The sequence below is a fragment of the Oreochromis aureus genome, linkage group 3 (assembly GCF_013358895.1).
Source record: "Oreochromis aureus strain Israel breed Guangdong linkage group 3, ZZ_aureus, whole genome shotgun sequence".
Lineage (NCBI taxonomy): Eukaryota > Metazoa > Chordata > Actinopteri > Cichliformes > Cichlidae > Oreochromis > Oreochromis aureus.
In genome coordinates this window covers 6,188,771-6,448,547 of record NC_052944.1, presented here as the reverse complement: position 1 = coordinate 6,448,547, position 259,777 = coordinate 6,188,771, and the positions used below count along the sequence as shown (strand labels likewise).

Genomic DNA, 259,777 nt, shown 5'->3' with positions numbered 1-259,777 from the left:
CTCCATGTTTTCCATCCAACATTACAGAAGGTCACAGCAGAGAAGCTGGCTGTCTCTCAGCTTTTGTTCATCTTTGACGGCCTGGATGAAAGCAGACTTTCATTGGATTTCACCAACAGGAAGCTGCTGTCTGATGTCACACAGAAGTCATCAGTCAGCCAGCTGCTGACAAACCTCATCCAGGGGAATCTGCTTCCCTCGGCTCTCGTCTGGATAACTTCCCGACCTGCAGCAGCCAATCAGATCCCTCCTACATGTGTTGACAGGCTAACAGAAGTACGAGGCTTCACTGACGCCCAGATGGAGGAGTACTTCAGGAGGAGATTCAGTGATGAAGAGCTGTCCAGCAGAATCATCTCCCACATGAAGACATCCAGGAGCCTCCACATCATGTGTAGAATCCCAGTCTTCTGCTGGATCACTGCTACAGTTCTGGAGCACATGTTGACTACAGAGCAGAGAGGAGAGCTGCCCAAGACCCTGACTGACATGTACTCACACTTCCTGCTGGTTCAGACAAAGAGGAAGAAGAACAAGTACCATGAGGGACATGAGACGAGTCCACAGGAGCTGACGGAGGCTGACAGGGAAGTTCTTCTGAAGCTGGGGAGGCTGGCGTTTGAACATCTGGAGAAAGGAAACATCATGTTCTACCAAGAAGACCTGGAGCAGTGTGGTCTGGATGTGACAGAGGCCTCGGTGTACTCAGGAGTTTGTACAGAGATCTTCAAAAGAGAGTGTGTGATCTTCCAGAAACCAGTCTACTGCTTTGTTCATCTGAGCATTCAGGAGTTTCTGGCTGCAGTCTACATGTTCCACTGTCACACCAACAGGAAGAGAAAGGTGGTGAAGAACTTCCTTAAACTAAAATCTTTGATCAAGATGATTTCCATTGTTTTTGATAACAAAGATCTTGATGTATTTCTGAGGAGAGTCATGGAGAAATCCCTCCAGAGTGAAAATGGCCACCTGGACCTGTTTGTTCGCTTCCTTCATGGCCTCTGTCTGGAGTCCAACCAGAGACTCTTAGTAGGTCTGCTGGGTCAGACAGAGATCAGTCCAGGAACCATCCAGAGAGTCATCAACAACCTGAAGGAGATGAACAGTGATGAAATCTCTCCTGACAGAAGCATCAACATCTTCCACTGTCTGATGGAGATGAACCACCTCACATTATTTCAGGAGATCCAAGAGTTCCTGAAGTCAGAGAACAGATCAGAGAAGGAACTCTCTGAGATCCAGTGCTCAGCTCTGGCCTTCATGCTGCAGATGTCAGAGGAGGTTCTGGATGAGTTGGACCTGCAGAAGTACAACAGATCAGCGCGGGGACAACAGAGACTGATTCCAGCTGTGAGGAACTGCAGAAAGGCTGGGTGAGTCCAGATGTGATCATTAACATCATTGATCAGTGTAGGTTAGTAGTTTAACTTTGAAAATAAAATCAGATTGTAAGCACAAAGTGTTTGTGTCCGTACGCTGCAACCTTCCACACCATCCTTTATTGTACAGACTCAGCAGCAGCTCCATGGATCCCAAATCCAAGAGTGGAGAACAGATTTGAAGTGTGTCACATCCATGCAGTCACAGCTGTTTCCACCATGTTTCCACTGATATTAATCCTGTTCAATGACACGTTTCATATCAGTGAATATGTTCTTTAGGACGTCCACTGACATGTTTAAGTGTCCTGCTGGAAATCACTCAAATCATCCATGAAATCCATGAAAAATCCTTTTAGTGTCTCTAACTTAACCCTCTGTCCTCTCTCTCTCTCCATCCTCCTCACTGCTTCTTTCACTGATAATCACACAAACATCGTATTCAGCTACAAAATAACACAATAATATCATCTGATGATCATTATTATAAGAGCAGGATCCATATTTGATATCAGAGTAACACACTGCTTGGTTATGTGCAGTCATCATCAGTGACTGTGGGTCAAACAGAAGCTCTCTGATTGGTTGCTGACCTTGGTCACCTGTCCACTCTCACCTGTTTGTGTTTGCTCTCTCTTTGCTGTCTCCATCTCTCTCTCCTTTCTCTCCCTCTCTGTCTTTGTACCGTCACTCAGGTCCAATGGAAACAGTGACATTTACAAACCAATCAAAGACAAACTGATCCATGTCAGGTTATAACAATATTCAAAGTGAATACAGGCTGCTGCTGGACACAGACAGGTAACATCATTTTGACTTGCTGTCACCTGGATCTGGACTCATAAACACTGAAGCCCTCAACAGGAATACAAATCATTTTCTGCCCACTAGCAACACACCAGCAGATAATGTCTCAGAAGCTAAAATGAGCCAATCATTTCTGTGTTTAGTTCCCCTGAAATCAGATCTGATATCAGCAGCTCTGAGTTCATTCATCATTATTGTCCAGTGATGAGATTTCTGCTCCGTTTGGTAACAGTCAGCAGGTTTTTCCTGCGTGTGGACGTGAACAGTCGTACCTGACAGCAGGTAGCAAACAGAGATCATCTTTCCAGCTGGAACTCTTCACTGAGCTGAACTCATTCAAAATGTTCTGGAAACAGGAAACAGTCCAAATGTGTGTCTTCACTCTGACTCTGGATCAGATCTCAGTGACAGACTGTGGACATTATGGAAGCCTAAATGTGACACCATCTTCCTCCTTCATCTGCAGATTAAAGCCAAACAAAGATTCTCATTAAAAGTCTGCAGGTCTGAGAGAGACTCAATCGTTGTGTCATGTCAAACACAGTAAGAGGAGCTGAAGCACAGATGTGAAGAGCAGATTCATCAGATTATGACCTCACTCTGTTTTGTCTTCATATACATTCAGTCTGTGTTTATAATGCAGATTTTCTGCTTTTATAATAACACATTTATATTTTCTACCATCACAGACTGACTCAGTGTCGACTCTCAGAGTCTCACTGTGAAGTTGTGGCCTCAGCTCTGAAGTCCAACCCCTCCCATCTGACAGAGCTGCACATGAGTAACAACTACAAGCTCCAGGATTCAGGTGTGAAGCTTCTGTGTGCTGGACTGGAGAGTCCAAACTGTCGTCTGGAGACTCTGAGGTGAGTTCACTGACTGCGGCTGTTGTTGTTTTTCTATATTTCAGGTCTTTGATTGATGTTTGAAACTTTCTTTAGTTCCTAAATGTTCAGGATGTGTCTGAAGACAAACGTGAAGAAGTTTGAGTGCTTTCAGAAATGTTGTGTCTTTCCAAACGACTGAACAACAGTTTTCCTTTTGGCTCCAAACAGAAGTGACAGACTTGAGCAGGGTTCATTTAAAGGCTGACAGAAGTGGAGTGGTGACGGGAGATGTTTGACAGGACAGTGTTTCAGCCTCCACAGGTTCATGTTGTGCTCCATCAGTCAGTGAAGATGAAGTCAGTGCTGATGAGGCTGTAGAGTGTGTGAGGGATGTGAATGAGGATGATGAAGATCTGATGATAGCAGATAAAAACAGGCTGCAGAGACTTTGAGCCATACAGGGCACACAGTGTGTGTACAGAACAGCTGAAATCATTCTGGAGGCCTCACTGGAATATGGAAGCATCACAGTACAGCTTCACTAAAGTCTCTGATATGAGATGAGAAATGAAGCAGCCAGAGCTTTTTCATGAGTGGAAATCCACTGTGACTGTGAGCTGCTGCTACAGCCTCCAGATTAGCCAGCAGCTCATCCTGCTCAACGTTTTCTCACCAACTTTAATGGAAGTGTGATGGTTTCAGCTGGAGTGATGGTCAGGGTGGCCTCCTCTCCTCTTCTTCTCCTCTTCCTCTTTCATTTGTAAAGCCACTTCTGCTGCTTTCATTCATTTGAAGTCCTGTAGCTGAGTTTGGGAGAGACTAACAGCCTCGGCAGCAGAGGGAGAAAGGCTGTAACACCACCACCACTTTACTCTGTTCTACCTGTCACATCATTTTATCAGGAAACAAATGTGCTCATGTTTTTACTATGTTTGTCTTGAAGATGTAAGAAGATCACATGGTGCTTTTTATTATTGTGTTGGTTTGTTTCCAGTCTCTTGGATGGAGCCCAGCTGTGCGTGGCCCCTGGGCCTGTGGTCAGAGTGTGTGCTGGATAATCCGGCCCAGGATGAGGCCAAACTGACATGGGATGAAATGTCTGTCACATAATTGAGCTTAGTGTAGTTTCATTTCTGCACAATTTAAAACAACCAAAACTTTGTTCTGTCTTTTCTATGTTATACTGTAGACTTTCTTTGATACTGTGTCCAAAAGGAGCAGCTTTTACTTTGAAGGGGAGCCGTCTCTGTTTCCTCTTCAGGTTGGATGATGGAAGCAAATGAGTGTGTGATGTTCTTTCAGTGTTGCACTTTGTAGACGCTCCCTGAGCACTGGTCTCACAGCCAGCTGCACATAGAGACCAGTGTTGTTAGTCCAGGTCAGAAGATGACTTGTTGGGATGAAAATGAGCTTGTAGTTTGTCTGCTTTAATCATGTGACTGGAAAAAGGTGTTGGACTTCAAATATGTCCGTTTCTTTCACACTTCACCTTTAAAATTGAAGCCTTGTGGTTCCTGGAAGGAAAAACACGACTTTTTCAAGTCTTTGTCCTGTTTTTATGATAAATGTACGACTTTAATGTGAAACATTCAGAGTTTTTTCTCTTGTTGTGTTTGTTTGAAGCTGCTTCCTGTTGGCTTCAGCTGTTTGGAGTTTCCATTTTCTAAACTTCTACATTCTGAACCTTCTTCAGCTCTGAACAGATGATGAAACACTGAATGATTTCAAGCTCACACTTTGTCTAATAAACTTACATCTTTCATTCTTTATACAGATTGAGTTACTGTGGTTTGTCAAAGATCAGCTGTGATTATCTGGCAGCAGCACTGAAGTCCAACCCCTCCCATCTGAGACAGCTGGACCTGAGCTACAACAAGCTGCAGGATTCAGGAGTGAAGCATCTGTGTGGTTTCCTGGAGAGTCCAGGATGTGGACTTGAAACTCTGAGGTCAGTCAGCATGTTTTAGTTGTGCTGAGATGAATATGATGTGAAAGTTGTGCTGACACTAAACTGCAGACATCAGGCTGATATTATACTGATCCACACTGAGGATCTTCATGGTAAAGTCTGTTTTCTTCTTCTCTGGTTTAGTCCATTGACTCCAGCAGAACAATGTTCACATTTCAAACAGTGAGACTCAACGTATGGCCTGCATGCCCACACGCCGCCTGCCCACCTTTCCTGATTCAGAGAGAGGGACCCTGATTAACTGTGTAGTGTTCTTCCTCACAGTTCTAAGTATCAGACACAACAATGAATAATCCACAGCTGACTGTCTTTAGCAGGTCAAAGGTCACGGCACACAGCAGACAGTGGGAAATATTCTAATTCTGATCATTTATCAGCACATATCCATATGTATAAAAACAAACACTGTGAGACTTGATCAGAGGTGTGATCATCACAGCAGAGGCCTTTGTGTCAAAGTCACTGAGGATCAAACAGAAACACATGAAGCAGATTTTCCTCTTCTGGCTTTTTATAGCAGATAACCTTCAAAATATTCTGCAGTCGATCAAAACTGAAGCAAACCATGAATCAACATGTGAACATGAGCTGATGCTGCTGAAGTGAAGCAAAGTTACAGAGGTTTGATTACAGACACAGCTGAGAGTTTGTAATCTGTCAGCATTTTAAAAGGTTTCAATTTCTTCAGTATTGAACAGCAGAAATGAGGCTTTGTTTTCGGAGGCCGACAGCAGTGAACACAACAGCAGACTGGTGCGTAATAAGCAGTGAATAATGCAGAAAACAGATTTTTGAAGGTAAACTGTTCTTGAAGTACACTGAGAGAGAGAGAGCTGTGCAGGAAGTAAAGGTCAAAGTCAGAGAGAATTCATGACGATGTTCATCAAACGTAAAAGCGTAGTTTGGATCTTCTTTTGCTGCTGGTTCACTCAGTTTTGGTTGGAGACAGATGAAACCTGCAGCTTCAGGATCTGTGAGCTGTCCACTTTCAGCCCCGACGGCGTGTCCGTATGCGTGCCGTCGAGTGAACGATCCACGCTCTGTGTTTCCATCTTTGTGTGTTTAGCTGCTCTCATTTACTGTTTTATCTGTTTGCTTGTTGTTGAAATACTTTTGGGAGCTTTAACCTGAGATTCTGGCAAAATACATTTATATTAAAAATCCATTCAGGATTGAATGAATCAACATCGCTTTATTCAAATTAAAACCATTTAAATAGGAAAATCCATTTTTACAGCCACCTCTAATGCTGGGTAATGTCAGCTGGTCCATGTGCAGCTGGCTGTGAGGCTCAGGGAGCGTCTACAAAGTGCAACACTGAAAGAACATCATCCATAAATATTGAGGAATAACTGGACTCTCATACAGAGAGACTCAAATGCCTTTAAACATCAGCTTATCCTGCTGATCCAAGTCCAACACTGAGTTTGTAAAAACATGTTTGTCAATCATTTTGTTTGGTTTCTGAGGAAAATGATTCAATAACTTGCTGCTAATACACAACATTTCATCATATTTCCTCATAACCCTCTTTTGTCTGACCATTTGATCCCATATGAATTTGCAATAAAGGATCCACAGAGTTTGGTGACAATAATGACAGTAGATGTTTGTGTGAAAGTGCTGGAAGCAAATGAGTGTGTGATGTTCTTTCAGTGTTGCACTTTGTAGACGCGCCCTGAGCACTGGTCTCACAGCCAGCTGCACATAGAGACCAGTGTTGTTAGTCCAGGTCAGAAGATGACTTGTTGGAATGAAAATGAGCTTGTAGTTTGTCTGCTTTAATCATGTGACTGGAAAAAGGTGTTGGACTTCAAATATGTCCGTTTCTTTCACACTTCACCTTTAAAAGTGAAGCCTTGTGGTTCCTGGAAGGAAAAACACGACTTTTTCAAGTCTTTGTCCTGTTTTATGATAAATGTACGACTTTAATGTGAAACATTCAGAGTTTTTCTCTTGTTGTGTTTGTTTGAAGCTGCTTCCTGTTGGCTTCAGCTGTTTGGAGTTTCCATTTTCTAAACTTCTACATTCTGAACCTTCTTCAGCTCTGAACAGATGATGAAACACTGAATGATTTCAAGCTCACACTTTGTCTAATAAACTTACATCTTTCATTCTTTATACAGATTGATGGGCTGTGGTTTGTCAGAGATCAGCTGTGATTATCTGGCAGCAGCACTGAAGTCCAACCCCTCCCATCTGAGAGAGCTGGAGCTGAGCTACAACAACAAGCTGCAGGATTCAGGAGTGAAGCATCTGTGTGGTTTCCTGGAGAGTCCAGGATGTGGACTTGAAACTCTGAGGTCAGTCAGCATGTTTTAGTTGTGCTGAGATGAATATGGTGTGAAAGTTGTGCTGACACTAAACTGCAGACATCAGGCTGATATTATACTGATCCACACTGAGGATCTTCATGGTAAAGTCTGTTTTCTTCTTCTCTGGTTTAGTCCATTGACTGCAGCAGAACAATGTTCACATTTCAAACCTTCAAAGAAGAAGAAAAATCCTCCACTGGATAATTCACTGTGAAACTCTCCAACTCTTCATTCCACCTTAAAGTCTGTCTGACACTGAAATCCAAAGCAAAATGTGCATTTGCTTTACAGACAGCAGTCCAACACAAACATACACACATCATCCAAAACACAGTCCAACATCCAAATCTCCTCCACTGCCAGCATGAATGATGGGAAAGAGAAGGAGGAAGACTCTGACATTCAGGCTTAGAATGAGTTTCATGAAGCAGACTGTGAAGATCAAAGCTGCATTAGAAGCTTACATGAATGAATGAGTGGACAGAAGTGGACAGAGATCATCTGAAGCACTTCAAAGGCTTTAAATCAGCACATTTCTCTTTATTCTTTATCAACTCTGTTAGTTTCTCTCAGTTTTCTGTGGAATGAAGCTAACAGCAGGCTAATAAGATGCTGACCAATAGGTTTCTATTAAAGGTTGTAATTTGTATCTGAAAAAGTGCTTTGGCTCAGCAGGGATCAGCTTACAGGTAGAATACAGCTGCTGGATGGGATTAGCATGTCATAGCTATCTATCAAACTGCTAACTGGGGGATTTCAGGCCATCTATGGATCATTTTTGCTAACTGTTTATTCAGCTTAGGCTCACAGGGCTGCAGCCTGTGCCCTAGCTGTCATAGGGCAAGAGGCGTGGTCCACCTGCACAGGTGAGCAGTCCATCACAGGGCCAACAGAGAGAGACAGAGAAGCACTCTCTCACATCCACACCTACAGCCAATTTAGAAGCACCAATGAACCTAAGCAGCATTTCATTGGACTGTGGGAGAACATCCAACCTCCACAGAAAGGCCAACAAGCTTCAACCTACAACCTTCTTGCTTTAAGGCACTAGTGCGAACCACTTTTCCCCATTTCACCCCAAATCCTGGATCTTCCTGTTTCTGACTCCAAGCCAGCTCCACTAACACTTTCTCCTCAGACACTGCCACCTAGTGGAGGAAATCTTAGTTCCATTTGAAGCTTCAGATGACAGTTAGTTCTTTTACAAAGAGGTGGAGGTGGTGGGGACACAGCACCATCATCACTCAGTGCTAGGGATGGGTATTGTTTAGGTTTTATCCGATACCGGTGCCAACCTGGTACTTTTGAAACGTTGCCAGTCCTTAAACGGTGCTTAAAGAATGAAGAACACAAACTTTGTACAAAAACCTCTCATGTTTAGCTGTGTTCCACTTTTTCTTTGGTCATTTTAGACTTTTTGTCCAGGGTGAAGGGAGTATCTGCCATCAAACAAGAAGACAGCCGCATGTAGCTACGACGGTGTTTGCTAGTTCACCTTACATGCATTAATGTAATAACGTGGTTAGCCTACTCAACGTAAATTACACACGAACAACATTAAGCTACTCACACAGAGAAGAATGGCTGCTGCTGCCATCATCATCCTCATCATTTCTGCTACACTGGCAGGGCTAGGGGCCAGGACTCTCCTCTTCGGGTTTTTGGGGGATGTTGCTAACTCAGGGACCGATAACAGGCACCACACCCGCAGTAGATTCGCTCGGTCTCGCAGCAAGCTATCAAATACGGTGCATTTCTCGGCTTTTAAAAAAACGCTATGCGTCGCCAGGTGTTTCATCAGATTCAAGGTGTTACCTCCTTTGCACAGTGTCAGCACTTGTTGCAGGCTGCTGAGTTTGCATCTTTTGCTGTGAAGTACAGCCAGACTTTGACCGCTTCGCCTTGAGCATTTTTAATCTGTAGCTCTGCTCTAAAAGGATGTACGTACCTGGGCCCGCCTACTATCCTTGGAAAGGTAAAATGATTGGCTAGAATCTAAAGTGTATCACAGCTCAGGAAAAAAAAAGCACCAAAATGTGCGCTGCTTTTCGGTCTGGTTACTATTAAATTTCCTTCTTTGAATTCTTTTGGCGGCAAAGAAAGACTGGACCCAGGGTGGTCAAAGCTCAAAAAATGATCTTTATTTTACATTCCCGGGAACGGAGACCTGAACACAGGAACATACACGCTCAGGTCTGAAAGCAGCAGCAGCCAGCATGGTTATTTATAGATTTCCGCAGCACGTCACACACTCTAAGTTTTGATCAAAACACTCTGCTTAGTTTCACTTTCTGTCTGCACCTCCAGTGCTCTGCAAAAGCATGCAGTTTCCTGTCAGTACTTTTGGCTCAGACTCTACTCAGAGCTGGCCCTCTCTTATTAAAATACATAAAACAATATAATCAGCAAATAAGCACTAAGAATATATATTTAAATCCCAACATTACTACCGTTTATGTCAGAACTGGTGCCATAATGGCACTGGATACCAGTACCCATACCTACTGAGTGCCATAGGACACTTAACCTTTGTTTCCATATGCTGGGAACTTCCTGTTGTTCCAAGGAGGACTGGAAAATGTGTGAAAACCTCCCAGTCAGTTCCTCACAGCACACTTCAATCATTTCCCTCCCACAGCATCAGGACCAGGGTTTTTCTCTCTTTGGTCCCACTAAGAGATTTCCACACAAACACCTCATCAGTGGGACTCTCAGAGCTACCAGCCCTTTGCTACAATCACAAAGCTCTTCATTGAAATCAATGATATCAAAGCTGGAATCAAACGAGTCCAAGTCTTCTGCTGATTCAGCATCACATTCATCTTTGCTCCTTGTTCTGCATCCCCACCATGGACTTCATTCCTTTCCAAGCCAGCCTTGAGTGTCCTTTATTCAGCTCATCCTCTGCTTTACTTTTACACCTGATTTTAGCTGCGTTATCTCTCTTTCAACAAGTTTCTGTGCCTCAATCTTTTCTTCTCTCCCTCATAACAAGACAGCTTCTTCTGCCTGAGAACATGTTGGAGTGATTTACTAATCCAGGGCTGCTTATTGGGGAAAATACTTCCTGTTTTCAAAGTAATCCCCATTTTTCCCAGAAAGAAATGTAAGTAGAAATCGATGATCTAAGTGAGAACATGAGCCTTTAAAAAGTCCCAGTGGGTGCAGTCAAAGCAGTCCCTCAGTCCCAGTATAGAGTCTTTGGTCCAGACTGGAACAACTGTGTGCCCAGTTTGAGCTCTCTTCAGTCCTGTGACCTGACAGACCCAGAGGGCCATCACATCACATGTAGAAGCTCCCTAATGGAGCCACAACACATGTCCAATACTTAGTCTGTCTTGTTGGACCAACTGGAAGAAATGATTCAAGGACTTAGTCACAGAACAGAGATTCAAATCTCCAAAATCCAACTGGCTGCATCAGGACATATAGTCTGAAACTCTGCACAGTTTCCTGTTTGAAGCTGCTTCCTGTTGGCTTCAGCTGTTTGGAGTTTCCATTTTCTAAACTTCTACATTCTGAACCTTCTTCAGCTCTGAACAGATGATGAAACACTGAATGATTTCAAGCTCACACTTTGTCTAATAAACTTACATCTTTCATTCTTTATACAGATTGAGTCGCTGTGGTTTGTCAGAGATCAGCTGTGATTATCTGGCAGCAGCACTGAAGTCCAACCCCTCCCATCTGAGACAGCTGGAGCTGTGGGGAAACAAGCTGCAGGATCCAGATGTGAAGCAGCTGTCTGATCTTCAGCAGAGTCCAGACTACAGACTGGAGAAACTGGGGTCAGTAGAGTGATGGAGTGAGTGGGTGGTGCTGTCAGCAGTATTGTACTAAACACAGTCAGTATGAAACAAAGATCCAGTGTTTCCTGTAAAGCTGCAGCTTCTCAGTGAAGCTGTGAGAGGAGAATGGTGACAGGCTTCAGGATTGGACACAAACACTTCCTGTTTCTGACCTTTATGGTCACCATGGTAACGGCTGACACGCTCTGATCAAACACTGTCAACAGCCAATCAGCTCTCTGAACAAAGCAGCACGCAGACCAATGACTGCATTCATTTCCAAGTTTAAAGCAGTGAAGAACACAGTCTGTAGGTGAGGAAGACTTTAGTGAGAGCAGATGTTTGGATGGAATTCCTCCAGTTAACAGCTGGAACCATCTGGATTGTTGGGCTTGTTGTTGGGGTTCCTACAGAGCTCAGAGTGGACACACCAAGGTTCTTCTAATGAATGAAAGTCCAAACTCAAACTAGGAGGGAAAAACATTTTCATCAACTTAAATAAAAATCCAAAGATTAGAAAAAGTGAAGCAACAATGAGTCCTAGTACAGTCCCAGCACTGAAGTCCCTGCTGCTCTTTATACTGGATGTGCTGCATCACTGACTGACAGCTGATGAAGAGTCTCTGGAAACACTCGTTTATCTCCTCTGCTCTTCCTTCTTCTCTCTGCAGTTGGAGCTGATGATGGTAAACAGGACGGTGTGTGTGCTGAGAGAGGAGCAGCTGTGTCCTGATGATCCAGAGAGGTTGAAGCAGCAGCAGCTTGTGTGTAGAGACGCTCTGACTGGGCCATGTTACTGGGAGGTGGAGAGGAGAGCTTCATCCAGCAGTGACTGACAGAGGAATGAAGTGCAGATGACTGTCAGTGCTGCAGAGTGAACTGCTCTGAGAACAGCTCCACTGTCAGACACAATGTAGAGTCCAGCATCATCCCTGTGTGTCCCTCTGGATCTGACAGAGGATCATCAGTGTATCTGGACTGCTCTGCTGCTGCTCTGTCCTTCTACAGTCTCTGCACAGTCTCTGTCTGACTCTGGCTTCAGACCCTCCTGGATCAAACTCACCTGGAAAGACTTTCAAACATCACTCAATGGATTTGAATACAGAATATATTTGATATATACTGTAGATGTACTGTAGAGTTGCAGTTTGTCACTTGTAAATACAGTCTGTGAGCAGCTCTGAGCTGAAAGATCTTTCTAGAAACACAAAATGTTTTCACTCTTCTGTTGTTTTTTCATATATTTCCACAACATTAATATTGATCCCACCTGTCTCACCTGTTTCATGCTTTTATACATAAGAACAGGACACGTGTGATCTGAGCGCTGCTGTGGTTGCTGTGCTGCACGTCTTCATTTAGATAACAGAGACATCTAGTGGTTCAGAGGGAGAACTGCAGGAGGTGGAGCTGTGTTTTAGCATGGAAAACTTTTTATCTTTTAGGCGCAGATACAAATATGACAAGTATCAGTGTGAGATACAAAAGGTCACATCAGTCAGCAGAGGGAACAGTGATCACACAGCAATGTAAGAATAGAAACATAACAGTGAATCTGGACATGTGTGCAGATGGAAGCAAACAAACAGGATGTAACACTACATTAAAGCCACAAATGGGAAGAAAACCAAGCCAAAGGAAAATATATTTGATCTCAGGAATCCAAATCAGATGCTTTAGAGCAGGGGTCGGCAACCCTGGGCACGCGTGTCACAGCTGGCACGTGAAGGGTTAACTGATGGCACGACCATAGCTGGACTGGCCATCAGGCATACCGATGGTGATTTTTCGTTTTTAATGGGCCGATGATGTTTTTTTTGTAACAGTATAAACAGTGAAAGGTGGCGGATTGGCCGGATGCTGGTCGGTGTGTAAAAATAAGTCAGTTGTTTGTTGGTGGCTATGGCGGAGCTTCCACAGAGGCAACAGGTGTATGAGGGAAAGGGGAGGCAGGAGGGAGAAGGGTCTGGCTGCAGCCACTGGGGAGCGCCATATTGGGACCTCCACACTAACCAGAAACAAGTGACCTCCACAGTAGGCAGAGATACGTTCCTGCATCGATCATCGGCTTTTGTTTTCTTTTTTTAAAGAACTTTATTTAACAAACAATGAGTACAAAACATACGAACAGATGAACAAAAGAACAGAACATGAACACAAAACCAGGGGTAAAAAGAAAAAAGTAATAATTGTATGAATACACGCAAAAATTCACATATATATATTTTTTGAGAGCCTTTTTGTTGGTGGAGTCTGATATTGATTATATGTACAATTCCACATCCTTAAAAAAAATGACAGAAATGTGGTGTTTTATTAGTAAACTTACATTTATGGATGAAACATTTAGCTAAAAGTATTAACAAATTTATTATAAAAAACATTTATCATTCTTCTTGGGGAACTTAAAGAAACAGAGTAAAACATTTTCCCATCGTAAAGAAAACTCCCTTAAAATATGGACAATAACAAAACTGCCTCTTTATTAACCAGCTGAGCCACCAATAGGATCCCATTTTGGACCCAAGTTTCCAGGAAAAGTGATTTATTTTTATATAAAATATCTCTGTTGTTCCAGATGAGGTATTTGTGTGGTGAGAAGTTGTGTTGATAAATGAGGGTCCACGCTAAGAGGACTTGCTTATGGAAGGATGAATGTTTTACAGGGAGTTTCTCAACATTGTAATTACAATTTAAAATAAAATTAAAGTCACGCATGGATCATCGACTGTGGAAACCTTGCAAGTGGATCGTAAAGGTTGGTACAGAGTCTTTCATGTCTAAATTTGACGTTAATAATTATATAATTGTAGGAATCATCTAGTTTGCTTACACTGATTACGTTGGCACTTTGTTAGCGCTACAACAACGGTCCGACCCCCGAGGTATCTAAACTTTAGTAAGGAATGTGCACTTTTGACACCTCTGGTTATCATTTAGTGGTCAGTTTCAAACGTATTTGATTTTTGCTTGTTATGAACAAATTCACTTCACTACTTTTCACGATCTGTAACACCAGTGCACATTGTTCCATTTACTGCATATTGCACTTTATTCACTGTACATTTTGGATATTTTTGTTAATATGTACAATCTGATTGTTAGATAAACTGATTGCATTCTATACAACTACATTTAAATTACATGTTGTTGATTTTCTTTCTTTTTTTTCTCTCTTACAGACAAAATGATATGCCGGTGCACTTTCACTGCCCTGTCTGTAACATGACAGTCATACAGCGTGGGGATATGGCAACGCAATTATTGTCATGTCAGCATTCAGGACTGCTCCCCACTGAACTCTCCGTGGAGCCTCGTCTCCCTCTCGATGTCTTGTCTCCAGCATCTAAACCATTTTCTGAGTCTTCGGTAGAACATTCATGTGCTCTACCCTCTGTGCTAAATGAAACTGTGGCTTGTGGAAAGTCCATGAAAATGAAATGCCCTCACTGTGGTCTTAGTCTTCTTACAAAAAAACTTCAAGGCTCACATGATGAGGGGGCGTTCAAACAGGTCAATAGATGTTTGCCTGGCCTGTCATCTGCAGTGTTTTTGTGCAGAGGGACTTCTTCCTCTTTGTTTTTCAGTTTGCAGAGGACATGGAGCTCTTTTTAAAAGCATGTGCTGACAAGCAGGGACTACGGGTCAATGCGATGTTTGACATTTAATGGACAGATGAAGGCACTGGCTGTTTGTTTGTGTTTTTTATGTGTTGTTTGTTTTTCAGTGCACAGAATTCCAGTTAAACTTATTATAAAATGTTGTTCACTTGTTTCCATACTTATAGTAAAAAATTTAAGTGTAAATGTAACAGCATTGTTTATACTTGTAACTTCAGAGTAAAAAGCTTATTGTTGATATTAACATTAATGTATTATCCTGTAATCAATAATATTTTTATATATTTTACGCATTAACCCTCTGATCTCTATCCTGGCCATTTGGGGCCACTTCACTTCTTCTTCTTGTTTGACTGCTACACTGCAGTGGACCAAAAGAATGACGCAGGTTTGATCTTAAGGATCTAATAGTTGTGTGTGTTTGTGCATGACATTGCAACGCAAATATGTATTTGCAAGATAGACTGGAATAAATTATGATGCATCAAATATTACACAGGCTGCAGTGAATTTTTGTTGATGCAGGTTATTGAGCTTTGAGTTTCCCAGTCAAACTTAGCTTTGACACACATGCTAACACTCTTACTCTTGTACATTTCATAACAAGACACCATAGCCAAAATATTAACTCTCAAAAAAAATTCAAAGCTGCAGCTGCAGCACACACAGCAACAAACACTGTTGGTAAATGTGTCCTGGAGTTTCTGCAGGTGCAGCATGTGAGCATGAACGCGCTTGTTTTTAAAAGGATCCCTCATGTAATGATCTGCTAGAGGGTGTGGGGGGCCACAGCCCCGTCCTCCAGGGCATGAAGCAGGTATGAAGGAGATCAAAACTCCAGACATCCTGAGGCCCCCAGAACACAAGAGACCAAGGAAGACCAACAGAGGGGCAGCCGCGCCACTATCCCAGAAAGAGATGAGGAGAGCCCCAGATGAGGGGTCGCTCAGCAGCCGCAGAGCAGAAGCCAGGGGGGGTTGCAGTGACGTGCCCGTGAGCTCCGCCGGCAGCCAGCTGTGCCTGAGTGACCGAGCCCCAGGCCGAGAGGCCGAGGGGACCCTAACCCCGAAGTGGCCCGAGCGAGCCCCAGGCTCCAGGCCCCGACAAGCAGTCACCAAGGAGTGAGCCGGTGTGTACCTGGACGCCCATCCGCGGACACAAAGAACCACCAATGCACCGATGTCTGAGGGCGTCTGCCACCGGCAGGGGAAGTGGTGGGGGGAGATAGACCTCCATACCTTGGAGGGCCTGAGATGTCCCCAGAGAGGTGGCATCTGATGCCCGACCTGACATATAGACACAGACATACAGGCACACACACAGATACAAACATCCATTCTCACCCTCATGCTCTCAAATGCAATTACTCAGCACTCACCCAACGTGGAGACGAACATAAAGAAACACTGTACACACAATCACACACTCCCCAAGCGTACTCTAAGAACCAGGTCTAGGTACCCTTGCCCTTGGAGGGAGAAACTGCACCCAGACCCAGGTGGTGTTACCCTTTTCCCTGCGGTGGAGAGAAGCAGACCGCCCCGACTCCGCAGCAGCAGGGAGGCCCCAAATTCCAGCCCCCAGTTGGACGGCCAACTCCTCCTCCTAGCCCCCCACTCCAACAGGCCGCAGAGAACGGGGGTGTGAGAAGACTCCAAACCTCCCTCCGCCCGCTGTAGTGTTGGTGTATGTGTGTTCTAAGGTGCATTTAAAACCCAGGAGGACATGGTGCTACCTGCCAGAGAGCAGCAGGTAAGTGCATAGCCCCTCCTGATAGCCCTCAATGTCTACGTGTATTTAAAATTGAGAGGTGGGCAACGACGCCAGGGGTGGGGTGTACACCCTGATGGTAATTTGGAGTCCGTGTATCGTGCCCACCCCCAAGATCCTATATGTATGTGTTATGAGAGTGTGAGTAATGTGAATGTCTAAGTTGTGAGATAAAACTTGGTTCAAAAAGTAAGGCACTGATGCATTTGTGACAGCTTCACTTGAAATGCCTTCATCGCGTCATACATGCCATGTCCATTAACTTACAGCTTTCCTTGGTGAGCTCAAAAACTCTGTCTGCAAACTGAATCTATTTTCCACATAAAAGACTGAAATTGACGGTGATTTAAACCTTTAGCTCGGATAAAATTTACGGTTTGCGTCACGGTGATCATTACAGTCTCCATTTTCAAGACTTTACCACACAGCGTTTCCTGGTTCATGATGCAGTATTCTGTCAACCAGTACAGTTTTCCTCCTGCATCTTTACTCACATCCTGCTGACTACTCCACTTTTTTCACCACATAACACCAGCACTCCATCTATTATAAGTCCAAAAAGTTTGTCCCATGGCATGTCAGTTACACTTTGACAGACGTTTTTAAAACTTTTTCTGTCGTTGTCCCGTGCATCGATTTAATGTCCATGTCCTGCAGTTCACTCCACGGATGATGGCCAGCTGTGCAATGTCCATCATGTCTGTACATTCATCCACTGCAAGAGAGTGTGCAATAAAGTCTTAGGTTCTTTGACACAACTGTGTTCTTAAATCAGTGACCATCTCACAAACCCGATCAGCAATCGTATTTCTGCTCAGGCTCACATTTGCCAAATTTGCCATTTGCCAAAATCTGCATTTTGTCTGGAAACAAGACATTGCACACCTTCATCATTCAGCTCCTCAGAGTGATAAATGGGCTGATTTGGCTTTTTCCTCTGCCACAATAAAATTTGCTTTCACGACAGCTTAACTTTGTGATTTTGCTGTGGTGACAAACATCTTCTGAAATGTAGCCTAGCTGGCATGGAGGCTGTAGCGCTGCATTATGGGATCTGTAGTTAATGTGTTATTAGCGCCTCATATCGCCGGGCCATGTGAAAGAATAATAATAAATCTATATAAAATGATCTCGTGGGCCAGATTTAAAAGTACTTTGGAGCGCCGGAAGCAGTGGAAGAGAAGGAAATATATGAAACTGTCAGTGGACATAAAAACAAAATGAGTATTAACTGGACTCACATCTGAAAACCCACATTTATTCCTGGGCTTTTAAATCAGAATGAGTTTGTACTACTTTTATTTCTCTTATTTCTTACTCAAACCTTCTAATTTTATGATTCTTTTTCTTAACTGTTATCATGTCGTCTTGTGTTTTTATTCATTTTGATTATCTTAATTGTACAGCACCTTGGTCAATTTTTTTTGTTTTAAATGTACTATATGAATAAACTTAAATTTGACTTTGTGGATTTTGGGAATTATGGGTATACTTCACTAATTAGCTGGGGATTCTGAGCCCCTCCCAGAGAAAGAATTTGGAAGGATTCCAAATTTCCCAACCTTTCCCTAATCGTGCTATGCCCCCTGGTGGTCATTCTTTGCAATGATTTTAGGTTGGAATTCAGATTCCAACTTCCATATTCCCACCAATGAACAAAGTTGGAAGGGAACACTTTCTGTGGAATTCTTCCAAATTCAATGATAAAGTCAATGGTAGATATTCCAAAAACCCGATATAATCCCTTTCCTTAACCATAACCTTATGCCTTACCATAACCTTATGCCTAACCTTAACCAGCACTTTAATGACGTGAAATAGTGTTTTCCCAAGCGATTTTAAGGAAAAGAGCAAAGATGTGTGGATTGAGTCCAAACGGTTCTCATGTGCCCTCACTTTTCCGATGTCGTCATGTAGGAACGCTTTGGGTGCCCGAAAACGTAATATGTTGACGATTTGTCACGTACCGTAAAATGTTACGCTTTGGGAGTGAGAACGTGTTGATGAGGGAAAGGGGAGGCAGGAGCAGTGTTGCCAACTTAGCGACTTTGTCGCTATATTTAGCGAGTTTTCAGACCCCCTAGCGACTTTTTTTCTTAAAAAAGTCGCTAAAAGACGTGAAAGCGTGATCGCTTTTACTCTCAACAAGCAGCGGGTGCTGTAACACAGTCAGTTCTTCTTTTACTCTTTTACTCTTATGCTGTTTTGTGGATCACAAGGTTTAAAACTACTTATAAACACACACACACAAAGTAACTCCACCAGAGTGCCTAATTCGGATCACTTTTGCCGGTCCAAGCCCGGGTAAAGGAGCAGGGTTGGAATTGTGACATTAAAAAAAACAATAATTGCTAAAAGAAATTTAATTTGTAGTTCTAAATAAACTCTAAATGCATTTAGGACGTTTTTACTCACTTTATGTCTCTTCCACGATGTTATTTCTCTCTCCAACAACATAGGTTACAATTATATTAGCATGACCAATTATGCAAATTAGGTGATGACGTCATTTAGCGACTTCTAGCGACTTTTAGGACAACCAATAGCGATTTTCCTTACTGAGGAGTTGGCAACACTGGGCAGGAGGAGGAGAGACCCGAGGCGGCCGCCGGTCCGAGTGTCAGGTGAACTGAACTTCAGGTAAGAAGTTATGACCTGCAGTCTATCCGGGTCAGATATAAACCAAGTTTAGGTGGAGTTTATTTTCGTTATGCTGACTTTTTACAGTCAGTTACAATAACTCGTACTGCGTACTAGCTAGCATGACGGAGTTTCTATACAGCTGGGTGGTGCTATGATGTTACTGATAGTGAACTTTATTTTAGTAGATTTGCCAACCGTCCTGTAAAAAACGGAATCGTCTCGTATTCAAAGAAAATATTACGCGTTTCCTATTGAGCTGAAAGGGAATGCAGTTTGTCCCGGACTTCAGCTAGAATGGAAAAAAGACACAAAGCTGGATTTATTCTGTGTCTTCTGCCTCTTCTCCTCTCATTCTCTCCCCCTCTCTCTGCTGTTGCGACTTCAGAATCATCAGAATCAGAATACTTTATTAATCCTGAAGGAAATCAGGGTTACAGCAGGCAGCACGCTAATGGCGCACGCGCACTTACAAAGGAACCCTCTGACCAAACTTTACACAAACATCACATTGGGAAGACATGTCAGAGAGGTAGGCTGATAGGAAAAACAACGAAAATACATAACATGAGGTGAGAGGAGGAGAAAAAACTCCACTCAGACTGAGCTCCTAGTGGGAGAACAGTTTGATATGAGGAAAAAAACACCTCAGCACAAAAAGCACATGACTGTCAACACACCATAGAAACACAAGACAGGCAACAGGGGCTGGTAAAGGGTAATAGAGAGCCGGTGTAGACAGCGCATCCGGTCCTGCAGCATGTCTGCGCTGGTCCAGTCGACCGCCATCTTCCCCGGGAGGGGACAAGCATCGAAGGCGTTTGGAAAGGGAGGGAGGATGAGTGTGTATCAGTGTTTGTGTGTGTGTGTATGTGTGTGTGTGTGTGTGTGTGTGTCCAGAGTTCAGCTGAGACAGTGTCCTTCGCCCTGCCAGGCTAAGTAAACAGTCTTCCAGCCAACCCAGGTGTCCTTGCATAGAATGGGAAGAAACAGTCTAAACACAGTCTGTTATCATGGTGTTGTTGTTCAGCTCCAGCCTTGAGACCACAGCTGGAGCCGAAGGGATAGCCACATGAAGTGATGATGGTTTTAACTTTAGTGCAAACAACTCATATGAATTTCAAAGCTGTTCTAACAGTCCAACACTGGTCTCTCAGTCTCCCGTTGGAGAGCCGCGAGCTTCTCCATGATGTTATCAAACTTACGCTCCATGATGTTGTCATTCTTGTGCTCAAAGAGCCGATTCTGAGAACTCACGACCGCAGTGAGCTGCTCCAAGATGTGATCCAATTTTCGCTCAGAGGTGTTATTCTGAGTGTTCACGGCAGCCGTAAGCTTCTCCAAGATCTTATCTGTGCTGCACTCAATGAGCCCATTTTGAGAACTCACCACTCGTCCCATCGATTCAATCCCAGCGGGCAGCCTTGTGGGGTTTTGAACAGCCGATTCTGCTTTCTTTAATCTTGCAGATGAAACCAGGAGATGTCCTTACTGAATCATCAGAGCTGAACAGGTGATGGAGAAACAGGTTTAGCTTTTAGGATCTGTGTGAGCAGATCCTCACATGAAGAGAGTCCTCAGGTCTGAATGCTGGACACTCGGAGACCTGTGTCTCTGAGTGGGAGACCAGAGATCACATTAACATGTGTGTCTCTGTATTAACAAACATGCCATATTGGCCCAGTTTATTTTTCTTATCATTGTTGTGAGGAGACCATAAATAGCATTTGTATTTTCTGTTGTACAGTTCATTTGCTGTTATGGATAAAAATACTTTTTTTGTTTTAAAGTAGCTGATAACTATTCGCTGATAGCTGCAAACATCTGTCAATAAATATAATTCTATATAGTGTGTAATTTATTGCTAATGCAATCATATGGCACATTGACTTCTGAGGAAATTTTAGATGCACTCGTCATCAGAAAGGTTGCCGACCTAAACCAGGGGGTTTAGAGTATCATCGAGTTTTTGTGGTTTGTTCACTTTAAGTCATTTCACAGATTTTCTCTATAATTTCAATTCCTTGAATAAAACAACAAACTTAGGGGATGATTTTGTAATCCGACTTTATGTATGAAAGATTTGACTAAACATAAAACAATCTTCCAACTCAGTCATCATTCGTATCTTGTGAAATCAAACCAAATGTTCTGTTGTCTCTAAATCAGGGATTGATGAAATCTTTGGTTTCATCTTTGGCAAATATCATAGCTGAGCCAGTGTCTTATATTTTGAATCTTTCTCTACAACAGAAGGCTTTACCACAGATGTGGAAGCGTGCCTCTGTACTCCCCCACTGAAAGCTGGTGATTCTTCAACAGTTAATAATTACAGGCCAATTTCCAAACTCTGTGTCTCATCTAAGGTTCTTCACATTCTGGTAAATAATCAACTTCAAAGTTATCTGGATGAAAATATGATTTTATCTCCATTTCCAGTCTGGTTTTAGGAAACTGCACAGTACTGGAACTGCTTCGATCAAAGTTCTCATAGACATCTATGAAGCACTGGATGCAAAGAACTACTGTGCAGCTCTTTTTATTGATCTATCAAAAGCCTTTGACACTGTCGACCACAACAAAACATCTTCTGGCACAACTTCACCTACTTCCAAGCTGCGTGGAGAGGATGAGGATCTAACAGCACAGGAACTCCAGCAACACTCAGTAGCAGCTGCTCCCAGTCCCTTGGTTTATGAGCTGAGCTGCTGACCACAGCATTTTATGTCATAGATTACTGGAAATAGGCCTTTCAGACCGAGCAGCTGGCTGGTTCTCTAATGTTCTTGTGGACATCAGCAGTGCGTTCAGCTCAATGGTCTCTCTTCCAGCTTTTTAAATGTCACTAAACGAGTGCACAGGGTTCTGTCCTGGGCTACTTATGTCAACGGTGTGGCACAAAATCTAGATGCATCTGTTCATTTTATACCATCAACATAGTTTGGGCAGCACGGTGGCACAGTGGTTAGCACTGTTGCCGCACAGCAAGAAGGTCCTGAGTTCAATTCCACCATCAGGCCGGGGTCTTTCTGTGTGGAGTTTGCATGTTCTCCCCGTGTTTGCGTGGGTTCTCTCCGGGTACTCCGGCTTCCTCCCACCGTCCAAAGACATGCAGCTTGTGGGGATAGGTTAATTGGGTAATCTAAATTGCCACTAGGTGTAATTGTGTGAGTGAATGTGAGTGTGAATGGTTGTCTGTCCCTGTGTGTTAGCCCTGCGACAGGCTGGCGACCTGTCCAGGGTGTACCCCGCCTCTCGCCCTATGACAGCTGGGATAGGCTCCAGCGCCCCCCGCGACCCTGAAAAGGATAAGCGGAAGCGAATGGATGGAACATAGTTTTCAAACCATTACAGCAGCTGTTGATAGTATTCAGTCTCAGCTGGCTCAGACTGGCTTTAAATGTAGAAAAAACCAAAGTCATGTTGTTCACAAACAGAAAGAGGGTCCGGCTTTATTTCCTTCTCCTGTATCTGCTCAAAGTATTTCTATTGAAACTGTGGCCTCGTACACATACCTCGGTATTGTGATTGATGACAGTCGTTCCTATGAGCCACACATTGAACATCTAATAAAGACACTGAGGCTGAAGTTGGGCTTCTCTTCCAGGAACAGATCATGTTTCACAGGAAAAAGCTTGTTGCTGCCACCTTTTTTTACCTGCCCTGGATTACAGTGACATGATTTATATGAATGACTCTGCTCGCTCTCTTCATCTGCTGGATTTTGTCCATCATGGGGCATTAAGATTTATAACTGTCTGTAAACCTTTAACACACCACTGTACTCTGTGTTCTCTGGTTAACTGGTCCTCATTGGTCTTACACAGGATGGTCCATTAGTATCATTTTATCTATAAATCTATTTCTGGTTTACTGCCTCCTATTTATCAGAGTACATGTCAGGCAAACAGTTTAGTCACAGCCTGCAGTCTCAGGACATCATTACATTCACTGTTCCATCAGTTCATGCAGAGCTTGGGAAGAAGGCGTTCTCCTTTTCTGCTCCGTCTTCATGGAAAACAGAACCGAAGGATTTAAGGCTCTCAGTTGATTTCACTTGCAGACTTCAAAAGACGTACACATGTTTTTGTGAAACCATCTCTGGGAACTTGTTCTCGTTTTTAATATGACTGAGTACATTACACAAACTTTTCTTTTATTGTTGTAATTATTATATGTTTGTCTGGAACAGGTCTCTCTTGTAACTGAGACATTGAGTCTCAATGAGCCGACCTGTATAAATAAAGCTTCAATTACAAAGTCCTTTGTTTAAAAGTTCCTTCAGCTGCCAGTGGGACGTGCTGTGGCTCTATCGGTTGCTGAGCCTTTATATTGTTAGTTAGAAACTACAAATATAATGGCTCACTGTATTTCAGAATCAGAGAAACTTTATTAATCCAGGAGGGAAACTGAGTTGTCATAGCAGCAAATATACAAGAAACAACAAGCACTCATATAAAGTGAGTGTAGAAACAGAGTTATGATAGATAAATATTCAGAGAAATAGAGAAATATAGGTATAAATATACATACCAGTATAAAAGGATAAGTGTGTGTGCAAATATATTGTGGTGTACAAAGTGACAGGCTGCATTGAGGTGTGATTATTTCTGTTCCACATGTGTGGATCTGACCCAAGTGGATGAATTGAAGAGTCTGAAGGCAGCAGAAGGAACGATCTCCTGTAACGTTCCCTCAGACAGCGGGGTTGAAGGAACCTGTTGCTGAAACTGCTGTGCAGATTGTCCAGTGTATCATGGAGGGGGTGAGAGTCATTGTCCATGATTGACAGCAGTGTGTCACAGATCACCTCCTCCAGGGTGGAGAGCTTCATGCCAACAACAGACTGATAAAACATAGAGAGCAGCTGCTGCATATGTTGAAGGACCTCCCTTGGGGTGGCTGTAGCTCAGGTTGTAGAGCGGGTCACCTACTCACTGGAAGGTTAGTGGTTTCATCTCAGGTCCTCCAGTCTACATGCCAAATGTCCCTGGGCAAGATACTAACCCCATGTTGCCCTCCGATGCATCCATCACAGTGTGAATGCGAGTGAATGTTAAATAGAAGCACTAAAAACCTTAGATAAAGTGCTTGTGTGAATGGGTATGATTGGGTGAATGCACAAGTTGTACAAAGTGCTTTGAGTGCTCAATGAGAGTAGAAAAGCGCTATATAAGAACCAGTCCATTTACCTTTTACCATCTGAGCCTTCGTAGAAAGTAAAGCTGGCTCAGACCCTTTTTGTAGGCAACGTCCATGTTGGCAGACCACTCCAGCTTGTGATCCAGATGAACTCCCAGATACTTAAAGGATTCAATTCAATTCAATTTTATTTATATAGCACCAAATCACAACAAAAGTCGCCTCAAGGCGCTTTATATTGTACAGTAGATACAGAGACAAAAACAACAATCGTATGACCCCTATGACCAGCACTTTGGCAACAGTGGGAAGGAAAAACTCCCTTTTAACAGGAAGAAACTGTGGGATTATAATATTACCTTATGCCATGTTATACCCCTAATTAAAGATTGTGAAATTATTATGTAGTTTTAGTTTGTATTATTCTCCTGAATTAGAAGAAGGTGATAACTATTACATTTGTTAAACTGATTTGTATCACATTAGACTGCTGATTTATTGTGAATGAATGATATTGTTTTATGATGCATTATACTGCTGAGTTAGAAGAAATACTGTGTTTAGAGCATCATGGCTTTATTCGTCTGATTAGAAGAGAACAGAACATACCGGAGAGGTTTTCTGCCCCATCTCATCAGGAGGAGATAGAACAGGGAGCCAAGGCCACTTAGCGCCGTGTGAGAGAAAGAATGTGAATGTTTAGGCTTTTACGACTAGGTGGGGGCCACGAGAGGCTATAAGAGTTAGAGTAATGCTCCATCATTTTGAGATTTACAGCTGACGTTGCAGCGTACATCTCCCACACGCGTGTGTTCATTAAAAATCATCGTTTGACTTAACTCTTCTGGACCATTGTTGTTTTTGTGCTCATCCTCAATATTTAAACCCTTTTTAACAAAACCTCTGGCAGAACCAGGCTCAGGGAGGGGCGGGGCCATTTGCTGTGATTGGTTGGGGTGAGAGAAGGAAGACAGGACAAAGACATGCTGTGGAAGAGAGACAGAGATTAATAACAGGTATGATTCAGTGCAGAGAGGTCTATTAACACATAGTGAGTGAGAAAGGTGACTGGAAAGGAAAAACTCAATGCATCATGGGAATCCCCGGCAGCCTACGTCTATTGCAGCATAACTAAGGGAGGATTCAGGATCACCTGGTCCAGCCCTAACTATATGCTTTAGCAAAAAGGAAAGTTTGAAGCCTAATCTTGAAAGTAGAGATAGTGTCTGTCTCCTGAATCCAAACTGGAAGCTGGTTCCAAAGAAGAGGGGCCTGAAAACTGAAGGCTCTGCCTCCCATTCTTACCACGTGTGTGTTTAATAAAATCAACAGTGTTGCTTACACAGATAAAAAATATTGAGATTAATTAATATATGATAGAGCCCAGAATATGATATTTTGAACCAACTTTGAATAATTAAAAGAACAATCGATGAACATATTAGATTATTGAGGCGTAGCAGAGAGAGGTGTTTTCCTTTTCTGTCCTTTACAGGAGAAGATTACAGGTCGCCTAGCAACAGAGGCTTTAGTAAGGGGAGGTTAAAAAAGAGGAAGTTTAGTGCAGAGCTGCAGAGGCATATAAATAAAATACAGGAAACCAGACAGAAAAAGCGGAACTAAGTAACACACACATTAGTCAGAGCAGACGGAGTTGTTTTGATGGAAACTGTGTGTGTCTGTGTGCGACCTATAGCAGAACTATGTTACCCATTCTGGCTTCTAATGCTTTCAGACCTGAGCGTGTGTTAGTGGGTACAGGTCTCCATTTCCAGAAATGTACAATAAAGATCATTTTTTGAACTTGACCACTCTGAGTCGGAAGTCTTTCTCTGTCGCCAAAAGAATTCAAAAGAACGCAATTTAATACCCGAATTTATATTTCTATAAATATAAATATTCTAAATTTCAATTCAATTTTATTTATACAGCACCAAATCACAACAACAGTCGCCTCAAGGCGCTTTATATTGTACAGTTTAATTTCCAAAACTTGCATATGATCTTCAGTTTGCAGCTGGACTATCACATAGCAGCTGGAGCAGTCTCCAATGGAGGCCAGTCCACTGCTGCCACCTGTGGCCAAGTGCCATAGCCTACTACTAGATGAACTTGTGGTACACATCTGCAGTAGAGGCTGAGTGGCTGCTCTCACACCTGGAGCATCCAAATCGACCCACAAACATGTTGAAAGATGCAACGCCATCAATGTGGATTGTCCAGACTGAGAGACCTCTTCCCTCTGACCCCTCCCCAAACCCTCAAACCCTCCTACCCACCTCGACATACAAACTCTGTGTGGCTTCACGTGTTCTGTTGATGTTTACATGATCGAAATAACTTGAACACAAACAAACAAAGAGGAAGGAAAAAACTACAAGTCCCAGCATCCTCTGTGTTTAGGGAGCAGTAGTGAAAGTGAAAGCAGGAGGAGGAAGGTGGAGCTGAGGCAGGTGAGTGTTAACATGAATATGTTTCTTCTTATGACATAAAATAATTCCACGCTGTTCGTGTCTGTGGGTGAAATGTGAGGCCGGTCGGCTCCTCTGAGCGCTGGTTTCCTGTAAGTAGAGAGGAAGTGAGTTTAGCTGAGCCTCCGTTTAGTGTGTGAGAGAGCAGGAGGAGTGAGAGCTGTGCTGAGGCAGGGTGAGTGTTAACACCGCTCTGACATTACTGTGTCTCTGTGGCGGGAACAACAGGCTCCGTCAGTGGAGGCAAAAATAATCAGACTTTGGTTTTTCAAAGGAAACAACTTTATGTCGGAAGTTCCCGCACGCTCATTGGATAACGATGTGTCAATCTCGAGCTATTAGCCAATGAGCGTGCGGATTCACAGAAAGACCCGCCTTCATCACGGGACTTTAAAAACTACAATGGCGACAAAAACTCCGTGAGTGGAGTTCAGGCTGACGTCATGAAACTGTGACGTTTGAGCCACTTCCTGTTCTCAGTCCCAGCGTCCTGATCACCGAGGTTTCTGTTGCTCTGATATCTGATATTGATTATTTTGGTAAACAGGCTGTAGCATAAACATCAGGTCTGTTCTGAAAACTGTCTTTATTTTTTCAAAGTAAGGGAATATCTGTGGTCTGATGCCGCGGGCTCATGGGCTAAGGACTTGGATTGACAAGCGCAGATGATTGTGTTGTTTCTTATAAAGGCTTGTGTGTGTGTGCCTTCCTGTGTGTGTCCTTGTGTCAGTGGAACTGAATCAGTGTGTTAGAGAAAGTGCTCCTCTGCTGTGCCGTCATCCTGTGGATGCTTCTTTTAAAGTTGGAACTCATGTTTTTATGATCTGCTTCATTTCATTGAACCTTTATTTCTAACCATGAAGTCCCTTTGAGGTTACAGCCTCCTGGTTAGGTTGAGGCTGTTCTTGTGCTTCAGGCTGAAATATGAGGAGTAAGGAGTGGGGCTGGTTAGCCCTCATGACCCTCACCATAACACATACGTCACAGGACAGTGTTTACCACAGAAACTCAATGAAATGATCAATGAGAACTTTAGAAACCCGTCAGTGTGATGCTTCCAGTACAACAGCACCTCTGAGTGTGTGTGTTTACCTCCCAGACTAACTCCACCCTGACATCAAGAAGATGGAGGAAAAGGATGGAGCAGGATCTGCAGCATCCAGCTGTGTGTCTGTGAGGAGTGACCGGTCCAAAGGAAGAGTTCCAGACTTCAGTAATGAACCTGCAGCAACAATGTAAGAGAGCTGCTGACTCATTTATTCAGTGTAAATAATGATTTTTGATGCAATGGGAGAAGAAAAATGACAAAAACAGTTTTAAAAATAAGGATTAAAATATTACAAACTGAGCTGAAGCTGCTCTGTGTGCAGAGATGAGCTCAGATTCCTGCTGTGATTGATCAACAGTCACAGAAATGTAGACTTGTAGTTATTACTGCAGGATGGTCACAGCAGATACTGATAAACATGTATTATGAGGATGGATGATCAAGTTTCTCACTCTCTCCTTTAAATCTCAGTTTTTTCTTCTTCACAGTTTATCTGTTAATTTATTCATGAATAACACTGAAAGAGTTTCTGTTATATTTCCCTTGAACATCACCTTATTAGGGCGGCATTAGGAAATAGCCCCCTCCAAAGAATGAATAAATGAATGATGATAATAATAAAATGATTAAAAGCAGAGCTCAGAGTGGTAGATGGTCAAACATGGATCCACGGGTGGTTCAACTGCATTTGGTGACATGACTAAAGCAAATCTTTCAAATAATCCCACCATCAACGGGATGTTGTCTCCTTTATTACGGTTACTTTACTTGGTCACCGTGTGAATTTCTTTGAAATGAACCAAATTCTTTTATTTGTTGGTTGTTGCATATTTAAGCTCTACAGTCAGGAAAGGAGGAGATGAGGCCTCAACAATGTTGGGTTGTAGCTGTGGTTCAGGTTAGAGTGAGTGTCCATGGAATAAATGTAAGTCAGTGAACTGGAAACATGACTGTGTTCAAACTTTTTTTCCTCCTTTTATAATGAGTCTAATCAAAGGTGCACAGAAGTATCTCCACTTTGACCTTTCTGTGTCACCATCAGAGCTTCTGCACAGTGTGGAGAAAGATCCAGAAGCAGAGCTGGACTGCAGACAGCCAGTCAGAGCAGCTGTGTACAAAGTAAGACTGAACATCTGTCTGCTGATGGACTCATTTCTGAAAACTGGACTTCTTGTGTTGTTCAGACATTGAAGAGTTTTCTTTCTCTTTAGTCTCATTGTTTTTCTTTCTTTCAGCAGATGTTGGTCTGCAGGAGGTTTTAGATGAACATAAGATCAGTCTGAGGAGGAGATGTGAACGTGTGACTGAAGGAAGTGATGAAACAGGAAGTAGAACCCTCCTCAACAGGATCTACACTGAGCTCTACATCACAGAGGGACAGAGTGAAGAGGTTCATACCCAACATGAGGTGAGGCAGCTGGAGACAGCTTCCAAGATGGACGCCCTCCATGACGCTCCAATCAGGTGCCAGGACATCTTTAAAGCCTTCCCTGACCAACAGAGACCCATCAGAGTGGTTCTGACCAGCGGCGTGGCTGGTGTTGGAAAAACCTTCTCAGTGCAGAAGTTCACTCTGGACTGGGCAGAGGGCTTGGAGAACCAACATGTCAGTGTGGTGGTTCTGCTTTCATTCAGGGAGCTGAACCTGATCAGAGATGAGCAGTACAGTCTTCTGGAGCTGCTCCATGTTTTCCATCCAACATTACAGAAGGTCACAGCAGAGAAGCTGGCTGTCTCTCAGCTTTTGTTCATCTTTGACGGCCTGGATGAAAGCAGACTTTCATTGGATTTCACCAACAGGAAGCTGCTGTCTGATGTCACACAGAAGTCATCAGTCAGCCAGCTGCTGACAAACCTCATCCAGGGGAATCTGCTTTCCTTGGCTCTCGTCTGGATAACTTCCCGACCTGCAGCAGCCAATCAGATCCCTCCTACATGTGTTGACAGGCTAACAGAAGTACGAGGCTTCACTGACGCCCAGAAGGAGGAGTACTTCAGGAGGAGATTTAGTGATGAAGAGCTGTCCAGCAGAATCATCTCCCACATGAAGACATCCAGGAGCCTCCACATCATGTGTAGTATCCCAGTCTTCTGCTGGATCACTGCTACAGTTCTGGAGCACATGTTGACTACAGAGCAGAGACGAGAGCTTCCCAAGACCCTGACTGACATGTACTCACACTTCCTGCTGGTTCAGACAAAGAGGAAGAAGAACAAGTACCATGAGGGACATGAGACGAGTCCACAGGAGCTGACGGAGGCTGACAGGGAAGTTTTTCTGAAGCTGGGGAGGCTGGCGTTTGAACATCTGGAGAAAGGAAACATCATGTTCTACCAAGAAGACCTGGAGCAGTGTGGTCTGGATGTGACAGAGGCCTCGGTGTACTCAGGAGTTTGTACAGAGATCTTCAAAAGAGAGTGTGTGATCTTCCAGAAACCAGTCTACTGCTTTGTTCATCTGAGCATTCAGGAGTTTCTGGCTGCAGTCTACATGTTCCACTGTCACACCAACAGGAAGACAAAGGTGCTGAGGGACTTCTTTGGGAAAAAATATAAAGAGTCCTCTTTGGATGTGTTTCTCAAGAGAGTCATGGAGAAATCCCTCCAGAGTAAAAATGGCCACCTGGACCTGTTTGTTCGCTTCCTTCATGGCCTCTGTCTGGAGTCCAACCAGAGACTCTTAGTAGGTCTGCTGGGTCAGACAAAGATCAGTCCAGGAACCATCCAGAGAGTCATCAACAAACTGAAGAAGATGAACAGTGATGAAATCTCTCCTGACAGAAGCATCAACATCTTCCACTGTCTGATGGAGATGAACCACCTCTCATTATTTCAGGAGATCCAAGAGTTCCTGAAGTCAGAGAACAGATCAGAGGAACTCTCTGAGATCCAGTGCTCAGCTCTGGCCTTCATGCTGCAGATGTCAGAGGAGGTTCTGGATGAGTTGGACCTGCAGAAATACAAAACATCAGTGCAGGGACGACAGAGACTGATTCCAGCTGTGAGGAACTGCAGAAAGGCTGGGTGAGTCCAGATGTGATCATTAACATCATTGATCAGTGTAGGTTAGTAGTTTAACTTTGAAAATAAAATCAGATTGTAAGCACAAAGTGTTTGTGTCCGTACGCTGCAACCTTCCACACCATCCTTTATTGTACAGACTCAGCAGCAGCTCCATGGATCCCAAATCCAAGAGTGGAGAACAGATTTGAAGTGTGTCACATCCATGCAGTCACAGCTGTTTCCACCATGTTTCCACTGATATTAATCCTGTTCAATGACTCGTTTCATATCAGTGAATATGTTCTTTAGGACGTCCACTGACATGTTTAAGTGTCCTGCTGGAAATCACTCAAATCATCCATGAAATCCATGAAAATCCTTTTAGTGTTTCTAACTTCACCCTCTGTCCTCTCTCTCTCTCATCCTCCTCACTGCTTCTTTCACTGATAATCACACAAACATCGTATTCAGCTACAAAATAACACAATAATATCATCTGATGATCATTATTATAAGAGCAGGATCCATATTTGATATCAGAGTAACACACTGCTTGGTTATGTGCAGTCATCATCAGTGACTGTGGGTCAAACAGAAGCTCTCTGATTGGTTGCTGACCTTGGTCACCTGTCCCTCTCACCTGTTTGTGTTTGCTCTCTCTTTTTGCTGTCTCCATCCTCTCTCTCCTTTCTCTCCCTCTCTGTCTTTGTACCGTCACTCAGGTCCAATGGAAACAGTGACATTTACAAACCAATCAAAGACAAACTGATCCATGTCAGGTTATAACAATATTCAAAGTGAATACAGGCTGCTGCTGGACACAGACAGGTAACATCATTTTGACTTGCTGTCACCTGGATCTGGATTCATAAACACTGAAGCCCTGAACAGGAATACAAATCATGTTCTGCCAACTAGCGACACACCAGCAGATAATGTCTCAGAAAGCTAAAATGAGCCAATCATTTCTGTGTTTAGTTCCCCTGAAATCAGATCTGATATCAGCACCTCTGAGTTCATTCATCATTATTGTCCAGTGATGAGATTTCTGCTCCGTTTGGTGACAGTCAGCAGGTTTTTCCTGCGTGTGGACGTGAACAGTCGTACCTGACAGCAGGTAGCAAACAGAGATCATCTTTGCAGCTGGAACTCTTCACTGAGCTGAACTCATTCAAAATGTTCTGGAAACAGGAAACAGTCCAAATGTGTGTCTTCACTCTGACTCTGGATCAGATCTCAGTGACAGACTGTGGACATTATGGAAGCCTAAATGTGACACCATCTTCCTCCTTCATCTGCAGATTAAAGCCAAAGATTCTCATTAAAAGTCTGCAGGTCTGAGAGAGACTCAATCGTTGTGTCATGTCAAACACAGTAAGAGGAGCTGAAGCACAGATGTGAAGAGCAGATTCATCAGATTATGACCTCACTCTGTTTTGTCTTCATATACATTCAGTCTGTGTTTATAATGCAGATTTTCTGCTTTTATAATAACACATTTTATATTTTCTATCATCACAGACTGACTCAGTGTGGACTCTCAGAGTCTCACTGTGAAGTTGTGGCCTCAGCTCTGAAGTCCAACCCCTCCCATCTGACACAGCTGCACATGAGTAACAACTACAACCTGCAGGATTCAGGTGTGAAGCTTCTGTGTGCTGGACTGGAGAGTCCAAACTGTCGACTGGAGACTCTGAGGTGAGTTCACTGACTGCGGCTGTTGGTAGTTTTTCTAAATTTCAGGTCTTTGATTGATGTTTGAAACTTTCTTTAGTTCCTAAATGTTCAGGATGTGTCTGAAGACAAATGTGAAGAAGTTTGAGTGCTTTCAGAAATGTTGTGTCTTTCCAAACGACTGAACAACAGTTTTTGCTTTTGGCTCCAAACAGAAGTGACAGACTTGAGCAGGGTTCATTTAAAGGCTGACAGAAGTGGAGTGGTGACGGGGAGATGTTTGACAGGACAGTGTTTCAGCCTCCACAGGTTCATGTTGTGCTCCATCAGTCAGTGAAGATGAAGTCAGTGCTGATGAGGCTGTAGAGTGTGTGAGGGATGTGAATGAGGATGATGAAGATCTGATGATAGCAGATAAAAACAGGCTGCAGAGACTTTGAGCCATACAGGGCACACAGTGTGTGTACAGAACAGCTGAAATCATTCTGGAGGCCTCACTGGAATATGGAAGCATCACAGTACAGCTTCACTAAAGTCTCTGATATGAGATGAGAAATGAAGCAGCCAGAGCTTTTTCATGAGTGGAAATCCACTGTGACTGTGAGCTGCTGCTACAGCCTCCAGATTAGCCAGCAGCTGTGCGTGGCCCCTGGGCCTGTGGTCAGAGTGTGTGCTGGATAATCCGGCCCAGGATGAGGCCAAACTGACATGGGATGAAATGTCTGTCACATAATTGAGCTTAGTGTAGTTTCATTTCTGCACAATTTAAAAACAACCAAAACTTTGTTCTGTCTTTTCTATGTTATACTGTAGACTTTCTTTGATACTGTGTCCAAAAGGAGCAGCTTTTACTTTGAAGGGGAGCCGTCTCTGTTTCCTCTTCAGGTTGGATGATGGAAGCAAATGAGTGTGTGATGTTCTTTCAGTGTTGCACTTTGTAGACGCTCCCTGAGCACTGGTCTCACAGCCAGCTGCACATAGAGACCAGTGTTGTTAGTCCAGGTCAGAAGATGACTTGTTGGAATGAAAATGAGCTTGTAGTTTGTCTGCTTTAATCATGTGACTGGAAAAAGGTGTTGGACTTCAAATATGTCCATTTCTTTCACACTTCACCTTTAAAAGTGAAGCCTTGTTGTTCCTGGAAGGAAAAACACGACTTTTTCAAGTCTTTGTCCTGTTTTTATGATAAATGTACGACTTTAATGTGAAACATTCAGAGTTTTTTCTCTTGTTGTGTTTGTTTGAAGCTGCTTCCTGTTGGCTTCAGCTGTTTGGAGTTTCCATTTTCTAAACTTCTACATTCTGAAGCTTCTTCAGCTCTGAACAGATGATGAAACACTGAATGATTTCAAGCTCACACTTTGTCTAATAAACTTACATCTTTCATTCTTTATACAAATTGAAGGACTGTGGTTTGTCAAAGATCAGCTGTGATTATCTGGCAGCAGCACTGAAGTCCAACCCCTCCCATCTGAGAGAGCTTGAGCTGCACGGAAACAACCTGAAGGATCCATATGTGAAACAGCTGTCTGATCTTCAGCAGAGTCCAGACTACAGACTGGAGAAACTGGGGTCAGTAGAGTGATGGAGTGAGTGGGTGGTGCTGTCAGCAGTATTGTACTAAACACAGTCAGTAGGAAACAAAGATCCAGTTTGGTGACAGGCTTCAGGATTGGACACAAACACTTCCTGTTTCTGACCTTTATGGTCACCATGGTAACACGCTCTGATCAAACACTGTCAACAGCCAATCAGCTCTCTGAACAAAGCAGCACGCAGACCAATGACTGCATTCATTTCCAAGTTTAAAGCAGTGAAGAACACAGTCTGTAGGTGAGGAAGACTTTAGTGAGAGCAGATGTTTGGATGGAATTCCTCCAGTTAACAGCTGGAACCGTCCATCTGGATTGTTGGGCTTGTTGTTGGGGTTCCTACAGAGCTCAGAGTGGACACACCAAGGTTCTTCTAATGAATGAAAGTCCAAACTCAAACTAGGAGGGAAAAACATTTTCATCAACTTCAATAAAAAATCCAAAGATTAGAAAAAGTGAAGCAACAATGAGTCCTAGTACAGTCCCAGCACTGAAGTCCCTGCTGCTCTTTATACTGGATGTGCTGCATCACTGACTGACAGCTGATGAAGAGTCTCTGGAAACACTCGTTTATCTCCTCTGCTCTTCCTTCTTCTCTCTGCAGGTGGTGATGATGGTAAACAGGACGGTGTGTGTGCTGAGAGAGGAGCAGCTGTGTCCTGATGATCCAGAGAGGTTGAAGCAGCAGCAGCTTGTGTGTAGAGACGCTCTGACTGGGCCATGTTACTGGGAGGTGGAGAGGAGCGCTTCATCCAGCAGTGACTGACAGAGGAATGAAGTGCAGATGACTGTCAGTGCTGCAGAGTGAACTGCTCTGAGAACAGCTCCACTGTCAGACACAATGTAGAGTCCAGCATCATCCCTGTGTGTCCCTCTGGATCTGACAGAGGATCATCAGTGTATCTGGACTGCTCTGCTGCTGCTCTGTCCTCCTACAGTCTCTGCACAGTCTCTGTCTGACTCTGGCTTCAGACCCTCCTGGATCAAACTCACCTGGAAAGACTTTCAAATTCAAATTTTATTTGTCACACACGCAACCATACCCAGTATGACATGAGGTGAAATGCTTGTAGCTGTGCAATGCCCGACCATTAAATGACAGTGGTTTTACAGTATTTACAATTTACAGGTTATTACAAAATTTACAGGTTTAACTTAGAAATTTACAGTAAAAATGTGCAAATAGCAGAAAGAGATTATAAGGAAGTGTACATGAAGAAAAACCAGAGTGTGTGTGGTGATGTGATGTGTGTGAGAGTCCAGTCTTATAGTGATGTGGTGTGTGTGGGAGAGTTCAGTCCTACACCTGGTTCACGCCGCAATGTATTGCGGCATTTTCCGGGTCCACAAATCAAACGACGACAAGAAACATGCTTATTTTCAAGCCGCCAAACTGTGAGTACGTCGTCATTCATACCAAGGTAAGTCAGCTGGAGTGCATCGAGTGTAATAGCCATTGTCCACCCCCCACCATAATTAATGTTATACTTTTATCATTGAACTGCTAAAATATCGTTATCATATCATGTGCCCATAATTGTAAAGTAGATGCAAACTAACACATTGATAATCCCGCAAATTATTACTTGACGCCAATTTGTGTCCTCCCTGTCTCATTTCATTTATTGTCTTTACATCAACCTTGTCCTTGTATGTTCCAGGTACTGCACTCCCAAAGATTGAATGAACCTGCATTATGGCCATGGGTTATTGTACGCACCACGGGGAAGGTCGAAGCCGCACACTGAACATGCTGAACATGCTACCTATATAAATCCAAGCAGGAAGCATGTTTTAATAGTGTGATTGGGCCATCTGAACATGCTACCTATACGACGGAGCCATTAACCACGTAAGGTAGCATATTCTGATAAGGTAGCACGGATTGATAGACAAGACTATAAATTTACGCAACGGTAGGATGTTTTGACAGAATACCGGTTCTCGTCCCCAACATTTTTCTTTTGTTAAGCTTACTGTTATCAAGGCATGGTAAATGAACAGTAAACCTCACCTGATGACTAATCTTCCCGTTTCCCTCTCATTCATTGTCAATGGAAAATTGTACTTAGTAGTCAGTATAAGCTTTTAGTGATGTAAGTTTGCATATGATAGAATACTGTATGTTGACCTTTTGATGACTTAGACTGTTGTCCACTACAAGACGGTTTTATAAATTCTTTCTCACAGCGATAATAGCTGAACAAGCAGGAAGAGGAGAGCTGGACACTCTTATCTGACGCTCCCTAACAAGAAGAGAGGCCGCGTCTTTCTGTATCCCACAACACACATGCATACACCTAAACCACTCTTATCTTCACTCCCTGCGCACTAACTTTCCTCTGCCTATGAATAGACGTATTCACTGTTGTATTGCTTTGTATATAAATAAAGACCAGAGCGGTAACAGGGCGCGCATCACAGGGCCCCCACTCTGGTGTGAGCGTTCTGTGATCGCCCTTGTATACAAGTAAATGCTGCAGCGTCTGTGTGTGTTTCTACCCTTAGACTCTTAGCTGAAGAAGTGTCTTTAGAATAAATCTCTTGACATTCATTTATTTGGGTTGTCATGGCAGAAATATTAAACAATGCCTTTTATTAGAACATAAGCATTTAAATGCAGTAATTGTATTTGAATTAGTTAAATATGAGTGGGCAACTCTGACCATGATAAGACTGCATTTGCTCTAAAAAAATTAATAAAAAATTTTGACATATTGATGTCATTATTTTTACTCTTCAATTTTATGTGTTTTTTCTTTAAGATGGTATCAGAAGTTGCTCCTCCATCATGAAAAAAACCATCTGCATGTATTCTTTCACTACATCCACGATTCTCCTCTGTGGTCCTCCTCATTCATCCTGTTTGGAGCTTGATGTTCAACATCCTTTATCTATTAAAATTACAGAAGCAGAAGAAAGTAATCATCAGAGCAGGAATCATGATAAATGATAAATAGATTACCAGTACATACAAACATAACACTTGCATAATTTCTCTGATAACGCTGCATTGGATGGGTTTATTAACGGTAGGCTGAAATTGTGCTACAGTCTGCTGGCGAGGAACTTTTTTGAGTGTTGAATAAAATGTCCTCCACAATCTGTATATGAATTGTCATTAAGACCATAGAGATTCTTACTTATAAAGGAAAGAAAAGTGGGACAATGCCCATCAACATATAGTGTATATTTTCTGAAACATTACAAAGATACAGGTAATTCTGGGTTCACCTGAATTACAGATTAGACTGGTGGACAAACAGAGATGTTGTGTACAACTGGTGACAGCATCAGTGACAACAAATTAATCATCAAGGCTGGCAGCAGAATTAGGAGGCGTCAGAGTCAGCGAGGGTCAGAGGTCAATGAACAAATTGACCACCTTCATGGATAATGCATCACCCTCAAAAGGATTCAAAAACTTGGCCATGAAGAACAGTTCAGGAAACCTATTTTATTGTTTCGTCTGTGAAACTGTATAAATGAAATGTAAATTATGTTAAAGGCAAACACATTTGTAAGCCATAAGAAACAAACATGCTTTGCATTATACCTTCAAACATCTGTATAGATTTGATACATTATTTATTAACTGAATTTGCTAACATGTCTTACATAGTGAGAGTATTTCTTTTACTGATGATATTTCAATGATATGTATTTTTTATGACTAAATAATGCTCTATTGAACCTACCTGGCAATAACAGCAGGTGTGGCAATTTTGTAATTTGTTGTTTAAATTTGATATTATTTTAGGCAGTATATTTTCTTAGCCTTTGTCATACTCATGCTTAACCCTCTCAGGCTCAAATTAAGTTTTTGTTGCTAATGCACAAAAGAATACCTGCAGGTACTTCTGAGTAAAAAAACCTCATAAAATATGTATGTGGGGTAATCAGGTTGTTAGCTTTTAACTGTTGCAAATCTGCAACGCCTGCCTTGAGAGGGTTAACACAGCAGTCTCAGAAACTGTACAGTAATTTTGGGTGTGGATCACAGGGTGAAGAGTGGGGGTCACCCAGAGTCAGAATCCAGTGAAATATCAGTGTCACCTCGTACAGTTTTCCTGTAATCTGAGCTGAAAGATGAGGATATTAAAAGTACAGTACTGTATATTGGGTAAATTTTACTGTTAATTTTCTCTGAATTGTACAGTAATTTGGGCTGTGGATCACAGGGTGAAAAGTGGAGATGAACCAAAACTGGGAGTGGATTGTGAAGTAAAAGACTGCGTTTCTAAGCCAGTCGGCACCCGTACCGTAATATGCATAAGAATAGTGCAACAACATTTTAGGTGCAGCTGGCGGTGCGGCTAGCTTGACTGTCTTCGTAAGTGGTCAAATATGGTGCTGGAGAAACAAACTACAGAGAACTTCGTAAAGAGAGTATTGAGTGCTTTAGCGACGTAAATGGTAAATGGACTGGTTCTTATATTGTACTCATAGCACATTAAACAACTTGCCTCATTCAGGTGTACGCAAGCACTTTTCTCTGTAAGCACTTTCTGTGTAATGTTCACACACATTCGGAGAGCAACTCTGGGTTGGTATCTTGCCCAGGGATATTTGGCATGCAGACGGGGATTGAAGCACCTTCCTCTACTACCTGAGCAAAGCCACCCCATGTTCGTCTGTGCACAGATTTCTTTCAATACAGTATTATCACAATTGTGCAAAAATACAGGCATGAAAGCTTAAAGTGCGTGATCACAATAAAGGTGACGTTCAGAGACTGACTGAGTGATCTGAGAACATCACTGCCTTCATTTACTTGCTGCTATGGGTGCAGGAATAACACAGTTATGCAGTTACTTTCTCAGTCTGCTAGAGCCTCCACTTGAACGCAAGAACCTTCATTATCTTCTCAAACGGAATTCAAAATGTTTTTTACAAATTGAAGGATTAAGATATAAATCGTAGAAGCATCGATCCACACATTCAAAGAAGAACAACCCAACAAACTCTTCATAAAACTCCAAGAGATATGAAAATCTTTATTTCTGTCTATTCTGTGTTGTTAATAACATCACATCTTCACATAGTAGCAAAAACATATTAAAAAAACATTAATCTCAATATGCATACTGTACTTCAAGTTTCTCTCATGGAAAGGCCAGTGTTACTTTTATAGTATCCTTTCCATAAATATAAATATCTTTACCCATGTAGTGGAATCTTTATTTTATTTTTTCATTTTAGTTAAACGAGCACAAGTATAATGTGACCACATTCACTTTTTATCAGGACAAGCTGCACCACCCAGGTGGTTAGCATACAATAACACCGCCTTGTTCTCAAAGCTTCTTGCTAACTGTACTTTTTTCGCTTTAAGTAATGATACTGAAAGTGTAAGCAGTGGAATACGGTCACATCACGTGCTTAAGGTTGTGTTAGCACTGATAATTCCTTCACAGTTCTTTAAAGATGCTGAAGTCATCATATCAGCTGTAAATGCAGCGTTACACAGCACATGGAACACAGCTGCTGTCCTTACGCTATACTTTCAAGCATCACACTTTCTTACTGACCAGTTTATTTCCACTTTTTATGCTCTAGTATGGTGTGACTGAATGAAGTCAGCAAACCAAATTCTGGCCATCTGAGGATGAGAAAAAACTTGCATGAAATGGGAAGAATGAGATGAAGATGGCTCCTATGTTTTAGACGTGGCACTGTTTCTGCCGTTGTAAGTATGCTAAAGCTCGAAAGATTCATTAAAAGTCTGACACTTCACTCTTCAGCTGGAGCGTCCATCGAGTTTTACATTCCAGGTTTCCTCGTTGGGATTACGACTCAGACGATGATGTGAAAAATTAGTTATTACATTAAACCCATAAAATCAACACTGGCAAAAAAGCCGTGCACTTCACAGAACAGCTTTCTATGGCCGAGCAGCTCCTGCAGGTGTAAGGTGTAGGTGTCACAGCACTCCGGTCCAAATAGTTTATGTGCAGCATGCAGACAGAAAATGGCTTTACAGAATATGACTGAATGTTGAGGCACCAAAACACACTCAGTCATTTCTGTGCAGTGTCAGTCTGCCCCACTCAGTCTGATCAAGAAGAAAACCTGACTCAGCGCTTCATAACATCAGTACGATGATGTCCCGAGGCCATGTTCAGGTTATTCTCCCGTCCACACTGAGCGGGCAGATCAGCGGAGTCTGCATTAGCTTTAACAGAAAGGTCTGATTTAAGCAGGTAAGATGAATAGACAAGAAAAGCTAGAAAACTTTATCAACTATAACCCCAACGAGGACCTTGACAGGTGTCTTGTGTACAGGTGAAGGCTGGACAGTCAGCAGGATCCCTTCCTAACATTTGTCATTCCCAGCATTGAACCGTTTCCTGGCACAGCCTCGGTGAAACAGAGCATCGTTTCTACCCCACAGTTACAGACAGGCTGTGCTTTTCTTTGGTAACACCGTCCAAGGAGAAGCCCCGCCTCCTCTCTCAGTAGCTGCTTTCGTGTCCTGTCAGGATGTACAGGCTGCTCAGTGCTGACGGGTCATCAGTCGGTGTGCTCTGAAGGATGATGTCTCTGCACATTGTCAGCAAATGAGAAGGAGAGAAGTTGTAAAGCAGAACCAGAGAAAGGCAGTACTAACCTAAAGCCAGTGCCTCCACCTGCTGCTACTCCTCCCACCTCTAGTACTGACACTACTCTACTGATACTACAACCACTCTAGTTTGACTTTTAATGCTACACACTGGTACAGTACTGGTACACTTACTGGGTCTACTCTCGTGTTTTACTCCTTTTCCTGCTCATCACCACGCCTACTACTTTTTTAAACTTTATGATAAGTGTGAACATTTACACAACAGCATACAAACAAGTTTAAAGTAGAAAAAAGGAAGCAAAGAGCTGAGAAATACTTAAAACATAACACAGAAGCAAAATAAACCTTATGAGGATTCCTTCTACACCCAGTTTGAGTAAAATTAACTGAAACACAAGGAAAGAAGATAAGATCCACTAAATAAGGGTTGGCACAGTTGTACAATAATACTTAGTACTGGCAGCCACCAGCGCTAAGCCTCAGCCTCCCAGTAGACACACCTATGGTACCGATTTAAAATCCTACATGTCTTTGTTCTCAGGTTATCACGTTCACAAACTTTGGTGTCCACGCTATTTGCCTGCCAGGCTGACAATGATTTAGATCACAGAAATCCAACAACATGTTTAAGCTGTTATTCCTGGTTTCACAGTGGAAAACTCCGGGTAACTTCCATTATCTTTGCTCCTGTATAAGACTTTCCTGAATGCTAAGGTTTGGTCGTCCACGTGAAATTCAGTACTTTTGTTTCAGTTTCATTAATGATGCATTGATTTTGGACATCTATGTAACATATATGTGATGCACGACCGTCTTTGAGTCTGTCCTTCTCATATATAATCCCACCGTTTTTGCACTTCAGATGATTCCAGTAATGACTGATTTTAAAAAAAAAGGTGAAATATTTCTAATGAACTCACCACGATTCTTATTTCAAACTTCATTAAAAGCTACTGGATCAACAGGGCTGTCCTGGATTGTTAGTAATATAATATAGTAATATATTATTATTAGTTTTAATTATTTAGTCAAAAATCAATTCCAGACTGCTCTGAAAGAAATCAAAAAGAAAAGGACATTTTCTGAAGACTGAGTTTTAATGCCAGATATCTATACAATCCAAATGTAAACACACACTTGTAGTTACTGGAATTATTCATTTTGGCAGGTTGTGTGTCAATTGTTTGAGAAAACCTGGTGTTAATGTCCCCTCCCCCCACAAAAATGATCAAAAGGAAGTGCTGAGGGTATTATCAGGATGTCCTAAAAGCTCTCAGTCAATCCGACATGCTGCAGCGAGAGTCCTGACAGGGGCTAGAAACAGAACATTTATTGGCTCCCTGTTTTATCCAGAATGAAAGAGTCAAAATCCTCACACACAAGGTCTTAAATAATCAGCCCCTGTCTTAACTTAATGACCTTATAGTACCATATCACCCCATTAGAGCACTTCGCTCTGAGTATTTAAAAGTAAAATGGGAGCCAGACCCTTCGGTTTCCAGGCCCCTCTTGGTAAATGGTAAACGGACCGGTTCTTATATAGTGCTTTTCTACTCTGAGCACTCAAAGCGCTTGCCTCATTCGCCCGTTCACACCCATTCATACTCTGACGGATGCACCGGAGAGCAACTTTCATGCAGGATATCTGGCATGCAGACGGGGAGTAGGTGACCTGCTCCCCCACCTGAGCTACAGCCACCACTTCTGTGGAACCAGCTTCCAGTTTGGGTTTGGGAGACAGACACCCTCTCTACTTTTAAGACTAGGATTAAAACTTTCCTTTCTTCCCTGAATCCTCCCTTAGTTAGCCTAAGTCTAGGCAGCTGGCGGGTTCCCGTGATGCACCAAGTGTTTATTCTTCAGTCACCCTTTTCACTCACTATCTGTTTATACACCTCTCTGCATTCAATCATTAGTTGAGAATATTCTCTGGCTCTCTTCCCCAATTGTCTTTGTCCCGTCTTCCTCCTCTCACCCCCCAACCGATCGCAGCAGATACCCGCCGCTCGCCGAGCCTGGTTCAAGTTTCCTCCTGCTAAAAGGGAGTTTTTCACCTTTGTGCACCATAATTACAGGGTCTTTACCTTACAATATACAGTGTGTTGAAGTGGCTATTGTTGTGATTTGGCACTAGCATAAAGAAAATTAGCACTAAGGAAAGTAGTTTTCTGTACAAAGTGTCAGGTAGACGGTAGTTGGTAACTTTAATGGCTGGGTTTTTTTTGGGAGGGCTGCATGCAAACACATAGGCTGCATTTCCTAAATCCTTGGATCTGAGTAACCAACAGAACAAACACTCTAGTGTGACTCCTGCTTTAATGCTACCATTAATGCTAGGAGTATTCATGCTTCTTCCACATGCTACTCTGAAAATCACTTCCAGGTCACTTAACAATAGTATCAAGAAAAATACTATCCTGATTACTTCTGCTGTACTAGGATTACTAGTTTCTCACAGTGATTGATAACTCTTGTCAGCATACTGTTAACATACCTGTTTGTTCCCAGAACTCTGAACACACGACTCTCATCTGTAATTTCTTGTGTTACCTGCACATAAAGTGAAAATTCACATGTGTAATGACTTAGAACAAATATGATAAGCACATGATACGAGCTCAGCCAACGTTGGGTGAATTTACTAGTTCATCACCTCATCTGAATGGAAACTCCTCCCTTTGAGGCCATGCTTCCAGAATGCCAGCACACTGTCCTGCAAGCAGACTGACAGAACAGGAGGTGTCACTCAGCTTTCAGGACAGACATCAGCTCTCATTCACTCTGTTTGTCACATCATTATTTCTACCTAGTGTTTCAATGGGGAAGTCAAAGACTATTTCTGCAGCCAGCTGCCTGGATGGAAGGCCTTGCAGGTTCACGATCTTTACAGTTCCTGTCCAAACGGTACACGGATTGAGAATGAGCACGAAAGACATTTGAAGGATTCACAATATGTGAGGGGACTTACTTTCCAAGGTGATGAGAACAGTGTCTCGGTCCAGCTGGGTTACCTGCACGGCTCTGAGTGCTCCACTATCTCCTGACGCACGGAAACAAGGAAGCTTGCTGAAACAAGTTGAAGGCTGAAGCTTCAGGAAGTTAGCAGAGAAACACAGAAACGGTCCTACCTGGCACTGGAACAGGAGCGCCGTTCAGCTCTATAATATCAAACCTGAGCTGTTGGCCGGTTGGTGGTTTATCATTACTACAGTCTCTCACTCCAACACACAGCTGAGGAAACTCATCTGTTGCCAACACCAGCAGTTCAAATATCGGAAGAGAATCTGGGAGCCTGATGGCGAGTTGCTGTGAAACAGTCATGAAGAAAAAACAAGAAACAAAACAAGAAAAACTAAATAAATTCTCATGGATGGTTAAGTGATGCTTGTTAAACCTGAGCTGAACCTGTTCATACAACCTTCCAAAACAGCACAACAGAATTCTTGTATGATTAGTAAATCTTGAGATTAAAGATAAACCGATACCATCCATCCATCCATCCATCCATCCACCCATCCACCCCGTACGTCCATCCATTCATCCTTCTGTCCGTCCATTCATCCATCCATCCATCCATCCAACCATCCATCCATCCATCCACCCCGTACGTCCATCCACCCGTTCATCCATCCATCCATCCCGTCCATCCACCCATCCATCCACCCGTCCATCCATCCATCCACCCTTGGCCGGCCCATCCATCCATCCATCCATCTGTCTGTCATCCATCCGATCCGCCCATCCATCCATCCATCCATGCATTCTGTCTGTCCATCTACCCATCCATCCATCTACCCATCCACCTGCTCCATCCATCCATCCATCCATCTGTCTGTCATCCATCCGCTCGTCCGCTCCATCCATCCATCCATCTGATCCATCTACCCATTCATCCATCTACCCATCTACCCATCCATCTATCTATCATGCATCCATCTGATCCGTCTGCTCCATCTATCCATACACATCTCGTCGCCTCGCCTGATCCATCCATCATGCATCTATGCATCTGATCAGATCCATCCATCTATCTATCTATGTATCTGCCCGCTCATCTATCCATCTATGTATCGATCTGCTCATCTATCCATCCATGTATCTGTCCGTCCATGCATCCGTCCATCCATGCATCTGATCCGTCCGCTCCATCTATTTATCCATGCATCAGATCGTCCGCTCCATCTATTTATCCATGCATCTGATCTGTCCATCCATCTATCCATGCATCCATCCATCCATCCATCCATGCATCCGTCCGTCCATCCATCCATCCATGCATCCGTCCGATCCATCCATCCATCCATGCATCCGTCCGTCCATCCATCCATCCATCCATCCGTCCGTCCATCCATCCATCCATGCATCCGTCCGTCCGTCCATCCATCCATCCATCCGTCCGACCATCTACTTCCGCTTATCCTTTTTCAGGGTGGCGGGGGGCTGGAGCCTGTCCCTGCTGTCTTAGGGCGAGAGGCGGGGTGCACCCTGGACAGGTAGCCAGATTGTGGCAGGGCTAACACATAGACACAGACAACCATTCGCACACATTCACACCTATGGGCAATTTAGCGTTTCCAATAAACCTGTCCCCACTAACTGCACGTCTTTGGACTGATGCCACTTTGCCATAATGTTGTGACACAGGCGTGTTTCTCCTAGCAGCACTGTGTCAGGACTGCAGACAGGCTTACCACAGAGCTCTGTTCTCACAATACATACGTTGTCTTCATGAAATGTGCAAGACATGCACAAAAAACCTGTCAATTAGTCTGCTATGTGACCTAATGGTGCATGCTGGCATTGAACTGTGTGCTGATAACACTGTTCCTGTAGCCCAGAAAACACATGGTAACCATTCAGTTACACGAGCTTGGACCCAGAGAAGGTGCTGTTGGTGTTTTTGGACAGCGTTTATACAGCGTTTCTTTTATTTAGTCTCTAAAATCTTGTTGGGCTTGAATAAAAAGTATGCATATGTTATTAAAAAAAACAATGACATTCTTCAGCTTCAGATTCTGATATGCTGTCTGTCTGCTTTTATGTAATTCAGGTCTAATGACTGGTTTGCATTGTGGAAATAGGGTTAGAGTTAGAAAGGAAGACAGTTATTCAGGTGGCAAGTTCAACATATCTGTACAAACCTTTAGATGCATGAACTTCTGAAGAGGCTCGTACCACAAGAGTAAAACCAGGCCAGATGGGACGGCCCCGCACAGAAATGTGCTATCTGTGTATGGGTTTCTTGCTGAAACACAGAGAGCAGGACTAAGTGTCTGCAGTTGTTCTCCGTGAACAAACAGACTGACCAGAGTAACTCAGCATGCTTACCTACACTGCACCTCCTACAACCTTTAGTGTCAGGAATCTTTACAGATATGGCAAACTTTCTGTGGCCAACAGAGAATATCCAGGTCAGAACAAGCAGACAAATCCCACTATTTGGGTTTACAGTATCCTCCTTCCTCAAAATCAGGTGGTAGCATCATACATCACATAATTAATACTGCTGCACCTACAGCTCCTGTTTCCCTGCATCTGTGATGGCGTGTCGTACCTGAGACTCATCCGCTCCGTGAGGCGGTTGGTGCTGAGCGACAGGCTGCTGTGTTTCTTGTGCAGATGTCCTTTCTGTTCAAACAGAGCTGGCAGGCTGTGCGAGTAAAGCTGGGACGACTTCCCTGCAGGATGGAACCTTTTTAGAGCAGCATATTATCGAGTGGACACAATGTTCTCCGTTTGTGTCAAGCTGTTTGTTACCTGATACGGACATCAGCACGTTGTTCATAACATATAGCCATATACATCGCTGAGGGAGGAGCTGTGGGGAGAGGGAAAAGACAAGCAGTTCACTGACACTTCAAACATCCAGCTTCACTCATCAGACTGTTCCAGAAACACCATTTCCTGGTTTTCAGTGCTCCTCCTTTCATCAGGAGCTGCACTCCTTACTCAGATTTTTCAGGGTGATGCGATTAACGACTTGCACTTTTCTGTTATTACTTGCATTTTTATACAATGCTCTTCTACTCTGACTGACACTTTCAACTACCAGCTTAACCGCACATCACTCTATTCTACTTCACATTCACGTCCAGTTACACATGTCTGCATGAATTCTGCACGCACCTTTGCACTACAAACTGCACACAAACACGTGCACACACATGCGCACACTCTCGTGCACATATCCATGATTTACTCCAAACCTAACCTTCAGTGCTTTTTAACTTCCAACCCCTTCAGTGGAAGCATCGGGAGAACTTTGCCAGATTTAGGGTTTGCAGTGTTATTTGTTCACATGTTTGTGTTCTGGCTTGTTTCTAACATTACCACAGTTACTACTGTCACAAGTCAGCGAAGCATAGACTGGTTTTAAGGAGGGTCGCTCCTTACTGGGGGTATATTGTCATAGTAACTTATGCTGCAGACCTAACCTGCTCTGGACCGAGTTATTCCTCCTGCATGTCTGTGCACGGATAGTCGAGCATCTTATGAATCTAGCCACTTGACCTTTGACCCATTTCAGTATAAGATATTGTGACAGTATTAGTCTTAGCTGACTTTCCTTCGTGTTTCTAATGTTTGTGTGTTACTAGTAGCCCCGATGTTTCCCCTGTCTGACCTTCGTCTCGTCTATGTGTTACTCGGTTTTCTGGTGTGTCGTGTTTTTGTCCGTCTTCCCTCCTTTTCCTCTCATCACCGTCATCTGTGTCCAATCATTTTAGCCCGTACCTTGATCCCCATCTGTTCATCTTTGTTCTAATCCCTGTTTTGTAGCATGTAGCGTGTCTTCCACACACAGCTCCTGCCTCTGTGCTCATTTTGGGATTCTGTTTTGTTGTTGGCTAATTTTGTGGACAGCTAAAGTTAAAGCCTTGGTTTTGCTTTGCTGCCTTTCCTTGGTGCTTTGCAAATAAGTCGCGTCTTTCCAATAACTTGACCAGAATGGAGAACAATGAAACGTATTAAAATGTTACCAGTTATACTCATTAAACACAGGACATGTAATAAAGGATTAAGGCCAGTTAACTTGAGTGGACAGCATGGCTGTAAAAGCATTAAACACATGTGAGAGAATTACGAACTTACCTTCTCTAATGTATCTTCATGAAGTTCATTAAGGTTCAGCGTGTAGATGCCTTCTTCTGCCCCAAGAATAAGATACTGATCTAAGTAGGAAAAGTGTTTATATAAAGAAATTTCCATCAGCACCAAACACAGACACCATTACCATCACACCAGGTTCAGAAACAGACACCAGACCTGCTTTCACTTTGGCTGATATCCCCATTAAGAGTGCCTCTTTGTGCTACAATGTCAGACAACAGCACGCACATGACCCATGGTGTGTGCCAGCACCTGGCCACAGTGTCACATCACATTTATTGTGACATATTGAAGGAGTTCAGTGCATGTGTCAAACGTGCACACGTAACTGGTAAGAAAGTGACTTTATTAAAGAGCATCACTGCACAACAAGACCATCTTTAAAGAGAACACAGCCACATTTAAATCACTTACACTTTTCCTTTCAATAAGAAGTCTCTGTTTCATCGTACCTTGCATAAATGAACTGTCTCCTCACATTAATGTAAACCTGCAATAAACCTGCTGCTGTAAGATTTCTGAGAAAAAGCTCCCATTACTCCATTATGAAGTAAAAATAGAACCATAGACCAAACCACTGACCTCTTGTTTTGGGAAAAATCCAGGTGACGGCGCAGTTGATTTTTAGAGGGCAGCCATTGAAGACTTTAGAGAAGCAGGCTCCCATCTACAGAAGCAGCAGAGCAACTGAATCACGTACGGTCTGGCATGTTTAGACTGACTGAGTTCAGGTATGTTATCTTTCCAACAAAACCAAACTGTATTATGCTTTTATTCAAAGTTGCACAGGTTATTTTGTCTGTGAAGGTTCACAGTCATCCAGGTCATGGTAATCTAAGGAGCTTTGTCTCCCAATAGGGCTTAAAAATCTGGGACTCTCCATCAACTGCTCTTAGAACTGAAGAAGCTTCTCAGATAAGAGATGCAACATCACAACTCTTTGTTTTTCAAGCTCCTTAGATCACAGACCAGTTTGCACATGAGTTACTCTAAAAGTGAGGAAGTAGTGAGAAGGTGCAGAGGTTTGTGGAATCTGCTGGCAGGGCGCAGCCATTAAAACACACTGTTATATGTGAGGAAGCACATCATGTTAGTCATGAGAGCTTTGTTGAAGGGCATAAAATGTTAAACTTCACACTTACATGGACTTGAGGGGTGGGAGGAAGGCCATGACAATCAGCGCTCTAAAATGTCAAAGGTTACAAATAAAAAATGTTATTATTTTTTGTAAATGTCACAAATCAGCATTTTGACTGTTACACGGTGTGTAGTCTGACACCTTTAAAGGATCCGACCATTAGGAAGTTATAAGGTTAGCAAATCACACGGGCTGATATGCCGAGGGAGACGTTTGGCTTCCACTTACATCGTCCTTCGTCTTCCTCCTCAGTGTGCTCCACTCTGGTGATAGTGGAGTCTCTCGTTTGGGTGAGGAAGCAGTAGTAACCAACTCTGCTGTGACAGCGCCCTCCGCTGGCCGACACGTTTCACTGCAGCCCTTTGTGATGTCCTGAGTGGCCGAGCACCTGGCCAAGGCTAAAAAGAGAAAGAGATTTTTGTGGGACTCATTCTGAGCTTGGTCAGCTTAAAGTGGAACTATTACGGACGTTTCCAGTTCTATCTTATTTTACGGCGCCTTGATGTAGACCACCACTTTATAGTGTATCTGAAAAAACACCTGTTAGCTCTCGTCTCTTTGAGGTCCTCCTGTCTCCCCTACAGGAGAACAACAGTGCGTTTACTCATCTTATATTTGCGAACGTATTTAATAGTTGGATTCAACGTTTACTTGCATATTGAGGTCAGCATGTTCAGGACGTAGCGCACGCCATTCACTAATTGGAGGATTGATGGTTTGATCCCTGGCTGCTCCACTCTGATTGGGCAAGATACTAAACCCAAAGTTGCTCTCTGATGTGTTCATCAGAGTGTGAATGTTACACAGACAGCACAGGGTAGAGAAAACTGCTTGGATGAATGAGATGAAAGGGGTCCATTTACCATAGCTGAACTTAATTGTACATTTTGGAGGGTTTTAAATGTGAACAGTGTGATGACGTTTCCAGTGTTGGTGTGTAGCAACTACTGACTCTGTGCCCTATCAAACTGTCTGCAATAATAGCAATATTAAAGTTCCACATCACGACATCAGTGATATAGCAAAACCATGCATTTACATTCATTAGTGTACAAAACAACAAGAAAGCACAGTGTGCCAACCTGAAAAAGCAGATACTCTGACAAAGTACAGAGTTTACTAAAATACGTAAGAAAACTGCTCCTGCTAAAGGTGGAAACACCTTTAGCACCTTTAGCTCGAGTACAACCAGATTACGATGGCCCACAAGGAGCAGACACCAGCGGTTTGGAATCTGAGACGTAAACCAAACAAATGACTCAACCAAGCATCACTAGCTGCGCACCATGTGATGGAAAGGCAAACGATGGTGATACGATTACTTTGTGGTAAAGCAGGACTTTAAGATACAACATCCCAGGTAGAAAAAAACCTTTTTATTATGTGATGATATTGTGGAGTTAGAAGGTTGATTTACTTTTTTGTTAAAGTGTTATATGTTATGTTTTGAGTTTTCTTAGGATACTTTCGTCCTTAGATTTGTCTAATTCTGTGTTACTGCTTTGCAGTCTAACTCTGCTGATGCAGCCACATTGTAACAATTCAATTTAATTTGTATATCAACAAATCATCCCAACATTTGCCTCAAGGTGCTTAATAGTGTAAGGTAAAAAACCCTACAATAATACAGATAAAACAGAAAACCCCAACAATCAGATGACCCCCTATGAGCAAGCACTTTGGCAACAGTGGGAAGGAAAAACTCTCTTTTAACAGGAAGAAACCTCCGACAGAACCAGGCTCAGGGAGGGCGGGGCCATCTGCTGCCACCGGTTGGGAGAGAGAAGCCAACTTAAAAGGATAAATGTGGCGGCAAATAGTCTATATCCGCAAAGCTGAGAATAAAACTGGATACCGAGAGAAAACCTTTGCAACATTAACAGAGGCCGCACCGCCGCTGAAAGAGCTCGGAGTCAGAACAGGGCGTGGAGAAAGAGAGTGCATCGAAGAGGAGCTGAAGGAAGGCTGGAGAAGCAACAGGGAGGCAGCGTTGTCAGCATCAGATCCTCAGGGCCTTATGCAGGAAGAACTCTAAATTAACTAAATTCCAGAGTGACTTGAATATATGTTGATTGATACGTAGAAAGGGACAAAAGAAAGAAGAAATCGAGACAAAGAAGTAAGACGCACACAACATACAATGGATGTTTTGTTTCTGCCAAAACATCGATGTAGATACGTCTCAGATACTAAAATGTCCCATATTAACAAACGATATATTTCATAAAGTCCAGACGGAGGAGACGTTTTAGGTTTAATATGAGTGGATTACACTCAACGAGACCTCTTTAACACAGCAGTGTGATACTGGTTACACAGGTCTGTACCCAAAAAACTGCATAGGATTTTTTGACTGTTTCTTATAGATTTTTACTCACTGAAACCGGAAAAATATTTTAAAATTCCATCATGTCAGGTTTTCTTGTACAATTTCCCTTTTTAAACTGAAATCTGGTCTCCTATACTTGAGTCAAAAACCATATCCAATAATGATTTTGTACATTTATTTAATATTTCTAAGCGTGAGACTCAAGAGAAATACAAACAGAAAATGCGAGGAATTGAAGGGTGTCAGTCGGGGGGTTTGGCGGTGGGAGGAGCTCAGATGGTCACGTGCCAACAGGTTTATTTTGTTCATAGTAAAAGGTAAGGACTCACTGGCTGCTATAAGCATGTTTTGACGTGTTTGCTGTGGCATTAGCAGTGAGTATAAACACTCTGCTATCAGATTTGTTCATGCATCTGTATCAGCCACACTCGTGTTTTAGTTCTGTTTTATGGCTCCAAGAGGTTGTGTCATTTCTCCAGACAACTTTGCTTTTATTTGTGCTGAATACACTGTTAAAAGTCAACAAAGGAACATAAGGGATTTTGTGAAGAAAGTTTATTTTGCTTACTTCAAGATAAAACTTTGGGAATGAGACAAACCACAGGCTCCTCACAAGGTGTGCAGAAGATGTGAGGAAGATCCTCGTTTGTGGTTTAAGGGTAAGAAAAACTATGATGTGTTGAGAACAGCAGAACCACACTACTGATTGGTAGATGTAAGAGGCTTTAACACTAAAAATAAATAGAACATATCTTACCCAAACCTTAGTTCAGCTATCCGTCCAGTGCCTCATACCTCAGAAATACCTGTTCCGCACCCAACTTCAAGTTTGGACGAATCTAACTCAGATTTTTCTGTTGATGAGGGACCGCAAACATTTTCTGAGAGCGAGCTTAATGATCTAGTTTAGGTTTAGGCCTTTCTAAAGATGGAGCCGAATTGACAAGACTCCTGATGCTTTGCAAAAAAACTCTACGTGATGGAGGGAAATGGAGACCATTTTTGGATTCAGCACCCTAAAAAACAGAAAAATTTACCAAAAATATCCCACGCAGCTGAAATTATTATTTATTTTTGCAGACCTGTGTTATTTGTGGAATAAGTATTATCTGAAACAGAACATCATGTACCGCAAAAAGGGACCCCAGACCTGATTAAAGACATCTTCTCTCCCCTTAACTCTGTACGTGTCCTGTTCATATGAAGCCATTTTAGTAGTTTGTTCAGTCCATTCCTTAAAGCAACACGAGTTAGATGATGCAGTATTATCCTGCAACCTGTCATAACAGCCAGACGCACCCAGAGCCTTCGTCTTCCAGAAAGATTAATGCTGTCAGGTAACAGACCCCGGACACACAAAGCTGGAGACTTAGAGAGATTAGGATGAAAAAGATCATTCAAAAGGTTAACATGCGTTTTCCACATGCATACAGCATATGAACTAAAGTCCTGGCTTCTTTCTGACATTTCCAGCAGCTGCTGGAATAACTCCTGGATACTCGATGGAGGGTCTGGGTTAGTGTTCAGATTAGATCAAGGTCCAGCTGATGAATTCCTGCCCTAGCCCACGCATCCCACTTGAACGCTTTCTTACCAATTAATCATTTCTTGTTATACCAGATAGAGGCTCGAGAGGTAAGACAGGGATTAGTGTTGATGTACTGGTGAGCTCTAAACTAAGCCTCTTGTACAAAAGCCTAAACTGGATCTTTAAACGTTGCTGGTCTTCCCCTCTGAGTGAAAAAGGCCTCTAAAGGTCACTAGGCACTAAGCTTTCCTCAATCACCACCTATGACGACTTCTCCTCAGGAGAGTTATTCATCTTAACTAACAGAGAGAGAAAATTGATAATGGTACCAGTCCACCTTGAATAATGGTAACCCGCCACTATCTCTGACAGCATATACGTTGGACTGATTGAAGGACGGCCTTTTGCCTGCCCACATATAACCCTCCACACATGTATTATAAAGCTTTAGCAGGTTATGTGGGACCAATGAGCCTGTTATGTATGGACTACAAAGTTTTAACATCCATCTAAGCCAGAACTCAAAACTATATAAAGAAACTACTGAAACGGGACTAAATGGGATTCATTAACAGCCGTCAAGTTGCCAACAATATAAGGAAAGCTCTAATTTACAAATCACCTTTAATGTTTCTTAGCTTGGATGCTGAGAAAGGATTCGAGCGAGTGGGCTGGGTATTCCTGGAACAAACACTGATAACAATGGGATTTGGAGAAACATTTGCTACATGGATCAACACTCTCTATATAAAGATCCTAGGAGGTCAAAGGTCACAGTTAACGAATGCTACTCTGATTTCTTCAAAATAGAAAGGAGCATGAGGCAGGGGGATTCTTTATCACTCATCCTCTTTGCGATAAGTATAGAAGCCCTGGCCGAAGCCATACGCTGTAATAAACAAATCCAAAGAACAGAGGAGGAAGGAGGAATAACCAACTTCTTTCTATTCCAACACTTATGAAATCTACATATGTATGGTTCAGTCTCAGGATACAATGAATCAGAGGCAATGATGATATCTGGGGACTGGCCTATGCAAATGAATGAAAGGGTTTCCTTCTGCTGGCCCAGACAAGGATTTAGGTATCTGGGAATTACACTCACAGCAAAATCCAAGCAATTATTTGAAGCCAATTACAATAAGCTCATTAGACAAATAAACAAAGATATAACACGATGGGATATTCTGCCCCTCTCTTTATTTAGAAGACTTGAAAGCTTGGAAACGATGGAGTCTCCAGCACAGTCTCCAGATTTAAACCCCATGTAACTGGTTTGGGATGAGCTGGTTTGGGAAAGCAAAGCAACCTACAAGGTCCACATTTATGGGACCTTCTGCAGCAGACATGGGAGAATATTTGATTTCTATTGTAGAAAGAATGCTACGGCTGTGTTCAGCTGTTATATCTGCCAAAGGGGGCGACTGATGAGTCAAAGTTTAGAACACATTTTGGTCTATTACTTTATTCCATGATTTCTTTTTTTAAGTCCAGTTGCTTATTTGTACTATGCTTTCATTTCAGAGTGTAATCAGACATTAAACTGCATAATTTTCAATGACAAACTGGAAGAACTGGGGTGTTCTCAAACTTTTGACTGGTAGTTTATGTCATTGATTGTGACCGTTCTGGAATCATTGACTGGATACTTTAACTACAGAGAGCTCTTTTACTTTGACATGTTGTATGACGTTCATTAAATAATCCTTAACAACTACACACTTAAAAGTTAATATAGTAGTTAGTATAACTTTCCCCTCTGAAGGAGCTTTATTTAAAGCTGCGGACGTTTACAGAAGCCTAACAAGACGCACTACCCAGTATATAAAGACATCACCGGGATCACATATGTTTACCTCACTGTCTGAAATAGTCTGATACAAACATCTGAAACTGCAACATTATATGGGACAGAACAGAAGTTAGAAGAAAAAGTGTCTGTTTAAAGACATAGCTGAGGTCTAATGTTGTGATGAGTACCTGTGGTGGAGTCAGCCGTGACAGCGCTGTCTGGGCCCAGTGTACAGGTCGGTCTCGGTGTAAGATCTTTGTCCTCTGTGTTGGGAGTCAAAGAGCTGAAGGCTGGCAGTGAGGCCGTAGATGGACTGAACACACCGCTCTTTCTGCCTCCCTGAGAAACACCATCAAACATGTTACTAAATACAAATACACATTACTGTATGTGACAAGGCTGATGTGCTTGGGAATGTTGCTCCCAGGGTTTTATACTGAACACATTCCTGCATGTTCATCAGATGGAATAATGCCTCTGTTGCCAATAATTACAACCAAAACGAAAAGGTCTGTAATGAGTAATGGTGTTTCCCCCCTTCTGAATTGGCATTAGAGGTTGTTCCCAGGACCTTAGCTGTCAAGAGCATTTTACCGCTGCTAAAACTGGACCAGACAATAAGTGATTAAAAACCCTATGAGAGGTGCAGCCAATGCTAGGGAGGAGGGGGTAGTCAAGCCAACGGGTTCAGTGGCAAGTGGATTGGGCAGTGGTCAACTCCTGGGGAATATTTGGAGCCATCCTAGTTGATACAACTGAGAAGGTGCCTCTGGATTGGGAGATTAGGGCACCCTAGGGTATGTTCAAAATTCAGGGGCCTCTGAGTCCCTAGCCTCCCTGTGAAGGTCTGTGCTAGGGTACTGGACTGGATCCTGCTGGACTGGAACTGAATTGAACCGTTGCTAGACAAGCAACAATACATTTGGACTCACACGTGGTTTGATCACTGAGAGACATTCCCAAGCATTTACAGATTCAGTACATGGGAGTAGGTTTAGCTGGTTGAGGGGGTAAGTAGCTGGCTAAGTAAGCCTTCTTTACTCTTTATCTCCTTTACATCTATGGCCAATTTAGAACTGCCAGTTAATCTAACGTGCATGTCTTTATGTTGGGAGGAAACCAGTTACCCCAAGAGGCAGGAGGAGAGCGCACCAGTGCCACACAGAAAGGCCCCAGGTGGGGTCTGAACAAGCACTACCCACTGTAAAACTGTGCTACCTAGAGGCTGGTTGGAACAAATAACCTGCTTCTGTATGAATAATACTGTACTGAGGCAAACGTAGAATTTGAGGAAGGCTAATTTAATTTTAAAGTTAGTAGAAAACAGGCAGGAAACTGATGGAAGTCATATTTAAAGTTTACACTGTTTAGTTTAAATCGCACAATTTTCACCTTCCATTCAAACATTTATGCTACTTTGCATTTAGAGCATTTTTTGTAATCTTTAGGTGAACACATATATAATCTAGTATAGAAGAGTAGAACCTGCATATACTATATTGCCAAAAGTATTTGCTCATCTGCCTTCAAACACATATCGACTTGAGTGACATCCAATTTTTCATTCATTGAGTTTAATGTGATGTCAGCAGCTGAAACAGCTTCAATTATTCTGGGAAGTCTTTCCTCGGAGTTTAGGAGTGTTTGGGGGAAATTTTGACCGTTCTTCCATAAACACATTTGTGAGATCAGACCTGATGTTTGACGAGAAGGCCTGGCTTCTCTGCTCTGTAGGGTTGAGGCCAGGACGAGTTCATCCATGTCTTTTTGGACGTTGCTTTGTGCACTGGGGCTCAGTCATGTTCAGAGGTGGGAAGTAATGAAGTAGGAATACTTTGTTTAGGTAGAATTTTCAGGTATTTGTACTTGAGTAGTTTTTTTCCTGGTTTTTTACTTTTACTCCCGACATTTTTACAGCGACAACTGATTTTAGGGTTCCCCCACCAGCTGAATCCTACTTTAACCCCTGACTGTGCTCGTTTTCCTGTTCACAGACAGTCACACTCTCTAATGTAGCCATAAGAAAATCAAGATTTTTTATGGTCCTTCTTTTTCCTTCTAATCAGGAGCACTATTTGAATTAAAAATTAGACTAAAGTTAGTATTCCCATCTTAGAATATCATTGTATTATTAAATTAATATAGCACAAGGCTCTTAGCTTTGCACAAGAATAGCTGTTAGAAACAGAAACATCCTCCAAACAGGTACTTTTTACTTATACTTGAGTAAATAAGCTGCACAAGTATTTTTAACACTATCTGTACTTCTACTCAAGCACAGAATGTCTGTACTTTTGCCACCTCTGCTCATGCTGGAACAGGACGCCGTCATGCTCAAACCTCCCACAATGGTGGCAGCATGAAATGTCTCGGTATGCCAAAGCATTAAGAGTTCCTTTCACTGGAATCTCAGGGCCGAGCCCGGCTACGGGGCTGAAAAACAACCCCACACCACAACGCCGTCCTCCATCCAACGTTGCACTCGTCACAGTCAGTCAGTTGAGTACCGTTCTCCTGTTAACCACCAAAACAGCACTGCTCCATTGGATTGCCATCAGAGAATCATGATTTGTCACTCCAGAGGAAACTTCACGACTCGTAGTGTTGCACAGGTGTAAATATTAAATGGACTGGTTCTTATATAGCACTTTTCTACCTGAGTACTCAAAGCGCTGTATATAACACGCCACATTTACCCATTCACAAGCACTTGTGCTTTCTATCTAACATTGAGGCGGCTTAAGGCAATCGTTGTTGTGATTTGGTGCTTTATAAATAGAACTGAATTGAATTCACACTCCAATGGATGGGAGAGTAACTTGTCTTGCCCAAGGAGATTTGGCATGAAGACCAGACCCTCATCTTATTACGGCACCACACTGGCATTCACTGAGATCCTGAGAGTGATCCATCCTTTCACAGATGTTGGTAGAAGCACAACTAGGTGCTTGATTCTATACAAGTGATTGGAACAGCTGAATTTAATGATCTGGACAGGTGAGTGAATACCTTTGGCAATATATAAACTAGTATATAAAAGTTGAAGATACACACAGACAGTATATATGAACTACTAACTGCGACAGAGATTTTGTTTATGGTAGAATGACTCACACTCACATCAGCACATGGCACTCTTTTGATGGTTAAACTCCTGAAAGACAAAGGAGCAACAATGGTCATGCTCTAAAAGGCGAAGACGTCTTATAATGAAATCCACATCAAGCATAACGGAAACAAGCCGGACATAAAGGCAGGTGCTGGAGATGCTGAGGGTTGGCTAAGAGCAGGACATGAACAAAAATCTGAAGGAAACATTACAACAAAGCAAGCAAACACCAGACTTTCACTGACGCGGTGCTGGTGTGGAAACATTTTAGAACCAAACACTATGTAGGTAACGTGCGGTTCCCTGTTAAACCCAATGACATCATGGTTCTGGAAGAAAAGAAGAAAGGAAAAACCCGCACTGTCCGAAATCTAGCACTAGTCAGTTTTCCACATAATGTGAGGGAATCAGCACAAGCACCACATCAGTGACAAGTAACACAAACCCAAAGAAGTTAACAAAACAAAACATGTACATTTGTGCTAAATCAAAAGTGCTCCCAAACTCCAGATCATGGAGGTTGGGATTAGATAAGATTGAACACAAACCTGTTGATTAAACCCAACATATAGGCAATGGTTGATTTTCACATCAAGAATAATTCCATGGCAAGCAGCTTATTTCAGGGGAATTCAGGTGGGATGGGGAGACATTGGTGTTAGGAAAGGCTAGAGTTAATGGACATGGCCTACCTCAGCTCGAGAGCTTGCTCCACACATTCCAACAGGCTCCTGCAACAGGAAGACCTGGTGTTTATCTGACTACAGGCCTGAATGGCCCAAGAAGGAATTAACCCAAGGTTTGATCACTTTCTATCATTTCAAACTCAGGCTTAGAGCACTCGTTTTTGTGCCAAGGGTTATTTCCAGTTTATCTACCATCAAACACAACTCACCCAGTTATATGCTGGAAGAGTTGCAGCAGGGATTATATACAGTTGTGGTCAAACGTTTACACGCACCCATCTCTGGCATGAATGCCTTTTAATGGACTTTTAATGATTTCTTTTCTTTAATGACTTAAAAAAACAAAAAACAAGATTTGGGCGTACAAGTTTGAATCTTTGGATTTTTGCAGATCCACACAGAGTCTGAGTTTATACACTACCAGGCAAAAGTTTGGACACATCTTCTCATCTGATGTTTTTCCTTTATTTTTACGACTTTCTACATTAAAGCAAGATATATGAAATTATGTCGCAAAGAAAAAATTGATAAAAAATTCTAAATATGTCTTATATTTTAGATTTCTGAAAGTAGCCACCCTGCTTTGTTGACAGTGCTGCAAACACTTGGCTTTCTCTCAATGAGCTTCATGATGTGGCCGCCTGAAACAAAGTGGTCTTGATGCATGCTCAATCATCCGGGTAAGGAAATCCCCAAAGTTTGATTCTGTTCATCTGGATGTTTTCAGTGGGAGAAGCGTTTCATCATCATCTTCAGTCTCAGCTGACTGCAGATTTCCCCAAACGTATAAACAGGACATTTGCACAATGACTGAAACCAGCAGCACTGAAGGAACAATGGGCTGGGAGGTCAGTTCCTTGATCAACAACCACTGATCAAAGACCATGAGTACCATTCACAGAGAGCCTGTGACCTGTGGTATGAGGTCTGGTCAGTAGCATTGTGTTGTTCTAAATGCTTCAAACAGTCTATCACCCTCTTCCTGTAGCCACTTCCTGGGTCTCGCTTCAGGGGCTCGTAAGTATTTTCGTCACTGAGCAGTGACAAAAATTTTCTCATGGTAGTCTTTCTGGTTTAGCAGAGCTGTGCACCCACCCTTGTCTGCTGCAAGGATGACAATGTTGTTGTCATTACTAAGTGATGTGAGTGCCTTCCTCTCCTCCACGCTGATGTTGGATGTTGGTGGCTGAAACCAGTTCCTCTCCATGTCTGCAATGTTGTTGTTTCGAATTGCTGTTTCTGTGGCTGTGATCAGTTCCACTAGCGGGATTTGTTTCAGCATCACAGCAAAATTCAACCCTTCAAGGAATCTTCAAGCAAGAAGCTCCTGCTCCAAAATCAACACAAGCTTGAGGGAATTTGCAGCGGCACACATGAACAAGCCAAACGCCTTCTAGAGAAAGGTAGTTTGGTATGTTTGGAGGAGTAAAGTTGAGCCTTTCAAACCCCAGAATACTGTCAAGTGTAGTGGTGGTACCATCATGCTTTGGGGCTGTTTTGCTGCCAGTGCTAATGGTCTGCTACACAAAGCGGATGGAATAATGAACGAGGTAGACTATCCCCAAATTCTTCTACTTCACATCAAATCAACAGCAAGATGGTTGAGAATTAAAGACAGCAGGACAATGATCCCAAACACACATGAAAACTGGTTTTAGAATTAAAACAAACACGAAGTTTATGAAATCACCTTTCCAAAGCTCTGACCTCAACCGAGGTCGGGTCCGCAACAGGAAACAAATCAATTTATCAATTTTTCCAAGAACAGTGGTTAGATAGAATTACACCAGAAGCTTGTTGATGGCGACCAAACGTGTCCAGTCACAACTTGTTAAGGAATATTTAAACACAACTGTGTATGCAGCCAGCATATATACTTTGACTCTATGTGGATTAGTGAAAATAAAAAATTAATCCAAGTTTGTTTGTTTTTTAAGTCATTAAAGATGTTGTTGTGTTGTGTTGTACAATCTTTCAAAAGAACAAAGAAATCATTAAAAGCCCAAAGTGGACGTAAACATCTGATCACAACTGTAAATGACTCCTATGTGCACATGTCAGCATTTTAAAAACCATTAAATTATGAAAAAGAAATTAAATAGATTATGCAACCATCTTTTTTTCATAAATATACATTTATTGGCCACTTTATTAGGTACACTCATGGGTACACTCAATTTTCACCGGTCGTTGCTCATTAATTCAAACATCTGTTGGACTTGAAGTTCAAACTGAGCATCAGGAAGAGAAGTGACGTGTGAAACGAGTGCACCCATTTTTAGCTGCTTCAGCAGGATAACTGTCTTATAAATGACAGCGAGTTCACTGTGCTCCACTATCAAAGGTCTCAGTGCAATCATGGATGTGCAGCAGCAGTCCATGTAATGCTATCATGTCAGTATGAACCAAAATCTGAGGAATGTTTTCAGCACCTTGTTGAATCTTTGGCATGAAGTCCAACACAGTACTACCAACGTGTACGTGATAAAGGGCCAATAGTATATTCTCCATTATTTTAACTGGCACCTGGAAGTATCCAGACATACGTAGCATTACTTCATTCCCACAATCTGTGAATAAACGCACAGTTAGATTGGATCAGCTGGAGGGCAGAGGCACAAACTAACTAAACAGAGTCTGCAGCTGATTTGTGTTTTGTTTGTTTGTTGGTGTAAATCGATTCATCCACTCTTACTGCAAAGAGTTAAATTTTTTAAAGTTATGCAGTTAGAATAAATCATACTAAATTTCTTTTTGTTTATTTGTTTTTACTACAGGTTACTCCTCATTACTCTGGGAGGATACTCCCAGATGTTCTCTTGGTAATTTTGGCCGTGGCTGAACCTGCAGTAATACTGTTCTCATACTGTATGGATACGCTGGCATTCTGACCACATAGGAACCATATGTATACTTTTATGAGTTTCCATTTATGGTGCTGCATCCTGGAAAAAATACCGACATGATTCCAGCTTTTACTTCTGTGAATTTGCTCCTTTTCTTTTTATGTAGAAAAATGTAGAGGTTTGGGCTGAACACAGCAAACACCTGCTAAACCATTCATGCTTCATATCAAAGTTTTTTAAAAATTGCAATTCTGAAGTTTTGAAAGTTATATATGCTGCCCATCAGCTGCAAAAGATTTTGTAAAAAAACAAAAAAAAACAAACAAAAACAAAAATCCAGTCAAGTTAGCCTAGCTCAGTCTACAAATGACTGATTTGGCTACCACATGATCTTTTCCCATTCTTAATAGGATCATCAGCACCTGACAGAGTAACAATCAACCACAGCAGAACACAACTTCCACCCAGCTGATCCAATCTAGCAACTTTTTAAATGCATCTTGTTGTATTACAGTGTGCAGTGTGCCAATGTGACACCTCAACAGCAAAAAACAACAATATTTCATAAGAAACTGAAGAAAGATGATACAAAGGTCTTACGGTGAGGTTCCTTCATCTCCAGACAGACTCCAGTCATCATAACAGGCCTGCAGAAAGAAAAACCCAAACACAACCTTTGGTCAAATCCATGTGCTGTCATGGACTGTACGCCATCAGTATACCTGCAGGAAACATGCATTACCAAGTCAGGATAAGGCTCTGTCACTTTCCTCAGTGGAGGCCCAAACTTCACCTGGTCAACTGCAAAAAGAACACAACACTGGGCTTAGCACGCTAACAACAGCAGACCAACACATTTACACACAATCCTGGTACTTTCACAGTGTTTACACTGCACTGATTCCCATTGGTGTGCACTCTGGAGACCATCTGTGACATCAGCAGTGAACAAGGGCTGAGTGCAGTCTGCAGCCCTGACCCCACATCAGCTGAGCACAGATATCAGAGAATAACTACATTTTTACTCGATGACAAAGTGTCAATGAGAAGAGACGTCTGAGAACAACACCATAAACAAAGTACCATCAAAAACATCTGGAAGAGTCATAAGGTTTATAAGCTGATAAATCGTAGTTACTGGTTTTAAATGGGAGACAAGATAACAGGTAGTTTAGAAGCTCCCATAGTAAAGCTTTTAAAAATGACATTAGATGGCTTATTCTTCCTGTAGTATATCAGAGTATGACATTTGACATTAATGTTAAAGCCTGGAACACGCCTGTGTGTGGGGAGTGAAAGCTGACATGCATCACAGTACCGCTGGAAGAAGACACGCCTCCTTCAATTCAATAGAAGTATTTGTATTACCAAGTATGTGTGAGTCTTTATGCTCAGTCAAAGTGACATTTTTGATTGCAGGTCAGGCAAAGTAACATATCGAATGAACATACCATATGCTTGCTCTGTGATTACAGAATGTATCAAATGTACACTGATATTGAGTCAGGGCCCAAACAGGGATGGAGCCGGGTGCAAAAAACATTATCACCAGCCAAAGAAATTCAAAAATTAAACATCAAATTCAAAAATAGTAAAAATCACACTGAAATTATGATAAGAAATAGAAATGCGAGGTACAAAGAAAAGGGCAGTGGAATAAAGACAGAATGTTTTCACTGATGGTATTCAGTCAGTTTTAGGGTGTTTGCAATTTAAACTAAAAGTCCAAGATGACAGGAATACCAACAGCCAAGCCAACAGGTCAAAACATCAAGTAATGGCACGATATGCATAAAATCTCACCACTAGGTGTCATTAGATTGCAGTTAACTGAATTCTGTCTTTTTACATCTCCCAATTCAAGTGGAGAATCTCAGCTACTACTGCTGTACATGTGGTACGCAGTACTGTGATGACACCTATGTCTCATTACTGTACAGGATGGAACAAGTTGAAAACACTGGTTTCCATAGTAATCAGATAGTTAGTTAGCAGCGCTTTCTTTTAATATCCTTTTAAGCTAGTCATTAGTTTGTTTGTAAAGAAATTATAAATTGCACACATTTGGCAGCGTGCAAGGTCTGCGACTAGGATCTGCAGAACAGCTTTTATTAGCATCTTGCCTCAGTTTCTCTAATGACTTCACTGTGATGTGAAAGGAGGAAGCACAGCGATCACGTGATCATTTCGCTTTGAAGCAGAAGATGAGGAAATGACTCAACCAGAAAGCAGAAGCTGCTGATACGTTTCGGCTCAGTTACTTCATAAGGTGTTGCTGAACGCCTGCAAGTGAATTAGAATAAGAAGTCCAAAGTTTTTTCTGTTTAAAATAAGATCAAAGGAGAGGTCTAGAAAAATGCTCTCAACATTTCAAAAGTTCATCTTCTGACTCAATCACCTCTACAAAGTGAATACTTTGGAAACAATTTTTCCACATACCTAACGGTCATGGTTAGTCATGTTACTGCATGAAGATCATCGTGCAGAAACATGCAGCAGAACACCAACACCTTACTGTTGCAGAGCAGGGCTTGGTGAAGGCTAATTACTGCATTACTGTATTTTCAACTCATTATTTGTATTGAGTTATGTAGCAGATTTCTCCAAGCTCAGCAAAGGACGGCAGCAACAAGAAGAGGATGAACAAAGTCGAGAAAATTGGTTTTCAGTTGTTACACTTTCTCTTAAAGTCCTTTCAGGCTCGTCAGTTGTAAATACATTAGAAACTGCACGCTTATCGACACAACTTACATTCAAATATGCAAAAGCTGGAGGGACACAGTGTAGCAGTAAGACTGAATGACCTTCCTATACTTCCCCAGACTCATGTACATGAACTAGCTGTACTAAATAAAACAGTAATCTTGTTTCTGATACTATTTAATCAATACTAAAAGCATAGTGGTGTAACACACAGACCATCCCACTAACAATATACATTGTATCAGTGTTGACAATGGCATATACAGTATATGATACATTGTAGCACCTGTGTAAGCCTCTAAAACCATACTGGTCAAAGGGCAGTGCAGGTGTTTGTGGCTTACGGGGCTGCATCTAGCACACTAGACTACACTAGTAAGGGAAGTTGAGGTCAACACCAGACTGATTTATGATTTGGTGTGTGAACACAGTCTGTCACACCAGGAACACAAGCAGCCCTTTGGCATCTGAGCAGTATGAAGTCAGACAACAGGCATGTTCCCAGCGCCATCCTCTGACGAGGCCTCCGTCCCACACATGTGGATGGTTACAGAGCGAGAGCGGCCGTCAGCACGCTCACTGAGGGGCTTTTGTTTCTATTCATATTCTACAAGCTGCTTCGCTGAATACAATGAGACAATGAAACCACTCTCCCAGTACAACCAACATAGGCTATATGTACACATATGTACACACAGGCACACATTCAGCCATCGAGTGCACTGCACACTGTAGTACATCACAGACAAGCTGCACAGTTTTTATTTCCTTTGTTTCCATTCTAGCACAAAGCCGGTGACCTCACTGTAATGACAAGACGCCAGGAATCTCATCCTGCTATATGTAAGGAACCACCCACTGTGTGCCGTGTGTGTGGAAGGGGTGGGACTCACATTGTTGTTCAGACAGGGTCCTTTCCACAGACAGGTGTTTCCCTGCTGACTGGATCTTGTCAGGACCCATTACCCCAACCTGTCAAGAGAGCAGAAACCGTACAGACACAAATCACTGTGGAAACAAGTCAATCCCAGCATTTTTGTAAGTTCACCTCTGTACATCATCACAGTGGAATCAAACAATCAAGATGTGATTAAAGTGCAGATTTTCGTGCACTGTCCAATTGGCCTCCCTGCTGCTGGGGCGGTCTGCTTGCCTCCACCCCGGGGGAAAGGGTCACATCTCTTGGGTCTGGGTGCCGTTTCCCCCTCTGGGGGCGAGGGTACCTGGACCCGGGGCATAGAGTATGTTTGGGGAGTATGATTGTGTGTACATGTCTATGTATGTCTGTCCCTACGTTGGGTGAGTGCTGAGTGTTTGTATATGTGTGCATGAGGGTGGGAAAGCATGTTTATGTCTGTGTGTGCCTGTTTGTCTGTGTCTATATGTCAGGTCGGGTCTTAGACTCCACCTCCCTGGGTACTCCCAGGCCCTCCAAGTGTGGAGGCCTATCTCCCCTCACCACACTCCCTGCTGGTAGCTGATGCCCTCAGGGGTTGGTGCATTGGTGGTTCTTGGTGTCCGGGGCTGGGCGCTCAGGTATGCACCGGCTCACTCCCGGTGGCTACTTGGCGGGGCCTGGTGCCTGTCGCTCGGTCAGGCCTCTTCCGGGGCAAAGGGGGCCCTCGGGCCTCCGGCCTCGGGGCCTGCAACTCGGTTCACTCTGGCACAGCTGGCTGCCGGCAGAGCCGGCGGGCACGCCGGTGCAGCCCCCTCTGGCTTCTGCTCTGTGGCTACTGGGTGACCCCCTCGTCTGGGGATCTCCTCAGCCCTTCCCAGGAGGGTGGCACGGATGCCCCTCCGGTGGTCCTCCTTGGGCTCTCGCACTCTGGGGCCTCTGGATGTCTGGAGCCTGGATCTCCTCCATGCCTGCTTCATGCCCTGGGGGACGGGGCTATGGGCCTCCACACCCTCTAGCAGACCGTTACATGGGAAACCTTTTTTGTATACAAGCGCGTTGATCCACACAGGTGTGCACACGGGTGTTCACTGTTGTGAGACAAACTACACCTTTCTTAGCTGCTACTTCAAAGCACATTGTGCGCTGTCTGTCCTGCGTGCTGCACAACAACTTTCAATATTTAGTATTTACTGCTGTTCACACTTAGCTAGATTAACGTGATGGTGTTGTGTTTAGTATGTTGCTTTGTTTTTGTTTGGGTTTTTGCTTGTCTTCTCTTCTTTTCTCTCAACAGGTGATCCAGGAGATTTTTTTTCTTTCTCTTTGTCTTTGTAAGTGCCCTTTCTCACTGTCCCTTTTCCCTTCTGTTTTCTTTTCCTTCCTCTCTTTCTTTCTCCTTTCCTATCCCCCAGTCATGTCTGTCCCATCTGTAACAACTGAAAATAAAATAAATAATAACAACAAAGTTTGATCAAATGGACCAATACGGCAATGCCATGATGATCCATTTGGCAAAATAAATCCATTTGGTATCCTTGTTGGTCTTCAGACAACAATTCTGACGGCTAAAGAACCAAATGGGACAGACAAAAAAAAAAAAAAAAAGAAAAAGTGCAGATTTTCAATCCCCATCTTCAGAGGCTCACAGTGACTGTTTGGAATTCTTGGATGAAGTTGAGACTAAATGCAGGTTTCCTCCCTCCAATGCTCTGTCAGCCCTTTACTGCAGCCACATTCTGCTGCTGCTTTGCTGCTCACTCTCTACGTGTAGTTTTGTTTTCAGTCACTGACAAGCACGCTCTGTGGGGCTGATATCAGGTGACTGACTTGACCATTAGAAATCTTTCCTGTTTTTTTTTTTTACTTTGAGAATTCTTGGGTTTAGCAGTTTGCTCGGTGTTATTATGTGCACTGTGAAGCTCTGTCTGGTTAGTTTTGCAGCGTGTGCACTTCTGAATTCATCCAGCAGTCACATCATCAATAAACTCAACTGCAACCGATCTCCTTCTCTATACTTTCATCTTCTCATTGTTCTGGTACAAGTTCACCTTGGTTTCCAGACTGGACATGCTCCAAAGGTGTTTTCAGACAAAGTCTAATCTGGCCTTCATGTTCCTGAGTGTAACCAGTGGATTGCACCTTGTTGAAAACTCTGTATTTCCATTCGTGAAGGGTTCTCTTGAAAACAATGTTAAGACGACCTCTTCGATAGTGTTCTTGCAGAGGGTAGGTTTCCTTTTACCAAAGTACCAGATTGTTGATTTCCAGTGAAGGGAACCCAAATGCTCCATGTTGAAAACTCCAGATATTTAATCTGTTTAACTCATTGTGAAATAGTGTGGAAACACGTGTTCAATCACTTTTAAGCATCTGAACTGGAACACTATGTTTAAAAATGACACTAACCCTAAACAGGTAACATCTTGATAACATCTTGATTGTTTGGTTTCAAATCCACAGTGTACAAAATCAAATATCCTTATCCAGTGAGTTTAGCTACGCTGTGAGAACTGACCTCCAGCTCAATGTCATCCATGGTGTTTGTGTGGGGAGCGTGGAGCTCGGGGTTGTTGGCCATGTCCAGCAGCTCAATGATCAAGTTACGGGTCAACAGCTGTGTCACAAACGGATGCTAAAGAAAGAAGGCACACACCTTAAACGGGAAATGATGGCGCTAATCCCAGGTCTCTCTTTCGCTTTGTTTTTGTCTTACAGTACAAAGAAAATAAAGTTTCGTATGTCTGATGTGCAGCAACAAGTGAAAGAGAGCAGCATTTTACAGAACACTGGCTCTGCACTTTGACCACTGCAAACCTGCGGGCGACTTTTGATACATTTCAGAAATCTCTTGTCACACGTACACTTATTTGAAATTCTAATAAAGCCTGAAGCCCTAGAGTCCATATTCAAACTCTTCATGGCCGTAACATTGACACTGTTAATTGTTACAAATAGTTAAGATTGCTAGACTCACTGAGAAACACATGGAAAATCAAAGACTAAGATTAAAGCCTAAGACATTATGTTTCTGTGTGCAAGTAATGTAACAATGTAACAAATGCAAACATGCAAATAACTGGGAAAATGGGAACATTTAAAAAATGAAGTTTTCATAAATCTGTCCACATCTGTATTATTTCTAAACCTATTATGCAGTCCAATTAAAAAAGCAGGACGTATGCGACTGTGTATGAAAGAAATTAAAGACATAACACAAACGGTATGAGCATGTTTGCAGGTGAATGTTGTAAAAAGTACTTTGGTAACAGGTGACAGCAGCCAGTCTCATTGCAAAACATGCTACATAGAAAAACCTCAATTAGCTATAAATGTCATTTTGGGGTACTGTGGCCATACAGCAAGAAGGTCCTGGGCTCAGATCAGCTGGGCAGCTGTGGCCTTTCTGGCTCTGGGTACTCCAGCTTCCTTCCTGTAAGGGTGCAGCCCACCTCCCATTCCCCACAGCCCTTAACTGGATGGAGATGGACAGAACTATAACTGCACCAGCAGAGCAAGCGACCCACGTACTGAGGACTCGGATGTTTTTGATGGTACATTATTTGATATCTGTTTACGCTGATTTGAGAGCTCTGTAATATTTGTAGCAAAATGTGACATTTAGGTTTTGTGTAATATCACATGTTCATCAGCATGTGAAATTTTACTGAATAGCTCCCAGTATAAACTGTACAAATGCAATGCAATCATTTCCAGTCGTTCTAACAGCCAGCCTCGGCCAACCACCTCCCTTTGTGCTAATGTTAACAGAAGAGAAAGATGCGCTTACAGCTACTGCACACACAACAGTGCCGATGTGAAGATGGACTGTTGGTTCGTTTTTCCTTTTTTAGTGACAAACTAACCTGCAGCAGTGTCTCAGCTGAGGGCCGCTTACGAGTGCTTTTAATGAGAGCCATCTTCACAAAGCTATGGAAGCTAGCAGACCTGCAGACAGAGGAAGACAAAGATACACGTATCAGCAGTGAGGAAGATACTGATCAGATCACAGGTGCTTATGCACTTTAATTTCAGACCATCAGCAGCACATTTACCACTTGGATTTATCCTTAAGTTTTGGAGGCTGGAAGCTGCTCTTGGACATCAGCATCAGCGCTCTGAAAAACATTGTTAGAGACGTCACTGGACTGGAAAATGTCCAAGCAGCAACCACCCAGAGTCTGCCAAGTCTGTCTGTGTCCAACTGTTTGTCCAGTCCCCTTTGTTTGTGCTGACTCACCTCATTGGGTGCAGGTCAAACATGGGCGGCTGCAGCTCTGCCAGCTCGATGGCAGTGATGCCGACGGCCCAGATATCACACAGGTGATTATAGCCACCCTTCTTCTCCACCGCAGCCACCTCTGGAGCCATCCTGCTCAGAAAGGAAGAGATAGTTGGCCGTATTCACAAACAGGTCTCTTCTGTTTTACATCCAATGATAAATCTGTGAAACATCAATATTTGAAGATGGCAGCTGACTGCGAGTGGTCTGTGGCTTTGTTAGAAACCTGATCTTTGAAGTGATCAGGTATCATTGCAATAATTGTAGTCTCTTTAGTTTAGCAGTGCAGTTCTTCACCTAAAGATAAATATGTTTACCCATATAGAGAAAGACAGGTCGTGTGTTTTTTAATCACTTTATTGTAAATTGAACTAGAACAAATTTGTCCTTTGCACATTTTTTTTTTCATGGACTCTGGTTTAGTAGAGGCTTTTCTGAGTAGGTAACTCAAAGACTGACAGACATGCCATAAAAGTACGAGCTCATCCCAGCAGACACAGACGGGACTGATGCTCCGCCTCCATCCTGTGGCTGCTGATGCAAGCCCGCTCTTATGAGGATCGATTTGTCTGGTTAATTCTGATAACGTATGAGGTTAAAAACACTAACCTTAAATAGGCTGATATATTGAACTGAGGCTATAAAACACACCTGAATTCAGCTGAAGTGAAAGCAGAACACTTGACTGATATTGTTACACAAAAGCACAACAGATGAACCTACAGCTGAGCATAAAGACAAAGAGCGCTGGCAGCATACAAGCTCACAGTGATAGCAGCACTGTAGAAAAACAGAGAGGTCTGTGTCACCATCCACAGACAGACACTGTTTGCTCAGGGTTTGGTAAGGTTAGGGTTAGTGGTGATGTATTCATCTTACCAGTAAGGAGTTCCAATAAAGGACTTCCTCTTGGCCACAGAGGCACTGATCTCTGCTGCGATCCCAAAATCAGCTGGACACAGAGGAGAGACGCAGGGTCACAGTGCAGCTAAAATCCAACATCGTGCTTACCTAAGCCTACATAAGTACTGCAAATCACACTGACCCAGTTTCACATCTCCACGCTCGGTCAAAAGGATATTGGCTCCCTGCAAAGACAATACACACAGATCCAAGCTTGTTCACAAGATCCACAGTCTGAGCGTCACTATTAAACAGTAACAACTAAACAGCTGTACCTTTATGTCCCTGTGCATTTTACCAGTTTCGTGCAAGTGATACAGGCCCTGGAAAAGATGGAAATCAGCTGATTACTGTGAGAATGTATTTAATTACTGCTTAAGTCATGGTTTACAACACTGAGCTGGGAAGAGGTGTAGCCAGAAAGATCTGTTAGAGAGAGAAAACATACAGCCGAACTGACTGACTAACATTAGTAATTTGTAACATAGGATCAGGCGGACATTGAGGTATTGAACATTAATAAACTATGACACTGTAATTCTCTACTGACCTGCTGACACACCTATAACCACAGGGTCAGCCTCAGTGAGATGTGCTGGTATGAAATGCAAGGGTTGAACGTAAAATACAAGCACGACTCCGTTTCCAGAAAAGTGGCATCAAATTCAAATAGAGTTTCAATAAACGGTGAGTAGCATTGCTACCTGTGCAGCATTTGGGTTAAATAAAGGATTCAAATGGCCTGAGTGATGAGGGTTACTCACACCATGGCTCTGATTGGTGAGGTGAGTGGGTAGGGGCGGGGATGGCCTCCAGGGGTGGCAGAGGGCAGCTAATGATTTGGGCGGTGTTAATGACCCTCTGCACAGCACTCCACCCAGGCAGTAGGAGAGCATGCACTCCACTGAGGAGCGATCCCCATCTTCATCTAGTCTTGTATGAATCAGAAACAATACCTCTATGTTTCCTTAGTTTGATTTTTGTAACCTTTATGTGCTTTGAATGCAGACTAGTACACTGATCGTGAACAACACTGGTGAAAGTTTTGGCAGCACTTTTTCTGGTGTTTTTTGCTGTCAGTCTGCAAAGCTGATCATCCAACAAAGCTTTGAGTGGGCAGAAGGTCACGGTCCATGAAAACACAGTGTGCCGTATGGCTGCTGTGGCTCAAGAGGTCAGATGGGTTTTCCAGCACCGCCAGAATGTTGGCAGCTCCTCCCACCTGCGTATCCACTCGTCCCTGGTAAAGACACTGAACCGCATCCTATGCATTCATTGCGATGTGCGTGTGTGTGTGTGATTGTTTAAAGGAATTAAAGGAATAAAAAGAATTGCACTGTGAGTACAACTGTATATAGGTGAAAGTGGCTTGTAGCAGAAAGCACTCAGTTAGTTAGAAAAGAGCTATATCAGGACCAGACCATTTATCATGTTCTACTGCAGAGGCAGCTTCAGAACATCTACAGTGCACTTAGTGGTCTGGCACGACTGAAGCTGCTCTGAAGCTGGGAAAAAACACATGACTCATTGTGTCAGCAGGGTGTCTGTAAAGACTTTGCAGTGCAACAGTAACAAGCTTCCTGGACTGAAAAGCCTTACCTGGAGAGTTTCCCTGCACACAAATGCTATCTGCTTCTCCTTCAGTGGGCCCGTCACTGTGGAAAAGAGTCTGATTAACAGCTGTGAGACATGAGAGTAAGAGTGGAACTGGCTGTCAGGGATCATTGTGCCTACTTCCACATCTGCTTTGCACCAACTATTCAAATGACTGAGCGTCAAAGTGGTAGTTACAGTTGGAGATGCAGGGAAATACTTCAGCTGTCTCACTCAGACTCATCGGGTGGAAACAGTACTCATATAGTTATGTTTACACAGCTCCACTATGGTCTTATTCATCCTTATTGGCTCATTTGGAAAGTGCAAAGACAGAAAGAAATGGAACAAATAGCTTTAGTTTTTGATTTTAGATTTTTAGTTGTTTCTTGCTTTGCAGTACCTAAAAATAATTCCTGGTCCTGGAAAGGAAACATTTCCTCTTATTCCTCTCTCTTTGAGTAGTTCACCACTTATATGTTAGGCTAGCAGTCTTTGTTTTTTTAATACATATTTCTTGGTTCACAGAAGGACAAACTAAAATCTAATTAAATAATTAGCAGTCATAAAGTTCCCTTAATGACAATCCTTTTTTGTATCCAGTCCAGGTGAGGTGCATACTGGAAAGTCACCCAGCCAATCACAGGCCCTCATTACTAACAATGCACGACACTAATTTAATCACATGCTTATTGTCATTGCCAGTGTCATACACGTGAATTCGGCTGATCGAGGACAAACTGCTGACTTTACTTGTTAAGTGCAATAAAAACTTGCACAAAAATGCTCGTTTGCACTGTGACTGCTCCCAGTCAAAGTTTTATGAGGACAGTAGATGCGTCGTGTTCTGACATGAATTTTAGATGTGTGTGTTTTTACCATGGTAGATATCCTGCAGGGAGCCTCCACCGCAGTACTCCATGCAGATCCACAGCTTGGTGTTTCTAAAGAGAGACACTCAGCTTTTATTTGACATGTGTGACATGCGTGCTGCTCTTCTGTGGCTGAACAGCTTTGCAGGCATTGGTTAAAAACAAGTACTGCATTTAAGAAGGAAGCAGACAGGCCTTAATATAGTGAAGTCAATGCATTTACTCCCACAAGCACACAGTATCATGAGCTGGTGGGCCAACAATGTAACTAAGCAGTAGAAGGAGTGGGAGAGGAATTCAGCAGCAGCGCGTGCAGGATAAAAGTCAAATTCCACATATTTCAGTCCACCAACAATCCGAGGAATTCCACACATCAGAAAACACCCAGCACCTGTGGTAGCTCCCAAAGTAGGCCACGATGTTTTTGTGCTTGCACTCCTTCATCATGGTAATCTCCTGCTGGATGGGGGTGATGTCATCACCTGAGCACACAGACAGCACAGCGAGGGTTTACTGACTCATGACAGCTAACTTCACACAGTTACAGAACAGCAAAGCTAGACAACTGGGAGAACTGGGAGCTTCTCCATGGAGCAAGGGATATAGCGAATCTGGGAAATTCTTTTAGTGGAAAAAAGAAAATACTGCACACCCACGTGGTGCTCAGTGTTATCAGCTGTGTGAGATACAATGAAATCAGTTCTGGTTTTTCCAACAACTCAAATGGCTGTATTAGTTACTTATTCAAGGATACACTTTTTCTATTTCTAAGCTAGAAAAGGACTCAGTCCGTTCCTTATATCATTCCAGTATAACCCGTATACTGGACAATATATACGGGACAAATCCAAAAGAAACTCTTTGTAGTGCAAAACACGTTCCTTTAAAAAGATTTCAATGAAAGCAAAGCGAGGACATAGATTCAGAAAACAGTTGAATATCTATAGGCTGTCAATATGAACAATGGCAGTAACAAACACTTACACATCGCTCCATACAGCATTATCACTTTGACTCTTTCTATATATTAACAGTACACAGCAGACTTCTAATAATCGTAGTTATCGGGCTTTGGGTCACGTTTTCACCCATAAATTCTGAAGTTGACCTTTGACTTTGGTGGATGTAAAAGAATTTGAATGGATTGTAAACATGACTCCACTCTCACTCACACTTTATCTATAATAAAGAAATAAATATTACTGATATTAGCATAGCGGTGATAGGAGGGCCCAGCCACGCCTCTGTGATCACGAGCAATAACATCACAGTTAGCAACAAGTTAGCAACATGTGTGACAAAGCAATTTATTAAGCTATTGCTTGGTTGCTTAATCCTATTGCTGCTGTGCTGTAAACTGTAAAACAGCTGATGTGACCTTGAGTAATATTATTTGCAAGTTTCACTGAAACTGACCAATACTGTGAGCTGTGGACAGCTAATGGACACCTTAGTGTGCACTTCCTGTGAGCACATGCTGTGTTTGGGCTTTTAACACACCTGAGTCGAGCTTGACAATCTTGATAGCTGCCAGTTCAGACGTCCGGATGTTGCGAGCCTGAAAGGAAAGCAAAATAGTCTTTATAATAAATAACATATAAGATAAAAGTACACGCAGGTAACTGTACCCAAAAGAAGCACGGTGGCCCATTTGGCCAAAAAGCTGGGCTGTAACACAAACTTGGAGTAATCTGGACGCTGCAGTAACAGACAGCACACTCATACACAGAGTCAAACACATCCTTCAGTGGGCTTCAGCAGAGATGGAACAATATCCAGAGTACATCTTGTCAAGTGGTTAACTGCTTCATTCTGCAGTGAAAAGACTGTTTCACATTCCTAAATGTGGGCAGTGATGAAGGCATATGGGATGCCTGATAGTTTTATTAGAATGGTTCAGTTTCTATATAAAATGTTCATGTTGCAAATAAAAGTAAACTGAGCGAATCTTTTAATATGTCCTGTGAAGGGAAGCAGAGATTTAAAAGCTGCCCTGTGTGTCCTCGCTATTAGTCCTTTGTGAAAAAAAAATCATTAATATCATAACTTAAAGGATATGATCTAAATGACTCATATAGAGTGACAGCCATGGCTTATGCCGATGACATCACAGTCATAATCAAGAATCAAAAAGAGGAAGAACTCAAACAATACGAGTTAGCATCAGGAGCTAAACTACAGACAAAACAGACGGTGTGTGGATCGGCCATGTCTGCAGTAAATATGCAGGTAAAGGACAAGAAGTCAAAGTCTTGGGAATTGGGATTAGTGGGAAGGCTGTTGGCTTCTGAACTGGTTCAAGAAGGAATGTGAAAACAAAGCAGTAGTTCTGAAATGGGAAAATGTAAAATCCAAATGACAAAGCATGTTTAAAATAGTTAAAATCCATATCAAGATGATTGTTTCCACTACAGCAGAAAGTCATGATTAATAAATTATGTGTAAAACTGATATGGGGGACAAACCGTGAGGTAACAAAAAGGTACTTAGTGTCCAAAAGCAAAGCGAATGGCAGCTTGGATGTGGCTGATCTTAGTATCACTTAAAATCCTTTTTATTCTCTTCAAATATTTTTATTGTGAAGCACAAATAACAATCAGAAATTGCCCCATAGGATGACATTGCTTCCTTTTTACAGTTTTGTCATCAAGAAAAGGGGAAAAACAAGCCAGAACAACAAAAACAAGAAAAAACAAAACCGAGACAGTGGAAAGTACCAAAAAGGGCGGTCAAAACAACAACAAAACAAAACAAAACAAAACAAACAAACAGAAACAACAACAACAACAACAACAACAACAACAACAACAACAACAACAAAAACCCCTCCTCCCTACACCCTTCCCCTATCCCAGAGTGCTGTCAGCTTATTTTAACCAATGGTGAAGTCCACATAGTAGCTCTTATTTGTTCTTCGTTTCCAGGTGCTCAATGAGTGGCCTCCAAATCTGATCGAAGTCCTCCAGTTTGTCGTTTATAAAGTAGCGGATCCTTTCCAGATGAAGAGTATCTGTCAGTACTGAAATCCAGGCTTTCAAGGAGGGCACTTCTTTTCCCTTCCATAGGAGGAGAATCAGTCTCTTTGCACACATCAGGCCAGAGGACAGGAGGGAAATCTGTGTGCACTTAGGTTTTTTAGATTGTTCCGACAGTCCAATAAGAATCAAAATGGGGTCAGAGTCTAACTGCACATCAAAAAGTTTGGAAAAAAAAGAAAAAACTGAAGCCCAAAAACTTTGTAATTTAGTACACATTACAAAACTGAAGCAGATCAGCTTCTGCACATTGACATTTATCACAGATGGGTGACGTTTCAGGAAATATCGATGTAATCTTGTCTTCGAGTAGTGCAATCTGTGCAAAATTTTAAACTGAACTGACCTATGTCGGGCGTCGATAGAGCAGGAATTAACATAACGTAGCCCTTTAGTCCAGATATCATTAGGAATTTCTGACCCCAATTCCTTTTCCCAAGCTGATTTTATTTTACCTGTATCCTTCTGCAGAGTGACTGTAAAATCCTTTTTATTAAATGTGTTGGGAAACACTTTGGGTTAGGGGCAATGAGGCCGTTTGGTCCACATTGAAAGGAGAGGTCGGTCTGGTGTCCCCGATTATACACTCCATTTTAGAGATGTTACTGAGCTACTGGAAACACCTAACATAAACTGGAATCATGTATGCACAAAGCAAATTTATAGTATAATTAATGAAAACAATAATGGGGGTTGTAATGTCACGCTCACTCATCCAGGTAAGGAAATCCCCAAAGGCTGATTCTGGTCATCTGGAAGTTTTCAGTGGGAGAAACATTTCATCACTCATCCATCCAGACACAGAAGAGCCACCTCGTCAGGCCAGGACTCTGCAGTCTATTTACACCTACAGGCCAGTGGACCCGCTTTCAATGATGAGGATGTAACATCCTGGACAGGGAGGAACGCTGGTTTGAGGGCGGAGTCAAGGAGGCCATTTACGTGAAAAGGGAAAGACCATCTCTGAATCGAGGAGGGGGCCTAAGGGTACATCTGTCACCATCTTACAATGCTGTGATTGCAGCCATTCCCCAACTCTCTGTGAATGGTACGGCTCTTGGTGTACAGCTCAGCCACCACCATTGATCAGTGGTTGTTGATCAATGGTCAATAACAATCTGTATATTAATGATGAAGGAACTGACCTCCCAGCCCATTGTTCCTTCAGTGGTGCTGGTTTCAGTCATTGTGCAAATGTGCTGTTTATAATGTTTGAAACCTGCAGTCAGCTGAGACTGAAGGAGTCACCTGGATGATGACGAAACGTTTCTCCCACTGAGATGAAAAGAATCAACGTTTTGGGAATAACTGAGGTTTAATACAGTATAAATATAAATGTTTTAAATATATGAATGTTTTTCGATGGACTTTAATAAATGTTCTGTATGTGTTTTTATGTAAACTGACATCATTTTCTTCAATAAATGCTTTTTTTTAAAAGAAAGAAAACGAAGTGATGAAAATACGAGGTCTGTAACAGCTGTCAGACACACTCCTAGAGAAATACTTTGTTTCTGCTCTAAGTACATCGAAAGACAGCTAGAGTCAATCCTTTTTCCATTTTCATTAAGCTTTTTTAATACACCTGTCTGAGTTCTCTGGTGGCATTGTTCAACCTAGGCTGACTTTTCCATTTTAGACTCCTGGTTGTGAGAGGAGCATCAGGTTTGACAGACAGTCATGAAAAGGGAATCTCAAATAACACAGACACGTGTCAGAGAGATTAACATCACGGATTTCAGTGTCACAGAGCGTCAGGACAGCAGACAGCACAAGATCCCGAGTGTGTCCACAGTTGTGTTTTGGGTCTATAAGATTTAAAAACTCATTAGTCAGCAGTGTATTAAAGGAGCAAATGTGAATATTAAATTCCCCTAGGATTAAAACACTGTCATATCTCGGCACAATTCCTGACAAGAATTGAGTCTCAAATAAAATCCTTATTGTACTTAAGTGGTCAATAAACCAGTCCATACAGCACAGGATGGACAGTTTGACAGATGCCATGAGAGCTGGATGCTGAGATGCTGAGCCACAGGTGAGTCGGTTCCAGGGGTCACCAAGAGATGAACACTTTAAGGTCCGGGGAAAGTTTGTTCAGAAGAATGTGGGGATCAGTCATCGGAGACGCAGCCATGCAGTTTGAACCCAGTCGGCACTGCTCTACAACAGTGGCTCTGATACTTAGGACAGACTGGAAGTCTTAAACCAGGAGAGTGGAAACAATTTTTAAGAAAACAGATGTCAATAAAGCAATCACAAACAGAACTGGTAAGCCACACACACCATCTCTCACCATCTCTCACCATCCAGCAGATATCAAGAAATCCTCACATTAGCTGGAATAAGCTGACTGATGATGGCTGTAGTGATAGATGTAGCTTTACTGAGTGATGAAGAAAGAACACAAGAACCTCGAGAAATACCAAGAGCTGAGAGAGAAATTCAAGAAGATGTGCAGGGTGAAGGCAACAATGGTCCCTGTGGTAATCAGAGCACTCGGGGCAAAGACCCCCAAGCTGAGCGAGTGCCTCCAGCAGATCCCAGAAACATCCCAGATCTCTGTCCACGCAGTCCTCAGACCAGCAAAGATACTGCGCAGGACACTCAAGCTCTCGGGCCTCTAGTAGAGGAAGTGCAGCCAATACTGATACTCCTACTATGTTATAATTACACTTAACCAACATAAAAATTTCCTTTTAACAGACCTTCAGCACAACCAAGCAAGAGATTAATAATAACTAATGATTAAATGCACAGTGGGGTATTAACACATAATTAGTAAAAAGGTGTGTGAGGAAAAAACAGAAGCCCAGATCTATTACAGTGAATTTAAGGGAGGATTCAGGGTTACCTGATCCAGCTCTCACTATATGCTTTATAAAAAACAAACATTTTAAGCCCAATATTGAACGTTTTGTGGTTTTGAAAGCCTGAGGTGGATTCTCACAGCCAGTGTCAAGCTGCTCCGAACACCAGACGAGGTGTCTGTTTGGCAAATCCAAACTAGGAGCTTATTCCACAGAAGAGGGACCTGAAAGCAACTCTCTGCCTTCCATTCTACTTTTAAATAAGAGGTCTATTGGAGTGATATGGTACTACGAGATATATATTGTAAGGTAGATCCTACAATAATACATACAGAGACAAACCCAACAATCATATGACCCCCTATGAACAAGCACTTTGGCGACAGTGGGAAGGAAAAACTCCCTTTTAACAGGAAGAAACCTCCGGCAGAACCAGGCTCAGGGAGGGGCGGGGCCATCTGCTGTGATTGGTTGGGGTGAGAGAAGGAAGACAGGATAAAGACATGCTGTGGAAGAGAGACAGAGATTAATAACAGATATGATTCAGTGCAGAGAGGTCTATTAACACATAGTGAGTGAAGAAGAAACACCCAATGCATCATGGGAATCCCCCAGCAGCCTACACCTATTGCAGCATAACTAAGGGAGGATTCAGGGTCACCTGGTCCAGCCCTAACTATATGCTTTAGCAAAAGGAAAGTTTGAAGCCTAATCTTAAAAGTAGAGATAGTGTCTGTCTCCTGAATCCAAACTGGAAGCTGGTTCCACAGAAGAGGGGCCTGAAAACTGAAGGCTCTGCCTCCCATTCTACTTTTAAATACTCTAGGAACAACAAGTAGGCCTGCAGTGCGAGAGCGAAGTGCTCTAATAGGGTGATATGGTACTACAAGGTCATTAAGATAAGATGGGGCCTGATTATTTAAGACCTTGTATGTGAGGAGCAGGATTTAGAATTCTGGATTTAACAGGAAGCCAATGAAGGGAAGCCAAAACAGGAGAAATCTGCTCTCTCTTTCTAGTCCCTGTCAGGACTCTTGCTGCAGCATTTTGGATTAACTGAAGGCTTTTCAGGGAGTTTTTAGGACATCCTGATAATAATGAATTACAGTAGTCCAGCCTGGAAGTAATAAATGCATGAACTAGAATAGGTGAGAATAAGGAAGGGAACTTGTATGTTATAACTTTGTTTTTCTAAAACCAACAACGACACAAGCATGAGTGGCCCACAGACAAGCTGTGCCACATACTTTTGCACTGCCTCCGTTTGACCACATAGCTCTCTGCACCAGATGGGCAGTCCCTCGTCTGCCTGCAGACTACAAATATGCCATCTCTGCAGGACCACAAGTCAACTTTTCTCCTCTCTCTGCCCATTTGTCAAAGTCGGGCAGTATTTCACAAAAGACTCACACCTCTGCTCTTGTGACCCTCACTGTCCTACATGATGTGCCAGATAATGGGCACTCTTCAACAGATGCACCTCATTCTCAAATGAAAAAAGTGTCAATGAGAGATTAACTTGAGAAGGAGATGTACATCTAGTGTCAACCCACAGAGCACCAGAAATATAGTAGCGTCGTATGCGTCATATGCGTACCAGCGCTGTGACAGAAAGCACTTTTGTGGTTTTGACAGCCTGGGTGAGATGCATTCAGCTGGCATAAAGCTGCTCTGTACACCAAACCAGACATACTGTGTTGTGCACAACAAAGATAAATGATCCCACGTTATTTAACACAGAACCAACAGAAGCCAAACTATTAAAAGTGGTCACGGTTACGAAACTACTGAGGTCCCAGGTGGTGGTAGTCACAGCTTTATCACAATAATATATATTAACATTTTAATTTTATTTTATTATACATCTATTGCAACAAAATATGTCAATGTTATTATTTATGTGATGCATTATTCTGTATTTTGGATTCCTGGGTGCAAAACACTCAATACTCTTCTTTTTCTGCTCCATGACTATGCAAAGGTCCCACTTTGTGATGCTTGGAGGCACCAAGTATCACAACCTTAGTGAAGACACAGTGTATACACACACACACACACACACACACACACACACACACACACACACACACACACACACACACAGAAATGGAAAAAATTCACCTTCTTAAAGTGTACTTTGAACGTAAACGGTCTCCATTTCTGGTTTGTGTCGGACTTTTTGATTCCATGAGCAGCACACATGCTAACTGCTGTTACTCATCCTGACTGGTTAAATCCTGATTCCCCACAAGCTCCTCAGGTTTTGGCGCAACCAAGCTGAGTATGCACATGAGTCAACACATAAGCACAGCTCAGAAAGGCATTAAAAATAACACCAGAGCACCAAAGCATCCACTCCGGGTTGAGAGAGCAGTACACCAAGAGCAGACTGACTAACCTGAGCAGCACCTGGACGACAACAAAGCCTCAAGTTTCAATTTATTTATACATCGACAAATCACAACAGCAGTTGTCAGTTAATGCAGCTCAATGCCCCACACATGGATGTGCTTGGCACTGTACAACGCTAATAACATACATTAGGAACTCAGTGAGACTGTTGAAGGGAGCACTGGAGGCGTGAACTGCAAGGCAATTCCACGTGTCACCATCAAGTGCAGAGTACACCAAGATGATGCACCGCCCCCGCTGGATCTGACATATTCAGACTGTATAAGTGTGGCCAAATGGTGGGAAAGTGAGGTGGAGTGGCTAGAAGGCATGTTAGCATACATCCAGGACAGCTACACGTACCAGGGTATTCCACAGACCAACGGAAACCATGAGGATTTAAGAAGGTCAGCCACAGCCAAAACCTCCAGAAGGTGCTGAAAACCCATCTCAACTGTAGGAATAGAATCCAGGCTATCATTACCAGTAATGAGACACTCAGCTGGAATAACAAGCTGGCCACAGGAGTGCACAGATGCCACTGATGTCAAGACATGAAAACTCCTCACAGTCCACCCACAGTCCCGACGCTGTTCAAGCAACAGAAAGAGGGAAGGTGGGATTGGAGAGCGTCAGAGCTACAATCTAGAAGGAAACACAGTCTATCCACAAATATACACTAGAACCCAGAGACGTGACCTTTATTTATGACCAAAACTGCACCCACACTCTACAGAGAGGTGAAGGCTAAAGCTGAGGATAGTTTGATTACATCAGAAAGGGTTACATTAAACTGCAACGTGTGGACATCACAGGCTGTGGATTCATAAATCACAGTAAGAGCTCATTATCTCACAGAGGACTGGTCACGACTGTCTCACACCCAAAATGCCAGTAATAACAAAGTAGTCAACATACATTTGATTTCAGTTAGATTGGAGTGAAAACAGTTCGGTTTGTCAGGTGCATGTTGCATTTATGACGCGTTTTAACGCCAGCTGGTCAGCATGTGTCGGTCTGCTTGACACCCTCATGTTGCAGCAATAAAAATGGTGCCAGTGAAAGGAATCGACTGAGACCTTCAGTTCAGTTACTGACCAAACAGATATACCTTTGGGGACAACATCTACTAGACTGTAATGATTGGGGGCGCTGTGGTTCAGGAGATGTTTACTAATCAGAACTTGGCTGGTTTGATCCCTGCACACCAAATGATACTTGGAAAGATACTGACCCCAGCCTGCCCCTGATTTATCTGTGCGAATGCTGAAAAACATTAAACGTCACACAGGGTTGTGTAATAATTAAATACAATATCAACAGAGAACCATGTTAAAGCAGAAGAAAATAAAACACATAAAAATAAAATAAAAAACATCAATAACAAAATGTCTGTGAAGGTTTTCAGTCATCAAGGACATGATAGTTCGTAGGTCACACGAGCCACACCTGCTTACACACCTTGGCTCATGTGATTAGGTAGAGGATCAATAGGGGGTCCACGACCCTTTTGGGGACACTCCCAAAGGGCTTAAATCTGGGACTCTCCACCCGTCGCTCTTAGAACTGAAGAAGCTTCTCGGATGAGACGTGAAACATCTTCAGGAAGTTCAGACGCTTTTCTTTCCAAGCTCATCAATAACACATGAATGTCAGCAGATCTGATTAAACAGAAAAGTGTCTTTTAAAAGACTCCACAGACTCGGTTAAACTTAGCAGGAGTGGTAAGCTGTTCCAGACCCTTGGTGTCTGGGAATTTTCCATCGGGATTCTGCGTTTTCCTGTATCCGCCCTCGTAGGTGGAGTTTCTGGTGTCTCACCTGAAATCCGTCGGTGGATAATAAGCAGAGGGATTCTTCAAACTACTCTCCTCCAGTTTGTCAGCTACATTCTGGTGGTAACCAGGCCTTCATGTTCCTCATGCCTCTAGTTCTCCACCACTTTTTCAAATCTACCGGACGCTGGTCACGCCTGCAAATATTGTGTTTGCAGGTATACATAGTGAACTGTTTTAAGAACCAGTTGGACCCTCAAACACGTACTGGCCCTTGGTCCATTTTAGTATGAACTGGCCGGAAAATGGACCCAACAGATCCAATGCAGACTGCAACTGCTAAACAAGGATCTGGACTCGTTCACTGCCTCATTGTAAGAATGGAGAAGTTCTTTAAGATATTGTATATGGACAATCAAACTCGCAGTCGACTGATAGGCTTTAATAAACATCAGCTCTTGATAAATGAAATATTCAAGTGCGTTGGCTGTCTCTCATAGTCCAAAGACATCCACACATTTTAGGTTATTCTAACTCACTCATGGTTGTGAAATAGATAAATTACTTAAAGGGTACAGAATTCTGCACTGTATAAACGTACATAAACATGTATAAATAAATAAATGTATTTAAATTGTAGTCTAAAGTGCATTGAGTTGTCAGTAAGACAAGAAAACTGTTACATAAATGCTCATTCAGTCCATTTTCACTGATTTCCTTAATAAACTCCTGGTTGGAGCTCTGCCTCCTGCCTGCTCCACTGACCAACATACATACCTGGGCAAATATCCAACAGCTCAATATGCTATCTTGAAGTTGAATGGTTTCTAATGATTGCAAACTACACTCTACACTGAGTTTACTCACTTCTTTAACACTGTCCACAGGATAGACAAACATTCTCACAGACAGCTGCTAGTTAAAGTAGATTAGAGCTAAAGTAGATGTTTTAAGGTATATGTCTGCCTGAGTACATCAGTCATCACTAGCCACTCACTCCGATGATGTCACATGGACACAATTTCATTCTGGCCATCCACAACAAACAAGGTAGCGTTAATGGGATAAGCACTTTGGCTCAACACAACCTGTGGCCCGCCTCTATTCACTTCCTGTTTTCTTTCCTGTTCCACCGCAGAGCTTCCTGTGACTGCACTGATAGTAACATCTCTGGCAGGCTTTTCATGCAGCCAGGCATGAAATAACACCCAGTCTGGGTTACGTACAAACGGTGGTGGAAGAGGAAGCGTCACGGCACTTTGATCAGGCTCCCACATGACCTGTGACGATGCTGTGTTTTGCTAAACTCTAGTATGTAGTGTGCCATTTCCCACTGAATGCAAATGTTAAAGTGGAGCATGTGTGGCCTGTCACACTAACATGTTTCACCAAACAATGAAACTGGAAACCTTTGAGTCAAGAAACCAGGTGAATTTGAGCTTAAATTTACTAAAAAGTGAGATATTAAAGTCAGATTTTTAGCTTCGCATTCTAACACGTTTGAACCGGGACTTAAAAGGCTCTGAAACTCACTTTGTGGAAATAGTTTCTCACAGTTTCAGCTTACAATTTGCAGATTGACGCGCTACCTCAGCTTTGCATTTTCACATTTCTGATCCTGGTGTAGCACGAACGAGCAGAAAGTGGAAAAAAGCAGCAGTTAAAACCCACACGCACTGATCTGATCACATGGCTGCTAACAGCGAGACAGCCAATCGGGTTTAAGACATTTAACTTGAACCTTGTATTTGTCACGTACAGAATTAGAGAGAAATGCTAAAAGCTAACTGACAGCTACTGACGGCACGCTGTATCAGTGATGGGTTCAGACCAACCTGTGATGCTGTAACAACAGCTCAACACAAAACTGTAAGACAAGCACTTTAATAAAAATGAGATCATTTTGGTTCATGTAAATGATACAAGACTTTTCAGCAGTCTGACAGAAAAATGCTAAATTTAAACTTTGCGATCAAATTAATCTGAAACAAAAATTTTAAATGTATAAAAAAAGCATTTATGCTACAAATTCAGAAGCATTCTCCATCTGATTGGCTGTGCTCTGTTAGAGATGTACACTTTGAATAACAGTAATGTTCTGCCACAGTCACATGTGCAGAGCCCTCGCCCTTGACTCACAGCTCCACCAATCCTGTAATAGTTGTGGGAGATGAAAACGGGCTATTGTCCAGTGTGTTGCTCACACAGGCTGCAAAATGTCCAAATGTTACTGTCAAATATGCTGCAGAATGTCAGCTTTGGTTTCAGATGAGATCAGCTGTCACTGACAGTGTTAGGCCCCTTTTGTTTTTACTGCTGCATTAAAAGAAAGTGGGAATAGCAAATATAAGAAATATGAAAGTATTGCATCCACGTAAACTTCTGCTCCACTAAAGAGGTACTGAGAATAAAATATCTTGTTCCGTCCTTTAATTCTGCAGTGATCTGAAAGTGCTGTAACTCAATTTAAGGACATATTTCCTCCACTGTTATCTTTTTTTAATGCCTGAGCAGCTACCTGAAGTCTGCTCCCACAGAAGTCGATGGTCTGTTAATAAATTTACATCGTCACTGCACACGACTCTGGATACTGTAACTCCTCTGAAAACTCAAGTCTTAAATCAGAAGTACTTGACACCCTGTTATAACTCTCAAACGTGCACCTTAAAGCAGATAACCCGTAAGCTGACATCATCATCAGTGAGCACGGGAGAATAGTTTGCTGCTTTAAGAAAAAGCCCTACGTCTTACCACTCATCACTGATTAAAGACAATAAGAACAACCCCAGGTTTCTCTTCAGCACTGTAGCCAGGCTGACAAACAGTCAGAGCTCTGTTGAGCCAACCATCCCTTTAATGTTAACTAGTAATGACTTCATGAACTTCTTCACAAATAAAATTTTAATCATTAGAGAAAAAATTATTCAAAGCCATCCCATAGATGAAACATTCAGTATAACAACTATAACACCTGGTGACATTTCCTATCAATCTTCTGTTTACTTCAATTATTTATTCCCCTAAACCATCAACGGGTCCTTTAGACCCTACTCCTACAAGACTGCTGAAAGACGTTACACCAAAAATTCTTGAAAGAGTAGCTGTCAAAAAGTTAACTGATCATTTGCAGAGGTTTATTTAAATGTCAGTTTCAGTCAGGATTCAGAATAGTGAAGGTTACAAATGATTTTCTTCTGGCCTCTGACAGTGGACTCATCTCTGTTAGACCTCAGTGCAGTGTTCCATACTGCTGACCATAATATTTAACTTACTGCATGGTGTAGCTGGTTTGCATCATATCTATCTAAATGTTTATGTAAATGGAGAGTCCATAAACAATTAGAGGTTAATGATGGAGTTCCACAGGGTTTAGTGCTAGGACCAATTCTGTTTACATCATACATGCTTCCCTTAGGCAGTATCATCAGAAGGCATAGCATACATTTTCACTGCTATTCAGATGATATCTACTCCTATCAATCTATCAAGCCAGATAACAAACACCAATTAGTTAAACTGCATGAATGTCTTATAAACACAAAGATCTGGATCAGCTCTAATTTCCTGCTACTAAATTCAGATCAAGCTGAAGTTATTGGACTTGGCCCTAAAAGGCCCTAACAGTAACACAACGTGTCTTTCAGTGTGCATATAAAACAAATATGTAGGACTGCTTTCTGCCATTTGCACAGTGTCTCTAAAATTAGGAATATCCTGTCTCAGATTGATGCTGAAAAACTAGCTGATGCATCCGTTACTTCCAGGCTGGACTACTGTAATTCATTGTTATCAGGATGTCCTAAAAACTCCCTGAGAAGCCTTCAGTTGATCCAAAAACACCCAATCACCCATTTTTCCTTTGTTTAGTAATAATAGCAGAAAAACACCACAACAGTTACTTCAAGGCACTTAAGAAACTCCAACAATCAGATGACCCTCTATGAGCAAGCACTTCCCACAGCTGCTTGCTCATAGAGGGGCCCCGGTCGTAGTTACACTCCCATGGGGCTAGGCTGCTGGGGGCTTCCCATGATCCACTGCATAGTGTTGCTATTATATTCATCACTTTTCACTCACAGTGTGTTTATACACACCTCTGCATTTAATTTACAGTTATTGTCATATGTGGCTGACAAAATGCCACACGCTCAGACACGTGTGAGCTTGTTGTGCACACTAGGGAATGTAAACATCGCTGTATCACTAACACTGAGGCTGTGCTATCTCGCAATCAGCACCTACGCTTATCCCAATAAGGAAGACACACACACACTTGGGAATGGCAATTTCAAGCAAACAATACTTCTAAATACGAATGGGGAACTATTCAACCACTCTTCATAACAAACAGAAACATCTGGGTGATTAATGCTGCTGTAGTGTCATAGTCGGGCTCTGGTTTGTTTGGAGTTCCTCTCATTCCTCCAATTGATTATCCCGAAGACTCTCTCCTTTCCTTTGGGTGGAGTTTGGGTTTCCCGCTCTTCAGCTGCACACACCTGACTGTCATCCGTTTCCTCAACTTCAGTATAAAAGGACCAGCTGGGCCATCCATACTCTGCCAGATAGTCTGCCTCCAACAAATGGTAAACACCTTGTTCCTTAGCAGTTTCCTATAATTCCTATTCTCACGTGCTTCTGTCTGTTCCCAGTGTTCCTCCCACCAGCTGAATAGCTTTCTGTCTCCATCATCTGCCATCAGATGAGCAAGTTGGTTCATTCACCATACCCACCTGGATCACTCTGCACTACTCTTCCATCTGCCTGGTCACCCACCTACGGCAACACTTACCTGAACTCAAACCAGCGCCCGGTCCCTTACTTTTTGGAAAGCCTCCTTCTTCCCCCAGACCCGGAGGAAGCCCCTGTGCTATTCCCATGGCCCCTCAGTACTCACCTCAATGTTTTCATATGTACAGTAAATAAAGACTGTAAGACTTTAATAGTTGTGTCTGTTGGCTCTGCTTTGGGGTCTACATGGTTGTTACAAGAGTAGGAAGCAAAGTTCTTCACTACAAGCTGATTCATCTCTGCTGTTAGTATCTGTAGAAATAAGGCTTTGGTTGTTTTACTCAACATCCCTAGTTGAACCTTTTCTCTTTAAAGTTAATTATGATTCTCTAAAATAAATGGCAAACAGAAAGGCGGCCTCTTCAGTAACCAGGGCCCTATACTACAAAGCTTGTTTAACATGTCAAGGGTATCGTTCCATTATCTGGGTTCACTTATCCCAGCATTATCAAACACAAAGCTGGTCATCAACTCTAGTTAACCCAGGATTTCCTCTACGCGTTCACATTAAAGTCAGCATCTGACAGTCACAGAGGGGGTGGATTCACAGATCGTATGACTCTTCTTCCATGGAAAACTATCCCTATGAGAGCCACCTACTCCAAAGAACGTATTAAATTGTCATGAACCACAAGTGGTTCCCCTCAGCCTCCTAGTAGACACACCTATGGCATCAATTTCAAAATCTGACGTCACCTTGTTCTTGAGTTATCATATTCATAAACTTGGGTGTCTAAGCTGTCCGCCTACCAGCTGGGTGACAACAATAACCATCAGCCTTTTAAATCTGAGGGGTAAAAAAGGATGAGATAAATTCTGGAGAAAATTCTTCTGTTAAGTTGCTGGTTTAGCACACAAACATTTAATTCATCACTGTATGAACTCTCTCTGATTATTTCTAAGGTGATGGCTGCACATTAGAGCTCTGAAACTTTAAACTGGATCCACTTAAACATGAATGCTTACTGTCCCACAGCCTGATGAGGGAGACATGGAAACTGCTTCAACTTGATGCCGATCAAAGGGAAAAATAACAGTGATTGAACAGGTATCCCTGGTCTGTGTACATTTTTAAATCATCATATTAATACACGGACATTCCCGTGACAAGGTGACGCACAGTTTGCGCGTCCTTCAGTGGTGTTAGTAAAGGTACAGCTTAACAAACTGCACATATAAAACATATTCCCCCAGTTTTAATGCTTACAGAACAATGAAACTGCTGTAACACCGTTTTTATAAATGCTCATTAGGGAAAAACAAAGACATTATACAGAATTAAACTTCAGAACTTCCTCAGGTGTACCTGAAGATAACATAACAGTCCCAGTGTGAACATCTCAGCCATGCTGGGGCTGTTGACACTTACACTCAGACAGGCAGGACAAAACACTGCAGCTGTACTCGTTCAACATTCAGCCCACAGTGTCATGTACACAGATTGTCAGGCCTGCCGTGTGTTAACCGCTGAAAACAAACCAAAAACACAGCACTCCTGTTGCCATATTTCTGATGTCGTGGGAAAAACTGCTGTAAGCGATAAAATGTGGATTGAGAGAGTGTTCAGCAAACTGTGCATTTTCTCTTTTTTGAGGACGGTTTCACAAAGAGCTACAGTGATTTAGTCTTTGATGAGATTTCTGAGGTTTCACTGTGGAAAGTTATTCACTGTGACCCATTTTTAAAGAACAAAAAGAGAGTCAACGTCCTGTTTCTGTCAGTTAATGTCCTTTTCTATTGATTTTTTTTCTTTTGGGAGGGGGTGCATCTCTCTTGATTGTGTTTTGTGTTAAATAACAGTGAAGTTTTACTAGGACATCAGTGTTAGTACTGAAACTCTGCTCTGTCATTGCTGTTTAGTCCTCTTTGTCCTGCTCATGCATTCTGACCAAGCAGACTAGCTAGTTTGTGAAATGTATTGCTGAAAGTTATTAAAAAATATATATAAATTATATAAAAACATTATTGGGTATCAATCCCAATTTTTCTATCTAAAATTTAAATCTAACCTAAAAACCGAGATATTTTTTTTGTTTCATACAGTTTACCACAACATTGTCATAGAAGTAAAAGGTTAATTATTGCTTATTTTATTGCTTATATTTATTGTGATCCCTAAAAGTTTAACATGGAAGAACAAGAAAGTGCTACATATCCAGTATGACACACAACTGCTATATGTCAGAGCTCCATCTGTTACAGATAACCTGACTTAGAGCTGAGGGTGGATGCCTGGCAGTTTAAGACTTCAGTCTTTTTATTCCTTGAACATTAGACTCACGTGGTACTTTGGCTGCACGCTGCTAAAATAAACGTGTTTGTTTTCCATAAAGGCAACACGGTTGCTGTCCATGCTGTCAAATACAAATTTTGATGATGCACAAGCCACCAGGGTGTGTTAACTGCACGGGATGTTTGCACCCCGATGTTCCAGTCAGGGGTTAATATTTCGATTAGATGACACGGTTTATTTCAAAATCCTGCCACCTATGTGAAACGACAGATATGACACCATGAGGAATGTATTTGTTGCACGTCCGACAACATCAGTCTTTCTTACTCGCTTGTTTCGTCTACATGCTGTTGATTCTGTCACTTCTTTAGTGCCAACAGTGAAAACGGGAGATTTCTCCGCACACCTCCATGAAATCATTACGAACCTGTGGCCCCGCGCACGCAGCACGCTAGTACCGCAGCGCTCTGCAGGAAACCTGTTCACTTCAGGAGCTTTGTTGGAGGCACACAGTCTGACATACTAATCATGTGTCAGTAAACAAAATGCAACTCGGACTTTTTCTGATACTGTGGCTCGGTAGGGACTGCTGTGTCACATCAGGCTCTGTACTTGTCCAAAAAGACGAAGTTTCACCTTGATGACAGGAAGTGACATCCCCAGCGCTCTTCGAACCGCCGCGTCCTGATGGAGGCTTTCTTTCTGTCAGCGCGGTGCAAACAGGTTCTCACTCACCTTGAAAACATCTCCGTAGGTGCCGCACCCAATCCTGTGGATTAGCTCGTAGTCATCCAGCGGGTCCAGGAATGACACTCCTATCCGGTCCATGTCTGGAGACACCTCTTGCTGCTGCGGGGAGCCTGGCTGGCTTTTTACTCACACATACCCGCTGCTGATATCGGCGGAGAGAACGGAAGCACGGGCAGATGAACTCTGTGAAATGGCCCGAGGACGACCGATCGGAACCGGCTAATTATACAGTTTAGGCAGGCAGAGGCAGCGCGGTGACACAACCGAGAGCCGCTCGAGTCAGAGCACGCGTGAGCGAGCACGGTCCCCTCAGTAAGCCTCCCACCTCTGCGCGCTCCTGTGCCCTCAGATGAACATCCTTTTCAAACGTGGCAAAATCACGTCTGAAATAAACCCTTGGCATGAACACGCTTAAAGGCATGATTTGCCAGCTCTACGAGAAAAGCCCGACAAGCTTGTTTTAAAGTTTGACTAGGATTAGTTTCAGTTTAGAGTTCTTCATAAGTGTGACTTTCTCTCACTGACGATTTAACTGTTCAGATGCTAAGTTCAAAAGTAGCGCATGCTCAATAATGAGTGAACATTTTTGGCTCCTCAGTGTTTTCTGTTTAACTGTAACACTGACTTCATGCATGTGTGGCTTTCTTACATGAATATCCTCCATCACATGGTGAAGTAGGAGGCTTTCAGCAGACTTTCAAACATGAAGAATAATTTTATTCCTTCTGATGTATGAAAACACATAACTGTAAATCATTACTTAACTCAGCATTTTACAAGGTCTGACTGGCCTGTTGCAGATATTAGCTTAGCATTTTATGAACTTGAGTTTTTTTGAAAAATATTTAGTATACGCATTTTATAGTGACACTACTACTTCCTAGTAGTGAGGCCATGCATTCCTTGCCTTTTCTGTTTTGATTGGACATGACTGGATATTAGTCCACGCTTGTCAGCTGACATCACTGCCGTCACTCTGCCTGGTCTCCAACTGAGTCAAAAAGTTGGACTTTTGCTCAAGCAGACCTTGTGTCGTCTCTGGAAGATCATCGTGAGGAAGGCGAGCCACTAACGTCCTGCATGATGTACCAGAAGATGGCAGAGCCTGTTTAAAGTTGATATTACTTTGTGAGCGAGCACTGACAGCCACTCACAGCCTTCATATATCTGTAATAAACATCATTGGACCACATGTCATTCCTTTTTCATCAGAGCTTTATTATTGCAGATAGAAAAACAAGAACACAAACCACAAGTCAATCAAATTAGATGGAGCAGTGCCATCTAATGTGGCTCTGTCTCAACAGTGCATGGTCTTACTGCTCTCTTCTCATTGTTAGAAATCAGTCTAACTCAGCTATTCTCAAAACTAAAGGCCACCTACTTTAAAAAAGAAGAAAGGCAAAGTAAGGCAACATAGAGCTGATAAGAAAGAAGCTGTCAGTAGAGCAGAGTGGACAATGTTACACAGTAACTATCCTAAATTTAATCACTTCTGAGGCTTCAGTCATGAACAGGTTAGTTCATGTTGGTATTTTACACATCTGAAAATCATGTTCTGGTCCTCATCACTTTGGCTTTAAACATCCAGACAGCATGTAACAGATACCTAACAGGCAGCGTGTCCCACTGGCTGCCAATCAAAACGCAAACTGACGATCAAACCAGGCACGTCTCCAGAAACCATTTCTTAAATAAAAACTCAATTAAATGTTCCAACCTGATAAGTGACGCTTAACTCAAGATCATCTGTGCATGTCAGACATATTGCTCGAACTAGGAGGATATTGACTGAGAGGGCTTTCTGGGTGAAAACACTGGTAAAAATGTTGACAAGCAGGATCGAGGTTAATCGGTGTCCCCGTCTCTGTTCACAGTATGTCCTACAGTCTCTTCCTGCAACAATCAGGATGTCTACAGTGACTTGCGCTGGCGCTTCAGGAATGACATGGAGTAATCCCCCGCCGGAGTGCTCTTCTGCCTCTTCATCTGGACCTGTGACTGTGCGGTGAGCTGCAGCTTGATGGCGCTGGAGTTCACCTTGGCAGCGCACAGGAGCTCCTTCATCCCCTTCATCTTCTCACTCTGAAAGGTGATTACAGTGCCAGCTGGCGAGGGGGGCGCCTGCTCCGGGGAGAAAGGAGAAGATGCGGAGTCTGGGAGACTGGGGGACTTGGGTTTTCCTTCAATGTCTCCAGCACGTAGTCCCTGGGAGGAGCGCCGGCGGAGCCCTCCTTCTCCCACCTTCTTGGGCTGAGCTGCCACTGCGGCCGGCTGGCTGCACGGGGAGGTAGGAGCGGCAGAAAGAGGAGAGCTCTGGTCCTCCAGCTTGGACTCCCTCCTGGGGCCACGCCTGCGTCCTTCCCTGAAGTCCTCGCTCGACTGGTCATCGTCGTCCTGGGGATCTGGCTCTTTGGTGATGATTGTCACTTTCTGACGCACCTTTGGAATCGGAGCACAAATGTGTGTTTAGCTAGAAAGCACCAACGTGCCTGTGCCTCCCCTCCAGTCACGGGCTACTCACCTGAGCATCAAAGCGACTCAGAGACTGGACAAGGTATGTGGCCCAGCCCACATGAAGGACCGGCGTGGGACTCCCCTCCTCCCACTTGCAGATGCCGTCATAAAAACGCAGCAGATGGGCAAAGCACTCGGGGTCCTGCAGTGCAGAGACAGCTGCTGCCTGCTTGGGCTGATCCTGCAAGAGAGCAGAGGTGCAAGGCCGAGGCCACATCTGTCAGTGATTAATATTCATGATCTAAATTCAGGTGGAGGTGCGCTCTGTTGGTGTCTGTTAATGTTATTGAGTTTCTACATGTTCTGCATCCTTTATCAGAGAGAAGCTGACTTTGGAAGTCATCTGATAAGGAGCAAAAGAAAGAACATCTTCTGTCAGGTTTGGGTTGAGGTGGAAATGTGATTGTTACTGAGGAGAGGTGAGAATTAGAGCTTTGCATTATTACAGAACAGCTGCTAGTGGAGCCATTCTCCACAAACGGCCTGTGTATGTGGGTGTATGTGCTCTGGAGAAACCTTCACCTTGTCCCCTCCTTCTGTCCCCTCTCCTCCCTCCCCAGGACTCTCTGCTGCTGTAGCTGTTTCCTTCAGCAAGGTAGGGATAACATCATTTGCAATGTCAAAGAACTCCTTGTAGATCTCCTCATCCTCGCGGAAATAGTTATAGCTGCAGGAAAGTAGAGGAGCTTTAATACAGACACATGTATGAGAGGATCTAACGTGCTTTTCTCCTGTCACAGCATGAAGTCCAGCTCAAAAAAAGTATAAGAGTAAAAACAGGATGCTGTGACATGTGGGAGACATGACAACAAGTGAGGAACAAGTGGACAGGTTCAAAAAACAAAACAAAGCACAGGCACATATTTCTCTGTGAGGCAGCAGAGGGTGGGCTGAAGCTGAAGAACAATGGGGAGCAGGAAACGGAAGCTGATGGATGTGGAGAGAATGTGTGTGGCGGGTCAGAGCTGCTATTTATAACTGCAGATCGTGAACAGTGTTTAGGGGGAGGAGAGCGCATGAGGATGCAGAGCTGGATACTTCCTGGACTGAGCACCACACCTTTCCAGGCCAAGTGTGACTGAGCCCTTAGTGGTGGCTGGGTTTTTGACAACGAAGCAACAAAGCACCACAAGGGCAGGAAACACAGCTGTTGGTTTAGTGTCATCTTGTGTTCATCTGGTGAAATAGCATTCACATACAAACATCATCTGGGACAAGCTAAAAGAAGAAAAAGGTGTCTAGTGCCTAAATAACACTAGTTAAAAGAATTCTTGACAAAGTGAGATCAATATAATTTTGTTTTGTTCTATTTGTCACTTTATCCAAACACTTTATTCAGAATCATCAGCACGCCGGGGGAGGAGCTGTGAGGATGCAGCTGGACGTTTCCTGGATCAGGAGTCTAATTAGTGTGAACTTACTCCTGCATGACCTGGGCGGCCTCTGCCCAGGACCTCAGGGCCTCCTGCACACTCCTGTGCCTGTAGTGGAAACCAGCCAGGTACATGTAGGGGTAGATGTGCTCGTTGTTATAGTGCTTCTGAGCAGAACTGACGGCCTGAGAGACAAAGACAGATCAAAGACTTAGGAAGTTTAAAAAAATGATACTGAACTCAGAATGAAGAGGGTTCAGTATCAGCAACAGGTCATGGTGGAGATATTTATTCAGTTTGAGTTTGATGATGAGCAGCAAACCAAAAGCCAGAACTCCAGTGATCTCAACAAGCACTTGGACCTAAGCATCAAACAAAACGGAGCCCAGGAGAAGAGAGGAGGTGTTAACCAGAGAGATCCAGCAGGTGTGCAACTTCCTGCATGCTTTCACCACCAGTACCGTCACAGTACTGCTTTTCTGTGGAATCGGCTTCCAGTTTGGATTCGGGAGACTGACTCTAGGCTGCTGGGGGATTCCCATGATGCACTCAGTGTTTCTTCTTCAGTCACCTTTTTCACTCTCTTTGTATTTATATCTTGGTCCTCTTGGCTCCAGCTGAGCATCAGGTACCTCTGTGTTATTTTTGATTCTGCCATGTCCCTAGAGCAACACTCTGGACAGTTAATTAGGAACAGCCTTCTTCAGCTGAGAAACATCTCCAAACTATGAACCTTGTTGTCTAAATCTGAGTCAGAAATGCTTTTATTTCATCTCTCTTAGATTATTGTTAAAGTCTTTTTCTTTGTTTGAGCAAAAAGAATCTTAACTGTCTCCAATCGGTCCAGAAGGCTGCTGCAAGCCTCTTAACAAAGGCACAAACACAGCACTGGTTTTACTCTCAGTACACTGGCTCCCAGTACATTTTAGAATTCATTTCAAAATCTTAGTACTGACTTTAAAGCTCTGAGTGGTGATGCTCCTGCCTACATCTCTGATCTTTTACAACCCCACGCTCCCTCTCACAGCCTGAGATCCAATCAAAGGTTGTTGGTGGCCCCACCAACACGTTTTAAGACCAGAGGAGATGGATCTGTTAGAGCGGAGGCCCCCAGGTTATGGAACGCTTTGCCTCCATCGTAACGTTGCCTTGATTGTATTTATGTATTTAAGACTCATTTATTTAGACTGGCACAAACAGAGTTGTGCTGTATGATCCATTCTGTTGTTTTATGTTATTGTGAGAGACTCTGTGGTTCTTATCCTGTGAAGAGTGCTACAGAAGTAAAGTTATTATTATTATTTTTTATACACCACTCTGCATTTAAATACTAAAGTCCTTAGTAGAACCAAAAGTCCAAGAGGAATTTGAGCTGTTACCACCAGTGTATGTGCTCTGCACAGTCTGTCCACTAGAGGGTGCTGGAACATTACAGTATATTCTAAGTACACATGACTTCATAAAAGGCATCATAGCTTAGCCAGCCTGGGCCAGCAGAGCACTCAGCATCTAAGTGTGAGTTCTCTCACACAGCCAATGGCAGAGTGAGGCTGTTATTTATCTATGCAACAGTCAGCTGGACACTTGTAAACACACAGCCTGTCACTTTCAGTGTTGTTAGCATCCCTTCCTTGATTTTGGACCCGTCTGAGCAGTAATGCTTACTCCAGGTCTTTTTCCACACTCCTTTTTGATAGTGACCAGCAGCTGATTTCCAGTAGCTTGTATTGTATAGACAAAGATAAAATACTGCTGTCTCATCTTCAGCCCCACTGTGCCCTGTAACCACATTTCTGGTGAAAACTCGTCACTAACTAATGTAGAAGATCTATATGAAAAGTTTAACATGTTCTGTAAATATTAAAGCCTGTAAAAGTCTTCCCTGCTCACCACTCTGTGACCTGGGAAACTGGTTGATGTCTTACCTTCAGGTGAATTTTCAGGGGGTTCTCTTTTCCTGGAATTGGTTCCTGGTCTTCAAGGTCTGCCAGAGTGCCCATGGCCATGGGATATCTGGTGTGTAACCCGAGACAGAAGCACAATGTCAACTTCAAGGAGTTACGTAAGCCTTTTTTAAATACAGCATATGTAACATTTCTGTTTTCTCCAATTATGGATGCCTTAATGACCCTGCATAATATAGAACACCGTGACACACAATATTCACGAAGTCGGGTTCTAGATGTGATCGTCGAGCTGGACCTTCTAAATGACAGCTCACAGCTATGTGAACAAATCTGACCTGTCGCCGACCCAGGCTTCATCACAGGAAAGAGTTCACTGTAAAACCGTATTTTATTAACTGCGTAATAAGATATGTAAATATTACAGCAAAGTGAATGAGGGAGCACTCACACACACAGTATTCTAGTGTTCACCTTAGCCAACTAAAATGACATAAACTGTCTTTTTAACTCTGTGGGTTTATGAAATATGTTCAGGCTTTAAGGCTTTGGTCTCTGCCCCCTCCTATTACTGTGGTTTCAGTCACTCTCTAAAAGCACTGTGTCTGTCAGTGGGTGGAAACTAAAGATGGAAGTAAGAGAAGCAACATTATTATGACACACTGTCCTAATCTCAGGTCAGCCTACGTTGTGTCATGCTGACAGACGTACATCAATGTACCATTAAATGTTACGGTAAAGTGAGCAAGCTTGCTGCTCAGATGGTGTCAGGACAAATCTGAAAGAGTCTTTAATGGATTCTCAGCAGTGCACTGATACACACTCACCTGTCCAGGTCGCCTCGATCATACAATAGCCAGAGGAGTTTCTGGTAAAGCAACGGGAAAAAGAAAGGTGAGGAAATGATGTGCAAGACAGATTGTAACGCATTTCCTTCATGTCTGCCTGGATGGACTTTCACAATCAGTACAATGTTTTTCCAGTTTCCAACTGCAGGTTTTTGTGCTGCTGAAAACGAGACCTGATGATGGTGTGGACGTTAATCAATATCAACAATAATTCACTGCCCAACCTAAAATCCCTCAGGTCAGAGTTTTACTGGTCCATGTCTAGAAAAGCTTTTATTTTTATGTTTTTAAATATTAACACAAATTAATTGAGCCACTATTTTCTATTATTTCACTTTTAATCAGAAAAATGTTATGAAAACCTTTAAATAAAGATAGTCTAGTACACACCGCGCCCCCCTTTAGACTCAACCCTGTTTGCTTCATGTAAAATAGGACGGCTGCCGTCAGCCCTCAGTGAGCTGTATATATTAAACGTGGCAGCGGACTAAGTCAACAGTTCATCTGCATATTTTAAAACAACCTCTGGAGACTTAATGCAGATTTTTTGCTGTGTAAAACAAACATTCATCTTTACCCTGTAGGTGCAGGCCTCACCTGTTGCAGCAGCAGAAGCTCGGAGCTGTCTGTGTGGAGGTCCAGTGATGGGTTGATGGCACAAACCATGAAGGCCACCTCCATGTTTCTGTCACACTTCATGTAGGAACCCTTCAGATACAGCCAGCTCTGAGGGACAGACAAAGAATCACAGCTACACTCAAAGTGCTTTATACAACATGCCTAATTCACCCATTCATACAAGCGCTTATCTATGCCTGAGTGCTTTCTATCCAACATTCACAGTCCGATGGATGCATCAGAAAGAAACTTGGAGTCAGTATCTTGCCCAAAGATATCTTGATGCATGCTCACTCATCCAGGTAAGGAAATCCCCAAAGGTTGATTCTGTTCATCTGAATGTTTTCAGTGGGAGAAACGTTTCGTCATCATCTTCAGTCTCAGCTGACTGCAGGTTTCCAATCTTATAAACAGCACATTTGCACAATGACTGAAACTAGCACCACTGAATGCTGGGAGGTCAGTTCCTTGATCATTAATATGCAAATTCTCATGACCACTGATCAACAACCACTGATCAATGGCCATGAGTACATTCACAGAGAGTTGGGGAATGGCTGCAATCACAGCATTGTAAGATGGTGACAGATGTACCCTTAGGCCCCCTCCTCGATTCAGAGATGGTCTTTCCCTTTTCACGTAAATGGCCTCCTTGACTCCGCCCTCAAACCAGCGTTCCTCCCTGTCCAGGATGTGTACATCCTCATCATTGAAAGTGGGTCCACTGGCCTGTAGGTGTAAATAGACTGCAGAGTCCTGGCCTGACGAGGTAGCTCTTCTGTGTTGTGCCATCCACTTTGCCAGAGGTTGTTTGGTTTCCCCGATGTATAAATCCTGGGAATCCTCCTGGCACTGAACAGCGTACACTATGTTACTCTGTTTGTGCCTGGAAGCCCGATTCAAAGCTGCCTACCAACGACGATCGACGATCGAAGCCAGAAACTTTGAAATGTTAAAGGTGACTGAATCGATCATAAGGACAGTTGGTCTTAAAGGTGCACCCTGTTTCTGTATCTTCGGTAAACCCTACAGACTTGGTGTAAATTCCCCTCGGTAATCCCTGTGGTATGAGGTCCGGCCAATAGCACTGTCTCATTCTAATTGCTTCAGAGAATCTATCACCCTACAGTAACCACTTCCTGGGTCTCGTTTCATGATAGCCTTTCTGGTTTAGCAGAACCATCCACCTACCCTTGTCTGCTGCAAGGATGATAATGTTGTTGTCATTACTAAGTGATGTGAGTGCATTCCCCTCCTCCATGCTGATGTTAGATGCTCGGGCCTTTGCATTGCTGAGACAGGCTGAAATCAGTTGCTCTGCTTCCACGTCTGCAATGTTGTTGTTTCGAATTGCTGTTTCTGTGGCTGTGATCAGTTCCACTAGTGGGATTTGTCTCAGCGTCACAGCCCATTGTTCACTCAGTGGGCTAGTTTCAGCCACTGTGCAAAGATAATGTTTATAAGGCTGGGGAAACATGCAGTCAGCTGAGACTGAAGAATGAGTGGTGAAACGTTTCTTTCATTGAAAACGCTACGTCCAGACAGACAGAATCAACTTAATGGGATTGCCCACTGGACCAGCCAGCCAGGGATCAATCAGTAGATCACCTGCTCTGGCTCCGGAGCTACAGCCACCCCGAGTTCCAAGCTCTGACTAAAGCTGTGTACACCATGGAAGCACTTCACGCCAAAATGATGATCAGGAACTATAGAAAGTAAATGCTGGTGATGCTGATGCAATAAAGCTGAAGTACAGAAAGTAACTTTTGAGGTTTAATAGTAAAAAACCTCATAAATATACACTGATTAGTATGTAAGTGCATTTTCCAACAAAATAAAGCAATTTCAGAAAGCTAATATTGTACCAGCTAATGTTGGTCTGCCCTAAAAATCACACTTTCCTTCTGATAAACAGTTTGATTACATTCTCAAATCTTACGAGAGTTTATTATCAGTGTCAAACAATGTTAGGATCCACTTCACTAAAGCTGGCTACCAGCTGCTAACAGCGACAAAACCAGCAGCGCTTACCAACAGAAAAGGTTGGAACATCCACAACTCGCCTCAGTATCACTCTCAGCACACAGAAGTGAGCTTCACTGACCTGTAAACTCATATTTGACCTTACACAAAGTTTTGAATGAACAGAGATGACACGACTGACTTCCTCAAGAGCTTTGATGTGTATTAGATATATTTGAGGTCTGAAATGTGCAAAAGGAACCAGCTGGCAGCCTCAAAGCGATGTGTGACGACCAAATCACTCCCAGTGTGTACACAGCTTAAGATTATTTTTTTAGCACTACATACAGCTTGACTTCATCTTCTAAATCTCTGCAAATGTAACCAATTCAACATTTATTGATCATTTTCTGAACAAAAATATCTTCCACAATAGAAACCCCATTCATACTCTCTTTGTACAAAACACCTTTAGATCAGGGTCATGATTCATGTGTGTATAGAAGTTTGAAATTTCTTTCTGTCTGCATGAACAACACATTTGTTTTCCCACTTGAGGTAAAAGCAAAGACATGGAGTACAACCAGGCTACAAAGGAGGAGATACCATCAGCTGCTGATATGTAACCCAAATGTAAATAAATGTCACTGGCTGAATGCTACAGGACAGGAAGAGCAAACGGAGGATGGAAATTACTGACGTACATAATGGAAAAACAGGGCTGCTTAAAAAAAACACAACCCAAGATACAAAACGCCAGCTAGAAAATGATTTTCAGGTTTATGATGAGGCGATGCTGTCCAGCTCCTGCACTGTTACAAGTTAAGTTACTTTAGTTACTGTGAAACTGAAGAGAGAAGCAGTCATGTTGTTTTCCAGGGAAAACACCATGTAGGCTCCTTTGGTGCTAACATATGACCCATGCAGTCTCACTCCTATTACAGCACACTGCTGCTGTCGCTGGGATGGAAAATGTCCTTCTTTTACTTACATTGCTCACTATATTGTCAGAATATCAACCTAACATAATGTCGCTCTAACTCTAATTCCAACCACATGATTGGTTTAGCTCCACACTCATGGAATTAGTATTATCGACTGTATATTGACCATCTCTCACATTTCTATGCAGGAAAGACTCTTCATGATGATTTTCTTTTTTTAAATCACGATATCACCCAGCGGTACTCTGGACTTTTAAAGAGCTTAATGATTTCTAAAAGTTAAAATACATGAAGGAAATAGGGTTGACTGTGGTGTCTAAAATGTGCCAGACATTTATTGGCTACACTGAGCATACTGATAGAACTTAGAAGCAGCTGGTTCATTCTGTTGACAGATGGGCCTCACCTTCTCATTGACTCCTGCTGTGACTGTTTGTCCTCGCCGGTCCTCGTTACCCTTCCCATGCCAGGTGACTTCTGCTGTCTCCTCACCATTTTTACCAAATATCACCCAGGCATGGTCCTCAGATAGTGCCAGGTGTACATCATTTAGACCCAAGACCTGACAGGCAGCCACTACTGCAAAGGCCACTCCTGAACTATCCAGTTTGGTACCTGGTTCAAATTCAATAATTAATCAATAAATGTTGGACTCACGTAACAAGCATCATGAGAAAAACCATGTTACCTGTGATGAGGCTGAATAGGGACTGGATGTGGGCTCGATCCTTGAAGTAAGAACGACTGAGACTGTTCCAGATCACATCCGATACCTTCTTCACCAGCTCTCGGCTGGACCCCGCAGCAGTTCTCCGATACTGCGACAGATCCACAGCCCCACGGATCTGTGCTGTGAACCGCTCGTACAAAGCAGAAATCATGCCCAGCTCCACTGTGGGGAAGCAAGACGTGGGACAATCCGGCTCCAGCGGCTCAAAACGGACCCCTGGAACATTTATGGGGATGACTCGGTTCACAGCCAGGAAGTGCTCAACAAAACCCAAGACCAGTGAAAGAAGAGCCAAGTCCGGCTCGGGTTTTCGGAGCTCTGCATCAAACAACTGAACGACTCCATCGATTCCCCGCAGAGGAAAGTGCTTCTTCTGGGCTGAGTGCAATCCCATGATGCCTGCTGTCAGTCACAACTTTGATGTATGCGTACCTCCTCACCTGCAGTACTGAACGGGGAGAGCAGTCAGTTCATCTCTAACTCCAAATCACACACTAAACTGCGGAAAGCAGGCAAATTCAAAAGCTGGCCCATTAAAAATAATTACTTACAGAAAACATTTTACTACTTACTGGCTCATTGCCAAGAACTCTGGTTTCCCAATGAAGATGAAAACATTAAAAACAAAAAGGTTCACAACTATAAAAGCAGACTTATTCTTTAATCTTTAAATAAAAGTCAGTAAGTTCATAAATTATAGTTACTGTAAGTTTTAAATTACCTAATTCATACACATTTGTTGCGGTCGCTTTTCTCTGGTCTGGTGAATGCGTGTGACAAACCACTTCAGCACAGACGAATACGACACTTATTAAAACTGGTTTATTTTTAACATTTCATATACGAACGTAAGATAGCAATTCTGTAACACTGAATTGCTAACAGAAGTTACACCGCACACAACACAGCATAACATGTGTCACGTTTGGTTTACAGTCTCGGGTATGAATCATTTATTGGTTATTAATGAAGGTTAATAATGCCAGCAGTAACTATTAAGTGCTGAACAGACTAAGACATAAACACTAACATAACACTGGACCGTAGCCGAGTGGCTTGACTTGTTGCGTAATGCCGGTTACATATATGCTGCTAACACCGGCTATATGGCGCTTCGGTGGGCGGGGCAGATTCACTGCTACCTGCGTACATTCAATGCAGGGCTGCAAACAGCCGCTCTTTTAGAGTTTCATGACAACGACCACTGTGCTGAAACGTATCCGGAACACCACTAGGGCGAACACTCTGTCATTCTAAAACGAAATACTCCGTTAGGTCCATTTATATGGTAGAATAATGTGTGACGTAAGCTAACTAGCTAACTTTACTAAATTAAGTTAGCTACTCATTTCGCCTTTCAAGCCGTGCTAATTTGCTGAATTAGTCCTGCTTTGTTTAAATAAGTCGGACGACATGCAGACACAAACCAAACCCGAAAATGAGTCACACGCTGAGGGGAATACGTTATCTGCCTGAATGAGCAGCTATTAAGCTAACAAGCTAACAAGCGGCTATCAGCTAAAGTCACCACTATTGGAGCTTTTGGGAAATATATCGCACCAGCTACACAACAACACCAACTCACCCTCAGCTCTAAATCAGCCAACAATCTGACCAATGTTTAAGTGATCTCATACCCGTTTTCTCACAGCTCGCGCCACATGTTTTTGTTTGTGTCCCCTTTCTTTTGCCGCGCAGCTCAATCTGCCCGAAAGTCAGTAGGCATATCTCGACGTTTGCGTCTCGAAGCAGATCTCACAACAACAAGCACGCTTCTCTCGAGCGCAAATGTGCGCGCTTAGGCCCATCCCTATGCTTCGAGATCGTAAGTCCTGCGCAGTGGGGTTTTCCTCGTGTATGCTGGGAAATGCAGTTCATTTTAGGGTATTCCCCTACACCCCCAGTAGAGGTCACCACGATGCCTTTAAGAGATACGTGCTTTAAAATGGAACAACGGTAAATGTTACATAACGGAAAACGGGGCACGTATGGAGCATAAAACATTTAGGATAACATAAGAATGTACCGCAGAGTTGAACTCACGGCATTTTCATCTTTAATTAAAACAGTATGTGTTTGGCTATGACACAAGCTCAGACATATTTCTGTCTACAGAACAGAACAGAATAACCTGTTATTGTCATTGTACATGTTGATCGAAATTGTGGATTCGCATTCATCACCTAATATTTCGATTAAACGTATTTCAGATTCAGTCTCCCAGTAAATCAAAAGCTAATTTCCGAAGTACACAAGGTATGTTGTCCATGGTGTCCTGTGCTAAGGAATAGTTGTTTTGATGCTGTTGTCTGTTTTTTATGTGCTGGCTCGGGAATTCAGTGACACTGCACTGTTGTAGTTTATAGAATTTTTTTAAATGGTAGAAGCGAGATGGACAGATCAGCCAATGGTGATAAATGATAATGTAAGGCTTTTTTTTGCTGGTGTTGTTGAACGCTGACACGTCCTACTGGATGCGTAAGCCTTGAACGTCTCACACGCAGACACATTTTTGCCCCTCCTCCACATTCTGCCTCGTTTCCCTCTGTCTCCGCTCCGCTCTCAGTGCTCGGACATAGGCTGAAGGCGCAGAGCCGAGTCCCGCTTTTGAGGGAAATTCGAGGAAAGTCAGACGTCATAGACACCCTGATAGACCATTAAAAGAGAACCCCATCCGAGACGACAGACGTTTCGCCGCTTCTGTGCAGTTGTGTTGTAATTTATATAAAATGGATCCAGTGACTCAGTCCGCCCAGATATCGTCGTCGCAAGGCTTTGCCGATGGACAAAATTCTGCTACCAAAGAATCAAAGCTGTCTGGTAAGAAGTAACCAAAGGTAGCTAGCTAAATGTAGAGCTTGGTGCGGTGTTTTATTCGTACCTTACGTTAAGCTGTATGTGTTGAGCTTTTATTTACACGCATGAATATCGGTTAACGGGCAGTTTATAACGCAGTAACGTTATGACTACAGCCATTGTAATGCAGAACGCCCTCACCGTGTCTCCTGCTGCCTGGATGAGGAGCTGATTTCAGCTGTGATGGGAGACACCTGTGGTCGTGGATATTTCCTGACACACGGCTGCCAGTCACGCTCCGTGCAGCTGTGGCCTGCCTGCTGTCTGGGCTCGTTTTAGGCGAAACAACACGCAAACACAGTTTTTGAATCCCTCTTTTTATTTGGCCTTACTGACAAACAGGAGCACAGCAAGTAGGCGGCCTGCAGAACCAGGGATTATATATTTGATAGACGGTAACCAGCCTGCTGCTGAACGGCGTAATACTGTTGAAAAGGCCTCGTTTAAAACAAAGGGAACACCTCTGATTAAAGTACGTGTGCGTGGGACGTTTGATGTCAGCTAGATGGAAATGTAAATCCTGCTGTCCGATTAGACCTACTTTATGTTTCGCATTCTTATAAGTGCAGAAACATTACATGACGGGTTTTTCTTCTGAACGTTGTCGAAATGTTGCGTTTCCCTGCACTGCAGAGGCGTTGTCACTGTGCAGTTACCACAGAGAGGCACCTCTTAAAGGCATATTGGCCTTTTGCTGGCACAGCCTGGATTATGGGAGCCAGAAGAACATCAGCACGCCCGACGAGCTGCGGCACGCTCATTTACTACTTCGTTTATAGCTGTCGTCAGTTCCACTTCCACATGGAGCCCGTTTTCAAACAAAAACTCACAACCTGGATCTACAGGTTCACCATCACGCCCTCTCTATATCCGCGTATGAGGCTGACATGGTTTGAACTCCATAGTTGCGTCACTTGGATCCTACAAAGCTGAAGCCGTGAATCATAAGATTGCAGACTTTCAAGAAATGCAGCAGGTGTGGTGATGCCAGCAGCTGGATCCTACAGGGTGTGGCACATTCTTCCTGCTGAAGTAGATAACTGTAGTTTGGCACGTCTGCAGAAATTTCCATGCATCACATGATAAATAATTAAGGATAATATATTTAACAATAAATGTTCAAATTCAGCATTCGTATAATCGGATTATTCAGCAGTTACAGATGGTGCCAGTAAGTTGAGTTGTCTGTGCTTATATGAATCCTGGAAAAACATTGTCAAGTTAGTGTGAGGTGCAACTGGTTTGTTTTTTATGAATGAAGCATTGAACTAACTTGCCTGGTGTTTGGCCTCTTATCACATCAGCAGCCTGTCTGCAGAGATGCCTCACTACAAGGAATTAACTTTGTCATCCTTTACAACTTTTTTCATCGTATGTAATATGTGTTTAGGGATATCACAGTACTATAATTTCTTAATTGATATTAATATCAATAAGTTTGCAACAGTATCAACACTAGCAGAATAAAAAAAATAGCAAAGAACACTTAAGTCTCTTTTGCACTAGTACCTACTCGGCTTGACTCGACTCAGTTTTTATGGTTTTCCATTAGGTGGTAGTCCCTTTTCTTTTAGTACCTACTCGGGTTCCAACCAAGCAGAGTCGAGCCAAAAATGTGACAGACAACAGACTTCTTGCCACTGATTGGCCGGGAAATGACTTCACTAGATGAGTCATTAGAGTGACTCCTTCGCTAGATTTTAAACCCGACAACGAGGTTTAACTCTCTCGTGTTTGAGTCTGTGGAGGAAAAAAACCCCACAGACCGAGCAGCTGGTGTACCCATCGCCTCAACACTTTGTGTTATGTTTGTGTCGGTGATAAGCTATGATGACCCCACCCACACTGAGGTGGTACTCGCTTGTAATGGAAGACTGAAACTGAGTAGAGTTGAGCTGGATCGAGCCGAGTAGGTGTTATTGAAAACAGAAAGGTTTTAATCTCTTAAACATGTTTGACTGCTCTTTGTGTCATTTAAACCGATTGTCTTATCTAATTAAACTACGTGTGTCGTTTGTCATCACTAACGGATTAATTTCTGGGCACTATCCCGCGAATGCTGCAGAATCTTTTAGTTATTTATTTATTTTTGTATTGCATGTCTAATATGCAAGGTGGTAAGAACAGGGTAAATTTGTGTGCACAGAATTTAAGACCTTTACCAATATTGGCCTCATTTCCACATTAGTAAATGAGGCCAATATTTTTAGGTTGTCAGAGATTGTGCTGTGCGTTTGCTGTCAAATAGAGCTGGTGAGGAAGACTACCACTGTTGCTCGTAGACTTTTCTTAGCTTTAATCTCGAAACCTAACAATACCATAATTGTGTCATTGTCTTAAATTAACACCACTTTGACATTACAGACAGGCAGAACTGATGTTTGCTCCCTAGTTCCTACATTAATGTTATTTTTTTTATTATTGACCTTAGCCATTACCTTAATGTTAACTAGGGATGGGAATCCCAGTAGTCCAATTCCTTAGATCGATCCCGCTTATCCATTCTTGCACTCCTGCTACGATCAGCTGATTTCAGGTCGTGTGTCGGAGGAGAATAATAGTGGGGCAGTCTACAGCATGAATATAGACATTACTTTTATTTTTATTGCACAAAAGGATGAGAGCTCGACGGTGAAGTGAAACTGCAAACAACTGCATTGTACTGTTAACACAACTTTGGCTCTTTGCAAACACCTACACAGACAGCAGGCTAATGCTAAGCTAGCCAAGAACCCAGAGTGATGTTAAAGCTGAGTGAATGCTGATCCCAGACCAGCACTGTGATAAAGTGAGCCATCATTTGCAGTGAAGCCAGCCGCTGCTGAACTTCAACAGGTAACAAACTGATGAGCAGTCAGGCTGCAGCCTCAGTTTCTACCTGCTCATGTTTCTACGATCACTTTAAACTCTCTGTGCTGATTCTCATCTTGGCTTTGTGTTCATACCTAAATACTCAGAGTAAGATATGTGTGTCCTCATTAGGATAGGGATTTATGTTGGTGTATGCTGTTAATAGGTAATTATGAGACAGTGTGTTTCAGATAATTTTACAGAGTAACATGAAAGTAACTTAACAAGTAGTATAACGAATGTCTTTCTCCTGGGAGTCATTACGTAACGGACTGCATTACATTTGAGAAAAGTGTTCTGTGTAATATGTGCAATCATTTTTTTGGAGTAATGACCTCAGCAGTGATCACAACAAAGAGGGGAAATACCCACAGCATGCAAGAATGACCACTCAGCGTGTAATTAATTTGCATGAATGTCATGTCTTTGATATGTTGCTTAGAGATGGTGGTGACTTTCAAAGTGGAGCCAATGAGAATCAATAATGGAATTGCTAACTTCTTATCAGTTCCCATCGCTGTGTGGGGGATTTCGCCCAACCAAATGTGTTTTAAAACTTGGAGGAGACATTCAACAGCATTCTTTTAGGGGATCCTGTGGGAGGTGCTACTTGAGTATTGGGTATCTGGCCCGTTGCTATGAGCCATTCAGTCCCTGTATAACCACAGCAAGAGCTCGGTCCACGTTGTCAGCAATAAGTCAAACTCGTCATTGATTCTGTTCATAATTCACAGAATTTCTAAGTGTAGGTAAGTGTCTGAGGCCTCTACTTTAGTGGCCTCAGGGTCCTGTGCCTGCTTTTTGCTGATGATGTGGTGCTTTTGGTGTCAAAGATTAGATTTTGAGACGAGGATTAGTCCATGAACATGACTTATTCCTGAATAAAGTTGGAAAATTTTCCCATGATTCTGCGCTACTTCAAAACAGCATCAGCACACTGCATCTTTTCCCTGTGCTTAAAGCCCAGTTATTACATGCGTTATGCTAGAGTTGTATTGACAAGAGAAAATTATTATTGTAGTTTGGATTTTTTCTTTTCTTTTCAGGATCTCATTTCTTTGCTTCTTAGAGAATTGTTGGGCCTAACTTGGCAGCATTTTTCCTGGTAATTGTCTCAGGATTTTGAGTCTGTGGATGTCAGAGCTAGCAGATGGCCTGGCCTGCCCAGCTTCTATCTGTTGCTCAGCCATTTACACTTGAGTTGCACAATGGTGATTGGCAGTAGTCACAAAGGAAGTTGCACACTTTGAAATGTGGACCTCATTTCTCAAACTATATTGCATCATATTTACAGGGCGAGTTGGCTTTGGAATTAAATCAGAGTATCTCTGCAGCTTGTGGTGACTTTATGCAGCACTCATCGTAATCATCAGCTCATAATTTGATGGTTAAAATCCTCTACTGTGTGCATTCTTCATATTGCCTCATGTGAGCAAACAAACATTCGTTAGTAGTGAATGTTTAACCCCCATTAGTCTGTTTTCCCTTCTCTGCTTTGCTCTAATGCCGACTGCAGCTACTGCAGTTGACAGTATCCAGAAGTTAGTGATGCACTACCTACAGCCAGAACCTTTTATATGACTTTGTTTATGATTTCTTGTGAGAACAGTTCACCACCGAGCAGTTAAAAGTGAAGCACACAATCGAAGCTTGAAAGAACAGTGAGCTCTTTCAGCCCCCATCCCCCTCGCTGGCTCTCTTCTTGCTTTGCCAAGCTGACCCTCCTCTCTCAGTCCCTGCTCAGGGTCACAGAGGCGATCAGATAGCCCTCAGGGGTGGACGGTACAAGATAGCTCGAGCAGGAATTGCAGGCATGGCAGTAGAGCCTCCCTTCACTTCCATTCAGGCACTAAACTAAGAAGCTTGAGTCCATTTTTTCCCATGCCGGTCTGTGGTATCTGGATGCTTATTGTGATTGCATGGAGCCTCGTCTTATAGGCACTCTGTTCCAGATCCATGATTTCTGCAATAAGACATTGGTTAAAGCTGCACTAATGACTACTTTCTATTTTAAGGAGTCATTTGTGGCTACAGATCCACAGAGAATTATCTCTAACTCTGGAGTTCACCTTAGCTCTGTTGAGCTGTATGGCCTCCTTTAGCTCGTAGTTTGTTTTTCACCTTTTAACTGGATTTCTCAGCTAAGGTTTATGCAGGGGGATAAAAGCAGTAAACAAGCAGCTGCTTTAGCTAAAAGGCTACACTGTGTCTCTTGTTTCTGCCATCCTCTTTCATATGTAAAGTATTATTTCTTGTTGTATTTCCACACTTTTTTTAAAAAAAATACTCATTTTTACGCATCTCACAATTTGTGACCTGATGTATGTGCAGATTTGTAGGTGTTGATTTGTTGTACGCAAGCGGATATGAATGAAGCTATTGAAAAACATAAACTTGCATCAGTGGTTCATATGGATTTAGCTTGACTTGGAGTGCCTGCAGCACTTTTAAGGTTGGTGGTTCGATCTCTGGCTGTTCCCAGTCTGCATGCAAATATCCTTGGGTAACATACTAACCCCAGGATCCTCTCCTGTCAATGCGGCCATTGGTATCAATGCTTGAGTATTAGAAAAGGCCCGTTGCTTTGAGTGCTCAGGTAGAGTAGAAAAGCACTATGTAAGAGCCAGTCCACTTACCATTTAGTTCTTGCAGTCTCGTTAAAGACCAAAGGTGTGGTGTTTTGAGCGGTTAACAGCAGTATGAATCTGAGAGAAGGAATGTTGCACCACTAGACCACACCAACCCTAACCTGCCCCACCTGTCAACCTTCAGTTGAGCTGAAACAAAAGCAAACGCCACACCTCATCTTTACGCAGCGAAAGTTCTTTTCCCGTCGTCGTCCCAATTTTGACTGATGACAAGGAAGAGTGAAGCATGAGCTCCTATTGGCTCCCACTTTACCCTGAAAGGCAGCATTCACAGCGGAAGATATGAAGTTGGGGTTGACTAAGAGCGAGTGGACCCCAGCATTTTTACTTTAGGTAGATTCTGTAAGCTGGTTGGTGGCATTTAGTCACATGCAAAGCTTAGTGCAGGCCTGCTTTACATTCTGGTCTTGTTGGAGGGTGGTGCAGACAGAGCGCTGTCCAAGCCAGTCTAGTTTTTGCACACTTGATTGGAAATCTTTGTGAGATATGTGGAGCTCCCTTTGTGTACCAGGGGTACGAATAATCCAATTGTTCTATCGTACCGTGCAGCGTCACCAATGACTGATAGCGTCGTCCATCCACAGTACAGTATGTGGCCTAAATGCAACAAAAAGTGAATTCACACCATAAAGACCAGTTTCTGTTTTAGCTGATGTGACCGATGGACCATCTACAGCTCAGAAGATGAGCTCCCACAGCATTGGTCATGTTACCTTTGTTTGTATCTGTGATATAGAAATAGAACGTGTGCTGTTTAAGTTTTCGCCCAAACCAAGCGTGTGTGGAGATGGGTACTGGACAGAGCTGTGGAGCAATGACTGTGTAAATTAAATGTTTGTGTGTGAAGCTTCTGTCTCTTCGAGTGCTTTTGTCTGCTTGTTAAGTACATCATATTGATTTTTGCCTGCGTAGCAAATATAAGTGCATGTGTTAAAGGTTTTGTAAGTTTGTTGAATGAAACGATGGACACCTGTAAGCACTGGTTTGTTCTGGTCTTTGTGTGAAGTAGTACATGTGTAGAGTTGTTAAGGCTGGATAAGTTAACTTTGGTTTCTTTTTCTTTTGAATGAGGACAGTGGATGGAGTTGTTTGTCTTCTTCTACGATGATTATTCTTCTGTCCTCTTTATTTTTTCAGATTCCTTTCTTTCCTCTTCGCCTGTATCTCTCATTCAGTCTCCTCAAGGCAAGTGTATGGTTCTCTTCGATTGCTCGCCTGCTCTCTCTCCCTCTGCCCTGTACCTTCTTGCTGCCCTGCTGCTGTGCAGTTCTGCCTCATGCCTCTTTCTAGTGCCCCTCTCCTGCCAAATAAGAGCCCAGTAAAAACAGCTCGCCTGCAAAGGAACAGCATAGGTGACTGTGGCCCTAACCTGCTCTTAACCTGCCCCTCCTCCTGCAGACCTCAGTCTGTTTTCAGCATTCCTTTAGGCTGCTGCAGTAATTCTAAGCTGACCAGTCAGCAGAGCTGCCCTTGTTTTTAAGGACTATTGACTGATTGATTGCTTTTCTTTTCAGGCTCCTTAGACGTACCTATCCATTGCCATAATCTGAGCGGCAGTAGCTCTTGTTCACATAGTCATACTGTAGAGTTAAAATAACGTCTCTTACCACGAGTCACCGTCTCTCTCAAAGCCTTTCTTGGGCCATGTGAGAACTCACTGCTGCTTCTTCTTGCCCAGAATTGTACAGTAAGAGTGTTGCTCATAAAACCCTCTGTCTGCAGCTGCTAGCAGTGTGATCCATTTCAGTCTTTGCTGCCTGCTAGCAGGCATTATTTAGGTCAGCATCGCTCACCGTAGGTTCAAGATAATCCCGAGATTGCCACCTTATTTTAGGAAGGCAGAGAAGTTCAAGTTCACATTGTGCATAAAGGACCAGAAATCTAAAAATGGATGAGGTTGGTGTCTCAGGGGAATGATTCTACCTTCCTGCTGCCCTAGTATCTGAATTCCCCTTCCCAGTTTCAGTCCTAGAAGCTATTGTGTACTGGAGGATGAGTGGCACTGGAGATATCATCGACCGCCCAGTGGCCTGGGTCTGCCATTGCCTTGTAGCTCATTCACCCTCCATCCCACTACCTACTTATGGCTCTATAGGCTTTGTGCATGTCTCACGTCATTGCTTATGCAAAAAAAAGTAGGTACATTTTTCCTTAACCCCCCCAATTTAGCTTCTTCGCTTCTGATTCTTTTTGAACTGTTGTTTCTATCACCGCTAGCATTCTTCACTTGTTTGTTAAACAAGCCTAGATAAGGGGTAGAGTAGATGATAACATGAGCTGCACCAATGCAACACACAAGCAGCCGCCCTGAGGTTTGACCGAATATGACCACACCCTGTGGAATTTGCACTCGGACTCACTGGCTTCTCAGCAAAGATGCCTGACCCGACTTTATGTCCAACGTGAATTATCCATAAATCGGTGTTTGGCATTAACGTGCAAAATGCTGTCGTTGTTGAGACCTGCTGTGTTTGTAACAAACAACTTTACAAAATTGAGAAATGATTAACCAATTGTTTTTAGATTGTATATCCATTGGTATTCACAACTTTTATGCAAACTGCTACAAACTTTACACTACTTGGTTGTTTTTGCAGAATTTTAATCAATTTCGATTAAAATTTAATCAAGTAAAAGTTCAGTAAGCGTAAACAGGAGTTAAACTCAGTCTTGGGTCTTTTTGCTGTTTCATCAGCTGCCACAAATAACAGCTGAGTCCTGGAAGACTATTTATGTGGCACCTCTGTTGTTGTAAATGGCAACATGTATTTGAGGGATCAGTGAGAATGTGGTTGAATAAGAGCGTGTCAAGTAGGTGAAAGACATTTAGAAAACCAGGTTTTTCATATCGTCTCTAATAAGGCAAATCTAATGAAAAATGAGGAGGAACAAATGTAAATCATTTATACTGTAGTGAGCTCATACACAGAATAGAATGACGCTACCACAGACCATCAGACTGCTGTGATGCATTTTTATGGGCCAGCCAACTTAGAGAAACACCTGTGAGTGAAAGCACAGGTGCACTAGCACACAGGTGTGGGGTCACCCACTGGAGCTCACAGATATTCAGACACATCGCTGCAACCAAATGAAAATATGGAGTCACTATTGGCCAGTTTATGGTCTCCATGGTTTTCCATTGTGTGGCTACACAACAGCTCCACTCAACTCTCCATTAGTGTAACAGCAGAGTGCATGAATCGGTCATGGAAGGCTACTAATTCCCCATTTGTAAGATGCCACACGATGGCACATGGGGATTATTGATATGCAAATATGGTGGCAGTTGCAACTAAACAAGTTCTTAAAGCTACCTGTGAATCGAAGCCTGAAGGTCCTAACAAGGGAACTCCAGCGCTAATATGTGTTTTGGAATTTGTTTACAAGTCCAAAAGCTTCCATAACGTTGTTGGAAAGATGGAAAGTGCATTCATGTGGCCTCGTTTGAACAAGGCATTGTATTGTGGTGCAGGGGAGGTGGCAGCTCTATCAAAGACAAAGTGGAGCAGTCAGCTGAGCTGGAAAACTCAGTCTTACACAGAGAGCAGGGAGGGGTAGGTGCTGACAGCCCCCCAAAAGTAGAAAAAAATGTAAGTTTATAGTAAATTGAAAAGACTGATCAATATCAAATGACAAAGTAAAGCCTTGGTCATGAGAATTTGGATGTTGCTGTGTACTGGTTATACTGGGCAGCTGATGTTCATTTCTTAAAATATGTGCCAGGTACTTGTCACCATGGGGACTGAAAGTGAGTCATGTTTGGAAGTCTGTAGCCTCGAGGATTGCCGAGGGCACAGGGTTACTGCAGCCAGAGTGAGAAAGCCTTCAACACTCTGAGGCAAAGAGAAAGTGCTTCAGTGCTCAAGGGCAACATTATTATCTAACTCTTCACATATTTGTATAAGCACGTTACATAATTGTGAGCTAACGATGAGCCAGTGGTAATTATGTAGAAAGTAACTCTACAACTAAAATGCAATTATGACTCAGGTTGGGTTTTTCTTTTGCTTTTTTTTTAAATGAAAATTTTTTTTATGTTGGTAAAAGTTGTGATAAAGGGTTGAATTTATTATGTCTGTTTTGAACTTTAGTGACGAGTATTAGTAATTGGGCTACCAGTTTAAAGTTTTTCTGTTGCTGGCCTGCACTTTATGTCCCAGCCATAGGAGTCACACATACAGGATGTCTTTCATGGTTCACAGTTGGTTCTGTACTCAGAGCCTGGGTTAGGGGATGTAACCAGTGTTTACTGGTAGTGTGTGTTTGTTTGTTTGGGGTTCCTCTTCTTCTTCTCTTGACTTGAGCCACCTGTACCTCTGTCAGAGAATTAATTTTTAATATTTAGCCCATTGTTTAACAGTGTTCATCCCCAGCTGAACAAATCAGAATGAATTTTAAACCAGCTGTGCCTCATTTAAAGGTTTGGGGGTTTTTTGCCTCCAATTACTATGCAAATATTGGTGCTGCCATGTTCCTGAGCTTCCATAGTGGGCAAAAAATGGCTTTTGAGTATTGGTAGGATTGCTTAAGCACTTCCAGTACTTGAATGTTTAAGGTGAACTCACTTGTTGTTTTTGAAAGGTAAGTGCTATATAACTTGTTAGGGAGGCGTACTGTTGTACTGGGTTTGGAAGTGCAAAAAAAAGGCGATCTGTTGAAGTCAAACACTGCGCCATCAGGTTGTGCTCATCTCAGGATTTAGCTTTTTAATTCTGTTCTCTAAGTAAAGCTAAAGTTGGTCACTGTTGTGTCGTATGAAGTCGCTATTATTGTGTGTGTGTGTGTGTGTGTGTAATCAGAGTGGGGGTTTAGTTGTAAATGGCGGGACAGTGTAGAAGTCTCTTGTATACACTTGGACACAACCACAGATTAATTGAGATGAAATCAGGGGTCGAGTTTGGAAATAGCAGCAATGAATATCTTTAGCAGAGGACACACAAGCAAATGTATATTGTTCAAAAAGAAATTGTGCTAAAGTCTGCAAGTGTGAAACAAGTCACATTTGTTACACACACTGCAATGAACATGCATCATCACCATGTCCACACATGGTGATTTATACGATGTACTGGTAACATTTTTATTTTCTTCTGGGACTTTATTTGATCATGCTGATAATTCCATTTCCATACTAAGTGCTAGTTAAACGTATGAGCAGCATGGAAAAGCTTGGATATCATCCATAGTCTCAATATGCCATACATTTCCATGATGCAGTGCATGAATGCTTGGGCTGTCACATTAAGGCCTTGCTGAACGATATTAAAGTGCACGTGTGTTTAGTGTGTGACTTTTATGACCTCACCTCCTTTTTCCCTCTTGGCTGTCATTCCCCATACATGACATTCCAGACAAAAGAGTGGTTTTGGGATCTGACAAGTCCTGCGAAGGTGTAGCGACATCTCTTCGCTTTCCTTCCAAACCTGGTTCATTTTCCCTCGGTAATTATGGAAGTGAAGCAGGACCACCGGATTCACCACCGGATTCACCAATAAAGACATCCCCTGTTTCTGAGCGAATCAAGGCCCTGGAGGCTCTCGCTGCCAAGAAGCAGCAATCTGATTTTAGAAGCGATGGAGGTTTCTCTCTTTTCAGGGACCGCCACCATGAGAAGCCTCCTACTGACAGCTCAAAATCCCCTATTGAGAATCAGATGTCTCCAAATGAAAAAATTACACCAACTATTCAGAAAATGGGAGGTTCTTCTGAGCAGGAATCACCAGGATCCCCCTTTGAAGTTCTTGGAGATTTGAGACAAGTAAATGAGTTTGAAGAAACAGAAGAGTGGATGAAGGCTCATCTGCCACCTGTACCAGACTTAACTTCTGTAGATTTAACTGAAGGCACCAACAGTGTTGAATCAAAGGACAAGGGGACTCGGGTTGTTATACCTACTTCCTTTACCAGTGTCCCTGATGCTTTTATGGATTCTCCTGTGGAAGCTCCCTCAGTGAAAGATGACTTTAGTAATGCAAGGAAGCAACCAAACGTTGAGGAAGAGTTTGATTTTAACTTTTTGCCAACAGCATACATGTGGGATCAGCAGGACAAATCGGATGACCAGCCTCCTTCAAATCTTGATTCAGTGATTGCATCACCTCCTGCAGGCTTTGGCCCTTCATGTCCAGAGGCAAAGCAGAATGCTTCAGATGAAGAGAAGGCCTCCCTGACACGAGATCCAGAGCCAAGTGAAGCAGACAGCTCAGGAGAGTCTGATGACACTGTTATTGAAGACGAGGCGGGTGCTCCTACTTCTGCCCCCCATCCATCTTTTGAGCCACAACTTTCGAAAGATCCCACCGCTACACCTGCATCTTCGAATGTTCCTCCTGCAGAAAAGGAGACGCCTCCACCAAAGTCTGAGAGGAAATTAATGCAGGTTCCAACAATCAATGTTATTGAGACGGATGAACCAAATTACAGTGAGGAGGAGATGGAAATGGAACCTGAAGCAGAAGATGTGGGTTATGAAATTGAAAATCCCCCAGCCAGCCAGAGCCCAGAAACCTCACAATCACCTGAAGACACTAAAACCGAACTACCCAAAACGCGTCCCCTGGAAACTGAGTTCATGGAAGGCTACTCGCCTCCATCCTCACCTGTGGATTCTGATGCCGAGTACTCTCCCAAACGCAACGTCGTTGCATCTTTTCCAGAAATAGACAATCAGGAATCTGCAGCACAGTCGGAGACCCTACCCAAACCTGCTCCAAAGGACACTGCAACGGGCGTCTCCCAAGCACAAGCTGATAAATCACAGACTACTCCCAAAAAAATGAATGAAGAACCTTCCCAATTCACACTCACAAATGCAGAAGTGGACTTTCCAGACAATGATGATGAGTGGTCAGACGAAGCTCAGGAGCACACACAGCCCAAATTGTATGACAAGAGTAATATGCCCACAAAAGAAACTTTCATGGAGACTGTTCCTCTTTCTAAAACCACCTTTATGCAGGATGATATATATGACAGACAGTCATTTGATTATGATTATGATGCATCTTCTCCCATGGACGACATTGACCATAAAGAGCTGAGCAATGCTAAGGAGCGGTTTCTTTCTGATCCTTCCCCAACTGACCCTGAAACGCTGAATGCATGCTCTGCACAAACTGACGTTACAGAGAACAGGCAAAGTTTGGGTGATATCGCTTCACTGAAAGATGAAGCTTCCCCAGAGCAAGCTGATCAGCCATCTCTACGAGATTATCCCCCAAATCCTTACTCCTCTTTCCAAAGCGAGGCACAAAGCAGCTTCAATGAGCAAGAATCCGATCAGAAAATGAGCAATGACGTTGTTGCAGATGGTGCACAGAATGAGAGCTCTATTTCCGAACCTACAGACAGTTTTGTGGAATTCATGCGGGAATGCCTCAAATCGAGGCAAGATGAAGAAGATCCCGACAGCGTGCATCAAGGTGTTCACGGAAAGGGCGAGCTCAACAAAACCAGTTTGCATCCTTCCCAGTTACCTCCAACCGTGGTGATGGACCTTGAACAAGAACAACTTACTATCAGTGCTCTCAAAGAGCTTTGCAGCAGTCAGGAGGAGGAGGCTTCAGACCGAGACCAAACTGACCTCAGCGCTGCATCTGTGCAGCAGTCTTCCTTAGCATCAGTAACTAATCCTCCATGTTCCCAGCACAACCGTGCTTATGACAGCAAATATTCCAAAGAGGTAGAAGCTATCGATGAATTGGTGGCCGAGGCCTATCATCTTGCTGAGCATGTCTTGACAGCAATACTAACCCACTTATCAGGTAACATCTCTTTCTTCTGGGCAGCAAGCCTGCTAACCTCACGCACCCTCCGTAGCTGGAGCATCTTATAACTGCCTGTGTCTTTAGCAAAAGGATTCCTGTTGTTGCTTTTTTGGTTTTAAAACCTATCGTCAGCTTTTTGGCTCTCTCAGCCTTTTTGTCTTAGACTGTGCAATGTGTCATGTCCTGTGACACATAGCTGAAACTTATCACCCAGAAGCAAAGATTTATATTAAGAGAACATAAATGACTCTGAATGCATCAAATGGCGAAAACAGATCAGACTTAGCTTCTTACTTCTCACTAACAGCGAGGAGAAAAAGAATAACTATGATCTAAGTTATTTATGCTCTCTTGATTCTGGGTGATAAGTGTCAGCTACATGTCACAGGACACGACACGTTGCACAGTCTAAGATAAAAAGGCTGAGATTATTATTTTTATTTTTTTAAATGGAAAAACCTCAAAAGCAATACAGACATTGGGGGGTTTTAAACTTAGCAAGCCACTGATATCATCTTCAACATAACAGTGGATTTTGCAGCTGCATGAAGTTTGTGTCTATGATTGTGCTTGGAGTAAAAAGGAGTAGTTGGTGTTTAAAACCAAGCCATCCTTTACTTGAGCTGAGTTGGTTGTCAGAGATTAGTGGCATCTAAGAATTATTGAGAAGTAAGAGATGTTCAGTTCAATTCAAATTAGTTTTATTTATACAGCCCCAAATCACAACAACAGTCACCTCAAGGCGCTTTGTATTGTAAGGTAGACCCTACAACAGTACTTACACAGAAAAACCCAACAATCACATGACCCCCTATGAGCAAGGAAAAACTCCCTTTTAACAGGAAGAAACCTCTGGCAGAACCAGGCTCAGGGAGGGGCGGGGCCATCTGCTGCGACCGGTTGGGGAGTGTTAGTTGTGTGCTAACGCTGCTAAAAACTGCAGACATGTGTTGCCTCAACTTGAAGTAAAATAGTAGATACATATCTGATTGTTAGCACAGATTGTCCAGGCACTCGTTAATACTCGACACCCATCAATAGTCGGACGATACAAATGTAATACTCTGCCAATCCATACTGAGTACAAGCATGTTCGTCTATTATCTTCTTTTTGTACTAACAAACCTTGATCAGAAAAAAAATCATTTTTTAAGTATTTAGCTGTATTTTTGTTTTTGTTTTTTTGTTTGTTTGTTTTTTTTTGGGGGGGGGAGGTTGTTGTTTTGTTGTTGTTGTTGTTCCAAACCACTTACAGGCTTGAGCTCTGTTGTAGAATTCAGTTTGTTTACAGAGCCACTTGAGTTTGAGCTACTTAAAGTATGGTGGCCATGCTTTGGCTTCAGAGTCTTGCAGTACAGTCAGTCCCTAGTGTCACATCGATAAAGACTATGGTGTGATGGGGATGCATGGTGTACATAGTCAGTGTAATGTAAAGGTTACCTTATGGTTTCTACAGTATCCCATTGAAGGAATCTGGGTAACTGTCTGTACTCCTCAAAACAGAGAGCTGTTTTAAAACGGCCTTACTCTAAATTCTGATAGTCAGTCTCTGTACTGTTCAGTAGACCATAGTGCGACACGTTGGGAAGATATTATATGTCCAGAGTTGTACAAGCTTGTTGTGCAGTCCCACACACACACACACACACACACACACTCTCACACATTCACTGCTGTGTCTGCATGTGATGCATACTTGAAGCTGAAGCTGGCTCTACACGGTGCCGTGTGCTGGTGTCCTTGAAACTAGAAACCAAGTGTGCAGCAAGACACGTAAAGAAACTTGAGTTTGACTTTAAAGCTACTATGAGCCTCGTTCTCTGAGGCGTGCTTTCAGGGGACATTTTTGTAAATGTTTGCTAACTGTATTATTAATGAGCTTTGAAAATGAAGCTCTGTTTCGCCGCCCCCTCCCCCCACCAGCTTGTGCTATTTTAGTGCTGCTCTGCAAGGTTATTAAGTGGGATATTCTTGGCTGGGTGAGTTTGTGTCAGTGTGTGTATCTGATGTCATGCTGATGGGAATTTTGGAAACTAATTATCAGACCTCTATTTTTTCTCTTTTAAATATTTATTATTGCTCATTAATAAGACGAATATTTCTTATCAGATTACTTGATTAATCGATTCAATAATTAATCGATTAATCCATTACTAAAATAATCAATAGCGGCTGTCCTGATCCTCATACAAACCCAAAATATCTTATGCATAGATAGATATAGATCCTTTTTAATGTGCCTAACACTAATGGTACATAAAAAAGATTAGCATAATTGGTTTAGTTTCAAGCAGATGGAAATGAACCCATTTCACTTCGTTTCCTCTCAAATTGAACAGAATTGAGTGAATGCTGATGACCACTTGAAATGGATTCATCTGTTCCAGCAAACATTACAACGGTCCTGAAATTTGGAGCTTGTCTGAATGTTGCTGAGGAGTAGAGCAAAGGTGTTCTTCGCTTTTTGCTAACTCAACTTATTTAGAATGAAAATTAAGTGTTAAATGCCAAAAGGAACATGTGTGTATGAACCAGCATGTGCTTGAACTCATGTGGATGTTATTAAAGATGCATTTGAGGTAGAGGTGCTTAAATCAGTAAGAGTAATATAATCACTGACGCCCGGCATCGTCATTGTCCTGATGTGCTGAAGGTGAATCCACTCCATGAATTATACAGTGTCAGATGAACATCTTTGTTATGATGGGACACCTTTTATGAGCGTTGGTTTGCTGTGTTCTACACTCTGAGCAGTTGTTAATAATTGTGCTGGTGTGTCAATGGGCGATGAGACTGGTGATGGCTCGTTAGCTGAGGCAGGCTTTTCCGCTCATATTTCCATTGAAACATTGAATTAATATTACAAGATTCACATTGAACTAGTGTGACATGACGTCACACCTCTGCATATAACAACAACCTAGCTGCAACACAGACGGGTAGGACAGTTCATGGGCTAATGGAAGATAAGTTTCTCCAAATACGGTCACATTATCTATTTATTTATCTATATCTACTTATCCTGTCTTTTTTTCCGCATTGTGTCTCTTTGTTGGTGCGAAAAACTCCTGTGAGTGAGGGCAGGGCTGAAGAGACGGGGCAGATTTCTCTGCAAAAAGAGAAGCTGGTCTACATGTTGTGGGTTCAGGCAGTTCTTAGTAACAATGTCACCAGTAGCAAAAAAAAATGGTTCAGAATTAAACTGGTCCCAGAGATTAGGGCTGTGCAATATGACCAAAATCTCATATCCCGATAGAAGACATTTATCGTCCCTACAACGATATATATCACAAAAATTTACATTTTCTTTAAATTATGTGAATCTCTTATTTTGAAAAGTCTCAACAGGATCTTCAGCTTTATTGTGAAAGGTTTATGTGGAAAATAAGCAGATGGCGGAGCCACACGCTGGGTTTACCGTCGTTGTTGCTAACGACAACACATAAAAACAGTGGCTTGTCTGTCCGTAGCGTGGTTATTTTAAATATAAGAGAAAGAGAGAACTTTAAGAAATTAAAGGACACTACAGTGACCGTCAGAACGATGAAAAAATATTGCCGTAAACGGTTTAGTTTGAGACACCATGAAACAAACGATAGCGTAAAATGAAACGATAGACGTTTCCATATCCGATATATATCGTTATATCGATCAGCCCTAGCAGGATGCAAAGATGCTGCTTTGCTTGGCGAGCCAAAGGAGGAGACTCCCTGCATGGTCGCTCCTCCAGATCAGTGGAACAGCCTTAACTTGGCTGTAACTGTTGACTTCTTCCTTTGCCTGCTGAGTTGGCGTTTCCTGTGTTGCTGTGGGTTGTGGTGAGAAGGCTGGCCCAAGGAGAACCATTAATGCAGAGTCATTTGAGCTCTTAATTGGAGAAGCATCATCCATTTCATCAGGACCAAGGGACAGGCACAGTTTCCTCAGCTCTGTCACCATCAGACTCTTGCTGTTGAAAGATAAAAAATCCTATTTAAGATGCATTTATTTACAAATAATATCAAACTCACCAGAGAAGTTAACATATTTATATTCAAATGCTGTAGTGCAAAGCCGCTGGCTGCCTGCAGTGGCTTCAGAGCTTTTGCTGTATCTTCTGTAAGAGCATAGAGATCACTTCTCCTCACTTCAGGTGAGAGCAGAGCTGCAGAGATCGCTGCTTGTTGCTCCAACAAGTGTCCCAGCATCTCAGCGTGCTGTTCCATCTCCACTCCAGTCTATTGTTGATATAGTGTGAAGTGATGGCTCCTGCTCTGGATGTCAGCTGTCACAGGTTATAGCGACTCACTCTGCTGACTTTAGTGAGGCTGTGATGTTGTTTCCCTTCTGCATGAGTTCTAGATACTGTTTGTCTGCTGTAGACGGACCAATCGCATAATATCAGTAATAAAACTCTATATCGAGGTATTCGGTCTCGCCTATTAAAGTCTCACTTGGCCAGAAAAGTTCAAATGACCGATGTGAAGAATTTTCAACTCAGGCAAAATATTTTTTAAATGAATCGCGTGAAAGGCTGATGGTGTCTCATCATCACCCCGGCAGGCAGGCGGCACGGACACCCAAGTTTGTGAACGCGATAACAAAGCGATCCAGGAGCTTCAAATAGGTGCATCTACTAAAAGTCTCTGACATCTTTGGGTCTCATTGGCCTCGACTTGAACGTCAGAGGTCAAGTTTTCTGAAACTCTGAACTCAAGAGCAAGGTGACGTAGGATTTTGAAAGATATACCCTGGGCGAGTCTGCTAGGAGGCTGAGGGTAACGTTGCTGTTGCAAGTATCTTTGGTGTCCTGTTTAAAACAAAATGATGTGTAGCTGCTTTTGATTGCTTGTGTGAGCGAGTGAGAGAGTCCTATATAACGGTTGCTCCAATTAAAGCTGCTGGAGCACTGAGGCTTGAACTGTCCCCGTGGCATAAGCCCATGTGGTTTCTCCACCGCAGAAGGCTTTTTTAACTGCCCCCTTTTTTCCCAATACACTGTGAGGAAGTCAGTTTCCAGTGTGCCAACCCATCCCGTCGTTATGTAACTGCCTCGCCGAGTGGCTGTTACGTCTGCACATGCATACAAACATGAAACGTGCGTCTGAAGTTATTCAGCCTGAGGAGATTCATGGTGAACACTTAGTTTTTATCACAGAATGTTGAAGGAAAATTCATTTTTCTCTGAAATCAGCCAGTCACAACTAATGTGCTGCGAGTGGCTGAAAATGACCATCTCTTTGTGGAGAACTGACTCGTCTACAAGGAGAACCAGAGCAGGTCTGACTTAATGTCTGAATAATCTGACCTGTGTTTACGAGACCAGCCTCCTGTTGTTTCTCTGTGGAAGCTGGGATGTTTTTATGTTTCGGCTAATATGATTGTCCTGTAACAGAGAGGCCGTGTTACCATTGGTCCCTGAAACAACACTCCGACAGCTATAAATGGAACAATACTTTTTACCCCTCAGCTGTAAAAACTGCAGCGGTCGGGCGGTGTGGACACCCACGTTTGTGAATGCGATAACTCGAAAATGAGGCAGCGTGGGAGTTTCACATTGATCCTGTGGGTCCCTTGTCAGTGCTTTTATTTTGCTCTCCCCCCGACCAGCCTTCAGCAAAAATCAGTTTTACAGTGTGAAACTGTTTCAGGCTGAAACTTCTGCAGATGTGTTGGTATCAGACTCATTTTTATGAACTCCAGCAAAAATGAAAATGGATATTTTTGAGCACAATTTGCAAAAAAACAGTTTATGCATGAAAATCAACTATTTCCAACAGTGCAGTTTAAGTTCCAAGTGTCCCAGGAACGATACAGAAAGTCAAACATGACTTCCAGTAGCACCAGTGAAAGGCCCTGCAGGAGGGAAAAATGGTTTTTCGCAGATAATGGCGGACATGCCATAGCTCCTGCTGACGATGCGATGACGTTTATTCCAACATGGGAAGCACTATGAACAGCTGATGAGATCAGCAAAGCGTGTTTCTGGATTAAGTTTTTGTTGTTGCACATTTTACGCGATTTTTGCAAAGGCATTAGTGGAAGGAAGCCACCACCTGGTGGAATTGAGGATATGTAAGTGTAACTCCATTTTCACATGCAAAGAACAAAAATATTGCTCTCGCTTATTTGGTTGCAAATCTACCAGGATTAAAACGTAGACATGCGAATGGGACTGCGGAGACTCCTGTAGGCTTAGAAGGGTTAAAGTTGGATTAAAGCTGTAGTATTTTAGTAGTTTGCAGGAGTTTAGGGCTGGAGTCAAATGTATGTTTGCAAATGTTCACATTAGTCCTGTCTTCTCTCTGCAGCTAAGGATCTGATTCACTGGCGAGACCCCAAGAAGTCGGGCGTGGCGTTCGGCCTGTCCTTGCTGATGCTGCTGTCGCTCGCAGCCTTCAGCATCATCAGCGTGGTCTCCTACCTGCTGCTGGCTCTGCTCTGCGTCACCATCACCTTCCGCATCTACAAGTCTGTGGTCCAGGCTGTGCAGAAGTCCAACGAGGGACACCCGTTCAAGTAAGACGGCTGCAGATGTGAGATTTTTCTGTTTGTCACAGTTAATTGCGGTATTATCAGAAATGGCGCACAGTTGCCACCATGACCCAGTCAGACAGTCTGACGACAGCCTGTACCTTTCTGAGGAACTTCGGCCTTATATTCCCTCGCCGGTCCTTCGATCAGCCGACCAGCTGCTTCTGGTTGTCCCACAAACTAAACTGAAACTTGGAGGAGAACGAGCTTTTTCAGTTGTGGCTCCCAAACTTTGGAATATGTTGCATTTAAATATTAGACAGGCGTGTTTTTTTTATTTGTCTTTGTTTTATTTTATGTGAGTGTTTTAATGCGACTGGTTTTCTCTTGTTTTCGCTGCGTTTTGTGCTCAGCCTCTTTTCCTCCATCCCTCCACAGAGCACTGATAGATAAGGATGTCAGCATCGCTCCAGAGACTTTCCGCAAACACGTGGATGCAAGTCTGACCTACATCAACCGAGCTCTGAAGCAGATGAGCCACCTTTTCTTGGTTGAAGACCTTGTGGACTCCCTAAAGGTGAGCAGCTGTGAGCTTGTGTCAGTCGTGACTGTTTCCTCTTCCTGTCACGCAGCACCAGCCCCGATCTCTCCCTGCTCACCTGCTGCAGCCTTTGCTTTGTTGGTGCAATGTTAACTTCAAACCAGGTCACGGTTGGATCGTATCTCCATCCTGAGAATAACCCCCAGGATTTATGACCGTGTTAGTTGATCACACTGTGACCCACATGAGCTCCTTATCCAGCTGCAGTGAAGCGCAGACAGCTCTGCCTCGAGATCCATCCGGTCCTCTGATTTCCTGACTGGGAATTCCTAAAAATGTTTTACTAACAGCTGTGATGAGATTGTTTTATTGATCAGAGCACAGTCACGAGATGAACTTACATTATTTGTAGGGCAGATGGGATTTTAAATCTGCACAAAGGCATGTTGGTTAGTTTGGAGGAGACTCTGACTGAGAGATAACGTGGTGGCGATTCTGAGCTCAGGACTGAATGAAAATTGTCAGATGAGACGTGAGACGTCTTCAAGAAGCTCAAAGAAGTCCAGTCGCCTTTTTCCAAGCTCCTTAAATGTTTGAAATTCAATATTATATCAAGCCAGAATGCTGTTAACCCACCACAGAGAAGCAGCTGTCTGCATCAAACTAAGAGTGCTTGTTTGGACTAGGGCTGGGTATCATCACTGATTTTTAGAATCGATTTGAATCGGGGAAATTTTGCCTCAGACAGTCAGAAATATTATAATTCTGATCACTTATCAGTACATATCCATATTTTTATATCTATAAAAAGAAAGCTGACACTTGTGAGACTTCATCAGAGGTGTGAGCATCACAGTGAGCATCTTTGTGTCAAAGTAACTGAGGATAAAACACAGAAACACGAGGGAGATTTTCCTGTTCTGGCTTTTTATAGCAGATAACCTTAAAAATATTCTGCAGTCGATCAAAAACAGAAGAAAACCATGAATCAACATCTGAACATGACCTGATGCTGCTGAAGTGAAGCAGAGCAAAGTTACAGAGGTTTGATTACAGACACAGCTGAGAGTTTTACAATTGGGCATCATTTTAAAAAGTTTACATTTCTTCAGTATTGAACAGCAGAAATGAGGCTTTGCTGTCGGAAGTCATTAAAAAAAAAACAGCGTCAAACAGTGTTGTAAACAACGGCAGACTGGTGTGTAAATAAGCAAGCGAATAATGCAGGAAACAGAGATTTTTAGATGGGAAACTGTTCCTGATAGAGAGAGAGCTGTGCAGGAAGTGTGATTTTTATCATGGTGGAAGCAAAACAGCCAAAGACGATGTTTATGTGAAGCGTGGTTTGGAGCTCCTTTTGCTGCTGGTTCAGTCAGTTTTAGTTGGAGAGTGATGAAACCTGCAGCAGCAGAATCAGCGCAAAAAAAGACGTAAACACAAAGAGTGGACCCGCCGACGCATCAGAGTCTGCGAGCTGTCGACTCTCAGCCGTGTACCTGCTCTCACTTACTGTCTCAGCTGTTTGGTAGTTGTTGAAATAGTTTTGTGAGCTTTAACCTGAGATTCTGGCATTTCTGGCAAAATACATTTATATTTAAAAATCGATTCAGGATTTTAATGATATCATGTTATTCAAGCTAAAATCGATTTTAATCGGAAAATCGCTAATCAAAGCCCACCCCTAGTTTGGACCACTGACAGCCAACGCTGTGCTCTTTAGGGAGGAAACAGGATCTGCTCGTTTGTGTTAGGACTGCACAATTAATTAGCTTTTAATCTCGGCCATGATTTTGGTTTTTCCAATGTTAAATGAACACAATTAAACAGTTTGAAAACGAACGCTCAGCCAGGAGAACACAAATCAAGCGCTCCCTACACGACTGAGGATTTAGGGAGGATAAGTGCCGTCACACTGAGCAGATGTCATTCATGTGTAAACGCTGCTTATTGTTGAACTTGAGCTCTCTGAGTTGCTCTTTGTTTTTCTCCCAGCTGGCTGTGGTCATGTGGCTGCTGACCTACGTAGGAGCCGTCTTTAATGGAATCACCATCCTCATCCTAGGTAAGCTCACTGGAATGCTCACAATCACAGGGAACAACCTTAGAGGGATCTGTGGGTGTTTATGCACGCCGTGCTGCGTCCTCATGTCGGTCAGGTGGTTGTGTTGCTCTGGGGTCACAGAGCGACTCCAAGCTTTGAACTTGCACTGCAGGATTTGCTGTCAGCTAACGTGTTTCTCTCTGTCCTCCAGCCGACATCCTGCTCTTCACGGTGCCCCCCATCTACGAGAAGAACAAGGTGAGTCTCAGGCTTTGTTTCAGCAGTTTGTAAACATGGCCGTCAGCAGTGAGTGCAGTCTCCACCAGACACTGAAGGCTTTATGTGGCCCTGACAACATGAAGTCATTGGCTCACTGAGGGGATTGTAGTCACGGACTGCCAGGAATGGCAGGCACCATCATCTGTACTGGTCCCAGTTTTTGGCTCACAATAGTTTAAATTTAACCAGTGTGGTTGCTGTCAGTCACATGGTCCCTGAATGTCTTTGTCATTCAGTGTTCTTTCCTGAAATGACTATTATGTGTAAAAGGGAGAGCCCAGTAGGGTCGGGCGATGCGTAACAATTTTCCATCGACGATGGGCGATATAGTTGCACATGCGCAGACTTTTTGACGGGCGGAGCAATGTAATCATGCATGGACTGATTTCCACGTTTACAACATTGGGGCTGTCAGCGTTAACGCGGTCAGAACGATTAACATCCATCCATCTTCATCCGCTTTATCCGAGGCCGGGTCGCGGGGGTAGCAGCCTAAGCAGGGAAGCCCAGACCTCCCTCTCCCCAGCCGCCACCTCCAGCTTATCCGGGGGAACACCAAGGCGTTCCCAGGCCAGCCGAGAGATATAATCTCTCCAGCGTGTCCTGGGTCTGCCCGGGGCCTCCTCCCGGTGGGACATGCCGAACACCTCACCCAGGAGGCGCCAGGGGCATCCTTGTCAGATGCCCGAACCACCTCAACTGGCTCCTTTCGATGTGGAGGAGCAGCAGCTCTACTCTGAGCCCCTCCCGGATGGCTGAACTTCTCCCCCTATCTCTAAGGGAGAGGCCAGCCACCCTTCGGAGGAAGCTCATTTCTGCCGCTTGTATCCGCGATCTCGTTCTTTCGGTCACTACCCACAGCTCGTGGCCATAGGTGAGGGTCGGGACGTAGATCGACCGGTAAATTGAGAGCTTCGCTTTTACACTCAGCTCCCTCTTCACCACGACGGACCGGTGCAGCATCCGCATCACTGCAGCTGCAGCACCAATCAGTCTGTCGATCTCCGGCTCCCTTCTCCCATCACTCGCGAACAAGACCCCGAGATACTTGAACTCCTCCACTTGGGGCAGGAACTCATCCCCGACCTGGGGATTTTTAACATGATTAAAAATTTTAACACGTTCGCCTCATCTGGAGCGCAGAATGAACAAACTTTAGACAAACTGCCAGAGATGCATTGACAGTCTCATTTCAGGGATTTAGACTCAGTCTGCGCTGCAGATGGGTTAATTGTTAATCGCATTAGTCGTGATGACGGCGCGTTAACACTGACAGCACTAAAAAAATATAAAGTTGTCAATTTGGGATCAAAGAGATAAATCTGAGGATGTAACCAAAGCGGTGTGTCGCTTGTGCAGACGTATAGTGTGAGCAAAGTACTCAAACACAACTAACTTGCATGAGCATGTACGTGTCCACCATCCGGCTGAGTATGCGAGGCTATCAGCAGCTTCTTCACCTCCATCGACGAGCATTTGGGCGCACTCTGAGGGGCATGTGCTCACATTTTTTCTGTTGACTGCTTCTATTAGCTCCATCATTATTAGCAAACTTACTCGGGGGCAAATAAAGAAATCGCCCTTGTAAAAACGATCGGCGATGGGCTCAGCCTATCGTCGATATATTCGTCCAATCGCCCGACCCTAGACTCCATCCATTCTTTATCCTTTTTTTTCAGGGTTGCAGGGGGGCTGGAGCCCACCTATCATAGGGCGAGACGCAGGCACACCCTGGACAGGTCGCCAGTCTGTCGCAGGGCTAACGCACAGAGACAAACCAATTTAGAATGACCCGACTAACAGGAGACTGACTGACTGCACTGTAGCTTGCAGCAGCTACACTGGGTGACAGCAGCAGGTTATTTGATGTAATGATTAGATTCAGTTTTGTTTTTAGTAAAGAGTTTTGGAAAACGTTGTGTAGAACCGGGATGACGACTGCACAGAAAGAAGCGATGCGTTCCAAACGATTTTCCTTTCTTCCTCTGAAGTGGTAACATCTGCTCTCATTTGTTTTTTCCAGACTCAGATTGATCAGTATATCGACCTGGCACGTACTCAAGTCAACAATACTATCGCCAAGTAAGTGTTGCAGAAACTTGTCTTTATTCTTCATTCAGCGTCCAGGTTGTTGGATTTCACTCCTGTGGTGCTTTCTCTCCTGCAGGCTACAAGAGAAACTCCCAGGAGCTATGAAGCGCAGCAAAACTGAATGATCTCCCAGCCCCAAACCAAGCACCACGTCCCATCATCTTCATGTTCATCACCATATCTTCCCTCCCTATCCCAGTCTCCGGTTATTCCGACTCCCTGGTCTAACTCCTCCTCCCCACACCGTCCACCATCAGCACCCTACTACACTGAAAATTTCTAGATAGAAAATCTCTGAGCTACTCAAGCTGCACAGTACTGTGATTATTAACTTGCAAGCATTAGAAAAGAACTGTGCCTGTGCAGACAGGAAGCACATAGCAAGCGAGGAAGTGGCGTAACGGCACGACGTATCCCGCCTGGCTGTGGACATGCCGCAGGGGAACGGAGACGGGATCGAGTGAACTAGACTGAATCTATGACCTGGTTTTGTCTCGTGCAGCAGCAGAGGGTGTACGATGGCAGCTGATGTCACAAAATAGCAAATGTCTGTACTCAACCCGCATGTTTGCCTGAAGGTAAATGGCAACGTTGTCTCCAAGTAAAAAATCAGCATCCTTTTGGGTGGTAACAAGTTTCCATTCACCGTACAGACACTTGTCTATGTAAGTAGTTTCTGAAATGCACTGAACTTTATTTTTTCATGAGCAGGTTGAAATAAAAAGGATGGGAACTTTGAGCCAGCTGTGATAATTTGGTCTAGTTCACCTTCTTTTGATCAGATGTAGGTTTCTGTGTACACCTTAGAGCACGTCCGCACTGACAGAGCACGTTAGCCTCGCGTTTTAAAGGAACGTTCCCGTACTCCCTTTCAAGCCACAAAGTGTTGCGTTCTCACATTCACTTGTAAATTTTGATTCTTCTTATCACTATTATTACTGCTATTGGTATTAATTACACATTAGCTGCTTGAACCTCCTTACTAGCTTGACAGTAGCAATGTAAGAGTTATGTTAAGTGTTTTTGAGCTTCATAAGTTTAACGTGGAGGTCTGTCAGAAGCCTCTCGAGACATGGATTCCTGATTATGAACTAGGTTAAGCAGCATACACTCGGAGCTGTGCCACAACCCTTAAATCTAACGTCCCCGTCTAACTTTGCAGACGATTGTTTTGTTGAGTTTCAAAGTGTCAAATGTTTGAATCTTCCAGCATTGTTATGTGTTTTAGTTTGTAACTCGACTTTATTAAATGTAATGTCTATTAAACAGTTGCTTTAGCTTTGGTGCATTTTAAAAATGTCTTATTAATATTGTTTGGAAAATCTCACTCGTGCGAGCGTTGTTTAGAGCGTAGGTGTGGGTTTGTACAAACAGGCGAGTGCATTTTGAATGTAGTGTTGCTGGAGGAGATGGGGCGGGTCATTACAGAGCTCTGTATGACTGCCGTGAAGCGCAGGTGTAAGCTGGAGTCTTTCTATAGGCTGTATCATATTCTTGATCCTGACTTTGGTTTAATATGAATACTTGTGATTGTTATTATGGTGTTTTTGATCTCCTGTGTCGGCACTACTGCTTAATCTCCATATTAATTTAAGGGATGAATATGTGGATGGAAATGAAATGAGACATAGTGTGTGTTAGTGTTGCTTCGTCGTGCCAGTCTGCTCATCTCCTGAACGTACCGAATGGCCGGCGGCGAGAGGCGGTCCTGCGTGACCGCTGCTGTTCCCGCCCCTGCTCCCCATGCATGTCCTCTGTGTGTTGACTCCTTGTACATGCGCCGGTGTCTTGTTCGCACTCTGGGCGAGCGAGACATCCACACGTGTAACTTCCTGTTAGCCTGTCGGCCCGGGTCAGCTGCCCTCATGCTGCTGAGCTGTGCCGACCAGCCTGTGTCCAGCTGCTCCGGGTGCAGAGGGCACGGCATGTGTTTGAGCTAATCACACTTTAGATCTCACATAGATACTGTTGTTATGCACCCTCTTTATTTGAATGTGAAGAAGTTGCATATTGAAGCTTATTTTAAAGTTGTCTTGTCATTCAGATTAGATTTATTAGATGTTAGATTTCTGCATTAAAAAGAAATGTTTTAGTTCTATTTCACATCTGCTTATTAATGAAAATGAAGCATTTGCTACTTTTTAAGGAAACATTTGTAACTTTTATTTTGTCAGTATCTTTGATTCCCCCATTTTTATTTAGCTTTTCTGGATAGCTCATCCTGACCCTTTAATATTCATCCAGCTGACCTCAGGCTGTCAGTCATCCCACGAGTATTGCTATGAAACAAAGAGAACTAGCTTCCAGATGCACAACACCTTTTGAGTGTTACGTACGACTCACGATCTGACCAGAGTGTGTCTGACTTTGATGTTTTGGTTTCTTGTCAATGGCTTTCTGCTTTACTGATATCTAGGTGTTGTTCACTAACATCAGCTGTTCTGTATTGGCTGACTTTGGTTCCAGTTTTTGAAGCTTTGGGAAGGCTGGTGTGGAGGGAAGGACAAAAAGCATATGTGTCTCTGTACTGATGTCAAAGTGAAATAAATAAAAACACCTGAAAGGTCTGTGGCTTTTTGGAGGTCTGTTCACTTTTGTCTGGCTTAAAAGCACCCAACCATTTTCCCAGCAGCCCCCATTGTGGGAGTGAGGAGGACTAACATTTATCCTGGTAAAATGTCTAAATCAGGGGTCTCAAACTCGCGGCCCACGTCACCCCTACTTCTACATGGACGTGAAGAAATCTAATGCAGTTTGTCCCTCGAAGTGACTTTTCTGTTAGGGAGGATTTGTTTGTTGTTGAGTTCAATGTTCAGATAAGTTCTTTAAAAAGCCAAAAATGATTTAATATGAAGGCGACATGAGCAGAGAGCACAAACATGCTGAGGCTGTGTTAGCTCAGTGACAGAGTCCCAAACTAATGTACACTAAAGTGGCCCAGAGCTCGTTTAATGTGAGGCCCCTGGTCTAAAGTTATAAGACTGGACATGAGGCTGCTGTCTGTTATGGTGTTTGGGTGAGGAGAGGATTATAGTTTCTAATTTTAGACCGGGCCCCCACGCTACAACCATGAAGTGTTGATAGTTACACGCATATTGAACGTCCCCCTTCCAGCTATTACATAACTGAATAACAGCCACACAGTTGTAAATCTTAAATGAAACATTTGAAAATCAGCTCCTGTGTGGAGGCAAACAGCTGGAAAAAGTGGAGTTTATTGAAGCTAAATATTCTCCAAATGAAAGTGACGTTGGAGACCATCTCTCACTCACAGAACCAAGGTTACAATGTAACTGTACGATCCAAAGAAATGTAAGTCAGCAGCTTTTCATAAAGGAAACGATGTACTGTGTTTGCATATATAATAAAATACTGGCTGCTGTGGTATTAATTTGAAAATACTCAGTGATTTCCTTCTTAAGTTTTCGTGTTCACATTTTTAGAAAATTTTAACTCTGACCTCAACCTGAGATTTTACATTGTCAGAGTTTCACCAAAAACATCCTGCGTAGCTTTGTTATCAAGTTATAACATTCACAGACTTCAGTTCTCACGCTGCCGACCACATCAGCCTTTTACGGCTCAGGGCTAAAAACAATATAAATGAATGTATCAATATGAGACCCACTACTGTAAAATTCAATCCTGGCATCAGTCTGGCTCTAGTGTCAGGCTTTAGTGCCTGAAAATCAGTGACTAGCACAGGTGTACAGGTGGGTTCAATCTGAATCTACAGCTTATGATTCAGATCAGCATCCAGAAAAAAAAGACTGCTTTGTCAGAGTTCACAAACACCTTTGACTGATTTGCACTGACTATTTGATTTAGAGTCAAATCACAACAACAGTTCACTGGAGTGGTTTGAGAATCTGCACCTGAAAGTCTGAGGCCAAGAAACGATTTCCAGTATTTGCTAAAAAATTATTGTTGGTATTTAAACAGCTATAAATGAACTGTTGGGCTATGATGTGTAACATATTGTCAACCATCTCTTATGAATAATATCCAGCAATTTTAAGCCAGAGAGAACATTTTTGTCACGAGGTAGAAGCTGCAATCAGTTTGTGGCAAAACTGATCAGATACATTAAAAATGATGGTGCAGAGAAGGCAACAAATATAACAAAAATTCTATAAAGACTTAAAGTATCCAAAAGGACTGGTTTGGTTATAATGTAGCAAACACAGTAAATATAATAACACAGAGCTATAAAGATGGCTGCAAAATATGTCATGTTTTTACATTATATGTAACCGCTTCATAAATCATGTTGACCGCAGATTATTTATCAGGATAAGTGAAGATATTTGATTTTTTTTTCAACACCAGAAAAGGGCGGAGTGCTCACTCCAGGTCAAAGACCAGTTTAGGAACCATCTATTGGAAAATCCAAATCAAAAGTAGTATTTGAACTACACCTTCATGATGAATCCAAGACATCAGCAGTGGTTTTAAGGATGCGGTGAATTCCCTTTGTTTAATCACAGACATGAAAACCTAAACCTACAGCAGCAGTGCTGCTCGTCACCAACAGCTCCACGTTTCTTCGTCTGCACCTGGACAGCACCTGCCTGTGGCACCAAAGGCCTCCACCCCAGCAGCAGCTCTCCTCTCCTCCTCTTCAGGTCACCTCATCATAAACTCATCATCATATTCTGTGTAATGATTTACTTTTGTTTGTGTTTGACAAGGTAGGTGGTGTCGTCACGTGTCACAAACCACATCTCGACTGTTGACTCCCCTTACGATTTGCCGTCATCATCAACTGAGTGAGCGTGAGCAGTGATGCCTTTAGAGCCGTATTTCACACTATGACAGACGAAAGAAGTAGTTTCTACCAATCATTAGACCAGGGGTCTCACATTAATGCTGTGGGCCACTGCTGGCCCGGTCTACTCATGTGAGGGTTCAAGTGTTCAAGTAGTACAAAACAAAAACAAACAAGAAAACACCCACAAATATTTCCAAAAATGTTTTTTTTTTTTCATTTCAAATATTGTATAAAAGACAAACCTGCAAACGTGAACGCATTTTTTTTTCTCACTCTTGACTAACTGAAGCCTTTCATTGAACTACAAAATAACCACACTGCTCCTCTCTGTCTGTGCACACACGTGGCAGCACTGCTGCTGTCATTGTGTTCATGTTTAACAAAATCAAACTGCAGACATAAGTGTTCACATTAGTTTGTGACTGTCACTGAACTAACAGCCTCAGCATGTTTGTGCTCTCTGCTCATGTCGCCTTCATATTCAATCAGCTTTTTAAAGAACTTATTTGAACATTGAACTCAACAACAAACAAATCCTCAAACAAAACAGTCACTTAAGGGACAAACTGCATTAGATTTCTTCACCTCAATGTGCAAGTGGCCCCCGATTTAGACAATCCTAATAATATAATTACTTTCCACTGTGTTTGAAATGATTAAAATCATTAAAGTATCAGTATATTTATATTTATTGTAGAGCATAAACATCAGGGTTTTGTTCACAACAAAGGGGATCTGGAGATGCAGTCGTGTGGACGTCGTGGTGAAGAGCGAGCTGAGCCTGTCCCGACCCTGACCCGTGCTCGACACGGCGAATACGAGCTGCAGAAATGAGCTTTGTCCAGTGGGAGGCTGCCCTTAGAGGACTGCAGTTACTGAGGAATGATCAGATGGATTATACTGAATATGTTTTACTTCATACATTCATTAAAATCTTCATGACCACACAGGAGATTATTTACTAAACACTAATATTCACATAACTTTCAGATGACTGACCATATCTCCTGTTTGTATGATTCAATATTCAAAACTATAATTAGTGGGAGAGGTTTCAATCATAAGAAAAGAAACTGAGATACAAGGTGTAGATTTGATTTGGTTGAGGTTAAATGTGTTTTTCAGCCCTGAATTGAGTTCTTGCCAAGGTTACGAGAAAAACTGGAAACAGTGATTTCAGAATCAGAATACTTTATTAATCCCAGGGGAAAATGTAATCTGATTAAAAAAAACGCCAAATGTGCTGCATGCTTGTACGTTGGACAGTATTAATAATAATATGATGGTGAAATGTTTCATGTGTTCATTAAATCTAAAACTATTATACAAACAATGAGCTGATTGTGAGGGAACTTGAACCCTGAACAGTGTGCCGGTCCAAAGCTGGACTCTTTTAGCTCATTTTTGATGTTTCTGGTGTTTCAAACCACATTTCAAGTGTCAGTTATTCGAGCTTGACTGTGCACAGATATAGTGTAGTACAGACACTCCACAGACAGCCTCGTGGTAATGAGTATTTATTCAAAGACCACAGAGGGGAGAATGCATATGTCGACCATTTACAGATGAAAGGTGATGAGAACATAAAGGAGGAGAAGCTCCTCCCCCACAAACACAGTAAACACACACATCCAATCAAGTGCATCATGTCTCACTTAAATGAGCCTCTGATTCTTTTCACTGCAACTCACTTCAATTTAAAATATAAGTGCTGTGTCAAAACTTTATCAGAGCCATGGTTAGACCTGCTCTAATGCAAAAAATGAAATCATTTGTAGAGAGTGTGACAGGAATGGAGCCGCTGACCACACACTGTAGCATTTAAAGGGGAAAACAACGAACATCATCGTGGTTTACAAGTTGTTTTTGAGAATGAAGTCATATTCTCTGCTTTAGGTGAAGAATATGTCACAATAAACATACACTCACTGACCACTTCATTTGGTACACCTGTTTGACGGCTCATTAACAGCCAATCACAAGACTTTCCTCCACGACCGTATCTAGGTTAACAGAGAACGGTCTGAAAAAGGAGAAAACACACGACACGTTAGCAGCAGCAGGAGACTAGACCAGGTGCTGCTCAGCCAAGTACAGCAGGCTACGGTTCACTCACCAAACCTGGACGACAGAAGTTTGCAAAAACACCCTGATGAGTCTTTATTTCTGCTACAATATACAGATGATAGTGTCCGAATTTCACCACAGTGACAGCATGGAGCCGTCGTGGCCTGCAGCAGTGGGCCAGGCTCTGTGTGCCGGTATTAAAGTGTGGGCGTTCTTTTGGTGGCACACTGTGGAGCCCTAAGTACCAACTGAGCATCGTTTAAACACCACAGCCTTCCTGAGTACTGCTGCTGACCTGGTTTAATCATCTTCTGATGGCTGCAGGTTATCACACCATGCCACAAACCTCAAATCACCTCAGACTGCTTTCTCGAGTTCACTCCACAGCGTCCACTGTGGGGCGGCAGCTGGATGATGTAAGAGTGCAACCCAGCACCAGCAGAGTGTACCTAATAAACTGATCATATGTATATATGTTTTTTTGCTCACAATTGTAAAATTCTATGAGATTCTAACGTGACTTTTTCTTAAAACATGACTTTTTCCCCTTAAAATCCAACTTTTTGTGAAAGCACAACTTCTTAAAAATACAATAAAAAAGTAACGTTTTTAGACTTCTGTTTTCTTTAAACAGTGGCCCACGTTCTCATATTTCTCCCACCTGTACAACCAATCCTGACTCTTCCATCAGTACATCGACAGCCTACAAGGTGAGAACGATTATGTGAAAGGGCTGTCGATGAAAACAAAATCCCTGAGGTATAATTTCCAGGTGAAAAACTGGTTATGGCCGACTTTTCTTTTCCAAATAATTCATCTTCAGTTTTCTTCGTTGCATAAACTTTGTACAGTGAATGAAAAATATGAAGCGGTACCAGAGCTGGAGCGAAGGTTTCAAAGTGAAGGCAGAAGTTCAACAAGCTTCGCTCCAAGTGTTGAAGAATGACGCTGTTTGGAATAAAGTAGAAAAACTGGATATAATTACAAACGGACTGTAGAAACCAGGCTGCATCAAAGTGCTCATATAAAGAAATAATCATTCATATTTACATATTTTTGTACAGCTTTTAGCTAACAAAATGATTCAGGCTGATGTTGATGCCAAATGCTGAGGATAAGTGAGAAGAGGGCCTCCTCTTCCTCCTCTGTAAACAAGAGATTAAATAGACTGGAGTGATGTGAACCCAGTGACTGCACGCTGCCATTCATTGTCTTCAGCAATAACATCAAACAGTCTCATTCTATTGGATGCACACGAGGACATTTGGGGTTTAGTACATTTCAGGGGACAAAGTGCTGAGTTGTCTTAAATTTGACTCAGTTTTCTTGCTCGCCTCACTGAGCACTCTGTTTCTTACTTCCTGAGAGAAGACTCAGGCCCCCACAATGCCACATTTCCAGGAGTTCACCGTGCCATAAGTGCTTAAGTCCAGATACTCATTGGGTATCGAAGGAACAAACATTTTGACTTGTAGCAGGGAAACCAATGGCTCATCTCCACTCAGTCAGCAACTTGCTCACCCCTTTGTTAGCGAGCACTGCTGAGCATCTTGAAACTTTGTGGCGAGATCAAGCGTTTTTTTAAGTTATTATATTTTATTGCATATCTGAATGCCTTTCTGTAGAAATGCAAAATAGGGCATTGGTATTAGAAGTCCTCTCTGAGCTTGCCTGACCTTTTCCTCCTCTGACAAGCTAACGTCTGCTGTGAAATACATGAACGAGTATCAGTGTTTAAATATTCCACACTGATTCAGACCAGAGAGTTATTTCTGTTTTTCCTGAACTAGCCCACATGAGACGCACAACATGAACTGCTAATTCTGTCTGCGAGCTAGCTAGCCCAGGAAGAGGGTAGCCTGGTGACCTCAAAGTGGAATTTGCGAGTTTGTTGCCACGTTGGGATGTTTTCACTGGAAATCTTTGTTGTGTTTACACTAAACTCGAAGCTTTCAGCATTCAGTAAAGCTTTCCTTTTTGGAGGACAGGAATCAGAACATCAAGCATAACAGTGCCGCTATGCTAACTGGTAGACAACTGCTACCTGCCAGTTAGCAAGCTTGCTAATTAGGCAAAAGGTTATTAAAGACATAGCTGTCCCATTACTTTCAGTTCTTTTGTGGGGCACTTTATTCTCCAGAGGAGCAGTTGCAGCTGAATGCTGAAGGTGCAGCACAGCTAATATCTTGCCTTGATGACATGTCAACCTTGACAAAGTATTAAGTCCATGCATTGCTATGATTCTGACATAAACATAACTATTAGCCTTGGCTGTTAAATGTTGCCATCATAAATGCTGCTCTGTATGCGCCTGTACCTGGGGACCCCATCAAATTTGAACAAAACTGGCATATTGGCACATTAGCAGCTAGTTTGGTACGCCCACAAAGCCCAAGGAGCAGAATAAATTCACATGCAGCTAGCTGCCTAGCAGCTCATCGTTATTTCTTTTTTAGAGCTGCTTCTGCTAACTGACACATTACAATATTTTATCGAGAAGCAAAGCAGAAATGTTTTGTTGTTGGCTGCCAAAGAGAACACTGCATCAATTCTTGGGATGTGAAAAGCGAAAGTCCCCCAACAATAAGAAGATCCATCTATGTTCAGTGTTAGCCACATTAGCAGTGAATGTGGCTAATGTGACTGGACCAAAAGCATGAGCCCCATGTCATTTTTCTATACATTACTTTTAAAAAGTGTCTTAGCATTACTCTACAGTTTGTGTCCGCAGATTCAGAGATATTATCCGAGTGCTCCAGAGGACCACCCACTTGGGTTCATGTTGATTTATATTTAAAGTACCAACAGATACAAGGCTAGGAAATAAATACATCAGCAAAACATACATTTTGTACATCTAAAGCAATAATTTCCAAAAATCTTGTGAGGTCCTCAGGTAAAACAGGCGATGTGCAAAAAAGCTTTAGTTTCAAATGAGTGGCTGCACTTTGATTTTGTTTTTAGGCTGCGTGATATTTGTATTGTTGTCGATTCCCGTGTGGCACCCGTTATTGTCCTTTAGCCACAGCAGTACTCCCAGATGCAGACTTAAAGGGAAATTGCAGTCTTTTACAAATTACAAATACCTGAATTTCCCTTCAAGAAAACAAGGAGGGCTGTTTCTGAAGTCATGTGAGGAGCAACAGACAGAAGCCCTTCCTAAGTGTCCAAGTGTGTTGAAGTGGGGGCCAGCTCAGTATGTCCATGGTCCCGGGGTGAAAAGCAGTCATCAGAATGGATGAAATGCAGGGCAGTCTGGTTGTAGCTCTGCAGGGCCTGCTGCTTTTCCACTGCGCTGAAATACAGCGAGTGAGGGTGGACCTGCTGAATATGCCTTTTAATAGTGCTGACCTTCAGTGTGGCCAGAGTGGCTCCACACACCATGCAGATCAGCCCGTGCCTCCTACAGTCGTAATCCATCAAGTAATCCGTCCGCCAGCGCACCTGGTAGTTCCTCCTCTGGTCCTTCCCGGGGTAATGACCATGACGAGAAGGTGTGTTTGCAGCGCCGCCATCCTTTGATTTGCCCTTGCCTTCGCCCACACCTTCCTCCTTTATCACCTGTTTGCTGGGTATTTTGACATCAGGGGAGGCATCTTCATTTGTCTCTCCTGCGGTACTGAGGACATCAACTTCACTGGGGTTGATTTCTGTGGAAAAAAATTATAAGTGAGGGGAGAGGATGCTAGATTCTTGCCTTGTTCCACCACAAAATCAAGTCACACGTTAGTGTCTTTGCTTGCTGTACCTGATAGCACTCTTCTAGCCTTTCTAAACACTCACAGTGCTGAGTCAAATGGCGTCTTCACGGTAAGTTGCAAACAAACTATGTTAATACACGCTATGTGATTAGCACTCCCGCCTGGTTTGACCAAGCCAGGACCCCATAAGTTCTCCCTGTGCCTGCATGTGACACAGATTAATTTATACACTTTAAACTCTTCACATGCTGAATGAATGTATGGTTAAACTGTGACTTGTAGACAAAAGTGCTTTCAGTGGTCAGTAAGGTTAGAAAACTACCATTAGATTGCTGGAGACTTGATAAACAAGCAAACTATCATCTTCATTTTTCAATAAAACCCTAACAGAACAACATTCCTAACAAAGGTCACGTTGTTTAACAGATTTATCTGCTACATTAGCTAACTTCCTGCCTACACTGTAATTCTTGTGGGATCTTTTACTGGCTGTATCAGCTGTGAAATGTCAGTATCGGCTGGACTCTACAGATAATTGCAAATGGTGAGATTTACCGTATTTTTCGGACTATAAGGCGCATTAAGCAAAACAAAACAGATAAATCAAACTTTACTCAACTCATTCTTCTTGCTTTCTCCACTTCCATACCATTGATTCATTAATGCTGAATTCTATGCAGCTGCTCTATTCCCATGTTGTTGCAGTATATTAATGACTAACCTCGTATTGTGGATGGATTATCTCAGTTGTTCTCCTGACTGAAGTTTGGTCCGTTTACAGCATCCTGCCATGCGATTGCATTTGTCCCTAACCATCGGGAACCCTCACGTTAACTTTTATCAAGTGGAAAAAAGTTAGCATTCATCCTCCAGCTTGCCTGTGTTTATGCTATGCTAACATAGCTGTGTAGCTAGTGATCACGTAGCACATCATTATATACCAGTTAGTCCAACTTCAGTAACCCTACAAACGTCACTGCTGTTTAGTTTTCTGTCTTCATTTATGTTGGAAGTGATAGCAGAGCTGTACGATGTAATTTTTCAGAAATCTCTCAGTCTGAACATGCTATATCATGTTTAGGTGGAAGCTAGCGAGCTAACTTCCTGCTAACTTCTAACTCCATTAAATTTAATAAATTCTGTTTTCATGGATGCCTGGATGTTAAACTTAATTGTTACACCTGGTAAAGCAGCAACGGAGATCATTTTATTACAGATGAAAGAATTTAGACGGTTTTTAACTCTCAGTGATGCTGCAGTGATCGTTTGACTTTGGGACCTGAAGCAGACGGAGTTTAGGACCCAGATTACTCCTGACTACGGTAGCCGTAATGCTCCGACAATCCATCAAGCCCTGCGGCTTCGTACCTTAGCAAAGTCGTACTAAAACATTTCTGACAGATTTTTGAGCACGGCGTACCACATACAATCGGAATTCATACATAAGGCGCACTGTCGATTTTTCAGAAAATTAAAGGATTTTAGTGCGGAAAACATGGTATATGTACAAATGTCTATTTTCTCAGGCTAAATAGTAAGTGAGGATGCTAAAAAGACCAGCCAAACAAACACAAACAACTCTTAACACAGCAGTAAGGTGCTTTTTTGCCTCTTTGAGTGGGGATGTGTTGTGTTCCACTGACACTTTTCACTGTGGATGTCAGCAGCAGCTGACAAAGCTGACTTATAAAACATGAAAAATATGAAACCACCAAACTTTCTAAAAAGGCCTGATATTGTTGAAAAATACTACTAAGAAGTTTACAGCTTTACAGAGACGTGTAGCAGTGAAAGCTTCTCACCATCTTGTATCTGCATGCCTTCACTGGGGTAATCTTTGGTCCAGGCTGCAGCCATGGCTTCCCTTTCCTGTCGGCTCAGGGTTGTGGTCTCTGGGTGACATTCCTGGATGTGGCGGCGGAAGCTGCTAACCTTGGTTTCGTGCAGGACCTGAGAACACACCATACAGAACATGCCCTGGCCTTGAGGTCCGTAGGCCACCAGATAGTCCAGACGCAGCCGCCATGGGTCGCCCCCGTGTAGCCTCCTCTTCTTAGGCTGCCGGAAGGGCTGCAGAGCCTGCTGGGGAACTCCGACACCGCCGTCTTCACCAATAAGACAAGTGTCCTGAGTTAAAGTGCCGTCGCCCTCCGTGTACACGTCAGTGTTGATCTGGATGGTTTCCACGTCCTCAGAGAAGAGCCCCACAGCGCCATCTTTGGTGTTGGTCTCTGATTTGTTTGAGTGCTCCGCTTCTTCTGCTACAGGGCACAGAAACATACAGCATTTCTAATATTAAATAATCCATTTGTTTCAGTCTCAGTCTGGCTACATCAGTCTGTTCAAATGACAACTGTGAGTCATTCAGAATACCCCAATTTTTCCAGTTTTTTACAGCAAAATTTTATAGCAAATTTAAGCAGTCTCATTGCACTGAAATCAAAGCATAGCACAAATAAGTAATTGGAATCAGTTTATAGACCAAAATGTATTCTAAACTTTAACTCGTGAAAGTCGCCCCCTCGGGCAGATATAACAGCCGAACACAGCCGTGGCATTTTTTCTACAATAGAAATCAAATATTCTCCCATATCTGCTGCAGAAGTTCCCATAAATGTGGACCTTGTAGGCTGCTTTGCTTTCACTCTTCTGTCCAGTTCATCCCAAAACAGCTGGATGGGGTTTAAGTCTGGAGACTGTGCTGGACACTCCATGTTTTCAAGCTCACCATCTTGTTCTTTTTTCCTGAGCTAGTTCTGGCAGAGCTTGGACTGATGTTTTGGGTCATTATCTTGCTGTAGGATGATCCCCTGACCAACTAGGTTCATACCAGAGTGTGTTGGACGGTGCTGCAGAATGCTGTGGTAGCTGCTTTGGTTCAGGCTGCCTCTCACTCTGTACAGTCACCGAGCCTGGATCCAGCAAACAGCCCCAGACCATCACACTTCCGCCTCCATGTTTGACAGTTGATGCCACACACTGTGGAACCATCCTTTACCTACTCGATGGCGTACAAAGATCCTGTGTGATGAACTGAAGATTTCAAGCTTTGATTCTTTGGTCCATAATACCTCTTTGTCTTATTCTGACGTCTTAGCATTGGCGTTCTACCTGCAGCTCGAAGTCTTCTCTTCACAGTTCAAACTGAGACTTGCTTACTATAACCACTGTTACGCTTGAAGCTGTTGTCCTGTGAGCCGCCGATCACACATGCTGTTAACTCTCAGAAACTTGTCCTCTGACTCAGTTGTGTCTTTGGGTCTGCAGACCTCTTCCTGTCACAGTTTGTTTCTGAGCCTTTGGATGGTGAAGGAAACTGTACTCACTGACACCCTGACTTTCTTTGCAGTCTCTCTGTAGCACAGACCTACATTTACAAGTGTTATGATGGTCTGTCTCTCTTCCATTGCCTTTTTCTCACATCACACTACTTCCTGCAGTACAGTACTGTTCAGCTGATGCTGACGAGGGTATGGGACCACAGTGTGTCCAACTCTGCTTTATGCACAAAGAGTTCACAGTTCACCACTTACATTTGTACTATTTCAAGCTGTTCACTGGACTTGAATGACTTGAATTGCAATAACTGGAAAAATTGTTGTAAAACTTTTGAGCGGTAGTGTAGGTTACAGAACAGAGAGCCACACTTTCACAGCATCACAGACTGTGAGAAATCAAGTGACATATTGTGCCATCATCTTTAGAGGTCACGTCCGATGTGTAGTTGTTGTGCATGAGATAGATTTAAGGCCAGAAAAGGTGGAGTGCTGGGTCTCTGACTCTGCCCTCCATCAGCACCATCGCTGCACTTTTATCATTAGTTTTGATGGGAGTTATTGGCATTCCTGTTTCAGTTTAAATTATTTAGTTTCCTGATAGTAACGTAGGAACAAACCTTCTAAAGTGTGACATGTGACAGTTTAAAGTGTCCATACTGATGCTACTGTGAGAAGTAACTGATGAAGTCACTGCTGCTCTTCCTCCTGCACATTTAAATGCAACCATCTCTCTCACAGTTAACCTCTCATCAAAACTCTGACAGCAGCTGTTGTTAATGTGACCTGTCACAGTCTCCACAGTAAAGAGTTCAGCAGGTAACAGGTGTGTCAGGTTAAGTGATACATCAATGTTCCTTGATCACACCTTGGAAGAATGCCATTGTGAATTCTCTGGTAAAGTGAGCTCGATGCTCAGCTAACAAGTGTCGATGGTGTCAGACTAAATGGAATGTGCTACATGTCTAACATGTTGGTGTTTATCTTTGTCACTGTCTCATCGAACTGCTGTTCAATGATCAGCCAACCACAGACTACTGACAGGGGTCAAAGGTGAATTCATCAGGAAGATCTGGTTTGAGAATATTCATCAAACAATCATTTCTGTTGCTAATCCCAGTTGTGTTCAGGCTGACTCGGAGACTCATGGTCTCTGTGGATGTCACCAAAGCGATCATGGCTGATTTTGAGCTCCTAGACCAGGGGTCCCTAACTCCAGGCCTCGAGGGCCGGTGTCCTGCAGGTTTTAGATCTCACCCTGGGTCAACACACCTGAATCACATGATTAGTTCATTACCAGGCCTCTGGAGAACTTCAGGACATGTTGAGGAGGTCATTTATCCATTTAAATCAGCTGTGATGGATCAAGGACACATCTAAAACCTGCAGGACACCGGCCCTCGGGGCCTGGAGTTGGACACCACTGTCCTAGACAGTATACAGCACAACCTGGTGTTTGAATCCAACCAGCATGATAAGCTTAAATTAATCTCTGGTAACCTTTTACTGACCATGACAATAACAGCCTGGTCTGCACCAGTGCAACCATCTGACTCAAACACGTTTGGCATGAATCTGAAAATTACATATAAAATGTTAATTTCCAGTTTGTGTCCATCTGTCTCCACGCGGTGTTTTCCTCCACACCAACACTTGCTAAAGAATTAGTCATCTTACTGTCCCGGCCTCTCTTTCTAATGTAAATGCTTTGGAGTCTGAAGATGAACTGAACTGGGGTATTGCTGATTTACATGCTCTGAGAGCCAAACTCATTACAGGGTTTATTCACTGGTAAATACAGTAAACACTGTACACTTAGCTAACAGACACACTGGGATCCAAACTGGGACCACAGCTTTATGGATCTGAACCATGAACACGTCACAGCAAAGAGAAGGAAAAAAGAAGACGGTGAAAGTGTAAAAGGACCACGGGCGACATTACGTTCTTACGACTGCGATCACCTGAAGCAATGATCGAAAAAATGATCTGACTTATTATCATGTGCTAATCAGCCTATCAGATTTAGTTGCTCATCATTTGACCTTGCTGATCCACTTTAACCACCTGACTACAGATGACATGAGTGACAAGAGATAAGATGAATTAATGTGTCGCTACAGTACCTCCTACTGGTTTCACTTGCACGAGCCATTTCCTTAATACCAACACTGCCTTTTGCTCGTTGGTGTGTGAGGTGTTGCACTTCTTACCGTGAGTCTGAGTCCAGGCCTGAAGGATGCAGTGCTTCTCCTCAGAGCTGTACACCAGTGAGTTAGGGTGGGTGTCCAGCAGGTGGCTCTTTATGTGGTCCAGGTGAAGCGAGGGCAGCACCGCTCCACACACCATGCACAGCAGCCGACCGGCATGAGACTCATATTCCATCAAGAACTCCTGACGGAACCAGGCATGCAGCGAGTCATTCAGATAGCGTTCCAAGATCTGCGCTGACGGCTCGGGCAGGTACTGCTCCTCTTCTTTAGGCTGCGGGGCTTCACCCTCCACAGAGCAGGGAGTCAGGCTGATGGGCTGCTGGGTTTGCTCCTCGGCTGTCACAGGATCTGCAGTTTCTGCTTATAGTAGAGATGAAACGCCATGAGTACAAATCAACTTTTTTAGCTTTATGGCACTGTACTAGCTTTGTTTCCAGCAGACAGGCAACGTCAGGTGTTTATATGTTCATTCTACACCATGGTTATTATAGATGTCTTCAATCAGCCAGGACAAACTGCCTTTTTGTCCTAATAACAATGTGGCCCCAAAGCATTTCTCCTCCAGAATACCAGGATGAGACAGATGTGCAAGATAGCAAAGAAGACACCGCTAAACTAAAAGAAACACGAAACTCTTTTTCTGAATCTAGGAGAGTTTTACATTTGGGAAACTTCCCTAGCATCACAATGTTAAATCTTTTTTTCTCTTAGAGTGAACTTGAGCTGATTCTGCTTGAAACGTTTTGCAGTATTTAACCATTGTTTTTACATAAAGTAATATCTGCCACAATCTGCACCTTTCTGCCACCTACTGTGAACACACGGGGTGGCTGCAGCTCAGGAGGTAGAGGAGGTCATCTGCTAACCAGAATCAGGTTCGTTCGAGCCCTGGTCTGCATGCCAAATATGCAAGATACAACCCCAAGTTGTGTGTGAATGTGTGTGAGTGTTAGATAAAAGGCACTAATGTAGAAAAAGTGCTTGTGTGAGTGGGTGAAAAATGCATGCTGTATAAAGTGCTTCGTCCCAGCTTTCACTTGTCCACCGTGCACGGCTGGGATCACAGGGTCAGTGGTTCAGCTTCGCCTGTTTGCTTTTCCAAGCATTATGGGATAGCAGCTCCATTTTCACTGGTGTGTGTGAGTGTTTATTAATGTTATTTTTGTCAGGCAAGAAAGAGTGCTATATCTCTCTGTAATATTAAATAACAACATGGACTACCTTCAAACAGTCCAATCCAATCAAACATTACATCATCACTTCCTCCTCACACATGACCACGCCATGATATAAATTCATACTGAGTTTGAGAAAAACGTCTACTTAAACCAACTCACCTCCAGTCTGTTGACCTGAGTGCCGAGTGTCCTCTTCTCCCTGAAGTGAGGGTCCAGAAGCAGGGCTGTATAACTTCTGCCCTCCCCCCAAACTAAGGTGGCTCTCCCACCCCGAGCGGATCACCTCTTTGTCGGCAGCGCTCCACAGCAGGGAGTCTGGGTGCTTCTGTCTGATGTGCCTCTTGATAGTGCTGAGCTTCAGAGTGGCCAATGAACTACCGCACACCATGCAGATCATGCCGTGCCTCTGGGGGTCAAAGTCCATCAGGTACTCGCTGCGCCAGTACTCGTGGTAGTACCGGCGGTGGTCACGGCCTGGAATCCGGCTCAGGCCTGGACGCGAGGCTCTCTGCACCCTGGGTTTGGCTCCAGAGGGCCCCGGGGCCAGGGAGAGGAGGAGAGGGTGATCTGGGCTCTCTGTGATGCTCCAGTAGCTGGTGCCTGGTGACCTGACAGGCGTGACCACACCGCTCTCTGACTCCACCTCTCCATGGCCATTGGCAAGGCCGTCTTCTTCAGACAAGAACAAGACAGAGTCCAGATCAGAGCAGCAGGTTTCATGACATGCAAACTGAAGCAGTGTCTTCATGTTGCTAAAGCAGGGATCTCAGACTTAAATGAGCTGTGGGCCACTGCTGGCACTGTCGTCTCATGTGAGGCCACTTTAGTGGTTAAGTAGCACAAAACAAGAAAACACCCACAAATATTTCAAAAATGTAGTTTTCTGTTTGTTTTTCAACATTTACAATATTGTATAACAAGACAAAACTGCACGTGAACACAATTTTGTTCGTATTTAACAAAATCAAACTGCAGACATAAGTGACACATTAGTTTGTGACTCTCTCACTGAACTAACACAGCCTCAGCATGTTTGTGCTCTCTGCTCATGTTGGCTTCATATTCAATCAGTTTTTGCTTTTTGAAGAACTTATTTTAACACTGAACTCAACAACAATCAATCCTCCCTAACAAAAAAGTCACTTCGAGGGACAAACTGCATTAGATTTCTTCATGTCCATGTAGAAGTAGGGGTGACGTGGGCTGCAGGTGGCTAATGCATGAAAAATAAAGTCCTGTGAAAACCTAAGTACATCCTCACTGCTTCCATTGGCATTAAAAGGTTCATTAGGTGCTACTAATCAAAGCACTTTGAGCATCATCTGTAAAAGCAGAAGTGTTTGTCAGGCTGCTGATCCGGAGCATTCAGATGTGTGTTAACACAATGCTACAGTCTTTCCAGGATGTCCCAGTAAATTCACCTCAGGTTCAGATCATGCAGGCCTTCAGGCCTCAGTTAGCATATTATGACAGCACAGTTAGAAAAAGGCTGAACTTGTATCACTTGTTTGGAGCAGTTAGCAGGAGAAAGGCTCTTCTTGCATAAAGAACATGGTGCCATTGGGTTTGTAAAGCTGCATCTGAACAAACCAAGACTTCTGAAATAATGTTGATTAGTCAGATAAGATCAAAGTGGAGATGTTTCCCCATAATGTAAAGAACAAACCAAACACAGCACAGCAGCAAAAAGACTTCACACCAACTGTCAGTGCGGTGGTGTGTGGCTGATGACTTGTGCTTGTTCTGCAGCTTCCTGAGCATCTTACAGTGTGTACAGCTGCTGTGTACCAAAGCGTCCTGAGGCCACCAATCTGACAGCCAGAGCTGAAACTGGACCGCACCACACAGTGATCAACGTGCTGCTCCAGACCTCAATGTGATTTTAATGCTGTGGTGGGACCTTAAGTTAGCTGTGCATGAATGAATGCCTACACATCTCAATACACTGAAACAATGATGTAAGCAAGAGTGGACCAAAGATTCTCTTCTGTTTTCCTGAGGTTCAAACTCGTCCAAGATTTTTCGTAGACACACCCATGGTATCAATTTGAAGCTCTTACGCCACTTTGTTCTACTGCATGCACAAACTTGGGTGTCTACATCGCCCGCCTACCCATCAGGGTGACATCAATACCCCATCACCCATTATGGCTGATGGGTGAAAAATGTTGATTGTAAGAGAAGATTCTTTAGGGGGCTGGAAGATTTGATATTGGAACTGTGACTTTTAAGCAATCACTAAAACAAAGAATATAAAATGCTGCTAAAACTTGTTTAAAATTGTTGAAGCTGCTGCTGGATGTAATCTTTCACTCATAAGTCAGAGTTTAAAAGTGTTGATAGCTGACATTTGAATGCAGACCTGTGCTAATGTCGGATTTTTCATCACCCCACCATCCAATCCTTGGCTCTACGTTCACTGGCTTCCTCTTCTTGATTTCTAAAGTCATCCTATAGACTAGCATATGATGCTGCCGAGTTACATTCTCCCATAGCACGACTTTACAGTCTCCTATCTCTTTCAGACTGCACACTCAATAATAATCACACATCTGACAAATAATCAATAGTCTGACTCAATGCATTGCACTGGCACACTCAAAAACAAATCCCTGGAGCTGACAGAGACCAATAAAAACAACATACACCATTAATATGAAGTTATTTAGGTAAAGGCTGTCCACACAGGTCTATTTCTATCTCACTGAGGATGGGTAACATTTAAATTGTGTGTTTAAATGATACTAATCTTTACAAAAACCCAAACGGTTACATGAGAGAAAGCAGCAGAAATATCATGTGAGTAAACTGTTAGGTCTAACATTGGTAGGCATGCTTTCAGGCTACAAACGCTAGCCTTTCAGTTCCTCACAGCTTCAGCTTTAAATTTCCAGATAAAGTCGCTGCTGTCATTTGGTAATCAAGCACAACTTGCTTCCGGACATTTCTGCGGTCAGCTCGCACCTCACGTCAAAGGATAACCCTGTATGTCCCTTCTTCAGTGACCAGCGTTTGTTCCGCTCTTTGACAGGTCTGAGACGGCCTGTACCGCCGCTGTCCACCAGGTGTCAGCAGTGTGCGCTTCGCCTGGCTGCCTGCGTGCAGTTGAGCCTTTGTTTATAGGAGCCACAGAGACGGAGGGGCCATGCTGCTCCATGGCTTTGTCCCTGACACGGATTAACTGGCTGCCTGACAATGGCTGTGTCTCTGACAGCCACGCAGACCCACTTAGCGTTGGAACAAAAACAAGAAAATTAACACTAGATGTGTTTTTTTGCTCTTTACCTACTAACTCGCTCTCCTCCTGCGTGGTTTCCTCCTGCCCGCTTGTTATTAATGAGAGCAGCTCCGGCTGATAGGCACAGCGGAGCTTCACGGGCTCCCTCTGCCCCGCTCCTTTCTCTTCCATCACTGGATCGCTGCTCTCGCTTTAGTCGTGGTTGGCGGTGCTTCGTTCAGTGGGTCGTGTCGCCGTCGTGGGGCATGTCACCCTCACAACAACAACACGTTCTCGCCGCTCCGCAGCGTTCGACACGCATCTGCCAGGCGCTCTATAACGAGCCCACCGCCGAGGAGCCCGTGCTCTCCGCGGTCCCCCCACGCGCCCCGCACGGGAGCCAAGTTAACTTTTCATGCAAGCACACAATCATAAATCCACCGGCGAAAAGGGCCGCTGCTCCGCGGTGCTCGGTGGAGGCGCCTCGGCTCAGGCCTCTACTCATGAATTTTTAGGCTCTTGCTTGTCTTCAGGGTGGGGAGCCGGACTAGGGGCCCCTGGGGCTCCTTAAGGGGCTCCTGGGTAAATTTAAAGAGACAGTAGCAGCTTCGACGATGCACACCCACCCCGGGGGGGCAGAGGGAGCAGCAGGCGCTAATACCGGTAAGCTGCTGCTGCTGCTGTCCCACAGCCGCGACATGAAGGCAGAGCGCCGGTTAATCACGAGGCGGTGAGTCGGGGCCCCTCAGCAGCTCCTGCTTTGTACCGGGGCCGCACGTGCTGTTTTCATGTGTCACGGTCCGTCATACACATCTGTGCAGATGTTCGGCTCAGCGGCGCAGAGACTGAAACGCACATGTGTTCATGACTTCCTTCTCCATAAGTAAACTTGTCTGAGCTGACATAGTCCGACTGAAACCTCTGATGCATTAACTTTGATGGCCTCAGTTGTAAACAGTATTAAACTGATGTTAATGCTATTAAAATGAAAAATGTTTCAGCTACTTAACTCACACCTTTGGAACACAAAGATTTACACACATTTAATTAATGTATTCAGTCCCTAGCTATAATCTTGCTGTGACGTCAATTTAGTTTTTTCAAACCGGATCCACGTTAAAGGAACCGGGCCGTGGCCCCCAGCGCCCTAACACTGGCCGTCAACCCCTCCCTCATGCTCATTTGGCCATTGTGTAGAAAAGTGGATCCCTGCTTGAAGCGTGTGCACATGAATTCAGGTCATGTGTAGAAAAAGACAATAAATCAATGGACCTTTGTGCAGCTATTCCAACTGAGAACAGCTGTGCGGGACCTCCGTGTCCCGGCACTGCATTATCTTTGGCTCAGTTTGGAAGAGCCTGCTGTCACAGACAGACAGACAGGGGGACAGACAGGGGGACAGACAGGGGGACTCGTGACAGGTTTGTAAAATCCTTTTAATGCGACCCAGTGAATGGATGTGGCGTGGAAAGGAGGGGGCGTTGCACACTACTGTCTCGATGTACACAGAGACACACACACACACAGCGAGCATCCCACATCCTGGTACTTTTCAGCGTTGTCAAGGCAGCCTGAGCACGACTGGCGGAAAGTAGCTGCAGTGTCCTGGCAGAATATCTGTGCAAAACCGCCCCCAAAGTGTCCCGGAAAGTTAAGTGCCGCTAAAAGGTAACGGACGTGCATGTTTTCTGTCGCTCGTGCTTCCGGGCGCGCGGCTTTGCGGCTCGAATCTGCGCCTGTCCTCGCGGCTTTCACGCGCAGACAGGCGCCAGTCCGCGAGGACCAGAGCAGGAAGATGTTGTCCATTGTGCCGCTGAGAGACACAACGATCCAGGCACCATTTCCGCTCTAGTGCGACCGCTTTTCCACGGCCGCTCTGCGTGTTTTGCTGTAGGTTGTTCGGCTGATTGGCCTGGTGTCGTTTGACTGAAACACACTGAGAATAAAGAAAAATGGCAGATAGACTTTGTGATAGAGAGAGACAGCTTTAAAGGGACAGCGACACGCTGTTTTCTTCCTGCTTTCTGGAGCCGAAGCACTCCCACACACGATGGCAATTTCATTTATTTCATAGTTATCTCCTGAAATCTTACACTGAAACTCGTGTTTCACGCGGGATTCCGCACAGATGTTGTGACAGATGAGGTGGGCGTTGTGCCGTATTTATTGTCTCCTGACTGGTGCACGAAATCCTGCTGGAGTGAGTGCGCACAGATCTTAGAGTACGTCAGTGCTCCACTGAGACCACCTTACTCCGTGTACTCCGTGTACTTTCATTTAATCGTGAGGCACACAAATGTGAGTTCGACAGATAAAATGACTTTGGTTTAACTTATTTGGTGAAAATTAAAAAAAACTTATAAATTGTTACATTTTTGTAAATAGCTATTTGACTCTTCAGTCCTCGCTAATATTCTAATTATCATTACTTTGCACAATAGAAGTGGCAAACCTCAGTTTGAAATTTAGAGCAGCAGTAGGTGCTACACATTATGTTTTAAAAAGTGGAAAAATATTGTCTTGATGCATGCTCGATCATCCAGGTAAGGAAATCCCAAAAAGGTCTTCATTCTGTTCATCGGAAACGTTTCGTCACTCATCCAAGTGACTTCAACTTGTGTTAGTTTTGCTGTTGCTTAATGTTTTTTTACAAAGTATTACCTAATATTTAGGTCATTTTCATCACATTTTAATGCAAGATTGTTTTCTGTTCCTCAGGATATCTGCACACCAATGTGATGTCGGAGAGCATAAGAGGTGCTCAGAACCGTGATGATGCTGATAATGACAGATAGGATCCTGGACTGAGGGGCTACCAAGGCCAATCACTGCTGTTGGATGAGAACCGATGGGCTGTCTAACCTGGCAACAGCATGCCAACTGCAAAAGGTAAAGGTGGCTCAACGTCCCACCGTTACCGGCCGGCCTCGGAGTACGATGATGCCACGCTCGCCCTAAAGCGAGAGTACTGGAGAAACAAGAAGCGAGAGCAGCGGGCCCGTCTGTCAGAGGAGAGGGAAAGGCACAAACACAACAACAGCAGCCGGGGAGGAAAGCAGCTAAATGCCCCTGCGGAAGAGAATTCCACTCTGGCCCAGTCCTCAGGTGCTTTGTCTTCTCCTTTGCAGAGTAATGATAATTCATACAATTCTGTGTCAAAGCACAGAAATGCTCTGGGGGATGGGTCATGTGAAACCACTGAAAGCCAAAAGGAGAAGTGGCTCCAGACAGTAAAACTCAACAAGCGTCTGCCTCAGTTGCCAGTGTCGTGTTCCATCTCTGCCAGATCAGCCAGCGGCAGCACAGCCGCAGGTAAACGTCAGACAGCAAGGGACGCAGCGGTCTCCTTACCTGTGTCCAGTGGAACTCAGCTGAACACCGTATCCTCAGTGCCTCCAGTCAGAGTGACCAGAATAACCAATGGCAGCTCCAGTAAAACAGCACCTCAGCCATGTGTGTCTATGCAGGGTGCATCAGTCCCCAGAAACCAACATAAGGCACAGGTTGTATTACCCACTCAGCCCAAAGTCTTACCCACAGGTCTCGTTCTCGTGTCCTCTCCATGCGGCCCCACTTCCACTAAAGCAGAGAGCAAAACAGCCATCTCACCACCTCAGAGTGGAACAAAGCGTGCCTTGGTCACCACACAGAGGGCTAAAGGTGTTGGCAATGCACAAGCTTCCCTGGAGTCCGACGAGGAAAGAGCAGCCAAGCGTCGGGAACAGTGGCGGCTCAAAAAGCGAGAGCAGCGAGCAAAGCTTGCAGCTAGGTTAGCTAAAGCCAGAGAGAGGGCACAGGGTGCAGAGATGACGTTTCAGAGGCTAACGGCACCAAAAACCGGACACGTGGGAAGCATAGTTCTTCCATCAGAGTCACTTTTGAGAGGAGCAAGCCAGAAGCAGTGTCATACACGGGTCAAAACACCATTTACATCAGCCAAAAGTGAAAACAATAAACTGCAAAGTGGGACAGCAACTGTAGTTGTAAGTGCTCTGCAAACATCTGATACTCCATCTGTGAAAAAACCAGTCGACTCTCAGGGAAAGGTTCCAAGTTATGGTCATCTTTGCGGTGTTACCCGGGGTATCGCGAGATATAAAACGCCTAGACAAAGGTTCATCGAAGCACAGAGAAACTTAATGAACCATAGAAGTCTAAGGTGTAAATCCCCAATGCTGCCCTCAGCTTTTGGTACCAGAAGTATGCCCAAAATCAACCCTGACGACACGCCCGAGCAGATAATAGCTAAACGGAGAGAGTACTGGCGGATCAAAAAGCGCGAACAGCGAGCTAAGCTGTCCATGGAGGTAAAGGTTCGGTTGAAAGAGAGAGATTCTTTGATGAGGAGGGTGAAACGTTACCAGAAAATCCTCGAGGAGATGAGGAAGACCAGAGTGCTGGCGCAGTCAACCGGAAGTGCCCTCACTCACAGCCCAGAGACCATCGGAGGATTCATCAAAGAGGATGGGACGCTCACTGCTAACATCCCTCACAGTTCTGTAGATCACAGCACAGCAGAGGACAAAAGTCAAGTAGAGCTTTGTGTAGTTTCTACAAACACTCCTTTGGCACAACCACAGTGTCCGCCTGACGCTAAACTGAGCAGTGCTGCTCCCATCAGGATAAACACGGCTCCCCCTCCACTTTGTTTAGCTCAGGTGAAAGTCTCTGCTCCTGGACAGCCAGCCAACAAACTGCCGCGACTGCTCGCAGTTAGACCACAGACTCAGCACGAAAGCACAAGTGTTCCTAATTTGCACTCATCAACTATCCAAACTGTGGGTCAGCTCACACTTACTCATCCACAGAGCCCTCAAAATTCAGCAGGTTCAAACGTTAGCAGTTGTGTTATGAAAATGACCATCTCGAGCAGAGCGCCGTCGCTGTCGGCCCTGTCTCTGGATGCGGGGCTGACGGAGGAGGAGAGGATGGCAAAGAAGAGGGAGTACTGGAGGATAAAGAAGCGTGAGCAGAGAGCAGCTCGTGCTGTCCGACTGAGACAGGGTGTTTTACATGCTAGGGCCGGTGCAGCATTACAAAGGAGGAAGCCTCAGAAGCAGGGGACGCTGATCACTGTGCCTCAGAGTAGAAATCTCACCGACACTACAGCAAATGCACCTCCTCTTTCCAACAACAGCGTGCTTTTTCTGCCTCATGCAAATGAAATGAAACAGGAGAGTGACTCCATGCCAGCAGCTGACCTAAATTCTCCAGTAGAACAAGCCATCTGTCCAGATATCAAACCCCCTACTTCCCCACCTCCAGCACCCCAGCTGGAGTCTGACCCATGTTTGAGCGCAGACAGTCAAACTGCCACTCTGCTAGCCGTGGCCTCCATGAAGAAGCTCCTGGAAGAATCTCTCAGCACAGTGACAGAATGTAAAAGTGAGCAGAACTCTATTAAAATGGAGACAATAGAAGAGGTTTCACAGCAAGACATGAAGCCAAATTTATCTCAGCTGTCTTTTGAAAGGGATGACACGGCTCCTATTGCTGCTGACCTCACTTTGCAGATAAAAAGCTGGGAGCTAGACAGCAAGGTCTCTGCAAAGGCGAGTTTACAAAGCCCTCAACTCAAGAACCCATCGCAGGTGAGTGAGACAGCTCCACCTCTTCCTGCTTCCAGTGAGGTAGGTGTGCATCGTACCAGTGAGCACTCATCCCAGACCCCTGTGAACTACATGGTAAACACCTCCATGGAAGCACCACGCAGAACCCAGAGGCTTTGCGCTAAAAAAGCCGGCTATAAAACCTGCTGCTCTCCAGAGCCACCAAAGCTGCATCACATCACAGCCGTGACCCTGGATAACCTGCAGCCACAGCAGCAACAGCAGGAACAGCATCAGGCACAAGAACAGAACAACTGCCCCGAACCACCGCGGAGGTACAACAGCGTGGTGACGGAGCAGAGCGGCTTGACCAGCTTGCAGAGGAAGAGGGAGTACTGGAAGCTGATGAAGAGGCAGCAGAGGGCCAAGTTAAAGGCCAGGCAGAAAGACGGAGAGGGGGAGTGCAGCAGCGGGCTCTTCCCCAGAAGCATTCAGGTAACACGAGTAGCACTCGAGCTCTTTTTCTGCCAGAGGTGAAGTTTCAGCGCTTTCGTGTGTAGCTAATAGCGAATATTGATCATATTTGATAGTATGTTGTGTCCCGCTGGTTGCATGACCCCTGATGTCAGCTGTGCATCATCATCATCATCATGAGATTCATCTTCATATGTGACTGTTTTTGAAAAATGAGTGCTAGCTCTGACCCATGTAGCATTCCAGTCTTTTGAAGTCTAAATTTTCATGTTGTGTTCAGGATCTGAGCGTGGCAGAAATTCAACACTAAAAGTAAAGAAGACTGCATTTGATTTCCTTCCTCACGCCTTTTATCTGCATGTAGAGTGACAAGCTTGACTAAGGGCACTGAAATCTGCTGCGTGCTACCAGATGAACCATTTCCCACTAGTGCAGCCTAACTTTGTATTTAGCTCATGCAATGGGCAGAAAACCCAAGCAGTACTTAAATGAATGAAAGCTATTGAGTGTTTAGCAGCACGTGCACATAGTGTCTATGTAAAAGAGGGGCCCTCCATGTAAAGAGTGCATTTTTTCACATACCTAAATTTCTCTGTGTATATAAAATTGGTTTCTGCAGTCGACTCAGTTCTGACTTTGACTCAGTCCAGCTGAAGCTTGAATCACTGGGACAGAAAATTCTCAGGCACGTGGTATTTGAACAGGAAAAACAAAGTGGAGTTCATCTGAAGGGGGCCCATTAAAACTAGGAGCAAACACTTGTTCCCTGACATCTGCCTCAGTTTCTGGAAACTCGTTTGTTCATGTCATATTTTCTTCTTTCAGACCCCGGGGCTTGTTATTATCAACAGTCTTAAAGGGGTGAGTCCTCCAGCAAAACGAGCCCTCCAGCCCAAACCACCTGTCCCTCCTCTGGACTCAGTGACCAGCATCCCTACCGTTCTGGTTGTTAGCCAAACAACATCTAATGCTCAACAGTCAGCGTGCACGCTCCAGGTCAGACTGCCTATCACCAGCAATGAGTACAGCAGCGTCAAACTTGGCCCTTCACATGCTGTATCCAGCTGTGCAGGAGTTTCTGAATCTCTACAGCTTTCACAAGCATCTAGAAGCACTGATGTAGACTCAGCCCCCGCCCTCCCTGCTGTGAAGCCACCACTGTCCAGTACTGACATGCACCTCGTTGAACCTCTTGTTCAAAGTCTGTTAAAAATCCCCTCTGCTCACCTTCAGAGTCCCACACACAAGAAACAATCCTCCATCCAGCTGGCACCAGTAAGCACCATGGTTCCTCCAAAGCCCATCCCAGGGGAAAGTGAGCAGGACTTTCTGAGGAGGAAGCGGGAGTACTGGAGGATAAAAAAGAAGGAGCAGAGAGCCAGGAAGGCAGTTCGGGACAAGGGAATCACCCAAAGCTTCAACAGCTGGAAGACTAGGCTGCCTCCCCTGGATCTACAGACAGAGGTGAGAGTTGCACAGTTACATAAACAGCTTGTTTTTTTAGCTTACAGGCATGTAATGATTATTTTATTCATATTACATACTACTGACCATTATATTATACTTAATATGCTCAAGGTTTAGCTGGCATTTGTGGTTCGGCACCAGACTGGTTTTCTTCTTATTTATCTGGAAGGACCTTCTTGGTTAGGGTGTGCGAGTTCTCCTCTTACACTGCTTGATTAACCCGTGGGGTTCCACAAGGTTCAATCCTGGGTCCACTGATATTTTCCTTTTATCATTCAGTCTTTTTTTCTTATCCTTTTTATGCCATCTTTTAAGCCTCACCAGCCAAATAGGCTGCCCACCCTGGTTGGCTGTTTATCCCGGAGTAGTGACTGGGACTCCAATAAGTGTCTTGTTTTAAATTCCGACAAGACTGAGGCCATGATTACAGCTCCACTTGAAATACATTTAAGATTCAGTCACGTGATTGATTTCTTTTGCTCATCTTCAAAGACCAGCGTTCGTAATCTCGGTGTAGTATTTGATTCCTCACTGAACTTTGACTTACATATAAAATGTACCTCACGTTCCTTTTACTTTCCTTTAAGGAACATTTTTAAAATACGAGCCTCGTTCTTTGAACTAGAGCAAATTGTTCGTTTGTGTCATTGCACCTGTTGTAACGCCCTTTTACCAGTTTAGACAGATCATCTTTGTTATTTATGACAAATCATCTTTGTCATGCCTCCAAACAATTACAAAATGCTGCAGTCAGACTCGTAACACAGCCTTGAGAACAAAACGACATAGAACTTTCAAATTGATATGATAGGTGTATCTGCTAAAAATCTTCAGTGAGTTCAAATCTCATGACTTCAACCTGAACGTCAGACATCAGAGGTGAAGTTTTCTGAAAATCATACCATAGTTGTATCTACCAGGAGGGTGAGGGGTACCACTGTCCACCACCAGTATCTTTCTCATCACATTGGTTCCCAGTAGATTTTAAAATTCTCACACTTATAATTAATTAATTTAAAAATTGAAGAGGGTCCTTTCAGCAGCATCAAGTATGTTCCCCACATAAATGAGGGTTAAAAACATCGGTCAGACTTTAACGCAGGTTTTCTATCACAAGCCTGATACCATCATTCCTATGAATGATCTCTCAGTGACACAGAAACAGAGTAGTACTTTAGTACTCTAGTGGAAAATGAATGGATCACTAAATGGTCTACTCGTGCCCCCAGCTTCTTTACCAAAGCCTTTGTTTGTAAGTAAATCAGATGACCTAAAGACACAAAAGCACCAGAAAGAAACTACAAAAATACACAAAATAATGTCAAAGTGACAAAACCACCACAAACACCACTACAGGAACTCTGCTTAAGCATCTCTCCAGTCTGACTTGTGTCTAGGTTCACCGTGTTTCAGGGAGCTCATAAAAGCACGTAAAAACACTGCGCGTGGCCTGTGCTTTAGTTTTTCACTCTTTGTCTAATATCTATAGGAACCTGGTCAGTGGGTGAACTCTTCTGAGGAGTCAGAACATCTAATGAGGTGAGAGATTTCTTTTGCTCGCTTTCTTTTGACATCAGCATCATCAACATTCAGGATAACACACAAAAATCTCCCTTCACAGCTCTTCAGTGGACTCGGCATCCTTTACATACTCGGATTACACAGCGCCAATCGAAGGTAAAGTATGTCACTTTGAACTTGAAGGAATGCACATAAAATAGTGAAAGTAACCAAAAACAAACTCTTCTCTAACTGCCTTCTCAGATGAGTCAGAGCTGCTGTTTGCTGAAAGTGAGGAGGATTCTGTTTCCGATGCTGTGTGGAGGAGCCGCTACCTCATGGACTATGACCCACTCAACCAGCTGCTGGTGTGCATGGTGTGTGGGGAACTGCAATATTCCCACAGCCTAGAGGGAGTGAAGGCCCACATTGACGAGGCCCACCCGCACACCCTAACCTTGGAACCCGGCGAGAAAGAGCAAATACGGGAGGCCTGGGATGAGCAGGTGTCCCGGCGGGAACGCTTCTTCAGCAGCCAGCTGCAGCAGCACAGCAGACCTGTGGCAGGTACAGTATGTGCTCGGATCACGTAGTTAAGCCGTGTTTGCAAGGGTGTTGGAAAAGTGACGAGTCAAACAGACATTTCAGACTTATTCACACAACCCCAAGAAGTCACCTGACTTTGTAACAGAGCAGAGTTAAAAGTAGCTGCAAAAGAGCATCTGTTAGCCTCATCTGTACGACTGATCCCCAATGAGGTATATCCTTTAATCGCCTCATATATTCATATAATGTAATGGTAGCAATGCTGGCTCAGCAGTTATATACAATAGTTGACAGTGCAAACTCACCTGACTGCACCGATCAGTGAAACAACGCTGTCTGACTTCTTTTGCAGAACCACACAAGAACTGAAGAGCTGGAGAGACGGCTGCAGGAGGAACTGAAGGCCATGGACCGGGAGGCACAAACCCTCCCTCCTCCTTTCTCTCATTTATTGTATTTTTTTTATCAGTGTGTTTACCTCTGTAGGAAGACACCTTGGAAAAGAAGGCCCTAAAGCAGCTTTACCTCATTTCCTGCCAGGGTTGTGTATGTTTATCAAAGGCAGTGAGGACATTTTTATACTGAAGCTGCCTCATCCAAGTTTTGCTGTCAGTCCTTCCCTTGTCCTGTTCGTGGTCTCGCTGTGCTCCTTTTTTTCTCTCACCCCCAATCAGTTGCAGCAAACGGTTGCTCCTGCTTCTCCCAGAACGTTCCTCCTGTTCAAAAGGAGTTCTTCCTCCCCACTCTTGCTGCTCATGGGGGATCATTGCACTTCTCCATAATATTTTTGCTTTTTACAATACAGCACCTTCAGATGAGTGTTGGAGTGAAACATTACTATATAAAGGAAACTACATTTTGGAAATCTTCACTCTGGGAAGGCTAAGCTAATGGGATTCTGGATCTGTTTATTAGGCCACTGAGCTTTCTGTTCTTAATTTATTGATCCAATCACAGACTTGCACAAACATTTTCTTTGATCACATGACCTCTGTGGGCACCATAATAAAATATAACCTGTGTTTTCCAGCTGGAGCATACTCATAGCCAGTTTGTACATTCCTTACTGCTCTCTTCTGCCTTGTTGGGTTTTCTGCAGGGATAAACATTTCAGCATCCTGGGAAGACACTATAGGTATTCCAAGGAAAAACGGGATAATAGGTAGTATGGGGATAAAAGACTTGCTGAATGAGTAGCTCAGAAGCTCAGCTCAGTCATAAAATTAGCACCAGTGGCCAGGCTGTGAATTCCATAGTGGGAAGTGTTTTAGCACCAAATATAAAGAAAAATATTGATTGTGTAAAGTTCCTGAAAACTCCTGGAAGGTGGAACCTGCTGGCTGAGCTGCTGAGAGCACAAACTGGGGCTGAATGCACGGGACTGAGGAACATTACTGCTGAATACGTTTGTATTGGAGGACGGGGTCATCCTTCTTTCTAATGTCAGTCTTGCTTTTAACTCGTAGACGGCAGTTAGCAGGCTTGTGCAGAGACACACTACCTGTTCACTGATAAGCAGCCGTGGGATAACATCCATGGCTTTTGTCAATGTGACATTTATAGTTAATTATAAATTAAGTTAATATTTAACCCTGGGATTAGTCGGCTATAGAAAAAACAGCATCAGCACAACATTTTCTACTATTTGGAAGCTGATAGAATCTGCTAGTGTGCAGATTTTCCTGCAGGCTTGTATTCAGGTTAGTCTGCTCTAGATTCTTGATAGTTTCTCAATCACTGAATGGGGCATCTGGAACTGAGCTGCAATTCTTTTCTATTTGCTACTGCATCACACCCTGACCTGTTTCTCTACGGCTGGGGTCCCCAATCCCAGTCCACGAGGGCCGGTGTCCTGCAGGTTTTAGATCTCACCCTGGGTCAACACACCTGAATCACATGATTAGTTCATTACCAGGCCTCTGGAGAACTTCAGGACATGCTGAGAAGGTAATTTATCCATTTAAATCAGCTGTGATGGATCAAGGACATCTAAAACCTGCAGGGACACCGGCCCTCGTGGACTGGGATTGGGGACCCCTGCTCTACAGGCAACGTTTTTTACCCAGACAACTTTCTTAGGGACAGTTTGTCACCTCTGCAAAAATCTCCTGCAGCACTGTAAATAGACTAATATAAAGCTGGTTATGACATGCCAAATGTGACTTTTTCTGTGCCGTTCCACAATATTTGGAGCAGCCTTGTTATTTATTGAATCTCCTCTTACGCAAGTGATCGTTGATGATGCATTATTCATATCTGTAGAAAGTTCCATGTTAGAAAAGTATTTCATTTGTGAATGTTATCAATCCAAGGCTTTCCTACTTAAGTAGTAAATGGATGAAGTGCTCTGGAATGCTTTTCAATGATTTTTCTATGATTTTCATGAAGACTACAACACTGAAATATTCTTGTATTTGAGCACAAAGCTGAGGAGCTGAACACTGTCTGTGGAGCCACAAGGCAGTGGAAAGAGCTTGTGGTGACCAGATCACTCATGAAAATCAGACGTGATTGTCTGCCAGTTTAAAAGGGAATGTTTAAATGCCTTTTCAGTAATAAACTTTTTCTACTGTTCATTCGAATCCTTTGTCTTTTTTGTTAAACTCTGTTTTCTCCAGTGCAGTTGTGTGGCATTATCATCAGAGATATTAAGAATTTCACATTAAAAAGCACAAAATTCCTGCTTTGTACATTGACCATATCATTTTTATTGAATCCATTGAAGTTGCACTTGATGGAGCCTGGACGAAGCACCAGTGTGGCTGCACCCTGGGCCTGCGATGGCAGCTGTGGGTGACCTTTGTGTGAGCAGTGCAAACTTGCCAATGCACTGCATTAAGGGAATGCATGGATGCAGAGCATGATGATGCATCTCATCAGGAGCTTTTTTTACTAAGAGATGGAATAACAGTTTCACAAACACACATTTTGCTAATTAACAAAACTACAATCAAAAATGGTTTTAGTGAAACCCTACCAGACACTCCACTGCTGAAAGACCACAGACGATGAGACGAGTCTACAAAGTTTCCTCCACAGTCTGACCTCAACCCCAACGTCATGACGACTGAAAAAGCCAAACACTCCTGACAGCATGAGCTCACTGAAGTCTGCGTGGCGAGCTGTTGTCATTACAGCAAAAACCAAGTAAACCAAAAACAGCAAGAGCTTCAATAGTAGTGAAAAACAGTCAATGGTTAAAGAGAGTCCAAACGTAAATGGAAGTCAACATTTACTGTGACAACTTGACTTCATCATTGTTTATTTGCACAGCTATAATGACTTCATTTGAACACACACGGAGTTAGTACTTAGTACTTCCCCAGATAGTCTGCTGTATTTTAAGGGTGTCAAACATTTCTGACTGAATAAATACGTTTGCAATCATTTTGTATGGCTTTATTAAATATGCTAAAAAGAATTTACAAAAACCTCCCAGCTGGTTGGGAGGGAGTCAGGAGGAAACTTTCTCCTGTTCACTGCTTCACACCCTGACTTCTCCTGGGCTCCTCTTCCACTACAGCCTCAGCTTCTTCCACTACAGCCTCAGCTTCTTCCACTACAGCCTCAGCTTCCTCCCCAGGGTGTGCTTCTTCTCTTTGGACGTGTGAAGGAAACCAGGATCGACTGGCCGAGTCGGCGTCGCCCACCCCTTGCAGCTCCCGGGGTCCAGCGCCCAGTCGGAACAGCGTGGGGATCTGACCTAGGATGGGGTTACTCTCTTGGAGGCCAGAGATCCACTGATTGAGGGTAGCCTGGTCCCCCTGACTGGTCATGCACATGGCAAAGACTGGACCTTCATCCACTGGATAGACACACAGACACAGATCATCTATGTTACACCCTGGAAGTGAGGGGTTGTGGTCAACAGCAGTGATGCCATATCTTACAGTCTTCCACATCGAAGCTCTCATCGTCCCCCAGGTCGCGATCCAAATCCAGGTCTAGCTGCAGAGGATAGCTCAAACACCTCTCTGGGTCATAGGGCTCTTCTATCTGGGGGGAGGGAGGAGGAATGTTTTTGTAATTTAATTCACAAAGATTCACATATTCTATATTCATCACAGAGTCTACAATGAGGGGAACACACAGGCGGTCACTGCTGAAAAGGCCGGCTGTTTGCAGATGACAGCCAGCTGAAGAACCGGGGAGAGCTTCACAGGCAGTGGAGTGAGGGTGGTGTCAGTTCCCCAAACACCAGCATGCACAGATGTCTACAGGAAAGCAGCTACAACTGCTGCATTCCTAATATCTGAGTGTATTAATGAACACACCAAGCTGGACATTTCTGTATTATAAATCCTGTTTTTAATTGATCTTAGGAAATATTCTAGAATCTGAGATTCTGGGTGTGACTTTTCTGAGCTATAACCCACAATCATTAGAATTCAAACACACTGTTATATGATCATCACACAGCATTTATTATCCACTACCCACTTTGTAATGGATAACAGTAATGTTCGCCCACCTTCTCTTCAGGTGGGGTAGGGTCAGCTCTGAGGACGTAGTAGTAAACACACGTTTTTCTCATCCACAGAGGGAAGGGGCCCTCCACAAACACGGGTCTGTCAGGGTTGTGCTTAGCGAGCGCTTCCATCTGGCCGGGGCTCTGGATGCCTGGTGCAAACACAGGAAAGACAGAAACAAACAACAAATATGGAAATTATGCCTCTATTAGTATTTATTAGCAATATATTTCTGACTAAAACACAGAATGTAGTTTCTCAAGTCATCCCTACCTACTATATGTGGAAGTGTGACTTCAGCGCCGCTCTCTGTGACGTCTGTACAGGGCAGCTTGTGAGGAGAGCACACACACAAAGAGTTTGGTAAATACAAGATTTACATCTGATGACAAAAGACAAAGACTGTTTCCAGTCTTCATGCTAAGCTAGGCTAACCCACACGTATACCTGGTAGACGGTCACTTTTGCATCCCAGTCGTTTGCCATGCGAGTGAGGCTGAAGCGTGCCAGGTCTACTGGGTCTTCAGGCAGTTGCTCGGGAATAGGAAAGGGGTTTACGTGCTTGAACTTGGGGAACCAGTACATGATACGCTGGTACTTTCTCATAGGGTGGGTCTTTTCTCCAAAGATCTGGACCAGCAGCACTTTGGTCTCAATGTTGGGCATGATACCTGAAGCACAGACACTGACACTTAGACACAAAAACAGTGTAAAGAATACCTCAAGATTCTCAGCAACTACCACAAAACTATAGACACCCACCATAATTCTCCATCTGCTCCAGGACCTGCACTCCACACTCCTGCTGACGGGGATAGTGGTTGAACATTCTCTGGATGAAGTTTCGCGGCACGAATACCTCTTTAGGAAAAACATCCAGCAGCTTGTTGTAGACAGTGAGGTCTTTTTCCACCCCGAATTCTGGCATCTTCTTCAGAGCAGCATAGATAAACTCCACATGACCTCGACGCCTTATGTCTCCCTTGGTGTAGACGTCTATCACTTTGTTAAATGTGGCCTTGGTTTTGGCTTCTTTGGCGACCTGCTCAAACAGGTCATCGTGGGTGACCAGAGATTTGTCCCTCGTCTTGTCCTCCTCCTGAAGGAACCGTGCAGGCTGACCCTTGGTGCACGCTGGGCTGCTGTGGAAATGCCTCAACACCTAAAAGCAACATGTTTTAGTTATGAACGCAGATAAAAATTCATTCATATGATCTGATTAGATTATTTATTGATTAACAACAAACAAAGAGTCGACTGCCAGCTGCCTTTCTCTGCGGTTATATCAGTGTGGTTTAAGAGCTTAAGTCTGGTCGCTGCTAAAGCTCACCTCGCGCTGTGCGCACTGCAAGCCGCCGAGCTGACTCGAGGAGCGTGGCCGGAATAGAGCACCGTTGTTTCCAGCAGCAGCAGGAGGCAGCAGCCTCCCTGCGTGGCTGAGCAGCCGCAGAGACTTGAGCTGATGCAGGCAGCGGCTGCCCTTCATAGTCGAGCCATCATAGCGAGTGTTAGAGAACAGAAGTGCGCACGGACGTGAAGCTCACACATTCACTCTTCGGTGAACCTCATCCAGCTGTAAATATTTGTACAGAACAATAAAACTTTACATTTCACATTTTTGTGAAGTTTAGTTCGTCAGCTGCTCAAACGTTGTAGTAAGGATAGTTATTATTATTACCCCAAAATGTATAACCAAGTTAATACTGACCATTAATGCCGACAATCGGACAAGACTAGAGTCTCCTTCAGAAAGCGCTGTCAATGTACGCTACCATGTTGAAAGGCCAGTACAGCATTCCGGTCCGACACGCGTTTCCTTCCCCCAAACAACGGAAACAGTGACAGAAATGATTGTTCCGTAAAACCGCAAATAAGCGCAGTAAATATTCTCCATTGAAATGCAGGAAAATTATTATTTAATCAATGCTATTATCCGCGTTGTAGCTATGATTCTTCAAACTATTAAACAAAAGTAAGAAAAGAGAACGCTAACTAAATTTAAAAAAAAAATCATTGTCGTGTTCTTGTCAGTTTAGTCTAATTCAGGAGATACTTCTTAAGGCAAGAGTCACCACTTTGCAGCCATTGTCGAGCTTATGTTGGCTGACAATGGAGTATTAAAATTCCCTTGAATTCAGATACACTCACGGTGACACAACGTTGCATTTATAGAATCGCTATATAAGCAAAACAACAAAACAACAACAAAAACAAAAACAAATAAAATCACAACTAAAAACTAAAAGAGATTTTAGTTATAAGGGAAGGGACGCGTAGAGCTGCCACCCAGGCAAAAGAAAAATACAGCTATATCACGTTATAACGTGAAAACTTTATTGTTCTAACAATATACCTTTCATGTTTGTACAATATAATTTTCGCGTTTGAACAACATAATATCACGTTTTTAGAATATACAGAATTATCACGTTATAACAAAAAACCTTTCACGTTCTTACAATAAATAAATATTTATCTGTCAATAAATATGATATTGTACGAACGTGGTAATTATGTATATTGTAATAACGTGATATTATGTTGTTCAAACGCGAAAATTATATTGTACTTACATGATGCTATATTGTACAAACAAGTATATTATTAGAACAATAAAATTTTCACGTTACAACGTGATATAGCTCTATTTTTTGCCTGGATGGCAGCTCTACGCTTCCGTAATAAGGCGTTTTATATAAAATAAATAAATCACCTGTCTTGCGGGTATCTTTAAGACGTCAGATCACTGTTACAAAAGGACATTTTTAACGTCAATTACACTTTCTAACTGGATCAATAAAGGATATACAAAGTCACTTTACCAAAAACTAATTGCAGCTTCTACCTTGTGACAGGAATATTGTGTGTGGTGAAGACGACTGGATATCATTCATGAGGGATGCATTTGATATACGTTTCATTTCTTATAGGCCAACAAGTTATTTATAGCCGTTTGAATGCAGGCGATCACTTTCTGGCACAGGTTTCAGGGCTTGTAGTGCACACCGCCACCACGAGATGGAAACAAATGCTCGTCTTCTAGCTGTCAGATGATGACTGCAGAGCTGCAGCCATAAGAAGCTGCTGTAAGAGTTCTGTGAAATGTTCTGGTATGCGGACACTGTGAAATCCTCTTTACTGAATCACTATGACTGAGGCGAATATCTGGTAGCACCTTTAGCCGTACCTGGTGCCTTCCCGCCAATAGTGTCAAGTTAGCTATAACGAGGGGCTACACTTCCGGAAGCGGTTTTCAGTCTGTGGTGTGATTGTTTTTTAGTTTTTCATTTTATATAAAGTAATTTCGAACTATATTTTATATTTAAGCTCGATTTACTTATAAGTACCCCCCACACCCGTGCGTTTAATAAACTATTACGCTTTATGTTGCGGAAAATTTCGCGTTTCCGGTATTCTTAGACCTGTCAATCGACTGAAGTCTCCAGAGTGTGGGCTGTGATTCTCTGCTGTCAGCATGGAAAACACACCTTAGTGCATGCTGCTCCTCTAGAAACAGGAGACACCGTTTAAACTGGGATTATGGATTCCTCTACCAACAGTTTGGGTGAGTACAGCAGCGACAGTGGTCCTTTGTGTTTGTGTGTGTGTTTTTTTACTGACACCATTAGCATTGTGGAAACTTCACTGTCCGTGCTCGGATCAGATAATCACATCGCTCTCAAAGGAACGCTGTCAAACAGCTTCAAAGATGGCAATCTTTAGAGAAAACTAGCATACACCGCACCATACACGTCTTTACACAGTTTAACTAACGCGTTAAACCTCGAACTTTGTTCGGCCGCCTTTCAGTCACACCAAAACTCTGTAACTGAATACTTAAATCCAGTTTTTCAGCAGTTTGGCAGCCCTCGTCGCCGCATTCTTTGGTGTCTTTTATTGCAAGCGGATAGTCGGCGGAACATCCGCTCTGTCTTTCAAAGGATTTTTGGTGCTTAATTTTGGGCTTTTCCACATTTCTCCATGTTTTGTTCAGTAACTCGTCCACACTTTAGCAAAGACAGACAGTGGTCTTGAACGTCGATGGAGAAACAGGACGTTACAGCAGCACTCTGTGACTGTGTAGATGTGTGGGAACGGGCTGCACATCGTTTACATTATTTCTGTGGCATTCAAATAGTTGTCTTAAGTCTGGCCCGAGTGATCAGGACACCCTGGAGGCGTGCCTGCAACGCCCTCACTTTGCGTTGCAAACTGAGTTGTGTGCTGCTGATAGATTCCATTTGGTCACGCGTGGGTAGTTTGAGCATCAACATTGAGACCACCGGCAGAGCGTTCAGGAGCCTGAAATAATGGAACAAAATGCACGGAAGATCGCAGCGGCCTGTGTCCATGCACAAACAGTTCATCAATATATTAGACGAAGTACCAGCTGAACATCCTTCTCTCCAAGTCACTGTGGGTTGGGTGAAAAAGCTCCACCCTGTCTGCCCCCACAATACTTATTATTATGCAGGAACTGGAAGTTTGATAGCTGCCCAGTGCTGCTTTTGATTCCCATCTGTATACAAACATCCACACCCCAAGCCTATCTTACATACTCATAACGTGGTTTCTTGAAAGCTGGTGGGCAGCCAAAGTACTGGGGAACAGCGAATATATTAATATCACATGGGGAAGCTTGAGGAAGGCAGCTGTGACTCAGTGCTGGAGGAACCTTTAAGACACAGCCATTTCTCTTAGTGAAGACCTGTGTTACGATGGTAATTATGTTTAATAAATGAAGGTTGTGATACATTACCTGCCTTGGAAAGCTGTATGAGGTGTGCTGGAACTTTGGAGATTTGCTTGTACCTCAGTGTCAGCTGGCTGGCTTATGTAATATGAGTTTGTAGGGATCAAATCACTGCTGTGTTCAGCAGTAACATGCAGATACTGATACGCAATATTTCCTCCACTGAATACAGCCCAGTATGGTGGACAGATTTGCAGGAATCAAATGCCAGCATAAAAGGTGAAGTAAATCTGACATTAGATTAAATGACTGGCTGATAGACAGAAAAACTATCTTTGCAAACTAATCATAGTAATTTTTTAGGGAAGAGGGGACAAATGTGCAGTGTATGCAGATTCCAGTGCCACACAAAAGAAACTTTACTGCTTTTCCAACAGTTTACTTCTGTTAATGGGTATTTGAGACTTAACAAAACAAGACATTTTAAAGATACTGCCTTCAGTTTTAATACTGATATCATTTTTTAGATGTTAAAAATAAAGTAAGATAATATATCCATATTGGAAATACAAAATAAGCCTGTTATCTTACTGCATTTCTGTTGTTTCATAACATGAGTCCTGTGTTCTGTAATTGTTGTGTCCATGACTTTTATCAGTAATGATAACTGTACAAGTTCAGTCTGGGCAGAAATTTGGAAAAGCATGAAAAACTCCTCAGATTTTCAAAATGCATTTACTGAGTCACTCCTAGCAGATGAACATGGACACATGCATGCTTTATGTGTGTGTGTGTGTGTGTGTGTGTGTGAACACAATACAACCCAATGAAGTATCACAGTCTCTTAAGTAACTGCATAACTTTAGACGTTACAAGAAACTCCCCGGCACAGAGTAAGGAATGGAAGACCTTTGTTTCAAATGACAGATGTGCTGAAGTCTGTAGTTTATGGCTCAGGAGGTAAAGTGTTTGTTTACTAGTTGGGAAGATAGTTTTTTCATACTCTGATCTTCCATAAAAGGTCACAGCTTATGCTAATAGGGTCAAATAGACCAGATTAGAAGAACTGTATAGAAATTCCAGTGAATGTGGGATTTATGTTTGGACGTAACTCAGCGTTACCTTGCTTACATTGGCAGGAATCCTAGTAAAGGTGGGGGATCGTACCATTAACCCTGACTGACTAACACTTCTTTCTGACCCACACAGATCATGTACAGTCGCACACTTAAAGGAGCTCAAGTGCATAAGCATAATATAAGTACCAAGCTCTTTACTATAAATGAGAACAGTGGAGGGAAAATAGAATCAGTGAAACGCTTTGCTGACACCGACATGTGCTTTGTTGTGGTAATTGTCAGCCTCTCTTTTATAGACTCCATCTTTGATGAGCTATTTTTCTTTGTCATGGTTTGCTTTGGTGTATAGGCAGCTGTTGCTAATGCTGGAATAGCAACTTTTCTTACAGGAAGTGACATCACTTACTCCCTGTTTCAAGCATCTGAAGAGGCATCCCTTCTTCTGTCATGAGTTTGATTTGTATAACTTGAAAAGAGAAGAAAAATTTAATTACAGTCTGCTTACGGATTACTGTAAAAATGTGTGCATACCCCACTTACACAGCTGGAAGTTTAACAGCTGGAAGATGTGAACGTGGTCACATTGCTGTAGTACATAAGACAGGACAAGAAATACACACCTTTACACTCAAACAAGCATTATAAAAGCCATCAGAGGACTAACGCCAGTTACTGTTACTGTTAAACCCAAATACTGTTTATACTGTAGCACTTAGACACGTGCTCTAATAGAGAGGTTTAGAATTAGCGCAGCAGAATCGAGTCTATTCATACAGCACTTAGCACTTAGTCAGTGGAGCTCATTATCTTTGTCAGTTTGCTGCTGTAAACACCACACTGAGAACAGGAGTTATACTTGGTGTATATACAGTAAGGATTAAATTAGTGGAACCAAAGTGGATTTATCATTTCAGCGTGTTGTGGTTTTGGCTCGAACTGCTGTCTAGAAGGAGTACTGTGAGGATTTGGGACGCGTTGCAGTTGTGCAGAGATCAGCAGGAAGTTGCATCAGCAAATAGCAGCTATTTCAGTGTTTTTCCCAGAATGTTGTAATAGTGCTTCTTTTCAGAAGAACACACATGCTCTTTTGCTGGAGCCTGGAGGTAAACACTCTTTCTTTCTGTCTCAGGGCTGCAAGTTAAAGCTCACTACTTTCTAATAGACACTGAAACGTCTCTGTAGCATTGAATGAATGCTGACTACTGTCTGGTCAGTTTAAAGATTGAAGTCTGGTAAATCAGAGTAGTTTCAGTGGTGCCTTGTTTTGATCTCCTCAGTTTCTCAACTGCCAGTACACCTGTAAATGACAAGGAATGAACGAAACCACAGCAGCTTAAACATCAGTCTGTGCAGTTAAAGCAGTTCTGATAATAAATCAGTCTCACTCAGTGAGATCATGATGTGGCAGAGATTTATGTTCCATGGGCCTTCAGTGGCTTACAGTTTTGTTAACTGTATGTAGAGCAAGCATGGACTTGCATTGTGTTTGTCTGCCTCAGTGAGGCCTGACGGTTAAAATTGTGACAGCGTGTTGTAAGCTGCACCATCTCCTCTGGTTTTTTGACAGTTACTTTATCCATGGTTTTATCCCTTAAGATAGCAAGGCTGGCTTAACTGGTTTTGGGGCCCCTGCTGCAGTTTGCAAGCACAGTGTAAACCAATAAATCCACTCATGCAACAGTAATCAAACCCAGCATTATTTGTCTTTTGTTAAATCATTGTCCTCTGGATTTTTATGCTGTGCTTATCCCGTATAATGGTGGCATAGTGTTACTGAAGTGGATGTGCATGCGTGCATAAAGATTGTATAATGTGTGTGTGTTGTTAGTGGGGTGGGGCTGGGTGACTTTTCCAATTTTATATGAACTTTGTACTTTTAACTTCGATATTGTTTGTATTAGTTTATTTAACGTTGGGTTCACCTGCCCAGAGACTGACTAGGAGCTAAATTTGGTACGAGATGTCTCGTATCTGCTGAGATCCGCGTTCTTGTTTGTGGTTCGTGACAAATAAAAAGTAAAAATGAAATGAAACGGGGGTGTCAGACTCAGTTTCACTAAGGACCACATGGGGAAATGAGACTCGTCACACGTCAGTCCCGCCGACATGCTCTAGGATCATCTAAATGTCGTCGTAACCACTTGTTTCATGTCCCTGACCCAAACCGAGTGTCACCGTCTCAGTGACGGGTGGCTCGGAGAAATATTTAGTTAAGATATAAATATTTTTGCCCTCATATGTCTTCTGTGCATTCAGTGTTGGAAACTGTTCCTTGAAAACGTGTTCTCACCCTCCCACCTGTGAACGTATCTGCCTGCAGCATCAACTTTCCATTTGTATGCTGTCTTTTTTTCACCAGCTTGTTGGCTTCCAGCTGCAGTGTAGAAGTGCCTGTCGTTTGGGTGCATTGTGTGCACAAGGCACAGTTTTGTGTGCAGACTACAATCGGTTAGTTTTAATTATAGTCCTTTCATAAATTCTCTTACTACAACCGCAGCAGAGTAGAGAGTACTCAGAGGGAACACATTCAGGTGCAGGGAGAACATGCAAATGCCACACAAAGGCACCACCCGGCCTACAGAATCAAACCCACAATATGTTTCTGTGAGGTGACAGCGCTAACCACTGCATCACGTTGTCATCGGGTGTGTTTTTGTGATCCTCCCTGAAGATAAACACAGGAATGAGAGTTGAAGTGAGGGACTGTAAAGGAGGTCAGCTCGTCTAATGTACAGTCCTGGTGAATTAGGAGCCGTTTGCAGCCATACAAGCTGTGCAGTCAGTCACATGTGTGCAGCGGCATGGTGGTGGGGTGGGGGGAGTATTTCTCACAGATGGTGCAGCTCTCTGTTTCACTTCTCAGATGGGACCTCGGCACTTGTGCAGGGGCGTACAGGATGTTGAGCAGCGGCAAACATCTAAATCAAAGTAGAGAATTACAGACTGAGCGCTGTGTGTCTGTAGGTGGCTGAGGTCATGATGCAGCATCCTTGGGTGACAGGTAGAAAGAGTGGGCGGACGCTGTGACAATACGTGTGTTAGTCAAACGGATGCAGGACACAAATACTCTTTTTAACTTGTATTTAAGCACACTGCATGCAGATAAGCAGCTAAGCACGGCTTATTAAAAACTAAAGCAACATTTGGAGAAGAGCAGTAATCTAGATTTGTAGTAACATGTTTAATGTAGATAAAAGTAAAACAGGAACTTTAGTGGCTGATTATAGTTGCTGGGTCCTTAAATGACCCTGAGCCTTTTACCAAAGAGATCATCAGTGGATTATTCTTAGCTTTGGGAGCAAATTCTCTCTTTTTTAACAATCTGTGGATACGGCAGAATGCCAACAACGCATGAGGCTTGTGCTGTGTTTCACAGACTAATTTTTCTTTTCTTAAATTGATCCGCTTCGTTTTCTCTCAAAACCTGAATCATAGGTTGATTATAACCTGCCAAGCAGGGTTTACATCCTGTAATGTTCAGAAACACTCCTTTTTTTTCTCCTACTGAACGCTGCTGCTGGACTAGAACTGCTGTCACGTCCAGTAACTACTGTGTCACTGGGCTTCAAGTGCACCACAAACACTTGAGCTCTGTTCCTAAACTTTCCCTTGTTGAGAAAACCCTGTGACGTGTATGAAGAGTCTTTGTCTAGCATTCCTGTGTCATTTCCTGTCAGTCATTCTGTGTCTGCTGGCATATGTTGAGCAGGAATGAGATGTCAGCAAATATCCTCACCTTGATATAATAACGATATTCAGATCTGAAATTTGTGGAATGTGAAAAAAGTACTGTTAGTGTGTTTGTTCACATAATGCATATTCAGATTACTCAATTATGACATCCCTAGCCATAACTCAGAAACTGAGAAGCAAGTCCACGCAGAGATAAGACATTCCAAAATTGGTGACATAACCTGCTTTTGCACTTCCATGTTACGACAGACGAACTGTGAATAGTAACCAGAATTCCAGTATAGCTACACTGAATTTAATGTGGATCAAATTCCAGCTTCCCCTGAGCTGTTGCCAAACAGCTCTGAGTCATCCAGTCTTGGCTTCCATGTGAAAAATGAAAAGAAGAAAACCAGACTGGAAGTGGAGTAAGATCATTTATGCAGATGTGTGCTTATGTTGTGGTTAGACCTTTACAATAGCAAAGATTGTATCTGTTTTCTGATGGAATTGTACATTGTGTGAGATTTTCTGTGATGACCAATAGGAACAGTGATTATTCTGTTTTATTGCCTCTTGGTCCAGCTTACTGACTGGTTCAGATCATGACTATCCCTTCAAATGCCGTGTTTTGTTTTGGGTGGCTTTGCTTTGAGTAAAGCAGTGCTGATGTTTTGCCTCCAAATTAAAATGCCTCTCACAAGGACGTGTGGTCTCATGTGCTCTCCCTAATCATTTAAATCTGTAGTAATGACATCAAAAATGTGGCTAACTAAGAATTTCTTACATTTATAGCAAAAAAAAATGGCAGACAGTCAAACAACTGTGGAAGGATGGTGAGTCATATATATAGACTGTATATTAAATGCCTCTCACTCTCTGTGGCCGTCCAAACATGCACATTTACAGAAATAGCACAGAGTTTAAAGAGTTTAGAATGTTTTTGGCATTTTAGTGTTAGCTTTTCAGAAATTCATTTCAGCCTCCACACTTCACTTCTACAACCAGTAAACCAGTAAAACCAGACAATAAAACACCCCATGGATCTATAAAACCAGCCTACTGAGTACAGGATCCCACTGCCAAAAACAGATCCTGTGAAGAAGCCACACTGGGTGTGGCACCACCAAACTGCAAGTCATGGTCTCACCAGAAATCCAACTAGCAATTTCCCCCTAGATAGCATGTACACATATGGCATTATAGCAGGCAATACTAGTGTCTCATTTGCAATAGCTTTAAGTTTACTGTTAAAAAGTAAGATTTGGACTCATGCGGGGGGTCTTTGGACTGTGGGAGCAAGCCAGAGAGGGAACATAGACAGTCCACACAGAAAGAACCCATCTGGCTTATTGATTGACTGTCATCACTCACATCACTCGTCGATCTCCCTTTCAAGAACATCTTGTTGTGAAACACAACAGTTAATCATATCATCCTGATAAACAGACCGAGAGACCTGGTTGGGATGTCTGGCTCTGTTCTAGACTGGTTTTTATCCTACATATCTGAAAGGAGTTTTAGTGTCTCTGCAAACCAGATCATGTCTGAATCTACAGAGCTGCTGTGTGGAGTTCCTCAGGGCTCCGTGCTGGGACCTGTTCTGTTTTTAATATACATTTTTCCTTTAGGCCAGATAATATGGCAGTTTCTTGATGTATCTTATCATCTTTTTGCTGACGATATTCATCTATACTGCTCATTTAAGCCTTCTGAAGTTCATATGGTTTCCACTCTGACTGTTTAACAAACATTAAAAAATGGTTGAACAACAATTGCTTACACAAAACTGAAACTTTGATTATTGCAGTGGACAGTGCAATGTCTGATATTAAACACCAACTGGGTGACTTAGTTTCCTCGCAGAAGCATAACCTTAGAAATCTAGCTGTTCTTTTTGATGAAGCTTTTTCACTTGAGGAACATTTCGAAACTTAGATCTATGGTGTCAACAAGTGAACTCGAGATGATAATCCATGCTTTTGTCTCTACAAGACTCAACTACTGTAACAGTCTGTTTACTTGTCTAAACAAGAAAGGGCTAGCTCGTCTACAGGTTGTTCAAAACTCTGCAGCGAGGCTACTGACCCGCTCAAAAAAGGGAGCTCATATGACCCCTGTTTTAAAGTCGCTACACTGGCTACCAATCAGATTTAGGTTCCAGTTTAAAATTCTAGTTTTAACCTTTAGACCACTACAGGGACAGGCCCCTCCCCATATTGCTGATCTGATTCATATACATACCTCTTCTCGTAACCTGACGTCATCGAATCAAAACCTATTAGTGGTCCCCCACACTCATTTCAGAACTCGAGGGGACCAATCTTTCCAAGCTGTTGCACCCAGACTGTATAATGCACTTCCTCTATTTCTACGGTGTCTAGACTCGGTGGAGACCTTCAAAAAGCAGCTAAAGACATTTTTATTTCAAAAAGCTTGTAATTAGACCAGGGTTTTATGATTTATTTATGACTGTATGTATTGTGTTTTGTTATCTTTCTTGTGAAGCACTTTGTGACATATGTCTGTGAAAAGCGCTATATAAATAAACTTTACTTAGTTACTTACTTACTGAAACCTCTGGAGCATTCAGGCTATATTTTTACATCTTGGCTTTCTCATAAAGTAAAAAGAGATGAGTAAAAACAGAAAAAGCCTCAGTTTAGTACAGCCTAATGAGAGCGAGCTCTGTGATGTATCACAGAACATTTTTCTATGTCAACTGTAACTCTTATATTCTTCGTAGCCAAGGTACGAAGGCTTCGTTCATGATTTAGAGCTCGACTGTTTACCTCTGCTAAAATTGCATCACAATACAAAATTGTCCGGAGAGAGTTTGCTTGAGTACCTCTTATTACCAAGTGGGTGAATCCTTTTCTTAGAATTTCTTAACCAATTAATGCTTGTGCTGTGAAAAAAATAGAGTAGAGCTGTAGCAGGAAAAATATCCTCCTTAACCTATGCTTTGAGCTGTTTAGTGACTGTGATGCTAGAACTGAAAGAGCGGCTGGGGTGGCTGTGGTTTAGGAATCAGAGTAGGTCATCTACTAATCTGAAGGTTGGTGGTCCTGTCCCTGGCTGCATGGGTGCACTTACTAAAAGTCTCAAAAGAGTTCCAGTCCCAGTGTTTGTGAAAATCACCTACGACTTTCTAATATATATATATGTAGGTGCAATAGGAGGCTGAGCAGTAGCACCAGTGGCCAGCAGTACTTTTCCCTTTCTGCGACCAGTTGCAACTTGTGGTGATTAGATGATTGCCCAGAGTTGGAGGGTGTTGCACACACTCAGCCACTTTTGGTTCCTTGCTGGGAGGCAACGTTTCTGACTTGGACTGAATGCAATCACTTTCAGAGATATTGTTTAAGGTTTGCAAATAATTTCTATCAAGTTTACAAATTTAGAGCGCCAGCATGTTGCCATCACTCTGAATAACCTTTGTCAATGAGCACAACTTGAGGGGACTCACTCAACTTGCTGGCGACTGGTTGTGCTTAGCTATATTCCCATAGAACAGGAACGTTGCTGAGCACAAATATAGTTACATTTGAATTTTGGTTTGTGTAGACAGCAACACATTTTAGATTTTTTGTGATTTATCAGAGTTAATTGCTGCATCATCAGAAACAGACTGCATGTAACAGCAACCCCATTCAATCAGACTGAGAGCAGATTGAGTCCATCTTATCGTCAGAGTCGAGCAGAGTTAATCCTGCTTCCAGAGAGGATTTCCAACTAGCATTAATTTAAAGGATGGATCCAAAAAGGCAATGAGCTTTATGACAGGATGCTCTCTGAGATGAGAGGAGAGAGATGTTTTATGATAGGTTTAACTGATGTCTATTTTTTAATTTCACTGGACAAGCTATGCGTGCCTTACTTGTCTTGATGGAATGCCTCTGCACATTTGACTTTCTATACATACAAGAACATTCACAGGCCTTTAAACCCTAACCCAACCTTCAGACAGTAGTACCAGAAAAATGTCCTCACAGTGATGGTTGTCATGTTCACAAAGATAAGTTGCCAAAAGGAAGGTAGGTGGTTCGATCCCTGGCAGCTCCAGTTTGTATGCCAGAGTATCCTTAAGCAATATCCTGAACCCTGAATTACTCCCATTGTGTTCATCTGAGAGTGAATATATGTTAATGATGGATAAAAAGTATTTAGAAAGCCCGTTACCAGACTTGGTGAGCTAAAGCTTCCTGAGTCTCTCACCTAAAAAAAAAGAAAAGGCAAACTGTGGCTGAGAACATAAACTGAGAAAAGCATTTCCGAAGAATATGCTAAACTTGAGTGTCACTCGGGCTTAATCCCAGCATTGCATGAACAGGCTCTGCAGGCAAAGAGCTTTTATTTCTTTTGACATTCAGGGACATATGATACTAAATGTTACATTTTGCTCTGTCTCACACCGATAACTAATTTTTCCAAAGATTCCTGGATCCAGACGTGGGTCCAGATTGACTCCAGATTTGTGCTAAGCCCCACCTCTGATGAAATGACATAAACTTGCTGTAAAGAAAATAACAACAACAGTGTAGCCCTAATTGTTACCTGAAGTTGAAGCCATGAAAGAACAAGCAACAGGCTAAGATTATTTGGTAGTGCAGCTTTTTTCAGAATAAAGCCCTCTTCTCTAACCCTCATCCTGCTGCTTCCTTTGTAGATGATGTGTCTGCTGACAGCAGTGCTGAATTTCCAGACCGGGCATCCATGATGGAGGTGCGTCTGCAGGCACAGGAGGACGAGATCACACTCCTAAAATCCTCTCTGGCTGATGCCCTGCGCAGGCTCCGCATCCATGATCAGGTCCTACAGTTACTGAAGCAGCAGGTCATAGCAGGTGGGTGATGTTAACTGAAAACTAAAACTAGTGTGGCTCATCCGTCTTCGTTCATATAAAAATGGTTAGACTTGCAGAGTGCAGCTGCACACGCAGAAATAACTAATAATCCACTTTGATCTACTCAGTGAACCCGGGTGCTGCACGGGTGCTAAGCCAAGCATGCTGCTCAGATTGTTCCACAAGCAGCAGAAAGTTGTCCTCCAGCTCAGCCAGCGATGGGATCCGGCACCCTGCTACGAGGTACTACACCTTCCAGCCAAGGGCTTAAAAGCCCAGGAAGAATGACAAGGGGCCGTTGTGTTGTATTAGACAACACGCTTGTCTATTCAAACTCTCGTTGTGTTCATATGTCTGTGTGAAGTGCCTGTATGACTGCTTTGTGTTGTTCTCAACCTTTGAACTCTCCAGCCAACTGTCAGACACCACTGTGACCAATGCAAACAGCCAAAGAGGAAGCTCTGCATCCACGGACATCCAAACCATTCCAGCAACACTGGACAAGTCGACCCAGACAGAGTCGACCCTGTCAGGCCAGGACTCGGGCCAGGACAGGGTCCCTCTCCACAGACGAGTCCAGAGCCTGCAATTGGAAGATGCACTCATGGAAGGTCCTTCTGTATCTGAGGGAAACCGGGCCAAACTCCACCGTGTCCCTGGTATGGAAGAGGAGGATGAGGAGCCAGAAGAAGATGAAGGAGGAGGAAGAGGGGAGCAGGAAAAGGAACTATCATGGGCATCATCAGTTGAAGAGCCCATTCAGCCCACAACCGTCAGAGGCCTCCAGAGGGAGGACCTCCTAGATGGAAGCTGCTCTCCGGAGGAACCAGGCTCAGCCTCGGCCTCATTCAAATCTTCAGACCAGAACCTCAGCTCCCGCTCTGGACCCCTGTCTCCCATCCAAGAAGGAGAGAAGGCTCTGTGCGTGATCCTGCATCATTGCCACGTTCTTTACAACCTTAATCATCTTTCCTTAATCGTTGATTGATTGCATGACTTTTAAGAACGAATCAACTCTAATACTGATTTTCCAGATTCTGACTCTGCAAACCCCAGTTGTGCTATAACCCACTTTATGAACCAGTCATCCTCAGGCTGCGAGGGTGTGTCATGCTGCTTTAGAATATGTCACCTCCCCAGGTGTCCTATTCTGTTGTCTTAGTCACTTAAGTCCACATGTGCTTTCTTTCCAGTGTGTTTGAGCTGGAGAAACAAAAAGCTAAAGTCTAACTGGATGTTTGACTCATATGTCCATATTAAGCTTCATAGCACCCAGAGATTTGACTCCATTGGAAAAAAGAATGAGAAGTAAACAAAAGGCATGTCTACAAGCTGCACACAAGGCTGCACCAGCGTATACTCCTGCTGCACAGCTCCAGAGCGCTCCTCAAAATGACTCAGTGTCATGATTCTGTAATGTGACACAGCGCCAGTAAGGATCTGGTTTTTCAACTGGGTTTTGCAGATTTGCACAAACTGTTTTAACGATTTTTCACTATAATTCTACTCTAAGCTTGTAATCGCTCCTAATATCTTTGTCATTAAAACATATTCTCTTGCAGCAAAGCATTTCTTCTATAAAGGACTACCTTACTAATAGTTGGTGGGGACCACAGTGAAGGGGCTCTGCTTTTGTTTACTTGTGCATGTGCTCTTTGTTTTGCCCTGCCGCCTTGTTATTCCTTTAAAAGGATTTCCCAGAACATCAGTGTGATTTTTGCCATCCGCCTCTGACAAAAGCTCATGTGGGCCTCCAGGCTCAAACTAGCACAAATTAGTATTCACTGCTTTACTCTGTGATTATTTCAGTCAGGAAACATGAATGCAGAAGCTTTTTTTTGGTAGACTTCATAGATTAGTTGTTGGACTATAGAGTCTGCTCCGATCCTCTCAGCTCAGGTTTGCTTCCTAGATCAGTCAGACAGCAGTGTCCTGTAACTCAGAAACCATTAGGAGCAGTAAGCATTACTTTTATTTTAGTATTAGTATTTAAATAATTTTTAGTATTTGTTTTTGTCTAGAGACACATTAAGACTTTCAATATGAACTCAGAAGCTATTTTTGTCATAGCTATCCCCTGCAAGCTGTCCAAACAGCATTAAACCTTTAGTATAAAGAATAAAGAGTCATTCTATTTTCAAATTGGGTGTTTTTAATGATTTTGTTTCTGGTTACATTTTGAGAAATGTTGTGTGTTTCTGAGATTTCAAACTCAGATGGCATTACTACAAATAAATTTCATCTAATCTAATAAATTATCCAAACTGTTTCATCAGGTCAGCTTCCTCCTCTTGTGAGATTGTTTGCATGGCCTTAACAATGTGTGTGTGTTTTAATCTAAATATTAAATGTTACCATTGTGCTTGCAAAACTATTTAAATGTGTAACACTCTAGATAGTTTCAGTTTGTATTTGTGCTGTAGATGTCAAAGCAAACACAAACCCGGTCTCATTTGTTATCAAAGTGTCTGTTTAGGCAACAAATAGTTTCTTTTAGGTTTAAAAAATGTAAAATCCACACACAAATCATGTTTTTGTGAAGCTACAGAGAGCTTCTACTAGTTGTGACTGATTGTTTCCAGAATCAGAGAGTTCAAAAACTTGCAGATCAATGACAAAAACATGTTGTGCCTGTTTGTCTCTGAAGTTAGCATAAATTTCAAGTAGCACTGTTTTTACACCCTATAAGGAGGTCTTTCACACAATTGGCACAGTGACAGGTGTAGTAGGCGGGGCTTGGCAAAAGTTATTTATCCTTTGATAGAGAATTCAATCTGTAAGTAAGTGTAGGCGCACTGGGGATTTGTGGCTGCTTTGCATGCAGAAGGATAGGTGCAGTAATCTGTCTTGAGTCTGTTAAAGCTGACTCTGTGTTTCTGTGATGCTTTAGGGTTCGTAGAAACAGCGAGAAACTAGGAAACCCGGAAAGGCAGAGGAAGCGTCTAGACAAGAAGGCAGCATCTTCAGCGAACCTCCTCACCCGCTCCCCAAGCCTGGAGAAGTGAGCCATCCTGCCGTCACTCACAGTTGACACCACACCGCTCGCTTTTTCCCACGGCTGCTGCAGCCTCGCATTAAAGGGACACTTGTTGGAAGTCTGGTGGCTCGTGGGAATCACCCTGTGAAACCCTCATAAATACACATAATGTGATTGTGAAGCAACAGTCTGTCAAATGGCTTCTAATATCTTGATTTTTCTCTCCACAGCCGAGCTAAAGAGCTTATCGCCAGTGCAGGTGAGGTCATTGACAGCAGCATTATTAACAGAGGCCTCTGAGGCAAACTCCACAAAGGCTCCAGGGTTCAATCAGGAATCAGTCCACCACCGTTTCACTCAAACGCTCTTTGCTGAATTCAAAAACGGCTTTTGTGATCATCGTTACATGTTGTTGTGTTTAATTTTTCCAACATGATGGTATGGCCTGGCTCCAGTGTTGGCAGGCCTGAGCTGTGCTGTACTTCTGTACTTGTGACCCAGCAAACCCTGTTGGTTCACACATGTAGTCATTTGTGTAAAAATGAGTGGATTTCCCAACCAACCACGCTTGTGGTTTGCATAGCTTTTATGAGTATTGGCCTTCAGTCTGGTTCTGGTGGTTAAGGCTTCATTCCCTTCACCAATCAGGCTCAGCCATTAGTTTATATCTATTATAGCCTCTTACGTGAATAGCTGCATTTTTGGGGGGCTTTTGAAGGATGGACCACTTTTAAACCTGTGTAATTTACTTGGACCACATCACATACTTGTTAATATGAAACACTGACAGTTCTTGATGTAGTCAAATACAAGAATGCATTTCATAAATTTGAGACTTTGGATCAGGGGTGTCCAACTCCAGGCCTCAGGGGCCGGTGTCCTGCAGGTTTTAGATCTCACCCTGGGTCTACACACCTGAATCACATGATTGGTTCATTACCAGGCCTCTGGAAAACTTCAACATGTTCCATGTATGCCCTGCTATCAGGCAGGGCATACATGAAAGCTGCAAATATTGTCACCAAAAACCTTGCTATAGTGTGATATTACCAAACAAACTGTGGGTGCACCGTCATGAACTTACACAGGAGCTGTTGTATAGCTGCTGGATTAGCTCTCCAAACTGTTCTAGCGTTTTCTGGTCAGTCAGACAGAAAGTTAGTCGGTCTCAACATTCATGTCGCTCAGCTCATCCTTACTGTTTAACGTTACTTTGAGTCCCACAGAAACCAGCAGTTGCCAAGAAAAGTGGATTCGGCATGGATTATAAAGTTTGTGGATGTAACTGATGTTAATGGAAGATTAAACCCTCTGAAATGTCTAAAGTTATAGTAGGCTATAAAGCTACAGGTCAGCTGTGATTTAATGCACAGGGGATCTATTTGTTCGTCTGGCTAACCTTTATTTTTTTCATTTACACACAGGATCCCCTGGCTCCAGAAGAGGAACCTACAGCCAAGGTAAGCCTGCTGTTATGTCTTTACCGTCTTTTATGGGAAGGTGGACAGTCTGCTTTTCCAGGAGTGTCTCACTCCCATTCTTGTTCTGCTGCTGCCAGTTGGCAACTGAGAGCTAGAACTTGCTCAGCCATGAAAACCCACGAAGCTCTCAAGATGTTTAAAAAAACAATTATTATAAAAAAGTAACCCAAGAAGTTTGGAGCTCTGACTCACTTTCGCTCACTCGAGGTAGCAGACCGTTGACGACTCTTGGGTGAATTTTCTCTGCAGGGCTGTGTAGACAGAGGAAACCCACAGATATCTCACCCACAGAAAACCCTCGTAGGCACCCGAAAGGGCAGAACTGCTGTGGGTCCCACATGAGTTTCTGTGATTAAGAACACTTTGGTGATGAATCTGTGAGACAAACCCATTGTTTGTTTTTCAGGACAGTCAATCAAAATGTTTATCCGAGGCCGACCCATTACCATGTACATCCCCTCCAACATCCAGAACTATGACGAGCTGAAGATGGAGCCTCCCTCTGAGAGACTGGAGCTGGACTGGGTGTATCCTTCCATAATGCCATGTGTTTGTGAGGGTTGTTACATTCAGACACTGCTGGTTTTACCAGGATTAATGCCTCCTATGGTCTATATTGGTCTAGTATTTCTAAGAATGAGCAATTTTTAGCTGTGAAGATGTGGGTGCCATGGTTATAGCTGGCTGGCTCAAACTAAAGCAAGGTTCAGTAACACAGTTTTGTGTGTGATTTGGTTCTTTCTTGTATCTTGTTGTTACCTTAACGCTGTTCTGCTAGCTATGGTTACCGTGGACGGGACGGGCGAGCTAATCTGTATTTCCTTCCGACAGGCGAGGCAGTGTACTTCATTGCCTGTGTGATTGTGCTTTATCACATCAAGAACCGCACACAGCGGCACTATCGTAAACACACAGACTGCGTCCGCTGGTTAGTAGGATGGAATTAATGAATAAATCATCCATATGTTGAAATCAAACTTGGCAGTTTAGCTGACGGATTAGTCTAGCTACATAAAAAAGTATTTGCCCCCCTCCTGATTTCTGTGTTTTGTATATTTGTCACACTTAAATGTCTTAAAATGTTAAAGAAATTTTAGTATTAGTCAAAGTAAGTCCAAAATGTAGTTTTTAAATGAGTATTTAACTAATTAAAAAAAACCTATTCAGCAGCTCTACTCTGAGCTTCTGTCTAATGACTGAATTCTTTACCCTGTGGTGATGGAGAGCCCTGGAGAAAGCTAACTCAGCTGGTTATATCCATGATCTCGTTCTTTCACCTTTAAAATAACTAACATTAATAGTGTTAACAAAAATAGATTAACCTATTTGTGGTATTTTTCAACAACGATGCTCCATCTGGTGGCAGATGGCTGCATAACATTTAGGACACAACAACTTGGCCGCCATTAAAATATAAGCAGCTGTAGTAGCAGTTTGTAAAGATTGTGGCACGAAGACTTGCTTTTTAAGACAGATGGTTTCTTAATTCAACAGGTCTGTAGTAATCAGCTTGGGTGTAACTAGTGAAACTGAACTCAGCTTTTATGAAGTACTCCTGGTCTACGGTGGTCAGTATCTATCAAAAGTGGTCCAAAGAAGGAACAATAGTGAAACAGCGACAGGCTCACTGATGCACATGGGGTGCGAAGGCCGGCCCGCGTGGTCCGATCCAACAGACGAACTACTGTAACTTTAAATTGCCGAAAAGGTTAATGCTACCATGGGTCCTGGCATCCATGTGGATGTTACTTTGACACGTACCATCTACCAAGGCATGGTTCGGTATTCACTGATGGCTGTGGCCTTAAAACCTTCCTTTTTGAGAAAGTATACAGTTAGGGCGATAGACTAGGCCCAGGCTGCTGGGGACTTCCCATGATGCACAGTGTTTCTTTATCACTCACTGTGTGTTTACATACCACTCCAACCCCTCCCCCTCCACCAGAGGAAGCCTGGTTTTGCTGGAAGTTTCTTCCTGTTAAAAGGGAGTTTTTTCTTGCCACTGTCGCCAAGTGCTTACTCGTAGGGGTCGTTTGATTGTTGGGGTTTTCTCTCCTTTATTATTGGGTCTCTACTTTGCAATATAAAACACCTAGGGGTGACTGTTGTGATTTGGCACTATAAAAATAAAATTGAATTGAATAGGATTAGTTTCCCCCCTTTAGGTAGTGAGACTAGACTGATCTCAGATATTTGTGGGGAGAGGTCTGTGTGACCTCCTAACAGAAAAACACTTTCTGTATCGGGAACAAAAGGGAAGCTTGTGCTACTGTCTGCTTTAACCGGCTTCTGAACGCAACTCCATTCCTTGGATTATCACTTGAGTCAAAGTATTTGCACTGCAGATTTTGGAGGGGATAAGCTTGCTGGCATGTTACTGCATGGTAGCTAACCTATCCAGCCACAACACTCTGCACCAAAATATGTGATTCTGAGATTTTGGTAGCATGTGAAGTAGAGACCAGCTGGCAGAAACGGTAGCTCAAGGGTCCGGAAGTATCATGTAGGTCCATGTGACAAAAATGTTCTCATTTGCCTTTCGCAACAAAGTCCATGTTCAAATTGTGCATCCATGGAAGCCATCAGTCATATTTAAAGATTAGACACTTTGCCTCTGCCAGATGAATAAGTATCAGCTATTTACCACTGAAACTGCACAGTTCTGCTCACAGCTGTAAATGTCTGTTTATTGACTTTAGTCTTTTAGTCTTCTTTTCTAAAACAGTACAACAGAGTATAGAAAGGCTAAAGTTGCTCACTCGATGCTTTTTGTGCCAAAAAGACAGCATTTAACCTTTGAGTCATTTTCATCGTGCTGCAGCCAACACAGCCAAACAAACCTCTGTGACCAAACACAGACGGCACTGTTTATTTGACCGTAAGCACATGTTTGTCATTTTGCCATGATGGATGCAACCCGCCACCCTCATGTTTCTGTACAGCAAACATACAAAAGGTTTACACAGAAAATGTCTTTCTCTGCAGTCTCACACTCCATCCTGACAAAGTGCGAGTGGCATCTGGCCAGACAGCAGGGGTGGACAAAGATGGCAAGGTGACTATTGCTGCCCTTAAAATAACATAGTTTGAGTCCCCGTCATAAGTTAAAAGATGATCAAACTTTCACAGGACGAGGATGTGTGGAAACATTCAGTACAGCTTGGTTAATTTTGCAGTGAGTGGCAACAAAAGAGTGAGTGATGTTTCTGTATCTGCATCAGGCTGTGCAACCGTGTGTTTATATTTGGGACTCCACCACGCTGGTCACCCTGTGGGAAATCGGACCGGGGACCTTCCAGAGGGGAGTGGGATCAGTGGCATTTTCCTTTGCTGTGAGTTGTTTGCTGTGTAACATCCTGGAACTTCATGTTTTTCCATTCACTGCAACAGGAGCAAGAAACAGGCTTTTTGTGTAAATGCTTCGATTTAGATATGGTAATTTACACATGCATGTAAAACATCTGGTAAAGTAGATTTATTTGCCTTAGATTCAGCATGATTTTGTTTGACTTGCCTTCCGGTCGCAGCAGATGGCCCCGCCCCTCCCTGAGCCTGGTTCTGCCGGAGGTTTCTTCCTGTTAAAAGGGAGTTTTTCCTTCCCACTGTCGCCAAAGTGCTTGCTCATAGGGGGTCATATGATTGTTGGGTTTTTCTCTCTGTATTATTGTAGGGTCTACCTTATAAAATAAAGCGCCTTGAGGCGACTGTTGAATTGAACTGAATTGAATTGTTCGGACATACAGACATTTTCTAATTCTGTTTCCTTTTTTCTGGTGGTGTGTTTTAGGACGCTGGATCATTTCTGTGTGTCATTGATGACTCTAATGACCACATGCTGTCACTGTGGGATTGCACGAAGCGCACCAAGCATGCAGAGATCAAGGTAAAGGGAAGACGGTCAACGTCAGGTGTTGATGAGTTTGTTATAGCTTTAACCACTGAATCTGTTCAGTATACATACTGATGTTAATCTTTGACGGCACTCAGACGTTAGAATAACACCAGGTTATTTAGTTTGAATGTCATACATTCAAGACAAATTGAGCCTACAGCCTGTGTTATCGTAGCTCACCAGCCCTCAAGTGTGGCTGAAGTCAAACAGTTTTGAAAAGAGGAGTAATGAGACTCATTGCCAGTTGTTGCAAACACTTGATTGTAGTTATTAAGTGAAGGGGGCAATTATTTATGTAGGTTTAGACAGCTTTTTTTCTCTTACTAAATGAAACCATCATTTAGAAAATGCATTTTGTATTTAATCCGGTTATCTTTGTCTAATATTAATATTTATAAATGTTTGTTTGATGGCTCAAAAGTGACTCTTATGAAATAATCAGTGCTTCATCCTGTAACACAGTGACAGGTACTCGGTACTGTAGGTCCTGTTTCTAATATGGGCTTTCTCTGGAGATTGTGGGCGGGGCAGGGGGCGGGGTGTTGGCAGCCAAGTCTCCCCTCTGCTGTTATGGGCTTTAATCCCCAAATGCCTAAACTTCCCTGGGACCAGTTTCAGCACGGCTGTCATGGCAGCAGTGTAAATATTTCATACAGTGCGTTTGTCTGCCATACGTGGGCTCAGTAAAGCGGCAGTGCAAATACTGCATAGGTTGGTGTTTGAACTTGTCATCTTGAGAAAAGAATCGAATGGGCTTGTTTAAGAGCTTCCAGGGTATTCTGTGGCACGTAGCAGGCTGCATGCATGGGCTGAAAACACTGTGTCAACATAGGATTCGCAAGTGGCCAGAATGTCAGAGTGTGTGGCCCAAAATGCAAGAGTCTGTTTAACATTCTTTAAAATACTTAATATGGTAGTTTGCTCTATGCATAAAACACAAGTGAAGACAGTACCACACAACCGTGTGACAATTTCACAACAACGTGCAACATTTTACTGGCTACATTACCAGTGTTTTCTATAGTGTGCTACAATGTCCCACTTTGTCTCATTAAATGAGCTCTGAGCTGTATCCCATCTTTCTAATCAGCAAAAATGTGACTTCCTGAGTTGATTCAGAACTTCTCACTTATCTGCTGTTCATAGATTGGGCAAAAAAGCATCTTAGGAAAGTAGAGGATTGCCAGCTTGTTGTTCCACGTCCATCAGTCTGACAGCAGGGCTCCAGTAGCTCGAGTCTGCCTGCAGCAACTCATGAACATTTGTTAATGGGACTTCAAGTGTGTAGCGTTGGTCACATGGTCACTTTCAAGATTAAAACAAAAGAAATCTTTCCTTTCTTTTACAGCCCAAAGTTGTTGTTTGTGTATCTGATTCAAGAGCCTTAAATTACTTTGCAAAATGTGAGTGAAGTTGAAGTACGACTGATGCACTCGGATCATTTCATGCTGTAATAGCGCTAACCCTTCTGATGCTGTTGTGTGTTCAGAGTACCAACGAGGCTGTGTTTGCTGTAGAGTTTAACCCACGGGACAGCGCCAACATCATCACCTGTGGAAAATCCCACGTCTACTTTTGGACGTTGAGTGGAGGACAGCTCACGAAAAAGCAAGGGATCTTTGGAGTAAGATTAACTTCAGTCGTGTTTGTCCTGACTGACATTTCTGTCTTTTTAAACTCATTTAACGTGTGCTAGTGCAAGGAAGTAGAGGAAGATGGAGTTGGCAGCTTCTTTCTGTAGAGGCCAAAAGAGGAAGAAGCTCAGCAAAGAGAACTTGAAAATTCAACATGCCAAAAAAATGGATGGAAACATGTAAACGGTTATTAGTACAGTTAATATAAAAGATCAAATAACTGTTTATTATTTTCAGAAATACAAGAAGCCCAAGTTCATCCAGTGCTTTGTGTTCAGCCTGACTGGAGATGTTCTCACCGGAGACTCTGAAGGGAACATCCTGACTTGGGGAAAATCTGCTGCAGATATCAAAACTCTCGGGAAAGGAGCCAAAGGTTGGTGCTGTATGTCAGTTCAAAGTCTAGAGAATGAAATATCAGTATGGATATCATCTCTGTGGAGACACATCACTGTCAGATGTGCTGGCAACAAACTAGATTTCAAATAAAATAGATAGAATCTTGATGAAAAGATGAGGAAATGATGATCGAGTGGGCGATTTTACATACCTGAGTGACTCCAGGAGCTGTATTGTCAGGGATAATTGTTTTGATCTCCCAAGGCAAATAAGTCACAGGTGAGGCTCATATTTTATTTATACTGCACATTTAAAACTACAAAGTTCACCAAAGTGCTGCACATAAAAAAAGTAGGGTCAAACAAACATATCTAAATATCAGATAGCTATATAGGCGGTATTTAAACGTATCTAAGAAACCTCCGGCAGAACCAGGCTCAGGGAGGGGCGGGGCCATCTGCTGCGAGCAGTTGGCATGACAGGAGGAAGACGAGACAAAGACGCGCTGTGGCAGAGAGCCAGAGATTCCTAGAAATATGGTCTCTAACCAGATTCTGGCCTCCAGTAACACTGAAAGTCATACTCGACCAGGATATGTCCTTCAATGCACATATTAAACAAATATGAGATTAATAATAACTAATGATTGTAGTGAGTGAAAAATGCCAGGACTCTCTCGGAAATGAGATTTTTACCTGGATAAATAAAGGATTTTTAAAAAGGTGAGTGAAGAAGAAACACCCAGTGCATCATGGGAATCCCCCGGCAGCCTACATCTACTGCAGCATAACTAAGGGAGGATTCAGGGTCACCTGGTCCAGCCCTAACTATATGCTTTAGCAAAAAGGAATGTTTTAAGCCTAATCTTGAAAGTAGAGATAGTGTCTGTCTCCTGAATCCAAACTGGAAGCTGGTTCCACAGAAGAGGGGCCTGAAAACTGAAAATATCCTCGGACACGTGTGATCTGAAACACTGTGCCTCTCAATCCCCACACAGTGTTGGGGTGAGAAATAAGAATACTTTGGTCGACTGTGTCAAAGGCTGCTGTAAGATCAAAAAGCATTAAAATAATAGAATCCCCAGAGTCAGTAGATAATAAAATATTATTTAAAACTCCTTAAAGATTCTGTGCTGTGAAATGCTTTGAAACCAGACTGGAACACTTCAGTGCTGAAGAAAAACCCCTTTTTACTAAATCTCTGAAATAAAAAGGGTTTAAAGATTCGGCGATAGTTGGAGAGTTTTGTTTGAACATATAAATGTGGTGTTTGGAAATTTGTTTCCAGTTTTGTTGAGTAAGGAGTGACAAGTTGAAATGTTGGCTTACATCTGGAATCGTACATTCATGTGACTGAAATGATGTGTGTTAGAAAATCAGAAGCTTTAAGAACTCAGAAATGTAAACGATAAAGTATAGTGGTGTGAAAAGTGCCTCCTTCCTATACTTTTGTATGATTGTCTCACTTAAATGTCCAGATAATCAAACAAATGTAAATATTAGGCAAAGATAACACAAGTAAACACAAAATGCAGTTTATAAATGAAGCTGTTTTTATCAAGTAGAAAAAACCCAAACCTACATGACCCTGTGTGAACAGTGATTGCACCCCTCCCCTCCCTTTTATAATGTAAGAGTATAATGTTTGGAAAGCAAAGTTCAGTTTTTCTGGCCACACCTCGGCCTGATTCCAGCCACAGCTGTTCACAACCAAGAAATCAGCTAAATAGGACCTGCCAAACCAAGTGGATCCTCTAAATCCCAACATCATGCTGCGATCCACATTCAGGAACAAATGAGAAACAACGTAATTGAGATCTCTCAGCCTGGAAAAGGTCATAAATACTGTTGACCATAATATCCTATTAGAGTGATTAGAACATGCTGTAGGTATTACAGGTACTGCACTGCAGTGGTTTGTATCATATCTATCTAATAGACTCCAATTTGTACATGTAAATGGAGAGTCCTCTTCACACACTAAGGTCAACTATGGTGTTCCACAGGGTTCAGTGCTAGGACCAATTCTGTTTACATTATACATGCTTCCCCTAGGCAGCATCATTAGAAGACATAGCATACATTTTCACTGCTATGCAGATGACACGCAGCTCTATCTATCCATGAAGCCAGGTAACACACACCAATTAGTTAAATTGCAGGAATGTCTTAAAGACATAAAGACCTGGATGGCCGCTAACTTTCTGCTTCTTAATTCAGATCAAACTGAGGTTATTGTACTCGGCCCTGAAAATCTTAGAAATATGGTATCTAACCAGATTCTTACTCTGGATGGCATTACCTTGGCCTCCAGTAACACTGTGAGGAACCTTGGAGTCATTTTTGACCAGGACATGTCCTTCAACGCACATATTAAACAAATATGTAAGACTGCTTTCTTCCTTTTGCACAACATCTCTAAAGTTAGAAATATCCTGTCTCAGAGTGATGCTGAAAAACTAGTTCATGCATTCATTACTTCCAGGCTGGACTACTGTAATTCTTTATTATCAGGATGTCCTAAAAACTCCCTCCCTCATTCTGCTTAGTTGTTTTTCTTTCTTGTTATGTGCGCGCCATGATATGATTTTTTTCCTTGAATTACTGCTTAAAGTGTCCCATACAATCGATGGCTCAGCCTCTCCCGTATCTGTAATCTGCAAAAATCATTTTAATTCCTCCCTCATCAGAACCATGAACTGAGGGTTGTTTAAGGCACCGTATTAAGTCTCCAGAGTGGAGACAGTTTCGTGGATCGTCTTCTATATGTATTGTACAAAAAACAGGAGCATGATCGGATAGGTCACTGGTTAATCTGTGGCGATCCCTCTGAAGCATGACCTTGTGTTGACCAGGTCCCAATAGGGGTACATCTCCCCTCCTTGCTGAGGGAGCACCTTAATAAATGTCCACACAGTAACATGTTTCTGTCTGACGTCTCAACTCGGAGTTATAAAAATATATTATTACGAAAAGAAAAGGAAGAAACCAAGTTAATTACTCTTCATAATCATGATGTTCCCAGAGAAGAATATAGCCAATCTTACACAAATATCAGATTTGTAAAACAATCCGAGATCTTCAGGCGTCACTATCTCTCATGAACATCTGAAGCGAAGGCCACTCCGGCGAGCCCCTCTCTCGGTGTCCGCGTGCCGTGCACCAAGCAGACAGCAACTGGATCACTTCTTGATCTGGGGTGCTGTAGGTTTTAGCACAGTGACAGGCAGTCACCACATCTCTTGTTGCTTCGCCTTGTATAGGTGAGTGCCATTGTCAGAAAACCCCCCGCAGTTTAGATGGATCGGGGGTTTGAAACCTAATGCGGTTCTCTCGAAGTATCTTTGCCTCCCTGTATTCATTGCATCTTCTGAGGACCTCAGTAGGACAGTCGTGGTCCACGAAACTCTTCATAAAACACCTCCTCCTTCTGCCATGCTCTATGAAGAACCTCATTTTTTCATACGATGGCTCCCAAACATCACGACAGTGAAACGTCTGTTATCTTTGTCTAATATATAAATTAGTTTGATGATCTGAAACTGAACTGTGACAAACATACAGAAAAATAGGAGATCGTGAAGGGGGCAAACACTTTTTCACACCAGATTTTGGAATTTAAATTAATTTTTGGTGTCGTGACTTCCCACAGAAACCTACCAGATCATGCGACAGACCAGAGCACATGAAGGCAGCGTGTTCACCCTGTGCGCTCTACAGGGTGGAGGTCTGCTCAGTGGAGGAGGGAAGGACCGTAAAATAATCCGCTGGAGTGCTGATTTGGCACCTGAAAGAGAGTGTGAGGTGAACTACAGCTATGTGTGTGTGTGTGTGTGTGCATGTGTATGTCACAGCTGGTGGAGAGGCTTTCTCATTAATGGCATTTGTCCAGATTCCAGAAAAGTTTGGGGCTGTCCGCACCATTGCAGCCGTGGACGAAGAGGAACTGCTAGTTGGTACGACTCGAAATGCCATCCTCAGAGGAACCTTCTCAGACGGGTTTGTGGCCATAGTGCAGGTAAGCTAATGACCTCACAGACATCAGTGTTGTCAGGTTTGTAGATGCTCGCTGAGAATTTTAGTACCAACAGATAAAACATGTGCATTTTTATATTTTTATCTGATATATGATTTATAGACAGCTTAAACATTTAATAAAAGCATCTTCCAATTATTTCACAGATTGGATGTATTTGCTATTATTACCTGATGCACAGTTAAGGAATTGGAATAGTTAGTAAAATGACGTCATTAGAGGTTTGTCCTGCAGAGCAGCCTGTCTGCAGCACATGTAACACAGCAGCAGACATACGACACATAGATTGGTCAGGTGTTGGGTCACATGTAATCTCACTTGGTGCCTTTAGCATCATTTTATTCTGAAAAGTGACCTTGGTTACTAGTTGGTTAGTTTTAACCAAGGAGCTGCGGTGTCTAATATCAAACTGATATTGGTATCGTCATTTTGTTTGATGTCTTTTTACTTCAGCTTTGCTCGGATGAAATCGTAGATAGCGTCGTCTTCTTTGTTTCTGTTCTCAGCAGTACTGATGAGCATCAGTTACTGACTGACTGGTTTGAGTTGTTGTGAAAAGCTGGTTAAGTGAAAACTACTGCAGCTCTATAATGATGTCACAGACACCACTTCACTGCAGCAAATGCAGTTTTATGACAGTCCCTGAGCTGAAGTGGCTGTTGGCCCAGGCCTTTGGTGCTGCTTTCCATGTGAAGGGTGAAGGGTGAAGTGGAGGGACAAGCATCTCCTGGGTTATTGAATTGGCTTATTTTGGGGCATTGGGCACAATTGCCCATAACGCTAGCAGCTGGTGCTCTTCTACCTCTCTGGCTCTTGCTGTCAGGCTCCTGGGACATCATGGTTCATCTACTTCTACCTGCATTTAACCAGCCCTCACCTCTCCCCATAGCCAGGGCTATGGGGAGTCATACATGCATGTATGACAGCTGATCAATGTTGAAGCTAACCCAACATCTGTTACAGCTTCTGCTTCACCTCACGTGTGTCGAGCATTCAGATGACGGAAGTTTCACAATTTTAAACACATTTAACAAATTAAAGACATGTCTGTGTCCTTTCAGAAGAGATATATGTATATATGCGAAACCATGTTCAAGCTTTAATGTGTGTGTGCACATTCAGCTATTCTGAACTTTTCAAAGTTGTGTCGTGTGTATGAGAAGATGTACATCAGATATCAGGTCTGTGCCTACAAAACTGCTCTCAGAGGTCAGACATGTAAATGTTTTAAGGCATTTCTATTTATTTATTTTTTAATATAGTGCGCCAAATCACAACAACAGTTACCTCAAGGCACTTTGAGCCACTTGAGCCTTGAGCCACGATGGCTCAAGGCTCGTGGCTCAAGAGTTGGCAGTTTGTCTTGTAATCGGAAGGTTGCCGGTTTGAGCCCCGGCTCCGACAGTTTCAGTCGTTGTGTCCTTGGGCAAGACACTTCACCCGTTGCCTACTGGTGGTGGTCAGAGGGCCCGGTGGCGCCAGTATCCGGCAGCCACGCCTCTGTCAGTGCGCCCCAGGGCGGCTGTGGCTACAATGTAGCTTGCCATCACCAGTGTGTGAGTGTGTGTGTGTGTGTGTGTGTGTGTGAGAATGGGTGGATGACTGAATGTAGTGTAAAGCGCTTTGGGGTCCTTAGGGACTAAGTAAAGCGCTATACAAATACAGGCCATTTACCATTTATATTGTAAGTTAGGGCAAAGATCCTACAATAATACTGAGAAACGGTATTACTGTGTTATTTAATATTGTATCTAGTATCATTCTATGTGGTTAACATAGAATGATGGATGCAAGTTAACATAGCAGCTATTGTTCTGTGTTAAACTGAGTGTCACTCTACTCCACTTTATAGGATTATAGCACCATATTTACTTGGTATTTATCAAACCTCTGAAGAACTAAACTCAATTTAAAATTACCTCTCAAAAATGTTATTAAACTGCCATACCTTTACATTTATTCATTTTTATTCCTTTGTGTGTCTGTGTGTGTGTTTCACAGGGCCATGTAGATGAGATGTGGGGACTGGCTACTCACCCCGCCCAGAACATCTTCCTCACCTGTGGTCATGACAGGCAGGTGTGTTTGTGGAACACAGAGGAACACAAGCTGGACTGGTGTATCACCCTCGAGGTGAGATTCCTCAATTCCAACCTTCATTCTTTGAGTGCTTGGTCATTTATATTCGAGATATTTTACAGGGAAGTATACTCCATAATTCTGATTTGAATTATTTACTGTCTCTGGCAGGAGTACGGCCTGTGTGCTGATTTTTGCCCTAATGGATCGGTGGTTTCAGTCGGCCTCAGTACAGGACGGTAAATCAAAGCAGCAGCAGTTATATATCTGAGCTAAACACTGAAAAATCTCACACCCTTACATCCACAAGTTTTTAGATATTGAAACATTTTGGAGAATTTTCCTCTGTATGGATTTTAAATCAAAACAGTGAAGATGAGACTGAAATGCAGACTTCCAGCTTTAATTTAAGGGGTTTAACAAAAGTATTACTGCCGTTTGTTGCTCTTCATTAAATAAAAAGCCTGTTTTGTTGGGTTAGATCAGGTGATTTGACTGTTGAAGAATCCAATTTCTTTGTCTTGAGACCCTAAGGGTACATCTGTCACCATCTTCACCCCAACTCTCTGTGAATGGGACTCATGGCCACTGATCAGTGATCATGACAATTTACATATTAATGACCAAGGAACTGACCTCCCAGCTCATTGTTCCTCAGTGAGCTGGTGTCAGTCATTGTGCAAATGTGCTGTTTATAAGGTTGGAAACCTGCAGTCAGCTGAGACTGAAGGAGTCACTTGGATGAGTGACGAAATGTTACTCCCACTGAAAACATGTAGATGAACAGAATCAGCCGTTTGGGATTTACTTACCTGGATGAGTGAGCATGCATGGGTCCATACTCTTCTTGTTTTATTCTGTCACAACTTTATTTTGGATTCATCTGTCCAACAGCTTTTTTTTTCCAGAGCTGTGTCGACTCTTTTAGATGTTGTCTGGGAAAATCTACTCTGGTCTTGCTGTTCTTAGGTTCAACCAGTGGGTTGCACCTTGTTGTAAACTCTCTGTATTTCAAATCATAAAAGCACCTCTTGATTGTAGATTTTGACAGTAATACACCTGCATTCTTGAGTGTTCTTAAATTACCTCAGTGTTGTAAAGGGGTTTTCTTTACTTGAATCAACTTGTGTTTTTGGGCCTGACACTGAGAGTGCATCTACCAAATGCAAGTTTAAGTCTTGGAACCAACTCCACATCTTTATCCATTTAATTTGAAATAATGGGGAACAGGCCTCATCTGGCAGTTTGCAATTCAGTCATGAATGTGATTGTTTCATGTAATATCCAATGAATGGTGTACAGAAGCAAAATGACAAAAAAAACTTCTATTAACATAAAGAGTTCCACCACCTGTATTGATTATGACTGTGAAAGCAAATGATGACCAGATAGCTAAAAGGTTTTGTGAAGCTGCACAGTTGTTGATGGTCTACCAAAGCAGCTGGTATAAAACTGGGTGATAGCTGTTTTGCATACTGTTGATCATGACACATGGCAGTGAGGGAGGCTGAACATGGCTGAACCCAGTTGCTGAAAACAAATCAGCATCTGATCATTTTAGTTGACTGGATCTGTCTTTGTTATCAACAAAACATAAAAAAAGAAATGGAATACATTTGTTGATCACCACTACTGCGGTCGATTTAAAACACATCTTCGACAGAGAAAAGTAATTTGAAACTACAGAGGAGAGATCAGTGTTTTATATTTCATAAACCATAAAGATGATTTCCTCGTTATGCTTCATGACAATCCAACGACTCCACCGTCAAACAAGAAGCCTGGTCTTCATTGACTCTACAGCAGGACAGATGGACTGTGATCCATCAACCACTCTGTGGCTCGTTTAATTTTGTGGTGCTCAGTGTGTGGAGTGATTGTACAGCAATGTTGAAAATGGTTAGTATGTTAATGAGGATATGGATTAATAGGTAATCATTTGCATGCAAAAAATCATATTTTGCATGGTTGGATCTCAACAAGGTTCCAAGTCGAGCTTCAACATGCAACAAGAGGAAATGAGAGTTACACAAAACATTTTGCTGAGCGTGCAATTTATTGAAAACAACACTTAAACTGAAACAGGTTGTTTTACAGCTGATCAAAGTTTAGGACCACATGCCTTTAAAAGGCCAAATCTGCAGAAATGTGGATTCACTGTCATTTTCTGTCAGGTAGTCACACTGTCAGGATGTTCTGATGGGAAAGGCAAAAAAACTTTCGCTTTTTGAACATGGTCGGGTGGCTGAGCTGCATCAGCAGGGTCTCGCAGTGCGTCATCGCTGCTGAGGTGGACCGCAATAAGACAGCCATTTGGAATTTCTTAAATGATCCTGAGGGTTATGGAACAAAAACGTCAAATGGAAGACCCCAAGAAATGTCACCAGCACTGAGCCGGAGGATCCAGTTGGCGGTCCGTCAAGATACTGGACGATCCTCGACCCAAATTAAGGCCGTTACTGGTGCCGACTGCAGCCCCATAACCATCAGACAGCATCTGAGACTGAAGGGCTCAGATGCCGAACATTTTTGTTCTCAGTACAAAAATGTCACCTTGATGGTCCTGATGGTTTCCAACATTACCAGCATGATAAGCAGATCCCACCTGAGATGTTTTCACAGTGCAGAGAGCGCCATGATGGTCCGAGGTGCTTTTTTTTTCAGTGGAACAACAGAGCTTCAGTTGGTGCAGGGGCGTCAAACAGCTGCTGGCTCTGTCCAGATGTTGCAGAGAGCGTCCTCATGACTGAGGGCCCTCGCCTGGGTGGTAACGACTGGGTATTTGAACGGGACAACGCTACAGTACACAACGCCATAAAGGACAAAGGACCTCCTCCAGGAGAATAATATCGCTCTTTTGGACCATCCCGTGTGTTCCCCTGATCCAAGTCCAGTGGAGAACCTTTGGGGATGGATGGCAAGGGAAGTTTACAGAAATGGACGACAGTCCCAGACAGTAGATCGCTTCGTGCGGCCGTCTTCACCACTTGGAGAAATGTTCCCACTCACCTCATGGAAACGCTTACATCAAACATGCTGCAACGAACTTTTGAAATGATCAACACTAACGGTGGAGCGGCTCATTACTGAGTTCATGTTTGGAACTCTGATTTCTGTTTTGGGGGGTTTACAGGTATTTTTGGAGGTGTGGTCTTAAACTAAACTGTAAAACAGCCTGTTTCAGTTTAAGTGTTGTTTTCAATAAACTACACACTCAACAAAATGTTTGGTCTCACTCTCATTTCTTCTTGTTCATGTTGAAGCTCTACTTGGGAACTTGTTAAGATCCAACCATGCAAAATATGATTTTTTTTTTTTTTTTTTTTTTTAATTTTTTTTTTTTAACCATTTTTCAAGTGATCTAAACTTTTGATCGGGACTGCATCAGTATGGATACACTTCTTTATTAATCCTATGACAAACTGACAGAAATAGAAAGGGACAAACAACACATAATGAAACTTAAGCTACAAACTAAAAGAAAGGTTAGGAAGCATTGATCTGTGGCTTCCTGTACAGTAGATGGAGAATTTAGCCATGTGCATTCCAGTTTGTTCTTTTCTCTGACTCTCCACCTGTCTGCCTGTATCCTGCTGATCCTCCTCCACCCCCTGTAACACTGACAGGTGGATGGTCCTTGACCTGCTGACCAGGGAGGTAGTTTCTGAATCCACTGACGGGAATGAGCAGCTGTCTGTCATGAGATATTCACCAGGTCAGTCAGTAACTCCTCCTCCTATCTTAACTGTAGATGTGACAGATTAGGGTGGTGTTCACATCCAACCACGTGGTCATGGAGTTGGAGTTAATGATCTCCTTCACACAAAAAACATGCAGTAAACTTTGAGTTAAAGCTTAAAACTATTTTCACAGATAAAAGATTTTTTTCTTTTGTTTTGTTTTTTGTTTAAAATTTTCATTCTCCGAAGCCAAATAAATCATAGTCATAAAAAATGCGCAGTCATAGTTTGAGTTATTTGTGCATTGATTTTGTTTATTTGCCAAAGTAGACAGAGAGACAGGAAACGAATAGAGAGAGAGGGTACCACGTACCAAAGTTTCACAGTGGGAATCCTCTTTGACTGTGAGGGACCGCTTGCTTTTCAGATGGCAGCTTCCTAGCTGTTGGATCACATGACAACTTCATCTACATCTACAGTGTGACAGAGAGTGGCAGGCGTTACACCCGCTTTGGAAAATGTAATGTGAGTTAAACTTTAAATTATTTCTTCTTGGTTAACATCTCCATCAAATATGAGCCTGCTCTAGTGCTGTATTTTCCTTCTTGTCAATAAATCTTGTGTACAGACTTCCATTGTTGTCCACATATTATTACAAATCACACTGGTCAGTGGAATGACCGTTACCTTCGTTAACGCGTGTAGTTGTTTGAACTCTGAAGCATGAATCTGCTGCTGAGGGTTGGTGCAGTGATGTACTTCTCCAGTCAGAACAGCTAACTTCCTGTTAGCTAACCTACACATGAATGTGATCCTGTTCAGGTTCTTTTATTGATGCCCTTGGCTACTTTTGTTTTGCAGTTAAACGAGCAGGCAACCATTTTAACAGACACTGGAAAATATTTACAGAGAAAAGAGCGAGTGCTCACTAAAACTACAAGTTCAAGCCCTCAGATTAAAAATACTCCAAGGCCAAAAAAGCTAAAAACACTCTAATAAATACACAGATCACATTACAAATAAATAAATGGAACAGATATGTGCAGACTTTGTTATCGCTTATTCAGATGACTAAAAGCTACTGAGACTGTAAACCTTCATCCAGAGGAATATAAAGAGTGAGAGACGATGTCTAAGATGAAGCTGGTCATTCTGTCTGCTATACGGCTAAGCAGAATGTTTGGGTGATGGTGAGGAGGAAGCGTAGTCCTAAGAAGCACCCAGGATACTACAAACCTCTCCATGTCTCTAATGGTTTTTCCCCACTCAGCCATACACCCGCCGAGAAAGAGTCTGGTTATCAGCGATTTGTTTTTAAGACATGTGAAACTAAAGACACCAGCAACCATAGTGAAACTGTTGGCTGAAAGGGTAAATCCCATAAAATTATAGTTCATGTCGGCAGTAATGGTCCCCGGGTACATCAGTCAGAGGTCACTAACATTAATATTAAATGGTGTGTAACTTTGCCAAAACAATGTGGTACTCTGTAGTTTTCTCTGGTCCCCTCCCCAATCGGACCAGAAGTGACGTGTTTAGCCGCATGTTTGCCTTAAATTACTGGCTGTCCAAAAAACGACGTGGGCTTTATAGATAATTGGGAAACTTTCTAGGGAAACCTGGTCTTGTTAGGAGAGACGACATCCATCCACTTTGGATGGAGCAGCTCTCATTTCTAGAAATATGGACAAATTTATGTGACTATCCAGAGTTGGGACCAGGAAGCAGAGTTGCAGTCTTACACGCCTCTTGTTATTGTTATCCCCCAAAACCCGATCCCCTTAGAGACTGTGTCTGCTCCCAAACCAACAAAAAACAAACCAAAATCAGCAAAAGGGATCATCTGCAGAGGAATGGATTATTTGTTTCAGTCAGGTTTCAGAGCTCATCACAGCACAGAATCAGCCTTAGTGAAGGTTACAAATGATCTTCTTATGGCCTCTGACAGCGGACTCATCTTTGTGTTAGACCTCAGTGCAGCGTTCGATACTTTTGACCACAATATTTTATAACGGCGATTAGAACATGCTTGTAGGTATTACAGGTACTGCGCTGCAGTGGTTTGAATAATATCTATCTAATAGACTCCAGTTTGTGCATGTAAATGGAGAGTCCTCTTCACACACTGAGGTTAATTATGGTGTTCCACAGGGTTCAGTGCTAGGAACAATTCTGTTTACGTTATACATGCTTCCCCTAGGCAGTATCATTAGAAGACATAGCATACATTTTCACTGCTATGCAGATGACACTCAGCTCTGTCTGTCCATGAAGCCAGATAACACACACCAATTAGTTAAACTGCAGGAATGTCTTAGAGGCCATCCAGGTCTTTGTCTTTAACTTTCTGCTTATAAATTCAGATCAAACTGAGGATATTGTACTCAGCCCTGAAAATTGTAGCAGTATGCTATCTAACATCTGTTAAAAATAGTTCATGTATTTGTTACTTTTAGGCTGGTCCACTGTAATTTCTTATTGCTATTATTATACTCATGCTAGACATTAGAAAGAATGCCGTTTAAATGCACTTGAACATTAACTTCACTTTTAATGACCTGGAAATCTTTCATATGCAATGTGTGGTATGGAGCTTGCAAACACGGAGATTAATGCCAAAGACGTTTATGGAGTTTTCTGATGGTGAAGAAAATCCAGAATAAAAGCTTTGCTTGCTTTAGCTAATGTGACTGACACTCTGTCTGCTTATCTGTTCGATCAGGGCCACTCCAGCTTCATCACTCACCTGGACTGGTCCAAAGATGGGAAGTACATCATGTCAAATTCAGGCGACTATGAGATCCTTTACTGTAAGTGAACATCCAGCACTGTGCTTTTAGTGCTGTTATAGGAATGCCATGCAGTACGTTCTTTAGCTTAGTGACTGTGTTTTAACAGGGGACATAGCAGCAGGATGTAAGCTGCTGAGGAACCGCTTTGAGAGCAAAGACAGAGAATGGGCCTCTTATACCTGTGTGCTAGGCTTCCACGTGATGGGTGAGAAACTCCAAGCAAAATGCTGTTGTCCTCCTTTAGCATTGCATTAACGTCATGGAGTTCTTTTATCCAATCAGACTGATGAGTGTGGTACTGTGGTGTTCAGGTGTGTGGCTGGAAGGCTCTGACGGCACAGACATCAACGCGCTGTGTCGCTCCCACAACGAGAAGATGGTGGCTGTGGCTGATGATTTCTGTAAGGTTCATCTGTTCCAGTACCCCTGTCCTAAACTCAAGGTAACTATTTTCTTTTTTAAATAAGAACCAAATGATGAAAGTGAGCCAGTTTTAAGAGTTAGAAACAGTTAAACAGTTTGCCAAAGTCAGTCCAGCTCAAGCAGATCAGATAACCCACGTTAACGGTTTTGTACATAGTTGTATTCGTTCATTAAAGCAGTGTTCAGATGACACACGGATTGATTTAATAAGCTGCTCAGTTTTCAAGAGCAGGTCACATCTTCTAAGACCCTGAGCCCGCTGTGTTTGTAGTGCTGTCACTACAGTTGTGGGACATTCAGTCCAGATTCAGCATTAACAGTAGGAACCTTGTAGAAAGGTGTTTATCCTAGTCTGGAAAGACAAATTGGGGGCGGGGGACTGGGATATGATGGGCCTTCCTCTGCGCTGACCCAAAGTGGACCTGCTTCTTTTCTCTTCAGGCACCAAGCCACAAGTACGAGGGCCACGGCAGCCACGTCACCAACGTCTGCTTCACTCACAGTGACTCTCACCTGCTCTCCATTGGCGGGAAGGACACTTGCATCCTTCAGTGGAAGGTGATTGGAGGTGGGGTGGGTAACAGCCAGGAAAGACTGGCCTCAGCCTCATCCACCTCTACCAGCTCTCCAGAACCTGCAACCAGCTAGGGAGACGGCTGCTTATAAGAGTGAGGGAAAGCGGGCTGTTTTCTTACAGCCGCAGAGGCATCGAAGTGAGTTATGGGCTCAGTATATCCTCTGGACTGACACTGCTGCTAGTTTCATGCAGAACATCCTCTTCGGGAGGAACATCCATGTTAATGTTATGCTTTAAATCCTTGTGAAACTGGACAGTGTGTGTGATGTTTCCCATAAGACAGAATCCTTGTCATTCTGTTGTGTATGTGGTGAGAACTGTTCTTGTTTGATTGCTGGTGCAGAACAGCGCTGCACTGCCATAGTGCCTGTGCACGTGATTTTATACATGTTTTAAACAAGGTTTGGTTAAAATCTCAACTTTTTATATGCTTAGACTGTGACAGGCCTGTCCCATTAAAATCAACTCAGCATCTCTTACTAATTAATTTCTCTAACAGTAGATCAGTACACTTGAAAATTATTACTTTAGTGCAGTTTTGTATGTATTTAAATGAACGTCGGCAATACTGTGATGTCGTATCAGCTGAGCTCCAAATAAATGAGAGAAGACTCAGAGGTGTGTTGTGTGTGAAGTGTCACTAGTGGGCAGTGCCACTCCAGAACCTGTGAGTGTGTTCCTAAATAACAGGTCTCAGGTGAGAACACTTAGGACTGAAGTCTCAACAAATGTGTTTTCATTGAAGACAGCAGTAAAGTCTGTGGTGCCCTCCGGTTGGGATGCAGTAAAGGTACATGGTTTAAGGTGGAAAATAAAATTAATTGAATAAAATGAATTAAATCATTAACTGCCTTTAGGTGTGATGCTTCAGTAAACTGATTTGCTCTCCAACACTGCCATCTATTGCACTACCAGCAGCCTGTACAAGAAAAACATAACTGTTTTTAATACTTGTATCTCCTTTTTAACAGCTTCCGTCCGTTCAAAATTTGACCTATTTGGGGCACATTTGCTGCCATCATTACACTGACTGGTCTGTATATTCTCTGAATTTGCAATATTAAAGCCTGTTTGTGTGTAAATCTTGTAAATAAGCGTTTGTTTCCGGTAAGCATCCTGCGACACTTTTTAAACTACAAGCAGTAAAGTAAGTTTAGCGTGTCGTTCATTTCATAAAACAGACGGTCTGTGTCACTAAACTAGCGCCGGTGAACAAGTTGACTGTGAGACGTCGGTGATTGTCGACAAAATCCGAAGTTGACGATTTGTACACGAGCGAGGGGAGGTGTGTGTGTGTGTGTGTGTGTGTGTGTGTGTGTGTGTGTGTGTGTGTGTGTGTGTGTGTGTGTGTGTGTGTGTGTGTGTGTGTGTTTGTCTCTGTGTGTGCGCGCGCGCTGAACTGAGCGGAGGTGAAGAAGAGGAGGATGAAGCTGGGAGCGGAGGATGGGAGGAAGAGTGGAGTAAGAGACAGGCTAGCTGTATGTGAATAAGTGAGTGAAGAAGAGGAGAGGAAGGTCGCCAGAGAGAAAATATAAACTTCTATTTTTGGAGATAATTGCCGGAGCGTCGCCAGCGGAAACTTTCAACTTTTTACCCGCCACTGCTCTCTTGTTGTACCCAGAGCCGGCTTTGTTTCGCGGCGGGGGTGTTGACGATAAATGAAGGAATAAAATAGACTCCCATCGACCTGTTTCTACCCAAGCGGGGAATACCCTGGGACTGCTTCTGATAAAGGTTACGAGAGAATGGCGGCCAACATGTACCGAGTGGGAGGTAAGGAATGGTTTACATTTTTAAGACACCCCTTCAACGTGATTGTTCGCTTCTACTGGGAGCTGGCTAACTAGCCGCTAGCTGTCTCTGCTGTTAGCAGCTAGCTAAAGCTAGCGTACGCTGCGCGACTCCGGGCTTTCATCAAGACCGTCAGATCTGCCGAAACAATGTAGTATGACTTAGCTTACAGACAGACGTAAATAACTTCACATTGATTTGGTTTCCACACAGCTGTAGCCAGGTAGAGCTGCTTCTGTGTTCGGACTATAATAATACAATACATTGAGCAGTGTATATTTGTTTTAAAGTTCAACTTTCAGAACAGATCTGTGTTATATCCCAGTTAGTTCACGCCATCATAGTACCGTACCACAGGGCGGCCGTCGCACAGCATGAACCGGTTCTGAAAGTTTGTATTTATATAAATCCATCCAGCCAGCTGGATCCAGGAGATCCAAACATATGTGGTGGTTATAGATAAGCGAAATAACAGTAAATTGTCCAATTCTCTGACGTGTAGTCTATACATTTGATAACGTCCTCAAAATGAACACAATGCTAGCTAGCATTAGCTGCTGGCTGTTGAGAAGTAAGCATCTAGCTAAATTTGGTGACGTCTGTGATGGCTTGCTAACACCGCTCTGCTAGCTGTGTCAGGCTGGTAGGTTAATTTCATTATCGCCTCCGCCATATCACTAGATGTGCTAATTCTGGCTGCTAAGTCCTGTTAGCTTGGCGTAATAGCGGTACTACCAGAGCTTAGTTAAAATTGTGTTAAGAATTTAGTTTACAGACTGTGGACAGTTATATTGGAACACCTGCAAGTGAACGACTGAATTTGTACCAAGTTAAGTGGTAATAACTCGTTAAGTTCTCGTTTGTTAAAATGTTTTATCAGCACTTCATGACTGCAAAGGAAACTGGTATGTCGGCGGTATTAATCAGGTAATTAGTCATTAATATTATCTTTCGCAGCCCCCCGCGACACCAGTGGCAGGCATTTATAAGATGCAGTTCATTTGGAGTTTGCTTTGCACCGTCAGAAAATAAACTAAACTATGGTTCATACAAAGCAAGCTGCTGTTTTCTACTGTTAGTTTTCCAGTCGGATCATCTGGACAGTTGATTCTGGGCTTCAGTGTTGATTGTGAAACATTTTCAGTGCTAAGCCTCGGAGACGGTGCTAGCTACGGGTGCACTGAAAGTCTTTGAGTGGGGGGAAGGCTAATCGCAGTCTCACGAGTGTGTGGGGTATTTAGGTCATAGCGATTAAACTATGCTCTGCAAAACATGCTGCATATTTCTGCGCTTAATGTTTGAACAGTTAAAGTGGGTTTTTTTTTTTTTCCATTAACTTCTTATCACTTACCCGCAAAAATACACACACTTACGTGTGTTTTTGTGTGTGTGTATGTTGCATATTATTGCCGGTTTCTCCTCTGACTTCAGCAGTGCAGTTTCATGGATCCACGTATGTTGCTGCTAAAACACTTGACCATTCGGCTTTAGGATCACTGCTATTGTAGCTACTATTTGTGGAGAGATGTGCAGGGTTTTATTTTTGTTGAGAGCAACAGAGCGCTATGTGGAAGGAGAGCCAATTTAGAAATATCATCTAGAAAATTGTAGTAATTTTGTAAGGTGGGTTCCTAGACAAAACCTATTGTTTGGAGCTAATTATTGGAATTTATAGAAGAGATAAAGCATCAGAAGACAAAGCTTGGCACTAATCATGCACTAGCTAAAGAGAATTGTTGACGAAGGTTTATATGGAAAATTGTCAGAAAATTAAGTGTGAAAATCAAGTGTTGATTTGAGTCACATTTGAACAAAGATGAAGTTTTCTTTCCTCAGGATGAGAATTTTTTTCTTTTACTATACTGTGTCATACGTTCTATATGTTACACATTGAGAAACGTGCTTCCATCACTTTGTGGTTGGACTGTAGAGGGGCTGGAAGAGCTGCTGGATCTGTCCCAGCCACCTTGATGGATCAAGTTTGTGCAGGGAAATAAAGGCAATAGTGTGATGCCACATACAGTGCTGCATCAATGAGCCATAAACCCAGGAACAGGATTTTTCATTGGCAAAGACTATTAAATGCATCATTATGTGTATTTTAAATCAATTATAGGGTAAAAATAAACACCTGTACAGTTGTATTTAAAAACTAAAAAGTTCAGTTTAAGAGTTCAGTTTTTCTTGTCACTGAGGCTTTATAATATTTTGCATCTGGTGAATTGATCCAGCCAGCAGGGACCTTTCTGTGTGGGTACTTACTGAGTTACCCACTCTGTGATTCTAAACTGGCTGTAGCTGTGGATTGTTGTCTGTCTCTGTATTAAGCTGGTTTCATGGTCCCGCACGTATCTGTTCACATACACAATCTAGATTGGAACTACTGAATGTTGACTGGTTGACAAGTGGGCCGGAATAGAGAAGGGAGCAAAGTTTACAGGAAACGGGAAAATGGAGAAAAACGCTCCGACGGTGGTTGCAGTGACACTTTTGTTTTTGTTTCACTTCAGCTTTTTGTATGTCAGAACTTTTCTTTTCTCAGCGTGTGGCTGAAGGACATGGATTCATGGACAGTGAATAGGGCACTTTTACGGGACCTTTGGACCAGCTTGAGTCGTGTGATAGAGTAGTGATCTTTCCGGGGTGTGCCCCACCTCCCAGCCCCCTGATACCTGGTGAAAATGTTCAAAAGTAGTTTAAAAGTAAAGACTGGTTTGTTAGTTTTAATGGACTGTGTGTGTCACTATTTTATGCTCGTACTGTGGTTGGTAAGAAACCTAGTTATGTGGTGTGATGCAGATGTAGTAGCGCATTATGTTGTAAACTGTTTGGGTGTGCTTGGGAAAACTGAGACCATTTTGGTGCATAAAATCACGCTGATGATCGCCTCTTGTGACATCTGCTTGGCCAGCTGGTTGTGCTGCTTGATCTGTAAACCCGACGAGGAAAAAATCTGACTCCAGCTTATCAGTCTGGTGAACCACTGGCACGCCTGACTCTAACAGGCACGCCTTCACACTGTCTGCACAAAGTACTCTACAAACCCAAGCATTACAGCTAACAGCTGGAATTTCCCGTTTAGATTTAGATAGCCAGCAACAAAGAACCGCTTACTGCTAAAGAGAATGAAAGTGGACAGTATATCTTTATTTTATTTATTAGAATGTTTTTTTACTTTGTTTCCTTATTTTGCACTGGGTTATCAGTTCTGTCATAGGGCTGCCACGATTAGTCGACTAGTCACGATTACGTCGACTATCAAAATCGTCGACGACTGATTTAATAGTCGACGCATCGTTTGAAGCTTTGTAAGATCACAAAAGACGCAGGAATAAGTAGTAGGATTTAAGAGTGTAATAACGGACTGAAACAGAAGATGGCAGCACTGCATGTACAAGGATGCCAGCTGCCGTTACACTCGAAGAAGAAGAAGCAGCAGTGTCCCAGAATTCATAGCTGCCCTGCTCAGTTTTCAACAATGGCGGCAGCTAGTTAGTTTTAATATTACTCTTATTAATCTTTCTGGGTCACAAAATAAACGTTTAACATATTTTCAGGCGAGAATGTAGCTGTGTAAACCTCAAATATTTGCTCAGTTTATCAAGACACTGCATATTTTCAAAAGCGCGCCCGACGCTGGAGACGTCTGTTACCCACTAGCTCGATAGCTAGCCGGGGCAAGGCTCACTAGAGCCCGTGAGAACACCGGACTCCCGGCAAATCGTTTTCAAACCCACCACTGTCTTTCGCTACTCAGGTTAAACATATATAAGTCAGTTAGATAACTTAATAACATTTTTAAGTTAACTTAAAAATGTTATTGTTTGGCCTTTTTTTTGAGTATTTTATTTGTTCCTGAGTAAATCGGTTTGGCTGAGATTAAAGTTATAGTTTATACACGACTGAATAAACGTCAAGCAGACAACTGATTATCAGAAGTGTGAGATGTTCGAGAATATACTCCGGTGTCCCGTTATATTTTAGATAGCAAGGAGTTTATTAAACTTTACCGAAACAATCTGTAAATCTCATTAAATTTAATAAACTATCATCTTGTCTTTATTTTTAGTTAGCACATACCCTAAACACTTAAAACTGTAAGCTAATGTTATATAAGAGCAGATGCTGCTGGTGCAATAAGCTGTACGTTTTACGTCCAATGGATGCATGATCCGATTAGTCGACTAATCGCAAAAATAATCGGTGACTAGTCGACTATCAAAATAATCGTTTGTGGCAGCCCTATTCTGTCACTAGTTAGCTAACAGAAACTAATGTAAAGCCCCTTTACATTGGTATCTACTGGGATCGACTCACCACGACTCGACTGGTTTTCCAATATAATCCAGTATTACCTAATGTGTGTGTCGTCATAGCAATGCATCCAAGCGTTCCATAATATAATATGCAACGCGAACGCTACAAAAAAGGTGGACGTGGAGGCAAGAACACACCTGCTGCTCGGTCTGTGGCTTTTCGTCAAACTCGGGGATCACAGTGTTGTTTTTTGTAGCCATTTGCCTCGGTGCCGGGTTTCAAAAATGGTGGTTTTAATTTACGTGAATGACACGAGTGTGGCGAGAGTGACGCACTGACCAGTCAATCGGTGGCATGCAGTCGGACGATGTCACGTTTTAGTACCTGCTGGGATCGCTTGGAACCTTGGGTGAACAAGTACTCTGACCTTATGGAAAACCCTGAAAACCGTGCCAAGCCGTTCCAAAGTAGGTACTAATGGAAAAGGGGCTTTACTCTATTGGCAGCAACCAACCAACCCAGTAACAGCACACTCTGTACTGGGACTAGATGCTGCTAAACATGCTGTAAAAACTTTGACTTTAAATAGCCATTTCTTAAATCTTCATGGACAGTGAAATCTGTGCCAGTTTAGCTTAGTTTGTTTGTTTTTGTGTTTTTTAGAGTAAGGCTCCATGATGGTAGAAATTAGTCTTTATTCGTGTAGAGCTTCGTGTAAATTCACATGCGCACAAACACACAATCACAGTTTCAGCTGTTAGCATTTTGTTGCACTAATGAATTTTGCTGCCTGCAAGGTGATCACATACCACATGGATGTAGTGCAGCAGCCTGGGTTCGATTGTGATCTGCAGCCCTTTGGTGCTAACCTTCCCCCACTCTCCTGTCCAAACTTCACTGCTCTACTATGTAATAAAGGCAAAACTGCCCAAACATCTATTATTGCATATTTTCTTTTTTTACTTGAAGTGGTACCATCCTCACATACCTGATACAATGCAAAAGCGTGTCAGCAGTCAAAACCACCTTGAAAGGCTACTACATCCCAGCTCTGGACAGTAAAACACATTACTACCATTAAAACTGGCGGGGTTTCCTGTGGAACATTCGTTACATGGACAAAACAAAAGTTAAAACACTGCAGTTTAGTTGTCTGAGCCAGTGTCTGTTTAAAATACTGCCATCAACAGTTGTTGATGAGAGAAAATGTGACTGTGAAACTAAAAACGCATTTAATTTTATTTGCTGCTTGTGCTGAAATAAGTGAGGATCTTTGCTCTTCTAGTTCCCTTGTTTTGAAGTCAAAAGGTTCTTTGAATAGGGTTTTGGTTGGATGCCTGAAATAAAGTGTGTGTGCTTTAGAGGATACGCACACACACACACACACGCACATGCACACGCACACACAAGGCCAACTTCAAGCACAAGTCATCATCAAGTGTGGGATCTACATAGGAGATGCTCTGTCCCTACTGCTGTTCTGCATCGGCCTGAACCCCCTCAGTGAGATCATTGACCAGAGTGGCTACGGATACAGACTACGAAATGGCGCAATTGTCAGCCACCTCCTGTACATGGATGACATCAAGCTGTATGCCAAGAGTGAACGAGACATCGATTCACTGATCCACACCACCAGGATATACAGCAATGACATCGGAATGTCATTCGGATTGGAGAAGTGAGGTGGGATGATAACAAAGAGAGGGAAGGTAGTCAGAACTGAGGAAATCAAACTATAAGAAAGCAACATTGCAGACATAGAGCACAGCTACAGGTACCTGGGGACCCACAGGCAAATGGGAATCATGAAGAGGTCGCTAGGAAAGCTGCAACCACCAAATACCCCCAGAGGGTCAGGCAAGTCCTGAGGAGTCAGCTGAACGGTAAAAACAAGATCCGGGCTATCAACACCTACGCCCTGCCCGTGATCAGGTATCCTGCTGGGATAATAAGCTGGTCAGAGGAGGAGATAGAAGCCACTGATATCAAGATGAGGAAGCTCCTGACCAGCATGGAGGGTTTCACCCCAGGTCCAGCACCATGAGACTGTATGCTAAGCGGAAGGAAGGAGGCCGGGGACTAATGAGTGTCAGTACCACAGTCCAGGATGAGACAAGAAAACAGTGGTCCCTGTGGTAATCGTAGCACTCGGTGCAGTGACCCCCAAGTTAGGCAAGTGGCTCCAGCAGATCCCAGGAACAACATCTGAGATCTCTGTCCAGAAGAGCGCAGTCCTAGGAACAGCTAAGATACTGCGCAGGACCCTCAGACTCCCAGCCCTCTGGTAGAGGACCCAAGCTTGAAGGAGAGATGATGTGCAGTGAGGTTCACGGCTGGTGAGGCACTGCCTTCATCAGATTTAGAAATATATGAACCCAACAGAATCGATTATTCATCATTTGACAGCAAAGGCTGGCTCAATTCGTGGCACCGGCAGCTAGTATGGGCAACTTCCTGGTTCCTGCCTTCCACTTCAGTTGTCTGAGGCAGTTACCACTGCCCTGCCACGCAACTGCTGCTGTTATGGGCATTTGATGTTATTTTTATTTTATGAAACAGTTGTCAGTGTTGCTTCAGACTAGCTGGCAGTAGCATTTCATAAAATGATTTTATTTATTTATTTATTTTTTAAACATTCATTTAGTTTTCTTCCACCACTAGCAGCAGCTGTTGCTGCCACAAATTGAGCCAGTCCTCTCTCCCATTTGATCGGCAGCAGTTAATGGGTTATTTTCTCATATCAGCATTCTTTTCACATACAAACTGTACCTCATGTGACAAACAAAACAAAAAAGTTATTATGGTCATACCTTTCCTTATTAATGAAGTCTCTGCGCTGATCCTTCTGGACAAAAATGTTTGTTCCTTTTGTAGAAGTTCTCCTTGTCTTGTTTCGACTTTAAAAGTCCACCTCAATGGAGATCACTGCCAGGGAAGAACGGTCCTGTTCCGACTGTACGTCTTATTTCTTTTCAGCGCAGAGAATGACCAGCTGAAGCAACTTTGTTGCCTCAGGAACAGTCTGAATGAGATCCTTGTGGGCTAAAAAGTTGAGAAGCTGTCTAGGAGATTTACATTCATTTCTCACTGTTTGTGAGCTATACAGTCCGATGAGATCCACCTCAAGTCTCACAAATTCAAACAACTTGGCACATTTTGACAGGCTCTGTAGTTTCACCTTATCAAGATGTGACATTTCACCAAATTTTGCGCAATCGACCAAACCAAGGAAATGATCAAACCTGGGCTGTATTTGATCATTGTTGTCCAAAATGAAACGGAGCGCTTGCCTCTGTTCATCTCTGATCACCTGTCTGACTCTGTTTCCACTTCCTGTCAGGCCAAGTGCGCTGCATTTCTACTCAAATTGGTCATAGAAACTATCAAACGCCAGCCTCCTGCGCTCGAGAGCTGCAGCGGTGTCGTGCATGTGCGTGAGACAATATTCAGTGTCCAGCACCTTGTTTTGCATCACTTTGAAAAGCGCGTCAGTTCCATTGAAAACACACTGACATCCCGTGAGGAGAAAGTATGTCACTGCTTTTGACAGCCACTGATTGTATCCTGCTGCCATCATCAACGTGTCATTATTCCAGCGGTCAGGATTTTCCATAATAAAATGGAATAATGCATGCAGGTCATTTTGGTGCAAATTTATGGTCTGGATAAACGGCACTTGATCATCCACCAAGTGGGAGCACTTTGTGGACTTACTGAAAAGTCCCTCTGCTGGTTTAATAAAGTGCATGAGACTTGGGCACGCACTCTGCAACTGCACTAGGTTCAGCTTGTGTGCGTACCTGTGGGTAAACATGGCCTCAGGCACCTTCTCTTTAATTTTAGCCTGCATAGATTGAAAGTGTTTGATGCATCTGATTGGCGACAGAGAGACAGTGACACGCTCTCATTGCATTACAGGGAACAGTTTGTGAGCTGGGAACATCATCTCAAAGATAAGAGCAAGCCTCACCCCTGAGCATGTCCACTGCACGCTGTAAACTTTGTTAACTTGTTATTTTGGACTCACAGGTGGGCAGACTTGAGATTTACTAAAATAATCGTTGACTAATCAGAGAGCAATTGGCAGATTAGTCGACTACCAAAATAATCTTTAGTTGCAGTTCTGACTAACTGAGATAAGTAATAGGGGTGACACACTGTATCCCTGCAAGAGGGTCAGTGTGATGTTGTAAATGAGTTCATCGTGCTTTCACTTTGGACTTCACTTGAACCTTTTAAAGTCATGGCAAAAAGCTTTTAAACAATGCTGAACTTATTTTCCAGAATTTCAAACAAGTTTAGATGTTTCTGATGTTTTTGTTTTGTGTGGTTTTTTTGTTTGTTTGTTTGTTTTTCCCACAAATTGAGTTAAAAGACTCGGTGGTGTTAGCACGGTGGCTTCTACAGAGGGAGGCTGTGAGGGAATTATTATACATACCAGAAAACCAGTAAAGGGAAGTAAATATGGAAGTATCTTACTAAGGTTATTATAAAGTGTGTTCAAGTGTTACAATAGAACACAAACCAAATGGAAAATTAAATTATTTGGTCAGCTTTAAATGAGTAATGTAGACATTAATACAAATAGTACATTTTCAAAAGCTATGCCACACACGCACACAGGGCAGTGAGGTTCATATATGGAGCTGATGTGGTAGTGAAGTGGTAAACACCTGTTCTGTGTCGGCACACTCTGTGTAGCTGGGAAAGGGCTTGCTCAGAGAAAATCCTTGTAGCCAGGGGGTGGGCTGCAGTGTGCAGCATATGCTCTTCTGCTGCTCTGTCAGACTGGAAACAGCCAAACTCTATCCACACAGTGTCTTCAACAGAAGTTTTCATCAACATTTTCTGTTGTCATTTGGTCTTTGAGCTCACTCACACTGCTAACGTACTGGTGTAGCTGCAGTAGCCCAAACATTAGCGCTGCTGCTGTGCAGCGAACATCAGCCTCTTGTTTTGTTGGCCAGCCCTGAGCAAAATTTTAAAGTGTTTTGTGTATGCCTCTTTCAGCATTTACTTTAATGATTAATGAAGCATATCACTAAAAGTTGCATTATCTCTTTTTTTCTTGCTAAAAGAAATGTCGTTTTGCACAAAGCTTATTTTCTCCAGTAATCAATAGAAATTTTGCTGAGGCAACGGGGTAATGTTGACTTCCCAGTTGGCTTAAAAAACTCATTCTGGAGCCTTTTGAAGTATCCTGCACTGTAACATAGTTTAAACTCCTTGGTATGTAACGCAGAAACAAATGCATTTTATGATATGTACATCAGTTGCAATTTTGTTTGACATTTCCATCAAGTTCATATTTCTGAAACCACGTTTTGGTAAGAGCAAGCCGGTGCTGGTTCCTATATCACCAGTCCTCCTGAAGCACACAGTGTTCAGCTTGCATAAGATCATTATCTTCCCCAGAGATTAGTCAAAGGGCTTCCTCTTCCTTATTCACCCTCAAGCACCTGACAGACAGCACCACTCCAGCTGCAAATGTCCCCAGCATACACTCATGGCTGCCTCAACACACAGCACTTTGCTTTAGATCCATTTTCTGCCCACACGTTTACATATTACCCGAACACAGAACCAGCTCCTCTTTGAGTGCAGTGCTTTTGAGGTAAAATGGTACATTGAGCTGAGACTGAAATTAACTTTAAAGTCAAGCATATTTTACCTGGGTGGTCACTGCCTCAGTGTAAGAGCATCGTCTCCCCCCTGAACTGGGTGGTAGGAAGTGATGGACGGGTTTAGTATGAAAAAATAACCCCTGCTGACGTTTTGTCTCTAGATCTAGAATTCGTCATGTTGAGCACATGAGCGCTTATCCCCCTTTGCTGTCTGAGCCAGTGTTATGTAATTTGGTGATATTTTTTTTCTCGCTGTGAACAAGGAGGTGATGTCTCTCTTTTCGGGCTTCCCACCATTGAGCTAAGTAGAGCAAGAAATCCTCTCCCTGTCGTAGTCCTTTCTTCCCCGTCTCTGCTTGTGACGTTTCATCAGAAACCCACTGATATCCTCCCGGGGGTCTCTGTCCCTGCTTGTGGGAGGACCAGATGGAGCTTGACGAAAAGCAACACTGCTGTTAATAATCACATCAAAAGATACAGTGAAACACTGTGCCTGTCGTTAGTGGTATGATGAATGCTAAATGATTAAAAATCTGTTATTTGTAAAGCTCATGTTGCTCAGGTTGTGCTGCTATTCTGAGCCCATAGTCAATATTGCTTAATATGTAGTCAGTTTATTCCCCTGTTTTTGTAAATTGGTGCATAAACTCAACCTTGCAACAGTGTTATATTAAACAAAATGTCACCACTCAACGTCACTAAATTCTGTTTTCTTAGCCTTCTTAACTCAAGTGCAAAGTCCTAGAAACGGTGGCCGCCATAGGACAAACAACTCTCACCACCGTTCATCTGTAGTGAGTGTAGACTATCAGCCTGCTGTTTATCTAAGCTGTCAGTATTTGTCCTCGTCCGTTTACTCTGGTCAAGGCGGTAAAACAACTCTTGAAACTGTCTTTGAAGTGCATCTAACACAGTGGGACTCATACATTTAGCAAATAAACTCATACAATGACCCCAGGGTCAGACCGCCAGTGTTCAGAGAAACCCTGCAAAAATCAAAGAACTCCATCTGGGACTCTTCTGACCTCAGTTAGTAAATTAATATGAAAAGTTATGACAGAGATGGATGGAGCATCATTGATGAGGAATGCCATAACTATATTTCTCGGTCCATAGTTCTTTCCATGGTGGCAGATGAGTCTGTCCTGAAAAGAGGCTCATGCACATCTCAAATGGCTGAAGTCATCATGACAGAGAGAATATTCAGCATTGTTATCAGCAGCTGGGAACATCATCTCACTTTTCTTAGTGTTAGGGTGAGGAGTTCAGTCATTCAGTAGGGGCTAAGAGTCCAGTTGCTGCTTCTCCACAAAGAAAGGAGCGAGCTGTGGTGGTCACTAGAGCAGGGCGATATGACCAAAAATATTTATCACGATATACATTTGAAAATTTGCGATAACGATATAACTGACAATATAATTGACACTAGACAAAATACTTTACAACTCCACAACTTTATTAGTGCAAAAAACCCCATCAATGTATTTTCACTTAAACAAGCAGCTGTTTTTTATGTGCATTAAAGTTATATAAAAATGTAACAGTGCAAATTCCTTGCTGACAGTTTAACCAAAAAGGCATTTCCAGTGGAAATTGGCCGACATATCCTCAGCATAACCATGTATAATATCCACAAAACTTAAAAAGAGGTTATACACACACAATACGGTGATATTATGTTGAAGCACAGTACGTATCACTCCGCGAGGCTCCTGCCTACGATAGCCGTAATGCTCCGACAATCCATCAAGCGGTGCGGGTTCGTAGCTTAGCAAAGTCGTACTAAAACATTTGACAGATTTTCGAGCGCCGTGTACCACATAGAATCGTTTCGAGGTCAGTAAACACAACCAGAATTCATACATAAGGCACGCGGGATTATAAGGGGCACTGTCGATTTTCAGAAAAATCAAAGGATTGATTTTAAGTGTGCCGTATTTTCCACACAACACGGTGATAACGACGGCCCGCTAGCATGCTCTACCAAAAATAGTGCTTTGTTGTGTATCTGACGGACGAAAGCTAAACCAGTTCCACACCACTGAAGTTGCAGCATTTTTACAAACCAATTCTGGTTCATCCGTTTCATTCAACGATCCACTTTCGCTCTTCTCATTCTGCGTCGCCGCCATGTGCGTATGTAAACATAGGCACTGCGCATGCGCGTTTTACCCATATTCTATCGCAATATTTCATTTTCCTATTACACCGGTATTACCATGAATGGTATGATATGGCCCAGCCCTAGTGGTCACACACTTTTCAGTAACAGTTTATCAGTTTTTCAGATGTTGTTTATGATATTTTATTAGGACATTAAGATCTTTTGTAGTAACATGTTTTCATATCATATATAACATGTTTTGGTGGTTTGGTTTGTTTTGTTTTGTTTTTTTTAAAAATGTTTTTCTGTTTCGTTGTTCGGAGAATAATGTGTAATGTTCATAATGCACGGTGTGAGGTGACGCACATTTAAGCGGTGTGATTCATTACTGAAGAATGTGATTAATGGTTTCCAAAACTTTGCAAAGTTTTGGATATTAAACAGTTCTCAAATTTAACTTGATATCTGAGTGTTTCTTAGTGTTATAATAGTTGGTCTTTTTTTCCCTGCTTGTTTAGTCAATTAGGGAATTAGTTGGTAGCAACATCCCTAACATAAGACATTTTTATCAAAAAGTCATTTTAAATCCCTGAGGTATGGCAGTATTTCAAATGTGAATGTTTTGTTGACAGGACAGCCTGGTTGCCAAGTACCCTACTAACTACCATACCATAATGTTAATTACATGATGTTAACGTATGCATTTATATACCTTTCACCAAACACTTTAGCCTGTGGAGCATAAGTTATAGTCACAACAGCAGCAAAGACGGATGTCTCGTGAAAATGTAACGTGTATTTCAGGATCACAAAGCTCACAGTCTTTATTTAAGTCAGTGCAGACCTACTGTAGTATCCCCTTCTTCTTTAGCATGTAAAGATATTCACTGCCTATAGTTACTATGGTTAAAAAAAAAAAAAAAAAAAAAAAAAAAGGCAAGATCTTTATCTTGCATTCTGAGAATTTTGACATTAAACAGTATTGTATTTTATCAGTTATGGTGACATCCTACTTTCAGTTACTCCTCAATCGACTTGTGGAACAAGTTGTGTAATACATTATCTGTAGTGCAGTCGTGCCACTTCACTGGCACAGGCTTCTCTTGGTGTTTTAAGTGTTGATACTGGTTTTATTTTCTGCTGCAGAAGTTAATGTACTTGTTATCAGCCTGGTCATATAATCAAGACTCATCTGACTCTGCTGGTTTAAACTTCAGGGACCTAATGTTACTGACAGAGCTGCTTTCTCCTGACTTTGTTCGGTTTCCTTCTTGTCTGAACTGGGGTCAGTGATTTGCAATGTTAAGAGGATATATGGTTTGAATGTTGGTTACACTGCAAACTACTGGCTACTCCTGGCTGACCACTTGACCTTTTTAGATGGGGTTTCCAGATGCCTCTTAAACAGAGAGTGACAAACATCAGAGCCAGAGCCTGACCTAGTATTATAAAGCCAGCAGCTACAATCCTGCTTTATAAAACTTCAGCTGTATTTCAGTTGATCTGTTCCTGCCAGTGCCTCATTGATTTCACTGCTGTAGCCACCCAGCTGAAGTCTAAAATGAAGCGCTTACTGTAAGAAGGGTTACTTGTGGTTTGCATAATAGACTATGAAGAGCTTATGACTGAACTAGAAACACAGAGGCTTGACACTGTCACACGTTTCTGTGTGCAGCATGCTTGTGAAATATTTGAGCTGTGTTAGTCTAAAGTGTTTGGTTCCTCCAGTGAAACTGAAGATTTTAAGAAGTATTAATATTATTTGCTTCTAATAGGAAACAACATTATAATATCAGGACTTCGTCATTAAAATTGCTTCTCAATTACAAAATGTTGTTGGGTAAAATGTCAGTTTGTAGCTTCTTGTTTCTCAAAAAGCTGTGAGGATTTGCTGCTCAGTTTAACGGTCCCTTGCTCAACCAAGTGAGTTATATTGGCGCTCCTAAAATTCATTGTTAAACACTCAAGCTAATAATCAAGATTAGCACTGAGCGCATTTATTATGGAAAAAGGTCATTATTTGATCTTTAATGGCAGAATTTCAGAACTATACTGGAACCCGACAATTTTTGCATTGAATAGTGAAAGTCGTGATTCTTCACGTGATGGTTCACAAGCAAAGCAGCACATATTTCCTGAATCTTGAGTCACACGTGTTTTTACCGCTCCTTCGCCCCTTTAGGAAACTACCACCATGTCCTGTGTGTACTCACTTCAGTGGAGCAAGTCATTACCAAAATGTATTGTTAGAAGTTCTTTATTCTATTTCACAAGCCACATATCTTTACATGAAGTGTTATATGTACTTAAAGGCCTGCTTACGTCTACCAGTGACACCATTCATTACCACTAAATCTATTTCAATGCATCCACACAACTGTCAGTTGCATGAATTCAGAAGGCATCTGTGGCACTCACAAGTTTATTCAGTTGTGACTGTACTGGCAGGAGTTGCCCTGCTGTGTTAGGGGTGGGCAGCTAGATATCATAGGAGGACAGTTTGGGTGAGGTGAAGTCGAAGGTTTTGGAATTAGACTAGAGTTGTGTCATGCCCTTTGGCCCACAGTGATACCGCTATTTTTATGTAATATAAAAGTGACATTTGCAGTATTAATATAGCAATGCCAGCCAGCTGGTGCTGGCTCTTCCTCCTCCTCTTCCTCACACACTGCTGAGTTTGTCCTGGTGGATCATCAGGGGTGCAAAGCCTCACAGATGATGTGCAGCAGTGGGTCCCTCAGTCTGTCCTCACTCTGGACACTTGCAGTTGTCACACATGGAAATCAAATGTGTGATAAGCTGCAGGATTCAAACACAAGTGTAACTTATAAATACATGTTCATACTTTTATTCCACAATCAGAGAGAAAGAAACAGAGAGAGAGTGCAGGACAGACAGACAGGTGACAGTCTCAGGTGTATACACTGCTACAAAACAGCACAAGAGAAGGAGGATTTAGTGTTTGTGTTATTACGAGTGCTAAACAAGAAGAGTTCCAGATGGTCCAGTGGACACATGTGTGACTCCTGTGATTAAAGCATCTTTCTTTCAGCTTAATGAGTGAACCGTCAGCTCGTTCAAACACACGTTAAAGTCCGTTTGGCTCGACACCACCGTACAGAGGCAGCAATATAACATAGCTAACATTAACAGTGCAGTGAATCCTGCTTGTGCCGTCATATTCAGGACTGAAAACCAGGCTGCCTTCACAGCGTGTTGTGTTTGTGGATATATTACTGACTTTAATTATCCATAATATTGTCACATTCTCTGTAAGATTAAAGTCAACTGTTGAATGTATATTTTAAAGTAAAGGCTTTGCCATCAAGTAGAACCTGAAGTGCATGAAGTTCTAACATCACTAATGTCAGATAACTTTGCTGACATGTGGCCAACAGTAATGTTTTACTGTTCTTCAATATTAAAACATTTGTATCGCTGCATAAATATGTGACATAAAAGTCAGTCAGTACTTACTTTTAAAAGTTTACACTGCTGCAAAGTATATTTGTTATAGTTCTTTCCTTGATGAGTATAGGGACGTGGGTTGACATGTAATTCAATTGTAAGCTGATCTTTCTTTGCTCTTTGTTTCAGATTATGTGTACTTTGAGAACTCCTCCAGCAACCCTTACCTGATCCGGAGAATAGAAGAGCTCAATAAGGTACGTCGTTTTTTTCCACAGTTTTATGTTTCTCTCAAACAGCTCTCTAAATGTGCTGTACGTCCTAACTGTAGCCAACCTGTTTACCCTTTGTAATGCACCAAATTCTTCCTTTTCAAAGTGATTACTAGGACTAGGGGATGTTCTGGTGACTAATTTCATTTAAATGAGAGGGAAAAAATTAGACTAGTTGATTGCATTGTTAGTGTTGTGCTGAGCACCTGGAGGACTGCATCCTCCCAAGTGCTGATTGTTGAACACAGTGACTGAAGAGTTAAGTCCCCAGTATACCCACCACAATGGTCGCTTTGCTCACTGCCACAACCTCGTCTCACACTTATACCCGCCATTAAGGCACAGGAAGCTGTTGGAGTATTCTCATTGAAGACTAAAATGCAGACAGAAAGGCCCACGAACAAACAGCAGCTGAAAGACACTGCTGTAAAGGCCTGCCAGTGCATTAAAAAGGAGGAAAACCCAGCATGTGGTGATGTCCATGAGATCAAGACTTCAGGCTGTCGGTGCCGGCAAAGGGTTTTCAACCAAGTGTTAGAAATTAACATTTTATTTTCACTTATTTAATTTGTTCAATTACCGTTGAGGCACTGAAATGAAGGGATTAAAAAGGTCTTTAGTATTTTTGTTCAACCCACTTAATTAAAGCTGACAGTCTGCACTTCAACTGCATCCGAGTCGTTTCATTCAAAATTCATTGTGGTGATGTACAGAACCAAAATTAGAAAAAGTTGTCTGTCCATATATTTATGGACCTAACTGTGGGAGGAGAAGAAGTTAAAACCGGAAACCAAGACTTTAGTGTTTGTTTGTGTTGCAATATCATTAATATGGTGGTAAAAACTGACACAATCATTCACTCGTGTTCTCATCCTAACTGAGCGGTGCGCGGCTGGTTGACAGGCTACAAACATGTGTGACATGTGATGTCACATCAAAATCTGCTCGAAACACTGTCTGGTTGCCCACGCACCGGCTCCAAAGTTGAGGGAAGCACTGTGATTGGTTAGGAGAATATCTTAAGTTGATTAATGTTGCTAGATGTCTGTTACACCCCGGTCTAGAATTACTAGAATGCAGCGTAAGATTTATAAGGAAAATGACCCTGGCCTGGTCCCCAAAACCATACCCAGAAGCTTCATATTGTGCAAAAGTCTTGAGCCACCATTAATTTCTTTATTCTTTTTTTGCTTAAAAGTAAACTTTTCTTCTACATTGTAAAAATGGTTTTGTGTAATTGTTTGCCAGACTTTCTGAAGTCTGGCAAAGGTCTTTTCTTTGCAGTCTAAATTTCATACTTATACATTTTCCTAGGATGTTCAATAGAGACGTCTACAAACATCTGCAAATCTAGTAAGGGCTCTGTCATGGTTTGGGGCTACATTTCAACCAGTAGTGTTGGAGATCTTGTCAAAACTGACTTATGAACGTAGAAAAGTGACATCAGATTTCGAGCCATCATACAGTACCATCTGCAAAGCATCTGATTGGATACATTTTTCAGCATCACAATGATCCCAAACACTCTGTTACTTAGGGTTGTGTATCAATCATACTCCATCCATCATGGGGGGAGCGGCCTAAGCAGCGAGGCCCAGACCTTCCTCGCCCTAGCCACCTTCTACAGCTTATCCGGGGGGAAACCGAGGCGTTCCCAGGCCAGCCTAGAGATATAATCTTTCCAGGGTGCCCTGGGCCTCCTTCCAGTGGGACATGCGCACAACCCCTAGCCCACGAGGTGGCCAGGATGCATCCTAATTAGATGCCCGCACACCTCAACTGGCACCTTTTGATGTGGAGGAGTAACAACTCTACTCTGACCCCTATTAAATGACTGAACTTTTTAAATTTTGTCCTAAAACAACATAAAACCTGTTTAGGAAACCTAGATTTTTTTTTACTGTGAAGACCACAATCATATTTAACGAATCCATTTCATAATTTAAAATGCAAACATAAACTGTGAATTTCAACAACTTATGTACAAATTCTGAAAGCAAAGTTTTATATACAACTTTTTATAACTACTTACATAAACAATGCAAACTATTTAAAAATCAGCTGTCACAACAAGATGCAACACGGTGTATTTGTGCCACCCCCAAAAGTGCTTCCTCTCTAACACTAGCCAGAGGAGCGAATCACACAACAGGAGCTGTATACCTTCTCCTGTTTTCTACCTAGAGACGGCGTTACATTTGCAGCCTGCCTTTGGCTTTTTGGCCAGTATCTGACATACGGTGGTCACCTCATTGTTTTGACGCACAAAACCACAAAAAAAGACCTGAGTACACAGTAATCACACTACAATACAAAATGACTATATACTGCAAACTAAATTTTTTGATTGGTTGTCGTGTTGTATTTTTCTATATGGCAGACTCTCAAACACTGTGCATTTCACATCAATCATGTGTTTCAAAAAAAACAAAACAACCTGTCTCCAGCAAGTGTGTTTACATGCTTCCAAAAATTGCTACGCTTATTTCCACCTTGATATAGATTTTTTTTCACAGTACTGTAGACTTATTATGTTCTTGCATCAGGAGGAGCTGTGAAAACCAGTGTAACTCCAGTACTGGGTTTGCAAAAATGTTCCAAAAAGTAAAAAACTGAGCTGTGCAAAACATGTTTGACAACACTGAACAGTGTTTCTGACAGAGCACCACCACGCTGCAGAGCAGTTAGCAATGGTAGTGCTGGTTTTACCCTGTAAAGTCTGTCTGGTGGGATGCCTGCTACACATAAGCAGCTAATGTATAAAAAAGAGTGTTAACTGGAAATTTGGACAGTTTGAGGAGAACTGGGTCAGGGGATGTTCCACAGGTGTCCTTTCCTTATATGTAGCACCAATAAGGAAATCCAGCATAACCACCAGGGACACAACAGAGGCCACACACACACTTTGGTTTGTCAGTCCAAAGAAAACAAGCCAGTGATTTGTCTACTGTTGATAAACTGTATGCTTGTTTCCAACTCATCTCCCGACTTTCAGAACCAGCTGTTGGGTTATTTTTGTTGTTATTGTTATTGTTTTCTTTTCTCAGAGTATTTACTTTGAGTACAGTGTAATCACGACAGAGTTGTCCAGATCTATAGATAATAACTTAGAATCTGGTCATTATCAAGGCTAAATACGCCACCAGTGGCTTTAATCAAAGGAGGAGGAGGAAGGTACAAAATTTCAGTTTTTAGATGATTATGAGGAGGAGGAGGGAATTACTCTGGTGCATCGTTATGGTTCTAATTTGTAATTACTGACTCTTCACTTGCAGACAGCCAATGGAAATGTGGAGGCAAAAGTGGTGTGTCTGTTCAGGAGGCGAGACATCTCGGGCAACCTCAACACTCTAGCTGACAGCAACGCAAGTGAGTAGCAACCAGTGAGCCAGAGCTCCTCCCAGTGCTCATCTTCTCCAGTCTGAGAGCAGCTATGATGTGGCTCCACTCTTAATAATCTTCACACTATAACACCAAAGCACTACTTCAGCTCTTACATTGAGAAATGCAAGGGGGCAAGTTTTCATGAATGAAAAAATGGTGTTTCAGAATTTTTACTCTAATTACTTATTTATTAAATGTGTACACAGTGTAAAATTAATGTATGAAATGCATTTACATTTGTACTGAAATTAGTCCAAAAACTGCTGACAGCTACACGCTGGACTTAACTAGCTAGCGGGGCTTCCTTCACATAAACACACTCTGCACGTTCTCTTGAGTCAGTTTGGCATGGTTTGGCCCAAGCAGCTCCCGCAGTGTTCAGTGGGACTGAGGGTCAGAACTGCAGGCTGCCAATTCCATCCACTCTATTCCCAATTCTGGATGTGGTCTCTGATAAACCCCTCTCTTTGATGGCAAGTTATCATCTTGGAGTTCAGTCCCAGACTGTGGTGTAATGGGATTACCACAGTCTTGATATCTTAGATTGCCTCCAATCATAACAAGCCTTGTTTTTTTTTCCAGTGAGGGAGATGCTGCTCCACACCATCACATGCTTCTAACTCCACAAGCTAGGGGCCTGTGACCGCAGACACTGTAACTAATTCAGTTACTGCAATCATCCATAGAAATTTCACTATAACAGCTGATAAGCTAGAAGTGGCTGATGTTGAGAAATCCTTACAGTGGCTGGACTGAAAGGAAGCACAGAGGCACTAATCATGGCAGCACAGGAACAAGCTCTGAGCACAAGATCCATAGAAGCTGGGGTCTGTCACACCCGGCAAGACCCCAGGTGCAGGCTGTGCAAAGATGGTCTGAGACAATCCAGCACAAAACAGCAGGGTGCAAGATCCTATCAGGCAGGGCATACATGGAACGCCATAACCAGCCTGTTCCACCCTATGAGCCCAGTGTCTGTTCTGTGTGTCAGTAGAGCCAAGAGGGTAGAGGGTTGAAGCAGTGAGTTGTTAGTAATGGCGTGCACACTGCTGGAGACTGATCAGTCACTCATTAACCCCTCCCCAACAGCAGATCTACCTCCTTACTCCTCAGGCTGCAGTTCTGCAGACAAAGACACGCTCACACGGATGCATTGATAGTTCTCCCCCTCTGTATCTGTCAGCACACACACACACACACACACACGCTGTTTTGTTGTTTTTGGTTTCTGTTTGTTTGGGGTTTTTTTCCCACTGGTCATGTATGGGCACTTGTAACATTTGTCTATAATTTGTGCCATCAGTGTATCTGCTGGCAGCATTTATGTGTCCTCTTTAAAGGTATGCCTTCTCTTAAAAGGAGGCTGAGCAGTCTGTTTCCCATACATGGTGGATTTAGGAGATGTAGCACACGACCTGAACATCCCGAGCTGATCATTGTGAAATAGTTATGCCGGTCTTTATGGCATGCTCTTTTTTTGGCGGGGGGGAGAGAGGCCTTTTTACAGCTTTATTTGAAAGGGTACAGTGAAGAGTCACATGAAAGCAGAGGGAGTGAGAGTGGGGAAGACGAGCGGCAAAAGGCTACGGGTCTGCCGGCCGCTCTCAGCCATGCTGCATATGGATGCCTGCTCAACCCAGTGAGCTAAACCAGCTGTCCCTCTCACCCCCAGACCACAGACTGGTGTACCAGGCCACCGGGGTTGTTTGGTACCAGGCGGCAAGAGTTGAGACTCAGGTGTGAAATTCATGGTTTTCAGGATTTTATCGGTTTCTAGCATTATTTTTTTTTTAATTGGGTTTTTTTCCGCTAACTCCGTTTCCCTGGGTCTTTTCCCGTGTGTTATGGATACATCTTCTTTTTTTGGTACTGGTACTGTTTTTATTTTGTTGTATTTATCCGCAACACCTTAAAGGCCGGTCCGTGAAAATATTGTCGGACATAAACCGGTCCGTGGCGCAAAAAAGGTTGGGGACCGCTGAGCTAAACCGACTCCTGAGACATGCTCTTTTGATTTGAATTATGTAGTATTAAAAACTCATGTTTGGCATCTTAAATGTGATGAATTTACTTCGTATTGTGTCAGAAGGTGACTGACTAAACCACGGCCTGCTGTGTTAACTGTTCTAAGGACACATTACATGACGTTCAGAAAATGCAGTTAAACAGACTGATTTTTGCATGAATTAAGAGACAGCTTTTTATGAGATAATTTGCAGATTCCAAGCACCAAGTCACTGCTAATACTAAACTTTGTTCATTAGTAAGTAGTACATGATAAGAACAACGATGTATTCACCTAATTGCATTAGTCTTCGTCAGCAAAGCGTGCAAGTGTCACACACACACACATAGATTTGACCACAACATGTAATGTTACTGTAATATAATAAAGACTTCCCAACAAGTCTTGCACTGAACGTAATTACAGAGAAAATGAGTCATTGTTGAGAGCTTTTTAATGGCTGTTAGCTTCTACTGTGCTATGTTAGCTCTCTAGCTAGCCACCAGTGCACTGCAGCCATGATGTGTGAGGTAGTAAGAAGGTAGAACGGACCTGGATGATTGGCGGAAGAGGAAAAAATATTTTTAAGAGAAGACAATAAAAAAGTAATAAAATTAAGAATGAATTCTGGAACTCAGAGCTTCAGTCAGCATTGTAACAACAGCCTGACTTCAGTGATAATCAATGAGTGTGACTGAGCAGGTTTGTTGTGGGAAGGGAATTTTTTCCATGCCTCACAAAAAAGTGAATGCTTTTAGTTGGAAAAAAATTAGAACATGAATTCACTGTGGTGTATCACACCTGTGGATCATACTGTGTGTATTTGTAACGCATCAATATAGCTACCTGGATCAGTAATGTAAGAGCAAAATAGACCCATTATACACAAGTTTTGCCAATTCAAATCCAGCCTGTCCCCAGCCCTCGAACTCTCTCAGCCTGGGCCATGATAAGTCACACAGTCACAGTCTGTAAACAGAATATAATAGCCTTTTATTGTCACTGTACATATGCAACCATGTTGTGGGTGTTCCACACCAGCTGTGGATCGTATAAAAATATAAAGCGCTATATTCTTACTTGCTTTGATGGCCTCATGCAAAAGGCTAAAATGGCTACTGCAGGACTCTAACAAACACGTTGTTGTTTTGTCATTGAACATTAAACAGGCCACATTTACATACGCTCTGGTTAAAAGAGTGTTTAATAGGAAAAACGTTTTCAGGCCAGTCTTTGTTTTTGTTTTCTTTATTCATAAAATAGCTTAATTACCAAATGTATCCAGTTTTGCTGAGCAGGTGAAACTGCAACTAGCATTTGGAGTTCAAATACTTCTTGTTAGATGGCAGATACACTGTTCCTAATGTCACCACTTAACTGACTTATCAAGATTGTTTTACAGACAACTTTAAAAAGCCTGCTCGACACACTAATATGTGGTGCACTGAAGTATGGCAGAGGCACAAAGTGATCCATCATTGACCTTTGTGGGTAAAAGTAGTCCTGCTGTACTCTTTTTAGGTCTGGGTTGATTGGTTCTGGGCCTCTTAGTGCTGAAGAAGTGCACGATCTGTACTGCTGCTCATTAGGACCAAACCTTGTTTATGTGACTTGCTTTTTTCATTGCTGCTCCCTCCTCTTCCTCCTTCTTTATACACAAGTTCTTTATGCAGAACAAAAGGCCCTTGATCTGTCCACAGGGCCACAGCAACCAGTGAGTTAATTGTGATGCATCTGGAGTCTTTGTCAGATCGGGGACAGTGCGTTTCTAACAAAGTATGTGTTTTTCTCTAGAAATGTGCCCGTCGCTCCTTCTGTGTGTGCCGTGTCTTCTTTTGTGTGTGTATGTGGAGTTGGGGATACATGTTGTGGAGGGGGATGGGCGCTTTCGGTTTGGCACACAGGGTTTCCTACTTTGTCTGGCAGGGACTAGCCGGACCGGTGAAGGGGGGGGAGGGGGTTGAGAGGTTAACAGAAAAGGGGTGTGGCTTAAGGTACCATCCCTCTCTTTCTCTCCTGTGCCCTCACTGACAGGGTTTCCTGTGGCTCAGTGCAGGGGCGGGGTCCACAGAGATGGGAGTGAAGTAGTCCCACCCCTCCATCTTACAGCAAATCACTTGACCGCCTGAAATTGAGAATGCGCAATCTAGTGGCGAAACACACACACACACACGAGTGGGTTAGGTTTTTCACATCTCTGTCTGAAAAGTGTCTCATGGCTCTGCTAGTGTCAGATAATCACACTGCTTTACAGTAAGTCCATTAATAACATTTACAATACTAGCCAGTGTCAACCTGCATCTGTGCTGACTGCTGCTTTAGTTTCAATCATTGGAAAATCTACTTTTTTAATTCTTGATTTTTGTCATTTAAAAAATTAGTGTGCAATTTTTTTTCTTTGAATATATAATCTAAACCAATTTAAGCCAGCATCTTGAAGTCTTTGTTATTCAGTTACTGTGGTTGGACTGTTGCTCTGCACTTCATTCAGGTGTATTCGGGGGGGGGGTATTTGTATGAATGAGTGAATGAGGCATGTAGTAAAAAGTGCAACATAAGAACCAGTCCATCTACAATTGATGCATGTGCCGTTTCTCTCCATCTATGTAGGAGTTTAATATACACAGATTGCTTGTGACTGAAATAAACAGCTGCTGTTATCTGTTTGCTTTTATGTCACTGCCACCATCTTTGGACTGATTTGCCTATTTTCTAACAACCGTGGGTCTGCTAACTGTGGGGCTGGTTGAGGGGCTGGAGGAGAGACCAGTGCTGAAACTCTGTATTAGATGTTGTTTATGGTACTGCAGTTACTCACATGTTAATAGTAGTAACATTTTTCTGCCATTTGGACCGTTAAAGTTAACTTGAGGATTCACATTTCAAAACTATTAGGACTAAGAGTCTTTTTTTTAAACACTAACTTTTTCTGCATACAACAATAGAATTTTTGGAGTTTGGAGATGTTATTTGCAAGGTTTTAACTAACCTTAAGGTTTGAACATGAGTACAAATCTCACAGAAACTCATCTGAGTTATCAACTAGAAGCTATATAATCAACTTATTTTCAACATGAATACATGACACACATACACTTAAAAAGCCAAATGAGGATAGATGAGAAAATCGTAGCTTTGTGGAGGAGCTCTGAGAGAAGTTAATCTGCAAGTGTGACTGTGGTCAGATTCTCGGGCCTAGTGCTTCACTTTCCCTGCGTCCTTATCAGTTCTCCTACACAACTTTCCTTGACCTTATGATGTTTTCCATCAAGGTCAGGAAGAGTGAGTAGCAAAGGAGATGGGAGGTCATTTTTGGACATAACAAAGGTGTCTTCAGTCAGGATTTTGTAGCAAAGCATCTCCAGTGTTTGCTGCACTAAAACCAGTCTCTGCTGGAGGGTTTACTTGACTTGTCTTGTGATCTCAGTCACTGCATGAACTTTCACCCGTTTTTCTCTGCCTGCTGTGTCCGCATTCAACCGTTACAAGTTAGTATGTTATACCTGTAAACTTAGAGGGAGTGTTTAGATTCTGGTTCGCGTCTTCAGTTCCTAACAGTGAGCGGTGACTCGTGCTCATTCTGATTTCTTTCTTTGTCTAGGAGAGTTTGAGGAGGAGTCAAAGCAGCCACAACTGGCTGAACAGCAGAAACACCAGCTCAAACACAGAGAACTCTTCCTGTCTCGACAGTTCGAATCTCTACCTGCCACTCACATACGGTAAGTGACTACCAGCAGAGCCTTATCACAGACCTGCAGTTTAGTTACAGCTCTGACAACTGCCATGTGCATTTGGGACTGATGTGCTGAGAAATGGTCCTGGCTGCAACATTCTCACCTATTAAAGGGGTGATAAAATCTGTCCCTGCACAGCACCATATTCTTTCCTCTTTAGTCAATGAAGTCATAAACTTCATAGAATGAAAGCTAATTTCACAGACTGACTGTAAAATTCTGCCAAATATGACAATTAAATTTGCATTTAAACATTTGCCCATCAGTTCTAGCTTGTATTGTTACCTAGTTTGCTAAAGACTACAGTGATCGTAGAGAAAGATAGTTTGAGCGTGGTCATTGGTGTCAAGGACTCCAGAGTCAAGCTGTACTGTCTTACGTCAAAACAGACAGTTGAGCTATCAGCTTACTGTGACCCCTGAGGTGTTTCAGCCATGTGCTACCGAGAGGAGGCCCTGGAGTGGGCCCAGGACACCAAGATCACATCTCTTGGCTGGTTTGGGAACACCTCTGTGTCTCTGCTTAGACTTCTGCCCTGAAACCTTGATCCAGACAGGCGATGCATGGATCCGTGTTATTCATATGTTGCATAAGTCAAAAATGACTTGATTTCTAGCAGCAAAAAATAAATAAATTATGAGCAAGAAAGTTTTTGATTATGAGATGCGCAAATCATAATGACCACAAAAAAAAGGCTTGACACTACGGGTTTGTTTGTTGTTGTTTTTTTAAAAACCCCTTTTTTGGGGACTGAATGTGGCAGTGATGTCATCAAACCAGATTTTCCCTTTTCTTTTTTTTTTAACTTACTGAGAAGATGGATTTTTCACACTTTTGTCTTTGACATGCTCTCTGCTCCTCTCCTCAGGGGAAAATGTAACGTGACCCTTCTCAACGAAACAGATGTCTTAGCCGGGTACCTGGAGAAAGAGGTAAACATGCCATCTGTTTATTTGTCATTAGCACATTACTTTGATACCTGATTGTTCACTTAGATATTTCATATTCCAAAAAGAGCGGCTCTGTGAAGTGGCTCTAACCTTTGCTCTGTTCTGTCCAGGACTGTTTCTTCTACTCACTCGTATTCGACCCCGTCCAGAAGACCCTGCTAGCAGATCAAGGCGAGATTCGGGTGGGCTCCAAATACCAGGCAGAGATACCTGATAAGCTAGCTGAGGGTGAGCAGCAAGTGTATTCAAGTTGTTTTCATACATAAAGTGGATGTTATTTATTTTGAGGAGGTGTTGGTGTGTTAGTAGTTCAACCCATTTGTCCCCGTCTCAGGTGAATCAGACACCCGGGTCCAAGAGAAGCTGGAGACCAAGGTGTGGGATCCCAACAACCAGCTCAAAGATCCTCAGATCGACCAGTTCCTGGTGGTAGCGAGGTAACGCTCGCCTGCCATCTGTTACCCGACTACATGTCATTGCTAGAGCTTGTTTCCATGGCAACTTCTAAATTCACCAGTTTTTAGATCATGTTTAGCGCCATCTTGTGTCAGTACAGAGCGTGACATCATCAGTTTGGTTGCCTGGTTGTGGTCAATAGGCTTACATTATTATTAGGCCTCATTAGCAGACATTAGTTTATATTGGCTAGCTAGTAACAGAACCAACCGCCAGACTCAGGGGGAAACGAGGGGACTTCATGTTTGTGCTGTCGCTGGATGTAACAGTGAGTTTTATGTTAGAAACAGAGGATATACTGTCCACTTTCACTGTCTGTGTGATTCTTTGCTGATTTTTGCTCGTGTGGCTGGATTTACCGAGCGGTGCGATCCAATTGTGTTTGGGTAAGAAACACAGTTATGTTTCCTTACATTCTACTGAGTTAGTGGTTCTGTTATTAGTTAGCTAACATAATCTAATCTAAGTCTGTGAGCAACAAATAACCAACCTGGTGATGTCACACTGTAAACATGTTCTAAAAACTTAAACTTCAAGCACTGATTTCTTAAATCCAGCTATGCAGACAGTGTTACATCTATGTCAGATTTCTTAAGAGCATGGCTCAGTGCTGTAAATTGGCCTTCGTGCCCACTTTAACGTCACATTAGTTTTTATCAAACAGTGTAAATATGATGCGTGTTGTCATGGTACATAGTGTCATGCTACAGTGGAGTATGTAAAGCTGCCTTTAAAGGCAAATCTAACTGAAGCTACCGGTCAGGTCACACAGGGCCTCAAATGGTTATTGAAATGTTCGCACACATTAACACTGTGAATGTTTCCTGGTTTTTACTCAGGACTGAGCAGTCAGTGGTTTGTTTGTTTCAGGGCTGTGGGTACATTTGCTCGGGCCCTGGACTGCAGCAGCTCCATCCGCCAGCCCAGCCTCCACATGAGTGCAGCTGCAGCATCCAGAGACATCACACTGGTGAGACGTGAACACTAACCAAAGCCTTTAAAGGTCCCGTGCTGTAAGATATATTTATTAACCTCACGTGTCTCCACAATGTGCATTTCAAGTTTAAGCACTTTTTACACACCTGCTGGGAGATCTGTTTCTAACCATCAGTGTCTGTAGCTTTAAATCAAATTGGTGACAGACATGCAGCCAGTGGGGTTGGACAGCACGCTGCACGTTCCTGAATGAGACACGTTGTAGTTGTAACATGCTGTATGACCCATCATGCTTTGCTTTAAGATATAGCTCAATTCTCTGTACAGTTTTCAACATGTGAGAGTGGATTTTGTCAAACAGTCACTGTTACAAAATCTGTATTTCAGCAGCTTTGTTACATGGCTTCAGTGTGCAGTATTCCCTGCAGTTAACCCGACTCACTGTTTTCTCCAAATTTGAGAGCCATTCTGTTGTCTGACAACCAGACCAGAGAAATATGTACATGATAAGAGATTTGTGTGAGTAAAAACCAGCTGAGTTTAGCTGTTCTGAGGCATATAAAGCAACTTGAATAATACACACCCATTACTTGTCTGGGGTTTATAAATTCCATCCATCCATTATCCTTTTTCAGGATCATGGGAGCCTATCCCAGCTGTCATAGGGCAAGAGGCAGGGTACACCCAGGACAGGTCGCCAGTCTGTCGCAGGGCTAACACACAGAGACAGACAACCATTAGCACTCACACTCCACCAATTAACCTAACCCCACTAACTGCATGTCTTTGGACTGTGGGAGGAAGCCAGAGACAACCCACGCACCAACATGGGGAGAACATGCAAACTCCACACAGAAAGATGGCCTTATAGTGGAATTGAACTCAGGCCCTTCTTGTTGTGAGGCAACAGTGCTAAAATTCCCACAGTTTATGTTTTTCTGCACAGAACAATAACAGCTGTTCTGAGGGAACTTCATCAGGGGAGTCAAACAAACAAGCTTTTAGTTTCTTCCTGCACACTTGTGCTACAATCAGCTGGTTTCAGTTTGTGCTGTACAGCTACTGAGGAGTGGAGACATGAGCTTCCTTTTATTTCTATGGCACAGAAGCATCTGCACAGACACACAGTTAGCCAAGACTGCAGAGTGATGTTAAAGCGTGGTGCATACTGACCTCAGCCCAGCAGTCAGAGCTGAACCTGCACAGGTAACAAAGACAGTGATGAGCAGTCAGGCCTGCACCGTTGTAGCCGTCGTTTCTACATTCGAATCACTGTGACGAACACTTTAACGTTTTTCTGGGACGGTTTTGTGTTCGTATGCAGAAAATAAAAGGATCTGTGTTAGCAGCTTGCTATCATACTCCACCTGTACTAACACATGAAATAATGAGCAATGACGGGGCGGTGCTATGTGTGAATTGTTAGTTCAACACATATTGGTTACTTATTTTCTACATACTACTGAAATTCCCCCTCTTTGTAAGTAGTACTTCAAATTTAAAGTCACTAACGGAGTTGGATTTTCTAAGAATATCACTTTTAAAAATCCAGTTTCTTGATTTGAGACGTTTAAATATGACACTCTGTTTGTGTTGTTTCCACGATTATCTGTTGAGACTCGTGTAACAAGCTTTTTAGTCTGTACTGGGTAATACTTTGGGTGATAATGGTTTTATGACGCCCAGCCCTACTCTGTGTGTCAGAAAGCCGTGTTGTGCACAACAGCTGACATGTAGGGGTCAATATTTCTTGTGTATGATGGAAAACTTGATCAGTTGTCTTACTCCCCGTCTCTGCTTTTAGTTCCATGCTATGGACACGCTGCAGAAGAACAACTATGACCTGGCCAAAGCCATGTCCACCTTGGTTCCTCAGGGAGGTCCGGTGCTCTGCCGTGATGAGATGGAGGAGTGGAGCGCCTCTGAGGCCATGCTGTTTGAGGAGGCGCTGGAGAAATACGGCAAAGACTTCAATGACATCCGCCAGGACTTTGTAAGCTCTCCTCACTGTTTTTTCTCTCACAGTATTCACATGAACATTTGAACAGTAGTAATACAGATATTCAGTGCTGAACTCTGAGTCCTGGGATCAGCAGATGTTTCCCTTCTCTCCCTCAGCTGCCCTGGAAATCCCTAGCTAGTGTGGTCCAGTTCTACTACATGTGGAAGACTACTGACCGTTACATCCAGCAGGTTTGTCGACAGCATGTTGTGTTTAACGGCAACAAAAAGCACTTTTAGATGTTTTGTTTTCAACAACAATCTCCCGCTCTCTCCACATTTTCTCTCAGAAACGACTAAAAGCAGCAGAAGCTGACAGCAAGCTGAAGCAGGTGTACATCCCTACCTAGTGAGTACTGATGACACCTATCAAGTTTACTACTTTGGCTTACAAGTTTACCATTACTATAGGGTACCACCTGATGTGCGTTGGGTCACATGACTCCACAAAGAGGACGTCGAGGTGATTCTTGTCAGACTCTGCGACCGCAGTGTTCTGTTTTTGTGTTGCCAGGTTTTAAACATGGCGTTGTTTTATTTTTGTGAAAAAGATGCTCTCAGGACTCATTGATGCCACTCAGCAGCCAATGGCACGCAGTCTGTTGGCGTTACACTTTCAGACCGCCTTGTGTCGCTTTGAACCCCGGCTGAGTCTGTAAGCTTCACAGAGGGAGGACTGGGACTGTTGTCAGAGTATCAAGAGCTACCACAGACAGACATGCTCAGCAAAGCGGCTACAGCTAGGCGTGGGAATAGAGAACTCGGTCATGTAGAGATCAGTGGTTCGTTAGCCTGCTCGCCATGGATCCCGCTAATCGGTTCCACTTGTGCTACAATCAGTTGGACAGATGTTTAAAGAGTCCCAGCAAAGTGTTGATTGAATAAATGAATGAAAATTACGTTCAAACAGTAAAGACTTTCATATTGTCCTTTCTGGTAGATGTTGGGATATATTCTAATAATTTGCTGGATTTGTGATTATCATTAGTTATATAAGCTACAGTCATTAAAAGCTTACCATAGATTTAATTTGATCAAAATGTCACTTTTTGATTAATGAATAAAGATCTTATAGCAGCATAGCTTAAAATAAATACAAGTAACAAATGTAACAAAACAATCATAATAAATGGAAAAAGCCAAATAAAAGAGCCAAATAACTAAAAACTGCGTGTTTAACACAAAAGCATTCTAACAAATAAAGCCATGAGGTATTATGATGTGAGGCAGTAAACATTTCCAGCACCTTTCTGTGTGGTAGGAGAACTGAACCACATGATGGAGAACATGTTTCACTAACTGTTGAATAACTTTGTCCTCCTTCACCAGTACCAAACCCAACCCCAACCAGATCATGGTGCCCAGCAGCAAGCCTGGGATGAACGGAGCAGCGGGCTTTCAGAAAGGACTCAGCTGTGAGAGCTGCCACAGTAAGTCTGCACACAGGCTGGGTTTAAATAAAGACTGAACCAGACTCTTGCAGTGGGAGTGTTCACTGTCCACATGGACACATTAAAATAGATGTAAATTCATTTCTTTCTTTCTTATGCCACCAACTTCCTGTATGTTCTGATTACCAGCGATCACAGAAGAGCCATGTATTACAGGCAGGTGTTCATTGAGGCACCTGGACCTGACAGATACAGGTGCTAACTCACTAACTCGTTTGTCTCCAACCCAGCGGCTCAGTCTCCTCAGTGGTACGCCTGGGGTCCCCCAAACATGCAGTGCAGACTGTGCGCCTCCTGTTGGATTTACTGGAAGAAGTACGGAGGCCTGAAGACTCCCACACAGCTTGAGGGTGCTGCTAGAGCTGGCTCTGTAAGTCTCTCCCAGCCGGCTCTTTCTTTAGAAATGTGTTTGAATGAAAAGCAGTAAAGAAATCAACAGCAGCTGATCAGCATAGACTTGAAATCTTTCAAGTTGTCTTGCATCTCCTTAAGATTAAATCTGTTCTTCCTGTCTGTCCAGGAGTCAGGCCCTCGTGGTCACATGACACGCCAGGAGGTACAGGGAATGTCACCGTTCACCCGCAACGAGGGGCGAGCCAAACTGCTGGCCAAGAACCGCCAGACATTCATCCTGCAGACCACCAAGCTAACCCGCATTGCTCGGCGGGTGTGTGAAGACATTTTGCAGCCTCGACGTGCTGCTCGACGCCCCTACGCCTCCATCAACGCCAACGCTGTCAAGGCTGAGTGTAAGTACACACTCGTCCCCTCTTTCTTCTAAGCTCTTTGAACCCACTAACAAGCAGCAAGTTTGACAGCTTTGTCATTTAGTGATGTTTTCAAACATCTTTAAATGAGTTCAACACAGTTTGCCTTTTTATTTCCTCAGGTATGATCAGGCTGCCCAAAGCCACAAAAACTCCTCTGAAGAGCAAGCTGGTGCCTCGACAGTCACTGGCCACCATAGTGAAGGATTTGGGTAAGAACTCAGAATGTGACCAGCACACTGAATATGAAGCTGCTCCAAATTAAAGCTTCCTTTAGATTATACCACATGTATTTATTAAAGTCCTCTATTTCCTGTGATGCCACATGTTCACTGAGTGGGTTAGTGTGCCTTCAGCCAATCAGCTGAGTTCAGTTTGTGTGATAGTGGCTACAGCGTGGATTTGGACTACTTTTATTTTTATAGCACAAAAGGACGAGAGCACAGTAGTAAAGTACAAACTGCTCCATTATGCTGCTAACACCTTCAGCTCTTTGCAAGCACCTGCACCGACACCATGCTAAAACTAGGCTAGCCAACAACCCAGAGTAATGCTAAAGCTGAGTGAACGCAGACCCCAGATCAGCAGTCAGACCCTGAACTTCAGTAGGTCCCAAACTGAAGAGCAGCCAGGCTGCAGCAGTAGAATCACCATGACGATAGCTTTAAAGTGTCTTTGTGCTGGTTTTAACTTTTGCTTCATGTTGTCGGCGTTGTGTCCTTACCTAAATACTAAGACAAGGATCACGTGTGTGTCTTCATAAGGATAAGGATTTTTGTTACTGTGTGGGACTCTAGCCTGATTTTTATATTGTTAAATGGTAATTATGAGACGATGTGTTTCAGGATATTTATTTACAGAGTGAATCACTAAACCTTATCAGTCCCCCTTTTTTTCCTCTCGTCAAGCCTTTTGTGTCTTAGAAACACTGTTTGTTGGCCTTGTTTTTGAAAGATGCTATACAGATAAACTTGCCCTGCTGCTTTTGTCTTCCCTGAATTGTCTTCGCAGCCATCTCTGCTCCTCTGAAACTGAAGGCAACCAGAGGACCCCCGACACCCATCAACAGGAACCAGGCCAACCAGCCTCGAGTGGGCCAGAGCCTGCTGGGCAAGAGAAGCTTTGAAAGCGTCAGTGTTCTTCTCACACCCAGCCACACTTATTATTTAAGAAAATATGCTCACTTTGTAACTGCTACAACACACACTCCTCTGCTGCTGCCTGTTTTCATTCCTTTCCTCAGAGTAGTGCATGTAATTTCACTCCTCCCAGACTGCAAATTTCTTATATTTTATGTTGGGGCCTGCTGGGCAGCTTTGTAGTATACTAGTGCATCATGAAAAAAGTGAGGGAAAGTCAGCACGCTTTACTCACGTGTTTCCTGTTTGCACCACAGTCCGATTAATTGTTTTCTTTATTGGTTGACAGGCTGCAGGAGTGCCATACCCAGCCAATGGGAGGCCATATACTTCAGGTATGAGAACCACCTCTCAGTCTGTCATCAAGCGGCAGAAAGTGAGCCAGGGAGAAGCTCCCAACCCTGTGGTGTTTGTTGCCACAAAGGACACCAGGTATATGGCACCACAGCACTCCTGAGTTAGCAACCTTTTTGCTAATTGAATTGTTATTGTGTCAGAGTGGATGATGAACAGCTGTGGGATCGGTGTGTGTTCTTATCACTGGTCTCTGTGAACCAGGGCTCTGAGGAAACATCTCACCCAGTCTGAGATGCGCCGGGCAGCAAGGAAACCTCACCTCCTGGTCCGGATCAAACTGCCACCGCCGCCACGCTCCCTACCAATGCCCCTCCTCCCCTCCAACACCAGCGAGCCCATTGTCCTGGAGGACTGAAAATGAGGGCTGAGGGTGGTCTTTTAACAGGACATGGGGGTGGGGTGGGCAGTGGGAGGGGCTGTGTTTAAGCCATCACTTATAGGCAGCACAGTACAGCATACAGTAGTCTTTTTTTTTTTTTTTCCTCCCCCATTTTCAGTGTCATGTTCCTTTAGTCCTCTTTTACTTCCCATAAGTTAATGTGTTTCTCTCTCTCTCTGTCTCTCACACACACACACACACACACACACACCTATTCAGTAAGCACACATTAAACCCTCAGGGCTCCAGTATACACGCTGAATTGGTCGCCAACGGTAACCCTGCCTCGGCTCTGTACCATTTATACCAGAACTTAGAGTGCAGTATTCTCCTGAGTGGTAGGTGTCGCCACTATTGGAGGAGGAGAACTCAAAACCAGAAGCAGATCACTTTTTTAAAGTGTTTCCAGTCTCTTCTGTGCACTCAGTGTCTGAGCTGCTCTGGTCATTAAAATAGTGTAAAATCCAACACACAGCAGCAATGGCACAAATGCTGAGAGGCACAACTGGCTGATGTGACAGCAGAGCAGCATCTCGTACCAGCAGATGTCACATCAGTTTGTTGTAGAGCAGCAGTGAGCGTGATGGAGCCCTCACACTCACACTTGCCCTGCTTTTAAATGTGTCATTGAAATTCATATATTTTTCTTCCTGAAGCAATGGTGATAAAGCAGACATTGTTTGACTTTCCCGTCTCTTATCTTTGTGTAAATATATCCATCACTGAAGGGGCGACACCCTTACAGGACTGTAGGACAGCTTGAGCAGGCCCAGGGTTTGCTTCGGTTTCAGGATTCCTCTCGAGCCTCCTTTCCTCCATCCTAGCAGAGCAGAATCAGCAGGTGGGCTGTGGTGATGGAGGGAAATGTGGTGTTAGTCTGCCTCAGAGACACAGGTGTGCACACGTATCCACCCACTGTGTAAATGTCACGGGGTCTGACCTAGACTTTACAAAGAAGCAGAATCAGGAGCCTCATACAAACCTGTTTTATTCTTCTGGAGCATGTATTGAACCCTCGGTATCAAATTAAGAGTTTGAGCTGTGTGAAAGTACTAACTGAAAGCACTGAAGACTTTGTCTTCAGTTGTTTTTGGTTTAGTTTGTTCCCCTCACTCAGTCCGTCTCTGCACAGAGGAAATGGTATATCACTACTCTGGGCAGCAGCCAATCAGGTTTCTTTGAAATAAGGTTTTATTCCAACAGCCACTCTGTGCTTTGCTTACTGTAAATTGTTAGTACATACAGTAGGAGAGGTGCATGAAACGTGTGTGCTGACAGCCGACAACAGAGGCTGTTTACTCACAACTGAGTTATCATGAATTTGGCTTTGAGATCATGTGTGGGATTTCTGCAGAAGTCCAAAATGAAGCCATAATGTTCAGGAGAACAGGCAGCGAGACAGTCTGAAGGAACAGAACAGTGTTCCTGATGTTAGTGGTCAGTTCATAAATAAATGTATGCAAAAAACTGGGGCTCTAGGATTGGAGTCAAATGGGAAAACCGTCTTTGACCCTTTTGTCTTCATGCAGCCTTAATCCTGTTCTGTACATGTGCCGATGTTTTGGTTCTGACTGGATGTGAGGACTGTGTGGAGGACTCTTCTGCTGTTTGTGGATTTTCTTTTTCCTTTATTTGTACCTTTATCGGAGGGAGGGTGCTGAAACCGAGCTGTTGGATCCTCACGATTCCTTTGAGTCCTCGGCAATGATGACTTTTTTAAGCAGATTTGGTCCCAATGTGAGCTTTGTAATATTTCCTCTCAAAAAAGAAATTGAATTGTCAAGTTTGTAGCAAATGCTAATGTGTGTAAAGAAAACTGCAGAAGTGGAATATTGAAAACTTTTAGTTTTGGTTTGTTTGTTTTTAATTTTGTACATCTGAGGTGTGTAACTCTGTTAATGAGGAGACTGCTCTAACAGGCTACTGTACGTGTGAAGCATCTCTCCTTCATCGGGTGGGTGGACTGCTTATTTTAACCAGGGCTGACCTTCAAAAGGGACAGGGTGTGGATTTTTTTTTTTTTAAATGATGGAGAGACAAACATGCCACAAGTGAAACTTTTTCTCAAGTGTTTTTTATTCCAATGTCTCTGTATCCTTTAATGTATCTTGATAAGAAAAAAATAAAGATTTTTTTTTTCTTCGTGGTCAGACATTGCTCTTTCACATCTGCTGCCTCACATCAAACAGCTGTAGCAGTTCAGCCTGTCAGCCTGATTATGGTTTTATCCTCTTCAGTGGACGTATTGGTACACAGCAAAGGCTTCCTCTTGGAAAAGTTTCAAACATTTTTATACTTTGACATGTACGAGCATCGACTTCTGTCCCACGCGCCACATTGGGAGCTTATAGACACACGGTGGCCGACCCCATTCTGACCTACAGTGTTGTCACGTTTCTTTTTCAGGCCAGTTTAGTCTGACAGGACCCTGCTGTGTGATCTTGCTTCTGCTTCTCTGTGACATCATGGAGGTCATGACTGACTGCAAACTGGTCTAAGCAAAACTGGGACACGTGTGACAAACATACAAAAAATAGGAAATCAGGAAGGGAGCAAACACGTTTTCACACCACTGTAAATAAAAACCTCAAAGGTGCCATTTGGATATAAAGTGTCAATTTTAGGAATGAAGTCGGTCACTTTTTCTTTTAATGTCATCATCAGGACCATAGATTTTTGGATCATTGCACATTTTTGTAATTTCTCTTCTGTATATCACCACGGAGGGTTTTAAATTAAACAGCTTGTGGGAAGGGTTGCAGTCGAAGCACCATTGTTACAAAAAAGCCTGAAGGTGATATAAGAATGCGCAAAAGCTGAACTTGGGACCTTTAAACAGGCCAACTCACAGTAGAAGACACGGAGAGTTCTGTACATGTGAGCTGAAGCAAAGATTTCAGAGATGGGTTGTTTCTGTTAAACAAGGCAACACTGGTTTGCTGATGCCAAAACACCTATAAAGGCAGTATGTCATAATTTATGTGATGAATCGACATCAGTTTGCAAATTCTGAACATTTTCATGACCACTAAATCACTCTGATTGTTTACTTTCCACACGTTTCAGCTTTTCCCCAAAACTGGTGGCCTTTTGGGAGAGCCGGAATGTAAATGTGCCGTCTGTAAAGCACCTTGGTTCAGCTTCTGTTGTTTAAATATGCTACATGCTATAAACACAACAGACGTGACAGTCAGTGCAGAACGACTCAGACATTTTTCATGCTGCATGTTTGAGGTAGGTTTTTTCGATTAAAGAATAACTAACACAGTTCAGTGGGCACAACTTAAAGGACAGAAACAAAGTATCGATTCCAATATTATCGGTATCAATATTGTCGATATTTAGATTGATCCGCTGGCCTGTAGTGATTGGTCGGTTCAGCACCACAGAGGCCTCCTATGCATTTTTTTTAATGTATCAGTGACAGAATAACAAACGTCACTTAGGGCCAGATTAAGGAAAAAAATAGTGTCAATTTTGAGATTAAAGTCAAAATTTCGACATTAAACTAGAAATAGTACATCGGAATGGACGTGTGGAAATATCTGCCGGGCAAAAACAACAAAAACCAGCTGCATATGAAACACCACACGGTGATGAACACATAACGCACCAGTACAAGAAAACCGTGGGCAGTGTGGTTCCCCCGCAGTCAGAGGTTCTCTGTCTGCAGGTTCTCCTGAGCTGCTGCTGGAGGACTTTTCTGGAACCTGAGTGTTCAACAAATAAATTATTGGAATTATTTTAGTCAATCTGCTTGTTAAGTGTAACTATTCTATGCAATGGTGACCGTACTCAGGTGTTATGGTAGCAGGAGAACTTTGGGTGAGACTTTACGGTACGTGCAGATGTGACGTCATCACGTTGTGTTCCTATGGGGCCAGAAAGATGGAAGTACGTTGTATGTAAATGCAGATGAACTATATTCTTTATGTTCAAATAAAAATGCCAAAAGGCAAAAGAGAGAGTCCTGTTCGTTTCTCGCTTATCCTCTACACACAAGAAGCTGAATCAGAATCAGAGACTTCATTAAGGGGGACACTGTGTTGTGATAGCAGCAAATATACAAACATCAATATATGAGTGTAGAAACCGAGATATTAATAGATAAATATTAAGATAAATGTAGATAAATTCAGATTGTGCAGTGTGTTATGGAGGGGATGGGAGTCATTGTCCATGATTACCAGCATTCTGTCACTGATCACTTCTTCCAGGGTGGCGAGCTTCATGCCAACAACAGACTCGACCTTCCTGAGGAGTTTCTTCAGTCTGTTTGCGTCCTTTGCTTTGATGCCTGCACCTCAGCACGCCACAGCAAAGATGATGTTGCTTGCTACAACTTAATAGAACATATAGAGCAGCTGCTGCAGACATTGAAGGATCTGAGCCTTCACAGAAAGTAAAGCCGGCTCAGACCCTTTTTGTAGGCAGACCACTCCAGCTTGTGATCCTGATGAAATCCCAGATACTTGTATGATGTGACTATTTCAACATCAGTCCCACCAATGCAGACAGGGGACGGTCGGGATCTGTTTCTGCCAAAGTCCACCACCAGCTCCTTTGTTTTGGCCACAGTCAGCTGCAGGTGGTTCACCTCACACCATCTCACGACGCGACCAATCTCTGTACTCCTCTTCCCTTCCCATCTCCACGCTTCCAATAATGGCCGTGTCATCAGAGGATTTCTGGAGGTTTCTGCGATGTACTTGAAGCCTGCACAACTTTTACTTTTTTCAAGTATTAGTTTCAGCATCACAGGGAAATAATGAGAGCCTTGTTTGGAGGGCATGGAGCAGGAAAACCTGCAGCAGCCTGACACCAGAACCATCACATAAAACGAATACTCCCAGTGCCAGAGTTCTAGATTTTCTGCAGTGTTTTCACTCAGATCAGCTCAGCCACATATTTCACTAGTTTTACCAGAAACATTAGAGAATTTGTCAGCGCCCAAGGAAATGTCCAAAGGTGCTTAGTTAGACTCTGAGTGGAAAGACTTTGTACACTGACCTTCAGATGGCTTTAATGGAAAAGGACTGTTTAGACCTGTAACAGAGATCAGGTTCTCGTCTTTAGGAGCCGGTTCACGGGCTGTTTTCCAATAACCTGTTATGCGTAGAAAGATTCCTAACTGAGGACATGACCCACAAGTATTTGTGTGGCATCTGTAATAAGAGGTGTTCAAATACTCCAAATACTAAGGAAAGGCGCTTTAATGCTTCCTTTATTGCTCCTTTATCATAGGATACAATGGACCATCCCTTTCATCCATAGTAATGGACCATAGTTGAAAACAGCAACATAACAAAGTGGAGCAGAGAGGTTAACTGTAACTGCATTTTCCACTTCATGCAATAACCTGCTGATAAAATTAAGATTTTTCACAACAGTTTATTAAATGCACAGCTGAACTCTGAACATCACACTGGTGGAATAAAAACGACTTCCTGTTTCGTTGTTGCTGCATGAACGCAAAACGTTGTATTATGATGTAAATCAGGGGTGTCAAACTCGCGGCCCGCGGCCACTTGTGGCCCTACTTAAATTCGCTGTAGCCTACTTTTGGATCCACGGTTGCCAACCGGACTGGCCCACAGCAAAGCGCTCCCTGCAGACGTCACTGTGACGTAGAGCCGAGCGCACCTGAGAAGCGTTTGTGCTGAGAGGCGGGAGGTGAGCAGAGGTTTAAATGACAGCCGCACGGCGCGTGTTTCGGTGCTGGTGACCCAGGGACACGGCAGGCGTGTGGAGGCTCCTGGCCTTTCTAACAGTGCAGGTTTCATTGGTTTCTGTTCGTCAGACGCAGTTTCTCACCTCCCACAGCCTTACACGCAGCTCTGTTTACAGTTTACATTTGCAGCCATGTTTAAGGTAACCGCAGCACATCAGCCGCACCTTTTAGCACCTCCACATGTAGCTGCTCCTTATTGTAGCAACTGAATCATTCCGAGAAGTGAAGCGCGTGTGTGCGTAGTTATCAGGATCGGGGGTCTACGGTTGTTCCTGAAGGTCTGTGAACCGTCGATTCTTATATCAGAGTGCGCATGGTGAGAATAGTTGGTTCTGTGGGGATCTTGTGAAACTACTTTGACTTTTCAAACAAGTGGTTGCAGTGCGTGCTGATCCATGACCTTGGTTACTTTTTGTGCAGTGTCCTGGGATCCTGCTGGTAGGACTAACTTAGCCACAGATCTAAGTTTTTATAAAAAATAATTGTGCCTCCTTAGCTGAATTCTACTGATAGACTGCTGATATACTTGATAATTTCATACTGCCGATAAGTTACTGTGAGCTTATTTGGTTCACAGTAGGTGCTTCTGCAGCAATCGCGGTAACCAGCCTGACTGAGGACGGTCAGATCAGTCTATGCAGGTCAGACTTTAGGAAGTACCCCTCATGTGTCTTAACGCATGGGTTTCAGTGTGCAGCTTTAAAGCATGACTCTGCTCAGATTGCAAAACAAATGTGTTGAGGATGCTGTACGCGCTGTCCTAAAGAAAATGTCTCTGGTTTGTCTGCAGACATATCTGCTACGTTTGAGTTTAGTGTGCGTCTGGTTGTAATTATGCAAGTGGAAGTGTATTTTCTTCTCTTTTTTTTTAAACTGGAACAGCAAAGGCACAGAGCTGACCAGCTCCCTATCAAAGCTGGTTATTCAGTTCATCTGGTCCGTGTCCCGTGGTCACTTTTGAAAGACTTCATGTATGCTGACCATGTTGTGATGACATTTGTCACTTGCATTTAACTGCTGTCATTTCAGTGGAGAACGCGCTACATTGTATAGGGCAAAACATTCAAATGCATTAAGGGACATGTGAATATTTCTCACTATATGTGGGTAGTTTGTATTCTGTTGTCAATTCATGTTGCTGGACTGAGTACAGTACATGTTATATAGATATTTACAGACTATCTGTTTTTAGACATTAAATCCCATAATTTTAAGCAGAGGTTGAAATTGCTTTACAATATCAAGCACCTTGAGGTGTCTTGTGATTTGGTGCTATACACTGAAAAACATCAAAGACTAGACAGAACTGATAAATGTTTGAAACGCTGACTTCTTTATTTTCAGACCAGTAGCGAAGACTTGCTTCTGCCTTCACCTGAGCTACTGGACAGCATGCAGTCTGTGGAGGAATCTGACGGTGACTGTGGTGGAAGCACCGTATCGTTGGCCGAAGCCCTGCTCCCTGTGACAGAGTCCTCACCACCCCTGATCCCCTGGGTCTGTTCAACCCGCTACAAGACGGAGCTCTGCACCAGTTACTCAGATGATGGTTTCTGCAAGTATGCCGAGCGCTGCCAGTTTGCCCACGGCCTCCACGAACTCCATGTTCCCTCCCACCATCCAAAGTACAAGACGGAGTTGTGTCGCAGCTACCACACAGGTGGCTACTGCTACTATGGCAACCGTTGCCTGTTTGTCCACAGTCCCACAGAGCAGCGCCCCAACCTCCGTCGTCGCAGGAACGTCCCATGCCGCACTTTCCGTGCCTTTGGGATTTGTCCCTTTGGAACCCGCTGTAACTTCCTGCATGTGGAGGGTAAAGATGAAGATGGCCGTCACGATTTGGCCAATGTTGGTGAAAAGACCTCACTTGTGCAAAACCCCCAGCGCCATCAAAAGACCAAGGGGTGGAAACCTCGAGGGGCTCTGTGCCGCACCTTCAGCGCCTTTGGTTTCTGCCTGTACGGAACCCGCTGTCACTTCCAGCACGGCCTCCCTGACAGGATAAAAACCTCCAGTCAACACAAAGGGTTGCTGTCCACATGCGCTTCACGTTTACCTTCTGCATCAGACTCTTCAGCCTCATCTCCTCCACCCACCACCCCAGAAGCACCAGCACACAATGCTTTCACCTTCTCCAGTCAGCACTTAAATGATCTGCTCCTGCCACTGGCCCTCCACCTGCAGAAGCTGGAGAGCACAAAGGGCCAGGAGATCTGGGCCAACAGGGTGCTCTAAACTCATTCAATCAGAATTGCTGCTGAAGACCTTTTTTTCTTTTTTTTTTCTCTTTTATGTAATTAGCCCCACTTTATCCCAAGGTTTTTTGTATACATGTTCTATTTGACTTGAGCTTGTTTCAGAAGGCCCAAGCAGGCCTTGGCAAACATGACTGTTCAGTCATGGATCAGTCTGGAGTAGCTCTGGAAAGAGAATCTTACAGGTGCAGCTATATGTGTAATATTTTTAATTGTACATGGCTATATGTCTGCCCAAAGCACTGTAAATAAACCATGTTTCTTTTTTTACCAACTGCTGTGTTTGTGTGTTTGGCTGGGCTGGATTAAAGTTGTGGGGTGACTGACAGAAGTCCAGTAGCTGCCTTTTCAAGCACAAGTGAGGCTGGCATTTGTCAGTCTTTCGGCTGCTGCTGAAACAAGAGGGTCTGGAAACGGGGTCTTAAAACTCGGACGCTTTCCTCCCAATAAAGAAGAATGGGATGGCTAGCTGGGACCTTGCTCATGTGACCAAAGACAAGAGTTTTGGGATGAAACGGAAAGTTGGCCTATGATCAGATCTGGCTGGTGTATGTCTGGGTTAGTTTAACGTGGAGGTGATGTTGAAATGTTTATACTATACCTCAGTATCTAAAAACAGTCTTTTAAAGAGACACCTGTCTGTGGATGAACTTCAACCAACCAATCCCGTCTACTGATACTCGGCGACCAATCAGTGGCCTTCACCTCCTGGTACACAGCGAGAGTGTCAACAGGTAGACCTGGGAGGGTAAAGGTAGCTCGATGCTGTATACATCAAGTTGTTTTTAGGCTTAAGTTAAATTGCACCTCTGAGGTGTTTCATCAGGGCGGGATTCTGTGACCGAGTAAACTGGACGTCGCTGCCTTATTTTGAAAGGTACAGCGGATGTCTTGGTCATGATTGCTAGCTTGATGTTATGGAGCGGCTAGTGTATCGGACAGCAACCCTGGTGTGAACTTTATTTCAGACGCTAAAGACCTCCAGTCCCCCTTTGTTCCAGTTTAGAAGGTAAAGTCTAACGTTACATGATACTTTGAAGGCCTGGTGGCGTATTTTCTGTCGTCCTTCTGAGGCTAGCTTTTAGCATCATGGTATTTTAGCTAGCTAACTCGGAGTAACCCCGTTCGGTTAGTTGACATGTATTTGATGTGACACGGTTTTATAAAGACACAGCGGTCATTTTATTCATCACTGTAGTGTAATAGGTTTGTTACTGTAGTTCTTTTTAAAGTGCGGTGGTTTCTTCCAGCTCACTGAATAAAACCAGAGTTCACTTTGTTAGCATGCTGAATGAGTGCGGCGGTTCGGAGAAACCAGGGCCACAGCTGAAAAACGTATCCTAGTACGTGACGTTAAACAGTGAAGATGTTTATAGACGAGGAAACGTTTTGGGATGCACACATGTATGTTTTAGCTAACCTTGTAGTGTGAACCTAAGGACACATGAAGTTCCGTAAAGCTTCACCGCCAAACGCGATGTTTTGCTGTGAGATGTAGAGAAGGCATGACGGTAACGTGATCTTTCTTGTCAGTTTGACTGATTTCGGCGAACATGGCGGACCGGGAGGAGCGCCGGTTCGCCGAGGTTTCCCGGGAGTCTGTCAGACTGATGGCGGAGGGCGCAGGTGTGGAGCTCGGTGACGATGTGGCGGCTCTGCTGGCCGAGGACGTGTGTTACCGACTCAGGGAGGCAACGCAGGTCAGTGATGCCTGGCTGCATGGATCATGTTCTGACTTTATAGAAAAATGGGAGAAGTTTGCGTAAGTGTAGACAATGATAATGGTTTGCTGTGGCCCCAACAGAGCAGCTCTCAGTTTATGAGACATGCCAAGAGGAGGAAGCTGACGGTGGAGGACTTCAACAGAGCTCTGCGCTGGAGCAACGTGGAGGTAGCTTGTAATTTCCATATCCGATCTCCCTCAGGTGATAGCATGTCTGATGTCACAGTAACTCGTGTGTTCATGTTTCTGTCTCTGTTCTTTACCAGGCCATCTGCGGCTATGGAGCCCAGGATGCTCTGCCTTTCCGTTCGGTGAAAGAAGGCGAGCTCTTCTTTGTTGAGGATCGGGACGTCAATCTGGTCGAGCTGGCTCTGGCTACCAACATCCCCAAAGGCTGTGCTGAGACCATGGTGCGAGGTACGCTACACTGCTACGTTCGACACGCAGGCTCATCCTGTAGTGTTCTCTACGCTCTGTCATATTCATGTGACAAGTTTACTAATTATGTTTCATGTTTGCTGGCAGTCAACGTGTCATACCTGGATGGTAAAGGTAACCTGGAACCTCAGGGTACAGGTGAGACTCACACAGCAGGCATAACCTAACCCACAGTCGTCGTACTTGCACCTGTAGATAGAATAAATGGCTAATACTCTAAAAACTGAGCTCCACCTTTCACTGAGAGCATCACTGTAATCCTGTTAGAAGACCTCAGTGTTTGTCTGACTGTGTTAAACTGTCTCAGTTCCTACTGCAGTACAGTCTCTGTCAGATGACCTGCTGAAGTACTACCAGCAGATCACAAGGGCCATCTTAGGAGAGGACCCGCATCTCATGAAGGTAAGCTGCTACAGACAGAGCAGACTTTATGTTGTGAACAGGCTAAACCACCTTTGTGTGTGTTTCAGGTGGCTCTGCTGGACCTCCAGTCTAACTCCAAGATTGCAGCCCTGCTTCCGTACTTTGTTTATGTCATCAGTGGAGTAAGTTTAAGGGTTGAACAATTCCAGCATTTATTTTTCTCATCACCAGTTATTTAGTACCTCAAGCGAGGGGATTTGTTAGGAATGCTTGGTGTGTTTAGTAAGAGAAAATATTGTAGCATGACACATGAATCAGACCTATCTCATAACTCGCCCCATAACTGGAACCGCTTTTAACTCTACATGGTAACCTGCGTGAGCTCGGCTTGAACGGCGTTGAAGGTTCTGATTATGTCGTTAGTTAGGATGTAGAGTTCCTGCAGAACCTGTAGACCAGTGTTTCAGCTGATCGAAGTCTGAGCATGGATTCGGTTTGTCTTCCAGGTAAAGTCGGTAAGCCACGACCTGGAGCAGCTTAACAGACTAATGCACATGGTGAAGAGCCTGGTCCAGAATCCCTACCTGTACCTGGGCTCATATGTACGCAGCCTGGTCTCCAGTGTCATGTACTGCATCCTAGAGCCACTGGCAGCCTCCATCAACCCACTCAACGACCACTGGACTCTCAGGGACTACGCTGCCCTGCTCCTCAGCCACATCTTTTGGTGAGCAGAGTTTCCGTGGATGTTTAGGTGAACTCGGACTAAAATTGTTAGCCAATCAAGATTTAACATCAATGTTCAGAATTCAAAACAGTGTAGTGTTAGCCTGCTTTACAGTAAATATGGAGCATCATTTCACAAAGAACCTGTGTTGCTACAATGTTACAAGTCTGACTAATGTTAGCAGACTGTTGCTAAGGGCAACATTAACATTCACTCGGCTTCTGCCTTAAAATGGAAATCCAACAGTCGCTCTTCTTTTCTGGTGTTTCTTCTCCAGGACTCATGGGGATCTGGTCAGTGGTCTCTACCACCAGATCTTGCTTTCTCTCCAGAAGGTTCTGTCTGACCCAGTGAGACCACTGTGCTCCCACTATGGAGCTGTTGTTGGCCTTCATGCTTTGGGATGGAAGGTATGGTCACAGCTTCTACATTTGTAAATGTTTTACATTTATAGATTAGATTTGGCCCATATTCAGTCAGTATATTCAAGCAAATCATTCTCTAAATGAAAAATCTCACTTCTTGATTATTTAGCTGTGAAATATTTGCTATGTTTGCAAACCTGCATGTTTTATCTGTAGGATAATTTTTTTATTGCTGTTGAGTGCTCCACTGCTACCCTCCTGTGTTGTAAATGCTCCGCTCTCTGTGTTCACCTGTTTCTGCTGGCAGGCTGTTGAGCGCGTCCTCTTTCCACACCTTCCTGCGTACTGGGCCAACCTCCAGGCTGTGTTAGATGATTACTCTGTGTCCAACGCCCAGGTGAAAGCTGACGGACACAAGGTCTACGGAGCCATCCTGGTCAGTACTGCTGCTGCTTTGGGTGATTTCAGACACTGATGAACTGTCATTAGTCAACTTAATGAAGTATTTAAGCGTAGAAAATTACTTTAAAAAAAGAATGAGGTTAAGCTTGATTGGTTGGTCTGAAGGTCCTAATGTTCCTTTTACCACTGGAGTCAATCTGCTCCAGCTGTTCCTCTTTGTGCTCGTTCTGATGTTGCTGTGAGCTGGAGTTGCTACATGTGCCGCAACTGCCATCTTTTGTTCTTTGTCAACTATGTCTGGTTGATTGAGCAGCAGCTGCTTGCCTGTCTGAAATGTAAAGTCCCACAGTGCTTTATTGTACCTCACAAAGCTTGGACTGGTTTCTTGAACACGACAATGAGACAATCACCAGATTGTTTCCAGCACCTTTTTGAATCTCTGTTGTGGAGAATTAAGGCAAAAGTGGGGCCAACCTGGTACTAGCAAGGTGTACCTAATAAAATGCCTTGTGACAATATACAAACTTAATTCTAGGAGCCATAAAATAACTAATTATTGATTGTCAAAAATAAATTGAGTGGTTAGCAATGTTGCCTCACAGCAGGAAGCTTCCTGGTTTAAACCTCAGCTTGGCTCTTTCTGCGTACAGTTTCCTCTGTAACAGTTTCCTCTGCAGCTTCCTCCCACAGTCCACACACCTGCAGGTCAGGTTAACTGGCCCTGGATCAGGGATTGTTCTATACACTTCAAGACCTTCTAAGCTCTGTGTAATAAGTGGTTAATGTTGATTTAATGAAAATGTTGAACCCCAAATTTGTGCTGAGGGTAACTAAAAGGATGAGCTCAAACTTGACATTATGCCTAATGATGCTTGTGATTAAAAACTAATTAAATCATAATTTGAGTTCATCTTGTCCCACCTAAGTCGCCACTTCCTCTCATATTCCTGCAGGTGGCAGTGGAGCGCCTGCTAAAGATGAAGGCGCTGTCTCTGTCTCAGTCAGCAGAGGGACAGTCCGGTGCTCATCCGGGTTCTGTGGTGGGAGCTGTGAGCTACAGGGTGAACTCTCCGGGACTCAGCCCACCTCCAGAGCCTCTGTCAGAAGCTGCACTTGGAATTGCCAGCCACCTCCAGGTGGGTGGGGCCGGCTGTCACTGGGAGGAGTGGACCCCCGTCCCTCTCCCCGCCATGTACTGTGAGCTTTACTCGTTCTTCGGCGACAGCCTGGCTGTCCGCTTTAGCACAGGAACAGGATTTGGCACCCACTCGCCCTGCACTCCATCCCAGCTTAGTGACTCCAGGAAGGAACCTCCTGGCCCCGCCTCCAACCTCGACACCACCCGGAAGATGCCACAGCTCACCGCCAACCTCAACATCAGCCCCAGACAGGACGGGAGTCCGCGAACTGATCCACCTCCGCCGAGTCTTTCAGGCCCAGGGTCAGTTAGGTAAAGCAACCAGAGGAGCACCTGTCTACCTTTGTGTGTCTGTGTGTGTGTTTGTGTTTATATTTATTTTTGTGTGTCTACCCAGGTCTCTGCCTCGTGCCTCGTCTATGCAGCGCTCCAGATCCTCCTCATCATGTTCACGCCAACGTTCAGCTGGTCTGTCCCGTGAAGTGTTCCCCAAAGCTCGCTTCACCTCACCTCAGACCACACCTCCTGCATTCTCCTTTCTCATTGGTGGGCGGCAAATGGGACAACGTTGTCAAGGCCGCCGCCCTTTCCAGACAATGTTTGCAACAACTCCGCCTGTTTCTGCTATTCCACCACGTACCTATGCACACAAACTGCCCGTCATCGGCAGGGTGGGCAAACCTGTGCGTCGCTGGACATGTTCACATTACTCCCTTCACCTGCCTCTATAGTGTGTGCGTGTGTGTGTGCGTGTGTGTGTGTGTGCGTGCATGCGCGTGTGTGTGTGTGTGTGTGTGTGTGTGTGTGTGTCACAGACTGTATGAGCTAACATTAGTCTGACTGCTGCAGACTCTTCCAGGCACATGTTGCTCTGATTAGGCTGCTGAGTTTTTAGGGGATGTTGTCAGTAAAGAGGCAACTCGGGGCTAAGCTGACACTCACATGTATGAACATACAGATGAGGCCCAGAGAGATTCTAAACATCCTAAATAAACAGCTAGTTAATATCTCAATGTCAGCATTTGTAAATAAGACCATGAAATGTAACACGTGAAAGTTTGGTGGGCCTCTGGCTGCTTACACGTCTCCACAGTTACTGCTGGGCCTGTTTAGCCTCAGCACAGCCACGCTGGTGGGAAATCTGCAGTCATTAAATGATCATTCTGCCAATATTTAATTACTGCTTCATTTTTTTTAATTAATCTGTTATTCTTGTAACAAATCTATTTGTTTACTCAAACTCAGTTTTGGTCCCTGTAAAAAGCAGCTGGATGTGCTGCATGACAGGAAGAGAACGTTTGGATCACAGTACCGACGTGTCTGCTGCACTTTCATTGGAAAATGGACAAAATCATGAGTTGTGTGTGGAGCAGAGAGGGAACTGTGATCTTTCCTAAATAAATCTTTGAAGTTGGCACATTTTTCCATCATTTTGTTTTTTCCACTGTTTGATCTTTTCCTGAAACTCTTGTTTAGCTTGTGTTGGTGTCGATTGAGCTCAATAATCTCAGAGTGAAGACCTGCTGAGGACAACGCTGGAGCACGATGGCTTATGTTGTAAATGACTGTTTTTCATAGGCTGAATAAATATTTACTTGTTGCTGATGGTAGGAGACGGGTCAGAGGTCATATCTGTGCTGCCTCCCACAGTAGATCACTACTGGTGTATTAGCTATGATGCTACATGCTACCCTCTCAACAGACACTTTTTTTCTTTTAACTTTTCTATGAAGAAAAACTGCATCAAGTAGAATAAAGGAGGGCCAGCAAGTCTGGTATGTTGTTTTTCCCGTGGCCTCCTGCTCGGGGTAAGAGAAGGTATATGACTTTTCTGGGTGGAGCTGCCACTGAGCACCACCATGACCTGATTTGGTCAGAAACACCATCGTTTGCATTGGTTCCTCTTGCTTCTGAAGAAGGTGAGTGTTTACCTTCCAGTGTGATAGTTTCTGGTCTGTCAGTGCAGTCGAGCCAAACCGACTCTATTAATGTAAAGAAGACAAAAACATGACAGACATCCAGCAGCTCCTGGTCATCTGGTAATAAAAGATCAACTGAAGATGAGAGAAAATTTAAACGTATCATTATCTTCCTTGCAGACTTGAGAAGTAGCAAAGTACAAATACAGTTACGTGCATAATAGCAGTGTGTTTAAAACAGAAGATTATATATTATTTATTTCCATATAGACAGAGGCACTGGGAGCCGTGCACATTCAATCACAAATGAAAACATGAACACGTTTCTTTTTTTTTAGCTGACTATGAAAACAAAGAATATTAGGTTGTTCAAAATAACAGTGTCTGCATTTTCATGTGCAAACTGGAATATTTTCAGTATGAACTGAAAATGAAATGAGGATTTAGCTTTTCCTTTAAGCACTGAACTAATATTTAGTTGTATAACCATTATTTCTGATCACTGCTTTTCATCTGTGTAGCAGGGAGTCCTCTAACATTTGACACCTGGACTACGCTCCACAGATCTTCTTCTTTGGTTTTGCATCAAAAACAGAATTTTTGAGGTCTCTCTACAAATTCTCTATCAGATTGAGGTCCGGGGATCGGGCCGGCCACTTCATGACATCAATCTTTTTGGTCTGCAACCAGGATGTTGCGCGCTTGCTGGTGTGTTTGGGGTCGTTGTGCTGAAATGCCCGTTTTAAGGTCATTTTTTCCTCAGCATAATGCAACATGACCTCTTCCAGAATTTTTAGGTACTGAAACTGGTCCCTGGTGCCTGTTATGAGATAAATGGGTCCCACACAACCACAAACCATTATGCTTGCACCTCCATGTCTAACAGCCTTCACGGTGTACTGTGGCTTGTGTTCAGGCTTGTGGTTGGGGGTCGTCTCACAAACTGTCTGCGGCCTTTACACCCAATAAGAACAATCCTGCTCTACAGAATATTGCACCACTTCTCTTTAGTCCGGTCAATGTGTTCTTTGGCAAACTTTTCAATACATGTCTTTTTTTCAGCAGTGGTACTTCATGAGGGTTTCTGGCTGTACATAGGCGTCTTCTGCTTGTTGAAGTACTCACAGGTAAAGAGATCTTTGATCGCTCTGGAGCTGATCACTGGATGCTGCCATTCTTGTTATTCTATGATCCAGGCGGATAGCAGTGTTCCTTTTTCTCCCATGTTTTTCGGGGTCCCCCCATTTCAAAGCGTTTGAGATCTTTTTAGCTGAGCAGCCAATTATTTTCTGCAGTTCTCTCCAATCAACTTTTTGATCAAAGTTCTTTCTCCCTCTGTGCAACGTCTGGAACGACCCATTTTACTCAGCAGGGCTAAAAGCAGCAGGTACAACATCTGCTGCCTTCCTTCCTTAAATAAGGGCCATAATTGACACCCGTTTCCTCTTTCACTGAACGAGTCAGTTACACCCAGTTACAGCATGCATGGCTGTTTAGTCTGTTGGTTGGCCATTACTCTGCTACACCGAGTCATGACTTGTTCCCATGTTGTATCATCCTTTCTGCTAAAATCAGGACTTAAACACGTTATTAATGTTAGATTTATTATTTTGCTCATAACTGTACTTTGTTGCTATAATTAAGTAGAATTTTCAGGTACCTGTACTTTAGTTGGGTGGTTATATTTCTTAAATCTGTTTATTTTTACTCCCTGGAGTTTTAAACAAATATCTGTAATTTCTGCTATCGTTTTCAAAACTCGTTTGGCAGACTCGGGCACAACATCGGAACAGTATAGAAAACGTTTTCTTACTTTAAATGTTTGTTTATTATTATTTAGGTTATTTTTTATTTTGCTTTGGACTGTTGGAGAAGCCAAAGTACCCGGAGAGAAGCCGTGCAGACACAGGAAGAACATGCAAGGCTTAAGCTATGAAGCAACAGTGCTGAGTCACTGTGTCATTATTCCAACCAAGGATAACCAAGCGCCGTTCTCTATAAATGAAAGTTTTTATAGCTGTGATGCACCAACACTGATGTAACTCTACTGGTTATATAAAGTAGAGAAAATACAAAATGACTCCCCTGCTGAATTTGTGAGTCTGCTCACTTATGAATGAACAGCCTCTAATTAATGGAGAGGTTTCCTGGCTGCCACTTGGCAATTTGAAGGTTGAGCTCCCTTCACAGATTTCTCTATAGGGCTGCGGTCTGGAGACTGGCTAGGCCACTCTATGACCTTCATGTGCTTATTTTTTATCCACTCCTTTGCTGTCTTGGTGGTCATGCTGGAAGACCCATCTTCAGTGCTGTGGCTGAGGCAAGCAGGTAGGAATTCACATCAATCCTCAATCTAATCAACAGTACGCAGTGCAAGAGTTGCACGCTTTGCACGTTTAGAGGAAAATGTCAATCATACATATTTAATCTCTGTAATATTCTGGATATTTATAACTGAGCTATTTGTATATATTAGAGTTTTCTATTATATTTTAACTTTGTAATATATTTGACTATTTAATTTATTTCAGTCTGTTATTGTTCTTATTCTGAGCAACTGTAACCACATAACTTCCTTAGGGAATAATAAAGTGTTCTTATCTCATCCAAGATTTCCCGATAAACAGTCCCACCCACTGGTTTCTCTGTGCGGTGAACTTATCTTGTATCCTTAACAGAAAACAGGATGGTGTTCTTTGGGTCACGTGCAGCATTTCTGTTCCCCAAACGTGGCGAGTTGAGTCGATGCCAAAGCGCTAAACTTTGCTTTCATCTGACCGCATCACTTTCTCTCAAGCTTCTCTGAATTATTTAGATGTTTACTGGCAAACTGAAGTAGCGCCTGTACGTGTCCCCTCTTGAACAGGACATAGTGTTAGCAGTGGTGTTCTTGGTGACTGCCTTTAACAGAATCATTAACAAACGCCTGCTGTGTAGTTTTGGGCTGATCCAGCACCATCATCATCCTCACCCTGCATTCAGTATCAGCTGTGTCAGCCGACCTCCTTTAGCGTTGCCCCTGAGCTCCCTGCACCACCACCCTGCAGCTGCACCACAGACTACAGCCCGCCACACATACAAATCAACTGTTATACAATGTGTTTTTTATTTTCCAGATTTTGGTAAATATTTATTTTCTTACCATTAAAATGAAACTACCACAATAATTAAATACTATTTATTTCTTTTTTAGTGAGCAAACTTACAAATTCAGCAGGAATCAAATAATTATTACAGTGAACTTGTTCGTGTCACTTGTTCCACATGTTACATCCAAAATGGAATAAATTTATTTTTCACCTCAAAATTCCACAGACAACATCCCATAGCGACAAAGTGAAAAACTTCTTACAGAGTGATGAAAAATAAAAAGCAAAAATATAACATGTGCATATGTATTTACAGAGTTTGCTGAATACTTTGTTGAAGCATTATTATTTAAAAAAAACTGCAGATTTGTAACTCCATAATTAACCTTAGTGTGTGAAGAAAACTCCTGTTTCCATGAACAAACTGGACCCTATTAGAATTTAGTCTTTTCACATCACTGGAGCACAATTGTTAAACTTGTCTGTTAACTGGACAGTTGGTGGTTTTATCTCTGATGCTACAGTCTGCATGCCAAAGTATCCTCGGGCAAGATGCAAAACCCTGAGTTTGTCACGGTGCTTCTGTCCTCTCAGGTTGATTTGCTGCTTTCTTTCTTTCTCTCCTCTTGTCACTCCATCTCTCCTCTCTTTAGTGAGTGTGGGAGTAGTTTAGTTTTGGTACAGAAGTGGGACTTTTCTGAGTTTTCTGCCTTCTGACAGTGCTCAGGCAGGCAGGGTGGGATGATGGAGATAGCGACACAAAGGAAAACACAGGGCTTAAGTACAGAGGGAGCAATCAGGGAATGGGAGACAGGAGGGAAACATAGCTGGGACAAATCAGGCCTAACGAGACAAGGGAAGCAAAACCTGACACATTAACATAAGACATGGACCTTCAAAGTAAAACAGGAAACATAATACAGAGATGCAGACTTGAGACGGGGATACAGCAGACATGGATCACAGACAGACAGAAAACCAGAACACCAAAACTGTTACAAAAACCACATAGAGAACCTAAACATAGAGTAATCCAATAACCCATATGACAAAGAAAGCTAGAATATAATGAATTTGTGGTGTTGAACTTCAACAGATAACAAACAAAACAAAATCAAAGAACCAAAAACACAAAACACTGGGTCGACGACCCAGGCAGCCTAACACCTGGCGGCTATCCTGCAGAGGAGAGGTGCATCCAGGCTCCCATGCCTGTTGACAGAGGCGCCGCACCCGTGCTGTCCGTCCTGATAATCAGGTGGAACCCTGCAGTCGAGGCAGAAAGTGCCGAAGCGCAGTTTTGTCATATCCTATACGACCCGGCATGGGGTTATAATGAGCCACCTGGAAAATCATTTCAGCTTTTTTTTTTTTTTTGCAGCTTCTGACATCACCAGCTGGGTGTGGGCTTCCTGTGTGTGGGTGTCATGACTCAAGTCACAGTCAGACCACTTTATGTCCATACTCAGCGCAACACAATCATTTCATGTCCCTGCCAGTTGTGAACACACCCCTACACACAGCCCCATTAACCTACTGAACCCGGGCCAATCAGTTCTCAGAATCAAGGGATGCGCGGGCACTAACGCAGCCTTCAGTGTAAATGCTTTATCCATGTATTTCATTTCCACGTGCCCATACACACACCTGAGCTTTACCCACTCTGCCTCAAGGGAGGCAGGGACACTCCCAAAAGGGCTTAACAATCTGGGACTGTCCACCATTTGATCTGAGAACTGAAGAAGCTTCTCAGATGAAACGTCTTCAAGAAACTTATAGAAGTCCAGTCGCTTTTCTTTCCAAGCTGCTTAGATTACCATGACCTGGATGAGAACCTTCACAGACATGATTGGATGAGGATTACCAGCCCTGCCCTGACCCCTGAACCCGCTGCCCCATCCCTCCTCTGCACTCGAGCCACAAACCACACCCTGACACATGGGTTTTGTGTTTTATTATAAAATAGACTTTATGACAAGTATGTTATCATAAATGACTTTAATGAGGAACAACATGGTGATCAAGTGGAATAATCATTAAAGAACACTCAATGGATTTACTTCTTTTGAACATTTGGGAAACAGAATATTGAAAACGCCACTAGTAGTTTCTACAACCAATAAGGGGAATCCTGGCACTGTCACCTTTTGTTCAGGAGGAGGTTAACATGTTGGTAACTTTAACATAGACACAGGACACAAACCCCAGTCTTTACTTCAAAAGTTGTGTATACATTTTGTCAGTCAAAGAACATATAACTGTTTAGTTTGAAGACTTGTTTACATTTTGGATGAATGTCCCTTTAGTGAAGCAGCTGAAAGGTGCAGGCTGGTTTTCTTGGAGTTGGAACAGAGGGCTGTTGCGTTCGCTCCTGCTATGGCCGTATTTGTAGACTCCTGAAACTGAGCTGGTGCCAAGCTGGTCAGCTCTCACCTCTCCTTAGCAGCACACGCTCATACCCAGCTGTGCATCCATGATTTAGATCTACATTATTTTGCTGGAGACTGTCATCTTGAACAGCACTACTGCTTACCTTTTCCATACCTAACACACTGTTTTTTGCTGCCCACATAAAGAAGAGGCCACTCACTCAGTCACTCGAAAACAAAATATAAAATCTGGACGTGTCAGCATGACACAGTGTAGAATAAATATGCCAACATGATACACTTAGAGCAAGATAAATGTTTTTGTTGTTGTTTTTATTACTAGACAAAAAGACTCATGGAAACATTTTAAGGTAAAGCTGAGTTCAGCTGACTCAATGCTGAGAGCCTCCTTTGTCCTTTTCCTGCAGTCATGAGATCAGTGTTGAGCTGTGCTGTGGCTGTGAGACGCACAGATGACTGATGGTCACGCCAGCCTTCTGATGGGCATTCGGAGCTGGGTCAAGCACAGGATTAAATACCACAGCCAACTGTTGTTCCCGATTTAGGATCCACAGAGACAGCATGTCAACTACAGACAATCCTGCAGCTCCCATTGACTTTAGAGTCTTAATAGTTTTAAAAATCTTTAATGCTTTTGGTTTCCTGCTTCCAACTTTAATGCCTGGATTCCTTCCTCTGTTGCCCCACATTTCCAGGATGTACACAGTAGAGAATTTAGGAGCTAAAGAGCAGGATTTTCAGTTCTATCTTTCTGTAACATATTGTGCTGTCTAGAGTTGATGTAACTGAGACTGAAATGTAAACTGCTGCATCATGTCAACAAGGACGGTTCGATGTTTTGTAACCGTAATATTTTAGTGCGTGCTTCTGACAGACAGCTCACAGGTGTCTGGCTTAGCCAGGCTACATTTACAAAGGTCACAGGCAGGAGTGCAGCAGGATCTGATTGCTTTGACCTCTACTACAAGTTTCCAAGTTTATGTTATGATCAGTTTGAGCTTGAATTCTTTGATGTTTTTTAGTGAGCTCCTATTGAACAGTAGAACTTTAAAATAATACAAATAATACTGAAATGTGGAAAACATTAGATTCAGCTCTATGCGCCAGGCTGTGGTATGATTCTGTATGTGGCTGTACCAGAGTACTGACACTTCACCAAAGCACTGGAAAAATAGCAGCTACAGTTAGGTTCACAAGTTTTAGAAAAATGACACACTTCCTTTAATTTAACTTTGAATTAAACAATCAAGATGTGTTTGAAGAGAACGTTTAGCTTTGATAACAAAGATTTAAATTGTTACATAATTGTTACATTAACTGTTTAGGAATTACAGCCCACTTCAGGGGATCAAAAGTAAGTAGGCAAACTTGCATGAAAATTCCTCGCTGTCAAAGACTGTAAATATCATGGACATCAGCTGTAATTCCTCCCTTCTGATGTTCTGCCAGATGTTTACTTCAGCCTTCGTTGGTTTTTGCTTGTGGGTCTCTCAGTTATGTTTTCAGTAAATTAAAAACTCTGAGATCAGCTGAGTGACATTTCTATTTTAAAAAAAGAGAGAAAAAAAAAATCAATTTTCTGTCCACTGAGAACCTCTTTGGTTGCTCTTGCATTATACTTTGGGTCATTAGGATACTACTTCTATCTTCGACTGGCAGTCATGCCATAACATTGCCTCCACTAAGATTCACAGATAATGTTGTGTGCTTTAGATTTTGAGCTTCTCTTTTCCTTTTTGATATTTAATATTTTCCTTTGGTGCAAGTTCATTTTGGTTTCATCTGTCTTAAGAAGTTCTTTGCAGGCCTGGGCAAACTTTTCTAGATGTTTTTAAAAGTCGTATCTGGCCTTTTTGTTCTTAAGTGGAACCAGTGGCTTAAACCTTGTTGCAAACTCTCTGTTTCCATTTGTGAAGATGTCTCTTGATTGTAGACAATGACAGGCCTACCTCTTTTAGATATGTTGTGAAGGGTTATTCTTAACCGAGGACAGAATTCAGCAGTCATCTATTTAGTTGTCTTTTGTGATTTTCAGGCTGTTTTGTGTGGCTGAGCTAGGCAGTGCTACCATTCTTTTTATGAATGAACACATCTTTGTTAAATCTCCTTTACTTGCTGTGACATTTCTTTCGTCTTAAGTGAAAAGACACCAAATACAAGTTCAGTTAACACTTTATAATACAGATCTTTGATCCGTTAAACTAACGAGGGAACAGGCATCACATGGCTATTAAACTAAATTTACTTGTCAGTCAATTGTCCTGTTCCCCGTGAACCTGTGAAAATTGGAGGCTATGTAAAAATAGTTATAATTCTTAAAGAGTTAATGCAACACTTTAGTTAAACCCCTTGAATTTAAGCTAAAGTCTGCACTTGATTCACATCTTTATTTTTTTGTTTTAAAATACACTGCAGTGGAAATGACAAAATGATGTCACTGTGCAAAGAACTCTGGACGTAACTGTAGCTGATGAATGTACAGGTGGATCCAAAGGTCACACAACACAGAATCAAATCTACAGTTTTATTGCACAGATGAAGGTGAAAAGAAAAAAGGTTTGTTCCAATCACAGAGGAATCCTGGGACCACGAAGAAATGATAGTGAGTGGGTAGGCGGTATATCAAGACAGAGTTTTCCAGGGGAGCAGGACAGGTAAGTTTCTTCTAAAGAGAGCAATTCATTATAGTAGAGTCAAACTGACTCACAACTGACTGGTGTGAAGACTGACTGCCTGCACTGGGGAATATTGAAAAAAGTAAGAACAAGCTGAATGAATTCTATGCAAAGTAGTTGGATTGTTTATGGACCTGCAGGTAGATTTGCTGGAACAACGCAGAGGCCTTCAGTGCCAAATGCTCTGTTCCCGTCTTCTTTAGCTTCATCAGTATACAGACAGAAACCTTGGCTGATTAGGTCCCACACCCGCTTTCACACCTTGGCGCATGTGATTAGAGGATCACCAGGGGGTCCTTTGTCCCTCCTTGGGG

The 259,777-nt window shown here is 43.0% G+C and overlaps 12 protein-coding genes and 1 long non-coding RNA gene across 29 annotated transcripts; 9 read left to right on the top strand and 4 right to left on the bottom strand.

Annotated features, from left to right (window-relative positions):
- The first annotated feature begins 700 nt into the window (after positions 1 to 700).
- Positions 701 to 11,908, top strand: LOC120438829 (NLR family CARD domain-containing protein 3-like). The gene is made up of 3 exons (XM_039609269.1): positions 701 to 1,373; positions 2,876 to 3,052; positions 11,757 to 11,908. Exons 1-3 carry the CDS (start codon positions 811 to 813, stop codon positions 11,764 to 11,766), a joined length of 750 nt encoding a protein of 249 aa, XP_039465203.1. The 5' UTR covers positions 701 to 810; the 3' UTR covers positions 11,767 to 11,908.
- A 14,737-nt stretch (positions 11,909 to 26,645) lies between these two features.
- Positions 26,646 to 29,066, top strand: LOC120438899. Its single transcript, XR_005612240.1, has 4 exons — positions 26,646 to 26,710; positions 27,828 to 27,963; positions 28,819 to 28,895; positions 29,012 to 29,066. It is a non-coding gene; the product is annotated as an uncharacterized LOC120438899 (long non-coding RNA).
- Positions 29,067 to 30,152: 1,086 nt separating this feature from the next.
- On the top strand, positions 30,153 to 34,718 carry LOC120438898 (NLR family CARD domain-containing protein 3-like). Its single transcript, XM_039609469.1, has 4 exons — positions 30,153 to 30,800; positions 32,301 to 32,477; positions 33,859 to 34,025; positions 34,650 to 34,718. Exons 1-3 carry the CDS (start codon positions 30,268 to 30,270, stop codon positions 33,905 to 33,907), a joined length of 759 nt encoding a protein of 252 aa, XP_039465403.1. The 5' UTR covers positions 30,153 to 30,267; the 3' UTR covers positions 33,908 to 34,025; positions 34,650 to 34,718.
- Positions 34,719 to 39,012: 4,294 nt separating this feature from the next.
- map4k2 (mitogen-activated protein kinase kinase kinase kinase 2) lies at positions 39,013 to 90,744 on the bottom strand. 4 transcript variants are annotated; one of them, XM_039609295.1, is made up of 32 exons: positions 90,163 to 90,744; positions 73,894 to 73,951; positions 72,785 to 72,875; positions 72,401 to 72,465; positions 71,528 to 71,583; positions 70,204 to 70,251; positions 70,071 to 70,113; positions 69,905 to 69,977; positions 68,984 to 69,115; positions 68,799 to 68,861; positions 68,610 to 68,691; positions 67,262 to 67,378; positions 64,742 to 64,820; positions 61,888 to 61,946; positions 61,746 to 61,792; positions 58,306 to 58,344; positions 57,619 to 57,658; positions 54,693 to 54,843; positions 49,084 to 49,253; positions 48,860 to 48,901; positions 48,300 to 48,384; positions 47,700 to 47,779; positions 46,368 to 46,428; positions 46,165 to 46,288; positions 45,939 to 45,997; positions 45,752 to 45,855; positions 43,739 to 43,916; positions 43,579 to 43,650; positions 43,417 to 43,503; positions 43,264 to 43,334; positions 43,105 to 43,160; positions 39,013 to 40,588 (listed from the first exon to the last, which is right to left on the bottom strand). In XM_039609295.1, exons 1-32 carry the CDS (start codon positions 90,253 to 90,255, stop codon positions 40,501 to 40,503), a joined length of 2,613 nt encoding a protein of 870 aa, XP_039465229.1. In that variant the 5' UTR covers positions 90,256 to 90,744; the 3' UTR covers positions 39,013 to 40,500. The 4 variants fall into 4 exon arrangements, with proteins under 4 accessions (XP_039465229.1, XP_039465230.1, XP_039465231.1 ...); XM_039609296.1 differs by having other exon boundaries at positions 57,625 to 57,658; positions 90,163 to 90,255; XM_039609297.1 differs by lacking the exon at positions 58,306 to 58,344 and having other exon boundaries at positions 90,163 to 90,255.
- Positions 90,745 to 91,380: 636 nt separating this feature from the next.
- On the bottom strand, positions 91,381 to 102,890 carry men1 (multiple endocrine neoplasia I). 6 transcript variants are annotated; one of them, XM_039609248.1, is made up of 12 exons: positions 102,711 to 102,890; positions 101,795 to 101,857; positions 101,646 to 101,664; positions 101,032 to 101,521; positions 100,750 to 100,958; positions 97,417 to 97,545; positions 96,799 to 96,839; positions 95,993 to 96,080; positions 94,116 to 94,252; positions 93,217 to 93,361; positions 92,702 to 92,875; positions 91,381 to 92,619 (listed from the first exon to the last, which is right to left on the bottom strand). In XM_039609248.1, exons 4-12 carry the CDS (start codon positions 101,465 to 101,467, stop codon positions 92,092 to 92,094), a joined length of 1,887 nt encoding a protein of 628 aa, XP_039465182.1. In that variant the 5' UTR covers positions 101,468 to 101,521; positions 101,646 to 101,664; positions 101,795 to 101,857; positions 102,711 to 102,890; the 3' UTR covers positions 91,381 to 92,091. The 6 variants fall into 6 exon arrangements, with proteins under 6 accessions (XP_039465182.1, XP_039465183.1, XP_031596796.1 ...); XM_039609249.1 differs by lacking the exon at positions 101,646 to 101,664; XM_031740936.2 differs by lacking the exon at positions 101,795 to 101,857.
- A 719-nt stretch (positions 102,891 to 103,609) lies between these two features.
- On the top strand, positions 103,610 to 131,168 carry rtn3 (reticulon 3). Of its 2 annotated transcripts, XM_031740912.2 has the most exons (8): positions 103,610 to 103,893; positions 110,565 to 110,612; positions 123,487 to 123,694; positions 124,088 to 124,226; positions 126,183 to 126,252; positions 126,443 to 126,489; positions 128,534 to 128,592; positions 128,678 to 131,168. In XM_031740912.2, the coding sequence occupies exons 1-8, from the start codon at positions 103,803 to 103,805 to the stop codon at positions 128,724 to 128,726; spliced, it is 711 nt and encodes a 236-aa protein (XP_031596772.1). In that variant the 5' UTR covers positions 103,610 to 103,802; the 3' UTR covers positions 128,727 to 131,168. The 2 variants fall into 2 exon arrangements, with proteins under 2 accessions (XP_031596772.1, XP_031596773.1); XM_031740913.2 differs by lacking the exon at positions 110,565 to 110,612 and having other exon boundaries at positions 103,612 to 103,893.
- Positions 131,169 to 134,710: 3,542 nt separating this feature from the next.
- Positions 134,711 to 149,896, bottom strand: si:dkey-106g10.7 (uncharacterized protein C11orf95 homolog). Of its 3 annotated transcripts, none has more exons than XM_031740956.2 (5): positions 149,092 to 149,896; positions 145,966 to 146,478; positions 144,629 to 144,988; positions 140,943 to 141,401; positions 134,711 to 139,089 (listed from the first exon to the last, which is right to left on the bottom strand). In XM_031740956.2, the coding sequence occupies exons 1-5, from the start codon at positions 149,213 to 149,215 to the stop codon at positions 138,599 to 138,601; spliced, it is 1,947 nt and encodes a 648-aa protein (XP_031596816.2). In that variant the 5' UTR covers positions 149,216 to 149,896; the 3' UTR covers positions 134,711 to 138,598. The 3 variants fall into 3 exon arrangements, with proteins under 3 accessions (XP_031596816.2, XP_039466051.1, XP_039466049.1); XM_039610117.1 differs by having other exon boundaries at positions 145,966 to 146,475; XM_039610115.1 differs by having other exon boundaries at positions 144,629 to 144,985; positions 149,092 to 149,895.
- Positions 149,897 to 150,472: 576 nt separating this feature from the next.
- Positions 150,473 to 159,588, top strand: si:dkey-28a3.2. 3 transcript variants are annotated; one of them, XM_031740923.2, is made up of 8 exons: positions 150,473 to 150,691; positions 151,742 to 155,067; positions 155,872 to 155,907; positions 156,280 to 156,510; positions 158,003 to 158,052; positions 158,135 to 158,190; positions 158,278 to 158,580; positions 158,912 to 159,588. In XM_031740923.2, exons 2-8 carry the CDS (start codon positions 151,897 to 151,899, stop codon positions 158,926 to 158,928), a joined length of 3,864 nt encoding a protein of 1,287 aa, XP_031596783.2. In that variant the 5' UTR covers positions 150,473 to 150,691; positions 151,742 to 151,896; the 3' UTR covers positions 158,929 to 159,588. The 3 variants fall into 3 exon arrangements, with proteins under 3 accessions (XP_031596783.2, XP_039465781.1, XP_039465782.1); XM_039609847.1 differs by having other exon boundaries at positions 150,480 to 150,691; positions 155,872 to 156,510; XM_039609848.1 differs by lacking the exon at positions 150,473 to 150,691 and adding an exon at positions 151,223 to 151,321 and having other exon boundaries at positions 155,872 to 156,510.
- Positions 159,589 to 161,247: 1,659 nt separating this feature from the next.
- On the bottom strand, positions 161,248 to 164,861 carry ecsit (ECSIT signaling integrator). 2 transcript variants are annotated; one of them, XR_005612617.1, is made up of 9 exons: positions 164,737 to 164,861; positions 164,359 to 164,601; positions 163,791 to 164,190; positions 163,476 to 163,699; positions 163,302 to 163,359; positions 163,031 to 163,179; positions 162,450 to 162,555; positions 161,537 to 162,364; positions 161,248 to 161,451 (listed from the first exon to the last, which is right to left on the bottom strand). XR_005612617.1 is itself a non-coding variant. In XM_031740940.2 (8 exons), the coding sequence occupies exons 2-8, from the start codon at positions 164,512 to 164,514 to the stop codon at positions 162,036 to 162,038; spliced, it is 1,422 nt and encodes a 473-aa protein (XP_031596800.1). In that variant the 5' UTR covers positions 164,515 to 164,601; positions 164,737 to 164,861; the 3' UTR covers positions 161,248 to 162,035. The 2 variants fall into 2 exon arrangements, 1 of the variants encoding a protein (XP_031596800.1); XM_031740940.2 differs by having other exon boundaries at positions 161,248 to 162,364.
- Positions 164,862 to 166,135: 1,274 nt separating this feature from the next.
- eml3 (EMAP like 3) lies at positions 166,136 to 201,844 on the top strand. 2 transcript variants are annotated; one of them, XM_031740919.2, is made up of 24 exons: positions 166,136 to 166,593; positions 177,142 to 177,318; positions 177,447 to 177,561; positions 177,730 to 178,239; positions 180,209 to 180,319; positions 180,526 to 180,554; positions 181,720 to 181,755; positions 182,183 to 182,303; positions 182,555 to 182,704; positions 184,762 to 184,831; positions 184,998 to 185,108; positions 185,564 to 185,659; positions 187,158 to 187,292; positions 187,540 to 187,678; positions 191,293 to 191,444; positions 191,533 to 191,658; positions 193,678 to 193,809; positions 193,927 to 193,994; positions 197,382 to 197,470; positions 197,863 to 197,960; positions 200,158 to 200,245; positions 200,334 to 200,432; positions 200,539 to 200,669; positions 201,092 to 201,844. In XM_031740919.2, the coding sequence occupies exons 1-24, from the start codon at positions 166,569 to 166,571 to the stop codon at positions 201,296 to 201,298; spliced, it is 3,015 nt and encodes a 1,004-aa protein (XP_031596779.1). In that variant the 5' UTR covers positions 166,136 to 166,568; the 3' UTR covers positions 201,299 to 201,844. The 2 variants fall into 2 exon arrangements, with proteins under 2 accessions (XP_031596779.1, XP_031596780.1); XM_031740920.2 differs by lacking the exon at positions 177,730 to 178,239 and having other exon boundaries at positions 166,413 to 166,593.
- A 746-nt stretch (positions 201,845 to 202,590) lies between these two features.
- mta2 (metastasis associated 1 family, member 2) lies at positions 202,591 to 238,391 on the top strand. Its single transcript, XM_031740914.2, has 18 exons — positions 202,591 to 203,000; positions 218,604 to 218,671; positions 221,962 to 222,055; positions 227,677 to 227,794; positions 228,678 to 228,741; positions 228,870 to 228,987; positions 229,094 to 229,196; positions 230,086 to 230,185; positions 231,956 to 232,144; positions 232,270 to 232,344; positions 232,443 to 232,501; positions 233,482 to 233,582; positions 233,834 to 233,973; positions 234,124 to 234,352; positions 234,493 to 234,582; positions 235,382 to 235,500; positions 235,799 to 235,941; positions 236,068 to 238,391. The coding sequence occupies exons 1-18, from the start codon at positions 202,973 to 202,975 to the stop codon at positions 236,219 to 236,221; spliced, it is 1,992 nt and encodes a 663-aa protein (XP_031596774.1). The 5' UTR covers positions 202,591 to 202,972; the 3' UTR covers positions 236,222 to 238,391.
- A 3,519-nt stretch (positions 238,392 to 241,910) lies between these two features.
- Positions 241,911 to 244,503, top strand: cth1 (cysteine three histidine 1). Its single transcript, XM_031740944.2, has 2 exons — positions 241,911 to 242,116; positions 243,321 to 244,503. Exons 1-2 carry the CDS (start codon positions 242,108 to 242,110, stop codon positions 244,212 to 244,214), a joined length of 903 nt encoding a protein of 300 aa, XP_031596804.1. The 5' UTR covers positions 241,911 to 242,107; the 3' UTR covers positions 244,215 to 244,503.
- Positions 244,504 to 244,943: 440 nt separating this feature from the next.
- On the top strand, positions 244,944 to 250,805 carry taf6l (TAF6-like RNA polymerase II, p300/CBP-associated factor (PCAF)-associated factor). 2 transcript variants are annotated; one of them, XM_031740933.2, is made up of 12 exons: positions 244,944 to 245,243; positions 245,768 to 245,934; positions 246,039 to 246,125; positions 246,224 to 246,374; positions 246,483 to 246,533; positions 246,703 to 246,797; positions 246,866 to 246,940; positions 247,265 to 247,485; positions 247,763 to 247,895; positions 248,158 to 248,286; positions 249,206 to 249,693; positions 249,788 to 250,805. In XM_031740933.2, the coding sequence occupies exons 2-12, from the start codon at positions 245,788 to 245,790 to the stop codon at positions 250,119 to 250,121; spliced, it is 1,911 nt and encodes a 636-aa protein (XP_031596793.1). In that variant the 5' UTR covers positions 244,944 to 245,243; positions 245,768 to 245,787; the 3' UTR covers positions 250,122 to 250,805. The 2 variants fall into 2 exon arrangements, with proteins under 2 accessions (XP_031596793.1, XP_031596792.1); XM_031740932.2 differs by having other exon boundaries at positions 244,945 to 245,243; positions 249,206 to 249,702.
- Positions 250,806 to 259,777: the final 8,972 nt, after the last annotated feature.

Bases quoted from the DNA above. Each gene is read 5' to 3' on its own strand.
- si:dkey-28a3.2 (XM_039609847.1), top strand. From the start codon at position 151,897: ATGCCAACTGCAAAAGGTAAAGGTGGCTCAACGTCCCACCGTTACCGG. The intron at 155,068-155,871 runs GTAACACGAGTA...TTCTTCTTTCAG, and splicing joins TCTTCCCCAGAAGCATTCAG to ACCCCGGGGCTTGTTATTAT. The intron at 158,191-158,277 runs GTAAAGTATGTC...CTGCCTTCTCAG, and splicing joins TTACACAGCGCCAATCGAAG to ATGAGTCAGAGCTGCTGTTT.
- men1 (XM_031740935.2), bottom strand. From the start codon at position 101,467: ATGGGATTGCACTCAGCCCAGAAGAAGCACTTTCCTCTGCGGGGAATC. The intron at 100,959-101,031 runs GTAACATGGTTT...AATTTGAACCAG, and splicing joins CCTATTCAGCCTCATCACAG to GTACCAAACTGGATAGTTCA. The intron at 96,081-96,798 runs GTGAGTGTGTAT...GTTACACACCAG, and splicing joins GATCGAGGCGACCTGGACAG to ATATCCCATGGCCATGGGCA.
- si:dkey-106g10.7 (XM_031740956.2), bottom strand. From the start codon at position 149,215: ATGGAAGAGAAAGGAGCGGGGCAGAGGGAGCCCGTGAAGCTCCGCTGT. The intron at 146,479-149,091 runs GTAAAGAGCAAA...TCTTGTCTGAAG, and splicing joins GGAGGAGAGCGAGTTAGTAG to AAGACGGCCTTGCCAATGGC. The intron at 144,989-145,965 runs GTGAGTTGGTTT...CTCTACTATAAG, and splicing joins CTCAGGTCAACAGACTGGAG to CAGAAACTGCAGATCCTGTG.
- LOC120438898 (XM_039609469.1), top strand. From the start codon at position 30,268: ATGTTCCACTGTCACACCAACAGGAAGACAAAGGTGCTGAGGGACTTC. The intron at 30,801-32,300 runs GTGAGTCCAGAT...CTATCATCACAG, and splicing joins AGGAACTGCAGAAAGGCTGG to ACTGACTCAGTGTGGACTCT. The intron at 32,478-33,858 runs GTGAGTTCACTG...TACAAATTGAAG, and splicing joins TGTCGACTGGAGACTCTGAG to GACTGTGGTTTGTCAAAGAT.
- mta2 (XM_031740914.2), top strand. From the start codon at position 202,973: ATGGCGGCCAACATGTACCGAGTGGGAG. The intron at 222,056-227,676 runs GTGAGTAGCAAC...TTCTTTGTCTAG, and splicing joins TCTAGCTGACAGCAACGCAA to GAGAGTTTGAGGAGGAGTCA. The intron at 227,795-228,677 runs GTAAGTGACTAC...TCCTCTCCTCAG, and splicing joins CTACCTGCCACTCACATACG to GGGAAAATGTAACGTGACCC.
- LOC120438829 (XM_039609269.1), top strand. From the start codon at position 811: ATGTTCCACTGTCACACCAACAGGAAGAGAAAGGTGGTGAAGAACTTC. The intron at 1,374-2,875 runs GTGAGTCCAGAT...CTACCATCACAG, and splicing joins AGGAACTGCAGAAAGGCTGG to ACTGACTCAGTGTCGACTCT.
- rtn3 (XM_031740912.2), top strand. From the start codon at position 103,803: ATGGATCCAGTGACTCAGTCCGCCCAGATATCGTCGTCGCAAGGCTTT. The intron at 110,613-123,486 runs GCAAGTGTATGG...TTCTCTCTGCAG, and splicing joins TCTCATTCAGTCTCCTCAAG to CTAAGGATCTGATTCACTGG. The intron at 126,253-126,442 runs GTAAGCTCACTG...TCTGTCCTCCAG, and splicing joins AATCACCATCCTCATCCTAG to CCGACATCCTGCTCTTCACG.
- eml3 (XM_031740919.2), top strand. From the start codon at position 166,569: ATGGATTCCTCTACCAACAGTTTGG. The intron at 182,705-184,761 runs GTTAGTAGGATG...CTTTCTCTGCAG, and splicing joins CACACAGACTGCGTCCGCTG to TCTCACACTCCATCCTGACA. The intron at 191,445-191,532 runs GTGAACTACAGC...GCATTTGTCCAG, and splicing joins CACCTGAAAGAGAGTGTGAG to ATTCCAGAAAAGTTTGGGGC.
- ecsit (XM_031740940.2), bottom strand. From the start codon at position 164,514: ATGAAGGGCAGCCGCTGCCTGCATCAGCTCAAGTCTCTGCGGCTGCTC. The intron at 163,360-163,475 runs GTATACGTGTGG...TCTCCTCACAAG, and splicing joins CAAAAGTGACCGTCTACCAG to CTGCCCTGTACAGACGTCAC. The intron at 162,365-162,449 runs GTAAGATATGGC...GTGTCTATCCAG, and splicing joins GAGCTTCGATGTGGAAGACT to TGGATGAAGGTCCAGTCTTT.
- map4k2 (XM_039609295.1), bottom strand. From the start codon at position 90,255: ATGGACCGGATAGGAGTGTCATTCCTGGACCCGCTGGATGACTACGAG. The intron at 47,780-48,299 runs GTCAGTGGTTTG...TTTCCTACTTAG, and splicing joins GATTTTTCCCAAAACAAGAG to ATCAGTATCTTATTCTTGGG. The intron at 43,504-43,578 runs GTAAGTCCCCTC...CCGTTTGGACAG, and splicing joins TGTTCTCATCACCTTGGAAA to GAACTGTAAAGATCGTGAAC.
- taf6l (XM_031740932.2), top strand. From the start codon at position 245,788: ATGGCGGACCGGGAGGAGCGCCGGTTCGCCGAGGTTTCCCGGGAGTCT. The intron at 247,896-248,157 runs GTATGGTCACAG...TTCTGCTGGCAG, and splicing joins TTCATGCTTTGGGATGGAAG to GCTGTTGAGCGCGTCCTCTT. The intron at 249,703-249,787 runs GTAAAGCAACCA...GTGTCTACCCAG, and splicing joins TCAGGCCCAGGGTCAGTTAG to GTCTCTGCCTCGTGCCTCGT.